This window comes from Buteo buteo, chromosome 12 (assembly GCF_964188355.1).
Source record: "Buteo buteo chromosome 12, bButBut1.hap1.1, whole genome shotgun sequence".
NCBI classification, from domain to species: domain Eukaryota; kingdom Metazoa; phylum Chordata; class Aves; order Accipitriformes; family Accipitridae; genus Buteo; species Buteo buteo.
In genome coordinates, this window is record NC_134182.1 from 33,497,203 (window position 1) to 33,785,560 (window position 288,358).

Below are 288,358 nucleotides of genomic sequence, written 5' to 3' on the forward strand. Positions count from 1 at the left end.
ATTGTATTTGATACTGTCTCAGAATATAGAACTGCATTTCAGCTGGTATAAGAGTTATAACTTTTTTGAGGTCAATGGTTCTCATACTGATTTAACTATTACTATCTGTTTGGATAGTAATTTTTTGGAATGAATGAGACAGCTAAAGATTTTTCTACTATAGATGATGTGTCTTCTACAAGATTTGAAAAAGAGCAAAGCTTAGAAGGAAGGAAGGGCAGAGACCGTAAAATAACATGGGCATGAGAAACCAAAGCATGTGTCTCGGAGGGAAAAGATGTTGAAGCTGGAGGACTCAAGATTTGTGCTCAGGTTTGGGACAGTCTAATTAGAGGAAGACTGAATGCTGAATGTTCACCTTTGTGCAAATCAATTGGGTATTTTGTACAGAGACCTTGGCAGCAGCACACTATGGGTCAAAGAACATTTGTTTGCTTTCAAATGATTTTCAAGAAATTAATGCTTTTTTGCATTGCTAGTGCCTAAGTATCATTGCATGCACTTCTCTTGGGAAACTCACAAGCTTTGTCACTCACTGTCTTTGACTTGCCTTCTTTGGTTTGTTTCTTTTAATTCTTCAATTTTCCTTTTTTTTGCTGGGGTGAACTTTATGCTTATGCTTCCCGGTCCATGGTACTGTAATCTTTTACTTAGGCACAGAAAGCTGTGATGCTGGCCACACAGGTGCAGGCTTTCACGCTCCATCCTGGCACGTTGTTTGTGATTACCACTTTGCATTATCCACACACCCCTGGCCTCTTCAGTGATCATTTGACAGTGCCAGCGAGCACCAGTTGTGATGGTACCTTCTGCATCTTGACCACTTACCTACTTTTATTGCATTGATGCTACCAGTTTTTTTAGGGCAGAGCTTCATATAGGCATGAGGCAGTAAAAATACATTGAGTTTATTGTTCTGGAGCTGTGACACCAGATAAAAGAATCTGTAGCCCATATGGCCATCCATACCGTTCTTCTTTGACCGAGAGGTACCGGTACAGTCAGCCCGTGGGAGGCTGCCTTGCAATGTTCTCCCTCCGTATTTTGCCGCCTTACTGATTACTTACTGGAGTAACAAAGTTGGGTGGTTAAAACACTGGACTGAGATCCAGGAGAGACAAGATAACTTTTGCGTCAGCCACAGATGTTCCTTCTGATATTGGAGAAGTTGTTTGATGTCTCTGTGACTGTTGGGAGTAAGAGCTCTTCTCTGTTTTACAGGAGTGTGGACAGAGGGTTAACTTGTTTGCGGCAAATAGATCCTGCTAAAATTGGCCGAGGTGGAGAAGGCAACAAATGAGAAGGAAGGCAGAAGTTACTATAAGGGGTAGGCTGAACACACAGGTCCAAGGCAACCAGGCTATGTCACTTAGTTTTGTAAAGATAAATTGATTAATACTTATGAGGTGCTGAGATATGTGAAAGCCACAGAAAATCCCAAGTATAAATACACCAACTAACAGAATATCCACTTGCACTTCTATGAAAATCCCTGCCAGTTTTTTATTTTGAAACTGAACCTAGTGTGTACAGCATTTTTTTTTTTTAATCTGCAGAATTACACAGTGCAATATTCAGAGCATGGAAAAAAGGTTAAATTCAAATAAACCTCAGGACTGAATTTTTGGCTATAAGACAGACTAGGCTGAAACTTAATTGCATCCTTGAAAGCTAATGTAATGGCCATTTGCAGTGTGGGGGCACATTAAGGAGTTTTTTTCCATTCACAGCTTTCTTTTCTAATACGTATTCGAGTGTAAGAGCAACTTCTCATTTTAGAAATACATCCAGAAGTAAATCCTACTTCACCAGTGCAGTAACAGAGCTAGATCTGGGGAGTGAGGAGTTATACTTGCAGTTCTCCATTTGCTGCTTTTGAAGGTGTCACCTTCACACGAAGCATCAATCTGTTCCACACTGCAGAGGCCAGAATGGCCTTTGCAACCTGCAAAACGTATGACACTTCTGCTGCTCCCCCATTTCCACACTCATCAAAGTTCTTGGCACTGATTTCTTTAATTGCACAGGTGAGATGTGAATGAAAATTGACGTCTCATGGGTTCCAATCCGACTGAATTAGCCTACAACAGGATTCCCTCGATTTCTGAAAGAGCTCAATGTCCTTTAGACTCTTAAATGAAAGAGTAATTTTTTTCACAAGCACTCTTCAAGTACAGTGCACAGTGATGGGGTGAGGGGTGTCTGTTTTTCTGAGCAGGGACATATATAAAAAACAATTGTCACCTAACTGACCAGGAAAGCAACCCCCCTCACACACTTAGTTTATACTTTTGCCAGTATTTCTGGGAGGTGGCGTACATAGACTAGCACACTAATGACTTGCATCAATGACTTAACTCAGGGGCTCTGCAAACGCACTGGAGTTTTTGTAGTGTAAACAGATTCTGCAGGTGGATGCCTGGCTGTGAGGAGCTTTTGAAAAGTGCTCTGAAGGCAAGAACAGCTTCATGTTGGCATACCTCAAGTCAGTGCTTTTACACTAAGGGTGGACTTGGGTTTGTAACTGTTACCCGTCTTCAGCCTTCGTAACTCAAGGAACCAAGAGTGAAATAAAAGGCAATGAAGAAAGGGTCCCTTACTCACTTGGCAGCCAGCAGCAGGGAATCAAAGAAGACAAGCCTGGGGCATGCCCATGTGGGTGTTGGAAGTGATGCCTGGGACTCCCTGATTTCATTATGCTCCACTGTGCCGAGCGGCAAATGGATCTCCATTCAAGGGTTCTCTCCCACCTTCTCCCCTTATTTCCCTCCCTTTTTTTACTTATTCTCACAAGTTGCTTGCCTCCCCTTCTTCCTCCCTCTGCCTGTATCGTCAACTGCTAAAAAACCTGCTTGCCTCAGGATGGCATTGGCTGGCAACTCTGTGGGAATACTACAGTTACCAGAGCACAGACACAAAACTTGGACTTACAAAGTGCTCCCTGGGTTTGTACTCCATGCCCATGACTGTTGCTTGCCACCCCACTGAGCAGAATTAACCAGGGAGCTAGAAGATGCTCTCTTCTTTCCTCTCAGCAGCTGTGTTTGCAGAGAGTAAAAACATGTCCAGGTTTTTTTCTACTTTTATCTCTTGATCATGTCTGATCATCCTGTCTGCCTCATGATTTATTTCCCTACTTTGGAGGAAATTACCATTGTTTATGAATGCTGATTTGCAGAGACCAAAGGGCTGAATGCAAAGGGCTTCCATACAGAAATCAATGCTTGCATCAAAGGTCAGGGGAAATGATCAGAAAAATAATCTGTCTTGGTCCATCACGTTCATTTTGCCTTGAAAAGATCAGAAAATCACACATACTTAGTCATATTGCTAACAGTAGTCCTTTGACTTCAGATTGGTCTAAAATCCTGATTTCTACTGACTTATTCTAGGTTGACAGTAATTAATTTCTTTGTTGTGACACAAAATAAACTATAAATTCTTAGTGAAAGACTGAAAGCAGATAGAAGCATATTCATCCTAAATCTGTTGACTTTTGCTGCTTTATCAAAATCAAAACATTTCAAAGAAATTTTCATTTTTGCTCTTCTATTATTTGCTTTCACTTATTTTCAGATGTTCAGGTGAGCATTCCTGAGGACCAAAGCCTTCTGGTCAATTCTGATCAGAGGAAATAAGAACAACACAGGTTAATAAAGAAGAAAATCAAAAAGCCCCTCTTTAGAGTTACAAATCCCATTTTGGTAAGATTGCATTTTACATAGGTTTGTGAATGCTTCTGCTTTTGCAACTGCTGATACTTTTTTTTTTTATTTTTGGCAAAAAATGTTAGTCTCCAGGTAACTCACCTGAAACATTGGAAATGTCTTTGTTTCATAGTGAGAAAGATCCTTACCTCTGTGGGAACAGGTGGCTCAGACCATGAGTGCTTGTCACCTGGGGTAGATAAGCCTACTGCACTTACTCCCTTTATTTCTATCCTGATGCTGACATGACAATTCCATGCTTTTTTTTTTTTTTTAGAGAAAAGAGGTCAATTTTAATTCTCATCTTAAATATAGTAGCAAATTTCAGTTGAACATTTGAATAGTTGTTCGAGGCCTATTTTTGTAAGTGAAGAAAATCTCATAGCCTTGATTTCTACTGTTTTGACACTTTCTTTTATGAAGGTGTCAGCCTCTGACTTGTAGTGCAATTATTGCACTGACACTGACACTATATATTGGTGCTATTAACACTTCCATTTCATGTCCTCTAGATAAGAGCTGGCTCTTGGAAATCCTTTGGTTGAGTTATTTGCCTCAGGATGTGCCTGCAATGCAAAAATAAACAAACCATAGGATTTCTGGCTTTTTAAAGCTGAAATGAAATTTAAGTTGTCTTTATATGTGACACATTCAATGGTGCTAATTTTCAGTTGAAGCTGCATTTGTTATAGGTGTTATTTAATGTGATGGTGTTGATAGAGAGACACAGAAGACTATAATAGTTTGTATTAAATTCCTGGAGGAAATGCCTCCTTAAAATACAAGGATCAGTTCAGATTGTTGCACTAGGTATAGAACTCGGCAATGGCACTTTCTGGCTGACTAGATCTTTGAATTTATGGTCCATCAACCAGAACTAGGAAGGAGAAGTTGAAAGACTGTCATGACATTCATTGGCATTTTCACCACTAAGATAGCATGGCTATACATAAGAGTAGATATTATTGCTGCACAGTACAAGCAGCTGTCCTGGAGGGAAGCAGAAGAAATGCCCTTAGTGTGAGACTTCCAAACACAGCAGAGTTTGTCAGTGTCTCTAGGACACTAGTAAAACTATAACCACAGAACTTCTCTCAAAAGCTGATGAAGGAAATAAAAAATAATTGCATTTTACTAAGCATATTACTTTAATCTGACATAAACTTGTGCTGCCATTTGTGCTGCCATGGGGTCATGTTCCCGCTCCTAACCCTTACGAACCACCTGTGCCTGCTGCTGCCTCTTTTCTGATGACATGAACATTGATATGATTCGTGATGAATCAGATGGGAGAAGAGAAGGAGCTGAAAAGTACCTCACCTGAAAGTATGGTCTGCTGGGTCACTTGCATGTGCTTGCCCAACACTGGTGTTGGTACAAGGGAGGCACCGAGAGCAAGGAGCCAGATGAAGGAACTCACTGGCCATGGTCTTGGTTATGCATTGCAGAGAATAAAAAAAGTGTACTTAAAACACAAGTATTCTCAGAAAGAGCTTGACCGGTCCCCCTGTAGAGAGCAACTTGAGTACAGGCTTGGTTTTTCTAGTCAGAAGAGTGGGTGAGGAAGATTCAGGGGTTCTCAAGTCCTGACTCTCATGCCAGTGCATGACTCAGATACACAGAGGTGTACCAGGATGAACAGCAAGCTCAGACCTTCTCATGATGCTCATCATGATGCTCACGAAGTGCTTAGTTCAGTCTGAATCAGAAGCAACTCTTTCAGAGTCAGCAGAGTTATGCTATCATAAAACCAGCCTGACAGGACAATCAGGTCTTATGTTGATAATTATCCGGTTAATTCACTTTGAGCATTCCCAACCATTTTAGCAATCCTTTCCACATCTTCCCCATGTGTTGTTATCTTGTCTGGCGTACTGGGGTTGTTTGATTTTCTCCTGGTGCCAGCCATTGGACTCAACATTGGTTTTGTGGCTTTATTTGAGGAGCAGAGGGCTGCCAGTGCTGCTTGCTGGGTTGGCAGCCTCCCCCATGTGTAGTCAGGGAGAATAGATAGATGATGGCTTAACGGTGATGTGGGAGAGGAGGTCTTGTGCTCACTCCTCTGCTGTGACAGGCACTCCAGCGACAGTCTCGTAACTCCCTCTCATCTGAGTTGTCCTTTTGAACTCCAATTTCACTAGTTTGAAAATGGTTTCTGTATTAATTAGTTGATCTCTCCCCTTGAAATTTTCAAATCTAACAGTTGACAACACACACACGCACATACAAACACAAACACATCTATGCTTATTCACTGCTATTAATAATTTTTTAAAAAAGATCCTGGGTAGACTGCAGTTTATGAACCTACATAAGGTAGCATAAAAAGAGGATGAATTAGTAGTTCTAGTATAAATCTCTTTTGCAGGAAAATACATTCTTTCATGCTGAGAGCTGCTGAAATGACAAGTTTTGATAAGCTTGCATCCACAATTTTATTTTTTTTAATATGTCTTCCTCTTTCTACGGTGCCAGTTCTGTGGCTTATTTAAGAAAATGTAACATATACACCTTCTTCTCCACTCCTTGCAGCCTCCTGGCAAAAAAGCCGGTGTTCTCAAAAAATTCAGAGGTGCCTAATCAGAGTTGCTAAAGGGCTTGACTCAACTTTTTTGAGACTTCATTGAACAACTTTTATTTTCCCTGGAGGAACCATCAGGTGCTACATAGCAGATGTCCAGACACCAGTGTCATTTTCTGCCTTGCCTCAGAATATTTTAGTGACAAAATACAGTGCCTAGCTTTTTCCTCAACTTTTCTTTTTTAGACAGCTTAAGCTACGTGAGATGATTGTACCCTCCATAGCTTCCCGTTGCTGCCAGATGACTGAAAAAGAAAAGCTGAAGCTAAATTTGGGTGTGCTTTCTCTTTTGGAATACATTTAGTGTGCAGTCCCTTTTCTTTCTCAATTCAAGCACTGCTTCTAAAGCATATCTGTGAATCATTCTTAAAAGCATCAGCCACGGCCATTTCGAAGCATCATCTGCTTAACAAATTCAAAGCAGATTGACCTGTTTTCCTGTGCTAAAACAGTTTCACTGACTTGTTAATTTTAGAAGATGTTTCCAGACAGTAGCTTTCTTATTTCTAGAGCCTGATGGATCTGATTTTGATGCCCTCAAGTCAGTAATAATTTACCCCACATGTGCTAACATACCATTAAGTATGAATAAGAGTATCACCATCAAGCCTTACGTAAACTTGTTTCAGACTCACCCAATACGCTTTATTCTGTTCTTTCCCCATTCTTATTTCTCTCTTCCCCCTTTGATTTTCTTATAGTCTTGTCAGTCATTTCAACAGCAGATCCTGTCCTCTAGAACAACTTTCTGTTACTGCTCTTTGACTTTCCAAATTATTCCAGGTGGGATCTTATGGTAATGAAACATGTTGTCAGTAAGGTGTAACATTTAAGCACTGTTAGAGAAGCAACAAATGTTGATTTTACATCACCTTGAGGTTCCTCAGTGCTGGCTGATCTTCCAGTGTCCAGAGCCTCCAGATGTGAAGACAGTTGCGGGAGGTTGGCTTATGCAGCTGCACTATGATAGAAATACCCAAGAAGCAACTTTAGGTACTGAAAACAACATTTAATAAAAATAAAAAAAAGGCAGCACAGTGCTGGTCTGCTGCTGAGACCCATAGGAAACTTAGGTGGGTAGAGCACCATGGCTCACTACGCTTCTGCAGCTTTCTCTGCCCAGCACTGCCCTCTGCACAGCGCCTGCTGGGTCCTGACATTGCAGCCGGAGAGAGGGGGGAAGCAGGCCCAGACACCGGAGACCTGCATTCAGTTCTTGGCTGTGTCAAGGATTTCCTGTCCTTTACTTATCTTCTGTTACTATTTCCATCTGTAAAATAGGGAGAACATGTTTCAGCTCCTCATAGAATAATTGTGAAGATAAATTAAAAAAAACATTCAAATACTATTATAATAAGTAATAATGCCAGTAATACAATTTATGAATCAGGTTGGAACAGAAGTTCCTGTTTCTGAAGAAGGCAAAGCTTATTCCAGTTTCTTTTTATAGTATTCTTTACTTTTCTAGAGGTGCTCCTGGTTTCCTAATTAAATAGTTTGATAAAGAGAGTTCTTCTTGCTGCCAATGCATTGGAACCCAGCAGTAGAGCTCAGGCAGCTCATGGGTAACGTCTGTTGGTCACAAGGTCTCTTGGGGTTCGACTTCAAGCAAAATGTGTTTGTAGCCATTTAAAAGAAGGCCATGCTATGTAAACGAAAAGTTGCATTTTGGTGCCAGTGGAGATTCAAAAAGTTATCTCTGTCCTGGGCTTGATCCCGTTCCAGTTGGAGGTGATGGGAACTTCACTGCTCATTTCACAGGGAGCTGAGGTGAATAAGCTAGCAGTGACATTTAAAGAGAAGCAATGCCAGCCAGGTAGTCACTTCCAGAGCACTGGGGAAGGCAAGCATGTTTTGTACCTTTCTGTCTGAAAACACAAGACTCTGACTAGTCCACACAGCCAGGGGCAGGCTCCAGAAATTAATCAGTCTCCCATGTTGGGTTCACTAAGCCATTCTGCAAGAAAGCTTCATTCCCCTAAGGGTTCTTTGTCTTCCTCTACACTCCTTCCCAAAGGTTCACTGCTAGTCCCCTGGAAACCTGCCTCAGGGCCACTGTCTGTGCTGGAGTCCTTGATTTACCCCCCCGCCAAGATCACTACTTTTCTTCAGCACCCATCCTGCTTGCACAGCACCGCTTCCAGTACGTAGTGCCTTGCAACCTTGCTGCAATGCTGCTGCTGCATCCTTGTGCTACAGGGCTGCCAAGAGGCAGTGGTAGAGCTGAGGCAGCTTGCTGAGGAACAGAGTGGAAGGTGTTCCATGTCTTAAACATGACACTTGCCTGGTTGCTCATGAACCCAGTATCAGACTGTCTCCAAGAAGCTTCCCAGCACACATAGGACAAGACCCCTGTAGGCCAGTCTTGGGGAGATGCTCTCTGCTTACGAGCTCCTTGCACTGCCCAGCCCTGCGTGGGATGTCCTGTGCCACACTTGTGAGGAAGGCAGGCAACTCTGCTTGACTTCCTCAGGATCAGCCCATGCAGAAAAGGGTGCTGGCTCCCACCTTTTCTTCACCACTGTGCAAAGCAGGTTGGCACCTGGGTTGCCACATTGCATGCAGTGAAAGCAGCTGTGCTCAAGGAGCTAGACAGAGATGGCAGAGCTAAAGCTGGGTCGCTATATTTAGCATTTAACCAGTGAGCCACAGTTCGCATGAGGAAAGATGCATCTTCCTCACTGCTCAGTACAGATTTAGGAGTATGCATAGCAGCATTATCTCATGTTACTATGTCTTCATTATTTCAACAGTGGCCTGTTTCAACTGGCTGTAAGACAGCACTTCATGAGGCATTAGGCATAATTAAAATTAACTTTCAACTGCCAAAACAAATAACCAGACTAAATGCATTTTCTTTTCCTTTATTTTGAGCTGTCTTTGTTCCTTTACTGAGTGAAGTTACATGGTCCTTCAGAACTGTTTTCCCAACGCTTCTCAAGTTTGGAGTAACATGAAGTGAAGAGCTGGAGATCACTTCTGCAGTATCGGCTTGGCTCCATCCACAATAAGAGCATATGCAAAATGATGTGGGAGTTCCTGTCTGGGGAAAGGTGGAAGGCACAGTGCAAAAACAAAAGCCAATTTACAGCTTTTCTATAACTCATCATGGAGTGACATTGTTTTGACAGGTGAGAGGCAGTATAGCTCACTGTACTGAGGGAGGAATTTCTGAGTAGCCAGAATCTCCCTTTGTAATGTGTGTGAAAAGGAAAGTAGGCCAGAGAAAGAAATACTTCTCTCAGTACAGTCATGCTTGCTCAACAAAATTTAGAAGATAGTATCTACAGAAATACCAGCCTTTCAAAAGCAACAAGAATTAGGAGATTACCTGCGTGTCACTACCTCATTTACTGAATCTTTGGAAAACTCTCTGGAAACTTGATCCACATGCCTGCTCATTTTTTGGCTATTATGCAAAGAGTAATTACATTATCAGCCAACCAGTAAAACAGGCAAAAACCTGTGGTGAATGCTACTGTTCCACTGATCTGTTTAATGGATGAATGATCTTTTCACTTCATCTGCATCTGACTTGTAAAGGAGAGAAGGCAAAATAGAGAAACAGCAATAAAATCATGAAAAAAGGGGATGGGGGTGTTCGCATTGTTCTGTGACGCACTGTGCAAAGACCCACTTTTGACCAAGTTTGCACTGATAAATACATGTGACTGAATTTAGCACTACATGGACCTATGTGTCCTGAAAGCAGTACAGCCCTGTGACCGTTATGCTCCAGACTCCACAGACCTACCCCTCAGCAGGGCTTGCTATTTTGGGGACTGCACTGCACTGCCTGGCTGGCACACCTCCTGCTCTGGCTCCAGGGCAGCCTCTCCAAGTTTAGGCCAACTCCATGGTGATTTGTAAACGTACCCAAGCTCTGAACCAGTGTGATGTTTTTCACGCAGGGAGGAGAATACAGGGAAAAGACCAATGTTGTCTGGCATTTGAAAACTGTGTACCTGATCTCTCTCTCCTTTTCTGTGTACCAGATTCTTACTGTAATACTCCCACAGAAAACTCACCGAAGAAAAAAAAAAGACTCCTACAACATCAATAAGTTTTCAATCGGGCCAAAAGAGCAAGGTTATGTGGTTGTCTGGCTGCTCCGGTTCTCCTATGTCCACAGTGGCAGGCTGTCAAATCCAGTAATTCACATAAAATAACCTTCTAGCATAAAATGGAAAAAGCAACAGCAACAAATGAAAATTATAAAACTGAGAGGAAAAAGAAAAAAAGGAAAAGAAGATGATGTATTCTTAAGTGTCTCAAATATACAAGTAGTTAAAGATTGAATAGCTGCAACTGAAAATATCACGGCTGACATAATGCCACGTGTGTCTGCCATAACCCTCCCGTGATGCTGGTGTGATCGACCAGCCCAGAGAACCTGAAATGTCCCTCTTCTCCAGGCCTGGCAGGGCAAATGTGTCTCCTAGTGACTGGAGATTGAGTGACTTGGTGACTACCCCAAACTTTTACTGCTCAAACCTGTCATTGCCCCTGTGCAGAAAGTCTGCCTAGAATGGGCACACAACTGAGCAAAACTGCCATTGCCCCAGCTCTCCTGGGGTGCCAAGCCTTGCTGCCAAAGTCATGCAAATAACTTGTTGGTGCGGAACAAAATCAGGTCAAAGAACTCCAGAATTTGGTCTGAATCACTTATAACTTAAGCACAAAGAAGCCTGAGGGTATTTGCAATGCTTCTTCTCTGTCCTGCTCTTTTCTGAAGCAGAGAACTCAATAAATTCACAAGTTTTAATGCAGCGTCAGAAGAATCATAAAGGTAATGTTGTTATACTACTCCAAGTGCTGGGTGAAGAGTCATAGCAGAAAAACAAACCTCACCGAACTGTTAGCTGTCTCATGATACGTGAGTCAGAAACTTTTAGTTTCCTGCTACACTGTTACCAATTTAGCAGGCTACAAAAGGAGAAAATGGAGCTGTGGATGACAAAGAGGAGATAATTTGTGAAAAATGCCCACAGCTTGTGGGGCAGATGAAAGACAAGATACAGCAATTACAAAATACCAGGAGACACACTATGTGGGCAAAGGGTGTGTCCAGGTTCTTCAAGCATTTGAGCAATTAAAATCCAAGTTATCATTCTTTCCAATAGTTTTCAGTGAGCAGGAGCAGGTGCCTTCTCCAAAGACCACTAGTAGATACATCAGATCCACGTTGTGTCTGGCACCAAATAAAAGGCAAACATTTAGGATCTAGTGATCCTCAGTTTGCATCCTTTGTGAATTCCAGGTGGAAAAAGTGTTCCCTGCTAGGAAAGTGTAGAAAACAGTGCTATCCGTGGGATGTCACAGCACAGAACAAGAGCAGAAGTTCAGAGGTTATTATGAGGCCCAGGTTCAAGATTACTCACCTTTGCTTCTCTCATGTGAGACAGACTTACCAGTGAAATTCATTTCGTGTAGGTGATCCAAGTAAGGCTTCATCATCTACCACATAACCCCAAAGATAAAGAGTTAAATACTGCTTTGGGCCATGTGTGAACCACCAAAAGTAAGTGAATTTGCATTTTGATTCCACTAGATATAGTTTGGTGAACTAAAACGAATGACTTCTATAAGATTTGTGAATCCCCCTGTGAATTAAAATGTTCTGTATTTCAACTCCAAATGTTGGTCAGCAGAGCAATGCTATATAATAGGTCTACAGAATAAGCCGTGATTGTTTCCTGTCATTCTGCTGTTTCAAACTGAATGCCTTAAAAACAAGAACTGGGAGACGCGAGGTAGCATGGGAGCTTAGATTCTATCAGCACAATCTGAAAAGGAACTAAACAGTTCCATAGCAACTTAACAAAGACCCATGCTTGAGGAAGACATCTGACCAGGGTTCTTGACAGTATGGTATCTACATTCTCCTGTATTTCAGGAAGGAATTTAGAACGAGCTCAGAGGGAAAACAATTCAGAGAAAAGCCATGAGAATTATTATGGGAAATGAAAAACAGATCATAGTGAAAAGCTCTGAGCGCACTAATTCCTTTATAAAAGAACTGATTGAGGAGAAACAGAGTTACAGTCTGTATGTATCAGCACTGAGCACACAGCATGAATGAACTTTTCAGTGTAGTGGACAAAAGTATAACAAGATACATTAACTGAAAGGCAGACAGTTCAAACTAGGAGTAAGGCACACATTTTTAACAGTGAAAGTAATTGAAACATTTACCAAGGACTTCAGTGAATTTTCCATCAATGAGAATACATATAGAATGACTGGAAATTTTTCTAGAAGACACCTAATTGAAACAAAAATTAATTCATGGAAGTTCAATGGCATGTCATATATAGGAGCTCAGACTAGATTATCACAAATGGGCCTTTAGAGCTTTCAAGTCTAAGAATTTATGGGAGATTGAAAAGATATTAACAAATTTTCTTCCAGTAGAATGTCCTTAATCAATCTCTCTATCTATCAATGGATTTTCCATACTTTCCATCACTGTCTTAATTCTTTCCCAAATAAATTAGATGAGTGTAGGGAGATCAATAGGGATTTCATAGCATCTTCTCTTTTTCAGCCTGCTTCAGTTATTGAAAGAACTATCGAGTCTAAATATATACAATCTTTTATTCCATTTGAGAAACAACGCATCCAATTATATCTCATTAAAGAATCTTAAAATGAAAGTTTTCATGAACATTAGTAAAACTGCCAACGAAGAAATGCCAAAACTTCAAAACTTCTTAAAAAATTAGCTCTGAACATTTTTCTATCAAGAGCTAAGTATTTTTACAAAATAATTTTGTTTACAGTTTCTAATTTCAGCTTTTTCTGAGTTAGTCAAGTGAAAAAAATCTGGTTGGACCATGTGGAAAAAAATCTTTACATGCTTTAATAGCTCTGCTAACTTTCTTTCATCTTTCAAATACCACAAACTTGTCACGTGCTAAAACCAAGTCTGGAAAATGTCAGTCCCAGAAAACATGCCTGTCAAATTAATAGCAACCAAAAAAAAAAGAGGAGTGGTCACATTAAAAACTGAACTCAGTGATAATTATAATGGACTTTTGGTATATATTATCAGTTTGCCTGACCTAAGATGCAGACTTTAAGAGACGTGCCAGCAGAAGTTGCCGGGGAGATGTGTCGAAGCAGCCTGTCTAGTGATGCCTAAGCTGGCTTTTCTCTCTGGCTGACTTCATTCACATGCCTTGTCATGCCAATTTACTCCAGTCCTTTCCCCTCCCTCCTCAGCAGAGTCAGATGTTGCAACCTATTTACAGTGAGGAGATTCCCTTACTGGGTGAACTTTCTGTTACCTGGCAGGAGAAGTTCCTTGGGAATGAATGCGGTCTCAGTATCTGTGAAACAGCAAGGGGATTAGAGATATCTTTTCAAGTCACTGAAGGTTTCTGATAAAGAGCACAGCAGCACTCTGCCGGAAGTGCGGAAGAGTACTGATCCCATAAAAGACTATGGGAGACTTTTTGCAAGTAGAAACTGAACATCCATGCTAGATATTGGCTATTATTGCCCCAGTCCTGGTGAAAAGTGATGTATGCGATGGCTGCACATTTCACAGGCTTTATGCAAGTCAACTCACATTGCTGCAGAGTGGTTATATGTTACCCAGCACGACAATGCATAGAGAATTCAGACTGGGAATATCCACAGTACAGTGAGATCCACATGGTGCAAGAGAAATTCACCTTTTTCCTGCTTCTGTCTGCCTCTCTTCTTTCATATCTATACTCTTAAGCTTCTGTGTCCAGTGAAGGACCATCAGGTAGAACCTGTGGTAGAAATGTACGGAGCCAGGCACACTCTTGTCTCACCACCACTAGAAGAAAGCCACTTGGTGGCTTTCCAAGAGCTCCTCAGCAGAGGAGAGGCTACAGCTGCCTTGCTTTACCATAGTCTTACCCTTGGAGATATGTCCACTGCCAGGACACCCAGGTTCTGCTTCCTGTTACATTCAGCTAGGGTGAACCTAGCTTATTATCTGAAGTGCATTTCAGTGGAAAAAAAAAATATTAAAAAATTGCCTGTCACAAGTGAAATAGTTGAGAATTAGTGTAATAGTGTGGATGCAAAAGAATGGCTTCTTTCCACAGTGAATGGAGGCCAAAATGGCTGTGAATCTCCTTTCAGCATCTAGCAAAAAAACTGTCAGCCTGGTTATAGTAAAGATGATAATATTATGTTGTTTAATCTTATCTGGATATGTCCCCTCCAGTGGTTTCCTGCTGGTAAGCCACAGAGAAGAGAGGCAGTAGTAAGTAAACTAGAGGAAGTGAGATGAAATATAGCATGCTCCTTTGGTTAATAGGGGATTCATGTGAAGGATATTGCTAATTAAAACCAATAGTATTTTTCTCTATCTGGGCTTTCAAAACCAGTTTCAGAGGATACAGAGGATGTTTTGTTTCACTGAATTGCTCGTAGTTTAGGGAAGCCACTGGGATGAAATATTAGCATTGTGGTAAACTGTGCTTGTGCTTTAAGAGCAACATGTGAAATAGGCGCTTTACAGATTGTGAGTGCATGGTTTCACCCACATAATGTCCAAATGAAAGGGCAGCTTGGGGTTAGAAGAGCAAAATCCACCCTCAGCCTACTCTGAGGTACAAGAAGCTGCCAAACAGTCGTGGTTACGCAAATAAGAGCTCTTGTGTCCCCAGGCTATGCCTGTGTGGCTCCAGGGCTGCTGGATCTACAGAAGCATAAGTCTGGGGATTTGCCTGCAGTGCTGACCTTCACACCAGCTTGTGGATGGCATGGTGATTCACAGGTAATGTGCAAAGCCAGCGGCTGCCTCCCTGCTACTGCTCACAGCTTTCCTCTGGTGTGACCAGAGGCAGTTCAGGTTGCTCCAAAGACCTAGCCAAATTCCCTTATAGAGCACCTCACCTTATTAACTTAATCAGGAAATACTGAGCAACGTCAGCAAAAAGATTTGCGAGTGAGATGACATCTTTATGCATTGGTGTGATCTTGTGCTCAGTACTTGCTTAATTCACCTGGATTCTAGGCTTGTGCCCAAGGCTGAGGAAACAAACCTAAACTTTCTTCAGCTTGCCTATTCATGAGTGCCTTGCGTCAGCAAAACATGCCTCATCATGTGGCTACCGGATGTTTTCTCCACCTCCTGCACCACTTCCAAGGATCCCACTCTGACCCACTTCCCCAACAACGAATGGAAAAGTCCACTTTTGTTGTTAGAGTTGTCTTTACATCACTGGAAACAAACAGTCTGTAGGAGGTGTTGGAACGATTCCCTGCGTATTAATAGTGTCTGAAGACTGGCTTCAAATGTGGCTGAGCTGGGTACTTTGAAACAAAGTATGAACAGGAGAAGTGAAGAAAAGGTACTGCAGGAAAAAGTTGGCACCCCTCTTAATCAGAGCTGTCCAAGCTGTGGCCTGTGGGATGTCTTCTGCCTGGCTTCTGCTTGTATGTTATCTGGCCCATAGCTGAACTGTTGTAATACCTTCTGGGTCCATATCGTCAAAGTCTGGACTGTCCTGATGTAAGTGACTTATCCCAAATATGTGGCAAGTAAGTGTCCTTCACTAGACAATTCAAGTAAAATACATGCATCCTGGAAGCATTAGAAGCTGATGGGAAAATCAGTCTCCTCCCTTCTCCCCACCCTTTTCAATTACATTTTTATGCTTATCAGTTTTTAGTTTGGGCAAGGGATTCCTCTTACCCCATTTGCTCTTGTGCTCCTGAGGCTTGAACAGCCCTTTATTATTGCAAGAAGCTCCTGTTTACCTCTTTTCACCTGTGTTCTGGTTTCTGGCTCTTGTTCTTCTCTTGTGACTCCTTGAGGGTACACAGATGGTAGCCTGGAAGCCAAAAGGAATGATACTGGAGGAGTGAGAGGGGAAAAATGTAAGGGAGGGGGAAAAAAAAAAAGAAAAAAGAGCGGTGATCACAGCAAGCCTCCAGACTCTCCTAACAGCAAAACCCTCATACATATCAGTGTGCTGGATCTTGTCAAGGTGCAGGTAATGTATAATTTTGGGAATGCAACCTAAACAACATTTAGCTTGTTGGTTGTAAACGTTTAGACCTGTTACGTAAGGTGTCACAGTTCTGTCATGAAGTACATTCTGTCAGCTGAGAAATATCTTTTTCTTCACAGGCAGCGCCATAGTCTGTTCTTTAATGGTGGACGTCAGCCTCAGGGGCAGCACACAGCAGAATGCCTAAGGACTTCTCCTGTCCAAATTAAGCCCCCTCACACAGGTTGTGGGCACAGTATGCAGAGGGGCGAGTTCACCCTGTGTGCAGGAAGGAGTTAATCTCACCACTGCAGTCTGGTGAGGATTGACTGGCATTTTCCATGCCGTGACTTACAGGTAACTTCAGTCAGGGTTTTTTTAAGCATAGTGTTCTTCGGGATAGTAGGTGAAACACCGAAATATTCTTGGCAGAAGCCGATTTGCATCCACGGCGCTTTGTAAAACGAGCCTTTAAAAGACAACGCAGTAAGTAAACGCAAATACTGTTCTCAGCGTACAAAATACTCCAGCTCTGTTACCTATTAGTACGCTACTGGCTTCCTCAGTTTCCACGTGAAACGTAGCCAAGCTAATAAAAGAACAACTTCGCTTCCCTGACGAAACAGGCAGCAGAAAACCAGCCACAGCAGAGATCGGTTAGTCATTACACCCAGGCAAGCGTAGCCAAGCGGAGGGAGAAGGCAGCCCCCGCGCAGAGCTGGCCGCCATTGCCAGAGGACGCTCTCCTCCCGCCATTGCCAGAGGACACCTAGCGGCCGTCCGCGCGCCAGCGCCTCACAGGGCGGGCGGGCCGCGGGCCGCTTCCCGCCCGCCTGCCCCGCAGGTAAACCGGGCCTGACAGGACCGGGCCGGGCCGGGCCGGGCCGGGGGGTCCCCAGCACAACCGACCCGCGCCGTGCCCTGAGGAGAGCTCAGCAGCGCGGTCCGGCAGGGCTTGCAGGAAACAAAAGTCTGGTCAAGTTCGGCTCGGGCGTCCAGCCTCGGCCGGACGCTGCCGAAAGTGGCCTTCGGTCAAGAGCGCTTTGCGTAGCTCGGCGTTCGGGCGGACTTGTCAAGTGAGGGATGTTGGTGGCTGGGTGCGGAGAGGCGCTTTCGAACCCGAGCGGAAGGACGAAAATGCGTAGCGCGATGTAGAGGGGGTGGGGGGTGGCTGAGAAGATTGAAAAAGAGAAGACAAATGAGGAAGGGCTGGGGAGGGCGCTTGCTGAAGAAGGTCCTGACAGAGTCTGGAGAACAACTGTTCCGGTCGTCCAGTTTTCCTTCAGAGCAAGAGATGCAGCGTACAACATGAATGACAGCAAGGAGAGAAAATTCAGCAATTGTTGCAAAGAGTCTGAACTCCAGAAAGGCAGCTTGTCCTCGGAGTGAAAGGGACTCATTGAAATAAGCAGCCGGAGCACTCCAGTAATGAGAACTTGGACAGCGCAGAGATTGGAGACAAGTACTGCCTACCATACTCTGTGCACGCTTAACGCCTCTCCTGATTCTCTGTCTTTCCATCGACATTTTCTGGGCTAGTTTTTAAAGCAATGAATCTTCCAGGAAGGACACTGTCTATAACATGATTAAAGTGGAAAAATACACTGTTCCTTTCACTTGCAGTGGTTTTCTTCTGAGGCTCTTTGTCAAGACAGTAATAATATTATTCCTGTGGTCATGCTTTGGTGCAGAGGCAGTCTGCTGCCTAACTGGACTAGTGATTTTGGGTAGAAATGGTAACATTCAACAATACCATTTTGACCAAAACAATAACACTCAAGAAGGCATCCAAACACTAACTAAGGAATGCAATGTTTGCCAGTGCTTTTAGAGTAAATGTTGACACTGTCAAGTTTGTTCTAATAAGCTTGCATGAGCCTGTGCTTCAATTTATGACTGTGGACTGTATTTCTTGATTTAAAATGTGTATTAAAGGAACAGTTAAGCACAAGAATCTAAAATTTGGCCTGCCCTGCGTGTTTTGGATCTTTGGCATACACGTGGCAGTTCCTTTCCACTAAAGCCTGCTGCTCTGTTTCCAGCAAAGGGCAGGCAGTGAGGAGAAGTTTACAAGGCAGCGGAATACTTGTAAATGTCAACACGCAGCCTGCTAGCAAGAGCTGAGCGAACTGGTACAACCAGAAAGTTACATACCCATGAGAGGTGGGCGCGGGTGGAGGGGAAAGCAAGGGAGAGAGGACTGGAAGAACATAAAAGAATCCTGGGTTGTTTCTGTAGGGTTCTGTAGGAGTAGACTTTATTCCAATGATGTTGCAGGCCTCGTAATTTGGGGTAGCAGATGGGAGCAGCCACATCAGTCCTGATAACATCTTGTATTTTGCAACCTCTACGCAGAAGTGGGCCCTATGATTGCAGATACAGCCCCTTGCAGAACTGGCCCGCAGAGCAGAAATAAGGAAATTCAAATTCCCAAACCAGACTTTGGTTTGCTTACCGGAACACGTGGAGGAGGTGGGGGAAATGCGGATACCTAGCCATGGCTTATTTGGCAGGCAAACTAAACACGTTCCGGGCTGTACAACACGGAGGGAAAGCACTGCTGCTCCTGACCATGTGAAATTTAAGAGCGGTATACAGGAGGCAGAGCACACAGGGCGATTTCTAGGACTCCACTGCCATGTGTTTCTTCACTATAGGTATCTCCGGCTTCAAGGTATAGGTGAGAACAGTTGCTGTGGGATGCGAACAACGCTGAAGGCTTGGCCGGGGTCGCTCCCCACGGCAAGCCCGGAGGGTCTCTCTTGGACGGGCTTTTGCCGAGGCAACGCAGAGCCCAGTAGGATGGCACAGAGGCCCGGTCACCCCGCTGCTCGCCACCCCCGGGGCTCCGGAGGAAAGGAGCCGGGGGGGGGGGCGGGCGGTGTGCAGTAACGGCAGCGGGGCAGGGGCGGGGGCCGGGGCTGAGAGGCCGGGTCGGGTCGGGTCGGGTCGGGCCGGGCCGGGCGGCGTTGTCCAGGGTCTTGAAAGCGAAGACGAAGACCCGTGCGGGGCAGGGACCGTGCCGCAGAGCTGCAGCCGCGCCGCTCTGCCTCGGCGCTCCGCTGGGGCTTGGCTGGGCACGGCGGCGGCTGAGGGGCCCGATCCGGCTGAAGGACCGGGGCGGCAGCCCGCCCTCACCGGCTCGTTGCCGGGTAGGGCCCTTCCCGGTGCCCCGCGCTCTCCCCTGCCTCCACCCCACCTGTTACTCGCTTCTGTTCGCAAACTCGCAGCCTGGCCCCGGGGAGCCCCCGCGACGCCCCAAGGATCCCCTCCCGCGACCCCCGCCTCTGGTGGGTGAAGGGCGGGGGGTGGTGGGGGGGAGAGGAGGGAGGTGGCGGGCACGCCGCGGGGCGGGGCCCGGTGTTTTGGTTGCGCGACAGCGCGAGTGGCCAATGCGGAGTTCGCGTTCCCCCGGGGCCGAGCCGGCGAAGCCAATGAGAGGCGGGGCCGGCGCGGAGGGGTGGGGCTTAGGGGTGTGCGAGGGAAGGCGAGAGCGTGTGTGTGTGTGTCGGTGCTGCTCCCGCCCCTCCCTCCGCCTCTCCTCCCTGTCCGGCGGCTGAGGCGCACTCGAGACCCAGCGCCGGGCAGAGCGCGAGGCAGCGGGCGAGCGCGAGGCAGGGGGTGGCGGGGGGACGAGACGAGGAGGAGGAGGAGGAGCGGCGGCGCGCCCGCCTAGCCCGCGAGACCCCAACGGACACCCCCCCCCTCCCCCCCCCCCCTCCCCGGTTCCGTTAACGGCTCCGGCGCCCCGCGGGCGGCGTGTCCCGCGGGAGGCGGCGAGGAGCGCGCGCCGCTGGCGGGGAGCGGAGCGGAGCGGGGCGGGGGGTGGAGCGCGGAGAGAAGCCAGTGTGGGGAGGGAGGAGGGGGGGCGCGGGGAGCATGGGGGTCCCGCGGCGGGAGCAGCCGGAGAGCGGGCAGCAGCAGCGGCAGCACCAGGTAAGGAGCGGCGCCTGCCACCGCGGGGGGACGGGGACGGGGACAGACGACGGGCGGGCGGGGTGCGGGCGTACCAGCGCTTTCCCTGCCGGGAAGGGCTCGGGAGCAGTTTGGGAAGGAGGGGGTGTGGGGGGGTGCCATCTCCTCTCCCCTCAGGTGCCGTTGGGAGGGAGACGCGGCTTCTCCGGGCTCCGCGGGAGGACGGCCGGCTGCGGGCGGGGGAAGCGGCGGGGAGCCGCGGGTCCCCCTTTCCCACCGGCACCCCGTCCTCGCCCCAGCTCGCTCCTCTTTATAAATAGCGTCGTGATCTGCTGCATAAATAATACCCGTGGGGGCGGCGGGGGTGTTCGTGGGGTCGCCGGTCACCTGCCAGGGCGGTTCTGCCGCCGGCCGCGGCAGCAGCTCTGCGCCCTGTCACGTTGCTGCCGTCTCCGAAGCGCACTTAAAGAATAATGGCAATTACGGAGTAAGTTTGCCCAGATCGGACGTCTCTGGGGTATAGCTGTTTTTCAGAGCGGAGACGGTGCGGTGGGGACCGCCGAGCGTTTGGGGCAGCCGAGGGAAAGATTCTTTAGCCCGTGCAGTTTCCTTAGGTGATTTTAATGATATTTATTTAGTTACTGTATACGAGGCGCAACCTGTATCCTTTTGCACTCTTTGTTATCTTGCAGCACTCCGATACGTGTTCGGTGGTCCGTTCTCCAAACTTTGATTCGTGAAATGATAGTCAGCTGAGCTCAGCTTTGCTTTAGATTTTATTTTCCTGGCTCTGTACCTCTTCTGAGGTGCTCCGCAGCGTTTTGCTGAGGTGGTGTATGTCCGTGTGAATGTGGAAGTAGCCTTACGCAGTCTCGACAAAGACAACTCTGAAGTTGACAAATTTCAGATATGGCTATTAGTGTTCATGGAGTAGGCCAGTAAACTAGCTTAGTACTTGATGCTGGATTATGTTAACACGCTAGTAGTTTGAATATTTGCTTTCAGCCTGGGTTTTCTAGAGGAAACGAGTTCTATTTTTTATGATGCAGAAGATACGCAAAGTTGAAGAGAATTGCACATGTAAATGCTCCCGAGCTCTTTTGTGCGCAATTTTCACTTCTAAAAGTTAACACTAGATGGCTTTCTTATATCAGATATCCAACAGAGAAGGAAAGCATGTAATCTCTCTCTGCAGCCTACTATTTCTCTATTTGTCTTTTTTTCTTTTTTTTTTTTTCCCTTCGCGTGAACAGTAAGCTACCTTCTTGATCAGTTCTGCACTGACTGGACCAGAGCAGAATTTGAAGTTTCCTTACCAGCTGACACAATTCATTGTTTTGATCAGCTCATCTTGTTGCTTGTGGACATTATTTTATATATGTACTATCAATATCTAAAGGAGGTTTGTTGGAAGGTAGTGCTGCAAAATATTTAGGTTGCTTTAGAGGAAGGCAGCTGGATAAGGAGGGATGTTTGAAAATGAGGAAAACCCAAGAATTCAGTCACAGTTGTTGCTTAGTTTGAAGGACTTATTTTAGAAAGGACCATAGTGCATTAATGTTGTTTGTTCAGCTATTTTTTCCCAGATTCTGTACCTAACTATCTTAGACTGAAGCATTTTGGAGTTGGATTCAGAAACATAGTGCATCACAGCCTGCTGGATATAGGAATGCCTAAGCCTGATGCCTTATTAATCTATTTCTCATGTTTTTCCAAACCTGTGACTGTTGTCAGTGAAATGAGTTATCTGCCCCCTGTTTGCTTCTCTAGTAATAGCTCTCTCTGAAATACTTCAGTCTTAAATTTGATCTTTGAAATATCTTTTATTATTAATGCAAACATGTTTAAATCATCAAGAGCTGTAATGCATTATGGATATTTAAACATCACTTAAGCTCCACAACAGTTGATTTATAATTTATGTAGTATTCATATAAAGCTAGATTTCAGAGAGGTCTCTGAATGTATTGTCTTAGTTTTGCATGCCCAGTGGTTTACCTTACCAGGTCATGCAGCTCTTAGATGTAACAAGAAGGAATACTTACTTGTAAGGATGCCAGACTGTTTCACCAATCGCATTGGATCGATTAAAGATCATGTCATTTATCTATGTCAAGGGTACGATGTGAAACCTAGAACTAAACAAAACCTCAACTCTTTGTAGCTGATATTTGCTTACTGTGCAAATCAGAGTGTTTTTAAAGGTTTCTGTTCTATTTTCTTGAAAGAAAGGTGATATGCTCTTTTTTTGTAGACATTTACTGACATACCATTACTCAAGTGCATTGTGAAATACTCTTGCAAATGAAGAGAGTCAAATGAGGAACTAAGCAAAGCAGTGGTCAAACAGGCAAACCCATCCCTTTCTTTTGCTGTTTGACCTTTACAAGTGAACCGAGACAGTTCTTTTTTTCACTTTCAGCTTCATATTGGACATAGCATTTGGGTGTTGCACCTAAGCTTTTTAAGGGCAGATCAGCAGTTCAAACTGCAGGAGAAAGTAAATATTTCTTCCTTGCCTTGGCTAGAATTAATATTATATTTGGATGGTTGGATGTTTAAATATTTTTGGTAGGTTCCTACCTTTTACCAATGAGTGATCTAGTTTGGTAATATTGAGTGAGAAATGGCATGTTAATATGAAAATATAAGAGAAGTTACAGATTGTGGAAAGAGGGTGGGGCGCTGGGTTATCTAGTTTCTTGTGTTAGTCATCCAAGACTACCAACAGTAGCTGCATTGATAGCTTGAAATGAAATAATGATTTGACAAATGCACTTTTCTCTTTCCATGCGGTTTTTGCCTTTTGCAATTTAAAATGCTTCGCAATTTTAAAATATTTGGGCAAGCTGGGTTGCGAATCAGTGAAGTGGAGATGGCTGTTTATTTTATATATTGCAGTATTGTACTCATAGCAATTTTTGATATGTTAGGTAGCATAATTTATATCTGATTCTTTAAAACATTACCTCTTGCAAAGTTAAGACAAACTTCAGTTTATCTCTCTATTTTTAAGGGAATTTTCATCCCATCTTATAAATCTGAACAGTTCAGGAAGTTTAGGGTAGGGGTGCCCTCAGAGTCTTTTTCTACCCTGTTTTTTCTACCTGAATTATTTTGATAAAATACTGTGAGGACTGTTTGCCAAATCCAAGAATCCAATAAGAAGAATTCATGAGGACTGTTATTATATATAGCTCCGACTGTAGAATTTGTATTCAGTAGATTGAAAAGTCTCTTTCATGTTTTTCTTTATTTTAAAAAGACTAGTTTTTCACATAGGTTGCATTAAGAATAACATTAATTCCTCATGACACTCAGTGTTGATGCTGTATGACTGGTTACATTTTCAAGAATTGCTAGGACTTCATATGAATAGCTGTCTTATTTTTTTAGTTTGTTGTGAAAGAGCGAACTGAATGTTAAACATCTGATTTACCCTGACAGAAGTAAATGAGAGAGACCCTGCCTTCCTTTGTAGTAAAGCACTGACCCCAGATTTAAAGGCGTTCTCAGGCATAATTGAATGAACTGAAGATTGAGAAGGATTATTATAATTGGTGATACTCTTGTAGTTTTTAGCTAAAGACACGACAGCAGTAGGCAGAAATGTCATTGTGATTATTTCGCACCATAGTTCTTACTAGAAGATATGTAGACTCTTGTTTGGATCATGAAAGTGTAATTACATCAGCAGTTAGCTACTCATGATTTATATGTGGATTCTTCTGGTTTTCTGGAATTTCTTAAATAGTCATCAGTTCATACATAATCAAAGGTCTTGTTTATAGAATGTCTTGAATCTGTACGGAGATAATCTTCTGAACACGTAATAAATGTAAGCAGCTGCTGTCCCATCTTTTTGGATCTGCAAGCAAACAGCTTTATTGGGTCTGATGCTTGTAAAACACTTTAAGAATAGTAGATGTTTGAAGTGAAGTAGGCATTTGTTTTTAGTTGCTGTTAACTGGGGATTCTATGTTCCCGAAGAAAATCACCTGTACTCCTTTTTTTTTTTTTTTTGGGGGGGGGGGGGAGGTGGGGTGGGATGGGGGCAGGGAAAGCTGAGAGATGCCATGTGGAAAGATACCATAGCTGTTCTGGAAGTAAGGGAATCTGGAAGGAGGCTGGAGGAAAGGTAGATTAAATTGTCCTGTGGTAGCTAGGAGGCTGGAAGGCGGTAGTAGCAGAAGTTACCATGATTTCCCCTCCCCCTCAGTAGCTCAAATGAAATTCTGAGCACAGGACTTGGAGTTTTGCCATTGACTTTGAATCTTTTCTTATATAATGTCTTCATTTGTTGTCCTGGATCTTGCAAAGTGACATATCCAGCTCTGCAGATATTTGTATAATCCTCCTAGATTATTTGCCGTTCCTTCCTTCCTCCCCCTCTCCCTTCGCTGCCCGAATTCTCACTGGCACAGTAGCTGTGGATTGTGATAATGCCTGCCTGCTACCTCCTCTTTTAGGGAGGCTTTTGAATCATAGGTATTTCACAATGTGACTTTTCAGACTTAAGTTATATGAAAATGATTTGATGAGATTTATGTTAGAGGACACATAATAGAGATACAAAGCTCTCCTACAACTCAACAATTTGCCCTTCCATTTCCCTTTTGGTTCATCAACCTTTATTTTAAACCTGATACAACCTGTGATGAAATTATAGAAGTCTTTTACAGTTTACATAAACAACAGATTACAGTACTTAATAAAATGTATTTATAGGGAAAGGTACTCTGAGAATGCTAGAGGTTCTGTGACATTCATTCAAATGGAATAAAATGTTGGTTTTTTTTTTAAACCTAGTATATACTCTTGAACACCTTCATAAAATTTTTCTGGTGGTTGTTTGTTGGTTTGGTTGTTTTTGTTTTTGTTTTTTTTTTTAAATACTCATTTATTCCATATATATGAGAGGGAAAGGAGATTCTGGGCCACCTTGTATTTCATGTTGGATTTTTACATTCACTCCAATCAAATAGGATAAATTGTGAAATGATGTGAGAACGTAATGGCAATTAAGGTGAGTAAGGACAGAATAAAGCTTTCTATAGGTGTTATAAATCCATGTATTGTTAAAATACCTTTGCTGTTTTTTTTCCTTTCATGTGGGGGAGTAAGAAGGAATCCTGCATTTAGAAAAACTGTCACTGCAAAAGCAGTTCTGTCTCCTATATTTTATGGAGAAGGCATTTGTGAGAGAGGAAATGTCAGTCTGTGTTTATTTGGTTTTGTGTTTTCTTCCATTTGTTTAGGTTGGGTTTTTTTTCACCTGAGAGTTACAAGTTATTTAATCACATTCTTCTTATCTGGCTGTTTTCATTTATGGCTTTCTGTTCAAAACTAATTATTTCCTACTTTTAGATACCTAAAATACATTCAAGGAAAAGAGAGCTCCTAAGTATTTTTCTAGCCTCTCAGCACTGAAAATGAGTTCCTGACATGTTTTAGCATGAAATCTCATTACAATATTAGTGTGACACAAAGTGGGGGGTGAAAAAGTGTGGGGAGGAAGTGTGGCTGTGTATACGCATACATTTTCATGCGTAATGTACATATCATCTACAGTGTGTAGGAAATTGTACATATTTTGCTGTGCTGGTCTTGCTTATTGCAGTGGCCAGCTGCTCTTGAAGAATTAGGAACAGTTTATGGTGATCAGGTTATCCTTGCTCTTCTGCTGCAGGAAAGTAAGCCTTGGGTTTTGCTTTGTAAGGTTGTCAGGACAACAGCTTATTATTATTGTTCCTAGTGGTTTTTCTCTATAGCAATGGAGGGAGCTGTTTCAAAGAGAGTGGCTGCCTTGCCACATTGGGCTGCAGGATTGCCAGCTGTGATTTGGGTTCAGCAGGATGCTCTGGGTTTGTCATGTAAAAATTCTAATTGATGATGAATACAAACCCAGTGTGAGAATAATTTTGTTCATTGGACTAATGCAAAACAACCCATTGTATTTACAAACCCATGGCCTATTTTCTCAGCAGTATTGTCATTACTCCTCTGTTCTCTTCTGTCTGAGGCTCAGAGAAAAATGTTTTATGTTTGACAGTATGGAGCATATGATATGAGTTGAGACAAGGTAGGAATTAGTTTAAGGCTATGTTACGTGAGTGTGCTCCAGTCTGACACTGGAGCTAACAAGTGAAACCACTGGGGATTTCTGTTAGGTTTAGTTTGTCATGTCTTCGACAAAAACATCGTTATGAAGTTGGTGTTCAATGAAGCCATACAGTAACTGTTTTAGTGTTGTCATTTTGAAGAGCTACTGTTCTTGTTACGTGGTAAATGAGAAAAAGAATGCCTGTTAATACATGTAGCAATCTAAATGACTACAAAGGTGCTTCTCTGCATGCGGTCATTATATGCAAGAGGTACAATAATTTCAACTGAAATAACTTTTAGATTGTTGGCATGTGCAGGGGTGGGAAACTTGTGATGTTCAGCAGGGAGAATTCTATGAAGAAAGCTTTCAAAAAACTTTGAGGAATTTTTTTTTATTTCATAAAATATGTTAACACATTGGACTTATTTTTACACTTCCGTAGCTTCCTTTATATTGTTGATATAAAGATATCCCTTAGTTTAATCTTCAAATTGTTTGATCTGGGTTGAGCTGTAGTAGTCAATTAAGTGATGTCCAGGTAGTTAAAATCCTTTATCAAAACAGTAACCTTCCATTTCAAATTCCCTTTTCAGACAACTGAAACAACAGTCCATTCACAGAGTAATTTGGCAGAGATACATAGGCATCTGCATTCAGTTGTGGAAGCTGGCTGACAGAATTAGAAGCTATTGGGATGAACCTGTCAATGCTGAAAATGTTTTCTCCTTTATCTGGCTGCCAGTTTTCTGAGATCAGGCAGGTTACTCCAGAGGTGTCTTCCCCCTCTCGTATTCTCTGCTACTTGCTACGCCCTCCTCCCAACAACTTAGTATATTTGTACATCTCCTTGAATCACACAGCCTTATAGGAAACCATTTCAAATGATAATTTTTAAAGGTGGTGAGACAAAGTGGGGTAAATATAGTGATTGGTCTAATCTGTAACGATGTGAAAACAGGTTTGCTCATTTCCACTTCTCGTCAAATGTAGAATTTAATCAGTTTGCCACAAGAAGGAAACAGGATAGATGAGAGTATCTGAATTGGTCAAGAGCTGTACAGGTGGTTGCTCAGAATGCTACACTGAAAAACCCCAGGCTATCAAATATAAATCGAGCTCCAACAATGTTTTCTATATGAGGTGAGGTTTCTACTGTTAGAGCAGAGGGATCTTCTGGAATTCTGAGCTTTTGCTGGCTTCTTACCCTGGACTCCTGGAAATCATTATTTTTGGTGGAGATTTCGGAGTGAAGGGCAAGCAGTACTTCATTAGTCTGTGAGATTCTCAGATTTGATAATTTTGCTAATGTCAGTGTTTCTCCCACACTTGGGATGCTTTGTGCTTTTTCTCTGTCGTTGTGTAACTTTTAAAATAAAGTTTCTATGAGGATAATTACCCTTGAAACTTTATCTTTTCTATCAAATTTTGCTGAGTCAAACTGCTGCCTCAAAAAATCTTAAGGCGGAGGGAGGTGTTGCACTGTGCGATTGCATAAGGCTTGTTTCCTTAGAAAATAACTCCTAAAAATAGCTGACCATTCTTTCCATCATACTGATTTGCAGCAAATGGATGCAGCACTTTGTAAAGTGTTTTGTTTTTACTTTGAATTTTACTGCTGCATTTTTTTTTAAGTATTGTTAAATATATAAGATTATATTAATGCTGTCAATGTAGAGAGTGTACTTTTGTGCCTGATAATGGGCATACAAACTGTGTCTTTGTATTCACAAACAGTTAATTGAATATCTGCCTTGCTTTGTGCCTATTAAAATATTGTGACTGAGTGTTAAAATAGAATATTTACATATATGCATAGTAGTAATAATTTCTTCCTGGGAAAATAGATGCTTAATGGCAATGTTGTTCTCTTTCTTATGTAGACTGTACCCAACAGTGACGATGTTCCTGTTTACTCATTTTACAACATTCAGTATGCCTGTAGGTCAGAGGTGTTTAAAGTTGCAAATTGGAGATTCTCAGGAACCACTTCTTTTCCATACCAGCTGTCTCAAATACATCTCTCTGTATAATTGTATGAATTTTTTTGTGGCAGCTACAGGAATCACTGTGGGGAAAGGTAATAATAAGAGACATCTAAAATATGTTCGATAGTCCTCTCTGTGACTTAACAGCAGGTTATAAGGTTGAAAAAACAACTCCACCAGACAAACCATTTTTCATGGACTCTCAGCAAGTGCTATCCAGGCTCCTAGTCACCTGTGGGTCACTGTGTGAAAATTTGCTCAACTAGAAATCCCCTAAGTAGAGGTCAACATATCTGTTGCAGCTGTATATGAAATACTAATCAATTAAATTGATAAATAAGTTTTAACTTTTGTTTAAGTAATTCTTTATATTGCTTTTTTTTTGTCATAACGTGAAGTCTTGCCCATTTCATCATTCATATATAAGGAGGATAATGACTTTGGGTTTCCCTGGTTGGGTGGTGAAATTAGTTTTTATTTTCATGGACTATATTTACAGATTCTGAAACTTAAAACCTTTCTGTTTTATGCATAAACATATTTTTCTTTAGTCCTATGTTTTCTTCCCTATTTGGAAGAAATCTAGTGCAATTGTTTTGTTATGGGGACTTTTTTTTTTCTTTTTTTCTTGCCCAAGCAGTAATTAAAATGGCCTTGCGTGAAGTTCCTGAGTACCTTTTGTATGCTTATCAATAGTCCTGGGACCTTTCTGTATACTGCCGAAACTGTAAATGCCATCAGATTAGATTTAATATTGCTGATGGCAGTTTACTCATAATCTACTTTGAGTTTATTGAGGCTTTTAGCGTGGTTTTCACCGCATCTGCATAACCAAGCTGCAATATTGTGATTCAGATGGGAGGACCGGCTGGATTGTCAGGCTCAAAATGTAGCAGTTAATGGTTCGTATTCCACCTGGAGAGCAGTTACAAGTGGAGTACTGTACAGTACTGCCGAACATCCCAACAAACTGTCCACTTTAGTACCTTGATGAATGACCTGGAGGAGGGGATGAAGTGCATCCTCATCAAATTTGCATGTGACATCACATTGGAGGAGTAGTTGACATGTTTGAGGACAGTGCTCTGCAGTTTAGAGAGGCTGGAGGAATGAACCATAATGAATTTTGTGACATTCAACAAGGATAAATGCACGTTCTTACGCCTTGCAAAAGTACAGGGTGGGGACTGACTGCCTGGGAAGCAGTTCTGCTGAAAGGGACCCGTACACTCTGACAGATGTGAGTCACTGTGTCAGTCTTGACTCTCACGGTGAAAAATGCTAGCAGCATACTAGGCTTTATGAACAGGAGCATAGCCAGTGGATTTCCAGTATTCAGCATTCCTTAGACCACCACATTGGATATAACCCATCCAGTTTTGGTTCCCCAAATACGTGAGAAACATTGCGTGAACTGAAGCTGGTTCAGTGGAGAGCCAGCAAAGTGAGGGGCTTGCAGCACGTAAGGAGAGGCTGAGAGAACTGGCTTTGCATAGCCTGGACAACAGAAAGCTCAGGGGATACTTCATAGCTGCCTCCTCAGGTGATACCTAAGAGGTTATTAAGAAGACAGAGCCAGGCCCTTTACAGAGGTACTTGGCAGGAGGAAAAGAGACAGTAGCCATAATCTAAAACAGGTGAGGTTCTGATTTGGCACTAGGAAACAAAAATCACCTTGAGGACACTAAGGAATTGGAACAGGTAGTGCAGGCAGGTTGTGAAATCTACACCCTTTCCAGTTTTTAAGACCAGACTGGCCAAAGCCCTAAGCAAGTCAGTCTGAATTCAGTGCTTTGAGCAGGAGGCTGGGTTAGATGATGTTCTGTGGTGCCTTCCAGTGTGAATTATTCTGTGAAATATCGCAATTTTTTTTCTGATAGTTGGTCTGATAATTGAGAATTTTAGTTGATATTCCAGTGTACTGTGTTTACACTTTATTATAGTACAGAATATCTGTATGGAGTATTTCGCTATTATGAAGTTGGGAAGATTTTTTTTTTACAAGACTAAGAAATAGAGTATTATATACTCATATTATACTTTGTTTAAACCAGTTGACAAGAATTCCCAAATAAATTATTGGCAGTTAAATATTTTATAACTATAGTACTTAACAAAAGAAGAAGCACTTAAAGAAAATAGCATCCTTTCAGGTTTGGCTTCAGATACACTTTGCTCACCTTGTCACTGAATTCTAAAACATGATTAGCAATACTAGAATTTGAATGTGTGAACTTCTATGGAGTGATTCCGTTGGATCTCTTCCAAAAGATAGTATTACTGTTAAAGAGCAGGACATGTGAGTTTGAAATTGGCTCTCAGCCAGTCAAACCTACATTTGTATTTAGTTCTTTTGCTTTGACTACTCATTTTAGTACTGTGAAACTTTTGATAATCTATGCTATTCATCCACGTGGCTGGAAAAAAAATGTTGTGATTTGTCATATTATTTAAAAATCCAATTTAAAGTGGTTCAGTTCTGAAAACAGCTGCTGTTTGCACCCTTTTATGTTCAGTCTTAACCTCTTAGCTTTGTTAACTATAAACAAGAGCCAGCAGAACCTCAGAAAACTGAGATGATTCCTGTTCCTGCTCATCCAACTTCACAGTAATTATACTTCTAAGTATTTCTATGTTTACCAAAGCATGAACCAGATCTTCAGATCTCTGTTTTGGTTTTTATAATCCATTTTATTAAGTGTTTAAAAATTCAGGGTTTTGTATAACATTCAGCTTCAGTATGAAAGAGATTGTAAATGAATGCTGAGTTAAGCATAACAAACAGGAAAGGGAATGGAAAGAATTTCCTTTGGGGTAAAATTCCTTAAAGTTGAAATAACCCTGATAGTGCTTGTCACTTGGCAGAGAGGGTTACGACTTGGCTTCTGAAGGTTTTTTTGCTAAAGGTGAGAGGACATGGAGAAGCTCAGTCTGATATCCTTTTGAGTCATATTTTCAACAAAAGGAGTAAACCCATTAATTTTATTAAACTGATAGATCTCCAGAACTGTTGAATTAAGACTGATGATAGGTACAGATCAGCAGGCCTAGCCTGAAACCTCCTTTGCCCTGAACTGAACTACTCGGTTCTTTTCTAATCCCGTTGCTGTAGGAAACATCTACATCATTGATCTCTCTCATAAATCAGTTGCACTCAATTTTCATTTACTGATGGGTTGCCATTGTTTTGGTTTGTTTTTTTCTCCCATCTCATACTTGTAGGCTTCATACTTGAAGGCTGTTTGGGGACTCACTCTACTGTGGACCAGAATTTCCTGTGAACCTGTATGTAGAGCACATGCTGAGATTGCAGCTCATTTGTTTGATTTTACCCATATCCTTGTTTAACCTAAATACTTTTTCTTTCTTCCTGATACTTACAGACAACTTGCTGTGTCAGACCTCATTTTTCTGAGGTTAATGTAGCCAAATTTTTAGCCAGTCTCTAAACAAGACACTTAGCTTCCTCTTATACAGTACAGTGGCTGGGGAACAGAAGGCCCTTTTCTACACTTGTTCTGTTTGTGTGTTTTTGTTATGGCTAAGAAGAATTTAAGCAGGATTCTACACAGTCTTGTCCATGACAAATAAAATGGCATTAAAGCTTTGGCTCTACTGGAAATATTGTGCAGTTGTGTCTTCATGTTGAGTGCAATGTCATGGTTATTCTCTTTCTGGTGTTTTCTGCTGATGGGCTGTCAGACTGATCAAAATTTTATCCTGTAGTTCTTGAGGGAGTGGCTTCAAACATAAAATAAAAGTGCAATGAAGTTGTTCCTCAAAAGTAGCTTTGTTCTTTCTTGGTTATTTTTTTTTTTTTACCTTCCTTTGCAGTGCCAGTGCTTCTCAACTTTGTGTTGTATTTGTATTTCATTAATAACTTCCACTTTGTGTCAAGGTTGTTATTGAAAATACGAGGTAAGACTGATTCCAAGATTGATCTTAGGCCTCATCTAATGAAATGTTGTAGGTTTTTGTTTTTTTTTCAGGACAGCCTGTTGTCTCTTTACTTGTTCTATTTTCAGTATGGTACTGTATCAGATACTTTCTTAATTCCAGGTTGTACCAACAGCAATTTTTTTGGTATACCATTGATTAGCTGATCTAGGGAATCTTTCTACTGTGTAGAGCTGCAGCTCCTAAGCCAGCCTTTCCTTGATGCTTGTGGGAACCCAGCTGAAGCAGTAGCTCTTGCTGAGCTCCTAAATAGGTCGAGTGTGGTTTATGTACCAAGCAGTGACAGTATAGTAATTTGAAATACAGTGGTAGGAGTATGGAAGGCTGCTGCACCTCAACAATAGTTGAGAAAGTAATCCATGAAAAGCAGGCTTCCAAAATCAACAGGGAATTGTTATATATTTGAAAAGATTTGATTTGACCAGTTATTGTTTATTTAAAACATTCCTCCAGCTTTGACATAAATAAAGATATGCTCCAAATCAATGTCCTGCTATTATGATTTTGATGCAGAGTAGTACCTTAAGTGCAAAATGGTGTCCTAACATGTGGCCTTGGTTAGTGCAAGAATGAGGTTTTCACATGCAGAGTAGCTTCCAGTATTATATAGGTCTCAGTATATTTACATCATCTCACATCGAACCTTCAGAAAATGGCAGTATTGAATCCTGATTTCTTATGACATGTTTTTCAAACCAGTCATTTTGTTTCACCTTTGCTGAACCTCATCCTAGCTGCTGATATCAGAATCGGTAACCGTTTCCATCTGATGTGTAGTTTCAAACCTTTACCTAAAAAACTAAAAAAAAAAAAAAGCTTGAAAGCTCTATAAGTACTTCCTTACTTTGCAATTATCTGCTTTCCCACCTGTGAATATACATTGGAATATGGAATACAGTAACTGGTACTTGGTAAAGGATGTAAAGTGATGCTGTCAAACTGGAAAGCCAGAAGGTAAACTATGGGTTTCTACTTAATCTGCCCAGTTTTTGAAGGGTGCTAAGTTTAGTTCCAAAGTGTGTTTCACCTGAAAATCTAAACAGTCTGCCTAGAATTTTCGTAGCTGTGAAATGTGAGCTTCCTTGGTCTAAACTGTGTTCTTTCACACAGCCCAACTAATCTTTTGATTTTATTAAGGCTGGCACAATTGCTAATGGAATATATAGGACAAAGCAGACCTTGGAACGTAATGTCAAACCAAGTTCTGCAGCTAGCCAGCTCACAAATGAGACAGAGTAGAGTTGCTGCTTTTTGTAAGTAAATGTGTCTTATAAAACCTGCAGAACTAAATCATAGAACCACAGGATGGTTTGGGTTGGAGGGGACCTTAAAGACCATCTAGTTCCAACCCTGCTGCCATGGGCAGGGACACCTTCCACTAGACCAGGTTGCTCAAAGCCCCATCCAACCTGGCTTTGAACACTGCCAGGGATGGAGCATCCACAGCTTCTCTGGGCAACCTGTCCCAGTGCCTCACCACCCTCACAGTGAAGAATTTCTTACTTGCATCTAATCTGAATCTACCCTCTTTCAGTTTAAAGCCATTACCCCTTGTCCTATCACTACATGCCCTTGTAAAAAGCCCCTCTCCAGGTTTCTTGGTAGCCCCCATTAGGTACTGGAAGGCAGCTATATGGTCTCCCCAGAGCCTTCTCTTCTCCAGGCTGAACAATCTCAACTCTCTCAGCCTGTCCTCATAGGGGAGGTGCTCCAGACCCCTGATCATCTTTGTGGCCCTCCTCTGGACTCACTCCAACAGGTCCATGTCTTTCCTGTGCTGGGGGCCCCAGAGCTGAACGCAGTACTGCAGGTGGGGTCTCACCAGAGCAGAGCAGAGGGACAGAATCCCCTCCCTCAACCTGCTGGCCACACTGCTTTTGATGCAGCCCAGGGTACGGTTGGCTTTCTAGGCTGCAAACACTCATTGCTGGGTCATGTTCAGTTTTTCATCCGCTAATACCCCTAAGTCCTTCTTCTCAGGGCTGCTCTCAATCCACTCATTGCCCAGCCTGTATTTGTGCTTGGGATTGCCCCGACCCATGTGCAGGACCTTGCACTTGGCCTTGTTGAACTTCATGATGTTGGCACGGGCCCACCTCTCCAGCCTGTCAAGGTCCCTCTGGATGACATCCCTTCCCTCCAGCGTGTCAACTGCACCACACAGCTTGGTGTCCTCGGCACACTTGCTGAGGGTGTGCTCAATCCCACTGGCCATGTCACCGACAAAGATGTTAAACAGCGCTGGTCCCAATACTGACCCCTGAGGAACGCCACTCAAGTTTCCAAAAATGCCAAACAAGTCAATAAAAGATCTGGTAAACTGTAAACTATGCTGAAAATTATATTACAGGGAGCAATGAGTTTTATTTTTCTTTTAAGGCTTTTGACTCTGTTTCTTACGTCAGTTACTCATGATTTCCATTCATTAGCAGGTTTAAAAAAATTTGTTCATTGGCATTTTATTTTCAGAGCAGGACTCAGCTTTTGAAATTAATCTCATGATCTTCCCACTTACCAATATTTTGTTTGCATGATGGAACAGTTTCAGAGAATGTTAGTTATATTCCTTTGTAATGAAACTAACCCAAATAAAATGTTGACCTTAGCATAAACTGCATTTCTAATTCTGAATGCTATACAGTGTGGCTGAATAGTTGAGAAATGGAAGGTAAAAGCAACATGGCTGAAGGTGATATGCTTTACAAAAATTTAAGATGAATACATGAGAAGAAAGCAAATAGCAAAAGGAAACAAAGTTACAGAGTAAACGCTTATTTCTAAGTGTTCAGGACGTAATTTTTTTCTCTAACTTGTTATGACTTGAACAGAATTGTAAAAAGTATTGTGTCTTCATTTTGGCCAGCTCACTAAAACTGAGTTGTGTAATCTGAGATATGGTCACTCCATGGGAAGGGTACTTAAACAAAACAAACGAAACCCACCAAAAACCCCATACTACTAAGGAAGTGTGATTGAGAGCTGTTGTACTGGAGGTTTAAAAGCATGATGTCAGCAGCACCTACTTTGCTCTTTATTTTTTTTTTGTTAAGGTTCAGCTTGAGGCTTGAGGTGGAAAAAATATGTATCCCTTGGGCTGTCCCCCATCTCTCCTCCCTCTTCTGCTCATAAAGGCAGTATGGCTGTCATTTAAATTCTTAATGGAAAGATCACAGATTACTATCTTGTAATGGTTACTTTTTTTTCAGTGTTTCATTTTTACAGCTTTTGCTTGCTCTAATAGTTTGACTCACAGATCTGATCACATACCAGTGTTTTGGTTACGTACACCAAAATAAACACACAGCTTCCTGTATTTTTGTTTTTTGTTCATTTAAACTAGATTTCAACAAAATTGCAACTAATTGCCAGTAGCCTGGCTGATTTATAGCAATAATATAAAAATTCTCATTGTTGAGCTGACCACAGTAAAACCTTGCAGTTATAAGATGTTAAGAAACCTAAAACCCGAGCTTCTAATAAAACGTTTATGGCCTTCAACTTTTTTGGCAATAAATTAAAAAAAATCTGTTTAGAATGCATTTTTTTCTTAAACTGTAATAACATAATTTCCACTCTAATGCTTTCCTCCTCCCACGTACAGTCTTTCATTCTACAGTAAAACTTTTCATGCCCTTCACTCGTGCTCTATTCTGTCTCCCACACCCCTCTACTGACTTGCCTTTACCCACTTGTAGAACAAAAAATCACTTCTCTTCTTTGTTTAAAAAGCGTAGGCCTGTGGTACAACAGCATAACTCACTTAAGACCTGGGTGTTTTATTGCACCCAGAGGGGCATGCTGTGTTGTTTGTCTCTCCAGAGGCTGGAGGCAGTGCGTACCTCCTGGTGAAAGACAGCTGACTGTCAGCTCATGGGTGCCTTCTGGCTGGGAAGCTTGTGCTCAGATTTGCTTCTTGCCTCATGCCCAAAGGTTTCACGTTTACTGTTGCCAAGAGGACATGCTCTCAGCCCCTGAGTAGGCCAACAGCACAGGTTGCCTCTTGACCACTGGCAAATCAGTCAAATTCCTTTTTGAGCTATGTGTTTTAGGGGACTTGTACAGTATGTAATGTAAGCGATCTCAGCAGAGTGAGGTTTTTTGCAGTTTTGTTTTAAAATTCTTTTTCCTGTGATAGCATGTCCTTTCGATAAAGGAGTAGATGGTAGTATGCTTTTTTCTAAATTTATGGAGAATGTTCTGTCCTTTCAAGCTAGTTAGACTTTAAATGATTTTCTGTCTCATCAGTTAGAGGAAATAAAAACATTGCAGGAGGTTCCATAGATCAGAAAGTCTGTATATGGTTCACAAAGATGATGGGGTTTTTGTTTGTTTATTCGATGGATTTTAAATGCCTAAATGCTTTTCAGGATACAAATCTTGGCCTTTTTTTCTATATGATACCCATAGCATTAGTACCCTTTATCACATGGATGAAATATTAAAATAAATAAACAGTCTGATGTTCAGGTATGATGGTGATGAAAGCCGCTGAGCTCTATATGTCATCAATATTTTGAATAATTTGACCGAAGGATCTTGTCTCCTGTAGAATGAAGGGATTTTTTTCTTTCTTTTTTTCTTGTTTTATCATCTTGCCTGGTACATACAGTTAGTATCTGTACTCTGGAGGTTATTCATAAGTTTAATGACAACCCTGGTATCCTTGACAGAGATTCCTTGCTCCTTCACTCTTCTTTTTCTCTCTCCTATGTGACTACTGTAGCCACTGGTATGTTTTAATAATATTTTTATAATCAAAGATGAGCAATTTGCAAAACTTAGAAACTACTAGCACATGGAGAAGGTAAGTTAATAAAGATGCCATTATCTTATTAGAAAACTTGATACTATTCATGTTTATGAGGTAACAAACTGTAGGGTTATGTCTTCTGGGAAGTTAATATATTAACAGCAGTTTCTCTCTACAAACTGATGGGCTGTAGAATAGGTCCTCATTTGTTCAGCTCTCCATACTTCTATACATTGTATAAAAAGTGGATATTTGTTGCCTTCAAGTTGCTGTTAAATGGAGGGAGAGTGAGAAGACCAAGTGAATGGCAATGTGTGGAATATGAAAATATTTACTGAGAATACTCTCCATATATATAAAATGCTCTCAATTTTTCTGTTAGATTGAAAGAATTGCTCATCTGATAAAAAAAAATCACCTCAAGTTTCATTGTTAGATATTAAGCACCATGTCAGGTGAATTTAGAAATATTTTTTTTTTCTTATATTAAAAGAATCCCCTTCAGCTCTTTCGTGGCTGTTCTTTGACAAGTACAGATGGGTGCGCAGATCTGTGGTCATTTTTGTGGTCATTGATATTTTGAGTAGAATATTTGAGAATTTGGACTCTATATTAAGCAAACCTCAAGCTTGCCTTGTATGGTCTTTACGTAATTTTTTTTTTTCAAGACTACTTTTCCATTATTATACTGGGAGCAGTTTATGACAAAATGGTGACCTATTTGTATAGGAGTTCACAAGTGAGTAACTAGTCTGAATGGCCTAACCTTATGGCCTTAGCAGAACAGAAAAGATGTGTCTGAAACTTAATGCTATCTTTTGTGATTGAGTGATATATGAGAAAAATGAAAAACTTGCAAAATGAGCCTCTTTTTGTACAGAACTGTCACTGCTCTGCTTAACTGATACAGACTCTTTTCAGCTGTCACTTTCAGTACAAAAGAGATGAAGCCTGTGCCTGGACTTACTCCCACTGTCCTAGTCTGATTTTTATCTAAAGCCAAATCTGATGCCTGCAAGGTTATCGACCATTTGTCCCATCAGAGTGCCAAGGTCTAGAATCCTGACTTTTCTGTGTTTTGTAAGTTCATTGTCAGTTTTTAAAGTATCTTTGTTTCAATAATCAACACTAGATACTATTTTTCTCCTGTGGTGAGGGATAAAAAAACATTGTCAAACACAAATATTCTGCTCTCTTCATACTCCAAAATATATGATGGTCTTTTAAGTTCTTTTTTCTCTTTGTCTATACATCTTAAAAGTATGTTAACTTGAAAATACTTCCATTTTCAGCAAAAAGCAGCTCTGTACCTATTTCGTTCTTAAAAGTAGGAGCTGCTTTAAAGTCCTACAGCCGATAATCATGACTGAAACAAGAAACACTAATACCTTTGTGGGAAGGGGAAGGAAGGGCTGGGTGATATTTAGGATATTTGTGATAGCTGCAAAGTGTGTGTATTGCAATTGTACAGTTGTCTCAAGCATTTTTTTCAGTAATGCTTAGTCTTGATGTGCTGTTTTCTTGTCAATCCAGTCTCAATATTCTAGCTAAGTGGTAGGAATTTCTTCGGTAGAGCCTTCTGCTAGAAATAAATAAAATAAAACAACAGTAATGCTTTTGGGTTGGGGAGTGGGGAAATATTTGCCAGACGGAAGAGGGGTGAGTGAATGGGGTGTATATGAGTGCATGCCTCTGCACACATCTGAAATGTAGAAAGAGAAATAAAACATAACTGTGAGTGGCTGTTTCATTTTCTGTTCCACATGTGCAAAAGAAGCAAAACACTCTCAGGTCTGAAATAGAGCAGTGGTTCTTATTTGTTCTTTTGGTGATCTTGGTTTTATAAGTCAGCAGAAAGAGACAGTTTATCCTTGGTCTATGATGTTTATGATTTAGAATTTTTTTTTTTTTTTTGATTGCTAGATATCAATTCCTGGTGGAAATGCTATACTACTTGGCTGCTGTTTTCTTACTGAAGATGGAAAGAAAATTGCTGTATATGGCACATGGCAAAGTGGAACTGTTATCCTTACTAATTATTCAGTGATTTAGATGTGTTGTATTTTTTTTCTTTTCCCCAGACAGTAAAGTCTATAAAAGTCCATGACAAATACTGCTTTCACATATTTCTGGTACAGCAAACAAACCTTGTTCTTAGTAAGTTTTTGTTTTACAGGAGGCAGGCTATTATCTGTGCCTTTCCTCATCTCTCTTCTTGCGCAATAGTGCCTTTGCAATGCTTCTAGTTTGATTGGCAGGTTGGCATATTTAGGCATGTCTGAAATACAGACTGTGTGTTTTTCATTCAGAATCACACAAACTATGCCATGTTTGAAGTAAGTTATTGAAGCTTTGTCTGCAAGAATAATGGGTTTAAGAATTTAAACTGGAAAACTTGTACAATCAAAATTCTGTGGGTTTTTTTTTTTAAATAGGAGAGAAAAAATACATCCATCAAACATGAATGGAAAAGGAATCAAAATGAGGCAATCCTGACCAGAAACCAAGTTTTAGTCTGAATTTTCTTCACTGACTCTTCTTGTGTTTTGCCATTCAGTAAAAAGCAAAGGGCTGGGAAACAGCAGTAGAGGTGGCAACTCTAATTGCCTGTATTAAAAATGCTTGTGAATGAGCCTTCTCTGCAGCTGTATCCAGGAGATGGGGGTGGGGGAGTGGAGGAGGACCAAACCCAACAACTTCCCCTGCCCACCCAACAGAAACACTGGATGAGTGAAAGTGTGATGAGCAAATTTTTTGGTTTTTTGGTCAGGCAAACAGAATATATCCTAGACTCTAGTGTAAGTATATAAATATTGGGCTCTAGTTGAAATGGGAATTGAAAACATAGTAAAAATGTTTCCTTAGTCAAAGTAATTGAAGAAGAATTAGTTTAATTTTGTAAAGTATGTAAAGATGTATTATCTCATTCCAACCTCCAAAACATGTTTATTCAAATAAAAATTGTTACATAAAATTTACACTTTCACGGACTTAAAGTTTTTTTAATGTAAGACAGCTACAATATCCTAAAACATCCAGTGTTACAACCTTCCTAAAAGATATTATTTCCCCCAGTTCACTTGATGGGTGAAATCATAGTGATTTTTGTCTATGACAGCCCTTCTTTTACTTCAGTGAAGGTAGGATCAATGTGTACCCAAAACCTGTCACCAAATCCTGTTGATCTATGGATATGGATTAGTGGTATTTGGGATGCTGAAAGTTTTGGGCTGCTTCCAAGTTAGTCCCTCTGGACCTGAAAGAGGGATAGTGTTCTTGTTACAGTATGTTATATAGTGTACTTATCAGCTTAGATGATAGCTCAGATCTCTGTACTCCTCAAAAGGGTCACTACTAATTCTTTATTTTCTATTGTGTAGTTACCTTATGTATTCCACTTTGTTTTGCATTGTGTGTGTGTTTAATCCAGCTTATTCCACTCTACACCCTGTAATTGAGTGTTGACTATAAAAAGCGATGGTAGTAAATTATGAGACTTATATTCTTGGAATGAATTTTATGACCAATTATCCTATTTTTGTCTCTGATATTTGAAGGGAAATGGGAGACATTCAAATGCAATTCTGAGCATTGTCAATCTTTTCAGTGTTGTTTCAGTATTAAGGATGAAAGAGGACTATACAGAATTTTGAATAGGATTTTCAATCAAATGCGTATGTTCAGTGTGTATGAAAAGCACTATGAGGTTGTTGTAATTGTGTTCAATGAAGAAATGATCAAATTAATTTCTATATTAGGCAAACTAGTAAGACCTAAGAGTATCCCATAGCTGCTTGAAGGATAGTTACAAAAATGATGGAGCTGAATTTTTCTCAGTGGCACCAGATTGGCCACAAACTGTGACATGATATGTTCAGGATAGACACGAGGAAGAAGTAGGAGGAACACTACTGGGAGGCCAATACAGCCCTGGAACAGGCTGCCTGGAGAAGCTGTTGAATTTTCCATCTTTGGAGGTCTTGAAGACTCAGCAAGACAAAGCCATGCCTGACCTTTTCTAGTGTTGATGACAGTCCTGCTCTGAGCAGAAGGTTGGACTGCATGACTTCCAGAAGTATCTCTCAGCTGCTCCAAAACTTAAACCGATCAGGTTTTTGTTCATCCTCTATTCTCTTTCTTTTATTTCCCCATTCTAAAGTGACTGTGGCTTATATGTTTATTTGAAAAAGCAAACAACACTATCAAAAGGCATATCCTACACAGAGTAAGGCATTCACAAATGACATTCACAAACTCTTCTTTCTGAGAGAAAATAATAATACCAAAAGAAAATTCCCTCCACTGATAGCATTTGAAAACCATCCTACTTTTCACTCTTGAAGAAAACAGAGCTGATGATAAAGAAATGTTTTGGGTTTTTCCATAGTACTTAAAATCTTGCTTTCCACTTGAAAAAATAACAAAAAGTATTTCTTTCACCCCAGAAAAAAGTTAATGACAAATAAAATATTAAGCAGACCTATGGGAACAATATATATAAACAAAAATTCATCTTATTATTTCTGTGAATAGCATTCACAACACTGTAATTTAGTTAAGTTTATTTCAAACCTGTTTTATGACCTGTGAAAAATTTTTTATATCTTTGCTGCTTTTAAGCAGTTGCCCTAAGTCAGCTGCCGTATTCTTCTTACCTTTAATTGGAAGTTGTCAGGTACTACCTCATCCTCTTGCTGATATTTTTTTTTTTTTTAATCTGCTTTTCTGTGGATACTGTCAATGATTTCTGTCTTGTTTAGTAAGTTCAGTTCCAAGCTGGTAACTCATCTTTATCATTAATATTTTCAGCATTTACACTTTCACGAGGTTTCCTTTTTATTGTGTTTATCACTGCAAATGTCTTATTGCTGTACTCTGAAATTCAGGGAAGTTAAGAGCCCCTATCTCTTTCATGGTGAGGTGTGGTACGCAGCTTTTCTGTGGTTATACCAAGTCACTCATATTTAAGCTCTTTCCCTCTTCATTTCTGTGATGAAGTCTGGCATAGTACAAAGTAAAAAAATATAAACGTGAGGACTAAATGCTAAGCTATTCCTGGCAGAGAACAGAAAAGCAGCAAAGACAGCATAGATCTGAAAGGGGTTATACTATCTACTCAGTGTTATCTACTGTATTTTCTGTAATTTGTGGTCCAAAAGTGATATTTTGTAGTGCCAGAATTGATACTGTTTCATGCTCTCTTTGTGGTCTTGATTATTACATGCTTTTGCTGTGTGGTCAAAATGAGGTGTTGCAGAGGGAGAAAAAAATGCCGGGAGCTGAACATTGTTTCATAGAAGAAAGATAAAAAAAGGTGGGAATGAAGATGGTGTTCACATTATGTACATGAATGGCAGTGTGTGAAGTGGCATGTTGAAAATATAAATGATAAAGATTTAGCTCTTTGTTTATCACCTTTTATTAAAAATAATTACATTCCATATTAATTGCCAATTTATTGTAGGTAAAAAGACATCTAGTGAAATGATGGGCAATGTAGGGTGTTCTGTTCGTTTCTGACAAAATCATTTTGGTGTAATGCACAAACCCTTTCCCAATTGAACAGGAATTTCAAAAGGTAGAGCTATCTCTGCCTTACATTTTCTGCTTTCATAATGAAGAATATTCTTTTCTTGAGGTGGTATAACTCTTCCAGGTCAAAGCAGGGTTAGATGATTTTTTGTATTCAGGAGAAAGGTATAGTTACATTTGAGTGCGTATAAGAAAATTATGATGGCTTAAGGGTAGACCTATTTACACTACTAGAGAGTGAACCAAAAGTGTATATTGCACTGTCCACCTTTTATGTCTCTTAGCAAGTGCTCTTTATTATCCAGCTCAGAGGAAGGATCATCCAAAGTTGCAGGTTGCTCAGCAGGTTCCATAAACAATTCTTCTCAGTCAATCTGAGACTTAAGCAGACAAAAGCTGAATGGATATTGCTTTTCAAATTAGTACTGCTGTGTAATTAATTGCCCTTAATTAGCAAATCTTTCTTTAAGTATTCAGACTGCAGTGATGTAATTTGTTTTGCCAGGTAACTCATAACATAACAGGACAGTTCAGCTTGGTATGGAAAGCTGCTTTTAACATACTCCAAGTAATTGCATGTTTCATTGAAAGTGTTTTGATTGAAACAGTGGTGATGTATCTGATGAGCCTCAAATTGTCTTGGGCCCACCCTGTCCTTCCAGCTGGCTTGCTGTTGCTTTACGATAAGAGATGGGTGTTTGGGCAGTGTGCTCTCTGTTCCCTGCGCTACGCTCAGCTAGATGCTCAGAGTTTGGAAGGGCATCCATGGGGGAGGCATCCCTCCTTTGCACCCACAGGGACGGGTAAGTGGAACTAGGAACAGTGTTTACTGTGATCGTGAAATACCTGCAAACTGACCTGTAGCTGGTGAGGTTAGGCCAGCCTGGATCAAATAAGGTATCCCTTCTACAGAGAGGCAAATTTAACTTTGTGATAGTATTTTTATATTTTATATAATTTTATATTGTGGCAGTATTTGTGATAGATGTGCTGTGATAGTATGCGGTGGTGATAAAATTCTCAATTTCCTTTTAAACTGAGTGGTATGTGTAGCCTAGTACATAGTTAGTGCCCTCATCTGCTTGACTTATTTTGTTATTTGAATTTTCCACACACTACTGGGCAATAGAGAAATACAGATCTTGGAGAGATGAATGTAATTCTTACTATGATGAATGTTGGTATTTTTGAAACTCACAAACAAGTGTACAAACTGAGGTGTCAGGCATCCTGAACCAACACAAGTTATTTTGCATTGTGCTCATGGCTTTGCTACAGCAGTTCAGAATAGAGTCCAAGAATAATCTGTAAATGGGGAATTCCAGTTTTGGTTTTAAATAGACATTGTAACATTGCAACCAGCATTTGTGTCCAAAAAAACCCCCAATTTGTCAAATAAGGGAGGATTTTTTTTTTTTATTTTTTTTTTTTTAGTCAGAGGTGGCTGGCACGTTGATTTTTACATGTTTATCTGGGCAGCATAAAAAGAAGAAAGAACTTACAGATTTAGAAGGAAAACCCAGTTCACAAGTTAACATATAAAAGAATTGTGGTGCCCAAAGCCAGGGATTTTACAAGTTTTATTAAAGCAAAGATACTGCTTTGTTTAGCTTACATTTAGGGCCTTGAAAAAACACTTTTGAGTGTGTTACAGCAGGAACTACATGGAAAAGGGAAAGACAGAGGGTGGAGTTTGGGGAGAACTGGAATGCAGTACAAACCAAGTGAATGCCTGATCAGGAATATCTGTTGTTTTCTTGAGTCCATACTTTTATTACATTTCACTTTCTGTCTTGGTGCCTTTTGTTTTTCTGTGTCTCATTATACAGAGCTGAGGGGAGAAAAATACATGTTGATCTTGTTTATAGCTTGTTTATTGTATATCTGTGTTTTGTTTCACAGTAAAGTGTGCTGCTACTTCCTTAACTTTATTGTTTTCTATTTCTCAGTCTGTATTTCAAAAAAGAAGCTGCATGTTTTCTCTTCAAAATGAAGAATTACAATAGATTTCATGTATGAAACACCTGCACAGTAGGAAGTGAAACAGAACTTTTTAGCTCTCACTGTTTTATGGCAAGATTTCTGTTGCCTTTCCTTCCTGTAAACAAAAGGAGTCACTTAGAGAATAGGAAATAGGCTGTTTACAGGATATTTTCTGTATGAAAGGAAGGAAAAGTGCCTTTACAGAGATCAGCCTATTGTGTTGGGAATATTGGAAGTTATATGCAGTTAAATTGAGTTTAGTGTTCGGAGCGAAAATAAACGGCAAAATACGTGTAATCACTGTAGTGTTGACCCTGAGAAGCGCTAGGTGCCCCCATTAGTTGCTGAAATGAAAGCAGGAGTTAGGATATGGAGTGCTTTGGTTTGGTCCCTAATCCTATGTGTAACCTGCAATTATTGTAAGAACTTGATCAGGTGTAAGCTACATGTCAAAATAAAAGCTAAGAGCTTATGGAATGTGGCTTTTGTTTAAAAACAAGCACTTTTGATACTTGTACTTTTAATTACTGATTCAAGTTACTTTTGCACATCTGTCTTCCAGCTGGCTGTCTTTGAAATACAGTTGTCTTTGCTAAAAAAAGTCATAATTGGATTTGTCTTGAAAGTAACGGTTTCAAATGTACATGTAGAATGTACATATTTTCAAAGTTCTGCTTCACCTGTGAAATATATTAACTATAATTCTGGTGTGCATCAGGATATCTTATTCTTGCCTGTGTTATAAAATGAATTTCTGTGAATGGCTATTTGATTTTCATTTATCTTTTGTAGCACCAGCAAGAACCTTTATCACCAGTAAGAATTGTGGATTAGGTAATTTAACTCTAAATTCTGTTTAAGCATTGTAGAATAATCTGACTTTCTTGAAACTTCAGTTGTACATATATAAGCTGATAGGACAGACAATAGTTTTGCCAATAAAACTGATCAGGGTAGAGAAAAATATGCATACAATATTACTTGTCATTAGCTGTATCTTTTATCTGCAGTTCTTTTGCTGTAGACACACTTGAAGATAGAAATTTATTGTAGCAGGTTTTGCCATTTCTTTTGCTCCATATATTTAAACTAGTTAATGCTTGAATACTGAGGAAAAGCAATTGTAAACATGGAAATGAAGAAAGTAAAAAATCCTGCTTGCTTAATAGATACCGAACTCCACTTCTGGTTTCAAAAGTGGTACTTAAATACAAAAAGCCTTAACAGCAGTGTTCCCTGGTACAGAAATTTTTTTTTTTTTTTTTCCCTGCATGATGGATGCAGTTCCTCACACAGAAATCCTAATGCCTGGGTATTTCAGTCTAATTTGGCAAATAAGACTGGTGTGTGTGCATGTGTGTATGTAAATGGCAACTGAGAGTGGTCTATCTTCTGGCATGTCTTGGCGAATGGAGTATGTGCCCTGTCTTTGTCCTTACAGAAGAAACAGAATGATTCCTTTGCTGCCTGTGTTTGGTTTTGTGTTCTTCTAGGCCAGAAGTGTCTGTCTGCTTTCTATCTGTATTTTTTAATTCTTTCTTCATTCTAGGTAGAGTGTTACCAAAAGAGCTACTGCAAGTCATGAATGAGACTTTGTCTAGGTGTAGAGGAAAGCATAAGGTTTCTTCGTAAAACTTTGGAGTCTTGAAGAAACAAATGCCCATAGTATCCTACAATCTAGGCCAAATGACTCCAGCAAGGCATTAGTTAGTCTTTGTGGTGCTATATGGAAGTTATTTTGTTGGACTACCTATGATTTTGAACATAATATTTTTTCAAAGTGAATGGGATCTCAGATATAATTACGTTCTTGTCCTGAATATTCTTTAATGAGGAAACTACTAGGTTTATATTTCACATGTAAGACATGGTTTCTTTATACATCTTGCAAAGGTAATAAATCCAGCTTCTTTTTCTATGTATGGAGTTTGAGACAAACTTCTCTCATAGATTTGCTAGGCTTACCTGCCAGAGATTCACTGCTGCTTCTTCCCTCCCATGAAAGTTCTTCTATTTTGCCTCAGATAACCCAACAGAAATATGGCCCCTATACTGCGAGTTGAGCATGTTCAGGGTACATCAGACTTGCTGTGGAGACTGACTGCAGCAAGTTGATATTCTGGACGTACTGAACTTGCTGTGGAGCTTACCACTGCAGTGACCGTCCGTAGAGTGTTTCAGAGCACTAGGAAGCCTGCTTGCCACTGGGCTCTCCTGACGAGGCTGCTGCCCTTATGCCCATTCTTTCTGGAATCAGTTTCTTCTGCATAGCCCAAACTTATAGGGTAGAGGAAGAAAACTGGGCCAGAGAAAATCAGTTGTCTGGTACTGGTATTATTCTCTCTTTCCAATTTTCCTATGATAACAAAGTAGGAATAGAAAATATTAAAAGATTAGACATAAGTAATATCAGAGATTCATGCAAAAAATTCATGTTTTTGTAGTTGAAAATGAGGTGCATTGTATGGCAGGCAACAGTTATGAATGTCTGACCTTTTGCCAAACAGGTGTACTAATAAGGATTGGCCTTCTTACTCTATTTAGGAATTACTTCTTCCTGTGTTTCAGATTATCTTCTTACGTGAACTCTTCTTTGCCTTGTCATTGGCCAAGTTGGCTTCCTCAGTGACATACCTGTAGAAGCAAGGCTCTAGTTTTCAATTCCAGAGGATGTTTGGAACAAGAAAAGACTAACAAACCAGCAAACCAGATGCACGTATTACTTCCTGGAGAATAAAGCAACCCACGTGGGACTCTGGGAATAGTAAAAGATGAGATGTCCAGTTAAAACAGATGTATGATAATCGCCTTAGGCACATAAGTCTTATGATGTCTAATGCTACAAATAAGTTTTAAAGTACATTTAGAGAAAATAGGCATAGTTACTCCTGATTTCTGATTTAGAATTTGTTACTTTATGTGAGTTTAAGGGAACATACATTACTTTGTTTTGGGTATTTTTTCATTTGTGGACCTTCATGACTGTAGGGGTAAGATGTTATGAAGAAAACTCTTAGAATGCTGGTGAAATCATGAATTATTTTTTAAATATATTAAAATATTTTTCTTTTCAATTCTTAAATATTTTTTTCCTGATGCAGTGTTCTGCATAAGAACTTTGGATTAAAAAAAAAAATTAATATGTGGATAAAGCCTAGTGTTTTCCTTTTTGGCTGCCTCAGAAAAGAGCTACATAATCCTCTAAATCCTACTTTACTCTGTGGATCAATTGATTCCACTTTCTTCTCCCATAAACAGGCAATCTGGAAATTGTCTTTGAGACAGAAGTTTTGAAGCTTGCTCTTCTAATGATTTGCAATGTATGAAGACATCTTAAGGGTTTTTTTGTGAGAAAGACAATATTAATAATGATAATGTTTTCACAAAATTATTTATAGAAAATTGAATCCAGTTTCTTTTGGAAAATTGACCAGATTCCATAGCCATTCTAAAAAATTTATTTTCCATTTTTGCGGTTGCTTTCTTCTCGTGTATTTACTTTTCTGGTTCTCCCTCTGTGCTGACTAATGGCTGATGTTTCCTCTTATCCGGATAATATAATTTATGAATCCAGACGCTCCTATTGGAAAATAAGGATGGATTCTGGTTATTCTTATCTGTAACATAGCCTGGACAGGCTTATTGAATATTTTTGTGTGTTTATATCTATATATCTATATATTTGATTTAGTTTATGATTCAATTTCAATTTTACATTGGAATAAATGTCTATCTCACAGTGACACTATGAGTCTATAGGATGGAGTTGTACCTATGTAGAAGTATGTGTATAATTTATGAATTGTGATAATCCTTGTTTTAAATCATTGTCTCCGGTTTGTCAGATTAGACTAAAACACATGCTAGTCTACAATTGGTACAAGGATGTATAGTTTGGCTCCCAGTGATAATCTAGGTGAGAAAACAAATCTGTCCTGCTGGACTTCCTTTCATTCTTCAGCTGTTTGTTTTACCCTATACAAGGATTGTTTAGAATTTGGATACTCTTATTTCTTAGGGGTTTTAGATGTTGTTAGTGTGTTCTCAAGTTCTTCCATGATTCACGAAGAAAAAAGTTAAAATGCTTGTCGCTGGCTTTAGTTTCAGCTTTTACTTGAGTGAGGTTTATGTTTGAAATTTTTCTTCATCAGATGTAATTTTTAGGCTAGGAATGAGATTTTTCTTTTTAATATCCTGATTTTTTTAATTGTGTCTTCTGTTGGCAAACAGATAGTCATCTAATGATGTTGGTCAACACTACTACTGGTATAGTTTAGTTTTGTTTTACCTCACCCATAAAAGCTATACTGGCAAAGTGTTTGCTCAAGCTCTAGGTTGTAACTACACTAGGAGGTTTTTGCTACTGTGAGCATACTGGTAAAAGTAGACTTAAGTGGCTGCCTAGTTTTGGCTAGGCCTAAGATGAGGATGATTGTAAACTGTCCTGCGTTCCATCTGTATGGGCTTTTTGTTTGTTTATGTTACTGCTGTCTATAATACCTAGATTTGCAGTTGACTTAGGATTTTGAGGCTTTGTGTTCTTTTCCATTGTATGCACTATTCTGTAAAATACTCACTAGAATTATTTTTATCCCTATGGTGGTGATTTAGTACAGGAAATAACATCTGTTCCTGCTGTGTGTGTGTTTTCTTTTTCCTTTCTTTCAATATGAATGTAACATTGTGTATTTTCAAGCTAGATTTTACTATCTGAGGTCATGCTAAAATGAACTCCCTTTGAAACTGTGTTAGCACAGATATAAAATAGAAAGCCAAATCACCTTATCGATACATGGTAGTTTTATGTTCTATATCTCTGTATGTTGATCAGACAGACCTACCTAAAGTATTTTTACTTTACATATACTTTTATTTTTCTTCATTCAGAAGTAAATGTAAAAATGTCAAATGTAAAGTTTGCAGCATTAGATACTTTATTAGCTGTAAGTCATCCCACAGATTCTCACAGAATGTTTCTAAACTTTTTGGATGAACTGACTACTATCTTCCTTCGAAACATTTTATGGAACTTCACAAATTTTTCTCATAATTGAAAACATTATTAGACCACTTGCTTTTTATAATATGGTTCTAGGAATAGCTGCAGACACTTTATCATGACCTTTGAAGCAGAGCCATAATGAAACAGTCCGATGGTTCAGTAGCTACTGGTTCATGACCTCTTCCCCTAGCAAAGCTTTTTTTCCAGTTATTGCCAGGAACTTGCAGAGATAACAGCTTTAAATTCTCTGTGGCAACACATACATATGGTATGTGTTACGCTGCTGAATTTTAAAGCCATCGAGTTGTTCTTGATATTTTATTTTCACATATAAATTAGTAGATTCTCATTTTACACAAGTGTTCATTTAAGATTATTGTTTTTACTTATGCCTTAGTAGCATAAGTGGACATGTTCACCTAAAAAGAAAAAAAACCCAAACCTTTCTCATTTGACTTGCAGGTATCTCCATTTTACTGATACCAGAAAAAAAGTGACTCAAGTTGGCATCCTTTATGAATCCTTCTAGCCAAAGGTAAGCATAATTTCTAATGAGTGACAAGTATATTTTTAGTATGTTTGTAGCATTACACTACCTTTTAGATAAAATGGCAGCTGTGCTACTATCTTTCTTGATGTTTGACATCTCACAAACAGAATTTCTTTGGGATATCTAGAGCATTTTAACAAACCCATAAGAGAATTGTTTGTATGGCTCGGCATACAAGTGAAGTTCAGTCTTTTTTTTAAATCTGAACTTGGCAGATTGCCTCTCATTAATATTGAAGCATATGGTACAATGACTTTGAGGCAACGTTTATTATACAGCTGTTATTATATAGAAGGATGATTGCATTCCTTAATCTATTGGATAAGCCAAAAATAAAATAATAATTTTGGTGATTTGGAAATTCTTGGCTTGGTCTTCCCCTGGAAAAGAGCTAATATGACCGGAAATAGACACTAGCATAATACGCTGAAAGAGCGCCCTTTGTAAGGGCTAATTAGGCTGTTTGTAGAAAATCCTGAGCCTACAGTTGCCAAAAATCATGATATCTTGATATTTTCTGCAACAGAAATTAAGAGGTGCAGTCGTCCTCCTATAGCTCCTAACTCTGCAAACTCTTTGATCTAGTCCAACTGGATTGCTTTATAGTTCTAGCATGTGGCTCAGGTTTAGAAATGCTTCATGTTGGCTGAACACAATCTGTCATCTAATGAAGACATGCTCCCTTGCAGCACATTGAAGAAATGAGTAATTTATTGGGGGATGAACACCTTCCTGTCCATGTGTGCGTGCATGTTTATTCTATACACTGAAAATAAAAACTGAATAAAACCTGCTTTTGGGGTTTTATAGATAAATTGTTTACTTTCATGCAACATGCAAACATTTGGGAAGTATTTCACTACAAACTTGAAAAACTTGATTCAAATTCATTCCTTATATTTTCACACCATGGGTTCACCAAGAATACTAAAATCTAGAGAGAAATCTGCCACATGAATAATTCTTCAGTTAATATATCTAGTCATGTGGTCACTGTCAGACATTGTAAATATGTACTGTAACTACTTTTGTTTGAAGAATGGAATATCATATTGATAATGATAAAAAGTAATTGTGTATAGTTGTGAGACTTGAGTAAGAGTTTCAGAATTATGCTTAGTTGCTTGTGGTCCAGATGAAAAACTTCCAGTCTTTTACAAACTGTTGAAGAAAACTAACTTAAAAGAAAAGCAATGATATATATGCAAAATTAGCAATATGGATTTCTCATATTACAAGGTGAGAGAGATAGTAGTGAGAAGGGAGTAGTAGTTGTGGGAGATTTCTCTTGTAGAGAAGAAATAGACTAGCACAGGGCCACAGTATAACTTGTGGCTCATGCAATGTTCCTGGGGCAGTCTAATGTCAAACATGTATCAGAGGTGTGTACCAAAAATTAAAGGTAAGAGGTAATAAATGTTTGTAGATTTAAGGCTACACTTTGGTATAACTCAGGATTTCACAATTTTACAGCTGCTGTAGGAGAAAGTAGGAAAGTAAAATGCTGAAAACTTTTCTTAAAGACAAGCTCTCAAATTGTTCCCACTTTCATGTTAGCACTAAGTTACCCTTCAATGGGTGTCATAGGAAGAAGTGCTGTACTTGTGTTCCTTCTTTCTATGTAATGGGCAGGTTTGGAGGAGGCAGGGGGAAAGTTGAGTCCCTTCTACCTCCCTTCTTTTGAGATTAGTAATATTATGAGGATATGCTGAATCTGAAATCAAATCGGTTAGAAGAAGGTAATCTTCTAAGCTAGGCTGCTAATTTTTGTAGTAGTCACTTTTTCTCTTTTGTCTTTCTCTTTTGCCTTTCTCTTTTGCACAAAGCACAAAAAAAAAGGAATGATATACCTTTATACCTAGGAAAATAGTAAATTCTGAGAAACTAGTCGAATTTAGCTTTTTTTCAGATTATTGTTATAACTGAAATGTTGGGCTTTGTAAGAGTGGATAAATTTTATATAGACAAACTATAAATTATATATGATTGTACATAAATAATATTAAATAAGTTACACTTCATGTTTTTATTGTATTCATTCTAGTCTCTTCATTTCCAGTCTTTTCAAGCACCATACTTCTGCAGTAAATACAGTGCTCCATTACTCTATGTTCTTTTACACAGGAAGAATGTAAAAGATCATTACTGAAGCTGGTTAGAAGCTTCTATTTTATGACAAAAGCTTATTTTGCATGATCCATTTTTTTCTAAAATATTCCTATTTTGGAGCAGGAAAATAAAACTAGAATCTATTCCTTTCTTTCTTTCTTTCTTTCTTTTTTTTTTTAAATGGAACTATCCCAAAATCTTTCACTGTTTGTAAGTTCAACACTAAGCTATGTTTGCCTAGGAGGCAAACTGAACTTGTAAAGTTGTGTTCAAGCATCTAATGTCCATGCTGGTGGCCAGCTTTTCTGACTAGGCTGCATCTGGTGTGAGGCAATAGTTTTCTTTCTGACTGAGCCCAGTATAGTCCTGCAGTTCCCATGACAGACATCTACAGCATAGGTGAGATACCTGACCGGGGAGGCCAGCCAAACGTGGGAGATGGAGCAGAGAGAGGGCAGAATTTCTAACAACAGCTGCTTGTGAAGTACCCATGCCTGTTTAAGATACAGGACAGGGTTGTCCTTCCAGAATATTCCAGGTGTTCCAAATGCAGGCTTGAAGATAATTTCTGCTTTATACTTTATAATACTCTACATGCAATTGCAATTTGTACTTTTTTTTTTTTCCCCGCTGTAGCAGTTTTCTGTCTGTACCATATTGATGGCACCAGTAAAACTTTTAACTTTCATTTCCAACTACATACTGTTTCTAGGAGAAAAAAAAAATTCTGAAAGAAGGATTTATTTTTTACTATTATTTTATTTAAATTTATTATGCATTCAGAGATTTGTATGAAGTAAGATAACCACTTTTGGATTCTGTACAGGTTTGTCAATCTATTCAAAAGATCTTAGATATAGGAGAATCTGAATAATTGACAGTACTTGCCCGTGGTTTGACATGGTTGGCTTATGCTTTGATGCAAGAAAATCGAACTTTCTGTCCAGCCACCTGAGCCCCTCTGCCTTCTGTGTGCTACAGCAGATAAACTAGGTGGATGCTCAATAGCTCAATCATTTATCAGGTTTTAAGTGGCTTCCTTTGCTCAACTTAATAGTTTCTTTCCCCTTCTCATCTAAGACTCCATTTTTCAATGAATGGTCTGTTCTGTAATGTGAAATAAGATCACCAGTCTCCTGTGTTACTGAGCCTGATGAAGCTCTGCTATATTAATCGCAGTGTAGAACATACCTCTGAAAATCTTATCTACTACTTTTCGCATAAACAATGTGTTTTGCTTCAGAAATAGTCAGACTGAGACAATATTGTAACATATTTTGTATTATGTGTTGTCAAGAATATCTGCATTTGAATAATGCTGATTATGTAATAAACAAGAACTTAACACTGGTAAATCTAGTCTAGGTATGATAACCACTTCTAGTATTGCATTTGCTTTATCTTTTGGCTGTATAGTTAGCCAAGGGATAGTAAGTGTTTAAAGAAATCTGGAAGAAGCTGAAAAATATAATTTGTAATTCTCTTTTGCTCTCTTTCGGTGGTTCAAAGTAAGAGTAGTTGTAATATAATAATGCTGCAAAAAGAATGAGGATTTCAGGTGTCTCATCTTGCGCGTGCTGATATATTAATGAGGTACATTCTTTCATAATTTGCAAGGTATGTAACACAAGGAATGTAACACAAGGAATATTGCTGTTTACAGCTGGGAAAAGAAACTTGTGGTTTGCTCATCCATGAACTAAATACACATTAACTTTTGGTTTTTGTTTGCTTGTTTGTTTTTGTTCCATATATCCTGTGAAAATGCTTATGTCAAAATAATTCTCTTGGTATAGCTTACAATTATGGTAGCATTGGTACTGATTAGCAGTTTTGGGAATCCTGGTTTTGAAGTACGTAACCTAGAGTATTTTGTAGACCATAAGAACTTAGTCAGTCTTTTGCTATCGTAAGTACAAGCATAAGAAGATAGGAAGTTATTCCTATTGTAGAAAACTGATAGTGGTTTTGCATCTGAAGACAATTAAGTAGTTAACCATTTATTAAAGAGTGGTAACACTAAAAAGTAAAAAATATTTGAAGTTTGTTTCTGTTTAAGAGGTATTTTAAAAGTGGTTACACAAAACTAAATGTTTGTGAAATGTTTACAATTTCAGCTACTTAAAAAGGAATCTAAATTACTTAAAATAAGTTGTTTAGCTCTTGTGACTGCACAGGCCTACATTATGTCTGTAGATGTACTGTTAAGGCAGAGGAACAGATAATAAAATTAGAGGCTGTAAATCCACATAGAATATGTAAGTGTGAGATTTAAGTGATAAACTTACCCATATTTGCCTAAGTCATCATCTGTTTCCTGGGTGACCTTTTCATTGGGAGCATGTGTCCTAATATATGAAGCGAATATAGAATCAGTAAACCTAAATGCAGCATTTGGTCTTAGTTTTGCATCCAGTGGCGTATTCCCTTTTAATAATAATAAATAAATTTAAAATAAGTCCACTCCACCTTTAGCTACTGATAAACTGAACCACTAGCTACTGAACCACTATTCCTTTCATATTTCTGATAGTTATTGTATAGGGACACAGGTAAGTGGGACAACTTATCCAGTCTTGAAGTTTGGTATTTTGGTAGTATATTTGTGACCTGGGAAAGAACCTGCTTCTAGAGGCTTGTGTATATATGTAAATTAATGAAGAACTAAGCTACTGACAGTTTGTATATGGTGTTGATAGTTATACAGGTGTAGACAGAACATTGTAGTTTGTGCATAAACGTACCATATTTTCAGAAACTAATGCAAAGAAAGAATGTGTAGCAGTAAATTTGATCCAGTGATATATGTAAAGTATAGTGTGATATAACTTTTTCCTGGAAAACATGGCTTGCATTTGGTGCAAAGAAAATTGTTTTCAGAAGCTGAACTGTATTAGGCAAATGACAGAATTGCTGAGGTGGGCAGGCACCTCTTGAGATCACGTAGTCCAACTCTGCTGCTTAAGGATGGTCAGCTAGAGCGGGTTGCTGAGGGCCAAGTCCAGTCAGGTTTTAAATGTCTTCAGGGGTGGAGACTCCACAGCTTCTCTGGGCCACCTGTTCTGTTGTCCGACTCTCGTGTTTTCTTATGTTTAGATGGAGCTTCACATGTTTCAGTTTGTGTTTATTGCCTCTTGTTCTGTCATTGAACACCGATGAGAAGAGTCTGGCTCCTGTTTCGTTGCCCCTGATCAGGCACTGGTGAGACCCCCCCCAGAGCCATCTCTTCTCCAGGCCCAACAGTCCCAGCTCTCAGCCTTTCCTCATGTGAAAAATGCTCCAATCCCTTAATCATTTTAGTGGTGCTTTGCTGGATTTGCTTCAGTAATTCCATGTCTGTCTTGTACTGGGGAACCTAGAATGCAGCATTCCAGATGTGGTGAGGGAATGATGATGGAATTTTAGCTCTAACCAGTAAGTGAAAAATAACTAGCTAGAAATGCAGGTAGGCACATACCGTTTTTGTCAATAGCAGCGTAATATATTCAGTAATTCTGTATGATGTCTGATGTCTCAAATATCCTTTTTCAATCTCCAAATTGTTATCCTTTATTTCCTCAGTGAGAAGAATTAAAATATACTTAGGTATAAATGAAATAGCAAGCTGCTTTATTTTTCAAGGCATGGTGTGCTACGTGCTTCAGTTTTGGAGCAGTACATTGTCATAATAGTTCTTTCATCTGTCACCTGGGTGGAGAGGTCATGGGTAAGGGATCCAATATTTTGTTAAAAAGTTATTAGGTCACATAGTACAAAATACTATTAATGTTATGGGTTGTTTGTTTGGTTTTGTAAAATCATATCAATCTGCAGAGTTGATCTTCCCAGTCTGATTCCCTTCTCACTGTTGTAAATCGGGCAGGACTTACCAGTTGAGGCAGAGGGCTATTTTGGTTCCTAAAGGCAGCGAGCCAAAAAAATACCTGTGCTGTGTTAGATTTCTTTGCACTGTGTTTCACAAAGTCTGTGGTTCTGGGAAGACTTATTAGATTGACCGGATCTGTCCATTCAGCTTACTGAAGCTTGGAAAGTAGTAGGACCCTCTCACCTATTCCAATGCTATATCGCTGTAATAAAGAGGTAACAGTAAGAAGCACTAGTAGACCACTTGTGAAGGCATGCACTATTAGTGAGGTTCACCAAAAATAGAAGTTAAGGTGGATTAACTTGCAAGTTAATAAAACAGAAGAGCTTACTAATTTGTGTTTTGTGCTAGCTGTTTTGGAGAGGGCTTGGGGAAAAAAAGAGGGAGTGTTGGCAGTGGTATAAGCAAAGGAGAGCTAGGATCAGGAGCTGGAGAGTGATGAGTCTTAGTAGGGAAAGGGATGGCTATTTTCAAAAAATTGGGAGAACCTAGTGTAAAACCTTTCCCTAGCTCTCAGCAAATGTGGTATGTATTTTCTCTTTGAGGAAGAGGCTGATGCACCACTGGTGCTAACTAAAAAGATGTAAGAAGAAACAACAAATGCCCTAATAACCAAATAAAAAGAATTGAAAGAAAGTTTTTGGGAGGGAGAGGGGAAAGGATGCACATCATCTTGATCTCTTAATTCATATAATCTATTTCAGTAAAATGAATTGTGTATTGTTCTTTTATACAAAGTGAAGGATTACAATAAATTATCTTAATTGAAGTCCTTTGTTTCTGGCTCATGCAGAAAAAGATCTCTGATGAAATATTTGAAATAATTAAGAATTAACGCAAATACTTTTGAAGATAAACTGAAGAATGGGTCAAAAACATATCCTATGAGCTTGTTTTTACTTGGTACCAGAACTGTGCAGGATGAGTGGGAAGGTTGGAAAAAAGAGCTATGCATTTGCAAAGGAGAGAATTCTCAGAGAAAGTTGGAGAAACAGAACATGTAACAGAATGGGAAAGATGAGAAATGACAAAAAAAACCCCAAAACAAACCAGAAAAAAACCCCAAGAATTTGAAAGTGGTTCAGGGAGAGTGAAAGCCTTTCTGGAATTAAAGCTGGTGAAGGATGTGAAGGGCAAGAAAAAACCTACTACAAGTACATAAGCAGTAGAAGGAATGCTAGGGAAAATGTGAGCCCACTGATGAATGGGGTAGGGGATCTGGTGACAAAGGACACAGAAAAGGCTGAAGTACTCAATATATTTTTCACCTCAGTTTTCACTGGAAAGACTGGCCTTCAAGAATCCTGGAGAGTGTGATGCAAGGAAGATTTACCCTCAATGAAGGAGGATTAAATTAAGGAATATTTAAACAAACTGAGCATAAAGAAGTCTGTGGGACTTGATAGGATGCACCCATGAATGCTGAGGGTGTTGACTGATGTCAGTGTGAGGGCACTCTTGATTTTCCTCAAAAGGTCATGGAAATTTGGAGAGGATCCTGAGGACTGGAGAAAAGCAAATGTCCAGGAAGGATCTGGGAAAGTACAGGCAGATCAGCCTTGCCTGTCTCTGTGAAGGTGGCAGAGCAAGCAATCCTGGAAGGTATTTCCAGATACGTGAAGGAAAAGAATGTGACTAGGAGTAGTGAGCGTGGATTTAAAAAGGAAAAATCCTGCTTAACCCACCTGATAGCCTTCTATGATGAGATGGCTGTCTTGGTGGATGAGGGGAGATGGCCTTGATAAATGGACAGTGAGACTGAAAACCAGCTGAACTGCCAGGCTCAGAGGGCTGTGATCAGCAACACAAAGTTGAGCGGGAGGCCAGTTACTAGTGGTGTACCCTAGGGGCTGATACTGCGTTCAGTACTGTTTAATGTCTTCGTTAGCGATCCAGATGATGGGACTACGTGCATCCTCAGCAAGTTTGCTGATGATAAAAAACTGGGGAGTGTGTGATATCCCAGATGGTTGGGCTGCCATCCAGAGGGACCTCGACAGGCTGGAGAAGTGGGCAGAGAGGAACCTCCCTAGTTCAACAAAGAAGAATGCCAAGTCCTGCAGCTGGAGAGAAATAACTCTATGAACCAGTATGTACTGGAGGTCAACCATCTGGAAAGCAGCACTGCAGACAAGGACCTGGAGATTTGGGTGGACAGCAAGTTGAACATGAAGCCAGCAATGTGTCCTTGTGGTGAGGAAGGCTAATGGTGTTCTAGGCTGTATGAGGAAGAGTGTTGCCAGCAGGTTGAGAGGGGTGGTCCTACCCCTCAGTGCTGGTGAGGCCACACCTGGAATACTGTGTCTAGTTCTGGGTTTCTCGGTACAAGAGAGATGTAGACATGCTGGAGAGCATCCAGTGCAGGCCACAAAGAAGGTTAAGGGAGGGGAGCATCTCTCATATGGGGAAAGGCTGAGTGAGCTGGGACTGTTTGGCCTACAGAAGGCTCAGGGGCATCTCATCAATGTATAAGTTCTTGAAGGGAGGCTGTAAAGAGTATGGAACCAGGCTCTTTTCAGTGGTGCCCAGTGACAGGACAAGAGGCAGTGGGCATAAATTGAAATACATGAAATTCCATCTGAACATAAGAAAAGACTTCTACTGTAAGGGTGGTTGGGTACTGGAACAGGCTTCCAGGAGAGGTTGTGGATTCTCTGTCCCTGAAGATACTTAAAACCTGACCGGGCATGGCCATGAGCAGCCAGTCTATCTGATCCAGCTTGAGCAGGGGGGTTGGGCTAGATAATCTCCAGCGGTCCCTTCCAACCTCAACTATGCAGTGATTCTGTGCAATTCTGAGAAAATTTATAGGAAAAGGGGAGAAACTGATGAGTGCTTTCCAAGCAGAAAAAAGCTAGAACATATTGATAAATTCCATGAATTAAAAAGCTTAAGTTAAGGTCACTTGCAGCGCTTTCTTAATCAAGTTGTAGGGAAGGTGCTCAGGTCATTTATTCCTTGGTTAGTGAGCTTAGGTAGCAGGGTAATAGACATAAGAATTGTTTTTCAGGTGCAGTTCGTTACAGGGGAAAGATTTAATGAGGTTTTGGAAGCATTTTTCAGGGTCAAAATGGATTGTCTAAAAGAACTATCAGTGCTTTGAATTTTGTGAAACTGGCTATGCCGTAATATTTTTACCCTGTCTATGGAATGTCTAAGTGTTTGTTTTCAGTAAATTTTAGTCTTAAAATATCGATAATATGATACAGGCGACCTCTTGTTATATTTGGTCTTCTCTTGGTAGCCTGTCACATCCACTCCTATCTAAAAAATGCAGACAGCTTAAAATAATCTCTTGCAGGCTGACCTGGTCTGGTTATTAACCCAGCACACTCGGAGCCCTGTCTATTTCCAAAGATGGGTGGGGGGAGAGGAGGGGGCAGGAGGAGAGGAAGGATCTAGTTTCAAAAATAGAAATCTCACAAGTACTCTATTTATCTTTGTTAGTCCTCTGAAAAGTTATTCATTTGCTATGAACCATACTTCATAGTTCTTACCTGTTAGACTTTTTGCAGTTTTTTCTTTGTCTTGCCGTCTCACTGTTGTCATTTAGCCTGGTAAACTAAATTGCTGCCTTGTCAAATTCCTTCTTATGAATGGAGTGTGTACTCTGTTATGCCTGGGAGAGGCAGGGAAGGAAGAATACAAAATTTTCCCAGATCCTCCACTTCATCTACTGTCTGCTTGTATACGGTTTTTGTATTTCATCTAATTGCAAATGGGAGAAAGTGCTATGGATGGAAAGGAATCATACTTAAAAAAAAATAAACAGGAAGATTTACTCCTTGAAATTTCTTGAGATTTCTCTGTCATCTTTAATACCAGTGACATGAACTGCTCTGCACAGCTTCAGGAAGGGCAGGGCTACATGCCAGCAAATGCTGAGGATCAAAGTCCACTGCAGCAACAAAGTTTTCTCAAAAATATAAACTAAATTTGTAAACATTTTTTGAAGTCGTTATTTCTGAGAGGGGCAGGAACACATACTTCCATTTCATGTACTTTTTATTAAGCATATAAACTGACTGTCTCCTTAGAAGAAAGGAGGAGTTAGCCATTTCTGTATGTGACATCCTTTCGTCATTTGTCTCTTGGAGATTGTAGAAAAGTGATCTTCATTATTGTTAAAGATGATAATGGCTAATTATGTTCGGGTGACTGACAGATTAGATAGACTGTCTATTTCTACTTTGCCTTTATTTTTCAGTTGCCTCCAAAGCACCATTCACAGATACTTACTTAATTTCTCTTACTTGGTCATAAATGTTCCTCTCATATTGTGTTTAGAAGCCCAGATACAAAGAATGCAACTTTGATTTTTTACTGTTTTCTCTTTTCCTAAAGTAGGTTTTATTTTATTTTTTTTAAGAAGAGAACATTTATAAATATCTTCCTGCTCATTTTAAAATTTAGAATACATCTGTAAATAGATTTCATTGTTTTTTCCTGTTTTGTTCTCTTTGGCAAGCTTTTTTTTTGAATTTTGAAGGTCAGAGTGGGCTACAGGTTTAATTCAAAACTGTTTTCTAAGAAGCAGATAAACTGATGTCATAGTCTAGCCCTTTTGCTTTACATATGCTAATTATTAGATTACATTTGGCAGTTGGTAGCTTTGCCTGAGGAGGAGGAAGAGTGTGGATTATATGACAGCTGCATGCATTTCAGCTAACTTGGTCTCCAGGGCAGCCAGCATTTACGGTACTTTTAGATTTAGCAAGGTAGTCTTGGGTCTTTCTTACTTTGCATTTGATATAGTTTGACTTGGAAACAGTGTTCTTAAACTACATGACAGAAATAAGTGTTTGAAATACTTTTTCTTGAACAGGTTAGTATATGCAACCATGATAGATTTTCAGTTACTGAAGTGTGGTGTTACTGGATGACGTTGAAAGGAAACTTGTTCTGTCATAGGATTATTACCACTATAATGAGTTGTTGGGATTGACATTTTGTATCAAGGTAATAAAGTGATGTAGCTAAAAGACTTAAAAGTAAGGCTGTTTTTTAATTTAAGCTTTCTTTTTTTCTTTTATTTTTTTGGGGGGTTAGCAGAGTGTCTCTTCAAAGAAGTAACTGTGAAAATATAAAAATTGACAGACTGCGTACTGAAATTATGTTGTAGTTGACAAGTGTCTTTTATGAAATAAGATTATTTTGTCTTGAACCTCCATGTTTATATTCCTGTTGCCCTTGTATTTTTTTTTTTGTTATAAGCTCACACAGAAAACTAAAATAGAATTCTCCATTGTGTTAGGTGTTTGTGGCTTACTATGAGGTGTCGCGTGCATGGCTTCTAGAACTATATACTGAAGTAATTATTTCATTGTTAGAAGCTTCAGGTTTCCTGGTTTGACAAAAGTGAACTAAAGCACAATTTGAAACCAGATATATTCATGACAGAGGAACAACATGATAGTTACCAGTGGAACAGCTGCAAGTCTACAGAAAGTATAGGGCCTAGTGAAGTTATACCTGTGACTGTATTTCTGAAACAAAAATGGAAAACTTAATATTTTGGTGCTGCTATGATGCAGGGTGTGTGTATATACAGATATAGATATATACCTTTTGCAGAGATATAGTTTGTTAGTTTCTAAATTTTTGAAGTCATCCTCCAGAAAATTTAAAATCTTCAAGGAGATTAAAACTTTAAAGTTAGTTTTAAAATGAGAATGAATAAAGGTAAATATTTTAGTAGATCTTGTAGAAACATAATCAAACAAATATTCTGGATAGACATAAGGTGTTTTGTTCAGGGTCACATGAGGTATAGACCTTTGTGTAGAGCATTATTAGAAATAATGGTATCTTGGAGTATTGGGATAAAACGAGAGTTCCATCCCAGTAAAACCCCCGTAATATCTTGTCTATCTTCTTTGTGAATATCCAGCTGATGTGGATGAGGTAGTATTAATGCATCACTCATCTGATTGATTTAAAATTAGGGTTTTTTAATCTATTACTTTGGTGCTGAGTGAAATATGAATAAATCTTAACTAAACTGAATTTCTTTTTATTTCTTTTGCCAGAAAAATCAATCCCTCATACTAACCCTCCCCCAGTGTTGGCCATAAGCTCACTGGATGGGTGGTGGGCTGGTGACAGGGTGTATTCCATAGGAACATGCATTCTACTGTGTGCCCCTCATTGCTCACATGTTCCCTTTTCTGGAGCTTTCTCATACTCTTTCCTTCTCTTTGTTTCACCCACTAATGCAATACTCTCCCCTGTCTTTTATCCCTTCCCTAAAATAATAAAATAATTGTCCAACAGCTTCTTTCCTTTTGCTTTAATTAAACCACAAGATTATGTGCATGTGATCCACACAGTTGCAAAAGAGAAGTGAACTGAGCTTGGTTGGCACGTGCAAACTTCCTGGCCCTACTGGTGCATACATTTATATCTGGTATGTATTTTAGGCATATGTGTTCACATGCTTCCTAACCTGAGGGATCAAGCAATCCAATCTTGCTCAGGCCGTGGGTAGAAGAAAGACTGCAGAACTGATTTGTTTTGGATGTTGTATAGACTTAGAGGTTGAGAGAAACACTGGTAAGGAAATTATAATTTTAGTTAGAATTAATTGGTAGTGCTTAATTTAATTGTCTAGTCATAGTAAAAATTATTTTCTCTAGCAGCTCACTTTATAGTTAATTTACTTTCTTCTTTCTCTTTTTCCCTTCTCCCAACTCCATGCCTGGACTGTTAACATGTAACTTAAGTTTTCTAACTGACACATGATGATGATTTTTTTTTTTTTAATTGCTCTTACTGACTTCTGAGTGTTAGTGTTGACTAGAATATACTTACTGTCTCCTTTCAACCCCTGATAACCATGCTGATTTGCATGCAGGCAGTAGCCCCATTATTTTCATTGAAGTGTTATCACCTTGATGCTTTGTCCTTTTTACATGGTACGTTTCCCTTAAGTATTCAGCCCTGCAACTGCCCAACTATGTTGGGCATACTGCTCAGTGAAGATTTTACTAAAATAGTTTTTTGACTTAGAATTTCTTCTCTAGTTAGCAGAAGTAGAGCTAAGCACAGTGTAAACATATTTCTCTACTTATGTTTAAATTACAGAATGGTGTAAAATGACCTTGTTTCATATCATGGAAGGAGGCCTTACTGGTATCCCATACCTGCTATGAGGGCTATCTGTATGATGGATTGGGGCTGGGTGGTTTTTGTTTCAGCACTTTCAGTTCTTGTGCTTTCTTAGAAAAAATGCCCTTACAAAGGCAGGATAGAAGTGTCTGTATGTATTTTATGGACGAATCTTTGCAGCGTATCATTCACACTTAATTTATTCCGTAACACGCATGCTACATTCTTTATTAAATTGTTATGAAATCTACTTATTAATTGAATCAGACGACATCTGTTTTTGATACTGATTCATGTTTAAAAAATCTTTCAGTTGACCACATATGTGGTCTGTCAAGTGGTATTCATTCCTTCTTCGGAAGCAAACATTCCCAGAAAAGTACTGCCTACATGTCCATTGCCCAGACTCAAGATCTACTTCCGTTGTCTTGCCCACAGTTATTAGATGTTGATGATAGCTGGAACTGGGAATAATTTTTTTTTTTTCCTGTTACATGAATATTTTGGTTTCTAAGTGTTTCTGTATTTGGTGAGGACGAAGCAGAGATCTGCATACTTTCCTCTAGATGCATCTTCACTTCAGAGTAGCCAGTTGCTCGGTAGTTTTAGTATTTCACTGGAGTGTTGACTCTTGAGGTTCTGTTTTGTAGACTTGTTGCAATAAGATTTTATTTACTTCCCTGTATTAAACAGAGAAGTGAGAGCTTACTTCTTACTGGAATCTGAGTAATATTGCAAGATAGCAGGAATACATAGGTATAAATGTAGCTTAGAAAACAAGCTGTATATTGGACAGACTGGACTCATTTTTTTTAATTAATAAAATAACTTTTTTCTACCCCCCCCCCCAAAAAAACAAGTAAACACGTGCAAAAATCACCAACGAAAACCAAACTCAAATTCAGTTCCTTCTCAGAGTGTTTCAGAGTAGGAAGATGTTTCCTGTGTTGTACTGTGTAGCTGCTCTGGATAATTTTTTCTGTATTTGTACTTCAGTTCTGCAGTTTTCCACAAAGCTGCTTTTCTCCAGTAGACTCAGAATTTTTATGTTAATGTGTACTCTTTCCTCAGTCGCTTCACACTGTCACTGGGGTTCTATAGAGTTCAATGGAAATAATGCCTGTCTTGTTTTAGCTTAAGCACAATATACTACTATAGTAGTTTTACCCAACTTTTTTTTACGTGCAAAGCAGTTTGCATGGTGTATTGAATTCTCTCTCATTCTAATGTAGAGTCATTGTGTGTGTAGGAGCAATTAATTGTGTATCAGTAAATTGCATTCAATTTTTGTGCGTTTGTTTAATAATGTGCATTTTTCTAACTTAGTTACAAGTGTTGTTGCTGATGCCTGCTTTAAAAATTAGGTATATTAAAATTTATTAAAAATTAAAAGAGATTCAACAAAAACTCATTCAAGTTATACCTTGTTTGAGCACCAAATATGAAAAGAACTGTTGCATTAAGATGACCTTTGCAGCTTTTAATTGCTTTTGTCTTAACTAGAAAGTCAGTTCTAATAATGCTTTAAAACAATATTAAACTACTGATGCATTTTTAAGAAGTTAACTAACTTATTCTAGTTTCTGAAGTAGTTGGGAGGGAATTAGATGGACTCATTGCTTTACCTCCAGATGAGTTGGCAGGTATGTCTGACAAAGCACGTGGCCTTATGGCAGCCGTAATGTTTGCTTGTACAGACTTGCGACAAAATTATGTTCTTGCGGAAAACACAGCAGTAAAGAACTATTCCCTTCTAAAATTTCCCTTGAGTGGTTCCTGTGTACAACAACAAGGTTACCTCTTGGGTGCAGTTGGTGCTAGACTGAGTCCATTCAAATAGGAGAGACACTTTCATCTGAAATTGGCGAAGGGGGGAGTCAAACACAGCAAATGGGGAAGGGTCGGTGTTCTACCTGAGAAATGTGACTATAGATTTGCTTTTAATTTTCTGCTAAGACTAAAAAATTGGTCTGCAGCCTCTTGCTATGACTAATTCTGTTAGTTCTGTTCAGCTAGCATTTGTTGGAAGGAATAGTATTTGGCTTAGTTTCAGATATTTTAGGACTTCCACATTGATTATTAGAATGGAAGAACTGATTGACTCATGAGTTGATAGGCCTTTATTTCTTTCATGAAGAGTTTTATTAGTAAGCATAGAGAGAGCCCCACTTTCATTTAATCAGTGGAAGAATTGTTTTGACTAGAACACTAAGTCTAGTCTTTATTATTAAACGGTATTTTTGAAGTGTCTTAGCAAGCAAAAACTAATTCCAGTTAACACATTACTCCTTTTATGAAATGCATGTTTCCAGGAAGATGTGGCAAAATAACATAGCATTCCCATTTCATCTTCAAGATGAGCTCTTGCATTCATAAAGTACTTTGATCAAAAACAATTATTTCAGTTATTCTCTTGATACAGGTATTATAATTTTTTTTTCCTTCATACATGTTCCATTTGTTCAAATTATTTTGTGGCTTCGATATGCATCTTTGAAGTTTTTACATAGTAATCTCAGTGTTCAAACTCAAAGATTAATTGAACACTTTCAAGTAGCTTTAATCAGTTCTGAAGTATTTAATTATTATTATTTTTTTAAAAGCAAAGGCTAAATATTTGTTACATTTCCTCTAAAATTAATAGCTGAAAAGTGAAATAGATTTAAAAAAATAATTCTAGTTTAAAAAAAAAATGTATGATATAGCAACACAGGGCTACTATACATTCTGTTTTCCATATCAATGTCTCATTTTATCTTTACTAAAAATGTGTAATTTGTGATCTTTAAGATCTTATTTGTGTTTACTTATTTTCTCACTAGGCTTGTCAGTTTTTGTAATTCAAGGAGGGCTGCTGACAGTGGTCTCTGAGGGGCTTTGATCCTTGGAATTCTCTCTAAGCTACTGTTTGAAGTAGATCATTTGCTGACTTTAAGGACTCATTGAAGTACATATTTGTTTTGCCTTAGTTTTGACAGGAGATGGATGGATGGATTATCACCTAAGCGTAATGCATGGTATTAACTGTTGAGCATAGCTACAGACCCTTCTCATTCAAAGGAAAATAAACAACATTTAAATAATCATACAGCATAGTGGACATTTTAAGAAGTCCCATAGCTTCCTTACTCTCCTGGAAAGAAGGATAAAGGAAGGTAAGGTAACTGATGCTAGTAATGTTGTACAGTGTCTCATCTGACTGTCTTGGTTACCACAGAGATGTGTCTTGGTAGAATAGAAAGGACTGATGAATGATACTTTAGGAAGATATTAATAAGAAAGAAAAAATATCAAGGTAAATGAAGCGGCAGTAGAGGAGCAGTAGTGACATCAAAGAGGACAAACCATTCAGTGAGGAAATGAATAATAAAACTGCAGAATGAAATAGAACTCGAACTGAATATTTCTAGGTAAGAAGGCTAAACCAAAGAGACGTGCTTTTAAAGTCAGCTGAACTTAAATGCTATGTTGGAAGGCTGCTCTTTTGACAGGGTAGTAGACCTTGGAAAGGACAAGGAAAAGTGTATTTATAGAAGAGGAAGAAATGGGCTTGGGGGAAGACAATGGTGTAGGATGTTTCTTTTGATTTCAGGATGTTAGAGGAGGCTGAACTTGCCAAGACCAGATAGATCACTTCTTGATAACGGATCATTTTGAACAAGGAGTTGCATTAATTGTGAGTTTTCCAGGATGGTTTTAGGCACCAGTGGGCAGAAACCAATTCATTTGGGTGGAAAACAGAAAGAAGATAGCGTGGACATGTGGGAGCTTTTGGCTGGTGATTAGCAAAGCTGCTAGCTTTTGCCATCTCTGTAATTGCCTGCCAATTAAATAAATGGTTGATGACAACCATTACCATCCTAACTTTGGTGGGCATCTTAATTTACCTTATTGGCCTGTTTATGTTCTGAATAGCTATGCCTAAGTAACTGTTATTTGTGAACACTCTCATTCCAGACTGAAGGGTGTCGTGCTACTAACACACGTAAACTATCTGACTATCTGTCTTGTGTTCCTTGAAAGGAGGATGATTTAAGTATGGACTGAGAAGGAAAATGTTGCGTGAATTGGATATTATTTGGTGAATACATGGTTCCTATTTTATGGAAATAGAGAAAAGAGGAAGTGAAGAAGCACACAGCATCCTCAATGTCAGATAAAAATGGGAGACTGAAAGACTCCTGCATTAGAAGGAAAACACTGGAATAAATATGGATGGGAGGAGCTACATCATGAGAGGCAAAGAATTCCAGGTGTAGGCAGCAAACATGGCATGCAGATGCACACCGTCACTTCTATGGAAAGTTAACAAATCCTTAGAATGGAAGGAAAACGGTATATATGCTATTTGTTTTGTAAATATAAATTTGCATAATGAAATCTTCCTAGTGAAGTGTGGACAACCCAGTTAGTTAAATGATGTGATGAAAGGCTGCTATATGCTGAAACAGCAGTTCGTGAGACTTTGGCACTGTTTTTTTCCCTCAAGACTTGGCATTTTGGATAGAAAATATGAGCAGATTCCTGAATAAGAATAATAAGAAAAATAAGACTGAAACTGTGCAACCTTCTTCTAAGCAGAATGACATGGTTCCTTAAAACATAGTTTTAGCGGGTGCCCCCCACACCCCCATTCTCAGAGCAGTCTGCTACAATTTACTAATTTAAATTTGTGTCACCGCCAATGCAGACATCATGTAATCAAGCCTTCTGAAGTGCAAGTAGCCTTTTAATTTTTCTAAATACAGCTTTAGATGGTTACTTAGCAAGTTTGCACCCCTCTGTTTTGACCCAGATTGCTGACTAAGCTTGTTATTTTAACATAGTTCTCTAGCTAAGGGCGGGGTGGGGGAGGAAGCCTTGCTTCATGTAAAGTCAAAACTGTTGACCAGAAATTTAGTCTGCATTTTCAGAAAACTGTTTATCCTCTAGGAAGAAGAGGTGGTTTTCCTCTTAGATACCGTAGTCTTAAAAATATTCTAGAGTCTATAAAATCTCTGCTTAGTTCAACTTAAGCCTATAAAACAGTGTTTAGGGTAGTTAAAGAACAAGATGAGAGGGAATTTGTGAATATATTTAACTTTAAAGATGGTACTAAAATTTACATATGCTTTTTTTTTCAAAATCATTGTTAACATAGACATACAGACTAATGAGAGTTTGATGCATTTGTATGCAAAAGTATTTTTTCTTACTTATGCACACACTGTAGTGTGAGTGTCCGTATTGAGGAATGCAGGCTTGAACATACACAAAAAATTTGCTCCTGTACAGTTCAGCTGGAAGAAATTCAAACAACTGAACTATACACTTGCATAGAAAGATAAGCATTTATTAAAATTCTGGATATCTTTGGGGTTGGGTTGGTTTGTTCTGTTTGGTTTTTTTAAGTGAGAAATAACTTATCACAGTTGATGGTTATTAAGTCCCTGACTATTTCGATTTTATTGCCTTTTGCATTACAGAAGACTGTTTGTCATACTTTGTTCAAGCCAGTAGAAATTCACATTCACTTGTATGGATATTTTAGTGCATCTTTAATTGCCTTGCTTGTTTGGATGTTTTATTCTCATGTACATTTATTTGTTTAAAAATGCAGAAAAGCTAGCTGAGCAGATTCTGTAGAAAATTCTTTAAAATCACTCACGTTATCAATTGCCCCAGATAAGGATACTTTTCTTAAAGGGTCATACATAATGTTGACATGAATAGCTGAGACCTTGTGGAAGCAATTTATAATTTGTTGACAAGTATGCAGTCAGAGTTCAGTTTAAGGGGAAATATTTCTCTAGGTTCTAAAGAAAATAGGATTTATTTGATAATGTCCTAAATTTTAAGGAAAAATAATCTGTGGATTTTACTGATAAAGTAGGTGAGTATGCATTGGGAAGGAGAAGGAATGCCATTTACTTAGGTTATATGTCAAATGTGTAGTTTCTCTTTCAATGTAATATGAGCTTTCTAAGTCAGAAACTTAGCAAATGTGATTGTTCCTTTCTAAATTCAGATTTTGAAATAAATCTGTAGTTTCTGTAATGCAAATATGCTGCAAAAAAGAGGGAGATATGCACTGACACCAAGTAAAAACACAGTTCCAGAAATGTGTAGTCTGTATGAATGATATACAGTTTGTTGGCTGACCAGAAACTTTATGCTAAATCGAGGCCAATAATGAAATTCAGAGGCAGATTTTTTTACAATGCCTACACTGCATTACTATGCCTGTGTGTGAACACTTTGGATCGGTTAATTATACCCTCCTATTTGAGCGTTTTCATTTACATAAGGAACAGAACTTGATAAATCAAATATAAAATTCAGTGTCTGAATTATTGGATGGGGTGTTATGTAATCAGAATTTTAAAAGCAAAAGTTAAAACAAAATTGGTCTGATAAAGCAAACCAATCCAGATGAACGTGAATTTATAATTCATATTCCCCATGCTAACCAACAGTGGGCCACCATTATATTTTTCATACTTCCTAATAGTGTTACTTCTTATTAGTGTGTTCATAGAGCTATTTAAAGGTAAATTACTGATTATTAAATTACTGAGTATTTCACTAAGTCATCTTAAAGCAAGTCTTCTTTTTCCAAAAGTTTTGCCTTTTGGTCCTTTATCATAAAGCAGTGAAGTTCTGAAGATGATAGCACACTTATGATAGCTTGTAGCTATCATCTCATGTGTCATCCCGTACAAGAGTTTTTCAGAATCCAAAGAAAGAGGTAAGACTGAGAGTAGCATCGGTGGGGACGCAAAGAAGTAAGATTCCTGAATTATTAAAAACTTACTTTTAGGCTTGTAGCTTTCTAAAGGCTGGTTTACTCCATTGTCGTCATGCTAAGAATCAAGAAAGGCTTATAGATGTTTTATTTAATGTCTCTCTAACAGGAAGGAATACAACATTGAATTTGCATTCCTTAACCCTAGTCATGATGATGACTTTGGAAAATGCATATATGTGATGAGAAGACTTCTTTTCAATTTAGGAAAATGAAGTCTTGCTGATCTGGCCCAGAATTTGTGAAAGATGTGTTTCCACACTATAATTTTGAAGACAGTTATTTTCTTCCTGTTTCAAATGAAAATATACAGCATATTTTCTCAGTAGGACAATTCCAGAAAGTTCTCTGACATGTGCTTTAACTTAACAAACTAAAGGCAAAACTGTAAAGCAGTGATGAAGCTATCTTATTGGGGTTTTGTTTTTTGTTTTGTTTGGTTTGGGGTTTTTTGAGGGGGAGCAGAAGGAAGTGTTCCATAAAGTTTACACAAAACTTTAACCAAAGTTATTTTCTGTTACCACCTTTTTAAGTCTCATTGATAACAAATTTTTTAGATCGACAGCAATTTGATCCTAGATAAGATATCAAATGATCACTGAACAGATGGCAATGACTTTTTATTGCTATCAGGTTGTGCCGAATTTGAGTGGACTGCTGAAAAATAAAGAACAATATTCTGCTAGCAACTCTCTCACTCCAGCTACTGTTCTTCTGTTTATGTCTAGAATTATGTGAAAAGGTTTCATTCATCGAAAAAGAACTGTGACTCTACAAAGTAGTAGAACAACTGGCCTATAGGTTGGCTGTCTCAGAGAGGCACTTGTTTGCCCAAGCTGTATTGTTCAGTGCCAGGTGGTCCAGGCTCAATTGCATGTGCTTGGAAATGTCATGTGGGCACGAGTTACCAAGTTAATTGGTAACTACCAAGATATTTAATGTATTCTGTTTTTAATGTATTTTGTTAATATTATGAAATCTGCTTTCCAAATTTACATTGTAAAATTAAGAACAAAATTGTTCTTATGTAGTAAGACTGTATGGATTAAGTGTATTATGGTTACCAGAGATTTCAATGTGTTTTCTTTCTATATGGAACTTCTGCTCTTCTGATTCAGAGAGAAAGGATAGAAAAAAGTGAAATCTCTGTTCTCAAAAAATAAATTCTTTAAAAGATCTTGATATGCAGTGACCTGAAATAATACTTTAGAGCTCTAAAGTGATGCAGAAATAAATGAGAAGTTACTTGCTGACATCTGAAACTGCGGAACCCCAGTTAGTTTGAAAGACTCAGAATATTGGCCGGTAACATTACCAGTTTATGCTACCTCACAGTTCATGCCAGTTAATAAAAAAACCAAGGTCAAACTAAAACAGTTTCCATAAAAAACAATGGAGGTAAAGGCTAATGTTTCCTTTTTCTTTAAAACTTATTTTAATTTAATCAACCACTTCCTTCATTACTACTAAAAATAATTCAGAACTATGACATCAGAGCCATTCTACTGCCAAATGACATGGCATAAAACTTATTTTCTATTTTACTGGCTTGAGAACATAAGAAACAGAAGCAAAGCTAGTATTTCTATTTATTTTTTTTTCATAAAATGTGCCTCTATACTCCCTTCCTACAGAATAGTTTATATCTCTTCCACACTAGAATGTTTTGAGTTTTTGAACACTTCATCTGTTGTCATAGGCAGTCTTCAGTGTTTCTTTCTTAATTAGAGAGAGAGCATGTTCTTTTAGTTTTTTTTCATTGTTGTGAACTTTTATGATGGGTGAGATTATTCAAATTCTCCTTTGCTCTAACAATGAAGTGGACTTCAGCTCTTTTTTTTCCCCTAGAAATGAACTAACTTGAACTTCTAAAATGGCATTTATCCACTTTGTGATTTCCTCATTGCCCAGAGGTTGCAAAATGTTAGAAAAAATGGTGTTAGCTGCAGCAGCTCAGTTTCTGAAGAGTGTGTAAGTGAATGTCTGCAGTTGCATTTAGTGATTACAGACTATTTTCATCCATCCTGGAGGAACGTGGCTGGTCAGGATGGCACAAAGACAGGATTTTTAACAGGAGCCACACTAAAAAATTTTGGAAACACTGTGTTCCTTATTGTAAATACTTACTTGGTAAGAACTAGGTAATAGCCATATGAAGCTGTAGAACAGCCGGCCTCTAGGTGCTTTTTGCTCAAACTGTATTGTTGGGTGCCAGGTGGTGTTTGGAAATGTCAAGCGAATGTGATAGGTCTAGCAGAAGAAGGGAAGGGAATCAGTACGTTGGCTTTGTGCATTCCATTGGGAAACTGTAGAATGTTTGAGGAATCACTGGATGATGCTGCATATATGCAGAGAGGCTGTATAGTGCATTTGCAATTTGCCTAATTAGTTGACAGGGCAGGAGCTGGAGGATAACGCTCTGCTTTCACAGGCCTACAGTTGTAAGGCCTGTCTACAGGAATTCTCTAGAGCATCACCAAAATAGTGTTTTTCTAGAATACTACTTTTTTCCCCAAAGAAGCTGGAACAATTAACTTTGTGTAAATCTCTGATTATTTTAAGCTAGCAAGGTCTACTGCAAGTAAGTATATGGCGACCTGTAGGATGACACATCCATTTCTCATGAATATAAGCAGAACAAAAGTTCAGCCTTTTCTCGGTTATCACTTACAGTCCTTACAGTTTATACCATTGAATCTGCTTTGGAATGTCTGTTTCCATTAGGCACTAACAGTCTTATTGATGGTAATTTGTCAAAACAGAAGATGTTTGGAATAGAATAGGGAGTTTGTTTCTCAAACGCAAGCCGTTGTGTCCCCATGATTAAAATCCATGCACCCTCTTTGGTTATCTCTTTCACTGATGGATGTACTGGGTGTGTCTTGTGCTTTAAGGAGGCTTGCTCTTTCTACTTTAGAAAAATTAGATGCCCTTAAAAGTCATATGCAGTATGCCTCATGATGCATTGGAGAGAGTATTTCTGGTGGAAGTAGTATGCTGTTCTAGTACTAAGTGTTTTGCTGTTTGGAGGAATTTAGGGATCTCTGGAGACAATGTCCAATGCATGGGTTTCTGAGCTCATACCATGGAATACAAGCAAGTGCTTATGACAATACAAATAGTCTGACCTCTCCACAGTGAACATGACAGGCTTAATCTCTGCTCCTGTCTGAAACAGCATTTTACTGTGAAACACAGTTATAACAGAAACATATGAAAGGACTTCCTTGTTCTGGCTAAAAATGGCTTTGTACATTTCAAAAGCACTCTTTGACTACTGAGTCAGAATCTGAAACCTGCTCCATGGAATAGGCAGCCTCAGCTGTTTAATAGATTTATTGTTTTATCTTTTCGCTGAGTGGATGAAAAAACTTTATTTTGGGCCTCACTGTAGTAGACTTATAAAAAGTGGAATTACCTCTTAGGAATTCTTCTGACATACTGACTATGAAAAGTCAAAGCTTGCAATCTTGTTCTCTCTTACTGAACAATTTCTTGTCTTCCAGTACTTGACTTTGTTATTCAACTTCATTGCAGCCTCTGAACCTGCTTCCAAATTTCTACCTCTGAATGTGAAATAACAGTCAAAATGTTAGCATGTCTCTCCTTTCTATCAACCTTTAATTAAAAACCATTTCTTCAGATACGCCAGGAGGCGCCAACTCCAATATTCTTAATTTTTTTCAGAATAATCGAAAACAATTGTATGCAGTATGTGAAAACAGCTTATACACACATATCCCCCAAAAAGTTTTGAGATAATTTCTCTAGAAAATAACAGTGCTAACACATTCAGGCAGAAATTTATGTAAACATTTTTCTGTTAGAAATCACCCTCTGCTTTATGTTTTTATAGATTGATAAGTATAGATTATGATGTTACTTAACTACTTCTAATTTTTCTATAATATCATTCCATCTGTAGCAATTTGTTATATATTGTGAGGGCAAAAATTCTTACAGTACTACTTTTTTTTTAAAGAACTGGACAAGACATTTCTTAATATTCTGTGGGTTGTTGTGGTCCCCCCCCCCGCCCCGGTTTTCTCTATGCCTGCTCTTGGGCAGAGTGATTTTCCATTGGAATTTTGACAACTGTTTTGTGTGCTGAGCTAGAATGATAACAAAGATGATAATTTCTGATGTGTCTAATTCTGGAAGAAGGTAAGTATTTTCTTTTCATTGTTTTAAAATAACAGAATACACTTCCATTATTTCCTCTAAATCACTGAGTTGATTTTTGTTTCTGCCAGTATTTTATAAGAACTACACAAAAACCCTACCATTCTCAGTATTTGTTAATGTGTATTAACTTGAAATTAAGAAGTTTGTTTTGAAATGAAACGTGTAGTATGTTCCTTTCTCAATAGACAATATGAATATTCTCCTTTCTGTATAATCTTCTGCTAGTTGGTTTACAGCTCCTGAATTTCTCTTTTGAGTGTTATCCCAATACATGCAGTTGGTTGTCAAAAGCTCATTTTCATGTGACAGGTTATTCAGCAACTACTGACTTTCCTTTTGGATTATGCAAATGACTGCTTAGAGTCAGTACATGTTAGTCCTTTTTCTTGTGTTTGAATGATGATGTGAATGTGGTGCACAAGTCCTGTCTATCTTTCTAAGCTTCGCCTCTGAAAGTGACTTGGTACACTTGTTGTTTACCAACTGGATTATCATAGTATTTAGCATCCTGTACAGTGGGGTCATCATATGAGGATCCTGTTGGAAAAGGACAAAGAAATAGTCCCTGCCTTGGGGATTATACAATTTAAATGAGAATACATGCATGCAAGCAGGAAGGGGCAATTCAAGAATCATTGGACATATGACAATTTCTGAGCCTGTACACAGTACGGTTTCTACTGAGGATTCGGAGGTTGTTCAACTTGCTTGAGAAGACCACTCAAAATGACTTTTTTGTTTTTGAGTGGAACTTGGTTCAATGCAATGTTTCAGTATTGTAACTGAAGGTGAATCATCTTTAGTCTTCCAGAATAATTCATGCTCTGTCTAATCTGAGCTCTCTTACAGAATAGGTTCTACTAGCTGAGGAAAAGTACATGTCATGCAAACAGATCTTTACTCCCTACTTTGTAAGCTCTTGAACTACACTGAATATATAAAGTATTATACAAAATTTACTTGTGTTTATCTGCTGACTGATATTTCTTTGTATTAATCTTGTTTGACATACCTGTGTCATTATGTGTTGAAGACTCTTTATTCTCAAAGATGAAACCAGAATTAAAATTCTGTATTATCAGTATTTTAAGGATAAATATATTTACAAGGAAATAGTAATTACTATGAAATGTTGGAAGCACAGAGATAACTTTAAGATAGGGAAATGTCTTAGAGTCATCCAGTCTGCCATACTTCTTTCTGTCCTGAAGAGATAATATGCATGCATGTAAATTATGTTCTGGATGTCATTTGAGTCTCCCTGTAGAAAACAGATTATTTCATGCTCAATAAGTAGGGTTCTTTTTTGTTATCCTGCCCTTTGACACTTTGATTCATGAATGGAAATAATGAAAGGAAACAAAGACAGTTTGGATTCTGTTTGTTTAAAATTTTCACTGATACAAGAACTTGACTGACAGGTATATAGCTTCTATTTGCAATTAGTAAAGATTGCTAAAAAATGGTATTGGTTAATAATAATCTGAGGAGTTTGGTGCATTTTTTTTATTTTTTTTTTTATTTCCCCCCCCCTCTTCTCTCTCATGGGCTAATAAGTGGTCAGTGCTTGCAGATATCTTTTCAACCCTTCCCTGGAAAAATTCCTTGGTCTAAGAATTTCATGTTAAAATGTTTCCTTTTTACCTCATTAATTGCATTATGTTGTAGGCTTTACTGTATTTTGTTAGGTTCCATAATTTCAGTTAAAAATAACTGAACTGAATTGGAAGAGTACAAATGAAAGATTCTCAGTGGGTGTGTCAGTGATAGTTTTGCTATTGATTTCACTCTGGTACTTTACATGGTTTAACCTGAACAAGATATAACTTCAATTCCAGGTTTGTAGTTAAACTCTGCATGGGCTGCGTAATTGAACTGTGTTTATAATAGAGCTGTAAGAATAGGAGGATATCCAGTTTGTTCTGGAAATTGAATTAGCCTTAATGCATCTCAGTGTCAAAACTTGTGCTAATGGAACAATAGAATATTGGTATTAATATTCCAAGAAGAGTGCTAAAACACTCAGTCTCAAATTTATCTAAACATATTTTTCAGTAACAGAAGGTGATTTCTAACAAAGTTTAAAATCAGTGACAGTAATGTTATAGTCAGTAGTAGCTCTATATAAAACATTGATATTCACTGAGAGATAACCCAGGTTGCTTGATGAGAAACTTACACATTGTTTTTTACACTTACACAGTGAAACAAAGCATGAATTGAGATACAATGTGTAGGAGTGAATATTCAGGGAAATTAATAGAAGATATGCTAAAGAGAAGCTGCTGGAACTTTGTGATAGGTATTCTTTGGTATAATGAGTTACACCAGAGAAAGTATATAGCTTTCTGCTTTTTTAGTTCTTTTTAATAAATGGTTGTAGTATATTTAAAAAAAACCCCCAAACCTAACTAATAGTAGTGAGTTTAGTATTTAGTATTTGGAAGGCGTGATTTATTAAATTATTTTCTCTGGAAAAGCCAAGGTGACAGGTAGGGGATCTTGACCATAAGACAAACACAAGTCTAACATTTTTGAGGGGTCTGTTTTTTACTGTTAAATCTTATACAATTATTCTTGCAGATGATGATGATATTTTTCTCAGCCTGTGAATGAAGGAGAGCAGTTATGATAGGAGGTCTCTCTTAAAAATAAAACACCTTCCTTTGAACAGTACCAAACAGCTGTGGATTTCAAAGTTCTGTTCTAAAGATCCATTGCTCCAAAATTACACATTGCATCTCTGTCTCAATATTTATGTGTATCTGCTATTTTCTTTGTTGGAGAAGGGAGCCGTATTTGAAGAACAAACAGAATATGATTTTTAATTTTTTTCATTTTTTTTTTTACCCCAAATCTTGCACCAGCCCCAAACTAGTGCAATTCCACTGTTTTGGTAAGAAATGCGATGGTCTTACAGCAGCCCTGGGAATCACGTAGGCTGTTGTCACTCTTAGTTATAACTTCTTCTCCCCAGCTGCCAAATCAGCTAAGCTGTGGTATGGTTGTTGGTGGATTATTCTGTAGATAACATTTCTATGCAACTATGTCATTTCAACAAAGGATTCTTTTCAGTTTCTATTCTTGGATTTCTCTTGCAAGCAAAGACTGTAAATGTGAAGAAATATGGCACAACTAAGGAAGTGAGCAACAAATGTTCACTACGCAGTAGCTCATATGTATTTCCATTAGTCAAATGAGGGGCTTCCCATCCGTCTTCTGGCTCTTGTCTATGTCTGCATATTAATCAAGTATCTGAAATATGCATATGAGAAGTAACCATTTATACTGTAATAGTTTTAATTGTAAATTTGATGTATAATAATTTGAACCATTTTTTTCATGAGCTGTGCTCATAATTTCTTCATTGTATTATCTCCAATCCATTTTCCACAGCTGCAATCTGAATAAGTGGCTCAATTATAGTTAGTGTTATCCTTTAATATTCACTGTGCCTCATGGAAAACTTTGAAAGAAATATTGTATTTAAAGACAATCATGCTTAAATATCATGGTTTTCTAAAGACATTTGCATGAAAACAAATGCATGAAAACCTCATTTTTCTCTTCCATACTCCTATCTGCAGTAATAATTCTCCTGTGTGACATCATAATTAACTGTCATATGATATGATATCACAGTTCAGTGTGACCAGAATTTTCTGGCTTGGACACACAAATAAGTAGCATGGCTTGAAAAGCAGACATAGCCCTCATTTTGCTTCTGAAAAATGGATAGTTCTGATTTAGGAGTCATTAAGAGATAAATGTTGTTAACAGATATACTGAAAATATGTAAATCTAAAAACATTTGCTAATGTAGTCTGTTTTGAAAAATAAGCAAACTGAAATAAGTTTGAACGTGCATTAAAAAACTTTTTTGTATAATTTTCTTCTTTTTCAAAAATTACTTATTTTTTTTCTAGTGGCAACCTCAGTTTTAGGAAATGATACCTTTTGACAGATTTATTCAGTGGGTTATCTGGTCCAGAACTTGTGAAAATACAGGCAGCTTACAAACCATGTTCATTTCTTCTTTGCACTGTTCTTTTTCATTGCACTTAAAAGTATGGGCCTGAAGGCAGAATTTTCTTGCAAACTTTGGATTCCCATAAAGTAGCCATTGTGTAACTGCTACTTAGCTCTACTGGCAAAATACATAAGGCTACTACCCTACTATGTTTCTTTGAAGAGTGGAAACTAACCTGAATCTGAGCACACAGAAAATGCTGTGTAGAATCAATTGAATGCAAGTTAAATGTCTGGTCTTCAGCTTTTGGCATATTATTCCTGCCTATACTCCTATTTTATCAAATTGCACTTCCCATTTTTTAAGATTAGTAGAGCTTGAGAGTCATGGTTTATAGAATTGTCATCTTGATAAATAGTAGAGATTAATGCTTTCATCCAAATTATGCATTCTTTTTAGGATGATAACATTACATAATAATAGGGGCAGATTTCCAAAGTCTTGATCAACAAAATGATCACAGAAAGACTTCTTAAATAATTCATTTCCATCTATCAAGGCTGACATGAGGCAGCGTTACCAAACAGCCTCCTTTTGACAGGATAGTCCAATAGTACAGTTCTTATTCATTGCTCTGCTACTGGCACAGGAACATTTGCAGGCATGTGTCCAGGTCCCCAGGAAACTTGGAATCATTCCACGTTAAAGAACTGTAACTGTGGCTAACAAACCAGCTGCTGTATTGAACTCAGAAGGAAGTCTTTGTAGCTGTGGGGAAGGAACTTAAGTTATTTGCATAACATCCAGCAGCCTTAGTGGGAAGGGTTGGCAGGAGCACAACAGCAGGGTAGGCATCCAGCTTTTCTTCTCTGACCATATCTGTCAGTGATTCCATTCTTAAATGCTAGGATGAGACGAAAAGGGAGAGAAGTGAAGAACTTGACCAAAAGGACTGTACAGGTCTGAAGAGAAGGGTACTCATGATCATATTGACAGCATTCTTTGTGGAAGTAATAGTTTATTAAATTTCAGCAAACAAAATTGGTTTATAATAAATAGCATCGATATCAATAGGGGAATGTTTGTGAATTGCTAAATTCTTACCATGGAGAGAGAACAACAAATACAGGAGAATATAGTGCTATCTGTTGACATAGGTCAGCTGTCAGCAAAAACATGCTGTTGCACTGAGTTATAGGAATTTACAGGAATGGTCATTCATATTAAAAACAGGAATATTTTGTCAATTGGGCCAATTTCAGATTTTAAAAAAATATTTACTAGTATACCTTAAATATATTGCATCACAACTTCAAATACTAGTATTTCCATTAAAATGTCAATCTACAGTTCCAGAACAGGTATTTCTTTGGTCTTCTATCACACCAACTGTACATCGTAAAGAAAAAAAAATCCCTTTTAAAATACTACATTTTGCAATGTACCTTTGTTTTAAAATACTCAGGCCATACTTCATCAAGTATTTAAGCTACCACCACCAAAAAAAAAAAAAAAAAAAAGTCTTGTTTTCCTGTGGCCTTCAGTCTCTCTCCTGCTTTCCACAGATACAACTGTTTGTGAGGCCAAACAGTAAATCACATTGTGGATTTGAATTGAAAATAAATGGGGTGGTGGTGTGCATTTGTTGCTCTTTTCTTCTGCCTCCCACCACTTCATCCCCAATTTAATTTCAACCTGGATTTTGTTCCTGGTCCAATTCACTACTTTTGCACAAATGCTTATGACAGAAAAGGGGTTAACACAAGGGAAGAAAAGACTGGTATTTTTACAGGATAGCCTTTTCTGACCTTATATGTATTTTCCCATTTTGTAAGAGACTATTTTTATTTTTAAAAAATGCATATACTAATGACTTCTATGAATGGTTTTTATGTAGGAGAAGGCAAGAAGGCTAGGAGATGTAATTCACCGTAATTTCAAAGAAAATTGAATTAATCTTCAATAAGAAGTTAAATATCTTTCCCAATAAATGAAATTGACCTTTCTGTGTTCTCACTATTTTATATTCTTGCAGAAACAGAAAAGATGATTCTGGAATAGTTTAGTTTTCCTTCAGTGTTTCTATTTGGCAAAGGTTTCTCACACTTCTATGATTGTATAAAGAACACTCTAAGAGATTATAATATAGCTGTCAGCAGCTCATGTTAACGTCTATTCCACAGAAGTTTTCTTGTATTTCACCTTTATAGTATTACTTGTGCCCCCCAAATATTAAGCATATTGATGTATCTGGAGAAGGACTTAGGGGTATTGGTGGATGAAAAGCTGGCCATGAGCCAGCAATGTGCGCTTGCAGCCCAGAAAGCCAACCATGTCCTGGGGTGCATCAAAAGCAGGGCGGCCAGCAGGTCGAGGGATGGGATTCTGCCCCTCTACTCCACTCTGGTGAGACCCCAGCTGCAGTACTGTGTTCAGCTCTGGGGACCCCAGCATAAGAAAGACATGGACCTGCTCCAGCGGGTCCAGAGGAGGGACACAAAGATGATCAGAGGGATGGAGCACCTCTCCTATGAGGACAAGCTGAGACAGTTGGGGTTTTTCAGCCTGGAGAAGAGAAGGCTCTGGGGAGACTTTACAGTGGCCTTCCAGTACTTAAAGGGGGCCTACAGGAAAGATGGGGAGGAACTCTTTATCAGGGAGTCTAGCGATAGGACGAGGGGTAGCAGTTTTAAACTGAAAGAGGGTAGATTGAGATTAGATGTAAGGAAGAAGCTCTTCACTGTGAGGGTGGTGAGGCACTGGCACAGGCTGCCCAGAGAGGCTGTGGCTGCCCCATCCCTATCAGTGTTCAAGGCCAGGTTGGATGGGGCTTTGAGCAACCTGGTCTAGTGGAAGGTGTCCCTGCCCATGGCAGGGAGTTGGAACTAGGTGGTCTTTAAGGTCCCTTCCAACCCAAACCATCCTGTGGTTCTATGACTGATATTTTCCTTTTTGTGTTGTATTTTCATGAGTCAATGTTTAAAAATCCTACATGCCACTTTTGAAATAGTGTTTCTCTGAACACATCAGTTGTTTAAACAATCTTTTGGACTCCTGTAAGGAGTATTTATTAAAACTTGTTTTAATTGATTTCATTGGCCATCAAACAGGAGTTCTGAGGAATTTGTATGTAGCAAAAGTAAGCTGCAATGATATATTGTTCGTTACCTATTCCTAGTAACAGTCACATAGAAACTGTGTCAATCATGATGCTACTGTAACTCTAATGTGTTTATTAACCCATTACAGTAGAAGAGTCCTAAAGTTTGCTGTATCAAACACAACTTTGTGTTGATTTCTGACAAGCAGAAAAAATAACCTGTCAAGTCTTGATTTATATTATTCCTTTGCCCCCCTGCCTCACACTCTTGTCTGTCTTTTTTTTTTTTTTTTTTTTTTGAGAATTTTTCTGTTACTAAATGTAGAGGAAAAAACCCAGTTATCTTCTGAGCTCCTATTACCACCTCATATCTTCACTAAAGTAAGGGGAGAATTCATATTCCAGCGTAATTTGACTTGAACTTTTTTCCTAAACTCTGGTAAATGCATATTATGCTTATTTGCAGCATCTTAAAAGATCATTATGTTGGCATTTTTGTTCAAGGAACAAAAGCTGAAAAGGAAGTACATAACATGCTGTCTTGTCTCAAATTTTAGTCTAATTTTATGCAGTGGGTTAAAGGATGGCCTCTACCTGCAAATGAATCTTCACAGCATGAGTCATGGTCATTCTTAAGACCGTTACAGCCATTGAAGAATATTTTTATATCCTAACAATCCCAATTTTTAATTTAAATGAACACTTATTAAAAGGGCTACTATATTTTCTTATTTGTGGAAGACAACAGACATGTTCTTTAGTACAGTAACTGAGTTAACAGTCTAGGTTTCCAACTGGAGGAAGGTAATGTAACAGAAATAACTATAGCTCTTTTACTCAGCTAAATAATAATTTACACTCCAAATAAAGGAATGTAAGTAAATCTCCCTTGGGGTGGGGGGTGGGGGGGAGCAAAATACATTTTTTTCACTGAATTAATCCTAGTGGAGAGCCTACTTATTTTTCAAATGTTCTTCTAAATGGGACAAAACACTTTTCTCTGTGTAAGGTGCGCTTTGTTTCATATACTTTACTTACATTTTCTACCAATCTTGCCCCAGTAACTCCTGTGTGCATTAACCACTTTCAAGCAAACTTGAAAAAGGTGCTTAGAGATAGGTATGTTCTTTCATGTTATGTAAAAACCCCCAGTGATTAGACAGAGAATAAGAATCTGAGTTGCTGTCAGCATTGAAGGAAATGCAGAGAAAATTTTATGCGGCTATTCTGCTTGGCAGAACCTGGTCTGCTATTCAGTGTGTGTGTGTGTGTACTGGTTAGCCCATGAGAGAGATGCAGGTTCAAACTGCTCACATCCTGTGGGCATCATGGGAAACTGGGATTATCGCATTTGCTGGGTTTTAAGGAGGCAGAGTATAGAAAACGATACAAAGTGAGACTCATTAGTTCCAGTTTCATGGGGTATTGTGTATATACAAGCGACATTGGAATCTTACCATTACTGACTAGAAACATTTTAATACACTTTCTCTTTTTTTTTTTTTTTTTTTTTTTATGAACAGATAAATTTGTCTGGATTAATACTGAACTGAATGCGTCTGAACTGAAGGAAACATTTTAAGACTGGTCTCCTGACAGAAGTTGTAGAAAAATGGTACACTGAGGTTTCTGCTTGTACTTCTGGGAAGACTGTAACTGTATTTTTATATTGCAGTTTATTGACCTACAAAAGACAATGTAATAACGAACGTAACAATAAATTTATGCAATAGTAGCAGTTCCCTTCCCACTGACTGGACATGAGTGATCAAAGGTCTTTGCAAGAAGATAAGCACAAAGTTAGCAGAACTTCCTCCAAGTTCAGGGAGTCTTCAAGAAGCATGCAATCTGATGATTATTTTGCTAGAAAACTTAAAACTTTGAATGGTAGCATGGGTCCTCCTGTTTCTTCAAATGCATCTAGCAAAAGTGAAAATAATCAAACAAATGGTACACCAGCTGTGCCTAAAATGGGTGTTCGAGCAAGGGTATCTGAATGGCCTCCTAAAAAGGATTGCTCTAAAGAGCTGAGTAAAGCTGCTTGGGAAAACAGACCTCCAACCAGTTACGAAGGTGTTGGCTCAGTACTTCCAAATGGACAAAATGACCAAAGTGATGGACAGCAGGAAGAGCTAGAACTGGAATTTACAGAGGGAAAATATTCGATTGGAGATCTTTTTGTTCATTCCCCTCAAAGGGGACTTCATCCCATAAGGCAAAGAAGCAACAGTGATGTGACAATAAGTGATATTGATGCTGAAGATGTGTTAGACCAGAATGCTGTTAACCCAAATACTGGAGCAGCTCTTCATAGAGAATATGGCAGTACCTCTTCAATTGATAGACAAGGCTTGTCTGGAGAAAATTTTTTTGCAATGCTAAGAGGATATCGAGTAGAAAATTTTGAACATAAAACCCTTGCTCCATTTGGATTTTCTGAGTTTTTCCACTGTGATCCTACAGTTTCTCCAAGTCTTCATGCTGCTGCGCAGATTTCCAGGGGAGAATTTGTCAGGATTTCTGGCTTGGATTATATGGATAGTGCCCTACTTATTGGTCGAGACAGGGAGAAATCTTTCAAGAGGAGACTAAAATCAGAAGCAGTAGAAACATCTCTATTTAGAAAATTGCGAACAGTTAAAAGTGAGCATGAAACTTTTAAGTTTTCATCTGATCTGGATGATAGACTTGACAGAAATGTTCGTTCTTGGAACTGTCAGAAATGTTTTGCACATTATGATGTTCAGAGCATTTTGTTTAACATAAATGAAGCGATGGCAACCAGACTAAATGTAGGAAAAAGAAAAAATATAACCACTGGAGCTTCAGCTGCGTCACAAACTCAGATGCCAGCAGGCCAAACGGGAAACTGTGAATCTCCTTTGGGAAGCAAAGAGGACCTCAATTCAAAAGAGAATTTAGATGCTGATGAGGGTGATGGGAAAAGCAATGATTTAGTACTGAGTTGCCCTTACTTCCGGAACGAGACTGGTGGGGAAGGAGATAGACGGATTGCACTTTCTAGGGCAAATTCAGCATCTTTTTCTTCAGGTGAAAGTTGTTCTTTTGAGTCCTCTCTGAGTTCCCATTGCACAAACGCTGGTGTTTCAGTACTGGAAGTACCAAGAGAAAACCAGTCCATTCACAGAGAGAAAGTGAAGCGTTACATCATAGAACACATTGATCTCGGAGCATATTATTACCGCAAGTTCTTCTATGGAAAAGGTAAATTTTTTCTGATGCAACTTTTCTGAGATATTCATGCATTAGATCTAAGTTGCTTAGTAAAGATTCTTCTTTTTTTTTTTTCCCTCTTTCTTCTCTATAGAGAGACCTAAATATTACAGGGGATCCTGAAACTCTTTACTAAAATTAAGCCTGTTATTCTTGCTATCCCAGAGTGATATTCAACAACCAGTGGGTTATGTATAAAGTTATGCAATACTTGTGTAAGTTCACTAAGTGTGGGGTCATTTAAATTAGTACGTAAACTAACTTCTCTGAACCAATTTTTCTTGGTGGGCAGGAGGAAAAGAAGACATTTATATCCAGTAAATGCATTGGAAATATGGATAACCAGAGTGGAAATCATTCTTTCCTAAAAGGTGCCTCCAAAAGAGAGGGTTTTATTATGAGGCTTCTGACTCCCTTCTAGATTCTGTTGTCTCCAAGTGTCTCTTGGAGCCTTTCCTACTGTATACACATATACATACTCCTTAAACAGAGAGCTTCTGATGACATTTAGTTTTTCAGATTAAAGAAGGTTCATTTATGCCTTTCTTTTAGCCTTTTACTCTGTTCTTTTCAGATATGTTCACACTGCAAAATGCCAGGGTACTCTTCTCAGCAGAGTCATTATCTTGGTTTGAATCGTTATTCAGATAAACTGTTTCCACTCTGTGATCTACTTTGGCTGTCTACAGACAGTAGATTCAGTACTGCATCATGCATTGCGTGTGAAATCTCTGTTTTTGTGGGGACAACCCCAAAATACCTGTCTCTGTCCTTTCTGTATTATGAATTACAGCTCAGTCTTTTTGCTGCTGTTAAAAGAAAAGAAAAAAAAATCTGCATCTGTCCTTAAAAGACTGTTTGTTACTGCTCAAGTCTTCCTGAAATCATACTTCCTCTGCTTTCTAACTATATTTGAACAGCAGGAAATAAGCACTGTACTGTACTCCTTCCTCCCCATACCCTTTAAGGGGGCTCGAAAGACGATCCAGTACAGTGCTTGTTTTCCCAATACAGTAGACACCTAGCACATATTGGCTGTAAAACCACTTTATTTAAAAGGCAAGGAAGAAAAGAATCTTGATCTGTCATGGAAGAGGAAGAAAAAGACCCAGAGCTAAGGAAGGAACGGGCAGTAAATTTAGACATTCAAAATGGCTTTTAAGCTAGGCAGGTTATAAAGGATAAAAAAGGGCTGAGGGAGTCAGAGTGGAAGAGAATGAATGGAAACTTGTAACAAAAGGGTAGCATATTTTTTGAGGGGCAGAGAGGAGAAAGGGTTGGCATAGATCAAAATAAAAGGAAGATTGTCAATAGACAAAGGTGGTGGCAGTATAGGGGGGAAAAAAAAAAGACAAGGATTAAGCCAAATGATAGAGGACTTGTTTGTGAAATGTTTTTATCATGGATGAGTTCCAGGTTCTGAAGGGCTGAACATGTTTTATGAAGAAAAAAATCTTGTCAGGGAGATTAAGAAAAGGAAAATAGAAAGAGTACTCAAACCCACTTTAAATAATATACTATAAACAAACCTAATGACCTTTCTGGAAAGTTGATGGGAATGTAATTAGTTTTAATTAACTTCTGTTCTGGTGTTATGTATATAAGATCTCTTGACTAAAAGTAAAGTATGTTTATATTGATATAGTATTAAAAAGTTAAGAAGTAGCATCTGAGAATTTTATGCCACATAGTATAACAGTAGGAAACTTAAATTGTTATGCCTTTGTTACTAATTGTTCTGTAGGTAGAGTTCTTCAAAAGTAAATATGTTGTGATGCATTTAATATCCAGTAATAAATTGTTACCCTCTCACCTTTACAGTGATATATAAGCCATGCCCTGTTCCGCATTATCTTTCTATAGATCTGTGACAGAAGCTACACGAGAGAAATCTGTATTGGATAGCTCTTATGAGACAGATAGCAAGTCAGGGCAAACATGTTGGTGGAACTAAAAACTAAATTTTCAATACCGATTATCTCAAGGGACCAAGCATGTAAGGAATCTCCAGATAATTTCCAGCTGAACACAGTTCTTACCTAAGCAAAGTTTATTGTGGATGGAGGAAATAAACCAGGCATTTTTCCTTGGGCACCAAAATGTCTTGCTGCTGTGCTGATCTCTCCTATAAGAAGAAGTGACATTTATATGCATACTGAGTCTTACTTGATGCTCTTCCATGACAGTGAGCTCTCCTAGCTGATTGTTCATTGAACTGTAGATTTAATAGCACAGTTGAATCTAGTAAAATAATTGTGGAAGGATGAAATAAAAATTTAGCAAACAATATTCACTTGTATGTAGAGACATATGTAATGTCACCAATTTTCTTTGCCTTTAATAAGGTATCTATGAAAAAGAAATAACTTTCTGAATATTTGATTTAGTTTGCAGTTTTATAATTGGCACTTGTCAGCATACAAGTTTTATTTCTGTTTTAAGATGCATGGAAGAAACACCCTGGCATGTGTAGCACTAATTATTCCATTCCCTTTCAAGAAATGAGAGATTTGGAATTCAGTGTCTTCTGAAATGAGCTGTAGTTTTATACTGCATATTTATAAGCTTTGTAACTATTGTTAAAATCAAATCCAACACGACTGATGTTAAAATATGTTAATGTTTATGGAAAATATCTTCTCAGTTTTCAGTTAAGGTTTGTAAAAGCTAGAATATTTTCTTTTATCTCATGGTTTTGATTTATTAATGGTGTCCTTTAGTGAACTATATTTTTGTGGGATAAAAGGGATAAGAAGGGGGGAAAAAAGCTATGTTGATTTTTAAAAAGGATAATTGAAATACACTTTTATTATCATTGATTTGTCCTTTTCCCCTTGTGCAATTATCCTCATAATACCTTGAGACTTGACTATTACTACCATGCTTTTTATTTGAGGGGTGCTATTGTATCTATCTGCTGATATGAGACTGAAAAAATATCCTAGAAGAAATGTACAGGCTTAGCAGGCTTTTGGTATTAACTAAGTTTCATATAAGTAAGACTTTTGTATTAGAAGAAAAGTTGACAATTATTCCTCAGAATGAAAAAGTAAGAAATGAGGGATATTTTACCATTTCTCTTTAAACAGCTAGAAAATAGCACTTATTTTCTTCTCTTCTCTCCAGTCAATACTTTTAAATCAACATAAATACATTTAAATGAGCTTAATGAGTTTGTACTTTATGATATTTAAGAAAAAAAGTGCCTTGAATTAAAAATGTTTTCCCCAAATCCCAGAATATCAGTAGCCATGCTATTCTTTAATTTATTTCAGCTTCTTTAATTCCCATTCTTGAATCTGTTCTATCTATTTTAATTTTAATGTACATTAAAATAACATCTTTGGGTTTGTGTCTTTCATATTGTACAAGAAATAAGCAGATATCTGCCAAGCTAGCATTTTTCTGCTCAGTAATACTGCAGCCAAGAAATCTAGTAACTGTGTAATACCCTTTTCTAGATTTACATCAAAATGGAAGGCTATAGAAACCCTAACTGAGAAGTTTACCTTTTGTCAAAGCCTGAATATGCAGCTGTGGGGAGTTTTTATGTTGTTGAATGTGTTTGGCCTCTGAATCTCTCTCTCTCATCTGTGAAATCCTGTTCTATTTGATAAATTTGTCCATTAAAGCTCAAAGTTTTAATTTAACACTGGGAAATCCATGAGGTAAAATTTATCCATGCAGGCAGAATGCTCAGGTGGGGAAGGAATGTAGTTGGTGAGCATGAGTGAGTAATTTAAGGTCTGTGCCCCTTTGATCCCAAGTGTTCCTTCCAAAAGTAGCATGCTAGTTGTAATGTCCTGCTACTCGTTTCCTCTCCACTGGGAGATGGACTGTAACAACCGACTTAGATAGATTTTTTGAAAGGCTAATGGAAACTTTATTTAAACTTGATTTGACAAATAAGACTGTCATTTATGTAGAGATAACTTTATCTTTTTGTATCCATTCTGAGAGCATGGATGACTTCTCAGTGAAAGACATTTTGTGAAAACTTTCTTACGCATTTCTATAAATGCATTATTAAAAAAAAAGTATCAAACTAGCTTAAAAGTGCTAGCAAGTGTTTTTTAATTGAGACAATCTGAAAAGGAGAAATTAGTCTATTACTTCATTGCTATTTAAAATATGGAATTATAGCATAAATTGGATTGGAAGACATTTTGGAGGTCATCCAGTCTTAAATCCCTGTTTGAAGCTGCTTTTAAAGGTAGATTCTGAACAGGTTGTTTGGAACCTATTCCCCTTTAGCTGTCCTTTTAGCTTTTGGCCATCTCTAAGGATGGAGATTTCACAAACTCTCCTGGCAATCTGTTGCTGTGTTTGATTCCCCTCAATGAAAGGCTTCACCTTATAATGATTGCATCTTGTCATTTCTGTACCTTGGAGAAGAGTCTGGCTCTCCCTTCTCCATTAACCCCCCATCAGCTAGTGGAATACTGCAATTATTTCCTCCCTCAACCTGCTCTTCTCCAGGCTGCACAAGCCCATCTTCTTCAGCCTCTCCTCATCTGTTATATCCTCCAGCCCCTTAATTATCTTGGTAGTTGTCTGCTGGCCTTGTCCCACTCTGTCCAAAACTGAACGCTACTCCTCATGTGGCCTCACAAGTGCCAAACAGAGGCATAATGTCTTCTCCTGACTTGCTGGTGTGCTCTTGCTAGTGCAGCCCAGAGTGTGGTCAGCCTTCATCTCTGCAGGGGGTTCTGCTGGCTGCTGTGCAGCCTGTTGCTCACCAGGGTCCCCAGTACTTTGCTACAGAGCTGCTCCTGAGGCTCTTGGTCCCCAGCCTGTGCTGTTTTCTGAGCTTGTTCTGCTCTAGATACAGGTCTATGTTGGTCTTCAGGAGATTTTTTGTCAGTCCGTTTTTTCAGATTGTCAAAGGGAGAGTTTGTTTTAACATGTCAGGTTGCAAACTTCAGTGGGTTAGGAGTTGCTTCACATGCAGCTCAGCTGTTCCGTCTCAGCAGCAGCTGCCTCCAGGGGAAGGGGAGAGTGGGCAGTGAAGCACAGAGACCCTCCAGCTGTAGAACTCTACCTGTGTGGATGAGTTAAATGCCTTTGCCCACTTCTGTAAAATACTGCAAGGTTTATGCATTTCAGTATCATCTGCCCTGTGCACGTGTTACTCATTTGTTAAAAGCCTGCCGGTTATCCCCCTTCATCTGTTGCACGCAGCTACAGCCCTAACCTCTGTACATGAACTGTTCTCCTTGAGCTTGGTCATATACATGAACTTGTTGAGGATGCATTCCATTCCATCATTTAGGTAATTTAAAAAAATATTAAACAGTTACAGCTCCACTATCAACTTTTGTTAAACCTTTTAGTAACTGGCCACTGATTGGAACTTGTATTACTGATCACAGTCCTTTGACGCCAGCTGTCCAGCCAGTTTATGTCCACCTTGTAATTTGCATGTCCAAACCATGTCTTTTCAGTTTAGCTACACGGATACTGTGGGAGACTGTGTAAAAAGCATTGCTAAAATAAAAGTAGGTGACATTCATTGCTCCTTTCTCTCATCCGTAAAGCCAGTCATCTCATTGTAGAAAGCAACTGGGTTGGTCATGCATGATTTGCATTTGGTAAATCTATGCAGGCTGTTTCCAAGAATCTTTTTGTCCTTCATGTGTCTGGAAATGTCTTCCATGAGAATTTGTTCCTTAATCTCCCTGGGAACTAAAGTTTATGGTGACTAGTCTATAGCTTCCCAGACCCTCTTTCTTGCCTTTTTAAAGGTGGGTGTAACCACTCACTATGACCTTTCGAAGGTGATAAAGAGTGGCCTTACAGTGACACTGGCTAGTTCCCTCAACATGTATCCTGTTTGGTCCCATGGACTTGAGTGGGTCTAGTCTGCTTAAACAGTCTCTAACTTGGTCTTTCTCTTCTGTCGGTAGCGCTTTACTCTTTCCCAGACTGGGAAGTTGGCTCAAGGATGGATTTAACTATTCATCAAAGACTGAAGAGTTTCTAGCCTCAGTTTTCACTTGTTAAAGCTGAGTTGCTGCTTTGAATGTAAAGCTTTAAATAAGAATAAATTGAATGAAATGGAAGGAAGCTACATAGCACCTTATTTGTTTGAAGACTCTTATCTTTTATTGAAGACTCTATGCAGATACAGTTTCTCCAAAGTAGCTTCTTACAGCATCAAGCAAAATGATTAATTTCATAATAACAAAAAATGCAAAAACTGCAAAAACCTATTATTTCATAGTTGCAGCAATTGCAGTAATTTGAGCTATGTGATATGACTGGGCATTCTGCTCATCAAAATTAGCATTTTGTGATTTATGTACTTATTGTGCAGTTCAGAAGATCACAAGCTAGTGTATTTTACAAATCTCATAGCTCCAAAATAATATTTTTTTCTTGCTGAAGAAATTTTTAATGAGATTTGATAAACATTTTCTAGGAGACTCATAGTTCATTATTCTCTTCTCTCTTCACTCTTGTGCAAAAGAGCATCAGAACTACTTTGGAATAGATGAAAATCTTGGACCTGTAGCAGTCAGCATCCGGAGGGAGAAGGTTGAAGATGCCAAGGAGAAAGAAGGATCTCAGTTCAACTATCGTATAGTTTTCAGGACAAGTGAGGTAATGTTCTTTCAGTAATTCTGCAAAGGAATGGAAAAGTTAACTTAGAACTTAGGATACTAGTTGGTTGTCTGTGGATATGTTGCTAACTTTGAAAGTAAGTCTGTTAATGGGAAAGGAACGTATCTTGTACTGTTAGTAAATGTAGTTGCTCCTGGAACAAAGTTTTCCTCTTCTGTACAGCATAAAATTTTTCTCTTTTTGAGTGGGCATGCAAAAGGAAGTAAGTTGGCGGAATGGAACTGCAAGGGGCAAGCAAGGGAACAGATAATAAGAACAAATCTGAAGATAAGTTTGGATCAAGCTACTTTATGTTAAGTTTCTAATCATAGAAAAAAAAAGATTAAGAAATGTGGAGAAAAAAGGGAAGGGAAAAATATGAAAGCTAGTTCTATGACTTTTTTGTTTTTTTGTGTTTTGTTTCAAAACACTTTCTAAGAAGCTTTTATCTATGAAATGTTTTTTAATACTGCTATGTACATGATTTGTGGAAGGAATATTAATATGTTGATAAAAATAATTGTCTTATTTGGAAGAATAGCTCACTGGCGATTGTTGTGGAAGGACACATCTCAACTTCTATTTCAAGTGAATTAGTATCTCTTGCAAACTAATTTCTTCTTTATCACAGCAACTAGCTTTGATTTGTATGAAAATATGTGATGTTATTATTGTAGCAAGCAACTATAAATTTTCATAATCCTTAGGACTATTGCTTTTTATTGTGATTAGGACATAGAGGAGTGTTAGCTAGACCTCCTGATATCTCTGGCCTCATGTGCTTTTACAAACAGAGATAGATATATATATATAAATTTTTTGTTTAGGCTAGGTTTTTCTTTTATTGTCAAACAAGGGGTGCCTCTGTAAGTATCTGTGGAGAGGTGATTCAGCTGACTCACTTCTGAGAAATGACTCTTTGCCAAATCCAATGAAGATAAAGCAGCATGGTCTAAAAAATAGGTGGATGGGTTAAATGAAGGTGCCATTAGCTGTGGCTTACCTCACCTGTCCAATCTCACATTCAACTACTGTGTCTGCTAGGGTAGTATGGCATGAAAACTAACAATTTTTAGTTTTCCTGGTGTTTTAAATATGTTTTTTTCCAAAAAAAGTAATAGTCTTAGGAATTAGAGTAAGTTAATAAGATCATCAGTGAATTTCTTTAAACAAAAATATATTTGTCGCTGAGACAATAAGAGCCTGTCTCTTCTTCAGAAGTTATTTAGTAATCCTTTTTTCTGGTTAAAAAAATTAAAAATAAGGATCTTTTTCTTCCCATTCTTTCTTCCATGCTTTTGCTAAAACCTGAAGTTTATATCTTTAAAAGTCATTGTAGTATTAGAACTAAAAATGTTTTGTGTGTTTTACTTTACTGCAGCTTACTACACTCAGAGGAGCAATTTTAGAAGATGCTATACCATCCACTGCTCGGCATGGCACAGCAAGAGGTCTGCCTCTCAAAGAGGTACTAGAGTATGTAATACCAGAGCTGAGCATTCAGTGCCTGAGGCAGGCTTCCAACTCACCCAAAGTACCTGAACAGCTGCTTAAACTGGATGAACAAGGGGTATGTAGCACATGACTTTTCTTTAAAGACTATTCATTTAAAAAAAAGAAGAATCTTAAATATTTTGCAGGCAATGTTAATAAACATGGGTCTGTAATGCAAACCACTCACTTTCCTGGTTTTGGAGATACATGTGTATTTTCATTGACAAAATGAGGTTTGCTTATCTAAGCAAATTATTTTTAAAATACATTGCAGCTTAGGAAAAAAATTATTGGTCTATGGAGATTCTCTTTAGATCGAGTGAGTGAGAGAAAGATTATAACTAAAGTTTTAATGTCAGTAAGAAGTGATTTTCATAATCTGTATGTGCACTTTAATGTGTACAAATGCTGAATGCAAATGAAAATACATCTAATGTTTTATTAATATTGTGTATAGGTAAGGAGGCAAAAGGATCTAACACATTATGTCTCCACATCTAAAATTTTGGGTTGCTTTTACAATAACATTTTCTGATTAAGTTGCAGTAGTCTTACTAGAATAGAATGCTTCTGGGTTCAAACAACTGAAATTGTGATTGAGACTAATGAATTCACTACATTGCAAGGAAATATTCATATGATTTAAATTTGGGGAGAAAATGGTGAGGCTTATTGGGTTCAATAAAGTGAATCTGCTTCATTCAGAGCTAGTGATTAAATTTATAGCTTCTGAGTATTTTGTGAAGGACAAGCTTGTGATGGCTTTTAAAACAATTTTTAAAACCATGTTTTTTAAAAAAAAAATGTTCATTTAAAGTGAAGATTGCACTTTCTAGGCAAAAGTCAGCATCTCTCTGTTGAAGTTGAATCAGCTGATGGATGCAGTTCATTATGATGGTGGTATAATTAATTTTTCTAATGCTAATTCAGTTTCAAATGTAGTGATTGCATCTAGCATTGGTGTCTACCAGAATTCTTCTGTCTTCTCTTGTGACTGTAACAATTGCTCAAAACCAAGTAAATGTAGGCAGAGGAAGAGAATTGCTTTTTGGGGTGGATTGTTAAGCTGTTTTTGTATGTATCTTTTACTACTTTTGTTCGCTGTAGTCTTTGAGGAGGACTTGTAATTGAAAATTCGTTTTGCCAAATGTCCTTATTTTCTCCTGTGTTTGTCAGTTCTTCTGGTAAAACAATGAAGGGGAATCAGAAGCACTCAGTTCTGAATTTAAGAGTTCCTGATGTACTGTTGCTCTCCGTCTTTTCTGTTTGAGCTTCAGAGTAAATTTAGTTTAATAAATAATATTCACTGCTCAGAGGGGCAGTACGTTTTAGGCAGTATAGAGTAGTACTTTATTTGACCTGACCTGAATATTTCCCAAACTCACTATAAGTATTTCCCCAAAATTGGAAATGGGGATTGTCCACTGAACTGACCAAAGTAATTACTTAATCATCAACCCCTGATTTTGAGAAACAGCAGTACCTAGCACTTCTTTTTATTTTGGGTGATCAATTCTGAAAATTCAATCCTGTTGTGAAATGGGCTGTCACTAGGCAAAATGTAATATTAATGTATCTTATGTGCTGCTTATTGTGAGATAATTACTTGAATGGAGACAGAAAGCTGTGCATAGAACTGGCATGAGATCCATTTATGCTTTTAATCCTCTTATGTACTTGATGCTTTCAGTTTATTAATCAAGCAAATATAAAAAGAATTATGCTTGGCAACTGAAGGTGATGACTGGCTGAAGTGTCATGAATTTGAAAATATGAATCATGATCTGGAGGATTAATACTGTCATCAGAATAATATTAATTTTGCGTAACAGTGTATTAAAAGTTTGCATAGTTCCTCAGCAGACTGAAGACTGTTCTGGTGTTTTGATTTCATTTTCTACCTGTCTCATAGTTTTCAGTGAAATCTAGTATGGATTATGCAGGAAATGTGTGGCTAAAACTTTGCCTCTAAAATGACAGTAGAAAGTAGACGCAAATTGGATGGTAGACCTAATTTGAATATATAAATAAAGAATCTGCATGTTCCCAATTTATTCTGGCATATGGTGATCAGCATTAGAATTGGCTGTAAATTTACAAGAAAAGTCAACTATTCATCTATAACCTGGACAGGATTTTATTTATATTTTTTTTTTTATGTCTCTAATTCCCCCCTAGTTCCCCCTCCCCATTTCCGCTAATGGTTGTTTATTGTATATATGCTTTTTGGTTCCTCTCACATTCCTCTGGGAATGTTCACTTCTTTCTAGGCCGAAGGCTGAAGTTTATGAAAAGCCCAAGGAAATTAGGAACTTTGACTGCAGTGATATTTAGTGGCTATTGAGTGTCTAATCTCCTGAGATTCCTTGCCAGAAAAACTCTAAAATCTTCACATGATGAAAGTCAACCAGTTGTTGTTACATGATAAAGAATCTATACTGTACAAGAAGACGACAAGATGCGAAGATTCAGTAGTGAGTGATTCTGACTAGAACATAGTCATATTGAGTCACGAAGGACTGCTATGCACCTTTAATACATATCATAGTAGTTAAATGGGTTTAGAAATTATTTTCTGATGTCACATTATTAAATTGTTCCTAGTGTTAGACTAAATCTAAAATTTCTAGTTTAGAAATCATGAAATCAGAACCATGTGTGCAACTATTTACTCAAAAAGACCTGAATAAGCATGCGGTACCATTTCAAAACTGACCAACTTTATCAGTTTTAAATATTCTGATAGTTTTACATGCCAGTTAAATGCATCACATAAGAAGATCCTGCCAAAGCTCATTTAGTTATTTCTTTCTTAGGCATTGATGTTCTAAAGGTACCTCGATTTCTGCTTCTGCACAGTCCCATTGATCTTGGCATGCAAGTTCTTTTGCTTAAGTCTTCTAATTTCATAGTCATGAGTGCTCCTAGCACACGGGTTGGAGGTTCAGATTACTACAAATGAGCTTGCAGCTGCTGCCTTGTTTAGGAATAGTGGTATTGGTAGAATCAATTTCGTACATAATTGCCTAGTGTTTACAGTACTTGTCCATGAAGTGAAAACCCAGGACTGGCTCCTTCCTTGGACTGGGGGGTTTCAGATCCTCATCTTCAATGTCTCCTAGGACAATGTTTAAACCATGAGATGGTAGGTTGTTTTGGAAGATCAAGGTGTACTCCATTCCTGTTTTGGAACTATATTGATATTCATGAACAGATTCAGGAATGACTGGTGTCCTTAGAAAGAATGAAGGAGTGTGACTACGTATTTCTAGACCGAGTATTTTGCCCAGGTGCTTCTTTACTGTTAGTTGTTGCCCCTCTTGTTGGTGGCTCCGTTAGCATTTAACTTCTCCACTCCTCAATTCTAGTGTGAAGTCAAGGAAATTAACTTAAATTCCCTGTGGTTTAAGCTAAACTATTTGACACAGAGCTGGGATAGAGGTGGTAGTGTGCTCACAATCATTTTAAGTCTGCTGGGAAGTGTCAAGTAACAGCACTGCTTCCTGTAATCTAATGTTTATATGATCAGTTCTTTTCCAGTTTCCTCCATGAAATGTTCATGCTAGCTTTCCACTGAATAAAATACTCACCAGTGTGCAATCTGGAACCTTTTGTTAAATACCTAACTCTCTCCAGGCAGTGCTTCAAAATGAGGATCAAACAAGGAAACACTCTGGATGGATAGCATCTAATGCCAGTCAAAAGGAAATGACGGCGAGGAAGCTGGTATCTTAACCCTACCCTCCTCCAGAGCTCAGCAGTCTGACTCGGGCAGCTCCTACAGTGCATCCGCAACCCAAAATCTCCTTTTATTTCAGATGGTCATCCTTCCCATTCCACATCAAACTTTGGCACAGCTCCCAGTTCTTCCATGCTCTGTGCTGCCCAGGTGAAACCTTATTGCAGCACCATTCCTCATTCCTGTCCTTACTAAGCCTGTTCTTTGTCCCTAACTGCTCCGTGGTCAATGGCCTCCTGCCAGAGTATGTTCCACAGGGGCTCACCTCTACATAAAGAAGTGAACGGAGGGAGAGGATGGATTGGGGCTCACCAGAGTGGTGGGAGGGCTGCTGTCATACATTACTCTTATTCCTGCTGTGCTGCAGGTTTTCTACACCAGTAGACCAAATTCTGTAGTGTGCATTGCTGTGAATATAGATCTGCTGAAATCAGAGTTAGGCCTGTTTGTATTAGTTAAAATGAGAAGAACTCATCCTACTGGTAGGCTTAACTTCATAGTAAGAAAAGAACTCCAGGCCCAATAGATGTTCTGAAGTACCTGTTACTTCATTTTAATACATTTACCTTTTGGGCATGAGATTCTTAGTGTCAATGATTCTACCTATGGCCTTCAAAAATCTTCATTAACTTGGACACCTTGGGGATTCCTTGTGTGTCGGTTGTGCATGAAGGTAAATGGTTAAACCAAGAAAGCTGTCAAGTTAAATCTTGAATTGCAAGGGAGACAAAGAAAGAATACTAGCTTAAAAAAGCAGTAGCATCACGAAAACACAGAAGACTAGGTTAGTAAAAGCATAGTGAAAGCTTTTATTTCGCCAGGGGTGATGAGGATTTGGGTAGTGGTTTTTTGTTGTTTTTTTTTTAACTGCCTTATATACAACTCTCTACTTACAATGGAGATATGCAGTATTTATTGAAAAGGGAAGGTTAAGGATTATTTGAAGTCTGGAATGATATTTTTGATACTTTCTTCTTTCATGTATGTATGTTTTCTTGACTTGGCCTTTAAGTATTCTCATCTTGTAGCTTTTTCTCAAAACTGGTGTGGTAAAACATTGGTGCAGTAGTATGTCTATGGATTTGAGTTTTACAGTATACTTGACATGGCAGACCTTGTGTTACATATGGCTAAGGTGAAGCAGACTGTTCTTGTCACCTTTGCTCTAATAGGAATATATGCAGTCTTTGTATAACACATTCGGGAGACTAATCCTGAAGTTTGATTAAGAGAAGTCTACAGCTGGAGAGTTGATTTGAGTTGTGAATATAGATAAATGTCTTAAGGGAATCTGGTGTGATGATAGTCTCTGTCAGTTTGCAAAGCTCTTAAAAGTTGTTAGTTAAGAATAATAGGACTAATACATTCACATGGAGGTTTCCTGTTTTTCATCTTAAGTATGCATTAAAGCTAAGAAAACAAGACAATACTCTGCTTAAGAAGTGATCACCTCTTTTTATACTTAACTTTTTATAGGTTTTATACTTATTTTTTATAGAAGTAATTTATCTCTTTTTAATGTTCTAGAATTGAGGCTCTGGTTTGTTTAACAAAACTATTTAACTGCAATCTGATTTCTAGCTCGACATATATTTTTGAAAATGGGGAATGATTTTTAACAATGGATGATTTTATGGGGAGGGTAAAAGATTGCATATAACTGAAATTACTGGTCTGAGGGCCTGTTTGAACTGCATTGAACTTTAAAGGGTAGAAATAAGGGAAAATAAGCTCACCTGGTTTTGAATCTGAGAAAGACAGTTATAAAAATATTGCCAGTTAAAGTTCTCATATGATAACATGCAGTAGAGTGTGCTTTTATAGATAACTGGCTAAGTCAAAAGTCTTCATGTACTGCTGTTATCTGTGTTTGGATAGTGACAATCCAGTTTTCTTTCAAGATAGTTGTTGTGGGTTTTTTGTTTGTTTGTTTGTTTTCTTTGTGTGGTGACTTAATTTCCCAAATCAGAACACTTATTTTTTCACTTTCAGATAACTTCTGCCGGGTGTTATAACAGTGCTAATATTTTAATTGTTAATATTTGTTCTAGTATTGACTTTCCTTTGCTTCTATAATTTTTCTTTTCCTTTATTATTTTTTTTTTATTTCAGCTGAGTTTTCAACATAAGATTGGTATCCTTTACTGCAAAGCAGGCCAAAGCACAGAGGAAGAAATGTATAACAATGAGATGGCAGGACCAGCTTTTGAAGAGTTCCTTGATCTGCTGGGTCAGAGAGTACGGCTAAAAGGATTTAGTAAATACAGGGCTCAGCTAGATAATAAAAGTAAGTTATGTTTCTGACCTATGGTAGAAACTATAATTATCCAGTTGAACTTCTGCAAATCCTGTTTTGTCTTTCCATGCTCTAGACTTTGGGTTTTGATTAGTAAGATTATATGGTAAGTGAAGAAAATGAAGCATATGATAAGAGCATGTATCACACCTTGTCTGAATGGTTATTTACCTTTTCTGTGGCATTAGTAGAACTGAAAATCAAAGCAACTTTTTTCATTTGATTGCACTTAGTTAAAATCATACTGTGAGTGATATTTTTTATATATTTCAGTATTTCCCAGCTACACTTTAACTTCTTATCCTTAAAAAGGCAAAAGAAAAGATATGTATTTCAAAATACGGAGTCATGACAAGGGACCATTTTCATTTCAACGAAACTTTTGAGCTTCTTTTTAATCAACATAGGTATTGATGTTTATATTTGAGGAGCAATCAAGTTTTCTCAGTTTTCTAGTTTCTCACACATGCACAGTAGGCATGTTATCATTTGGCAGTTGATAAACATTCATTTACCTAACCACTGCATTATTACTGCCATTTCCTCAGGTCTTTCAGTTTCCCTAAGTGCAATAGTATAATAATTTAATTGCACAAATTTGTTGGGTTTTGTAGCAAAAATAGGAACTGAAGTATTGCTGTTAAAAAAGTCAATGATATGATAACATACTTCTTTTATTAGCACTGCTTTTCACTGCCCTTTAACTTGACTCATTCTTAGTTTAATGTAGTTTTAACAGGATTTTGACAACTGATCACCATGAGCTGTGATCTAAGAATATCTAGGTGTTCATCTACTTTATTGTAACATACTGGTTTTATACGTATAAAGACTAGATATAAGGAAGAAATTTTTTACCATGAGGGTCGTGAAACACTGGCACAGGTTGCCCAGAGAGGCTGTGGATGCCTCATCCCTGGCAGTGTTCAAGGCCAGGTTGGATGGGGCTTGGAGCAACCTGGTGTAGTGGAAAGTGCCCCTGCCCATGGCAGGAGGGTTGGAACTAGATGATCTTTAAGGTCCCTTCCAACCCAAACCATTCTATGATTTGTATCCTTATTTTTGTTGTAGCTTGCATATTACATCATGAAAATAGATTTATTTTTTTTAATATACTGTATATGGTCTGTGTATAATAGAAAAGGAATATTTTTGTTAGTGAAGTACATCTTTTTAAACTATTAAATCATGCTACTTGTGTGTGTATTCTACTTACTCTTCTAATCAAATGGGAAAGTTCCTTGAACTGGTAGAGATAAGCTGCCAAGAAGAAAGCTTAGGAAGATGTACTTAAAGGAAATTAAGGGAAGATCTTTTTATCTTGCAAGGGATATTTTGCCTTTCAGATAGTCACAGAAATCTAGTAATCAATAAGTCGTCTTATTTGCTTCTCTGTTCCTCCTGCCACTTATCCAGCTGATCTAGCCTGGTTCTTTGGAATCTGTTGCATGTTTTTCCTACTTCAATGTCAGTCTTCATATAACTGGAATACATCTGAATTTTTCTATTATTTTTTTAAATGGTACATTTGAACACTGATCAGTGTCATAGTCATAAAAGGATTTCTCTTCTGTTATCAAAATAGTAATGCCCTGATGGACTGTCATCTCCTGTACATTGTTAGGAGAGAGACTTAATGATTCATGTTAGAATTTTTTTGGAAATGTCTAGTGCCTGTACCTTGCGGTTGGTACCCAGTGCAGATAAACTGTCCGTAGGCCAATCTCCAGTGGGGAATGAGATATGTGAAGCTGGTGGTAAAACCTCATGCTTTTGCAATGAAGGGAGACCAGCTTTGCAACTCAAGAAGTCTTTCACATTCTGCATCTCTAGTAGTGGTGGGAATGGTGAAAAAAGTGAGCTGAATCCTATGACAGATTCTAATTTATGACTTACAAGGTGGGAAAGCTGCAATTTCATAGCCCTGTCAACCTGTGTAAGCACCACATTTATTTTTATTAACATTATTGCCTCTTTGCTTAAATCCATGCTTGTTTCACTTTAATAATTCAGGCTTGATAGAGACTATTGCATCATATGTCAGTACTGAATAATAACTCATTTTTCAAATTAATGTGTAAAAATATTTATTAACATGCTGTGGATGTCAGACTTCTGGGATGAATTGATGTATAGGGATGAAAAATTCAAAGGAGTAAGGGATGTGTTGGTTTTGCTTTTTTTTTCCCCAGTCAGAGCATGACTGAATATCACCTAGTAATTTTTACATATGAAAAATATATACTGGTCTGTCAAGCAAATTCAGTTTCTGTACTTGCCATGCTTCAGTATGAATGTACATTGCTGATTGGCATTGTGTACATATCTTTCAGTAACATAATTTTAATGTTTTACTAGTGCTGTGTGCCATTAATGATATTGGCCTGTAATAATATGTTCTCATATTTCTCATGTTCTCCTAGTTTGCAACAAAGAGAATGGAATTAAGAGAGTTGACAAAAATATGGTCTTCAGTTTTATATTAAATGTAAAATACTGAGTTAATTATCATCTTTTTGTGTTATACTTGTTTTTTTTAATATAATGGCACAACAAGTATTACTGCGTGTCATATTTATAATTGGATAATACGTTGATCTGGCTGCCTGCAGGTTCAGAATAGTGTAATAATTTCATCTCTAGTAGCTAAATTTTTGGTATGCATAATGTTTCAGTAATAATTTATTTTTCAGTTTTCATAGGGTTCACATTTATTAAGTTTTTCTAGTCTCAAATGTTTGACTAGCTGTGGCTTTTTTCTTTAAAAAGTTCTGTTATTTTCACTTTTTATTTGGACTGTTTATTTAATATTTTGATAATTAATTATTTGGTCCATTTCTTATGGAATACAGAATATAGAAAGTTGTGGTGGGTTGACCTATCTGGCCGGTGAGCTCCAACCCACTTGTTTTCTCACTCGCCCCCCAACAGGGTGGAGGAGAAAATCAGAAGGGCAAAAGCAAGAAAATCTTGTGAGTCGAGATCAAGACAGTTCAATAAGTGAAGGAAAGAAAGGAAAAAACCACAGACCACACCCCCAAAAAGAAACCCCACCAAAAAAACCAAACCACCACAACAATCAACCGACCTCCCCCTCCGCCCCAAAACAAGTGATGCAAAGGCAATCACTTGCCACCTCCTGTCAGCAGACTGATGCCCAGCCAGTCTCTGAGCAACAGCTACCATGGAAAAACTCCCCCCACTCCAGTTTTACTGCAGAGCATGACGTTATATGGTATGGAATATGTCTTTGGTCAGGTTGAGTCAGCTGTCCTGGCTGTATCCCCTCCCAAACTCTTGCCCACCTACCTACACACTTGTCTAGCCTGCTCCCGGGGGCAGGGGGGGGACAGTGTGAGCAACAGAGAAAGCCCTGATGCTGCACAAGCACTCTTCAGCAATAGCTAAAACAATCGTGTGTTATCAATGCCGTTTTGATCACATATAGAAAACACAGCACCAGATGGGCTGCTATGAAGAAAATTAACTCCATCCAAGCCAGACCCAGTGCAAATGTGAAGAACATGTGGAATATGTTAACTACAGACTCTTTTCTGCTGTTCTGTAGTGCAGTTTTAATGGCATGTAATTCTAAATCCCAAGATCAAGAAATAAGAAAGTTAGAGGAAATTTTACCAATTCAACACTATATAATTTGTTTAGTATATGTTTTGAAACATATCCATCTACTAGAAATGAGGAATTAAAATGCTGTTATTGGAACATTAATATTCTCATTTGTAATGTTCAGACTTTCATTATGGATTATATTATGGGTAAATTGGATTATGTTTGCATTTAATTTCCTTATACCTGTGAAGAGAAAAATGAAGGTGAAAGAAATTGAGGAAACATTGCAATTTTATATCTGCAATTTTATATCTACAGAGGAATAGTGCTGTTTCACGTCGTTTGGTAAAAGGTGCTTTTCTGCAAAAAAGCAGCAATGTTTCATAACTAAAAAAAAAAATTAGCTAATTTTTCTCAAACTTTGTGAGATAAAACTAATGTTCAGAAAGGAATGAGGTGCAAAAATGTCAGCCCAGATACGTTTGGGTTTTTTTTTTCCACTAAAACTGTCAGCAGAGTAATGTTTGTAGTAGCAACCGTTATGTAAATGTAATCACAGTGGGCCTTTAGTAGGTGTTCAGTAAAGCATCTGTTGAGTTAGAATATTTCAGCTTGCTTAGTGTAAGGGACTAAATTTCAGAAGAAAAACTTGCTAGCTCATTTCCAGACAGGTGCTAAATCAAAAGTATTCAACTAAGTAGGATGTTGTATTAGGAAAGCATTGATTTGAGGGTAAGGAATCTGCCTTTTGGTAATAAGTATTTAAAGGGACTGTTTTGTGCAATATCTGTTCAAGAAAATTTGGCTTTATTTAATATCTAATTGCAAAAGGAGTTGGGGAGTAGGGTTGCTGAGATCAGTGTAGTTTAGGCAGATACTTACATTTCCCAATATAATTTATTCCCTCCTATCTCTTCAAAACTCTGTCTTTCTAAAATGCCATGGAAAGGTTATAATGGAATTACATTTTCAATAAAGATTTTAAAATAGAGGAGTGCAATAATGTTTGCTTTTTTTTGGTAACACTTAAGTAAGAAACTTCAGTGGAAATTATGCTCCTATTTCTTATGTAAGTGTAATTTATATTACATCAATATTAATAAATGAACTTAATTTTTTTATTGTACAAACATAACTGATAAAGCCAGTTGTAATATGAATGTGCTCAAAATTATACACGTGCATAGATATTTTCAGATTTAGGACTGGAGATAAAGTATTGTTACTGTTGAATTTTATACTTAAGTGTATGTTTATATACTTTTAACCGGAGAACTAACATGGCCAATCGATTTCTATTTGGAATACAGTTACTATTTAAAAGAAATCAAACCCCCAAAACCTTAAACAGTGTGTGGAAGAGAGTGCAGGAGAACATTTATTGGTGTAGATGATAAAAAAACTGTATTAAAAGATGAGTGAACATGGAAAAAGAGGAGAAAAATTGATAGTTGTCATGACTCAATAGTGTGTTCCTGCTTTAAAGTTAATTGTACTTACTTAAATAATCCATACATATTAAAGAAGGTGAATAAAAAGGATTAATTTATAACTACAGAGAAAAACTCATCTAATTTGCTGTAAACATTCTGAAATGCTATCCCTATTTATAAACTTCCTAAATAAAATAAATAAAAATATTAAGTTATATTGTATATGAAATGTATTTTAATAATTTTTAAAGGTCTGAAAATTCCCAATAAAATTATTTGACATTGTACTACAATGTATTATGTACATATTTCATGTTTTTAAAATGTCTGATCTGCGGTATGTGTTTTAATGTCAGATTTGGAGTAGCATTGTCAGTTTATTTTTGGTAAAGTATGGGATTAGTCAATTGTCCTTATTAATGTTTAAAATAATGAAAATATTTATTATATAAAACTATTCTCAAGTAGCTAAGTGATTGTTCTTTTTGTTGTGAAATGCCAATATATTCAAAATTAGATCATTTAGGCCTCATAGATAGCAAACTCTTTGGGCAATTTCTTGCAGGACCCTTCTATGTCATAATATGAAACTAAAGAGTAGATCTTTAGCTGATGCAAACTGGTTTTGTTCTATTGAAAAAGGTTTTAAATTGCATTAATAGATTTAAATCATAGCATGTGAAGAGAGGTGTCCTAAAAAGTAGTATGAATGTTCTGTTTTACTGACCTTCTTGCAATTAAATCCATTTTCAGCTGATTCAACAGGAACTCATTCCCTCTATACTACCTATAAAGATTATGAGTTAATGTTTCATGTATCAACAATGCTTCCATACATGCCCAGTAACAGGCAACAGGTATGGTTTTTGACTTTTCATTGTAATTTTACACTATAAATATCTGAGATTGAGTTGTGGGTTTTTTTAAGTAATACTGTTTTAAAACTGAATTGTTTTATATGAAGTATGACTCAATTGTATTTTCTTTTTTTCTTGAAATATTATAAGGGATTAGAAATCTCATAGGATAAGTTCCTGAATTATATAATATAAAAAACCTATCTCCCCCATATCATGATATTATTAAAAGGTAATGTTGCCTGTGGTGAATGAGTTATTTTCAGTTTGGACTGGATTTACATCTTATATATGTTTTAAACATTGAATGGAATGAAGCTTGAAAATAGTCTGATGGTTAAAATATGCATGTAATAAGATTTTTGAAACGATTCCACTTAATCCTTATATTACAGATCTTGAAATGTTTATTAATGTGACAGCTTAGTAATAAATGCTTAACTCTATCCTTCAAGGTGTCTGCTTGTGAAGACAGAAAACTGCAGTGTACTTATTTTATTTCTGGAGTATTCCCTTTGCTTATGTAATAATTCAGGATATCTTTAAAGCATTAAGGATGGCTAAAAAACAGCACAGCATCCAAAGTGTGCAGTGCACCAGTAAGGTTACTGTGTCTTGCCTGTCTTGAATATTTCTTGCAACTGAAGAAAAAAGTACAAGCACATTTGGTGTAATATATCAACATTAACACTTAAAAAAAAAAAAAGTGGTAGAATTGCTCTTAGGTCAGACTGATGATAGTTCGTAACTTTCTGCGCTGCCACTCTGCATTTTTCTAGGTCTGCAGAAATAAGTGTTGGATTTATTTAGTTAGTTTTAGAATATTCTCTCATTGCCATGCAAGATACAAAGATTTCAGTCATTTTGGAGGGTTGTAATGAAAAAAAGACGCTATCTCACTTTCTTTTTGAACAGCATACAAAAGATGGTTACTGATTGTTAAACCATATGTGAGTTGTATCTTTCATGTCTACCCCATCAATAGGTCTTGTGGGAAGGAAAAGAGATGTGTCAAGGCAGCAAAAAAAGATAAAGGAAACTGATTAAAATTCTTGAGAAAGGATAAATGAAAACTGAAATGGAAGAAAGTATATAATGTATTTATGTGTTTTAAATAGTCAGTGCATAATGTTCTGAACTGTTTGAAGAACTGTTTCAAGTGAACAGTTAAGACAACTGCAAATTTTACTCCATTACACTTAGGATTTAGATGTGGTTTAAAGAAACTAAATTAAGAATCAAAAGGCAGAAACTCTTCACCATATGAATAATATGAATGTTTAGATGACTCACATCTTAAAACGTGTGGCTTTCAGAAGACAGAATGTTCAGCTATATCACACACTCAACTGTGCCAATAGCTAGGAATCAAGGTAGAGGATCATCATCACTGATTTGAGATTGCTTCACTTCTCTAAACTTTTACTTAATCCTGTATAGTGATAAGGTGTAATTTAGTAAACGCACTAGGAGTTGTTCTGTCTGTAATCAGTCATAACACTCTTTGACTGGAAAGGACATGTAAATAGGGAAAACTGTACACTGTTAAGAAGATATAATACACTGACTGAGCTTGCCTTAAAAGGAAAAAAAAAATATTTGCATGGCTAATCACAGGCACGGACAGTAAATATGGCCTTACTTGGAGTTTATTACTTTTGTTGTCTTTCATGACTTTCCCTTGTTTGTGAGAACAGGATATCCTCTCACCATGATCCGCTAATTTTCATGATTGTTTGCTGTTTGTCAACTTCACTCCTGTGTTGCTCAGCCACCTCTTATTACTGTCCTTTCACTTCTTCCTGTGCCTTCCTTTCATTCTCATAATTTCCTTATGCGTCTTTCTTTATAGTCAGGTGCCAATTCTTGTGTATAGCAAAATCTTCCAATTTTAACTTCATGATTTTCCCCAGCAACAAGCAGTCCCTTTCCACAGTGTTGTAGTAAGCTCTCATCATTGTCACTTTAACAGGTTCAATATTTAGTAAAGCACCATGTTGTTATTCATGCCTTTCTTGGGATCAAAATAATGTGGCAGTTTTCCAAGTTCAAGTAGCATGCCTATCTGAAGACCCACCACATTATTTTTTTAGGTGCTGGAATTTAGCAGTGTTTGCACAGCATGGACACTCTCTTAATGAAATGTGACAAGTGCACCCAAATGACCAGAATTTAGCCAGCCTTAATGTGCAAAAGGGTTCTGTAATCATTGTTTAATTTTCTCCTATTACTGTTTAGTTCCAAAATACATACTGAAGTGTGAAATGTATCAACAGTGTTATTTCTCACAAGCTAGGATAAAATTCGATTAGGTCTTTTTCCTTGAGACACTTCAGATGCTGAAGACCACAGATGCAGTTGCATCAGTTGTGCTCAAGACAGAGAGAGACTTACAGGTGCTGTGGAATATGAATGTTGTTTGTCTCTTCAGGGTTTGGCTCACTAACTCTACATACCCAAGCAAGGAGAAGTTAGACCCCATGGTAATTTTCCTTTTAGGTTATGTTAGCAGTGAAGACCCCCATTCAATAGTTATTTTTTGCTAGCATATTGTGTATGTACTGGCAATGAGGTTATTGCATCCTATCCCTATGTCCCTTGTTTGGTAATGACTGGGCAAGGTATTGAGTCACTCTTCATCTAGGACTACAGCCTTCAATGAGCAAGCACTAAGCATCGCTTAGCTTCCAAATACCTGTGAGCCAAAAATAGGCCACACCAGAATTGTCTGTTGCTTCTTCCAGGACATAACTACGCCCTGCTTGGTCCCTGATCAGGACATCCCTCTAGTTTTAGAGCCAGCAGGAGATCCAAAGAGCAAGGTAATTTTCACTTTGGCTGCAACATAGGCTGGGAACTTTCAAGTCAGCTGCTCCTTCCCTAGGACAGAAAAGACTACCAGCCCTGGTGTGGCCAGTTTTCTTTCCTTTACTGGCCTTTTCTTCAAATCATAGTTCAAGGCTTTCCCCTTTAAACTTTACCTTTGCAACGTCCCTTTCCAAATCATTCCCTTGCAAGTTTCCCATTCACACATTTGCAGTCTGCTTGTGTACACATGGTCAGACTTGATTGATCCAAATCAGTTCAAATAATCGGTTTTCACCTGGTTTAATGAAAACTTAAAAATGAAACAGATATGCAATTATGAAATAAACTTGTTGAATTTAAGCTACTGTTAAAATGATTGGGATAATGAGACATGTGGTTATACCAAACTCAGTTTAACCAGATCTGATGAAATATCTTTTGCCCTTTGTTTCTGGTTTTGGTACTGCTTAAGAACAAAAATTCAAAATAAAATTTTTGAAACCACTTATTTTAGAAATGTACTAAAATAAGTTTGACGTTTTTCTTATTTCACTCTTAACATTTCATCATTTAATTGAACAAAGAATATATTTCACTGCTATTGCAACAAGAATTCCTTGTTGTTTTGCAGTTTGACTAGGCAATTAAAATTCCACAGAAATGGGTAGATTTTTATGGCTGGGCATAACCTGTAAATATGCTAAGTTTTAAGACAGTACTTTTCTTCAGAGATGCATATCTGAAAATTAAGAATTGAGTAGTTAAAATTCTTTATACCAAATAATAGAAGCTATATTAACTTCAAGATTTTAATCTAATGGATTCTGCTTTTCTAACATATTTTCCTTACTAGACTCCCCTTTGCTTGTCTTGTATTCTTACATAAAACTTCACTGATTTCCTCTTGGTTGCTTATCATACTTGATTGGGTTCATTTTCAAATTCTACCATGCCAATTTAGACTGATACTAGAACGATGTCAAAGTGTGTTTGATGTCTCCTTACTGTAAGTAATCCTCTGTAATCTGTGCACCCTGTTGAGTGTTCCTGTTGTGCTCTGCATTGGCATGAGACTCTTTAGAATATGTTAGAAAGGCAGATTAAAACAAATAATAATAATACAACAACCCCCCAAAACCCCAAATCTGAGCAGACCTCAAAATGGGAGAGGAAGGGGAAACTGAGAACCTAAAAAAAAAACCTAGGAGGTAAAAGTTGGGAGGAAAATCTAGGTTATAGGATGGAAACTAGAAAAGGGTTTCTTATAAATCTTTTTGCTTAGTTCCGGTTTCCTTCAATTCCTTTTTCATTTTCAGTATGCTATCCTTATCTCACATTTCCTGGGGAAGTATGTGTTCCCTCCTTCTTCTCCATTCAATACTTTATTCTTTTCCTATTCCTTTATCCTATCCAGAGCACTTCTTTCCATCTTCCAGTTTACTTCTCTCCCCTTTCCAAGTTCTTTGCATTATGAAACTGCGCACAGCCACAACTGTGCTTTGCCTTGCATTGTGTTGAAGTGCACTGACCACTTATGCATGACAGTTATTTATAACAGTGTTACATTGCTTTTATTTTAAAATGTTGAAGAAGTCACTAAGATCTCTGCAAGCTTGGTAAGGTTCTTAAAAATGATGACCTGACTTCCTGTGTCCTATTTTTGTGCCTCTTAGAGGTTTAAGCTCTTGAAAAATAGTTTAGAGATAGGATATGGGAACTGCCATAATTCTGGAAAGACTCTTTTTGCTACTAAAATCTTAAATGTTTCTAAAACTTACCTCGTATTAAGTGACTGCTATTCTTGCTTAAGCAACTTATGATGGCAAGCAGAACCTCCTAAAGAGGTCTACAAAAGCAGAAAATATTCTTGAAAACAGTGATTGTCTTGAGAAATAAATATAACTTTAAACAGGGTGTTGCTTTCTAATTTTTGTAATTTTGCTCTGTGGAAACATATAGGCATAGGCGTGAACCACTATAGCAAGAAAGAGTAATTGGGCAGTTAGTTATATAACAAAAGCAGAAATGAATCACCTCGTACCTTATAATTGGAAGGTTTCTTACAAATTTAACTGAGGTGTAAATTCCAACCTGTGAGATAATAATAGCCTCTAAACATGAACTTGTGCTTCACTACTATGATCTAATTGTATGGCTCAGCAAATTAAAGTATACCTGACATACTTAGTTCTGTGATCAGTTCCATGTAGTGTACTTCTACTGTAATTTGTACGCAACAGGATGTTGAGTTAAATTGCTCAAAGACAGTTATTTTGATTTTAGTCTTAAAAACCTGAAAACTTGACTGAGCCACATGACTTACACCAAATATTACGTTCTGTTTTAAAGTTTCATCAGACGTCTTATTTCTTTAACCTGCATTTGGGATTTTGATTATGTTTGCAATAATATAGATGTACTGAGTGCTTTAAAATTGTGGCTTTGGCCCTTCTTACTACCTTTAGAATACCAATCTTTGTGTTATTTTAGGAGCTATAATGAAACATACTTATGGGTCTTAGGCTTTAGCATGTGCAACCTTGCTTTTTTTGTTGGTAGCTGCCATACTAACTTTTGATGGAACTGAGAAAATACAAGCAAATACTCTTCTATTAGAAAGATTATGTTCTGTAAAATCAGCTCGATAGCAAAATTTTTACTTGTTCTGTCATAAAGTTTTCAAATAAATTTATTCTTGTATCCTTTTTAGTTACTCATGAACTAAGGTAAAGCTTTAAGTGTCTGTATGCTTTATCAGTTGACAACGCAAGGTCTTTGACAGACTTTGGTTGGATATTTAAAATGTAGCACATGCTAGACTGCTTTTTTCCATCTGGTAATATACATGGATGTTTTATAAGCAAAGGTATTTAAGAAAAGAGTGTAAAAAATTTGAGAGGTACAATATACTTCCGTGAGGAAAGTGAACATCATTTTACCGTGTTGTTTTGTTGGGGGTTATTTTGGGAGAGAGAGAAGTGGTCCCTTATTTCTGGACATGTTTTGTAGTTTTTATTAAGTTTTAGCCTGTAACAATGATTTAATACTTTAAATTATTCCTTAAATATATTTTGATGATAATAACTACCAATTACAAGAATAAGTTTTTAATTAATGAGTTTCTAATAGCTATTGTTTCTCCATGAGCCTCAGCTCTGTTCCACAAACTGCAGTTGTTAAAATTTGTGATAAGTATTAATGATAATCTATTTTAAAAAAAAAAATTAAGCTCATAATATTAAGGACAATGTTTAATAAAAATGCAACATGGAAAAGGAAGGTTCATTGAGAAAGAAAAGCAGTATTGTATTTTTCATCTAGAAGCAAATATTACACTGTAAAGAGGGAACTGATGTACAGTTCTCTGGGTAGTAAGAAATGTGAAGTGGTGTAACTTTTTTTATTACTAACATGATGCACTGAAGTAAGAGAAATATATTTTTCTTATAGAAAAAAAGAGAAATTAGCAGAAACTATGCAGAACTAGTGTGGGGATGCAAGAGAACGCACTAGTATTTTTGTGAACTTAGACCAGTTTCCTTTCCCTATCTTTTTGCAGTTCAGTCCAATATCCTTTATCTGTAGCTATCCAGGATATGATTAATTAAAAGTTATTTCTGAAAAGTTAAGCTTCATTTATTTTGGTTTGGGGATTTTTTTGCTAAAATAAAGAAACTGTGATTATTTTTTTATAACTAATTTTTCAATGCATGTTTCTTGTCTAGCTGCTAAGGAAAAGGCATATAGGAAATGATATAGTTACCATTGTCTTCCAAGAGCCAGGAGCACTTCCTTTTACTCCAAAAAATATTCGTTCCCACTTTCAACATGTATTTGTCATAGTCAAAGTGCATAATCCTTGCACTGAAAATGTGTGCTATAGGTGAGTAGAGCCTTATAACTATTTAAGTTTGTTATTAAGACTACAATGGCACTGCCTCTTCTAACAGTTTGGTATTTTCTAGAGATACTATGTATACAGTTTTAAAATTTCTGCTACATTTTCTGTGAGTTTGAAACCCCAATGTCTCCATTGCACACATCTAGAGTTATGGGGCAGAGTTTGTGGACTTAAATGGGTATATGCAGAACTCTGTGTTGCTGACTTATGGGCAGAAAATGAGGATATAATAAGTCAGTGAAAAATAAGATTTGCAGACATAGCAATAGAAATTAATTTAGATTTTGTATTGCACATTTCCTTTTTCAAAGAAAGTGATTTAAAATAAAGTATTTTAGAAGACTATTAACCTGTATAAATCCCTGAGTCTGACAATATGACACTGGGATGAGTCATGACCTTTAAGCACATGAATGAGGACTTTTGGGGAGTATAAAAACATCTCAAATTTCAGATGACCATAACTCTCACATTTAAGTTACTGGATCATGAATTCTAGCAAGGTAACCAGGGTGGAAGCGTGGTTTTGAACTGATTGGGAATTGTGCAAATAATGATAAGTACTTGAAGCATAATGGTGCAGATTTAGCATGTATAAATGTTATTTATTCATTGTTTACAATGAAATTAAAGTACGTCATGAGGTCAGGTCATATTGCTGTCTTTTAGAACTTAATTTTGTTTCAGTAGCTCTTTTGTGTTTAATAATACATGTTATTTCATAAGTTACATATTTCTTAGTACTAAATGATGTCTGTCTGTGATCCCAAATGTGACTGCATTTCAGTCAAACTAGTAGTAGTTCTATGTAAGTCACACAGTGTTTTGAAATCCTTTTTCAGTTGAAATACATTATGTAGATATCAATTGTATAAATGAGAAAATATTCCTATTCCTTTTTTACATCTTGCTGTGAACTGTCCATATCAAGAACTGCAGGTATTTTGACATTTTATGAAAATAGAGTAGGCAACTTAAACAGGTGCAGAATGCTCCCATTATAGACACATTTGACACCAATACTTTGACTTCACACTTCATTGTAGCGAAATGTCTGAGGATTAAAATAAATTCTGTTTCTATATATACATTTCTTAGTTTTAAGATCATGCAACTGAGTGACAGGTGAAAATGATACAGACTTAAATAAAAAATAGAATTTTTAAAAATACTTCTCTCATTTAAGTCTCACAAAGCATTCTGATATTTATTCCATTAACGAAAGGAGGCAGTGACACCCTAAGAAGTCATCCTTGATATTTTTTGTGTTAGTAAGATACATCCATAAAGTCTTTCATATATTTAAAAGAAAAAAGCCATTTTAAAACAGACAACCCAATCATTTTTATTGGATGTGTCTAAAAAGTCTGAAAATTGACATGTCAAAGCTAAACCCAGCTATGTAAATGGACTGCACAGATCACAGTTCTGCTTATCATCCGATCTTTTTTTTTTTTTTTTTTTTTTTTTAAGGAATTAACCATTGTATTTTTTTCTTTCTATTTCCAGTGTTGGTGTTTCACGATCAAAAGATGTACCTCCGTTCGGTCCACCCATTCCCAAAGGAGTAACTTTCCCCAAATCAGCAGTCTTTAGGGACTTCCTTTTAGCCAAAGTTATTAATGCTGAAAACGCGGCACATAAGTCAGAAAAATTTCGAGCCATGGCCACAAGGACACGTCAAGAATACTTGAAAGATCTGGCAGAAAATTTTGTTACCACAGCTACAGTGGATACTTCAGCAAAGTTTAGCTTTATTACTTTGGGGGCAAAAAAAAAGGAAAAAGTGAAACCAAGGAAAGATGCACATCTATTCAGTGTTGGAGCAATTATGTGGAATGTGATTGCACGAGATTTTGGCCAGTCTGCTGACATTGAATGTCTCCTTGGAATCTCCAATGAGTTTATCATGTTGATTGAAAAGGAATCAAAAAATGTTGTGTTTAACTGCTCCTGCAGAGATGTTATTGGATGGACGTCTGGATTAATGAGCATCAAAATATTTTATGAAAGAGGAGAATGTATTCTTCTGTCTGCAGCAGATAATTGTACTGAAGACATCAGAGAAATTGTTCAAAGGCTTGAAGTAAGTATAGTTTCTAAACTGAAATTCCAAATTTTTATGAAGTGTTACTTGTCTCCATCTTCTTTGAGATACAATTAAAAATCTCCTACGTTTATACTTTGGGAGTGTTTTCAGAGAGCATTACAAACAATAATCCTCACGACAGTTTATGAGATAAGTGTTATCAACCCATTTTCAAGGATCAGGAATCTGATACCAATAATCCGATAGATTTACCTAAGGCCATGGATGGTTTCAGTGTTGAAATCAGGATTGAAAGGCTAAGCTTTTGTCTTCTCTTGCTGTAGCCTGTTCTCAAATCACACTTTTGTAGGTAGAAATATACCTTAATTTAAAAATATACAAAATCTGAATGTGTAAAATATACTCACTTGGTCTTCTTGTGAATATTAGCAGAAAAATTTGTATAAGTGATTCTGCTGATTTGTTCCTCTATACTGAGCAACTGCAGGAAGTAAAGAAAACTAGAGCAATTAAAGCCAGTTTTTACAGCTGACTGGATAAAGTTTTTCAGATGCTTGATGACCCTATTAGCACAACTGTCCTGTAACTATTTCAGTCAGTACAAATGAACAGACGGGAGCTCCAAGGTAAAAGTGCTGATGCATCTATTTCATGTGGTTACGCTTCACCCTTTGATCGTAACTTAAGTGATCTAGATGGTCTCAGTTTTGTTTCTATTAGAAGGCCCGGTACTGAAAAGAAATCATTACGCTTACTGTTATCACACTGGAACAGCTGGATTGCAGCTGGTGTTTTAGGGCCTCTAGTTCTTCAGTCACGTTTAGTTAGCATTGCTCAATATCATGCTCTAAATAACAACCTTTTCCTTCCAAAGTACAATTAATCTTTCAATAGAGGAATGTCTTTAAACTCTTCTTGCCACTGTTATATTATCCTTTCCTTAGACAGATATTTCCCTTCTGAAAAATAGTGTACGTGTAGTACACTCCAGTGAAGTATTGCTAAATGAACTATATAAATTGCTTAACACAGATGGAAAACAAGATTCAAAGTTCCAGTGAAAACTTAATGCTGTCATCAGTGATGACAATTCCTTTTGCTGTTTTTTACTTCTTTGGTTTTACAAAACATGGAAATAGCCCAGTTGCTGAGGATGGATATTTAAAATTCAGTAATTAAAAACATGAAATGGTTATATTTACTTGAATACTTCCTCTTTTTTATGGTCAGATTTTGAGTTAAATAATGTCAAAATGGCTTTAAGCCTCAAAAATTTAGCATCAGTTACTGCCAAGTTAACTGAATATTAGCTTCAAGTATCTATTCCAATGAACTCTGGCCACCTTCTCTCTTTTGCTGCCACCTATCCAACTTTCACATTGCTTAAAAAAATTAGCTGTCATTACTTGTTTTAAAACTTTTTTCATTCCTGTTTCTTACCTCATATTTTTCTCCTTTTTTCCGTGCTTCTTCCTCTCTTTTGAAAGGTGCATATTAATGTTGCTCCCTAGTTGTTTTATGATGTTGAATGCTCTCTAAACAGTCATTATATACATTTTGATATAGAAGCTCAGAGGTGACCATTACAACCACTAAAAAGTATTTAAATCTCTGATTCCACACTTCATATGCATCCTTTAAAAACCTTTCAAGTGACTCAGAATGCAGCTAAGGTCAACAACCACATGTGCCAGCAGATGCTAAAGATGAAAGCTCAAATTGTGACATAATATTAAACTTCAGTGACCAAATGATTAACCCTTTTTAGTCACTAGTAAAAACATTTCTTAAAACCAGTAAGTAAAATGTTGCAGTTACTAAAGGAGATTGTCAAAGAAATAACTACATTTTATTGCCTGGTTTTAAATCATGCAGATGAATAGGAAACCCATCTGAATATTCAGATAAAGCAAAGATGTGAAAAGCTGAGACTGTAATTTTGGTTTGAACCAAAAGAAACAGTTCAGGACTAAAAAAAGAGGTGGGGTTTGTCAGTCTAGAGTCAGATCTGTGTTTGTGGGGGAGAATATCTAGTGATATAAAGTAGAAAGAGCAGCAAAAGCAAACTATAGATTAACTTGGCGAGCTATGTTTGAAGGCAGAAAAAGCAGTGGTTCTGACCTTTAGGGTAACAGAGAATGCCAGAGTGATATAAAATTAAATTAAAACCCTGAATGGATCTTTAGGCAAGAATCTGAGTCGGCAAAATTTCCTTAGAAGCCTGTATACTAAAAACCTCTTCACTTTCATCTGGGACTTAGAGGGTCTCTGGCTTTTAATTTCATCTGCATTAAGTGCATTCAGAGAAGCCAGCTCTTAGTTCATGCACAGCCACGAGTTCAGTGAAACAGCAACCAAGTAAGCAGAATGACCTATTTTGAAGTGGAGCAGTACTATGTTTTATGTGACATTACTATGTAATGTGCAGTGCCACCTTTCAGGGGATATACCTGTGGAGGACTTGATCTCCTGGAATCCTTTCCATTGGGAATAGATGAATCTTTGGCAGGAATGTTTATCTTCCTTCTCTTTTAACCTTTGAATATCTAACTAACTTGAAGAGATTTTGAGTGCTCTTGAGTTGGGAAAATCTGTATATTTTGGCTGGTGCATTCATTCTGCAGTAGTCTATAATTGTGACATAATGATAAAGATGTGTCAGCCCCACCAAAGAATATTATGTAATTTCATAAGGATAAAATTCCATCCCTCAGCTGAGCTCCTGACTCTCATAGCATGTCCTTCTTTTCACTGCATGACTAAATACTGTATATATTTTAGAAACTTGTGACAGAAGTGTAGGGAAACTAATGAAGAGCTGAAGATTTCATTTTCACTTATCCAGTTCATAAATGATGAAAGTCTTGTTGAAAATTATTTGTGACTGAAGATGAACCTCAGAGTTGGAAAAAAAAGAGTTAAAGCTTAATGCTTTCAGCATACCTTATAGCTCTTAATACTATATGCACAGTCATAAGCACAAAAGAAAGTTCTGTTTAAAATGGAAAGCTTCTAAAAGACACCAAAAACTCTGAGCTAAATAATGACAAAGGAAATAGCTGCCTTGTTTGATAGGAAGACCCAGAACACGATTTTGTGAACAAAACCTCCAGAGTATGTTTTGGACATCTCAAGAATGACATTCACTTTTTAACTTTGAAGCCTCCATCTTCAGAAATAACTGGAACATTTATGAAGTCAAAGTGCTACAGTTTAAGCAGCCTAAATTTGCCAGGCAACGATTCTCAGATCATCTGAGATCCTTGCAAGATTTTTCTCCAGTGTTTCACAGCTCAATGAAGATTAGCCTGTAATGAATGAGGGCTAACTGTATTTCATTACCTTGGGTTTATCGCAGGTTGAAAGCATGAGCGTGGACCATCTCCCTCAGATCAGCAAACTTACAGTAACTCATGGTTTTGTGGCACTTTGTTCTCATGTGTGCAAGTTCTAATTTTTTCTGATGAGTGACAGATATCCATATAGAAATATTATATAAAGGCAATAGCACTTAGTGAGTGCTAAGTTTACTCAGGCAGTGAGTAAAACTCACTAAGGTACCGAAAAGTAGGCAACGGAGGGGGAGAATAACTCTTCCGAAACAGCCTCGTGAATTAAGCTCAAGCTATAAAACAGTCTTTGCAAAGAGCTGTCCTATATAAATGACTACACAGGACAGTAGCCTCTTAACTTAAGCACCTTGAATTAGATGCCTGAAGTTGAGTAATGTGTGCATCTTTGTAATGCACGCTAAAAGCAACCATCAACAGCGTGAATGCCTTTGTGGTACAAGGTGCACTGCAGAACTGCTCTTAATGCAGCGTGACCTTGGGAAGATCCCTTGATCTGTATCATAACATACGCATCGTTAAAGGACAGATATTTGCCTTGCTGGAGTGTTATAAAGCACTGTGAGATCTTTGAATGATATGCATTATGAACAAAGACTTTTGATAATGTTGTTTCACAGTGGTTAAGTTTTTGTTCCAATTGTACTAATGGAGCTAAAATACATACTGATTTTGTGACACTGACAGAAGGGAATGTTAGGGTAACTCTTAAACTTACCTTGTAATGTGGACTAGAATTTGGCATTCTGAGTCTGGTGCAGTATCCCAGCATACACACTACTGTATATTTTTTACTGGGCAAAATTGTTGAGGACTTGTTACATAGTATATAGAAATGAGCCTGCCCAGCAAAGTCTGAATTTGAAGGATTTTGGCTACTCTGTTTAATGACAGAATTACATTTTCCTTGAAGGTGAAGAAAATAACTTTTTTGTTTCTATATTTCCCAGTGACATGAAAGCTCTTACCCATTTTAGTGATGTCCACATTGGAGATGCTGATAGTTAGGAATCTGACTACAAGGCAAAATAAATCAAAATTATCTTCATTGCTGTGTTCTTGAGGAAGAAAAGCTCCTAGAACTGAAGCATTTCACTCAATTTGGCTCATGTTATAGCTCAAGTTTTTTAATACTGTCTAATACTGAATAAAAAATGCCTGCACACCTGCAGTCAGTCAGCCAACAAGAATGAAGTAACTGACAGCATTTTGCTTGCTTTGTGTTTTGAAACTAAAGCAGCTGTTAAGTTTTCAATAAAATATAAATGTTATTGTGTTAATGTTGGGTAAGGGGGAAGGAACTTGACACCAGTCAGCTGCTTGCTCTGGGGATGTAAGATTTTGAGCATTGTGAAATGTTTTGTTCATTTTGTTTTATGCAGAAACCTTCATTCAACCACAAATGTTAAAATAATTTAGTATTAGTATAGTAAAGATATTTAATGTCAAGCCATACATGGCTTTATAGTGTTTGAAAGCAGACCTGTTTGTTTGTCCAAAGTGCGTGTCCTGACAATAGCATTAACATTCTGATACTTCTTTAGATAGTGACCAGAGGATGTGAAACCACAGAAATGACCCTGCGGAGGAATGGGTTGGGCCAACTTGGATTCCACGTGAACTTTGAAGGGATAGTGGCAGACGTGGAGCCCTTTGGTTTTGCATGGAAGGCAGGCCTAAGGCAAGGGAGCCGCCTGGTTGAGATCTGTAAAGTGGCTGTGGCAACTTTGACTCATGAACAAATGATTGATCTTTTACGTACATCAGTGACAGTAAAAGTGGTGATTATTCAACCACATGAGGATGGAGCGCCTAGAAGGTAACGAGCAACAGTTCTCAATGTGACATTTGTATCTGTTTGGTTTTGTGTTTTTTTTCTCTGCTGCTGCTTAAACAATGGCTCTTTTATTGGAGGCCCTCAGGAAATTGATATTGTCTCTCATGTTTGGTGATAATATTATTGAGGCTCTTAAAGCAATATTTTCCTCAAAACCCCTATTGGCTTGTAATAGAAGATAAAATGGGATCCTGTAAGAAATTTAATGGGAAACTTACTTTCATATGGCTTTGAAAGAGTAAGAAGTAAACTTTAGTGCATCATGACTGAGCTGTTATGAAAGCTGATATGACTTTTCTTCCACAGGAGAATTTTCTATTTTAATACTAAATTTGAAAATTGGGAATCCTTCTCTGAAAACTGTATTTTGTCCATTACTGACATTTCTCTGACTCCTGACTATTGAAAAAGATTTGGTTTATTTTTTCTTATGTTGAAACTTTAACAAAAGTAGTGAAATACTGGGTTCTGGACATATATGGTACCAAGTCTTAGAGATGTCCTCACTTTCTACAGGTATCTAATTTAGTCATATTAAATAGTGAATTACATCAATGAAATTGTCAGCTAAAGCAAAGAAATCTTGCTGCAACTGAAATAAATGCTCACACACTCAGGAGAAGACTGTAATGAAGATTATTATAGTGTCTGTACCATTGTTTTCAGGGATGAAATGCAATTTTCTTTCATCAGTGTTCCTTTTGGTGACAAAAAGATTTTTGCTTCTCTCTCCATTTTTGAATATTAAGAGGTAGAGAAGAAGTAGAGAAAAATAAAAACTTTGTAATAGTGTGACTTTATTTCTCACATACCTTGTCTAGGCACTGTTAATTTGGCTCATTCTAAATGAGAACTGTACCAGAGTAAATTGAATTACTTGTCATGTTGTAGAAGGCCAACTTTAAATCTCTTGTTGATTTTTAATTTAACAGAAAAAACATTAGATGTGTTGCTTTTGGCAAGACAACAAGCCATAAAATTTTATGTAGCATGCAGCACTGTGAAGTTGGTGCCAACTGTACACGAATACTGTTTAATTGGTGGCGATTCTCCAAGTAGTCATTGGCCTGATGAATGACACAGAAGTGCCCTCCCCTGCCTCAACCTGCATGTTGATGCATTGGGCTCCTTTCTGAAGAAAATGCCTGTGAATGTAGAGTACCACCGTTTTGCTTAGTTGGATAGAATTTGCAATTAAGCCTCCTTTGCTTAGCTTTGCTATTCTCACCATCTGCTTCTGGGTATGAATTTCCACTGACTTGTTTGGTATACATTTCCAAGCTGTTTACAGAATATGAGCCTAATGAGCTGATCCTATTATATTGAAGGTAAAAACGTGTATTTTATAGGCCCTGATGGAAAAATACATACTGTATGAATTGTTTATATCTTCTTTGATACGTTTTTAGAAATAAAATGTTAAAATCCCAAATCAGCATGATACATGGCACGCAGTCTATGTGTAGGAGGAGTTTTAACTGTGCGCCACCAAACTGGGAAAAAACTGCAAAAGCAGTTATTATTTATAAATTTTTTGCATTTTTTAAAACTGTGTGACTAATTACTAAGGAAAATGTTTTGTTTTTTTTTTTTAAAAAACTATGTTTCTATACTAAAATACAAAAACCACCAAGGCATTCATGTTATGAATATGAACATGCAGGGGAATGAGGAGAAGGCAGAAAGGCATAAATTACCAGAGGTTTGGAGAAAGAAGGTATTCTATCACAGCTACTTACTAGTTAAAACTTGTGCAAATCCATCTCCCTGTCTCCTACTCAATTGCTTGTCTTAGCCATCTGCAATGTCTTATCTTGCAGAATCGTAGAAACAGAGAATAGCTGAGGTTGGAAGGGACCTCTGGAGATCGTTGAGTCCAACCCCATTGCTCAAAGCAAGGTTAGGCTGCTCAGGGACATGTTCACTGGGTTTTGAATATTTGATGGAGACTCCACAACTTTGGTTCCAGGGCTTGATCATCCTTACAATAAAAAATGGGTTTACTTATACTTAAGTAGAATTGCCTGTATTTCCATTTGTGCATGTTGCCTGCTGTGCTTTCACTGAATACAACTCTGAAGAGTCTTACTGTGTCATCTTTTCTCCCCATCACCCCATCAGGTATTTATACACACACATTGATAAGATCCCTCCTGAGCCTTCTCTTTCCCAGGCTGAACAATCCCAGTGCTCTCAGCCCCTCCTTGTGTTTCAGATGCTCTGATCCCTTTATCATCTTTGTAGCCCTTTGCTGGACTTGTTCCAGTATGTTCATGTCTCTCTTGTACTCTGGTATCAGGTTTACCCAGAAATTTACAGGCAGTAATTTTGGATGTAAACCAGGAGTATCTGGAGGACTAGAATCCATTTCACCTTCATTTGGCAAGAAATGTCACTGTCCTTGGAGAATCCATGCGTGGCTATACAGGATAGAATCGGGTCTCTCTGAGTGATTTCCAACACGTATCTGTGAGCTACAGTTAAGGCAGGTGTGCCAGCTCATCAGGAGAGAACTTTTTTAGGGCTACTTGACAGTATTATCAAATAACACTCAAAACAGACATACAGATATTTCCTTCAAAGTTGTGAGTTCATCAATCCTTGATCCACATGCTACACATGCCTAGAAGAATGATGGTTCAAAAGCAGGAGAAAGCTTCACATGTATGCTCCAATAATTATTGCTTTCATTTACAGCTTTTTTAGAGATTTTCTTCTAAGAAATGATACTTCAGTTTATCTGATGCATGTAGAAGAGTAGATTTGGAGGCTGAAATAAGTACCTTGAAAGTTTGACTGGTACTACAGAGCCATATGATCTTCTGACAGTTGGGTTTGGGGTTTTTTTCTATGTATTTCAGCCTTATTTCTCAGGGTAGATATTAGTAGTTTATAAAAAATGTTTGCTTTAAATGCCATAATCTGGGGTTTCAAGTTTTTTTCCACAGTGCATAGGTATAAAAATACATTAATCTTTGTTTCTACAAGAATCAGTTGCAATAAAAATTGACATCCATTTACAAGAATATAAATAATAATTTTAGCAAAAAGAAAATTCAGTTTCATGAAAAATCCCCATGTATCATTTTATTAATGCCTGTCTTTCATTTACTGAGGTAATCAGATGATTTCCACTGCTTGAAAGAGTAGTTTCTGCTTAGCTATGCTGGGTTTTAGGAATATGAAGCAATGAGGACTTTCTCTTTAGGTTGCTTATTAGCACTGATTCCTTGCTGGGATCAAATTCTGAAGTGAGTTTACACAGATTGGACATGAGTGCCATGGAGTGTCTTGGGAATTCTACCCTTCTAATGAAAATGAATTTCAAGTGTGCAAGGGTGTTTCCAAAGCAGTCCCAGTCCCTTGGAAAAGTATCAGCTGAAGTGGAGATCTTTAATCAAGTTCTTAACTTGATTTTATTTTTTCATCTGTTAGCTTACCCACAAATCATCCTCAGTCTATCAGCCCTTTATATTTTAAAAGAAAACCAACAAACTGTAAGTGTGCATACACTGAGAATATTAGCAATGAACTATTAACAATCAATTTATTTTTTGCTGCAAACTGTCTTGTATTAATTTATTTCAGCATGAAAATAAATTATTTGGAATGTTGAAGGTGCTCACAAAGGAATGTTAAAGAGTGATTAGGAAATTAGAGAAAATTCTGCTCAGTAAATGCATTCCATTACTTAATGTAGATACTTCTACCTATAGTCTTGATAACACGATATGCAAAAGCAATCCTGGAATAAGGTCTTTCATTTACTATCCTGTAAAATTAATGAACTTGAGACTAAGCTCCTGCTGTTTTCAGTTTGCCCCAGCAATTAAATAATCATGCACAAATTGAGAAATCATAATTATTTGCATGGCACCAGGCTGATATTTAGATAGAAAGAAGAAGTTGCTATTTAAAACATAAATTCTTTAAATTACAAAGCTGTGTTAGAACAAACATGCTGGTCATTGTACTCGGATCTGAATAAGTATCCTTGTGTCATATTTGTTTCTTTACTATGTTTTTCCCTTCAGAACTGTTGATTTGTTCTTCTGTTGTTGTCAATATTACCTAGTACTGCAGTGCAGTAGCTAGAATTATACACATCCTAACAGGAGGATAGTGATGTTCATTCTCATTTGCTTTCACTGGTGTTGTCACAGGAATGCTCAAGGACACTATATCCTTAATCAGTCAAATCCAGTCAAGGAATTCAAGTACTTCTAAATCTATTTTAATCTGTAGATTCTACTAGAATCTTACTTACTACATTGAAACTTGTGTTGAACATAGTTCAACTACCATTATATATAAAAAGAAACTGCTTAAGAAACAATTTCTAGAAAGTTTAGAAAACAAATGAAACTTCAAGCAAAATTTCCAGGGATGTGCGAGAAACAGAAGCTCCAGTACAACCACTGTAAGAGATGTAGCAGCGATAGTTTCCACCTGTTGATCTGAACAATTAACAGACTTTTTTCCTGCTGTTGTTGCAATTTTGAAAATGGAAATATTTCAGTAACTATGACTGAAACTGCATGTGCGCCATTACTAAGTACTACTGCATTTCTTTTGAGGTTGTTTTATTCTCTTGAACTTTGCAAACTCTTCCTTACAAATAGAATAGGTGTAACAACTTCCTGTATTTTCCAGTCCTGATACTTGTTCCTCTTAAATGATTGTGATCTTAATAGGCAATTTTGTTTCTAGGGGTCTTTAAAGTAACAGCAAACCAACAGAGTATAGAATGTTTGGAAAAATGTTTTTAAGGGGAAGGGTTTACTGTGTGGAGGAGTTCAAGTCTTCTCCCAAGGGTGTTTTCCATAAGCTGGTGGGATAGTTCATAGGGCCTTCAGATTACTTAATTTTTTATTTATTTATTTATTTATTTAATTAAGCCATCTGAGCTAGAAGGAAGGCAGGTCTAGAATTGCTGGCAGGATACTACCAGCCTAACAACACTTGAGGCAGGTTAAAGCAGAAAAACCTGAAACTGAACTTTTGGTTGTAAGAGTAGAATTTGAACGTACCAAAGCTTTTAATTACCACCCCTGCTACTAACCTACAAAGGCTGTAAATACCTGAAGACTCTAGCTCATGATGTTTTTTAGAGGTAACTGAAAGAACTAGCACTAAGGAAATATAGTGATATTAATTGGAAGCCGTATCACTTGCAAAAGTTTATCCTCTGTACCGAACAAAAAATAAAATGGTAGAAAATGCTTAACTGTCTTTACTGTCAGAATTACTGTGCTACTTATAACATTGTTAGATTCAGGGAATGAGACATACACACTGTGATTTAGCCTGATGGAGGCTCTTGGCAAAAATGAACTCTGTCACAACTCTGATTAGCACCAGAGATTTCAACCTAGGCTCTTACATTTGAAGTGCAAGTCCTAATAGAAGGTCAATGTCAAAGGGCGGCAGCACCAGCAAACAACAGAGCTTTAGGAATAAGGTATGGCCTGCCCTCTTCCCCATCTCTAATACATCATGCACCATGTGCTGTGTCTCTTCTCTAAATAACCAAAACATTGTGGTTTTCTTCTGCATAAAAGAAAAAGAGTTCTTTTATTGTTTAAAAAAAAAAGACTTGTTTTCTGACACTTCTTAGAAATTCTTTTGAGCTTTTTTCTTCCCAATATAGTTTTCAAGGAAAAGAATGTGTAAACATGGCCTTTGCCAGTATATACAATTTGCATTTTAACATCTTTCCTTAAATTCATTGTACTTAAGAGAGTAAGGCTAAGTATGCAGTGTTACTACAATCCTTAGGAAGCTGAAACTTTATTGTACGAGCATCTTTTTCTATTTTGATTTGCATCAAAACAAAGGAAAACCTAGGCAATGTATGTAACATATGGTCTCCACCAAGAAATAGTCTAACAAAAGAAATGTAAACTAAAAAGATACAAAGTTGAAAACAATTGTCTGATGCTTATCATATTTCTCATCCAAATAAAAAGTCTTCGAGTTTTTCTTACATTTAGTTATGAATGAACTTCTAGTAGGAATTAGTTATAATTACTGAAGTCTACTCTGTGTAGAGTTGTTACAGTCAAGCAGAAAAAAAACAAAAATGCCAGGCAAAGCTCTGCTTGTCTCTGTGGAGAAATGTAAATAGGAGTTCCAGACTCTCTCTTTTTTTTTTCTTTCTTTTTTTTTTTTTTTTCCCTTCTCTCTATTATTCAACATGATTGAAAAGACTTGTGGTGGATTGACCCTGGCTGGATTCCAGGTGCCCACCAAAGCTGCTCCATCACTCCCCTCCTCAGCTGGACAGGAGAAAGAAAATATAATGAAAGGCTTGTGGGTCGAGATAAGGACAGGGAGAAATCACTCAAGCAATTACCGTCATGGGCAAAACAGACTTGACTTAAGTTAATTTTCCCTAATTTATTGCCAATCAACCAGAGTAATGAGAAATAAACCCAAATCTTAAAACACATTCCTCCCACCTCTCCCTTCTTCCTGGGCACAGCTTCACTCCCAGATTCTCTACCTACCCCCGAGCAGCACAGGAGGACGGGGAATGAGGGTTGGGGTCAATTCAACACACGTTGTCTCTGCCGCTTCATCCTCCTCAGGGGCAGGACTCCTCACTCTTCCCCTGCTCCACCGTGGGGTCCCTCCCCCAGGAGACAGTCATCCATGAACTTCTCCAACATGGGTCCTTCCCACAGGCTGCAGTTCTTCACGAACTGCTCCAGCATCGGTCCCTTCCATGGGCTGCAGTCCTTCAGGCACAGACTGTTCCAGCATGGGCTTTCCCTTGGAGTCACGGCCATCTGCAGGGGCATCCAACTGCTCTGGCGTGGGGTCCTCCCTGGGCTGCAGGTGGATATCTGCTCCACCATGGACCTCCCTGGGCTGCAGAGGGACAGCCTGCCTCACCATGGTCTTCCCCATGGGCTGCAGGGGAATCTCTGCTCCAGTACCTGGAGCACCTCCTTCCCCTCCTTCTTCACTGACCTGGGGCCTGCAGGGTTGTTTTTCTTACATGCTTTCACTCCTTTCTTTGGCTGAAGTTTTTGTTGTGCAGGGTTTTTTTCCCCTTCTTAAAACTGTTATCCCAGAGGCACTACCACCGTCACTGATGGGCTCAGCCTTGGCCAGTGGTGGGTCTGTCTTGGAGCCGGCTGGTATTGGCTCTGTCGGACATAGGAGAAACTTCTAGCAGCTTCTCACAGAAGCCACCCCTGTAGCCCCCCCCTTGCTACCAAAACTTTGCCACACAAACCCAATACAAAATTCAAAAAGAACCACATGTTTTTGGCATTTTGAAGCTTAATATATTGCCTACTCAATTCTGGGTCAGCAAAGAAGTTTTTCATTGCAAATAACCTGGGATATATATACCTACTATTATATAAAGCATTTTTTAGGATCCATTTTTGTTATTTCTGGATTGGAATGTGCAATATTTCTGCAGAAATTGGAAGTGATTTGATCTTTACCTCATTGAAAAACTTTTGGGTTCATGGAATCACAGGATAATTTAGTTTGGAAAGGACCATAGAGGATTATCTGGTTCAACCTCCTGCTCAAAATGGAGTCAGCTGTGAGGTCAAGCCAGTTATTCAGGGCTTTATCCAGTCGGGGATTCAAAAACTCCAGGGATAGAGACTGCATAACCTCTCTCTGGGAAACATGTTTGGCTTCGTTTTCTTTGATGAGGATCACTTGTGTTTTCCTGTATCTCCTCATGTGTGGTCTTATCCCTAATCTTGTCTCTCAGTATCTTAAAAGACTACTTCACAATCAGGATTCATTCTGAACTCAGTCCTTTTGGAGCTCAAAGACTTAAGTCTCCATTTGGTACTATTCCCCCTACTTCCTTTGTCCTCTCCCTTACTCATCATTTCCATTTCTTAAGTTGGAGCATAATATAACTTTTACATCCCTGCCGCTGTTTTTCCAGCTCTTCTTTATCTTACAGTCTCATGGTGAATTTTGAAGGCTTTTCTCTTTAATGTCACAAAAATCTTTCCTATTTATCTATTTTTCCCAGTGATTTTTCCTTCTTCCCAATAGCGTCTCAAGCCTTTATTCCCCATAATTGTTGTCTTTTGGTGTAGCTGTTTTCCTATTCTCTGGGATTTGGAAATGTGACTTGCTCTGCTCATGTCCTAGTTTCCATCAGTAGAGACTGCAGCAGTTGTTAACTGCCTTACTGATCATGCAAGTATACCAAATACTTTGGTTGTTTTGGTTTTTTTTTTTTTCCTCTTATTTCCTGACTAGCTCCTTTCACCCAACATCCTGTGTGTATTTCTCTTGTCTCATTCATACAACAATGTAGGTGTAGAGGCTCTTAGGAGGCCTCTAAATTGTTTGTCAGGTCACCAACACAAAGATTGTGTTTAAAACTGAATAGTTACAAAGATCAGAAGGACAATGAGTGTATCTTCATAAAGGAGGGATTGTCTGCTTCAGCTCCTCAGCTCTGTGAAGGAACTGCCAGAGACTTACCACTCACCTCAAACCAGGAGTGGTGAAGTGGGCAGCAGCCTCATCTGAGGTTGCCTGTAAGCAATCACGTACATCTATTGTGCTGTGAAATTATTTTAAAGTAAAACTGATTTACTGTTTTTCCAATGACATCTCTTTCTTTTTTGATGCAGTGTGACTACTGTTAATAGGTTTCCGAGATGTCAGAACTTGGAATTTTTGTCTTGACTTTTTGACCAAATTCTCTTAGGCCATTTGAATCTTATCTAGTGTCCTGGGCTCACGCTTTAGTTGGTATAGGGAGTCAATGGAGTCCAGGAGGTGCTTCAGAGTGTCAGAGAAGGGAAAATGTGTGTATGTCTTACTTAACTACACAGTAAGTCTAAGCAAAACTAAGCTACTAAATTGTGCTTTTCAGTTAAGTCCCTACAATTATGTGAAACTAACCTATGTTTTATAATGTGGATTTAATAGATTCCATGATGAGTCCTCAGTCTCATTACGACACTTGGTGGGAGCTGCTATAGCATAAGAACAAACATGCACCGTAATAGAAGTGATTACTTTTAAACACAAAGTTTGAGTTAGAAGAATGCAATTACATATTGTACTGCTAGATATAGTTAAAGACTCCTTATTGAGCAAGATTACATGTTTTGAATTGAAATGGTGATAGTACGGGATAATTTACCGGTGTAGTACAACTGGTGAACACCAACGATTGCTCGTCTGTGCCTACATCCCCCTTAGTGGTTTAGATATGTGATGCATTGAACAAAAGTTAAATTGTAACCAGTTATTCTAGTTTTGTTATTACCCTAACAAACCGTTGGTGATGCATGAAATCTATAAATAGCTGGGGTCCAGATACCAAAGTCATACTGAGTAGTTGATAGTGGTAGGATATAACAGAAAAGAAGGCTTTTGTGTAGTTATCAAGGTGGCAAACTGCTGGTCATAGTGTATGAAAGCTTCTAACTTTTCCATGGTGATGAACATTTACCTTTTTTAACTAGCATCCTTGCCTAATACAGGCCCTTCACAGAGCCTTTTACAGAACGTTTCTATGGAATCTTAAATTAATATTGAAAGCTTTGGTTAACGTAGTTTGAAAAATATGATGGACTGCTTGATAATTGTTTCAGAACATAATGCTCCATGCAGTAACATTTGAATATTGCAGATTTTTATAGTGGACTCTTAAATTTTAATATGCAGTCATGACCTGCTGGCTGTATCATAGAGTCATGCTCTGTGTAATTGCAGAGTAGGTTTTATTAACCAAATGTTTTAATAGGATAATATGGCTCTTGAACCAAAGATATTAGCAGGAGCCTGTGCTTTATGTTGGAGGATTGATTTAATTAATTCCAAACTATAGCGAAAGACAGAAAGTGCTATCATTTCTGATGTGTGGTTAAGACTTGGTCACACTTGCTTGATAAATAACATGAGTCTGTTTTTCAGAATGTTATATTGAATATAATTGAGAAAGATGTTTGATAGCCTATACTTGTTTAGCATAAATTTAAATGTCTTTTTAAGATCATAAAATATAGATTTGTCTTTACATATTCTTGAATTAAAAAAAATTAAATTAAAAAGTGAATTAAAAGCTATTATTCAAAACTGGTGCCAATGTATATTCTTCATCCAGTGGAATAAGTAACAATATTATAAATAGAAGTTAGATAATGGACAAATTAAATATTTAATAGGAAATTTCATTTAATTTTGTGGTTCTTTTCATGCAAGATAACTTGCAGTTTGATCCATGGCAGGGGGTGGGACCCTTATTGGATTGCAGGCATGAAGTAATTGATTCTCTTTGTTTCTGATATAGGAGGTAGCTACAATTATGACTTTACATATCTCAGTATACTGCAGTATCTGTTCTTTAGGCAGTGCTTGTGAAGCAATAAAGCATAATTTTTCATATAAATGTTGAACTTACTGGTTTGTCACTTTTAAAATTAAAAAGTCTATTTGACAAAGGAAGCCATATGAAGTAGTTACATTTTAAACATGGAAATTTTGGGGGGGCCAGTTACAACAGTCACATTGGGGATCCATTTTGAATTTAAAAGTAACTTTGTTAGATTTTTATAGTGACTTGAAATAGGGTTGTTTTGTAAGCCTTTTGTTTGCAGGAACAGTGTCCTGAATAATTTTTTCATTTGTTGGAGGAATACATTTTCATGATGTAAACAAACACAAAATTTTACAAAATTTTAAATTCTTATTCTTTGCGGGAAAGCTTGTTGTTTGCTATTTTTATATCATGCTTTAGTTATTCAGTTAGCAAGCTGAGTCAAACTAAATAGTAGCAACAATCTCTTTTGCCCTCAAAACCCATGGCTATTTTTACAGCACTTAAAGTACTTTACGGGGACTATCTAATAAGGGATACAATGACAAGTACATGCTATAACTTTCTCAATTACCAAGACAGACTGTGAAATCAGTATCTTAATAAAAGTTGGGGAAGGGATGGTTTGTTTCTAACACTTAAGGTCTATAGGAATGAAGAAGGGGGTGAAACGGTACTAAGAAATCAGCAGAAGGGTGATTGAAATTGTAGCCTACATAATTGTCCAACTTCCTAGGCAGATAATGACACTGTATATATGGCCACATGAAAAATTATGCAGTGCACTAAACTAATACTAACCTTGCTATGTCATCTGTGCATTCTTTGTTCTGTTTGTTTTGTATATAAAGCTTTATGAAAGTCTTTAATTGAATAATCAATCTTAGGTTATTTTTTTCTTTAAGAACTTTTCTATGTTCATGTAACATGGACCTGCTCTGGGAATGAGTCACGGTTGTGTTGCTGGAGGCTATTGTCTCCTACGCCTTGGTCATCTTTGTTGCAGGCAGTGAATGAGGCAGGGAACTTCTATGAAGACTATTCAGTCTTGGGATATAAGCAGTTGAATATTGCACTGGAGAAAACTATTCTATATATGCTTCAGCAGTAGAAATGTTTGCACAATGCTATGCAATTTGCTTAACTTGGCCTTTCTATGATGTTCATTCTAAGAGCCCAACATGTATTTTGTTATTTTCAGAAGTGTGAAAGAATTTTAAAAAATAGATACATGAACTGAGGTAGTTTGAAGTGGTGGTCTGAATAACTGTGGTGTTTTCAGGGCAGGGGGGAAGGCTTCACATTGACCTTCGGAAATTAATTGGCAATTCTATAACATCGGTTTCTCTGTAGCTCCATTCCTTGTCTGTGGGAGGACACTATTGGGGTGGTCTTACCTCTGTAGGGAAGCTAAAACCAGAAAATCATTACAGTGAATTTCTCTGATGCTTCCAGCATGTCCAGCTGTGATTTGTCAGCAAGCTTACACACGTCAAATTTTACTGGTGTGTTTAATACTGATACTTCTGATCAAAAAATAACCTTGAAAAAACAGGAGTTCTGAGTTCTGTTTTGGAGCATCCTAGTGACTCCTCTTCAGCTCGTGTTCATCACAGTGTCTTCTACCCTCCATTGGCTACTAATCTCCACTCTCAGTGCTTCATCCTCTATATTTTATAGTTCTTTACATTTTTTGTATGTTTGAGTGTCAGCAGAGACTGAGATTTATTGCTACAGGATAAACAGTTTGCCTCTGCCGTGGTTTAAACCCAGCCAGCAGCAAAGCACCACAAAGCAGCTCGCTCACTCCTCTGCCCCGGCAGAATGAGGAGGAGAAAATGTAAAGACAAGCTCGTGGGTCGATACAAGGACAGGGAGGGATCACTCACCACTTATGGTCACGGGCAAAAAACAGGCTCAACTTGGGGAAAAAAACAAAATCAATTTAATTTACTGCCAATCAAATCAAAACAGGATAATGAGAAGTAAAACCAAATCTTAAAACACCTCCCCCAACCCCTCCCTCCTTCCCAGCTCAACTCCACTCCCAGTTTTCTCTACCACTTGCTCCTTCCTCCTCAGGGGAGGACTCCTCACACTCTTCCCCTACTCCACTCTGGGGTCCCTCCCATGGGAGACAGTCCTTCATGAACTGCTCCGGCATGGGTCCTTTCTGTGGGCTGCAGTCCTTTAGGCACAGACTGCTCCAGCGCGGGCTTTCCCATGGAGTCACGGCCATCTTGAGGGGCATCCCCCTGCTCCGGCGTGGGCTCCTCTCTCCCCGGGCTGCAGGTGGGCACCTGTTCCCCCGCTCCCCTCCATGGGCTGGGGGGAGACAGCCTGCTGCCTCACCACAGGTTGCAGGGGCATCAACCTCCTCCGGCGCACCTCCTCCCCCTCCTTCCTCACTGACCTCGGTGTCTGCAGAGGGGTTCCTCTCACATTCCAATCCCCTACTCACTACCGGTTCCCCTTCTTACATACATTCTCCCAGAGGCGCTACCACCGTCGCTCACGGGCTCGGCCTGGGCCAGAGGCAGGTCTGACTTGGAGCCGGGGAAGCTTCGAGCAGCTTCTCACAGGAGCCGGCCCTGTGGCCCCCCCCCCCAGCTACCAAAACCCCACCACACAAACCCAAACCCCGCCTATTTAGTACCACAAAATTCAGCAGCCTGGGCATGTACAGGTTATCTAGAATGTAACTGCTACAGCTGCATGTGCATCTTCTCTTCCACAACCTTGAATAACATAGTTAGCATTTTTATAATATCTCTTTTTTTTTTTTTTTTTTGTCTGCTTACCGGAACACTGACAATGAAAATGTTCTTTTGGGTTTGGTTCAGAAGCTTGGGGGCACATTAATTTAATGTATGAGAACCTATACAATTTATTTGAACTGCACATTTGTGTTAAATCATTTGTGCCAAAACTTTTTCAGGATTAAGACTGCAAACACTTTACACACACTCTATTATGCTCTCTCTTGGTGATTTTAATTTAGTCAGAAATGGTGAATGTTGAGTTTTCAACAAAAGCAAAGCTCAATCAAGACTCAGCTCAAGGGATAGAGCAGAATTGTTAGTTGAGACAGAGAAGCAAATTTTCACTATTTCTTACTTAATTCTAATGCAATGCATGAAGTTTATTTAGGGTGTTTTCTTTATAGAAGTTAATTTAGTACGCACTGCCTGTCAGACAAATAATGGAGGAGATATGCGAGAATATTAAAATATCTGCAATGATAATCAGTGCTGGCTTAAAATGGGCGTGAAGCTTCTATTAACTAATTTCTGAAACAGTAACCCTTAATTCAAGTCCAGCCTGAGTTTACAGCAAATATCCCACAGGCAGACCGATCTTTTGGGGAACACTGTCACTACTTTTACCTGAGTTTATGCTTTCTGGGAATACTGTATTTAACCAGGCTGTAAGCTTCAAGCAGAGGTTGTAAACCAGACTGTTTCTGATTTATCTCTTCCTTCCACTTCCCCGTTTCTCTTCCAGGCATAGAGATGCCCAGGAAGAGAGACATTAGAAAGTATACTTTGAAAACAAATAGAAAAATATTTAGATGCCACTTAATCATTTGCATCGCAGCGTATATGCTCTGTCATTCAGTGGGGACAAGGTGGGATTCAAAAGGAAAGTTCTCAATACCGCTAAAAAACATTCAGTTTGCTGCGAAGTGGCAAACATGTTTTGTAATTTTGGATACGTAAATTTTTACATTAAGAAATTATTTGTATTTATGCAATTTAAACAAACTAAAGCTGTTATAGAAGAACTTGAGCTTTCTGACTTCTGAATGCTTTGTTTCTACTAGTTTTTATTATGTAAAATTCAAGCTGCAGATTAATTTGTAAAAGCTTAGTATTTTCTCCTTTTTGAAGGGTAAGGTGAGAGGTCAAAAACCTTTAAGCACATGAGAGCAGATCCTTTATTTTGAAATGTTTCCCACCTGGTTAGCAAGATAGTTTTGAAGTGTTCGAAGGGTTGTACGATGCTATATGAACACCTTTGGTCACCTGGAAGGAAAACATGCCTATACTGCTGACTGTAGAGTGCAAGATTTCTCTTTCTGTTCCCTCCAGTGAGACTGATCAGCATTTTTATTTGTCCCACAGGGGTTGTTCAGAACTTTGTCGTATACCCATGGTGGAATACAAACTTGACAGTGAAGGCACCCCATGTGAGTATAAAACCCCTTTCAGAAGGAATACCACTTGGCATCGGGTGCCGACTCCCGCTGGGCAGCCTCTCTCTCGTGCCTCTCCAATCCTAGGAACATCTGACAGACTGCAGTGCCAGCAGCTTCTCCAGCAGGCTCAGACAGCCATTCCTCGCAGCACTTCCTTTGATAGAAAACTGCCAGATGGTGCAAGGTAATATGCTCTCTGTTTAATGCCTGTCATTTTCCTAATGTGCCTCACTTTAGGTATCTCTGCTTTCTAGAACTTTGGTATACTTATTTTTTTAAACCTTATTTTGTGGAGTTTTGACAGTAATTTTAATTCTGAGGTTGTATTAAAGGGCGTTCACTGAGCCCAGTTCCCTCTACTTGATACAAGTGACTTTTGTCATTTGTGATGGAAGTGGACTGTACTGAGGAGCCTACTGCTGAGGACAGCCAACCTTTCCCTTTAGTCCCAAATCAATAAAGTGGGAAACTGCCTTATGACTTCTTGATCTCAACAATGTCCTGTCCCCCACCTTTTGAGAGCCTATTTAAACAAATAATGAGTGTAAATAAAATGAGCTCAACCCTTTAAAAATGAATTATTTAATCTCATTACCAAGCTATTGGCATAGTTTCAAAGGGTTCTGTAACTCATTACCAGTCCTTATGCTTTGCTTTGCTTTTAATTAAACAAAGCAGAGCTTGTGATTTGAATATGTAACACCTCTTAGATGATGGGATGGTATCCTTAAATATTGGCTCTGTTCTAATTAAATCATAATTTTTCATAAGATAAAAATTATTTTTAAAGTTAAAAATTTGTAAATACATGACCTTTGAATTATTTAGGGAAACCATATGTCTTGAGCAGAACTCTCTGTCCTTTATTGTTTGCAATTATTTCTGTTTATGCCCTTTTTCCATGGGGTGATGTAGTTCTGATTTCCGAGGAAAAAAATACTGCATTTTGCAAATATCTAATTGATATGAAAATCTAAAATACTGGTCTTAAATAGCTTTTAAAATATTCTGGATGAAATCATGACATACCGCTATTGCTACACTATCTATCTTATTTAGTAAAAAAGAATTAGTGACTTTTTAGATTGTTTGAAATGTATGCAGGTAATAGTAGTACATATTTGAAAATATGTCTATGTCATGGCCTGGGGAAGGCAGACTCCCAGTTATGACCATTTGATCATTTGTATTCTCCTTCTCCCCTACCGCCCTCCTCACCCCCTGAAAAAAGGAGAGGTGCATTTCTGTAAGCATGTATATATCATTATAGGGCTTCAGCTTTTCCTAATGTCTTGTTACTGAAATTCTCGGTAACATCTAGCATAAGGGGACAATGTATCAAGTGTCTAGAAATACTTCAGGATTTATGGAGCTTTCTTAAGCATACTGTATGCCTATACAGAGAAAAAATGAAAGGTTTCTGACATACTACTCATCTCCAGAAACCTTCACAAACATAAGTGGCGCTTCTCCTAACACTCAGTGAAGCATGTGAAAAAATGCTGAGACAGAGGCTATCTCTTGTCATGAAGAAATTCGTGTAGCACTTAAACAAAACAAGTACAAAGCAGAAGTGCTAGTCTGGGGAAGACATGGTACAGAATATAAATAATGAAAAGAGAGGAAAATGATGAACTGTGACATGTGGGTCTTGAAACATGAAAAGAAAGATACCTAATTGGCAAGGTCTTTCCACATGGGAAGAGGCATAGTTGATGGCTTGGCAGAGAGATGGGCTTAAAACCAAAGAGTTTGAAGTAGGGTTGATTAGTACTTGTAAGTAGTCTTGCAAGGGTGAAAATGTATACTCTGGCTCGGAAAATGATGAAGAGATTTTAGAGGGTCAGAGACCCAATATCAATTTAGACAAATTGAAGAGTGCAGGCAGGTTGATAAACAGAGGAGTTATAGCAACGGATCTGAAAATGAGCTAACATTGAACTTGGTGATAAAATGGTTGGTTTTAGAGATAAGAAGAGGAAGAAGCAACAGAAATGTGGGCTAGATATAGTAAAAGACTTAAGCAGCAACAGTTCAACTACTGTAACATGTAGCAGTTAGGTGCCCAGTCCCTGGAGTGAAATTAAAAACGAGGAGGTGAACACCTGTGCTCCTAGTACAGTTCCTGAGGAGAGTTAAGTGTTTTGAGAAGGCAATACAAATGGTTTTGTGTTGATCAAGGAGTTTCCTCTAATTAGTCACTAAGAAATACAAGGATATCCTTGAGCTCTACTCCTGTTTTTACGAAATGCCTAATTCTGTGACAGCTGCTCATAGCGGGTGCCTAAGAGTGAAGCTTCAGACTCACTCTTCTGGTTTTTTCGCACCAAGAAGTCTCTGTGTACTTTAGTCCCTGAGTCACTCTTGTAGGCAAGTGTCCTTTCACCTGGGGTCTGGAATCCATTCCTGAGAGCAGGTAGCTGCAACTCTTCCATAAAGGAACTGCGTGAGGCATTCACTGACTGGATTTCTGTGGTTCTCCTTTTGTAGCTACCTACGTTTAGTAGGCTAATGGCTAGACACTTGTCCAGCAATTGGGAGGCTTGGGATCTAGACATTCTTCAGCCTGGGATAGTACAAACCAATGTCCCGGTTTTGAGGACAATGTCCTAAACATCAGTCTGGAGACTGGAAACACATGGGGCTGTAACTTACCCATCCCTTAATGCTGGTTCACTTAAGCTGTGCAAGAAATGCAAAGTTCTTGGTTGTAAGAAGCAAGAACAGGCAACTGAATTCAACTGTGGCCTATAGACTATTTCAGTTGGTTGAGAGAGGCTCAGTACTGTCAATGCGTATCAGAGGGAGACATGATGAAAAATTAGGCGCTACACTATCTACTTACTGTATATGTGTTTGGCTGTTAGACAAAATACAATAGCTACTGTCTTTAAAATTTTCAAGCTGAACAGTAAAGTTGCTTATTGAATGTCAGGTCCTTGGGAAAGTGTTGTGCATAAATCCAAAACTACCTCTTTTCACCTCTTCCCTAAGTACATACATTAATTTCTACGTATAGCCTTAAAAAAAAAAAAAAAAAGTAATGTCATTGAGGGAAATTGTATTGTAGTTATGGACTGATATGCACAGAAGTGAAGGACAGGATGGTGGTCAAAACCAAATTTGAGCATTGCATTTCAATGGTCTGGAAATCCAAGAAGAGTAATTGGAGACATTGTTAAGATATGATGCACAAAAGTTTAAATAATAAGTACAAAAATACTATTCATGAAAATGTTTTCTTATTGCTCTTCTATGTTGAAGAATTAATAAAAAAAAGTATTGTTATTACCTCTTCTAAATTACTATGTTGAAAATTGGAATACATGCAAAACAACTAACAATCATTTCTGATCCATCATGAGATCTTCAAACATGTAAATTTAGAGACCTAACCCAGCTGCTTTGACTCCTGAGTAATCCCACTTGTTCAGAAGAAAAGCTAGCTATAAGAAAAATAGGATATGGTACTTAGTCTTCCTCTTTTTGTGCCTTTTTCATATATTCAGTTGGAAGGATTTTATTTGTGAAGAAATAAATAATATACTTTAAAAATTCTTGTTTGAGTTTTATGAAACAAAGATAAAACTGTAAATTCACAAAATGAATATAATTAAGTGTTCATACTACATCTGCGTTATTTGTAAAAATGAATGTATTTCATAAAGGAAGCACAGCCCAGTTCAAATCTGAAACCCCACAAATACCTCAGTGCACTGTTAATGACTCTAGTCAACATTACAGAAGTTCTCCGAGCAACCAGTCCTCCTCCAGTGACCCAGGACCCAGTGGGAGCAGCCAGTGGAGACAGCAAGTGGGATATGATGGGTATTGGTGATTTTTTATTTCTTTTTTTTTTTTTTAATCTTGCTATAGCTCCCATGCATCTGCTTTCTGAAACAAAATTTATGTAAATGTTGTGTATCATAGATTTATTTGCAAACTCCACTAGTATATTTTCAGACAGGTTTACTGGTCTTTAACGTAACATGTATGCCAATAAAATTTTAAAGCCATACCACTTTAACTCTTTAGGACCAAATTGTTACTTCACAATTGAGGTAAATAACAGTTCTTCGGTTTGCTTTCCCAGAAGCAGGCCAGAAATCAGCTAGTAACTCAGAACTGGAATAAAATAATAATATCTCCTTCTTTGGCTTCAGTGGAAGGGTATTTGGTTAAAAAATTACCTTCATGGTCTTCAAAGGTTTTATTTCCTACTGTGCTTGTTCCAGTGGCATCCGTTCCCTGGCAGGTAGCAAAAAAATAGCACTCTGAAAGAGGTCTCTTCTCCCTAAAAGGCTGTTGCGGTATATAGATGGTTCTTTCACATCCCTGTTAATTCCTTGGGGCTGAAGTTTCAGAAGTTAGCTATCTGTGTATAGAAGACCACCCCAATATACTGTCCATGTTATAAGAATATTATGTGAGACATCTGTTCTAAATTACTTTAAATTTATCACTTTGTTTTATAAATGTAGCTGCTGAAAACACTCCTGTTATAAAATGTTGAGCTATGGCAGTATCTACATAGCATAATATAAAAGCATTCCAGGCTTGCCACGTGGCTTTCAGAAGCTGCTTTTCAGAAAAAATGTGAATATTGAAAACATCAGCTTGACTCCTTGTCTGTAAGCGTAATATTGCTTCGGCATGACTGTTTGTGGATAAGATATTCCATGTAGCAGATACATATGCAATATCTTGGAGACTCCTCAAGGAATTTCAGAATACTCACTGAAATCTCTGGCAGCTAAATAGATGCTAATAATTCAAATAAAACTTTGGCAAATTTTTTTATGGTAAACATATGAAAATGCATCTTGTGCCATTTTTCCAGCACAGTTATTTCTAATAGCAGCTTTGGTTTTAGTGTGTTGGTTCGTGAAATAATTTAACTTTTGCCATACAATGCAAAGCAATGGATCTGGTACTAGCTTACATGTTCTGAGTGTGCAAACCTGCAAAACTGCAGGGTTACTTTCTGTGGGGCTTAGTTAATAAAGCAGTTAAGCATACATTACCATAGTTCTCCATTACAAAACCTTTGGATATGTAGCCCCAGGAATGCATTTCTTCTTAAAGTTCAGTGTCTTCTTGTCCTGTTCACACTTAAGATATAACAGTGTGCTGCTGAAAAAATTGCATGTAAATATTTCCATGCAGTGTTTGGAAATGTTAGTAAACTTACTTGGGGGCGGGGGGTGATGGTTGTTGAAACAAATCACTTACAAAATACTTTCTTTGAAGAGTAAAAAGTGTTGTTGTTCATCATGTAACTAGTTTTCTAGGAAAAAAACCCAACAGCTTAATTTTCTGTTTATGTTTAAAGGTGCCAATCCCCTTTGCTCCATGAACACCACCAAGGTTCAGGCTCGCTGGAGTGTGAAGGAGGCAGAGAACGAGAGGAAGCTTTGGAAGGAACTAGACATTCTGGTAATAAAAACCACTGTATCTTAAAAATAAATGTTCTTTGCAATGCAGTGCCTGTTGAAGTGCAGCCACCTTCCGATGTGGAGGTTTCATACACAAAGAGCATGTAATACGACTGTGAAAGCAAGGACTGTTACAGACAGTCTAACAGAATATGGTGTGGGATATTTAGATAATACTTGGAACAAACTACTCCTGAACTTCAGAAAGCCTCGTGAATAATGAAAAGCAGGTTGAACTTCATTTGATTATAATTGAAAAACTAGATCTTAGGAAACTCTGCAAAGATACACATCTCTGATTCCAAAGAGTGTACAGGTTTGAAACCTGACGCTAAGCCATGTGCCTTTTTTCTTTGTACAGTATACTCATCTTTTTAGCATTCAGAAATTAAAACACAATTATTTATGGCAGAAACCAAGTGGCATGCACCATCGACCAAAGTCCTGAGCTCCTACAAAGACCGGGCTTTACAGAAGGAAGGCAGTGGCAAGGAGTCGCCAAACAAACTTTCACATGTAAGTCTTTTACTTGGATGTCATTCAAAACTCTAAAAAAAACCCCCAAAACCAAAACAAAACCCACCTTGGACTTAAAAAAGTACATATTGAAAATAAATTTTAGTAATTTGGGGAGGCAAGGAGTATGCTCACCTGCATGTGGGGTGAATTAAGTATACTTAATCTGTGTTTAAAAACTACGAACTCCAAGAAGGCTTGGGTCTGGGGCACTGAGGAGATAAAACTAGCATAGTCTACACTCAGCTGTGTATTTACAGCTTCATTTGTACTGGCTTGCTTACTCTGTGAAGTATTTCATATCCTTTCAAAAAAAAAAAGAATGTACCCTATACCACTTGTCACGTTGTGTGAAATTTCCATGTAGTATAATTATCAATAAGCACCGTAAAAATGTAGTTTGTATGTTGGGAATGCTGAACAGATTTCTAGTCTAGCTAGTTTAGTGGCTTGTCTTCAGTAATGGCAAAATCCTCAATGACTTATTGATGGAAAGTACCTTAATGATATGCATGGTCTTTTTCTATTTTTTTTTGTGTGTTTGTTGCATGGAAAAACCTGCTATATATAGTAGGAATCTGTACACTATTTGTAGATTTATATTGGTAAGAATATGAAGCCTGTTTCTCATCTTAAGTACATTGATACTTTATGATAATCTAGGTTGATACTTCTTGAAAAAAGTACTATCATAAACAGAACCATGCTGTAGAGTTACACACATGAAGACAAAAAATACTTTCTTTTACTTTAAGCCAAAGTTGACAGGAAGCTAGAATCAGTATATGTAACAATCAGTACTAAACAGAGCACCGATACCAAAGTTAAATAATGAGTTTGCTTAACTTCAATCAGAGTTTTAGGCTAATGGCAGCTCTCATGCTTTTAGGATGGTGGGGGTCTGAACAGAAAATTTCATAATGGCCTTATGTTTGTGTTTGCCTGCCTATGCGTATATGTAGTGCAGGTGCAAAAGAACTGTATTGTACAAAGTAAGAACCAGCATTATTATAAAGATAATACTAATAAAATGAGGCTATTTTGTTGTTCGATGCTGTAAAACAGGAAAAAAATGTAGTCACCTTGTAAAGGACCTTGTAATGTTCTCTTGTGCATCCCCTTTTTGTTCAGTTCAATTTGCCATATGAGACTCTGCCAGCCAGTGAAATTCACAGAGAGGGCTACAGCAAATGTACGAGAACTTTGTAAAATATTTACCCATTAGAAAAAAATGTGTGTGCTCTCTTTTTATAAGTTTTAACTTGGGAAGGAGAGTGGGGGGAATTTCACTGGCTATCTTCAAGATATCTTTGTTCTCCTGGAATAAATATCATATTCCTGCTGGGTTTTGGTTGGTTGTTGGTTTGGGAGGGTTTTTGGGGGGGGGGGGGGCGCGGTTCTTGGGGGTTTTTTTGGTTTTTAATCTTGCTCCACAACACAGTCTTTAACAACATATAACAAGTAGGGTCATGGTGAGCTTTCATACAATAATTTCTCTTAGCACAAGGAAATGCATAAAATAATCCTCAGCTATGGCCATAGTGATCTTTGAGCAGTTCAAGATGTCTGTATCAATAGCTGTTGTCCAGATTCTCTGCTGCTTGCAGGGTCAGGAAGGTACCTAAGCATGTATTTTCAGCAACACAGAGGAAATTTTGGGAAGGTTCATACATACAATACGTTTTCTGAGGCTAATGTTATGCCTTTGAGCTTTTTTGGTTTTCCCTTTTTTGTTTCTTTCCACTTTGGTTCCGTTTTACATTTACAGCAAGAAGTGACCTGCCTTTTCTCCAGACACCTTTTTCCAAGTCCCTGTCCTTGGAAAAACTGCTCACTGTATTTTTGTCAATTGTTCCATTGTTTTTAAGGTGACAGCCATCTTGTAAAGGTTAGAATGAATACAAGTGTAACCCCTCCTTTTTTTCTAAAATAATTTTCTCAAATTTTGAGTCCTGTTTATTTCACTTATTTTCTACCTAGTAGAAGTCCATCTGCCCTTATTCTGGCTACTGTGTCACAGAGATAAGTTAATCCAACTCTCTATAAAATCTCTTTTAAAAAAACAGCAAAACCCCCAACTTTATTGACATAAATGCCTGACATAATTATTCCACTTCAATAGCCATGCTATGTGACTTAAGTTACTTTCATCTGGTACACACACATCGCAATTGGCTTCAGTTTAACTAGCCACACATCCAATTGGATTTGATCCAATAAGCTGCATATTTCACCCACACTGAGAAAAAGCCAACGATAATTCAGTCTTCGGTGTTTTTCAGATTTGCAGTAGAACTTGTTTTAACAAATAATTACCAATGCTTCTAGCTTTAACAAATGCTTATTTCAACTGTTCAGAAATGCAATTTTATGGATGTTAAGCAGGTCCTATAATCAGAAAATTCAAGTGTGATCTTAAGATTTGCCATAGAAGATGGAACTAGAGCCTTTTTATTTGCACTGACATCAACCTTTAATGTGTCTAGCCAGCTGTGCAATTCATTTCATAGAAACTGGTGGTATAATTAGCTCTTTTCATACTTTGCGGTTATATTATAGCATACTGTAAAAAATAACAGAATGGTCTTTGAATGGCACAAATTCAGTAGTTTATATGAAAATAAATATTTTACTGTTTAACTTGAGGGGGGTCTTTTTTTTTGTTTGTTTTCTTGTTGCTAAGATTGGAGACAAAAGCTGTTCAAGCCACTCAAGCAGCAACACCCTATCCAGTAATACATCCAGCAACAGTGATGAAAAACACTTTGGTTCTGGAGATCTGATGGATCCTGAGCTGCTTGGATTAACATATATAAAGGGGGCTTCTACTGACAGTGGAATTGATACGGCTCCCTGCATGCCTGCTCCTCTTCTGGCCCCTTTGCACCTTGCTGGCAGCAGGTCTGGAGTACATTGTCGTACTGAGCAGTGGACCGAGTCTTCTGAAACTCCTGGGCCAGATGATGATCCAGCTAAAATCTATGCTGTTCATAGCTATGCCTCTGCTATTTCTACCAGTCATACAGCTGAAGGCAGTATGGGAGACCTAAGTGAAATTTCCTCTCACTCCAGGTATGTATTTCTTACAAATTAGGGATTATGGATTACAGATTAACGTACAGAGAACTCTTCTTCTTTGTTGTTACTCTGTTTACCTTTCTTTGAAAGTACACTTAACTGGTTTTGATTTTTTGTCGTATTTAAATGCTGATATGAGCAATTTTCAGGCAATTTCTGATGAGTCTGCCTAAAAAGCATAGCTAGCCCTACTCCCAGAGCTGATGGAGACTTTATTTGTGACCTTGTGCACATTGCTTAGGTTTTTAAAGTTGGGAAACATCCCTGAATAAAAGGGAAGTTTGCACCTAGAACTTAATTCATTTTTATTTTTTTTTTTAGTACAGTGCAACAAATTACCTGGGAGCTAATGCTGACGGAAATCAGAAAAATTGCAAAGGGCAATTTTTACATATAATGATGGACAATTTTTACATATAGTGAAACTGCATTGCATACCGTCCCTCCTCATTTACATTATTGTGATGTATGCTTTACAATTTTGTTTGTTGAACTGAATTTCTGATTGATTTTCAGCTCTTTTTGTTACTGGTGGAATGTGTGCATGGTACATCTGTTGGAAAGCAAACTTTGAAAGTACTCTTTTACAGCTGGTTGCCTTTATCTCCCAACTCCCATTTTATGGTGACTTTGAAGTTGAAGCTTTAGTCTATTTGTTAAGGTTTTTACTCTGTAAAGGATGGAAGGAAATTATTCTTTTTTCCATCTTATTTTCCTGTTTTCAATGTCAATCAGTACAGGAAAATAACCAAATAATATCTTGTGTCCTCATTTCTTTATACGTTAGACATGAGTGAATTAGTATTGTATACTTATTCTAACTTGCAGATATTTTTTTTTTTTGCAAGTTATAGAAGATAGTATAGACTGTTGTGAAAACTAGGTAAATGCTTTGACATTAAACTTTTGCTACCCGTGTGATAATGCAGACGCTCCAGCTTTACTCTGCTTTGTGTGTGTTGAGATCTAATTTTATATATTGAGACTTCTAAAGCACTAGAAGTAAGCTCTGTGTTTCTAGGACTTCGTAATCATGAGCTGAAATAGATTTCTAGTGGCTAGAATACGTATTCTCAACACTTGTGTGGCAGCTGTCATATTTAAAGTGCCAGACAGCCATTAAGTAATCTGCTGCTCACTTCTATGGAATAAACATTTTATGGATTAATTAAAAATTTTTAAAAAAAGAAGCAGCATGTAGATTTTAAGTGAGCTTAGCTAGGCATTTCCAAAGTAGCAATTATTGTTGAGATGACGACTCACGTTAGGATTGCCCAATTCCACTTTGGCAAGATCAATGTTTTCAAATGATCACCTTCTAATTTGTGTGCCAAATTCTTTTACTATAGGAAAATGTCTGACTTATGTTATGTGACCCAACTGTTCTATTTAAACTTTGCTTACATATCCTTCAAATTATGTTGGAGTGATAAATAATTTTACAGTTGGGTTTAAAAGATAGCATCACCTATACAGCACCTACAGGCATACATTACTAAAAAATACCTCATTTTATAGCTGTGATGCTGCAACACTGATGTGTTCAAATAGAGATAAGAAAGTTGAGTTAACATATAAGCATGTGATATCTACTGCTGAATCCTATATGTATTTTCCAACTGGTCAGACACTGAGTTTGTATTTCTTTGTAATCTATAATGATGAAATTCTAACACTATTGAGGCATTCATTCACAATTATTTTACAAATGTTAAATAGTAAACTTGTTCTTCGGTAGCTGAACAGTGTAAAACTTCAAGAAACAAGCTCACAGACTGGTGGAATGTGATTGATCTATAAGTGGAACATTTCTGTATTGAAATTGTGTTCGGTTTACTGAAAATATAAAGTGCAATGCACAGGAAAGATGTTGGTTGAAAGGTACTGGCCTGATTCTCTAACATCATCAGATAAAGAACCCCCTGAAAAAACTAATACTGTAGCGTCCGAGTGAGATTTACAGAATTAAACCTGCTGTCGGAAACAGTATCTCAAGCAACAATACTGACTTGAGCTATGCACAACATAATGCCTCACAGCTCTGTTATTAATGGTTTTCCCTCTCCTATTTTATATTAATTGTGCACATGAATTATCAAATACCTTCATGTTACTGTAGCTGAAACAGCTTAGCTTCATTGCCTTTAGTTTTGCTTTGTTTCTTTCATAGAACATCTTTTGGATCCTAAAAATATAAACTGCTTGTTCCAACCATTGCATTGAACTCATTATCTAAAACTAGGCTTTTATAGCCATTTTATTTCTTCACTTCAAAAATATTCCCTTGTTTAAAACCTACAGAATGAGGTTGGATGCTCAAATTTTCTTAAATTTAGTTGCAAATAGAAGTCTAAAATTCTCTGGATAATGTCCTTGCTGTTGATCTGATATGTATTTTACATTGTGCTTCATTGTTTGCTTCATCTTTAGATTTCAGTTTTTCATAACTGAATTATTTTATTCATCACATATTTACATAATTTATTTGCCTATTTGCAAGGACAGCAAGCAAAAAACCTTTGAACATCACCCCCATTATTTTCTTCCCCCAAAACCTCAGCTTTGTTCCTGCTTTTGGGGGAGGAAGAGGGAGGAGAGAAAATAAATTGGTTTTAAGATTAAATGCACGTACTAACTGTGATCAAAATTATTAATCCATTGCCTTAATGATTCAACTTTCTACCACAATAGGCACTTTAATTTGATCTAATGTGCATTGCTTGTATTTGACTCTGCATGGACAGCAAAGTAGCCATGTCTTTTACACTTTCAAGAACACCTCCTGGTCCTCTGAATTAATCCAGTGCTCTTGGGTTTAGATTAAAAGATAGCACTGTGTTTGGTATTCGTAAACCGACAACGAAAGTTAGAAGCTGCTGCTTCAGGTTCCAGCCTCTGATTTTAGGCCAGGCGCTTGGGTTCTGAATGCTTTGCTTACTTCACCTCCAAGGTGAAAAGAAGAAATTTATTCTTCAAGGACGTGTTTGCTTTAGTTCATTTTAAATCATTTTGAGAGTCTTCAGTAAAAGGTTTCATTAGTGCCTACTAGTACTATTATTCATAATAAAAGAGGCTATTAAAATTATCCAGAGGACTGTTTTTGTTGAACTGAAATTTACTTCTGTTAATATTAAATTCTCAACGGTACTGAATGAAAGACACAGCTTAAACTGGCGTGAACTGGCAAAATTAACATGAAGTGGAAAAGCACATAAGTTTTATAATTAGAGAGATATTTCGGGTAATTCCCTATGTAGTTCTTGATGTAAATGGAATTATACGATTAATAACATGTGTGTACATATTTACTTAAAATTGCACACACAAATTCTATATATATGTCTTGAACTTAGTCTTTTAATTTTAATTCATATCAGTTTGCATTGGCATTTCAGCAAGTTGAATTATATACATTACTTTTTTTAGAAACTCACCAGAATTCTGTTCTCAAAGAGCTTTAATGTGTACACTGCTCGTACGTAGAAAATTACTGTACCAGTATTGCTACCTTGATTTTAATCTTGAGAAAAACTTAACATTAAGAATTATAGCTGCATACCAGGTGAAGCGTTTCTGATTTGTTGTTGTATAGCAGATTTCATTTTTGCTTTTGTGTGTTTTCTTTACTTTTGCAGTGGGTCACATCATTCAGGAAGCCCATCAACACATTGCTCTAAAAAGAGTGGCTCCCTAGATACCTCCAAAGTCTATATAGTGTCGCAGAATAGCAGTCAACAGATTTCTGGGTCAGTTTCAAAACCATACCACAGACAAGGAGCAGTGAGTAAATATGTCATTGGATGGAAAAAATCAGAAGGAAGTCCTACACCTGAAGAATCGGAAGTTTCTGAATGCCATGAGTAAGAACACTGTTTCATTTTGTTGGGGCAAGAAGGGTAATGAAAATAAATTTTAAAATAGGATAGAAAAATTAAAAATTACAAATTCTGTTTTGCTTTTAAATGTTTGGGGGTTTTTATGTACCTTTATGTACCAAAGATACATCCAAAAAAAAAGAAGGAAAAAAGGCAACAACTGCACAGGATGCAGTTTTCTCCTCTGTTCTCTCCACCTGCATCTTTTTCCCGTGTGTCAAATACAGCAAGCTGACAGAAATTTCTGGAAGTGTGTGTAGGCAAAAATGTATGGCTACATCAGACATTCTGAATTTCCATTTTGAATCTCTTGGGAAGGTACAATTTTATTAAGGTCTTCAAGATCTTTTCTGCAAATCTTCAGGAACTTTAGTTAGTTGAAAAAAGCTTACTTCCTAGTGTTTCTGTGTTAAACCTTACTACCTTGTTGCCTATCACATCAGCTAATACATTACAGATGAGAGAGATGACCATAAACATATCAGTGATCTATGGTAGATAATTCTAAAAAATTAGTGCCAGTTGGGGGTATTTTAGTGGTTCTTCGGTACCTTTTTCTGGCTTTGTTTTTAATGAACAGGTACGAACTGGTGGTTAGGACCCCACAAGAAAAAGATCAAGTGTGGATATATCTGACCCTCTCTTCACGAGACTCTACAAAATGTGCAGGCTTCAATAAAACTACGTATTTTTCTAGCAAGCAACATTTAGACAAAAATATTCAGAGCAGTTCTAACGAACAGCTATATGTACAGTTTAACACAAGAATAGCTCATGAGAAATGTATTCTTCTTAGGTGGAAGAAAAAGGCTTGTACTCAAAGGATAAGGTACAGTATCTCAAATATAGATAGAGATGATACTTTCACAGTGCTGCAGCAGTAATAAGTAATGTTTGAATCTGCTGTTTAAAACTAACCTTTAAATTCCTGTTATCTTCAAAATCATCTTTTCAAATAACCTCCTTGCTTTCTTTTTGTGCATAAGCTATTCAGTTCTATCTCTCAGTAAATCATAGTCAGCCCTATATATCTCGATAAATTGACAAGAGGACATGCAGTACCTGATTTTCAAATGTTTGATATGGGATTACTCTTTGTTTAATGGGAATGGGTTATTTGCATCTAATGTCTCATATTGCATATATGTGCATATTTATGGCAAAATTTGTATTTAAAAATACAAGCTCGAATATATATGCTATGAAATATGAGCCTGAAGTTAAGCTCTTAAATTCCTAATTTTCAAAAGTAGATGTTACTACCTTCCTGTCCTGGTTATTTGTGTTTCTTTGAGTTACTGTACTAGTGATTTCATATTTCCCCCCCCAATGTTTGAATTGCTTAAATGGTTCAGTTGTAGTAGTATTTGCATTGAAAAAGTGGTAGCTTCATTGATTCCCACAAATTTTTGCATTTTGAAGTTGATGAACTGCTGCAACAATTTCTCTTTATTTCTTACACAAAATTGTGTAATGAATCATGGTATTTAGACTGAAACCACAGCAATTTAGAAAAGTATCTTCAAGAGCTAGTTATATCTAAGAAATATTAATTTAATATGGCAGCACTTCATATATCAGAAAATATTTTCAGATTTTTCCATGGCGTACAGCATTGCTTCACCTCTCTCTTTCTAGGAAAGCTTTCTATACATCACAGAGAGGAAGTATCTCTCTGAGGATAATTACGTTGAAATAAAATAACATCTCTAATTAGCAGTGATGATGAAAATCAGGTCAATTGCTGAATGTTGTGCCACTATAGGATATAATTCACTGAGAATTACACTTTACCATAGCAAAGCTTGTTTCCTCTCTGCTGAAGACAGAGTCACTGATTATGCTACACTTGGCAGTAAGTAATGCCTTCAAATGTGTGTTCTGTGTGACTGGGAATCTCTAGTTCCTTCGACTGCATTTCCAGAGTAAACCTGTTAAAATTCTCTCCCTCCTTTCTCACTAGAAGGAAGCTGAAAGATAATAATTCAGTTTGACATTCTTATGTTGATTGTAAATAAATTTTTATATGCTAGTAATTAAGGAAGACAGCTGTTTTATTCATCTGAAGTGCTTTATGAAATTGCTGATAATAAAACACACTTGGCACATGGCACAATCGATTACCAATACACTTCAAACATTGCCATTGATGACCATAGTAATTTTGCCAGATTGTGAAGCTGAATACAATATCACACTATAAAATACTGGTTTTCTTATTTGCTAAGGAAGTAAAAGTTAAAATATTTTGTGATGAACTATTGGAAATGTTGCTATAAATACAACTTTTACTATAGAGAAGTGTGGTGTGTAAAAAAGAGAGAGGCAAGCTAGGAGAAACAAGCATTATGCTTTTTTAAATCGTTCTTTAGAATTCCTAAAATTGATTTTTCAGTCATTTAAGAATTTCATTTTGGACCCAAAACCAGGTTCATAAATATAAAATGATCAAAAAAATGTTCCAAATAAGAGTGTGCTGCGTTAGGAGATAATTCTAACAATTTTTACTTGGTGACAGAAGATGAATGCAGTCTTCCAAATCCAAGAGCACTATTGCTTCTCTTGCTAAACCCACCAATTGTCTCAACAGAGTGTATGATGATATTGATGCTGTGTCTGCATCAAGTCCACTCCAAACTTCTGTGAGGAATGCCATTGTTGAAAGCCAGCAAGTCTTGTCCAAAGAAGATTTTCTGAAGTTGATGCTGCCAGACAGCCTCTCTATGGAGGAGGGGAGAAGAAAGGTTAGCTACTTTCTTTGGCTCTTTGTATCTCAGACACATTTACCTTAGAAATGAATTTCTGGTATTCCCAAAATTGCTGTAGAGAAGGCAATATCATTTTGTAAAAGTTAAGTATATTCTGTGAGGATGCTATAAGTACTGACCATAAGTCCCAAAATATCATTTCCACGATATGAAAATGATATCTAGTTTGATGGTTATGTATGAAATACAGTATTATTTAAGTATGTCTTTGCTTAGCTTGAGCAGAGACGGGTGCAGGCTGAACAACTTAATTATAGTTTCAAAGATTAAAAGTAACATTTTCAAGGTTGGACGCCTGAATATATGCACTTCACATGATACCAAGGCACATGAATAAAAGTAGCCCGCTTTCCCCTGCCCTGTGATACTCAGTACCAACAATTTCGTTGGAAGTCTGAATTCATGTAGGTATCAGTGGCAACTGCTCAAAAGGCTTAATTGTCAATGCTAGTGGAGAACATACATCTAATCTTTATAGTATGAAGACAATCGGTAATATTTAAAAGTTCACGAAAAGTGGATAGAGAACTTAAAATTTACTACTCCCCAAAGTATACATGATTCTGAATTCTGTGCTTAATGTGGAATACAGCACAAAGCAGTTAAATTACTTGAGATAGTTGTCACGCTTTGATATTAACTCAATGCACCCTTCACCTACTGTGTTTATACAATGTGCTAAATAGCATAATCATCATGTCTGAACAAAAGTAACACATGGGAATCCTCTAAGTGCAGAATTGAATTTAAAATTCAGATCATATATATATTTTTAACGTGCACTATGTTAAGTATGCATTATATGTGTTTGAATTCCCATGAATAATGTCCTAAAGGTTTTTATGATTTATGATTGATACAATAATAGGTTTTCTGTGATGATTTCAAGAGCTGCCAATGTTTCTGGCTACCTAAATAAGAAACAGCAAGGAGTGAGGAGGTGTGGCAATCCTGAGATAAACTACTGCTCTCCCTTTCCCCTCCCAAGACACTCCAACAAAAGCTCACAAAGTGAGAGAGACCATAGGCCCTGACTCGCAGGGGATCCCCAGCCGTACAGCTTGGCAGTATCCAGTCTTTGATTATGCCTTCATAGAGCTTAGTAATCTTGGTATAGGTGAGTCAGTTGTCTTTGACAGCAAAGCCAAAAAGGGATTTTCTGAATATGTAAGATTCTACAGAATCAAATCACATTTTTGGTTTGGTTTGGTTTTACCTTCTTCATAGATTGGGGAATAATGAGCCCTCTAGGTAACGTTTAATTTTTGTTGCACCCTGAAAGGAAACTCGGTAAAGCTCCAACAATTAACATTCAACATGTTTGGATAGCTAGTGAACAACCTTTATAGATAGAAGATGCAGTATAAGGTTGAGGAGAGTTGAGTAACAGGCAAGAATTGCAGCAGGATGCTTGCTGGGAATCTTGATTTCAGGAAAGAGGGTCAGAGACCCTTCAATTCAGAGGGTGAAGGCTTTCAACCCTTTGCCCAATGTGGGCCCTAATTAGGCTCGGTGTCTTTTGATATTCTGTAACCACTGCTTATAGAAGGATACTGTATATCCATGCATTTAAGGGTGCTCTTTATGTCCTCTATCCATTCGTTTAGGGATGCTGCTTATATCTATTGTTGTGAACATTTTACATATATGTTAAAATAGTTTTGGATGATGTTTATTCCACGGCCCGTATCTGTTTCAGGCAAATCTCTAGAACCGATGTAGAATTTTGATGCTTTCCTAGATTAGAATCTGAATATCCCCAATTTTCTGTGGGACACAGCTAAGCATTCTAACAATGGTTCTCAGCTGTCATCAAGATAGATGCTTTCCTGAACTAGCACTATGAAGTGTATTTAAGTGTTTTGTAAAGACTGTGTCTTGCGGCATGATTGAGTGTTTCTGTGTATTCCTTTTAGAAGTATTCATCAGTGAGCAAGTTTTGTCAGAAATATAGCAATGTAGATCTCTTTAATTCTGTGCTATATTCACTGTTTTAAAAAACCACTGCTCTTAAGCATACATTCTGTACAGGGAGTGTGCAACTCCTAATTAATTACAAAGAAAACAGGACAGGACATTAAATTGTTATGTGCAGGACAAACCAGTTAAAATAATTAAGGCAATAATTGACATTTGTAGATGTGAAGAATAACTGGATTTGCAGTGCTGAAGAATGACTTAGAGGTGGAATGGCCCAGTTTTACAATACAGTAACACCTTGTTTTACTGTAGATATTTGGGTTGTGGTTTAAGTAACTTTTTGAAAAGCATAAACAGTTTTCACTGAACTCCATTATCCTCTTTTCTAAGCCTATTTCGTGATATCTGGAGACTTGCAATGTCTCAAGTCACTTTTATCGTCCAATGAATTATACTGCACCATATATCAGTTCAGAATGTTTAACATTAAAGCATAGTCATTTCAAATTAAAATCAAACAGTTCTGTGTATAGTCTTGAATAAATGTTGCCAGAGCTGGTAATCTTATATATATATTTCTGGAAAACATTGCTGTCATAAGGCTATGGAGGTTTCATTTAACATTTCAGAATTAATAAAACTATACAGTATCTGATAAATTCATGGTGACATGTTCCAAAATATCAAGAGGAAGTATGAAAATCTAGTTCAGTAATTCTTTTGAGGCCCCAGTAGATCTGATATGGTGGAACAAATCCCTGATCTTCTATATTAGCTCAAGAATTCCAGAGTTGCCTGCCCAGAAAAATACTCTCAACACTGATGATGTGATATGATTGTGTGAATTATTTATCCAGTAATATGTGTTCTTATATCTTCATATCTTGATGTTTAGTTTGCATTTTATGGAAACCTTTCTCCACGGAGGACACTTTACCGTACCCTATCTGATGAGAGTATATGTAGCAATCGAAGAGGATCTTCATATGCTAGCTCTCGAAGCTCAATGCTAGACCAGGCCTTGCCAAATGATATCTTATTCAGCACTACTCCACCGTATCACAGCACATTGCCTCCCAGAATGAGCCTGACTCCTGGAATGGGAAATCTGAGAAGTAAGTGATGTTGCTGTCATTGCTAAGTTTGGAATATTTGTAATAAACTCAAACCACCAAATATTAAGTTAGATTTTACTTTTAAGGTGAAATTATGAAATGTCAGATCAGTGTTCTAGATATCCTATTAAAAGCTTATTAGGTCAGCAGCACATGCTTATGCTTGCCCTACTGATCAATTCAGATTTATCATATTTGGAGATAGCATTCACTTTACTTCCCAAAAATCTTCATGAGACCAGTGATAGGCAATGAACATTTCTCTGAAGATATTTCTTGTTATCATTTTATTTTCCAGTGGTGACCTAATTAAGCCAAGCTAGCCTGTTTTATTTTAATATTTTTATTTGTTTATTTTTTATGTGCATTCAAATTACTGAAATATTCACGAATATATTCAAAATAATAGCTAAATGGGACAGCTTCTATTTAGATGGTTACATCTAAATGCTACATTTTGGTAACATCTTAAAAGGAAATGTGCACTAGTTGTTGTCGTCATCTCCGATTTCAAAACTGAATTTGCTGATACTTTTTTTAACATGTTAGTAGAACCTTTGCAAATAACACTTCTTTTTTAATGGCAGAAAAAGAGTAGTCTGGGGTGCTAAATTAAAACCATTTTATGAAGGTTACTCTTTACTTGTGAGGTCTTCATAAGCAAGATCTTTATTGTATGCTTATCTTGCAATAATTCCAATATGGAGTGATGAACTCTGAAGTTTGTAGTAATATTGTGGGAAAAATGGAATGAAAATAAAAAAAAAAAAAAGGCAATTGTGAAAAATATATAAGCTGATATACCACAGCCCAAATCTATGCAGCCAGATACATAGATGTAGGCTACATATCCATATTTATATATTTAATAAGAGTTAATTAAAAAAAAAAAATGCTAAATCTCTTCAGTTCTCAGTTATTTGAAGCTGACCTATAGGGGACACCCAATCTAGAAAAAAAAAAAAGGCATTTTTAGTTAGCTACTTTAATATTGCATCACAGCTGACCACAATTTAAAAACACAGTAGAGCAACTGTGGACTCTGAAGTCCATAGTTAAGAAGCTGTAGGTGGATTTCTTGAAGGCATTAAGGACTTTTGTAGGTCCACGTTCAGAGGGAGTGCAGACAGATGACTTAAAAGAAATCATAATGAAAAGGGCTCTGTCATTCATCATGTCCTTCAGGAACTGGCAGTCACTTGCTAACTTTCAGAAGTAAGCCTTATATACAAAACACTTTTCTAGTTATAGTGGCATCAGCTATGAGATTGAGTTTTAGTCACTAACCACTGGTTAATTTTAAACTAGTATTAGAAACAAGTGCTAAATTCCTGCTTCAGATGGGAATGCATGCTTGGTGTATCTTTTGCCATTCTAAAAATATTCTTCTATCAAAGTGAAACTCTTTACTATAAATTTAATATGAAAAGATTCTTTGCTTTTACTGATAGAGTATGAAGACCCATTTTGTTTCATTTGAGACTAATTCAGTAGATTTTGTAGTCTATGAAGGAGCTATGTATATAATCAGACATCCTGATTGTATTTTTTTTTTTTTTTTTTTACTATGATAGGCTTGTGTTTTTAGAGCCATTTCTTGTAAAGGTAAATGTGCAATGGGATGAAACCTGCAGTGTGCTTTTATTCTGGAGATTGACAGAAGGCAATTAATGGTGTACACTCAAGCTGCATACTGCTCCTCCAGCAGTGAAACTTTAGTGTTTGGTGTATTAGTTCTGTCTTAAACACCTCATTTTCCATTCTTGCTGCTTCTTAGATACGGAAAGTTATTTATACACATAGCTGGGAAAAAACATGAAAATAGTATCCTGTCAGTCAAAATGAAGCTGATTGTTGATATCCAAGGTAGTTCATGCTATTTTCATATAGAATCATAGAATGATTCAACCTTTATTGATATAAAACCTCTATGATATACAACCTCTATTTTCTGCTTCTGGTTTTGTATTATAAAAGTGCCTTCCAATGCCAGCAATATAGGATCTTTTATGATGGCTGTTTCAATGAAGATTTAATTGGTTATCTGTAATTACACTCTGAAAACAAACACATCATGACTTGCCCACCTTTGTTTTCAAAATAAGGTTAGTTAGTGTCTCCGTGTAAGAAACTAACTTCAGCTCTTGTCAGGAAGGGTTTTGTAATCAATGTATAGCAGGAATTTCCATTCTATAGCGGTGGTGGTGTGAGAGGTTTCCTTTTCATTTAGAATCTTAGCTTGAGGTTGTAGTTTCAGGGACCAGGATTCTTAGTTGTCATAGTAAAGTCTTTTGTAAAATACATGTTTGTGATCTTAAAAATTGTAATTTTACCTATATTTAATGTTTACTGAAATCAGTGGAAATAGTGTGGTTTTGGCTGGAATTCATTTTAGAAAGATATGTTTTTGCATGTTATTATCCAGCATGTGGTACATGAAATATTGTGGCAGCAGCAAGTCTCGTGAGATCCCTCTAGCAAGGAAAAGTGTGTGATTAATAGGTAAGCGAGGCAGCACCAAAACCAAAGCATAATAGGCAACTTGAAGGGTTTCAGTTTACTGGGAAATCAGAATTATCAGACAGAATGACCATGCAAATATGGAAACAGAAACTTCAACTCTGCGTGATGTTGTCTGTGAGACGGAGATGAGAAAGTGAAGCTGTAGGATTTTTTAATTATTTTATCACTGGGGGAAGTGAAGTGAAAGAAGAGTTGCTTTCAGTAAAGCCTGAAATGCAAGCTCTGACAGTTGAGTGCTGTTGATTGCACACAGTACACAAATGTAGAAAGGTTTATTTCATTTTATCTTATTTTTAACTTTTTAACAGAAAGCAGAACTCGTGTAGCTGAGAACTCTGGAATTTTACCTTAGGGACATGAAAGATTCCCGAACTGAGACAGTGCTGTTCACGTTGAGTGATTCTACCATGCTATACGTGGTTGCAGATACAAATCTATCCCCGTCTTGCAAATTCATGGCAGCTGAACTAGCAGGGAAAGAATGAAAACAATGAGAACCACTGATACAGAACTAGTGTACTAACACAAGTCAGAAACCCAGCAAGACACATGGAGACAGTCTGACTGACATTGCAGGCACCATGGTCCAGTCCTATTTTGAAACACAAAAAGAAAGGGGAAAGGAAAATACCCTAAGTGATACACTGGCATGACATTCCTGTGCTGTGAGGAAGGGAGCAAGGTGCAGGATACTTGCAGTGGAGGGTCATAAGGAAGGGAATATTATGCAATGATACACTAACAAATCCTGAAAGTTCTCAGATTATACGTGCCATAGGGAAAAGGCTGCCAGAAGTGCAAGCTGATATGTCTGCAACGATGTTATTAGATGAAAGTCTATCTTAAAACTGGCTTACTACCAGTGTTAGCTTCAATCCAAAACTGACCTCATTGATAAAGGGCAGTATTAAAATGGAAGAGTATCACTGTGTATTGATGATGTACAATGTGAACAATTTGGAAATCAGTTTTTCGGTAAACAGATAAAGGCTGTTGTTTAAATAGTTCACGCAACCAAAGGAGTATATATGTTGTCTGTTACAGACTCTCACGCAGCGAATAATCCACCATACCAGACCATGAGACTATTTTCGATAGCAAAAGGGAAGGGAAAAGTAGTTACTGGGAGCCCTTGTCCACTATTCTAACAGTAATGTGAGCATATGTCCGTGAGAATGTCTACTAGCAGGCTGGCATCTTTGAAGGGGACTTTGGGCAACCTTAGATAATACTGAAGAAGGGAAGGGTTTGGCAGGCAGAAGCTGTTGTTTAAGAGGACCATAGACATATAATTGCTGATTGCAGGAAAGAAGAACAGGGAGCAGACAGCGGGATTTATGTCTGCGTATGACTTGATATGTTCCTTCAGCTGCAGCACCTTTTGAGATAATCTACTTGTTAAATGACATGTCTAGTTTGAGCATGGTAAGTGAGGAGTTCTTAGCAGATATTTTTTCATGATCTGCAGTCTCTACATAAAAGTAGCAGTTCCAACTGAAGCAGGATATTTGTCTTGGAAGTAGAAAAGGTTAAGTCAGGTGAACTTTTCTACTTTCTGTATAACAGTTACTTTTTGAATACAGAGGTCTGTGGGAGCGATAACAGTCAATTTGAGGAGCTCCGTTGGAAACTGAAGTGACCATATAATTTTGGTGAAAATAAGGACTCTTCAAAATGCTTTATACTTTTATGTATCAATAATAAAAATACAGATAATTCCTAAGTGTAGGAAGAGAGTGACATAACTGAAGACCAGAGACCAGATCGATGATTTTGTGCCAAAAAGAGTACAGCAAATAAAATAATCTTTAAAACTGAAAGATAACACATTGTTTCCTCAAAGGAAATAAGGGGTAAGCCTGTGTTGCTTCAAGACCAATCTTGTGGGCAATGAAGATAGCGGCCTGCGAGATTAGGCATATCCTCCTGGACACACAGAGGTGGGCATGCTCAAGCATAACTTGCTACCTTTGCACAAATCAAAAAGGAAGACAACAGGCAGCCTGCAGCTGCTAATGCAGCAGTCATACAGAGAAAAAGGGGAGGTAAGAGGAGCAGGGAGGAAATGCAAATACAGGAGGCTAGAAATAATTCATCTCACCCAGAGCATTCCTGAAATACAAACAATGTTCTCTGAAATTCAGAAGCACAAAGAGCCCTATATCATTAGAGCTCCTTTTTTTTTTTTCCTTTTTTTTTTCCTTTTTCCTCCCGCCTGCCCCACATTGCATAAGAACACATAATATATATCTTGAAAATGAATTATTCTGTGGTGGCATACTCACGCCTGTTCAGTTATTCTGCTTATAATTTCAGCCATCACCATGAGGACTTGCGTTTTCAGAGCTATCAGTATTCAAATCTCTACTCTGGCAGGCTTTCTGCAGTTGAGTTGCTCTGTCAGGTCTTATGCGGGACTGAATAGGATCCACCCTAAGGTGAACTGAGGTTCTCACAAAGACAGTGCATAATGAAGAATGACTACTGGTGAATTTGTCACTCCTACACTTTAATTTGGAAAGCCAGCAGAATCGCACTGGGAACAGGCATCTTCCTGACAGGTTTCACAATCAGGCTCTGTAGGCTGATCACACAAAAGCAAGGGCTGTCCCTTAGGGCCTGCCTGCTGGTCTCCAACCAAAAGCTGGCTTGCCAGCCTTTCAAATAAGGCATTCTGTCTATTTTCCACAACAGGGATGTGAAAAACATTTGCACTTGCATAAATAAGGTTCTTATAATTCCCAGGTCATATACAAAAGTTCAGAGACTGCTCTAATGTTGAGCTTCCAATGTATTTGCACCCCAAGGTAACCTTAGATAAGATTTTGTGTATGTTTATAAGGAACTGAAAATAAAATCGTAGTACAGATGTATGGGTAGACTATATTTGTATATTACATTTCCCATTTCATATAACATCCACTTTTGCAAACTAAGAGTGGGTATTGAGAAAGATATTTCTACAAAGATTTGTCAAGCCACTTTCACTTGTAATATGACAATTCTGCATCTTTCATATAAGAAGTAGAACAAGATAAATTCCACAGTAAACAGGATTTCTACCTCTTCTGCATTGTTTTTGCTTTGTGGGACTCCTAATTTTTGACAGAGGATTGCAAACCTCCTTCACTTTCGTGTTTCTGATTTTTGTTTTTTAAACAAGCTTTCTGCAAAGAATATGATCTGCTCTAATCATTGCTTCATGGAGTAGAATGCTCTGTAACAGGCTACTGCTTTGGGATTTTTAGGTCAGAAATCTTTAATTCAAATGGACTTTGGTATTTTTTTTCATTGGTATCAGGACAATGACAACAGCCCATTTTCTTAAACTATAATGTATCTTTCATTTGTATGTATGCATTTGTTCCTTCATTGATTTTTGTGTTTGGTGTTTTCCTGGAAAAAATACTCCTCATGAATTTTATACTCTGAATCACTGGAATAACTAGATGGAAATTTCCTTCTGAAATATTTGAGGAAAAATTACTATTTTGACCTTTTTATTTAATAGAAATAGATACATCTGAAGCAAAAATTTCTTTTTTTCCTGACTATACTATGTAATAAAAGTATAATATTGTATCACTAGCTTTATGTTTAAGATGAAATGTAATTATAAATAATGTGTTTGGTTTATGTTTAGTTTTAAGAACCTCTGTGTGCCTGTTCAGCAGTATTGATTTTAATCTGTTCACATTGATCAGAGTGAAGATTGCTTTGGATAGATAAGGAAAATGTAAAACTATTTAAGATAATTATGAAAATTACCATCTCCTCTACCAAGATGTATGTTCATGGTACCTTTCTAAAAGACTGCATAACTGAAAGCTGTGTTTGAACGAACTTTATAGCGTATACATTTTAATTAATATACAATCTATCTGCAGTATACAATGTGTTACTGCTCACTCTGGAGCTTAGAGATCAGCACACAAGTCTTATGCCCTCAGGTGTACAGCTACAAATATTAGACTAATAGGGTAGTAGTTTCAATGTGAAAATGAGTTTTGGATATAGGCTAGAATTTACAAATGCATTAAAAGAAAAGCAGGTGATATTTTTAAAATTACTTCTGGAACTGAAATATTTGAGTTTCAGAATAAAACTCTGCATGTAAATATTTTGTATGTTGTTTCACAGCCTTCTTAAAAATATAACTTGGTGTATCTAGCAACTTTTCTGCTCAGTGCTCAGGTTTAATATGGTATGCTTTGTTTAATATGGTATGCTTTAAGAATGAATGCTGCCTACTCACACAAGCATTCACGTGAAAATGCGAAGAACACATCATGTGCAAAGTGGCACAAAAAAACTTTAGAAACCCTTCCCATCTTATTTTGGCAAAGTTTAAAAATTGTTCCACCCGTACTGAGTATTGAACAGGAAAAGACAGAAACAAGAGAAATGAAGATAAGCACTCTTTGCTTATACATTTTTTACAGTTCATTATAATAGCTTCAAAATTAATTGTACATCATTGTTATAGGAAGACTAATTATTGTGTTTATTGTTTAGATGAATTCTGGTTCTCAGATGGGTCCTTATCTGATAAAGCCAAATTCAATGATCCTGGCCTGATGCCCCTGCCAGACACTGCCACAGGGCTAGACTGGTCCCACCTGGTAGATGCTGCACGAGCGTTTGAAGGTAACAGGAAAATCTGAATAAAGATCAATGTTCACTACACAAACTTCTTTTTCAAAATATATATTGTGTAGACACATTTTGAATTACAGAAGTCCAGTGTTTGCCTCCGTAGCCCTTTAGTTCTTTTGGCAGTATCACTTCTCAGTGCGGAAGATTGTCACTGAAAATTTGGGGTATTCATGATACTTTCAGTATCTATCTTAGATACAGCTCATCCACTTAGGGGCCTAAGTTCCTTCTGTAATCTCTTGGAAAAATCAGGTGCTTCGAAGGAGAGATTCAGAGCATTTAAGTTAGATGTTTAAAATGAAACTGGGAGTAAAACTTCCCTGAGCTTATTGTGTTGTGTTTATGAACTTGTATGTGTAGTCCAAATGATGTTGCAGTCCCTCTCAGTTTTCATAATGAGCCCTTGAAAAACAGCAAAAATGTACGCTATATTTTCCAGTAGCAGAACTTGAGCTGCAGGATACAGACCAGGTTTGCATTACTAAATTGTAAGACCAGGTTAACTAAGAAAAAAAACCTCATTTGCCACTCTGAGAGCTAAACCTACACATCATGTATAAACACAGAAAGGCAGATGTTGGTTTGAGTGTATATATGAATATATACAGTTGAATGTTTGTGTTTTGTTGTTCCTCAGGGGGGTTTGGTTAGGTCGCTGTGCTGTCCTAAAATTTCCAACATTTCTTGACTGGTGTTACTCTCATTAGTGAATGTGTGGGAAGTCAGAGGTATTTGTGAATAAGGATGACATTATCACAGTCATCATTATATAAGATACAGGTCTTTATGAGGAGAACTGGCTGTGAAGTTAGAGGTGAGATTTTTTTTAACTAAAAGAAACCATAGGAATCAGTTTTCTGGTACCTGATTCCTTCCCTAAGTATGAGGTGATTAAATTTCAATTTGATCTAAAGCTCTTCAGAACTATTTACTATACTAATTTAAATGGCATTGTTAAAAACCGAAACCAATGGTGATGATTAGCAATCTAAAGTCCTGTTTTGTTTCTTAACCTGATTAACTGTATGTGCATTCATTACTATTCGGTACTGCTCAAACAGGCCTGTTGTAGCGGGCAGGAAGGGCTGTGATACTGAGAATCTGACAACTGTTCCCATGCAGTTCTAAGTTTGATTGCTCAGGGAACATCCTGCTATTTGTTATTGACGTCTTAAACAACTGAAAATAGATTTGGATCAGTAAATGACTAACTGTAACTTTGTGCTTGAAGAATATTTTTAAATGCTAATAAAAATTTTTAGTTCAGCTGACCAAAAGGTCATTCTGTACCAGTCATGCTCCTGTATTTTTAGCTTTCTTTGAAAACTTCAGTAGATTTTCATTGTTGCTACTATTTAATTTCGTGATTAAAATAATTTCACTGTGGTAAGTGTAATGTGAATGTAATTACCATTTGAATTTGAGAGAGAGATATAACAACATAGCTATCCATGGTGGCCTATCCTAGGAAGAAGGAGTATTCACTTGTTGGGTTTTAATTGCAAAAATCTTAGATAAATCTGGATAATGCTGAATAACTGGTGGTCTGAGTCACAAGATAGAAACTTTTTATTTATTTTTTTTTTAATTATTGTAAGAATTTGAGTAGTAAATAATCTGGGTTTGTATGAAAGAAGGTAATTCTTTTCTGTTTAGGACTGCAATAGAGGCATCTGTGTATATGTTAGGTGATTTGTAAAATGTTTTGAGTAAATTCATAGTACTGCGAAATTTTTACAAGGAATGGAATTTTTAAGCCCTTGTTCAACTTTCTCTATCCTGCATCTTGCAATTTGAAAGTCATTTCAAAAGGAATAACTGATAGGCACGTCATAAAAATCACTTGGAGGGAATGTGTTGGATATGAATTAGCAGATGCAGTTTCCTTATGTATTTTAATGTTGTTGACTTAGGAGTTGCTTCAACTTACTATTTAAAAATAGCTTGGAACTACTGTTCTGCATTCTATCAATTTGACAAGAAGAGTGGATGATTCTGAAGTTTGTCCACTTCTGAATATAAAACTGCTTTGGTCTTTTTATTAAACTGGGTGGAAATATGATCGCATTTTATAGAGAGCTGTCTCAAAAAAACCCCAAACAAACAACATATTCCCCCCCCCAAACCTTCAATGAAAAAGAGAAAAAAAATGGATAGGACTTGTATAATACTGATTTAAGCAATTAACAACGTTAGAGTTCTCTAGTTTGGCTTTGCCAACCCGATCTTTCAAAGTTGTGTTTTGTTCTAGAACCTAGATACAAGACTTAGTTTTATTTTTTTTCTTTGTACAAGGTCTTTTCTTAATATTGGTTTATTAGAATTACCAATCTGATTCCAAGGTCAGGGTTTTTGTCCTGTGATCTCTCTAGATTGTAGGTTGACAACTTACATATTTTGATCAGTTCAACATCCGTAATGTGGGCCTCACAATCCTTCATCTGTCTGTCTTAAATTGCAATTGTATCTCAAATAATGTTAAATATAGCCTTTTTATGTGCTTATAATGTTGGCATTAATTGGATTAAGAATTAAATATAGTAGCAAGACTTTTGCTACCATCATCTGTACTCAGAGTTTACTCATGGGTGTAACAAGAATAGCAGTCTCATTTTTAGCTCCCCTCCCCCCCCAAATGAACAGTTGACTAGGTTGGTTATTAATTAGTATTAGCTTTTATCCGACTGAAGCCTTGGTGCTATGTAGAACAGCAGTTTTTAAACTGTGGTCCATGAGGGTGGAGTAAGTCATTACTTTTTTTTTTTTTTTTTTTAAATTGAATGTATGATGATAATGCTTTTCACTTTGTGAGGATTTCGTTTTCACTGCTTTTGCCTGGCAAGAACTTTTGTGGGAAGCTGAATATTTACTTCAGACTTTTCCTGAAAAGCCTTTGTTATTCCTAAGACAGGTCTTCCCAGCGCAATGGAGAGCTGCGCAGGCGTTAACTCCACAGGCTCCAGAAGCTGCATCAGTAAGGGGTTTTGCTTGAGCTGTGCCTGTTGAGGGTCAGTGTCCACAAGCTGGAGCACAGTGCAACATTATTTTAAGTCTTCGCACTGCCTTCCTTTGCAGGACATAGTTTTGACTCTGATATTTATCCAGAGATCATCTTTAGCATGCATGCAGTCACTAGCAAGGGGTACCCTTCCATTTCCTTCGTACATGGATAGGCTCCTTCCAGTTCTCTTCTCTTATTTTGGTGGGAGCTGCAGAGAGGCAGTAACTAGGGAGCAGTTGACATGCCAGAAGTACACTGTTGTAATATTTTTGTATCCATCCCTGAAGCAAGCAATAAAAAAAAGAACTGGATGTGACTGTACATCAAAAGAGGTAGGGTTATAGGGAGGGCAGTTGGGGTGAAAAAGGAGAAGTTAAAGAAGCAAAATGAAAGAAAGCATGTTGAACTGAGTAAAGATAAAGATATGGTGATTTATAGACTAAATTGGGAAGCCGAATTAGAAAAAGGAGAACAAAGAAATGTCAGAAAAGAATAAGGCAAAAGGAGAGAATGTATTTTTTTAATTCTCTTTTTCTATTATCCTTCCAATAGATCTCCAAGTTAGGGAAGAAGGACTGGCTTTCAAGATGTGTGTTATGTTGCTGATGGCTAATTTTGGATCTTTTCGAAGTTTTGGGGAACAAAAGGAGAAGCCTTTCTAGATGTCTGTATCTGTTACTGTCATTGTAGAAGAGATTTGACACAAACATAAATATTGATTATTAATATTATTATTATGAATAGAACTTTGTACTATTTGTGCTACTTTAAACTGGGTTTATTGTGCTTAAAAAAAACTGTTTAGTGTTTGGTAAATCATATTATGGGAATTAACAGCCTAAGAAAGTCCCTCTGATGTTTCTGATTTAGTTCATTAAAATAGGTGGTTTCAACTTCTGATTTTCTTCCCAGGTTATTTTTGTGAACATCTACTAGCACCGATCACAATCCAGTGTTTCTTACTGCCAATTTATCTATGCAGAAACATCTGTGCTACTATAATTAATATTATTTTAATACTTCAATTTAAAATCTTTATAGCTTAATGTGAGTAACGCTACACATAACATAATGAGAAAGAAGTGAAGCATTCAGCATGAGAGATAATTATTTTAACCAAATTAGTATGTTAAACTGCTAGAAAAAGAAAAAATGAAAATATTTAGTTAACATTTGGTCATTTCTAGTGCATGCATGTGGAATGCTTTTTGCTTCAGTGCATATGTCAGTGTATGTTTGTGGGTAGACTTCGCCTTAATAATGAGAGAGCGGCCTCATGCAATATATTCATTTTAGCCTTTTCTGCTCTCCAGTATATCAAAATTGTCTGGAGTTTTTTCTGGCCTCTGTTAGTGGTCTGGAACAATGAAAATCCAGATTCAAATTCTTAGTGGTTACAACTGTACAATTCTATTACTTTAGAGTGAAACTTGAATTTTGTCTCATCTTTGGTCTTGCTAAGTAAGTCAGCTGTTACTTAAACTTCTAATATAAACACCAATATATTTTTGCAAATAGTTTTCTATGCATGGGTCCTGTGTGGGGTTTGGCAAGGATGTCCCCAGTAAAAATAAGAGCTCTGACATTTACATGTATGTTCTTCTGTTTAGTATGTACATATCACTTGAATTGAATACGAGGTGTCCCTGTAGTTTGGGGGAAGCAGAACTTGTTTCTTCTTTCAAAAAATTAACTGTTCGTGAAGGTAGCTTTAAGTTCATTTTCATGAATATAAAGTCAAGCCAATTCTGTTAAGAACAAGTAAAACAAAAATCAGTAGGAAGATTTTGCTCTTTGAAGCACAAGTTCAACCTTCACCACATTTCAGGTTTAAAACCAGTTCTGAGTTAAATAGTAAATTGGTGAAGTTATTGCTAAGCATGGATACTTATAGGGAGATTGGTGATATTTGATATAGTCCAGGATCTTGTTGGTGTACTAGTCATTACAGAGATTTATTGTGTTACTAACTTGTTCAGAGAATTATTTTGACACTAACCTGGCTTTTGAAAATTAAGGAACTACTCTTTGAAGAGCAACACAGGGATTTACATAGTAAATGTATGACTGGAGACTTCTGGTTACTGGTGGCCATGTAGTGACTTTGTTCCTCGCCTGATGAATATGAGAATATGGTTTCATTATTTTATAAAGATATGAATATTGGAAAAATATATTTCATTTGTACTAGGAAAATAGAAAAGGTTTAACAATTAATTTCCTACTCTAAGTGTTAATACTATTTTTAAATTATGTGGAGTTGAAATTCATTAGGGATTACACAAGGAAGAAAAAGTTAATCCACACCTTATACTTCATTGCAAGCACCCATCTTTTTATATTTTTGTTGTGTGATGAAATAATAAGAAAATATTTTAAAATACTGTGTTTAAAAATGGCGTCACACGATTTCTTTAACAGCTGCATGTATCTGTTCTTGCACCTGCTTTTTATCCATTGAGAAAAAGATGTTTTCAAATACTGCTGGGGAGATCAAACTGACAAAATGTTTTCTCAACTGACAAAATAAACCAGACAAGTGGCCATTCTCTTTAATTAAGCTTACACAGCAGAGAGTGAAAAATGCATATTTTTTTATATTACAGCAGAATTGCCTCTGAGACACAATGTCACGTGTCACGTATTGTTGACCATCGAAAAAATAGCAACAGCATAACATTTGCTGCTGGCTTTGTTTTCTGCTATCAAGTGGTAATGAAAATGTGAACAGTATAAAGGTGAAATCAATAATTAGATATGTACTTCAGACTGATTGTTTTCACAGTCTTGTTTCTGGCCTACGTACTGCCTTTGATCTGGAAAACTAGGTTTAGTTTATCTGTACTAATTAAATCTATTCAACTTAATAAGTTTCAAATCTGTAAATGACATCATCGATTACGTGTTTAAAGTTATATTCTCAACTTATTGTCAGCACATATGAAAAAGTTGTGTTTATATTTGCTGAGATCCATCACTAGTCAGAAATGAGGATAAAAGCAGGGGAATTGAGCTGTGTGTGGTCTTTAAAACTGGACAAAAAAATGACATGCAACTTTTCTTCATTATATTATAAATGAATTGTCAATCTTTGCTATTCCTTAAAAGTATTCATTTTAAAAAAATCCCTTTAAAGAGTTTTCTAGTGATTTCCTATTTTCTTTTGGTAGAACTTTTAAACCAAAATTTCCTTCCTAGTTAAAATGATCTGGCCTGTATTCACTGTTTGGGTGCTTAGAGGTTGGAGGGTTGTCTTTTCATGTATCACGCCAAGTTGTCATGTTGTGTCGCCATACTGGGTATTACTATTAGAAACATGGGGCATGACACCTCATGCTTTACTGTAACGTCAGTGGTGTGTAAAAATGACGTTGCAAGGCTGAGAGCGAGAGGCAGCATGAGTTGCACGGGGAGTATCCCACGGTGTGTGTTGTCCGTGAGGGCCACAGCTGCTCCAGTGGAGATGGACTGTCTTGTTTATAGGAACATTCTAAATCTTATTCCAGGTTTTGACTCAGATGAAGAATTTGGGCCGTTCTGTCATCACACGCCGTTTCTAGGTGATGGTCTGGGATTGATGACTTTTGCCTTTTGTAAACTTTCTTTAATATTTCCTATGTTTGCACGTTTGCATGATAATGCAAGCTTCGGGCCTGTGGGGTGGTACAGCAAGGGGACAAAGGGCAAGGCAGGCATGTTATCGCCAGAATTTATACAAGCCTACAGACATGGATTTTGTTTGACAGAAATAAGTTAAATCAATCTCCACAGAATATGGATTATTTTTTTTTTAAAGACGACAAATTAAATCCTAATGAATGCATCATTTACTCCTGTTCTGTGCAATGATGATCTGCATGGCATACTTCTATTATGTGGTGACTGATGTATTTTGGCAACCACACTGTATATCCATAGGTAATTACATCTGTGCTTGTTAGATTATGTTCTACTGGAATCCAATGTAAGTAATAGCGTGCCTTAGTACTATATATAACAAAAACTCAATTGATAAAATAGTGTGAATTTATTGTTTTTTCAAGTATGCAGATTACCGTTAGGTTCTGCAAATACTTGAGACAGTAAAACAGTATGAAATGAACAGTGCAGATTTCTGAGGAATCTGGTGGCTTTAAGTCCATGGAAAATGCAAACCTTTTTGCTGAATTATTATTGTCATTGGTTGTGACCCTGAATTCTCAAAGGGTTTTCTGCAGATTTCATCAAGACCAATTTACTGTTCATATCAGTATTAACTGGTCCAAACCAATCTGTCTTACTCTGCTGATAGACACAAAAATTTGCTTTGGGGTTGCCTTTGGATGCAGATGTGGGGAAGCCAACTAGTTGGAATATACTTTACATCTGCTGATTATCTTCAAAGCTGTGATGTAGAAACCTACATCCATTTCTCTAACTGAAGCAGGATAATGGCTGTAATATAGCCTTTTATTTTGTATATATGTCCAGCTTTAAACGTATCCTTACATTACTTTTTTACAGATCAGAGAGTAGCATCTTTTTGCACCTTGAATGATATGCAGCAAGCTCAGGGCTTGGAAGGAGCACAAGAGTTACCTTTGGATGAGAGTCCCACAGATGGAAAAGATTACCTTGAGGCTACTGGGTATGTCAGAATTAAAGCGTGTTTCTTACAAAAATATTTTAAGAAAAGATTTTCTCTTCATATTGCATGTCAGATTGCCTGTATGCATGTTTCACTGCTGTTTGATGGCAGACCTGTTACCTTGACTGATCATGTCTTTAATTCTGAAAAATGTTGTTTCTTGGAATCGACCTCTGAGCAGTTCTGTCTAGAAAATTTGTAATATAGTCAGATAAAGAAGTTCCCTCGCTAGAATAGGCCTCTAATGTAGTACAGTTAGATGCAGAATTCCAGCTAATCAAATCTTTCACTGTATTCCTTCTATACAATAATTTGTGTTACGCCTATTTCTATTTTCATTTCAATAGAACCAATAACAGGAGCTCAACTCTGTAGTATGCAATAACCCTAACTGCAGCAAATGTCTCAAGCCTTGGAACAGGTGTTTCTACCTATCTTTTGCGAGTTGCAAATCCATTTTTTTTTTCATTTGTACAGAAGTAAATTAATCAAGAGAACCTGTAACTGAGGACTGCAGGAAATTTTCATGCCAAACTGCCCAATTCTTCAGATTCTTCCCAGTGCTCTGGGAGAGATTATTCTCTTTTTTTTTTTTTTTTTTTTTTACTTTTTTTTTTCTCACCCTGTCTTCCCTGCTGTGAAGAGTATACTTGTTAAAGACACAGATTCAACAGTATAATCTGTCCACTAGCATGCTTTAAAAGAAGAACACATCTTTGGTTTTGCTCTTCAGCTGCAGGAAGGGAAGAAGAGGAAATGGAGGGAAAAGTCTTCTTGCTTGTTAGACTATCACATTTTTAGTTTGAACCAATTTTACACAATCTATATGGTAAAGCGCATTTATTGTAATGACTTCTAAGTCCACATCTTTCCCTAGTCTAGTGATCAGTAGGGGATTGCAAAAGACTGGTAAAGATGTTCCACTTTAGCATTGGCAAATCTGTCAGATTTGTGCACTTGCTTGAAGCAGCTGATTCAGCTTTGTATATAAAGCTTCTCTCTTCAGCTTCTCTCTTCTAGACAAAATGATTCACATTATGGCTAATTTCATCTATAAAGTCTATGAACCTGTCTCCCATGGTGCTCATTGTCATGCAGGAAAGAGAAGCTATTCACAGTATTTTCCTGCTGTCATGCATTTGATTAACCTGTGGCAATATTTCATATGTGTTGACCTTTAAACAAAATATTTGTCTCCATAAAGCCATAGGTTTATCCTTCACTGGAAATGACACAACTGCAGGCCAGACAAAAGAACTCTTAACAGCTCTTTTGGTTTACAATAATTGCTGCTGCAGCTTGCTTCAGATTAGTACAGTCCTTATCAGAAAGCAGCTTGTTAATAAGCGTGCTCGGCACACCATTTAGCAGCAAGTTTGACTTGCACTGTGAGGGTACGTGCAAATAATTCCTAAAACATTCCTCCTTAAAATCATTGTAATTTCTGCCTGATTTGCATGAGAGGCAGTGTCATATTTCGGATATTGCAGCAATGGGTTTATGTTCCAGTAATAGTCTTTTGCTGATGCTGGTTTTGTCTGTGTTTTCCTAACTATGCCTAAACTGATTTGTTTCCTTTGCTGTCACTAAATGTTTTACTCTGCAAAACCCGGGGAATAAAATGTTTTTTGCTAACCCAGAGTGAAGGTAGTGGTTTACTTTACAGGGAACATGCTCCAAGTACTCTGACTGGGAAAGTAAACCAGCTAGAAGTCATCCTCCGGCAACTACAGACCGACCTGAGAAAGGCAAGAGATCATTAGTGATATTATTTCTTCCCAGTTTTAATAGTTGTATTTTTATGCAGAGTTCATTCAGGGCTTGAGAAAAGTACATCAGTTAAGCTAGCTAGTGTAATTAATGAATGGTAGAGCCCAGGGGTTGATCAGAACACTAAGGTGCCCAAGGTCCTGTGGGAATGGTTATGTGAACAAGCTGCTAACTAGTTTATGGGTCTTTACTCCAGAGTAACTGTCCTCCATATAGTCATACCTCAGAAAGAACTAGTCACTCTATCGCCGTTTATGGTACCTTGGATTTAACAAAGGATAGGGATATGGACACAGGCACTATTGCTGAGTAGTTAATGCTCCAGATTTGTCATCCTCGTTGACTTGTGGTATCTTGATCATGTAACAATGACTTGCTTTGTGTCTCATTTGCTGACTAATTTCTGAGCTGGAGACAATGCCAGGACTGGTAGAAATGAGAGTGCTTTTGTTAAGAAAATAATCGTGTAAAAGAAAATTTTGAAATTAGATATTTTTCTTCCTTAGCGTATGCTTGAAATTAGTTTCTTATGTTATGACTTGGGCTCTCACATATGATTTGTAATAGCTAAAAGCTTCTTATCCTTTTAGTGCTTGATTATTTTTTTTTGTTAAATGGAGTAAACTATAATTTTTGTATTAAAGTAGCATCCAGTTTTCTTTTTAGCTTGCAGTATTTTCTCAGAATGAATTAATTACAGTTAGTAGTCAGAACAGATTAGGGAGCTCAACAAAATATGGCGGTATGACTTAACAACAGAAATAAGTGCTGTCGTCATGACTACTCACTTTACTCAACTTGTATCTTTGTTAACCAGGAAAAACAGGACAAGGCAGTTCTCCAAGCAGAGGTACAGCATCTGAGACAAGATAACATGAGACTTCAGGAGGAGTCTCAAACAGCAGCTGCTCAACTGAGGAAATTTACAGAATGGTTTTTCAATACGATAGACAAAAAACCCTAATGACTGGGCCTCTGGAAGATACTTATTTGAACAATATAACAGCTGTATTTTTTGAATTAGCGGGGTAATAATTTCACTGTGTTCACAATCCATTTTAGGTGTTTCTGCTACATTCTCTATCCAGCTTTATTCATTTGGAAAGGAGAGAGAACTGTGGTAATCCGTCTTTAAATTCATATGAAGAAAGCAGAGAATAGCAGATATTTGTTTGTGTGCAGATGAATGTAAAAAATCCTTAGTGTCATTTTAGACATTTTTAGAAGATGCTCTGGCTGGGGCTTGCCTGAAGAGGAATATTTGGGATTTTAGTTCCTGCATTTCAGGTGCGCTGGTGAAGATGTTAAAGCAATTTACATTAGCTTGGGCTTCAGTATTGTAAGATAAAAAGAATAACCAGACATATACTTTAATGTTTAAAAGGTGCTCTATTTTTTTGTATGTACAGTAGGTTTATTTCCACAGTCCACATTGTCATAGCAATAAGAATGGAGGTATAGTGAATAGTCACAAAGCTGTGTTTATAAAATGTTAGCACTGATGTGTTTAACACTAGTTTGGATGCAGATACATTAGAGATTATTTATTTGCAGGAACAAATGGTGCCTGAATATAAACAGTGTTCTGATTTTCTAAAAATACACATGCCTTGTAAATGGCTCACTGGGGTTAGCCCACTCCCAACTTCAGTTACTTTTGTATAGTTGATGTTCAGCTAAACAGTTATACTGCTTAACTATTGAAATCATGTATGGTGTGAGCCAGCCAATCAATTGTACAATGCCAAATTTGTTTATCTTTGTACAGAAGCTTTGATCAAGTGTCTTGTATTTAACACCTTTATTTAAGCTTATTTAACCTTAAATTGTTGTTTTTATAAAGTTTGTTTTATCTGCACTATGGTGAGGTCAGTTGGTTGCAAGTTGTAATATTTTTAGCTTGCCAAGACTGTACTGAGGAGTTCTAGAAAATTCTAACAATTGGATGCTGCTAGTACACAATTGATTTGTTTGTATGCTTTAACATTTTTAACTGTTTAATTTGAAATGAACATACATCCTGCTTTTTTAATAAATGTTAAAAATCTAAACCTGAATTATTTTATCCTGTATTATCTATAATCACTGTCATCAGTAATATCTCAGGTTTCTGTTCAGCCCACCCTCTAGGTTCTCAGTCCAGAGACAGTCCAACGCCCCAGAGCTCTCATGATCCCTTGTTACCAAGGGGGGATTGTCAACATTATCAAACTTAATTTCTTTCATGTGTCCTGTCCTATAGCTGAGGAGGTAGCTTCATGGGTCAAGGAACAAAAGCTGTTTGGGCTGTTCGCAGGCATTGATTAGTGACCTAGGAGAAAAAAAAAAAGTTTTACCCAAAAATATGTCCTAAAGAAAGTTTCCAAAAGGGGTCTAGTTTTCTCATATTACTTTACTTCAGTTGTAGCAGCAAATAGCTTGCCGTCTTCTTGTGCCTGCAGTTGAGGATTTAATTGCAGTGTTAGCATATGTGAGATGTTTTGTTTGTAGTACTGAGCTTAAAGTCTACACCAAAAAAGTACAGTTTTGCAAAATGAAATGAAGCTAATGAGCACATTTGAGTTACCCTTCTGAGAGAAAAAAAAAATAGTTCAAGATCATGGTTGTATCCCAGTTTCCTTTTAACAGCTGAATGCGTTCAGGCAAACCTGCAGAAAACTGTTGAATAGTTAAAAAATATATCCAACTGATGCAAGTAAAATTCTGTGTCCATTGTTAGGGCACACTGGCTAAGAAGTGTTTTCCAAGTTGAACAAATGTCTGCCTGCTCTGTAACAATTGTTCTGAATGACTGCTCTTAGGAAAGGTTATACATGGGCAGATAATCAAGGCTTTGGTATCCTTACATTCATATGAAAAAGACTATTTTGTCGTTGTATTTTTCATCAAAAACTCTGACTTTTACATACCAAATGATATCCATTAAGCTGTATTAACAGGGTAATTAAACATGGCAGTCATGTGTTACACTAGATTCTGATTTAAGCACCTTGCAGGAGTCATTAGCAAACCCATCTGGCTGGAGACCTTGCCAAATAACAGTGCTGAACAACTTGGGCAATTTGTCTGTGAGCTTGTTTCTGTGAGGGTTGGTTTGTCCACTTTGAAAAGCCGTGCTAACTGAAATGAATTTGAGAATAAGCTTGTTCTGAAGGGATGCTATTAGGTTTGTGTAAGAGTTTATAGTCCAATATTCATTTTAGCTCTTTATCTCTCACTTACTGAAAACAAGCGTTATTATAACTACCTGCACAAAAAAGATTTTCAGTAATTTTCTTTCTTCTTTTCTTCTTTTTTTCTTTTTCCTGCTGACAAAAGCAGTTGTGTTTGAGGCACATGGTTCTTCCTTGAGTAACTTTCATCATGGGGAAAAAGTTTTTAGTCTGGCTGTTACTGGTTTAATGACATGTGAATACAATACTTACCAGAGACCATAATACAGTTTTGGCATAGGTAAAGGACATGGACCTGTTGGAGCGAGTCCAGAGGAGGGCCGTGGTGATGATTCATGGTTGGACTCGATGATCTTAAAGGTCTTTTCCAACCTAAATGATTCTGTGATTCTATGATCAGAGGCCTGGAGCACCTCTCCTATGAGGACAGGCTGAGAGAGTTGGGCTTGTTCAGCCTGGAGAAGAGAAGGCTCTGGGGAGATCTTATAGCAGCCTTCCAGTACCTCAAGGGGACCTACAGGAAAGATGAGGACGGACTCTTTATCAGGGAGTGTAGTGACAGGACAAGGTAATGGTTTTAAACTGAAAGAGAGTAGATTTATATTAGATATTAGGAAGAAATTCTTTACTGTGAGTGTGGTGGGACACTGGGACAAGTTGTCCAGAGAGGCTGTGGCTGCCCCATCCCTGGCAGTGTTCAAGGCCAGGTTGGATGGGGCTTGGAGCAACCTGGTCTAGTGGAAAGTGCCCCTGCCCATGGCAGGGGGGTTGGAACTGGATGACCTATAAGGTCCCTTCCAACCCAAACCATCCTGTGGTTCTATGACACTTAACTGGACATTTTAATGAACTGGTTTTTAAGACTAATCCTCTCAGAGACATTTTGCTAACAAAAATACTTGTTTCAGACATGTGCAGACAAAGGCTAAGTCTACATAAGCAACTACTGTTGAGCACTAGGAAAATTTAGAGTGTTGCAAACCCAGGTTTTGGGGGTGGGAGGAGATTTTTCAGGGTCTTTCTTACTGGTCCCATGACTGGACACCTTTTCATCGTATGTTAGGTGGGCTCTGGCTTAGCTTCATCTGGAAGCTCTGTGCTCTAAGACCAATCCACATGAACCAAAGCAGAGTAAGTGGGGATGATTGGGAAATTCACTTCAAAGATGTGTTTGTGATCTGAATTAAAGCAGTAATATGGAAGTGTTTTAAATGTCAAGAAAGTCTTCCCAGCACAGCAGGCTGTGCTGTGAAGTACTGAGATGCAGAAATCAAACATGTGAGCCAACACAGGTGTTTACTTCTGTAAAAGGGTCAAATACAAATCCTGGCAAAATTACAAAATGCTTTGCTTCTGCCTTAAAAGTGGCACCCTAATTTATATGTAGATCCTTATTGAAGGGATCCTTACTGAGACATTTCTCACAATGTGGACTGTATTTTATTGTGTACAGTTTTTTTCTGAGACCACTATTACAAACATAAGGGGTAATTTTTGGTATTTTTTCTGTTCCTGAGAGCATAGTCATACTGTGGTTTAGGCGTGTAATAGCTTTATACAGAAGCTATCTACGTCCTCTGTGTATTATTAAATATAAATTCTCAAAGTAGTTAATCTTTTTTGTGCTTAAAATCCAGTTATGTGGGAAAAATGTTTGAAATATTTGTAATACAAACTAGCTTATTGTAGAGCAGTTGCTTGGGAAAACAATTTTCAGTCTGGAAAAAAAGAAGAGAATTGCTATGTGCATTATGTTGGTGCAGCATTTCTTGAGCTCTCAGTGCTGACTGGTTCTAATATATAAGAAAGTCAATGAAACTCAGGAATTGGTGGTGTACAATTTGAAACCATTAGAACCATTAATGATTGCCAAAGCAACTTATTCTTCACCCCAGCTTCTCTCTTCCACAGCAAAGTCTAAAAGAAAAAGAATGTCTTTCAACTCAAAAGCAAACAAAAGCTTACTTCTGTGTGTTTGGGAGCAGATTGCGCAAACTGAGAGGGAAGGGTATACTTTAGTAATCCTAGAAACAAATTTGTGAGGAATATAAATCTAAATCTCATCTCTTTTCTCAATGTACACAAGCTGTATTTTTCATTCAATTCCTCTCACTTCCTTTATTTCACTCCCTCACCACGTTCCCTTGCTTTTCTCTCAAGAAGAATCCAATGACACATGAACCAGAAGGAAAATTTCTGCAATAGATCCCTGGTCTGGACAGCCAGGGAGAGGTCTGTGGGGGCTTAGACAAAGCCATAGAGAGGCAGAGCCTAAACGTTTTGAGTCTTTGCTCCTATGTTGTTCTCCACAGTGGCTGCAGAACAGAAAGCGAGGCAGGTACAATTCCATGCAGCCTTGCAAATGTAAATATTGGCTGTTTTGCAGACTCTGGTGTCACTCACTGTCTTACCACGGTACTAGATTTCTGAATCAGTTTTTGAGTCATGGGTAAAGCAATCAAGCAAGAATGTGTATTGCCAAAATAACTGTATCGAGCAGATTTCCAAAAGCTTCACCAGGGAAGCAATTTTATTATTTTTTTTTTTAAAAAGGGGGTGGGGGATAGAGAAGACATTTTCTTGGGTTTTATTTTGATACTCCTTTCAGACAGACAACCAATGTTGCTGGCTATTGCACCAACTTATGGGAGCATAACAGGACCAGAGACTGGAATGAACAGGCCAAATTGCTCATAGCTTTCCATTTTAGAAATCACTCAAAGGTTTCAAACATATCATTGTTGGAATCCTATTTATTTTATTGACTTCTCTAGGGAAATACTTTTATGTCCTTTCTTCCATTTTTTTAACGTGAGCCTTTTCCCTCTGCTAACCATTGATATTTAAAGGCTTCTTTGCTATATAGCATCACAGAATTAATCTAGCAGTAGTCGTATTGACCTTGTCCTCATTGGAACAAACTGGGACTGATTGATAGATGAATGATACAAATGTGTTAGTTTTGAAGATAGGCTATAAATCTATTTCATGTTTTTCTTTGTTCCTGCTCTACAATAGCAAATCATTAAATCTCAGAAGCTGAAAAACAGCAGATGGGCATTTTCTGATCAGTGTCATAAAAAATTAAAAAAAATTCTTGAATATGCTGTTGATACTAGTTCAGGTGTCCTTGTGTCTAGACATCAGCTGGAGGTGTGTAAAATAAATCTGAAGAGAGATGATAGAAAGTAAGGAGACAAAAACATGCCATGTCAGAAAGTGGGACATGCAAAGTGCACCAGTAGTAATGATGGGCGTTACGTGAGTTGTGCTTTTACTGGTGCCAGATGACTATGTCCGAAGACGAGAACTTTAATAAATTAGGAAATTTTCATGTAACTTGTTTATCTTTTGTAAATCCACTGTTTGGAACCCAGAAAGCAAGTGTGAGAATACCTCAGGAAAAACTTCTGTCATGAGTTAGCCCTGACCAGAAATCTGGGAGAAAGTCTGCAGTAGTCGGATAGTTATGACTTAATGTCTAAGCAGTAGGGCTTGGTTATACTGAACCCATATTTAAAGTGTTAGAAGCTCATTCCTTTTCGTCCTTGATTCCTGTTTTGAAACTGATGAAAGTGTGTGACTATTTGAGTGACCAAAGCTGTTAATAATAGAATAAATAAGTGACCCTAGAGTTGTCCAGTAGTAAACCGTAGTCTAGCCATCTGAGGTTCTTGTTACCACTAACACTGTAGTCTTGCTTTCAGCTCAGGTGTAACTTTGATTGATAGAAAATATTTTCTGAAGATTTTTTTTGTGGAAGCCTGAGATATCTGTGCTCTCATCAATGCTGTGTTTCTCCCTCTAGACAGATGTTTTATTCAAGGTGATGGATGTTCCTTTCACAAACCCAAGATGCAGTGTTTCTTTTCAACAAGAAATGTTTCTTGTGTGTGTAAGAACAGTGCTCCAGGAAGTATATTCCACCACTAGTGCAACTCTTAAGCTGTTTGTACTCAAGGTTGACTATCCATCTTCTGTCACACAGCTCCCAGATTCTTGGTCTTCCCTTCCTTTGCCAAGAGCTGACTTTCTGAGAGCAGGGGTTTCAGTAAAAATAAGCACAAATCAAAAAGTCTTTCAGACTTGCAACACCTTCATTTTGTAGGAAATGCAGGGGTTTTTTTAAAGGTACAAATATCTTGTTCTTTTCTGTGCCTTCTCCTGTCAGGAAGCTTAAAAAGGAACTTCAGGGTGTCTCGGGGCTTGAGCAATTCAAAGCCTGTTTACTGAAATGCTTGTGTATGAGTAGGGGATCTTAAACATAAGCACTATTTAATACAAAAATTTGTTCAGCATGCTTTCAGTCTGCATACAGACCAGAGGCGGCCTTGTTTCCAGTGATGGAAATGCTGTTCCATCAACTCCAGTCCATGTTGGCTTGGACAATGAGGAATGAGTAATCTGCTATTCAAAGGAGAAAGCAAACAGTGGGCTCATTCCTATGTATTTTAATGTCACATAGCTAACAGAAGCTGTATATCATGTAACCAGAAAAGCTCTGAATGGCACCGTTAAATTGGACTGTGCTTTGTGGGCTGGGTGGCTGATGTCTTTGAAAATATCAGCAAATATATTCAATTCCTCAGGTGTAAATCAGGTTTAATATAATTGAAATTACTGAAGAGAGTAAAACTGGGAAAAAGAATCAGTCTCTCTGTGTGGAATGGTGAATTACATCCAGACTGTGTTTAAAAATGAGGTCAAGTGATTAGACCAAAAGCAGGATGTGAAAATAAAATTGAAGTCTTTCTTTATTAACCATGACCTCAGTAGTCCACAGTTTTTTGGCTCATTGATTTCTAATGTTAATGTGTTTTAAACTTCTTACTAAGCTCTGAAGAATGTTCTTTCAACAGAACCATATCTATTAAATGAGTCATTTGCTCTTTAAAACTAGATAGCTTCACAGCACAGCGTGCAGTAAGCCTCCTAATGTCTCGCCAATTGTCCAGCAAGATTGTTGATATTTATGCAGAGAAACTTTAAAGGGATGCTGACAGGAGAGTTTCATCATCTGTAAATAGCCTTATTAAGGTTCATGCATAAAATCCTCTTGGATTCCTGAAGTGTGAATTCTTGCTAAGACTGTGTCAGTACCTTCCTACCTTCCCAGTCCGTCCTAGTTTGTTGTTACAGAGCAACCCAGAGTTGTTCAGCTACTGATATTTTTTTTTAATAAACCAAACATGAAATAGAAGAGACTCTGAAAGAAACCTAAGCAGAGAAATCAATCTTCAGACTAGCACAGATGAGCATCCTTTCTAAATGTTTTTATAACGTCATAGAGATGCTTTCTCTCTTAGAGAGAAAAAGAGAGAAATAACTAAGCTTGCATATTTAACAGGCCAGTGTATAATTCCTGACTGCACCACAGGTTCTCTGTCAAGCCATGCAGACAGCAAACCACATTGCAGTGAATGACTAACAATATGGTAATAATGACTTGCCCACATGTTTTACAAGAAATGTTACAGATGTCCTCCATAAAAATCACTATTTTTCATCTCTAGGAAAGTTCTCAGAAATACCCAAGCTGCATTTTTTAAAGTGATGGGGAAGTGCTCCCTTATTCTTCATGGTATGAACCCCTTCGTCAGTGTTGTGAATGAGAGTGAGATCGCTGAGCTGTCCTGACAAGAAACGGCGATGCTCCGAGGCATCAGAGGCACAGATATACCTGCACCTTTTCCTCGGAGGGAATATGCCTGAAATAGCAAAAGGGCATCCAGTCTCTAACGCTTGATTTGATGAGAATTCAGGTGAGAGCAAGGTAATTGCTGACACAGAGACACTGATCTTCTGATGGAGACAAATATATTTTTTTCCTAGAGTTCACAACCAAATCTTTGCTCCATGCCCATGAGGGTTGGCTTTTTCCTCTTGCTCATACTGTGGAGCTTTGAGCAGCTTCCCGGATTGCACAGTCCTGCCTGACACCTGAGGAAAATGTCATTTCTCCTGGCAGCGTGCTGGTTACTTGTGAGTCTTTCTGTTACAGGCAGGACCCCTGTTCCTTTCTGGAGTCTCCAGCAGGCTACAAGCTCCCTGATCTCTATCGCTGCCCTTCCTCCAGTGGCTTTCACCTGCCCCCTGTGCTGCAGCAAGCTGCTTGCTTGCGTGGCAGAGTGAAGCAGCCTGCCTTTCTGCTGTCCTCCTGTAGCCTTTTAAACTGTCCGTAACATGCAACACGCATGCAGTGAACAGTGAGCAAATGCTGGGTGCTGGGCCATCTTGTCTCGACCGTGCTTTTGCTAAGAAAGGTTGGACCAGATGATCCCTGAGGTCCCTTCCAACCTGGTATCCTATGATTCTATGAAATACGAGAGATACTATCCTTCCCGCTTACCTAAGTGATTTTGAAACATTTGCTTGCGGTCATGTAATGATAACTCTGGACAATCTGATGTTACCAGTACTAAGCACCAACTGTGGACTGCAGCTGGAAATGCAGGAAATAGTGTGGGTTTGAAAAAATGTAAACAGCTTAGTCTCATTAAAGTCATCTACAGGGAGAAGCAACACAAGTGACTTCAGATAGTTTGAGGAAAAACTATATTCCTCGGCCAACTGGTCTGCACTGGCTAAATAGGATTATTTTTTTCTTTTTCTATGTGGTTTTATTTTTTAACAAACTATTACAGAAGCCCTGAGATGATTCAGAACTTGATTGTAGAACTTTGCCTAGTGGCAGACAAATAATTCAGGGTTCCTAGGTTATTTTGGAAGTAACCATAGGACTTATATTCAATGTGCATGAAGTATCTTTTCTGGTGGTCAAAGCAGTTGACTGTACAGCTGAAGAGCTATCCCTTTGAAAGTATATTTAACCCCCAGTATGTATAAGGTATTGTACTGTCGAAAAAAGCCCTCCTTTATGAACCTTGTATGTCTGGGGCTTTATATTCCAACTCCGAGCAGGAAATATGGAGAACTCTGATTTTTAGTGAGGCTGCTTTTTGTTCTCTTAAAATTATCTGATGACCTTAAACTTGCTAAGGCAACATTGCCAGAAAAGCAAACGCTCTCTCTCTCATTTCTAAGTGCATTTTCTTCATTTGGCCTGTATGGATTTGCAGGGTCCAGAGTCCATTTTTCATACATGCATAGGCATTTTTTCCTCCCCTGTGAGCAACCACATTTCCTTTTGAAGCTGTTTCAGTTACTGTCAATTAACAGGACTTATAGTTTGTGACAGAAATGTTGGCTGGAAGGAATGTCTGGAGGTCATCCTGTCCAACCTCCTGAACTAGCACTGCCACTTTACCGGGTTAGGGATGGCTTTGTCTAGCCAAGTCTCATAAGCCTGCAAGGACAGTGATTCCACAACCTCCCTGGGTACCCCATATTATTCCCCAGTAAATTTTTTTTTCCTAACGGCCACGCAAGCCACAGTCTGTGGTTGTTGCCCCTTGTTATCAGCTGGCAGCAGCAAGATTTTGGCTGTTTTGTGTGGGTAAATGCCTTACAAATAATTGTAGACCACTATTAAATCATCCCTTAGTCTCTTCTTCATCAGATTAAACAAGGCCAATTCTCTCAGCTGCCCCTTTTTGGCCATATGCTTAAGGCCCCTGACCATCTTAGCAATGCTCTGCTGTTCTCTCTCCAGTTTATTACCATCCATCTCATACTGGGAGTCCAAAACTGAACACAATATTCCAGTTGAATGCTTACCAGTACGGTTAATTACCCCATATATCCAGGGACATGCAGCGTAACTGTAGTTCCTGCCACTTCCCTTCCTTTTCCAACCAACCCCAATGCTCTTTGGAGATGCAGCAATGTTTTTTCTGTTACATCTGGGATTTTGTTGGCTATGGTTTGAGGACAAGAGATGCTTTGCTATTTATGTCATCCGTGGAGGTGGCGACAAGGGTAAAAGACATCCACAGATGCACACATGGTCCTGATAGACACAATAAAAAATGTTGGTGTTGGGCAGAAGTTGAAGTAAAAAACACATACGTACACCTTCTGTGAGATCCACATTAGCTGAAACTCCCCAGAGGAGTGTGGTTACTGAAAGGAAAATAACCTCCTTTAGTTTAAGACTGATTTCAAACAGGCTGTTGCTATTTGCTGCAAATCCAAGAAGGGTGCTGGGTAGCAATCCTTTCACTTGTCTTTCTACTACCGATTCCCAAGGGAGATCAGTCCGGATGAAGCCTCCTACATCTGAACTCATCATGTACATTTTCTTAATAGCTGGAGAATGATAACAAAGGTTTGCAGAGGGTGGTTCAGCTGAACAATATCCCAGAGCTTCTCTGAAGTGAGTCACCCAGTGACAGACCCTCTTTCTCTCTCTTCAACGTGAAAGGAGCACTGAAAAAGGAGCTCAGGTGTAGAGTTCTGCAGTACGGTCTGTTTTCCCGAGTTTTTTGTTGTTCATCACTTTTGTTGCCTTTAATGTTTAAATGAATGTTTATGAACATCTTGAACAAAATGAGAAACACCCTGACCTGCTTTAGCTAGCAAGCAAGATCAGTGTTTGGATTATTTGAAGTCAGTCCTGGTTTGTGTTCTGCACAAGGTATTATCCCATTTTGAACAAATGAGGAGATGTGAGAGATGCTCTCACATAACTTATCTTGGCTCAGACAAATCTGAAGCATTGTTGGATGTCTCAGTAAATGATATCTGATCATCTGGAAACAGATTTTTATAACCCAGGATTTCTATCCTTTTCAGACGGGTTATAAGGAGCACAGTTCAGCTGGATTCAAGCTGGTGTTAAAGTAGAATCTAGCAGAGGCTCTAATAGAGTATCTAATAAATAAAGAGACTTTGAGCCTGATCTGCCAGTGTGTTATTCTAGTTTACTTCTAGAGTAACTCAATTCACTTAATGTTATTATACTTTATATTAGCTTCAAACTAGAGCTGCTCATTGTTGAATCAAGTCCTGTCTTTTGATCAAGATACAGAGAACTGTGTTTTTAAAAGTGCTGAAGTCTTTGTTTGTTTGTTTTGGAAGATGTTAAAACAAGTTAAAGAAAATTAGTTCTAGGCTGAATATTTGTATGACAAGTTCTGCCTACAGCAAATCACTATGAGTGAGCTGCAGATCTCTAAAAATAAGATTTAAAATTGGAATGTTTATGCAAGTCTTAACGCTTGTGGTACCAGTGCATGTTGCCATAATAATAAGTGGAATAACAGAGTGTTGTCACACTGCGTTGAATTTCTGACCTCTGATTTGTCTTGTGAGACAAATGGATCCTCGAACATTAAGGCCGTAAAGGATTTTCTGAATATAAATGTTTTCTGGATCCTTAGAATGAAATTCAATATGCTACATGATTCAAGTAACCAATAAATGAATTCATTATTATGATCACTTTGTAAATTACATTAGCAGCAAAGCAGAAGCACCATCAAACAAAAAAGTAGGTAATAACAGGGATTTTTTCCTATGCCTTTGTCTTACACTCTACAGATGAAAGTTTCTAAAGAGCAAAAATGTACAAAACCCAATAACTGTGTGTAGCAATTAACTCCTGCTGTTCCAGAGGATGTTATTTCTAATGCACATCAATGTGAAACAGTGAACTGTTTCTGGGTTTGCCCCCTCCAAAGGGGGCCATCAGTGGCCAAATATAGCAACTGTAGAAAATATGTTAAGGGGAGTTGTGCTTTCTCTGTTACTTCAAGGGTCGCGGGTGCTCAGAGCCCCTCCGGCTGCACAGGAAGCAGAGGAGAACGGGGACGACCGAGATATGTCAGTACATTTCTGCCCCCATGGCACCAAGATACCGAATCACCTCTGAATCTTCTTCATACTCTTTCAATCATGCTACTGGAGTTGTTTGGATCGTTCTTCAAGGTAATGGAAATTTTGCTGGGGAGCAGAGCCAGGATCTCAAGAGCCAGAGTAGCTGAAAGAGCAACAGGTCTACTTGCCTTTCCCTCTTCACACTCTGGGCTCCCTTGCTGCAGCCTGGGGTATGTGCCATAGATTTGAGTCCCAGGAGGCTGGAGAGCCTTAGCCACTGACCTGTAGAGAGGTTGAAGGCTCCTCCACCTCTCCTGTTTATACCTATGGAAGAGTTTGGCTGGGAATATCGTTATTTTGATTTACTAACGTGGGGCTGTGCTTGGGGCAGGCCACGCTGCTGCACTGGCTGAGTTGAGTCTCCTTTCTTCAGAGCCTGGAGAGAACTATCTATGTGCATTCCCTAAACAGAAATGGGTGTCCAAAGACACTGCCTTCAGTCTGGCAGGACATGCCTTTGATGTTAACTGGTGCTGTAGCAGGAAAACTAGCCCAGCTTTGTGGAGCCTGGAGTTCTGTCCCTCCTTCCAGAAACCAGAGGGCAGAGCATCTTTGGTTTTGTTGACAGAGCCCCTTACCTCAGAGGTGACAGTACTGGTGCCAGGCACTGGCTTGAGGGGTACAAATGACCCATAATCCAACAGTGATTATGGGAACAGTGTGTGCGATATCCCCTGTCAAAAGACCATATTTGTTTCTCCAAAATTAGTTGCTTTTTGCAAGACTACCCTTAGCAGATAAGTATTCCTTGTTTTACATGTATTTCTCCAGCAGCGTACCCAGCACAGAGTTTAGGAACAGTGATGCTATGAGATAGTGTCAAGCCTCGTGGGGCAATCTCCTTTTGGGGCTATCCTGTATTTCAGATCATTTGGCCTTCCTTCCATATGCTCCACAGACTCAGAGATGAAGGCCCTTTTGCACTTAAAGGTTTTGGTGCCTAGATCTGATTACCAATGTAGAGAAGGCAGTCTTGTATTAGGCAAATGTCTTAAGCAAAATCTTACATCTTTTTAAGCAACCACAACTCAATGAGCTTCTAAAAGAACTGGGGTTTCTGTTGCGCTCTGTTTTCTCCGATAATGTCCAAGGATGAGCTGGGAGTTTCAAAACTAGAGGAGTCTTTCTTTGCTTGTTCTGCTTGTCACTCCACAGAAAAACTTTCACCTTTTGTCCTTACCCCTCAAATGAAATCCCAGTGCTTTCGGTCAGGTGATCTACTTTGATTTGCTTGCAAAGTGAAATCAATAATCTCATTTAAAAAACCTGCTGAAGGCAGGGAATCTCCCTCATATTGGACATGCTATCAGAGAAGAATCTGCCATTCTGGGTGCAACCTGACCTCCAGCCTGCAAGGATAAGTAGCCTGAGAAAGCAGGAGGGATTTAGTAGCAAAATCAAATGAGTGGAGAGATTGTGTTAAGATCTATGTAAGGTTACCAAGGAGTTATTAGGATTATACCATGTTTCAGGTTTTCGGTCACACACTTTTTTTCCACAGATTTTCTAAATAATTGTGTTTGAGCCAATATACACAGGATGACGTAAGGTATATATAGGTAAATATGTTGACACACCGAAAGTGTAAGTAGCAGGAGACATGCTGTTTCTATTGCTCGCCTCATTATACACAGATGACAGTCAAAGTCACAGTGTTTCTGTGGAATCATGAGTTTCTTTGATTATCACTGAGAAAATGTTCATTTCCCTTTTTCAGAAGGCTGTTTTAGCTGCGGAAGAAAACCAAACCAGCTGAAAATGCTATATTTTGGATTCCCAACGCAGAAAAAAGCCCCAGATTTTGTTGTTAAGTACAAATAGTCTAGTCTCATGGCAGAGGAGACCTATTTTCAGAATGGGAAAGCACACTGTCCCTGACTTCCAGTCTATATCTGGTACTTATCCTTCAGGGAAGGAATACAAGAGTTTTCCAAGACCAGGTTTGGGACCAGACGTATGTTTTATAATAATCCCTAACCAGATATCAAATGTCCTTTTAGATTTAAAGAGTGCAGGATTTCATAGAGTGATTTCACCTCCTGAGGCCTTAAAAAATGCTCATTGATAGTCTTGGAGTAAATGGCATCGCTGCTGAAGGAAATAGGACACTTGAAGATAAAGGAGAGTGCAAATTGAAAAAAACCCTGCTCTATGAATCTGTAAATGATCAGTCAGATTTACTGAGATGAAATGTCCACCTCTCCCATTAATACCTTGTGGGAGGGTGCAGGGTCCCATGCACTTCCCATGCCGCAATGCAGCCACGCAGCCTGAGTGGGTCCGGGCGACTAACTTCGCCACATTTGTCAGCTTCCAGATCTGAGGAGCCCTGAGCTCATCCTGAGGAATCATGTGAAGCCGCGTAGCATATGTTACAGCAGGAGCATTTGAACTCTGTGGTCCTCTTTGCCTAACCCCCACTGAGTGTAGTAGAGTTGGGTACCTCCCTGCTTGCTGTGACTCAGGTCCTTCATACACCGCATCAGTTCTTGAGGTATGGGGTCAAGCTGGCAACTGATGTAAACCAGTAGAGCCACTGATGGGCAATGATAGCAGATTCCTCAGCATGGAGTCATGGTTACATGTCCTCTGGATGTTCTGCAATGCAAACACTGCCTCTGCTTTGCCTGTCTGAAGGGTACTCATCTGTTTTTTTGCTGAGCTGATGTTGTGCTTGCTAATGACTTGCATCAACTCTGCTCTTAGGTCAGGGATTGAAGACACTGAAGGGTATTTTGTGAAGTCCCCAGTGGCTGGCAGGAAATGTGGGTTACCCCACCCATGGCTGCAAACAACACGAGACCCTCTGATGTTGCCATCATTCAGGGGAAATTAGAAAGTTACAGACTGAAGTAAATAGGGAGAGCAAAGCATGACATCCATTACCTTGAGCGTGCTTTTGCTCAGTGTTGTTAATGGGTGAGTAAAGGTTGGTTATGTGGGACATAAAGAGAAGTGAGGCAAAAATATGAAGAATCCCTAGAAACGTGGTGAGACTGCAGTCTCCCCATGGAGAATGAGAGGAATGATATTTTCCTGGCAGGAATGGCATTTTCCTACCACATAAGTAGAACTGCTGCAGTGAGGACTCCTGACCTGGCTGCTCACACTGCAGACTATTGACTTCATAATTTCAGACACCAGCAAGAATTGTGCATGCATGGGAAAGCCAGGGGAGCTTCAAAGGCAGTTGGCTGTGAAAGTCTAGAGCTTTTTAAAAAATGGAAGGTGGGGGCTAGGAGGAATGTAAATGCAGCCACAGCATCAGGGAAGTGATGGAGAGCATCGGAGTGACAGGCTTTGTTTAGTTATTCCTCCTGGACTCTGGGCTGATGTGTTTTTACATCTGGTGGTCCCATGTGGCTTCCCATCCCAGGTGGAGCAGGCTGTTACACCTCCCAGGAGTGCCCAACATGCAGATTGCCATGGCCAGATGTGACTCAGGCACCACCACTGTGCATGAAGGCATACCGACTTTTGTTTTAAGACTGAAAAACCAGTGACACAAGTCATTAATATGTCAGACATCTGACTTGTTTGTGGAGGTATACCTCTTTCCTCAGCAGCTGATTTCTGCTGCTTCAAGCTGCAGACAGCTGGGGTAGCAATGGTCTTCTTAAAATGAGTCTTGTCTCAGTGTTTTCTCTGCTTGGGCCAGAGCCCTGGACAGCCAGACCTGGGAGAGGGAATTGAGTTAAATTGAGTAGAAGTTGGGGAGACTGTCCTGGAAACCAGAGTCACTGCCACCCCCACCATATATTCCGCTGAGAGCCTGCTCCAAGCCAGGCCCTTAAGGCTCTCTCTTGACCCTGGAGAAGCCTTGAGTCAGATTTGGGTGGTTCCATGGGTCTAAGTACGTCATTAAGTCTCAATCTGTTAGCAGTTTCAATGGCACTTTGATATGAATTGGAGACAGGGAAATGTTAAACTGAAATCTGTTTATTTATCTTCCACACAGATGAACAATGCATAAAGCTTTGTTCCCTCTCTAGTGCAGGAAGTGAACAACAAACTCAATTTCACCCGAGAGCAGCCAAGAACAAGGAGTTGAATTTGTCTTTGAAGCCTAAGAATTGATCATAAAATATATGATACTATTACAGTGCGTGCTTCCTCCAGGTGCACAGAGAGAGTCTCTGTAGCCACAATGTAAGGGACATCCTGTTGTTTCTTGGTTATTTCATGTTGTACAAGGCAACTACTCCTATTTATAACACCTGAAATGTTCAGCCACTCGAGTTTTCTGCCTGGCTGATTCTGCCTTAATTTACAATGAACATTAATCTTGTGATTTACGGACTGCCAGATTCCCTGAGTAGGATAACTCCCTTGAAGAAAGCTTCTCACCCACAGGATGGCTCAGACAGGGAGTTTCGCTTGCCTCTGCCAGCTCTAGCCTGGGATCTCGCAAGAAGAAAAGGGCAGGCAGGATGTGGCAGGTGAAGCAGCAGTCTTGGCACAGCAGACGGCATTTGCTTCGGGTGAAAGGTCTAACATGGGTTCATTCCCCCTCTCTCTTGTTACTTCCAGGTGCCTCCCTGGAACACATGTGTTCTGGCCAGCCCCAAAGTGAAATTGCAGATCTGTATTTATGTCTTCTGAAACTTTCGTATGCGAGAATTCATCAAATGGTTTGCGCTTTTATAGCTCAAGGGCTTGCGCCTGCTCCTCCTAGGAGACAAGGTGGAATGTCTTCATTCAGGAGCCTGGATCTAAGGTCGCCCACAGTCAGGCATTACTATTGATTTACACAGGGGTATAAAAGCAGAGTCAGATGCCAGATCCCGCAGCCTGCAAATCCTTGGGAACTAGTTCTCCTGTTTTGTTACCTGGTGTGGCATCAGCATTGTGCTTTGAGGAGGCAATGGCTCCAGAGGAGCACCGCTCAAAGGAACTCCATCTTCAGTGAGCAATTTGGCAGGCACAACACCTTTGATGACTTAACATTGTGCTCAGAAAGACAGTAACTACTTCTGGCTTAAGAATAAAGTAAAGGACAGGGAAAGAGGAGGATTCAGGGGTTTGGTTGTACCTTACATGCTTAGAGCAGCAGTCCTTCCTCCTCCTCCCTGCCCCACTCCCCGCACTCCTCCCTGAGCTGCAGGGAGCAAAGAAAGCAGCAGGTTTTTTGGTAGCCTAGATGTGGTGAGGCAGTATGTTGTCATACTCCAATTACATACCTAGAAATGGCTCTAAAAGGTATTAATATCACAACCGCTGCTAGCGGGCACTTTTGTTTTCGGTCTTGAAAGAGAGGCAAAAGGCTGAGTTACAGACAGGAGACTCAACCCAAATGTGCTTCGTCCAGTTCGGACGTGAAATGTGATCATTGCACGGAGTGAGGGAACTCACACTCTGGCTGCTCAAGTTCCACGTGTCCTGTGTGACTGTGCACAGTGCTGCTGTGTCAGGACTGGCACTGAGGAGGCTCTCAAAAGCTCCAAATCCATGTCAGTAAAACAAAACAAAAGTGAAGGTTGCTGGTGTGTTTATCAGCCTAAATTCCCATAGCACTGGGAACCAGAGGCTCTGATCAGATGTTTATGATGGTTCATTGTAAGTGCATGTAAAGAGGTGAACATCACATGTGTCAAGAGAGATTATCCGGGGTAGCTTCTCTCACTAATCCAGCTGGATGCAATCAGCTCATGAGAATTTCTTCCAAAGCAAATTGCCAGGGCTATGGCAGATGCCCAGGGTTCACAGGACTACTTTGTGGATGAAAAGGCCTTGCCATTTGAACACTTCAGGAAACTGTCTCACTTCCTCCTGGAAATTTTCAAAGACTGAAGGGCAGTTATATTATTTTGGCCACCTTACGTGTCCTCCATTTCCAGGTGTTGGAGCATCTCATGAGACTCAGCTGTATGGTCTGCCCAGCTCCCTACTGGGAAAAAAATTGTTTGTGATGGTCTTTTGCCAGATGCCTAAGAGCTTGGGGTCTGAGAAAACACGATTATAGTCCTGGTTGCTGATCAGGTGAGGGGCTAAAATTCAAGGACACCAAAACCAGAGGTGGAAAAAAAAAAGAGAATATTCTCACTGCTGTGTTATTCAAACCAGGCCAAAAATGCTGTGGATCTTGGAGGAAATTCTATTTACAGCAGTTTTCCTAAACCAAGGTGGTGGGCATACCTTGAAAGGATTTAGTGGCCAACACTTAGAAATTTCACCCATCTCTTTAGCTTGTGCTTTAACTGTGTTTTCATTGTCTGGGCAAGTTTTCACATCACAGAAACTAGAACTTATTAGAGTAACTGGCTCATCCATGTGATCCTGTAACTTTACTGAATCATCTCTTGTCACTAGATTGGACTTTGATAAACATAAGAAATATGCTATTTTATAGGACGAGCCTAAAGACGCCTCTCACATTGTCTATTGCTAGGAGAATTTTTCTCCAAGTGCCAATTAGAAAATTATTTTCATTAGCGTGAGAATGTCTTGACTAAAAAACAGTTTTCAAACAAGGCTTTTGTCCTGGCAGAGGTCGCATCAAATGAACAGATCTGTGCTGAGCGCTCTCTTTCTAGCCTGTATGTATGAAGTACCCAGAGGTTTGAAGCAAAACAATCAGCTGCACACAACAAGCCTGTTTTGGTGGACTTCAGCCAGGCCATTAACATAACAAAGAAAATATGTGCTTATTCAGATTCTATTCATGATCCATATTTCATAACTTCTAAAGAAGGAATTGCTTGAATAATGGCAGTAATAATACATTAGTAAAGTTACTTGTTGTAATCTTCAGTGTGACCTGACAACTACAGAAAAATACGGCATGCTGTTGAGCATCTTAAAGTGTGTGTGTTGGCGGGGGAGGGGATATGCAGAAATGTGTATCTGTCACAAACGTCATAGGAATCCTTGCTAAAAATACTGTTAAGTGCTTAGTGATGTACAGTTCACAAGAATATTTTTCTTTTTTTTTCTTCTTTTACTTCTTTTTTCTTTTTTTGGTTGTCTTTGCTGCCAGCCTGAGGAGCTCCTCTCCAGTTTTCTAGCTCAGCACTGTGGACTCTGTCCTCAGACATATCTGCAACAGCGAAAGCCCTGTAGACCACATGAGGGTTTTGCCACTGCTCACATGGGAGTACTGCCTATTCGGGGTTTACGTGACATAGCTGCCCAGCACTCAGTGTATAGCTACGGAGGTAACTCAAAAGAAGGCTATTGAAAAGAGCCAGTGGGCTGCAATAAAAAGAATCAAATCTACATGACAATGCCCTGGAATAATGTCTGTATTCCAGCAAAGACAACACATTCACTAGCTTGACTTGCATTTCTTTAAAAATAAAAATCCAAGTAACTTTTCACTGACAGGTTTTCATATCCCTCTTCTACCTGGTACAGAAACTCAAATAAAGCAAGAGCTTTGTGAGGTGCTTTCTCCTTCAGTTTCCTAAGTTTTGTTTTAAACAGTAAAGCCTGGGGGTTGCTGATATCTACCTATATAGTTGGACTGCTGCATGCTTTCCTGTACAAGTGATTATTTTTTTTAGGGATTTTTTTTTTTTTCTGTCATTGCCAATAGCAGATGGTTAGAATTTGGCATCTGGAGAGATGCTGATCTACAGATATACCTCGACTTCACCCACAAAAATCTGTTTTAGAATTAGCTCACTTATAAACTGCTATGGATGTTTTTTTCCTTCATTAACCTTCTCCAAAGTCGGCAGCAGCCCAAAATAATAAGCGAATGTGGCCATTGCGGGGTGCAGGTTTCAGCACCTGCAAGTACAAGGGGTGGTGAAGGATGGAGAGAGAGCTAAGCCTGCCCACACCTCTCAAACCTTCCAGGCAGCTGGGTTGTGGTTTGAGCAGCTGGGTTGCCTTTCAGACGTAGCAGCCTTTGCAGCAGCGGGGCATTGCTGTCAGTGTGCTGGTTCAGAGAGCACCACTCTGCCTCTAAATACAGGAGCCCAGCCCCACAGAGGCAGATGGGGGGCATGGGAGGGGAGGCTCACTGCTCTCTAATGGAATAAATCGTTTGAACCGTCTTCTGCTTAAAAATGTAGAAAAGTGCATGTTTAAGCTAATAGGGTTCCCAGAAGAAAGGACTGGTCAGTTTTGGTTGCTTCTGCCCTGTTGAAGATGTGGGTGCGTTGTGGTCTGGTCACACATGGTTTTGTCCCAGGACCTTTGCCTCCCACAGTGCAGTGGCTGGTCGGGCAGAAACGCAGAAATAACATAGCTAAGGACAGGCTCTGTATTTTTTTTAGCGACTTTGTGGTACAACACTAACAATTGTCTTCAGCATGGCTTAACAGCATGCAGTATGGTAAAGTGGATGAAACAAACAGAATATCCTCAAAACACAATCATCTCTCTTCCCAATCAAGTAGCTTCCTATGCATTACCTGAAGAGATACCAGTGAGATAATAGCTATAATCACTGTGAATCCCTTAAAGGTACAATTTATCATGCACCTTAATAAATTTAAAGGTCTTTTTGTTCTTTCACTGATTCAGAACATTATTTTTTCATCTATGATGAGTTATTCACCCTTGTACACTGTGCTGCTTCTCAGGTTGGCCAGGTCTCAGGGACTAGGTCTCTTGCTGTGCCAGGAAAACTTCCCCGGGAAACTCCATCTGTTTTATTTTGTATAGGATCTTCTCAATCGTCCCTTTGTAAGAGAGGGAAGGGTAGACAGTGGGATCTGGGGTGATGTTTGAAATAATGGTGAGGGTAGGGTTAGTAGGTATGCAGACTTAAGAGAACTTAAAACCACCAGCTTAGAAACACCCCAAAATAAAAAGCAAGAGACTGTTTGCAGAGCGCTGCTGGCCACACTCCTTTGCCAGCTGGTGTAATGGACGCACAAAAATGGGCATGTGGGAAAAAGTATGCCTGGCTAAAGGATCCTTGTTTTGTTTTCAGAATGGAAGTGTTGATGCCAACATAAATGTGTACCAAGATCAGCTGCGCTAGACTTGGGCTCTGATTCAGCCCTACCCTGGATTACAGAGGCAGAAGACGCTGTAGCTATAGATACACTGTAAGGTCTGGTGTTTCTCCTTAGGAGCGGCCAGACAACAACCTCTGGTGAACTTAGGGCTTTCCTCGGTACAGTGCTGCCTGCATCTCCATCAGGACGTCTTCATCAGGATGTCTCCATCAGGACATCTGCATTCTCAGCTGGAGAGAGTCATCTCCCATGGGTAACTCATGTTGCTCTATAAAGGCTCTCCTTTGGACCACTGACCAGGTCTGGCTCTCCTTAGGGTAAGATAGCTGATTCATAAATGATCAGGTTCAAATGGAGCACAGCAGCTGCCACATTTCATCTCCGGTATCAAACAGGACCAAAGAGTTTCTCTTGCCTCTAACTTGCAGTGTGTTTAAACCTCTGCTGTGCTTACAGCCTGAGATGATATGGCAGCTTGCCATCTCTTTTCCAGATTTGTACAGGCATCTTCAATTTCTGATGTGTGGTATGACAAGGCACGTTTATATATGATGAGGCTTGCAAAGAGGGTAGAGGTACTCCAAGCATTATGCTTGAAGGCATGCCCCATCCACAGCAATTCCTTAATTACTGGGGAAATTGTGTGTACCAAGTCCATGTAATACACACTGAAAACTCCGGCTGGATTTGAACCATGAATAATACAATCAATTCCATTTGATGAGGCAGAAACAAAGTCATGAAAAAAATCGAGTCATACATTAAAAATGCTACCGTGGGCATAATAAACTCATCAGAAAACACTGAGTGCAGATGATAACCATTGCTGCTCTGGAAAGAGCCAACAAATTCCTGTGGGTTCAGGGGTTTGATAAAGGGAACTCAAAATTCATAAGGCCAAGTTCTGGACTGGCTATTTTGCAGCGAGCCAACAACTTCTTTTTGGTCCTAGCTGCATTTAATGAAGATCAGGTTCAGAAACTCAATTTAGATCCCCCTTCCACTAAATAGTTTGAATTAGGGGTATACATTGCTGATATTACTCAGTTCCCTGAATATTACAGTTGAGTGAGTGCATTAAAGCATGAGAATTGCATTTAGGATCATGTTGTTCCTACCTAAATTAAAACTTATTAAGGAATATTACAACATTCTTCAAGGCAAAGATAATGGGAAGGATTAAAATGTTTAGTTACTGCAGCCTCAGTCGTGAGACATCAGGACACAGAAGTAACAGGGTTTTTTTCTATCTTCTAAGAAGCTCCCAGGGTCATCAATTGTGGAGCTGATCCTTCTGTGCAGGTGGGAAAGGGAGCGTTGGGCAGAGGAGTGATTGGCTCCACTTTGCTGAACTCCCGCTGATGGAAAGAGATGAAGATATGGCATCCCTTTGCCAATATAGCAAGAGAAAGAAAGGGCTGGGCACGACTTCTCCAGGAGGTTTTCAAGGCATCCAGCTTGCCTGAGAAAAACAGATCTATGTCTAAATGAAGTATCTCCCCAAAGCGAAGGTCTGGATTGGTTTAACCATTCCCAAAAGGCAAAGCAGCTGGCCATGCAGGTATGCAGCAGTCCCTAAGCCTGATGCCATCTCTGCTGAGGTTGGCAGTCAACAGGGTGGGGTCAGGTCTTTCTGGTGGTAGCTTTCTAGTGGTGTTGGGTAAATATAGCTCTGTGTGATGACTAGTGACCAACAAACAATAACCGAGTGTATATTTTTATTGACTAATTAATTAATTACACGCCTCTGTCTCAGAGGAGCGCTCAGGCTGAGTATGTGAGCAGGCTGGTGTGTGCATTTGAGCTGGCTGAGGTTTGAACTGCAGCAGCTGCAGCAGCGTGCTGATGCCTGCATTACTTTCCTCACATCCCTGCACGTATCTTCTCCTAATCCAAGTACTTTGACATTCCAGTGTGCTGTCTCAAAGCCAAGCAAAGCTGACACAGCTGAGGAGATGGTTGTGTTTGACCCCATCATCTGCAGAGCATGCACCAGCCCAGGCATGGGGAGGCTTTCATTCCTCCTTGCGTGCCCAGGGTGGGGGCCTGGGATAAGAAGCCTTTGCTCATTCAAAACTGATTCAGAGCACAGTGTGGACAGAAAATTAGTTCCTCCAAGTCTCTGATTTTGGCCTAGTGTAAAACAGGTGTACCTTTGCTGAGAAGAGGATTGTGGAAATAACAAAATGCTTGTGCTTAATGCCTGCGTGCTTTGCACTTCATAAGCACAGGCACAGTAACTGTATATGGTAAAGAGCTGCCATACACAAATACATCAGACCGCAGTGGTGTTTTTTTCTCTCTGTTAACCCTCTGGATTCACTATGATGCTGTCCTCATCAGTTTTGTGGACAGGAGGAGTCAGAGGTACAGTATCAGAGCCATCAGCTCAGGCTGGGGCTGTACGTCTGACAGCAGGCAGCTCAGATTGCCGTCAGCTCCATCAGTGCGCCCGGCAAGACACGTGTTGTACGAGCGGGTAGCACAAGTCAACATTTTAAACAGACAAGCAGGAATGAAGCCCCAGTCCCTGTCACAGTAGACAGGAGCTCGTATCCCACCTAGCACTAATTGGTACCTTTTCTCTCACCCTCTCTCTCCTCAGCTCTGCCCTACATCACCATGATAGCAAAGCACTGATTAATGACCCCAGTGGAAGTGCAGGACCCTGCGTTGCATGGAGCTGAATGCTTTAGACAGCCCCTGGGTGTCAAAGATGAGGCATGTGGAGGGGGTTTTCTGCTGCCCTTGGACCACTGATAAACAGCAATGACATTCTTTGAGTCTCTTCAGTGTGATCCCTGTGTGTATTTATGCAAATAAGTTGGTAAGGACTACTAATCAGCCCCTTTTGGGCTTTAGCAATAGAGGAGAGTATGTGCATTGCATGTAAGGCTGGTACCTGCTGAGACAACTGTCATGGTTTTTTGTATTTCTTAGGAAAATTTTGATGTCTCCTGCTGATAGTGTTAATAAACCAGAAGGGAATTGCCCAGGCAGTGCTGCCAGACATACAAATGGAGATGTTACTCTAAAGGAAAAATGTGTGATGTTGGGATACATTTGCGCATTCTGTCAGTCATTTTCCCCAACTTCACATGCAATACTAACCAGGTAAATGACTACACATGAAGGAAAACAGAAGTTGAAAGAGAGGAGAGGATGGCATCAAGACAGCTTTTTCTGGCTGGACCATCAGGGTGAAAGCGTAGTGGTCAACAGTTCGAAGTCTAACAGGCAACTTGTTATGAAGTCTTCAAGGGTTGATACTTGGGCTTATACTATTTTGCATGATCATCAACAGCCAGGATGATGGGATGGAGCGCACCTTCAACAAATCTGGATGACACCAAACTGTGGTGGTGGGGAGTGGTCACCGCATTCAACATTAGGGCTGCCATTCAGAGGGACTTCAACAATCTGAGAAAATGAACTGACAAAAATCTCCCAAAGATCAAGATAGACCTGTATCTAGAGCAGAACAAGCTCATAAAACAGCACAGGCTGGGGACCAAGAGCCTCAGGAGCAGCTCTGTAGCAAAGTACTGGGGACCCTGGTGAGCAACAGGCTGCACAGCAGCCAGCAGAACCCCCTGCAGAGATGAAGGCTGACCACACTCTGGGCTGCACTAGCAAGAGCACACCAGCAAGTCAGGAGAAGACATTATGCCTCTGTTTGGCACTTGTGAGGCCACATGAGGATTAGCGTTCAGTTTTGGACAGAGTGGGACAAGGCCAGCAGACAACTACCAAGATAATTAAGGGGCTGGAGGATATAACAGATGAGGAGAGGCTGAAGAAGACGGGCTTGTGCAGCCTGGAGAAGAGCAGGGTAAAGAGGGGAAAATAATTGCAGTATTCCACTAGCTGATGGGGGGTTAATAGAGAAGGGAGAGCCAGACTCTTCTCCAAGGTGCAGAAAGGACAAAATGCAACCATCACAAGATGCAACAAGGAACATTTGGGCTAGGTATCAGGAAAAACTATTGCAGTGAGAATGGTTCCTCACTGAGACTTGTTGCCCCTTGAGGTGGCTGGACCTCCATCTCTGGAGGAGATGGTCAGAGGTTTACTTCTCAAGGCCATAGCAACCTGCTCTCACTTTGCAAGTGGGTCTGCTTTGAGAAGTGGGTTGGACTGGGTGAAGTCCAGAGGCAAAATTACTTCATGACCGTGTTGTTCAGACTGTCACTTCCCATTCCACTTGCAGCCTGAATACCTCAGACTTTCTCTTCTTCTTCTAGCTTACTCTTCATGTGTCAGGAGTACCTTGGCTTGTATGCCTTGTCCTTGGGACAAAAAAATTCAGTTTAGTCTTCAGTCAGCTCTGCCTCGTCACACTGCTGTGCATCTGGTCAGACATTTGTGTGGAGGGGTCATATGGTTTTGTTCATTTGCCACCATTACTGCAAGGATAACTTGAGCTGAGGAGCTGCTTCTGACAGCTGGATTGCAGCCATTGAGGGAAAACTGGTAGTAGTAGGGCAGTTGGACCATCAAGTTCCTTACAGAAACTGCTGTGAGCTGTAAAATGTGATTGATTTCAATCACTCTGTCCCTCAGAAGGCATCAACTGCTGTTCTCAAAGCCCAGATTCTCATTTCAGGTAGATTAATATGCTTTCCTGTTGTCTTCAAGATAACATCAATAAACCAGGACCTGGCCATTCTGGCAGAAAAGATAACAAATGCTCCTGCTGTCTTTCCAAACAGGATGTCAGCTACTGTTAAAATTGTTATTGTTTTTCTTCAAAATTGCTATTGCCTGTCCTTCTTCAGTCTAATTGTGCTTCCTTCTCTCTCAGCATCTGTACGAGCCCTCACCCTCTCTCAGTTGCCAAAGGCACCTCAATGTTGCCCACTATGGGATGAAGATGCACATAAATATATACATAAAAGCATGCGCAGACAGGGGAATATCATCAGGCAGCTCTCCGTAGCCAGCTACCCCAGCTGCTGGGGATCTTTGAGCCTCAGGGAAGTCACAAAACGGCTGGGCCATGGGGAAGAAAGCGGTGGCACTTACAGCAGCATTAAGTTCATCCCAGGCCTCCCCTGAGCGAGCCTTGAGTCTCTCCCAAAAAGGAGGGGAACCGATGTCAGAGGGTCAGGGATGGCGGGACTGAGATCTGCCACGCTGCCCCAACACAGCGTTACCACAGAGGTGCTGCCTTCTCCTGGGGCTCAGCCCACCCCAGGAAGCCAACATGGCTCCCCTCACCACCTTCCTTGGAGCTGCGCGCAGCCCGCTCGCGGTGGTGTTTGTTCGGCTGTAGGCGAAGGCTGCAATAACGAATGGCGTGGAGCTCATTAACGGCTTGCAGAGACCTGAACATTTCAAATGCGGTGCTACAGAGGCACCAAGTACCATTTAAACACAGTGTGAAAAACTTCTCTTCCCAAGCCATCCTCCCCTCTCCTTCCTTCCGACATGGCCTTCACAGAGGGGCCGGGCACCTTTGAGGTCACTGCTCCTGCTCTCCTCTGGCGTTTTCGGAGCTGTTTCTTTGAAGCGAGGCCCAGAGGGACCTCTCCTCCTCAGGCCTGATGGCTGGGCTGTCACTTAGACCTTCCCTTCCTCGTCTGCCTCTCCTGTTGTCCCCCGAGAGCTGCCAGGCGCGGCTCGTCGTTCTCCCGCGGAAAGCACAGCAGTTGTTTGTGCTCAGAAGGAAATGGCACTTCTTAGTGACAGCAAAGAAAGTCCTCAGGAAAGGGAGGGTACAAATCACTAATTCAGGAGAGTCCAGGGAGGCGGGCAGGCTCTCTGCATTAAATCCTGCACCAGCGGTGAGGAGCAGGTGAGCGTCAGTGAGGGCTCTGCAAGGGATCCTCCGAGCATTTGAAGGGGCTGCCATTATCCAGAGCAGATAATGGGGCAGAGTTAACACCATCACGGCAAGTAAGGCTCTGGCTCTGCGATCCTTGCTATCCTGGGAACACCAGAAGAAAAGGCAAAGCTTTCCCCGGTTGCTTCCTTTGAAACCATCAGTAACTGACTGCTCCACCCAAGGAGGTGTTGACGCAGTTGGCCCCACTCGTGCCCGGGATGGAGGAAGCCCGCCGGGAGTCGGAGGCTGGTCTGCTCACGGCTGCAGCCTGCCTGCGTCTGCCTGCTGCGGGGCTAGCGGGGAAACACGGCACCTTCCAAAGGCTGCCCGTGCCCTGCCGACCTCCCCGCCGGGGACATTCCCACAGCCAGCACTTACCCTGTGCTCTGTTGTGGTGAGCTCGCCTTTCATTTAGGGTGTTAAAAGCTTTCTAAATCTGGTTTGGGTTTTTTTTGTGTGTTTTTTTATTTTTTTTCCTTGCAGTTTCCTCAAAGGTAAACACCTCAATTTCAGTCTGAGTCATATCGCCTTACGCCACTTGTGCTGACATGCTGGGGTAAGTGGTGTGAAGTACCTATCTCTGGCTAGATGCTGCAACCCAGCATCCCGCAAGCGTGAGAGCCTTCAAAGTGATATAACAACCCAGGAGCTGAAGCTATCCAGTTTTTTAAGACTGAGATGCAGACAACAGCTCATCATTAGCATTGCAGTCATGGTGAAATGCCGCACTGGTTCCCGTAATGCCACAGAGCAGGCACTGCTCTCCCACCCTGCTCTTTCTGCCTGACAGCAGGGACATCACTCACTGGGTTTCCTTTTCTTTTGCGATAGTAGCTGCTGTAGCTGCTTCACGGGACTATTGGCAGCCCACAATAAATTACAGCAGCCTTCAGGTAGCTGTGACTTATGCCAGGGGCATGGCCTTTGTCTGGGCAGCATGGGATCGAGGGTGCGCAAGTCAGGTGGCCTCTGGCTGCAGCATGAACTTCTCTTGCTCTTCTCTATTTCACTGGGTTTCGCCCACCCATCACCTCTTCCTTCCTTGGTTTCCCTTGTTTCAATCTGTCTGTCTTAGTCAAAATCTTATTTGTTCCCTGCAAAGTCACCCTATAACTGTGTTGCACTTTGGGCCCTCACGGAGGGGTTTGAAGGAGAATTGTCCAGGACAGAGGGGGCACCCGGAGTGCAGCCCCACAGGGGGTGGTGAGACACAGCACCTGCTCCTCCTCCTGTGGGAGTGAAAGCCCAAGTGTCCTGCACCACTGCCCCGTAGGGGAGTGCAGAAGAGGGAAGCTCCCAGTGAAAGAAGTAGAGTGAAGAGGAGAGAAGACCATGCCACCACCAGAAAAGGCAGGTGGCCTGTTCTGCTTAGGTGTCTACACTCAGCAGCAGTCCCGTGAGAGCAAAACTCGATGACGCCAAACTGTGCTATAAAGTCAGTATTAGGAGTCCAAAGTCAGGCAGGAACATTAAGGAACAGCTTTTGCTGCCGTGCCACCTTCCAGGTGACAAGACTTTACTCCGTCTGTGTACTCAAAGCCTTGCTTTTCTCATCTCCAGTTCCTGAGCCAGCTCTTCCCAGGAGCACCTCAGGGGTGTGCAGACCAGGAGCTGGTCCACGCTCTGCCTCGAGCAGCTGTGGACTCAACGGCAGCTCTTTTCCAGCCTCGCACAGCCATCTCTGGCTATAGACTCAGGAGCAGCAATATTATTACATTAGATCAATATTATACAGATTAACTCTGTTCCCAAGGTCTTATTTAGAGAAGGATTGAGAAGATTTTCATACTGGCTTGTGTTTCTCGCAGCTGATCCCTCACAGTCTGGTGTTTCTCTTGATTTCTTCACTTTCCTTGTGCAGCTGCCAGGTTTTCTGAGCTACCTCAGAAGCTAATTGGCCTGGATTTTGCCTTTCTCCCCTGAAGTAGACTTACTGATGACTTTCTTCTCCTGTGCATGCCAGTGTGACTGCAATGGCAATGCTAAGCCCACACACGTTGCTCTCTTAAGTTTGTCTGCTGTGTGATGCCATTTTCCCAAGGCAAATAGAAAGCATTTTGGTCTGTCACTAACCCAGCAGGTGTCTGCAGAGTTTCTAGCAAGCAGAACAAATGGAAACATCTTCTCTTTTCCTTGCTATTTATTTGATTTTGCCGTCATTTAATTGTTCTTCCTTAATTTAGAGGAGGTGAAGAAAAGAGTCCAATATATAGACCTTATTTTGTCACTGTATACTCACATTCCCATGACACTGCTGGTGGTCAGTGACAAACTGAGTGGAGGTCTCAGAGACACAGCCCATGTTTGATCTTCTTTTAGCTACGGAGGCCCTCTTAGCTTCTTGGACTTATTTTCTGAAGCTTGTTCTCTCACCAGCCCACCCAGGGTCATCTTCATAAAATAGGTTGTCAAAATGGGTGGCATATATTGACTTCTAGAAGTCAAGGTCTGTCGTTCTCCTATAACTGTTAAGGCACCCATGCAGACTAGCTAAACCTTACACCCCTAAAAGGAGAGAGGTGAATTCCAACCTCGAGTGCTCAAACCTGAGTGTTACTCCTGGCCAAGGAAAGGTGGCTGTGCTACCTCCAAGGCATGGGGGAGAAATACAGAAACCGGCAGAGCTGGTGGGGGACTAGTGCTTTCCCCATCTCTCATTCTTTTGTCCCCATTTGGTGACCCTACCGCTCCTCCCTTTGCTATACTACAGAGTATGTAGCCTCAGGGGAGCTGTAGCCTAGAAGCTTGATGCCTGGAAACCTTTCAGCCCAAGGGGTCCGTTTTCCTGGCAGGATTCACATGGCAGAAATCCTTGCTAAACACTTGTAACTCCTAGTTCAAGGAGCTACGGGCTGCAGTAACATGTCCTTCCAGCCTTCAGCAATCTTGGGTCTTTTTGTAGCTGGGCAGTAGAAAAACTAGACGGTAATTTGATTCTGTGAGGTTTCAGTGGTGCTTTTTCTGAGACCATAAGGAGGAGTCATCATTAGCCAAACAGCAGATTTACCTCCCATTTATTGAGTTGTGCACATCAGATACTTGCCGAGCCACTATTTTGCCTGTTTTGCACTTGGCCCTGGACTTGTCCTGGGTCCCTACTCAACTCAGTTCCCATGCCCTGGTGGGGAAGTTGGTGGCCCCGTGGGGTGCTTGGTGGCTAATGGTGCTTCCCAGGAGTCCTGTGCATGCCCTGGAGGCGGGTGGCTCCTAGAGTGGGCAAGGCTATAGGTCTGTGGGTGCTGGAAGCCAGATCCCTGCAGCAGGAAGGGCAGTGGTACCACTGGAGCCATACAGTGGGTGTAAACCACAAATGAAACGTGGATAGTGAAAAATAAATAAGTAAAAAATGAAACTGAAGGCTCATCCTAAGGAGGTGCCATGACAGAGCACTGATTTTGCTCAGAATTTTTTCCCTTACACTCTTCTATGTAACAATTCAATTCCTTTGTTCTTACTCTGCCAGGACTGGAAGAGATGCATTTTCCATGCAGTGACTCCCTTGGGATTTGGAAACATACCCTGTTTCCCTGCTCCCTCCCTGCCTCTCAGCATTTCCCACAGGCCTGATCCTGTGCCATGCTGTGCACCTGGCTGCTCTGGGGGCAAAAGACAGGGTCCCTGCCTGAGTAGCAGCAAGACAATGCAGGAACATTGATGTGTACCTTTAATGAATGGCAAGACAGAAGTAGCATTTGCTAGGAATAGTCTTGTGACGCAGATTTCTGGTGTATATTTGGCTCATATCTGCTACAATAGTTTAACAGATACTTGCCATTAATATACTTGTGTTAAAAATGAAAAAAAAAAAAAGGAATAAAAGGAGATTATTCTTGGAAGCAAATCTTACAGTTTTCCATGCTTCTCCGCTGGCCACATTATTTTGATCCCACCGAGGCAGTGATCTCACTGAAGCCGTGGTGTTGGCCAGGGGCCAGCTGGTGAGGCTGGCTGCAGCTGCGGCCTCCCAGAAGCGAACACCTTGAGGGAGGTGGGGGGGATGAACCTGCCCATCCCTCCATGCCGCTATCAAGCTGTGAGTGGGGCAAAAGCCAGGCAACGCAGCACTGCTGAGCCCATCACATAGGGCTATGGTGGGACCTGGGGGCAGAGTGGCTGCAGCAGGACTCTCAAGGACGCTGTGGCCTGGATATTTTTCCCAGCAAAATCATTGTCTTTATCAGTTGTCCCACAATGTGCCGAGCCTGAAGCTCCATTCAAGAAGCAGAGATGAGATGTGGTGATGCAGTGAACTTCCAGCATAATCGGGCTCCTTGCAGTGGCCTGGCTGTCCATGAAAACAGTGATGGTGGTCTGGATCCTGCCATTGCCCTAGCAAAACTGTAAAGAGAAAGAAAAGAGGTGCAAAACCTCATTGCATTGCATTGCACAAGGCCAACCTTTCTGCAAAGACAGAGGAAAGCAAATCTCCCTTTTCTCCCTTTGCTCTTGCGTTAAGGGATCCCACTCCCCCTGCCTGACTTCCACTACCACCAGTCTCTCCGTTGGCTTAAAGCTATAAAGTTTTCTTGGTTAGAAGCACTGCTGTAATAGTACCTCTGGGAGAAACAGTAAGCACAGCTGGATCCTGCTAGTGTTTTATGCACAGGCGTATATACATATGCACATGTGCATTTGCCTGGCTGTGTTTGGGGACGTGGTCGCCTGTTGGAGACTTTTTTTGCCATGTCCCCCTTCTCCTCCCCATTCTCTCATGAGACATGTGACACATGACAGGACCATCACTTTATTACATGATGATAACCCTTTCACATCAGCTCCCATTCTCCTGTTTTAACTTAAAAGCTCTTAAAAAACTTAGGGGAAAAAAAAGTCCTTTTTGCGTGAGATGATACACAAATTTCAGCCTGTAACTAAAGGAGTAATTGCATATGTGCCATTTGCACATGACCTAATCCAGAGTTTTTCTGTGTTGCCAAAACAGTCTTTGCTGTGACTGATGTTCTCAGCTGCTGTTTTGTTTCCTTAAAAATCTGAGCCCGGGGAATGCATTTCGGTCCATTTGGGAGCTGCCAAGGGTCACTTTGAGAAACGCCTGGAAGCTAGTTAGGGTAGGGGGGGTTGCTGCTGTTGTTTAAACATCTCTGGGCCAATATTTTCAAATGCATTTAGAAACTTAAGGGTTTAGAGCAGCTAGGTGCCTAGGGGATTTTAAAGAAAACCTGCACTTATCTGTAAATCGCAACCTTTAAGTACTTCTGAAAATCCGTCCCTAAGTCATGGGCTGAATGAAAGCAGAGCCACCACGACAGGCATTGGCAGAGCTCTCGGTGATGCCCTGGTGCAGCACCATGAGGCATGCCAGCAAAATCATTTCCCCGTGGAGTCGTACAGCTGACTTTGCTTTGGCTTGCCAGGACGAAGCACCACACCAAGGCAGGCAGAGAGCGAGAAACTGCGAGAGGAAGGATTTATTGATGATCTGGAAGGGGAAAAGTGTTTTGGGTCAGAGCAGAGCTGTTGAGTTCCTTGACATAAGGCTGGACAGGAAGGGCAACTGCGTATTTTTAAAGATAAACAACCAATTCGCCAATTAAGCTGGTGCCGTAGCAGAGCAAGCACAGCTGTCCGTAGGTGGTTGCTTGAGAGCAGCGTGGAGATCCCTGCAAGTGGAGGGGGGACCCTGCCTCCTGCTGCTGTTTTCCTGGTCTCTCGGAGGAGGGAAGGCAGGTCTCTCGGCCTGGCAGTCCCACCTGACCCAAATCCACAGCATGGTCACTGTACACCACCCAAAAAATATGGGAGCCTCTCTGGTTGCTGGATCCATGCATAGCTACCAAAGCTGTGATGCTTGGCAGTTTCTCTTTCCTCCTGCTTAGTACCTGTGCCCGTACTTCAATATTCCCAAACCCCATCCCACCTGCTGTGTCTCACTGAGGCGTAGCTCCTGGTGATGTCTTCCCTTCTTTTCTTTTTTGGGAAGGGTCAGCAGCCCCTTGTGTGCCCCAGCTTACTCTCCTCTTTAGTGCAAAAGCTCTCACGCCCCGACCCCCTGGGAACTGCAGACAAAATGTAGTTTCCACTTCAGAGCACGCACAGGCTCTTGAAAAGCCTCCCTGGCTGTTTGTCTGGGGCTTTGTTTGGAGGAGGCTCTTGGGATGTCGGGGAGCATGGGAGGAAATAATGGCCCCAGGTGTTACGTGAGGAGCCCCGAGCCGGGCTGCGCGCTCAGGATGCACTCCGCAAAATGGAAAATAATTTGGAAATGATTATCATTCCCAAAGGCCAAAATCCTGGCCTCGGCACGGGTGAGCAGCAGCCAAGCTGTGTGCTGAGGGGAAGGAGTCTTGCTACTGAGTGGAAGAGAAATTGCTTCACCACCGTTAGGTCAGCCTGGGGCCGAGAGAGAAAAACAGGTGCCCTATTTAAGCATTGCCAGCGAGATTTTTACATCCTGGAAGGGGAAGCACTGATTCAGATCAGAGCACTGTTATCCAAGCCTGGGCCTCTGAGAACACCTCCAGGCCAGCAGGTCTCCAGCCGCTTTCTGCAAAGGGATGAGTTGCCTCCGACATCCCTCAGCCACGGGCTTTTCCCTGGTCGGAAGCGCAAAGCTGCTGCGAGACACATCCTGCTCTTCTTGCTAAGGAAAGGCAAAGCTTCCCTGTGGGCTACTTGAGAGTGGAGAGGCTTATCCCGAATGTGCTGCCCTGTTCTGGGGTGTGCAGGCAGGGGAAGACATGGCTCTCGCTCCCATAAATTGTTCAGTGCAAAGAGAACAGAGCGCGACATCCCACGCTGCCCGGGCGAGCATCCTGGGGAGCATGTGTTGGGGGAGGACGCTGCTACACGGCATCTCTTTTGGCAAAGAAAGCTAAACCTTGTGCTACCGGCAGCTCTCCCAGAAGAGTGCTGGCAAGAAGCAGGCTGGGGGAGCACTAGAAGATGGGAACGCAGCCCCCGTGAACAGCACGGGCCCTTTTGTGTACCTGGCTGCTGTGGCTGACAGCCCATTTTGTGGGTGAAGGCAGATAGGCTGCAGGAAACTGGGAGAAACAATGAGGTTCTGCTTTGCTCCTGCAACAGCTTGACGAGTGGCAGAGAGGAAACACTTCGATGACAAGGGCAGGGTGAGCCAGAGGCCAGAGGGCACATTTTTCACGCTGCGAGGGCTTTTTGGTGTCAGCAGTGCACTCACATAATAAAGCTCAGCACAGGGCAGTGCTTGGCAGGTGGGGTCAGCGTCTCTCAGCGGGGAGGGGTGGGGGGGTCCAAGTCTGAGAACTGGGGAAGACAACAGGAAAAAAAGCCTTAGGAGTTGTCCCTGAGAAGGGACAAGCAGCCCCTGTAAGAGGTGGCAATGCTGCCTCCTTGTGCAAACCTGAACCGGAGACAAATAGCCCCAGAAATCATCTGCTAGCAGAGGGAAGGAGGCACTGCCGAAGACCCATTGCAGGTCTGGAGCTGCATTCAGTGCCCATCTGAAAATCTGACTCATGCTGAGGCATTTCAGGGGGAACTAAATGCTTTAGAAACTCTAGCCTGAATTATAAGCGCCCATCTCCTTCAGCTCTGCCCCTACCGAGCCTTTAAGTTCCCCACCCAGCTCGGGGTGGTATTATGAGGGTGAAATCGTTGACATTTATGAAGTGCTTTGAAGATAAAAAGAGTTGTTAAGTTTTACTGGGCCAAGATCTGAGGCCCACATTTAATCTTCCTCGAGCTGTCAGACACAAATCTCACACCAGGAGTTTACCACATGCTGCTTGTGAGCAGTGCAAGGAGCTGCCCCCCGTTCCCATGCCCAAACTGCCCTGATGCAGCCCCGTGTCCTGCCAGCTCTCCCATCACAACTCTTTCCTGCGCTGGCTCTAAGCCAGAGCACCGAGATGATCCCAGTTACAACATTGCAGAATTGCAGCCTCATTAAAACAAAGAGGGAAAGCAGGAGGCAAACGGGAAGCTACACGGGAGAGAGAAGACTGGCCCGAGGTTTGTGTACATGTTTGTATTATCCCAGTCATTTGGGATACACATTGAAGTAGCCTCTGAAACTTATTTTTGGCTGGGGCTCCCGGTGTGCTCAGAGCTGTATCAACATGAGCCATCCCCTGCCCTGTCCCTGCTCCAAAGTGGTAGACAAGGCAAATGATGGATCCGAATACATGAAGGAGTGGAGGAAGAAAGCGCCCGTCAACAAGGCAAGCCAGGAGCCTAGAGCACCAACCTCCTTATCGCTTGTCAAATCTCCTGCAGGCATTGCAAGGAAGAGAAGTTTGAAATTGCTTTTACACACCCCTGCCTGCTTGAGTGCACAGGAAAGAGAAGTGGCTTCAGAAGCAACTGGCTGGTATTTTGTTCAGTATGTGGCCCCATGCCTTACTTGCAGTTTGCCATGTAAGCACTGTTGTCAAGCAGGAGCTATTCATTTTGCCCAGGATTTTCTGTGGGACTCATCGCTATGACATGAGAGGACTTCAGACACCAATTAAATTCTGTCCAGAACAGCCCTGTGAGACTGAGGAAGGGGAAACAAGAGGAAAAGCTTTGTGCCTCTGAGGGCTCATGTCTGCTGCAAACCAAGCCCAAAATTCAAGCTAGGTACATGGAAAACAAGACACTATGATGATCTTTGGGTTAAGTGACTCACCCAGCTTTGCCCAGGGATCTTGTAGCAAAGGCTGGACTAACAGCTAGTGCTCCTGGACAGTATTCAGGTCCTTCTCCTTGAGAAGTCCCTTCCCTCCCTCATTCGCTCCACAACTCCTTCACCAAAAGAGACTCCCTCTCCACCCAGCCATGGTGCATCCATAAGGTGTCCATATCCTGTGTGCTACAAGGACTGACTAAATGGCTCTAAAGACTGTATGCAGTTAATGGGCAAAGAAAAAGGAAAAACTGGATTCACACAGGCATCTCCTAGACTTTGAGTACCTGGCATTTATGCTCCTTTAAAAAGGAGCATAAAAGGAATCCCTTTTTCTGCACTGAGTGATGTATGTGGGGAACATGTGGGGGGGGTGAACATGTGTAGCAGAGTGTGCAATCTTTTTAGTTCCCTGCCTTCCCTGCTCCTTCTCTGAAGCAACTCTCCTTGTCCATTTTGCTTGGAGTTGGGCAGCACCCTCCCAGCCTCACGTTGCCTGCACCCAGCAGTGACACCACTGAAGTTTTAGCTACGCAACCTGGGGATGTCTCCCTGCTCCTGAGGCTGAGAGATACGACACAGCTTGTATTGCCCACCGAAGCTTTCTCCTACCCCTGGGCAGGCTTTATCTGTGGGGAGCCGTCCCTGGCATGTGCCACTGAACCATGCCCAGGTACTGTTGGCCGTGGACCAACACCATGCCCAGGAGCATGGGTATTATTTGTGTGCAGATGAGGAAAGGCTAGTGTTTGAGCCCACACCTTGGTCTTGTTTCATACACTAGCATAAAGGTAGCTGGAGAGGCCAGGAGAGGCAAGCTTCTCATTTCTAGTGACCATGACCCGAAGAAGGATGCTACCAGAGAGGTAAGCGGGAGGATAGGGCTTGTAGAAGGTGAGGGTCATCTGCCACAGCCCAGCCCCATTTGCCCTCACAGCACCGAGGACATGTTGTGGTCTGTGAGGCACCGCAGGGTCTCGTGAGCTCTTCCAGAGCCTCAGAGGTGCAGATGCTCCCCACCAAAAAAACCATCTGCCCCCCCGGGGCCACACAGAGCAGGGCAGGGGACTCGGCGTGGGGCACGGTGCTGGCGTAAGGCAGGCAGATGTTTTGGGGGAGGACAGGGCTCGTCGCTGCTTGCCAAAGCTGCTGTGAGCACGGACCCACCACCGTGGCAATGTCACGCTCTCCCTGGGCTGGACCCTGCCCACAGCTAAGCAAGCAGCTAGCAGTCTTTAATGAGCTTCGTCAAACTGACATTATGGTCAAATGGAGGCGGCTTTTTATGGGAATGATAAAACGAAAATTATCCCTGACAAAAGGCAACTCCTGCTGCAGGTTTCAGGCTTTGACTTTGAAGTATGGTGTTGTGGGTTCTTTAAACCAAGCCCAAAATAGGTAGTTTTTTACCAGAATAGTTTTGCTTGGCTATGCTTTTTGGGGGTTTGGGTTTCTTTTCCAAAAACAGGTAAGATTTTTTGACTGAAGCTCTCCCTCACTGTGTGGAGGACACAGGGGCATGGAAAATTTCAGGACCTAAAGCCTTAAAGCATTTGTCAAAATTATAATCAGCAGACAGAAAAGGTTTACACCAAGAAGCATGAGGCGGTCTCAACAATAAGTGACACTACCAGTTCAGCTTAAAATACATCTAAAATATATTTTATAAGGCCTCGTATACTCTGTTAGATTGTGTTTCTACAGCACTAGTGTACTTCACCCCTGAGAGAAGTGTGTGGGCTTCTGGCAGGAGAGGAAGCAAGAGCTAGGAGGAAAGGATGTGAAAGAAGAACTAGATGGTGCCTTGCTTTTCAGTCAGCTAGCTCTCCCTCATCCCTGCAGCTGCCAAGAACTTTTGTATGACAATAGCAATAACAAAAACCTGTTAAATTTAGATTCAACAGAATTTAAATTGAGGAACATCTATAGTAATCAAGGTTTGGTGGATATGTCTTGAATATGGCATTGTTCTTAATTATCGAGCTCTGCACACCTGCAGCAAATGTATTAAAAGAAAAAAAGTTTTCCAGCACGCTGCTGCTTGCTAAGTGAAATGAAGGCATGACAGCTCTGTGTGGTTTTGCCCTTACAAACTCAAGACAGTGAAACTTTACCAGTTCTGTCTCCAGCCTTTTGCTTCCCAAGACGTCAGTTATGGCTTAGGTCTCCAACACATTCCAGACTCTTTTGTACTCGGTCTTTAAAAAACCTTTATGAGAAGGGGCACAACGGCTTATCAAGATGCTCGTGAGCTGTGACCATACAGGCTGAAAACTAGAGCTGAATAGATCTGAGAAGAGCCAGACTCTTTGTGAGATTTGGCAAACAGCAGCTACAGACAATACTCAGGGCAGAGCTGTGTGCATACTTGAAACCCTTTCCTGGGGCTTTGCTAAGACCACCACGATGTGCTGAGGAGCTCCAGCAGTGCTGTTGGGTCTCCACACCAGGGGCAGCTCATGGATGTGCTGGAAGACAGAGGGATGGAAATCCTTTGCAAGATGGTGTGCCTCCTCCACTCGCCTGAAAGTCACAGCACAAGCTCTTTCCTCCCCGCAGGGAGGGGGGAAAGGTGACTATGCTTTTCGCCTGCTGCCACGGCCACATCTGGAGATAACCCTCCTCTCACCTTTGATCTCAGGAGTCCAAACACCTGGGGTGGGGTGCTCCCCGTGCCACCAAGCTGGGCACTCCTGCAATACCTGGCTGGGGCAGGCAGCACCTTCGGTTGTATCCACACAGACGCGGCCACAGTTTGGTGTGCAAATTCCTCAGCCAGGACTAATCTAACTGGCTTCAGCAGTGGTAATTCTGTAGCTGCAGTGGTACAGAGCTTGGTGCTGGGCAGATCAGCCCATAGGGAAGTCTGTTGTGTGATAGCAATGCAGATAACACTCTTACTTTAGGAGTAACCCATAAATACATTTCAGGAAAAAAAACCAAACAGAAGTACTATATGCTAAAAAGCAGAGGTTTACAGTAAGGTATTCTCTCCAGGAGGCCCCTGAAACAGCCCGATAGCATGATGGGCACATGAACTTGTCAATCCTTCCATTGCCAGGGTTACTGTGCAGAAAATATATGGAGTAAAAATGGAGAAATAATGCTCTAAGTAAAAAAACTGATCTGAGCATACTCATGCCTGAAGCCATATTTAAATGCATGGCTTGCTTCACTGGATGGTGCTGGGCATGGAAAGGCTTGGCTTTGTTCCTCCCCCCCCCCCCCTTTTTTTTCAGTCTTTGTGGCTGACAGTAACAGCATTGCTTGAGTATTCGTAGAAGCATGCACATACCTCGGTACATGGGCAATTCCCTTAGAAAAGAGTTCCCTCACCTTAGGCTGCGATGGGGGTGGATCTGGTTTCGGCCACTGTGCAAACTGCCAAGCACCGTGGTTGCTTCTGCAGCTCTCTCATGTGATGGGACTCGGGCATCAGCCTTTACCATGCTGCCAGGGAGGAGAAAGCAAGCCCCGGAGGGTGACTTTGCTGGATGTGCTTGCCTTTCTGATTCCTGGCTCCTGAGCCTACCACGGAGATGGGTTGGGGGAGCAGTGCGGAGAGGGTGGGGATGTCTCGACTGACGCGTTGACAGCAGTCAGCGATGCTGAGCTTGGGAGCTGGGCTTGGTAGCAGGGCTGAGCAGAGGGGAAAGCCACAGCCACCTGGCCAAGGACAGCTGCAGAGTGGGTCCTCCAGGGATCAGAGGCAACTAGGGAGCAGACTGTGCCTTGGGGCACTTTTTCATCCTGAATAGCACCTTATTTGCCCCACAGCCCAGGGGGAATCAGGAGCATTGCTCATGCCTTGTGGCAGGAAGGAAGAACGAACAAGAACGATGCCTTCAGTGACTGCTTTCAGCCCAGCATCCTTTTTCTATTATATCCATGCAGCAGACTTTTCACCTGTGATTGCCTCTTTTACTTCCATCTGTATGCCAGATGATCTTTTATTTTGTATCCATATGGTGCTAACAATGTGGGATTCATGAGGAGAGCTGACGGGCAATGCAGAGATACAATACCCGCATACAAGTACATCGTGGTGGCAGCACGAGGAACTGTGAAGGTCTCTGCTTTGCCAAATGGGGAACCACTACAGCAGGGCAATTTGGTGTTTCCAGGTTATTTACAGCTAGTGCTGAAAAGCTTGTGCTGGGCTGTGTTGTTAACCTGTTTGGATGCACTTATGGAGAAGAAATATGAAGCCAGAGGCTGGCACAGCCATCGTTTGTCTAATTTCTGTGTGTGGTTCCTGAAAACAGGGGAACTGAAATTTGTGTTCGCAAGTACCCAGTTTATGGTACCTGTGCACCTTCAGTGCTGCAAAGCTTCATATATTTACTTTCATCATGGGCACTGAAGGGCAATGAAGTGTGCAATGTATAGACTTTTCCATCAGTTAAAAGGAAAGGTGGTGATCCCTCTGCTCTTCTTTATGATGATCCTGTTCCCTGAGTTCCTTAGGAAAAAACTACAAGGAAGAAGAAATTGCAGTTGCCATCACTGAACACAAACTGAAGCTCTGGCAGACAGTGGGCCAGACAAAAGTCACCCAAGACAAAATGCTGTTGCAGCCATCAGTGGTGGAGCTGAACACTCAGCTTTTGTTTCTTGTCCTGAGGAAAGGAATAAAACCATCTGAAGGAAGCTCCCAGGGTGGCTCTCAGCAGACAGATCCTCTGAAGAGCAAAGTGATGAAAAACAGTATCAATCAAACTTGCCTATGGTCTACTTCGGAGTTGGCTAAATGCTGAAAAAGGTGTGGCAGGTTCAGATCCTTTCTGAATTGTGACCCCTTGATGCCTTCCTTGTCCTCCTCCCTTTCATTCTCTCCTCTCCATCCACCCACATTTCCTGCAGGGCAACACGAGGGGCACAGAGCGGTGTCACTCCTTTTGAAACCTGGCTACCAAAGGCCATGATTGACCCACAGCCCTGTCCTAGTGGAATATTTGACCTTGTTGATTATTAACAGCGTGTTATGCAAGGGATAAAATCCTACCTCCTGGGACCAAGATCCTGTGCCTATAAAAGAGTGCAGCTAGTGAGGGTGTCCCCCTCTGTACGAGCATGACTTGGCTGACCTATGGATATTTCTGACATGTAGCTGGATGTCGAGCCAACCAAATAGCAAGAGTCACCTTCCTTTTGTTTTTCTTCATTTCAGAAAAGAAAGAATTGCAAAGACATACAAAGAGCTTGGAGCTGTTGTTGCACTGACATTTTATTCTGCAAAGCGACATGAAATGAAGAGCTCCTCCCTAGTGCCAGCCCTTTAAAAGCTTTGGGATTGGAAATTTATGTGACTTTTAACCCCTCATGTTGTTACGGACTGTGACCCTGGACAGTTTAATAAGGCTTTTAAATAGACGCTCCCCTCTCGGCTCCATCAGAAGGCTGCTCAGGGGAGATAAGGAGGCAGGATTCAGTCTCAAGCCTTGCATTTGCTGTCAGCAGCAGTGGCAGCAGCTGGGGCCTCTGTCTTCGGGGCTGCCTGGCTGCTGGGGACGTAGCGCTGGGCTCTGCCTCTCTCCCAGCTCAGCTCCAGCCAACTCAACCATCGGCACCCTCGAAACTCTGCTCGGCAGCGGCTGAGCCTGTGCGGTGCTTCTTTCCACCCTCCCCACGGCTCCAAAACCACCGGGAGCTCCCTGCTCCTGCCTCAGGGGATGAAGTTGGACCATGCCGGGCATCAACAGAGGCTGCATCCACTGCAGGGTCCCACCAGGAGCCCAGGCAAGTAGGGGCAGGCAGCGTTGTTCTGCTCAGCACGTGTGAATTGGAGGCCTCGCTCCCGCTGAGGAGGGGAGGCAGCTTGGACACAGGTGTCTCCTGCTCAGGCAGTGCCCCCCCACCACATATCTGCTGCGTGGGGAGTCTCCTCTACCTGCCTCGGGGAAGGGAGTGCATACCTGCCTTTGGCCAGATTGATGGGACCAGACATGTCTCCTTCCCCCTTTCCTCTGCATTTCGTTCTGCTTTGGTCTGGCAGCTTCCTTCTCCCCTTGAGGGTCCCAACCACCCCAGCTACCTCAGACGCCGTGTTGGAGCCTCTAATTCAGCCACGCCGGGGCTGGCTGCTGGTTGCAGCACATTTCCTCACCACAGTCAGCCAAGATGAGGACTGAGGAACTGCTGGTGCACTGTGGAGGATGGAGGGGAGGAAAGTGGGTGATTTCCACCCATTTTTCTCCTCCTAGCAGCTTGCTTCTAGGCCTCATCAAAGCAGCAACCACTGGGTATCAACACCTTTGCCTGTGGTCAGAGGGAGCCACCAGGTCTGGGGAGCAGACCTGGCCAATTGCCTCGGTGCTCCCTTGCTAAGCAGAACCAATAAGTCCCATACACCAGGGCCACTCGTGCCACCAAAACCCGCTGCACCATCACCTGTCCCATGCTGCAAGGTAGCACAAGATGACACACATCAGGCTTGGCATTCCTCCGCACGTGCGTAGGCTGGCTATTGAAGCTCTGTTCTTGTTGCCCAACCGGTGATGGTTGTGCCTTTGCATCAAATAAATCTGGTGCCTGGTTTGAGTTTTGAGGTCACAGTAAATTGCAGAGCCCTGGGAAGAAAAATGTTGGTTCAGCTTGGCAGCAGTATGCAGCTGGCTTGGCTAGTCGAGGTAGACCAGACCCCAGAGCCCAGGCCCCGGCACTGAGCTCAGCCGTGGTCCATGGGGCTCCTCATTTTGTGGCCAAGCCCCAGACCCGTAGTGCAGGGACCTGGCAGAGTGGGGCAAATTTGGAGATGTTGTCTTGGGAAACACCAGGCTTGCAGGGAGCCACTAGGTGAGCTGGCAGCCCACAGCTAAACCAGCTCTTCCAGAGGTTATGTGGTCTTGGCATCTTCCAGCAGAACCTTGCTTTACAGGACAATCTTGGGCCATGTCTACTTTAGCGCCGTTATTGTCGTGCTAAATAATGGTTTAAGTCTATCAAGCTTTTCAAAGTTATCTTTGAAGGGAAGAGGACTAGAAATGTACTGTTATTTGTCCCATGTATTTTTTTGAGTGAAAGTCAGATGCTTTTTCTCTAGCAGCTGATATTAAACACATTTAACAAGGTGTTCCCTTTCCCTGTCCCACACGGTGCTCTTTGCAGCACAGCCCCTTCACCTGCCTGCTGACAGCAGTGAGGCCAACATCACCCAAATGGCACCTGAGGAGAAACTGAGCTGTTATTAATCATGCTTGTGTTTCTCATTGCAAAGCCTGGGGCTTTGGTAGTACTGTTCCTTTCCTCTGCTCCTGGTTTGAATTCCCCAGCTTCAGTACAAACCGGCCTCACTTAAATCACAGTCAGAAAGAACCATGCACAACAATCCCAAGGCACAATGCTGAGTTGTGGAGAAGCAGGGCTGAGCTTTGCAAGAAGTGAAGGTCTGAGTGTGTTTCTGTGGCAGAATAATACCAAATGCAATGATTTAAGGAGAAAAGATGAGTTCTGACAGGTGATCTGAGCTCAGGCAGAGAGTCAGCCTCCCCTGTCACTGGGGAGACAGAGCACCATATGACCAAAATCAATGTTCTGGACTTTGTGATGTAGTTATTGGGATTATTAAGATGACTGGATTTGCCCATTGGAGTGTACAGGATGAAACATATGGTACTAAACAAGCCAGCAAAGCAGTCAAGGGGCTGCTACATGAAGGGATTTGTATGTAAACATAGTGGGGCAAGGCAAAAGCCATGCTCCTGTAAGTTAATTTAGCTGCGTTTGCTGTAATGACAATGTAATTATAGGAGTGCAATTCAGGAGATTTATCTTTTTAATTAGTACACTCCTGTGTCCTTCAAAAATCTCCTTTCACAGCTATGGAGCCACCTGCGTCAAAGTGCAGCGGGGAGCCCTCGCTTACTCACGGCTCCTGTGCTCTGGCTCGCCCCACGCTGCAGAACTGCCACAGCTCTGAGCAGATGGTCCCGCATCAAACGTTTCCTTCCCGTGTCACTTACCATTAATTAATTGGAACATTGTTAGTGCGCACCGTAATTTCTTTGGGCATTTTCCTCATGTCAGTATATTTCCTTTCAGTTGTACCTTACATACATATACATATAAACCTATATTGCCTGGCAGCTGAAGTTTCCTAATGGTAATTTCAGCTGAAAAGATTTTTTTTTTCCTGAGAAAACTCAGTGCGTTAGCAGCGGTCCCTGAGTTTGCTAGGCAGGAGCAAGCTAAACTCTAGGAGTTCTGCCAAGAGCCAGAGCCCACCACTATGAAAGACGAGTTGTGCCCAAGCAGTACATGCTTGCTCTCACAAAGAAGCGGATTCTGTCAGAGGGGCACCATCACTCACATACACGGGAACCCAAGAGACACACAGTTTATCTATCTGAGCCCTGTCCTGGCCATTTTTTGTGACCCTGTATGTGCTTCCTCCCCTCACTGCAGTCGGTTTAACTACATTGTGTGGGACCTGCTGGAAGAAAAGCCTAACGAAGCTCTCAAAAGTAGCATAATGGTGTCGTTGCATTTTCAAATAGTGGCTATAAACTTTCCTTATCCTGGAGTTGCAAAAGAGTAAAGGCTTGTGACCCCATCCTTGCTGTGTTTCTGGTAGCACCCATACCCACAGCACAGAGGGACTCTGTGTGCGTGTGGTGAAGGATCTAGCTTGGTAGCTCTATTGTAAGAAGCTAAAAACAGGGATGACAATAAAACTTGGCACCAGTGCAGAATTGCCTTGGTTAAAAACATGATGCTGTTATTTTCCTTCTTTTTAAGCGCTGAGAGGGGAGGAAGGAGCTCCTCCATGCACAAAGGTCCAAAGAGACCCCACGAAGGGTCTGTACCGTGGCAAAGCATCACTCGCCTGCCCTTGGGGAGCGGGGGGCCTGGACACCTCGCATAAGGCGCATATTGTCCCCCTGCCTCAGCCCCTGGGGAGACCTTGGTGCTGAGCAGATGCGTGGGTTCGGGTTCAGTGCGTCCCAGCTGGCAGCTGCAGGGTGGCTGGGAAGGTAGGCAGCCGCTGGCATCCCGCAGCTCCCTGCGTGGCAGCTCGAGCCCCCCTTTCCCATGTTGGCAGGAAAAACACCCAGACTGGAAAGTGGAAAGGTGCATGAGCTGGAGTGACTGAAGCGGGTGCTTCCTCCAGCTTCACCAGTTGCCAGGGTGGCTGTGTCCTTACCACCAACGGCAGCCAAAAAAAGAAACGTTTACAAATGCTTCCTGACATTATCACTTCCTCTGCGGCATTGCTGGAGGTGTCCTACCCGTGCCAACCTGCTGGCAGCACCGGGCCCTCGGGAGGTTGTTAGAGCGAAAGCACCATTTAGGTGTTGCTGGCACTCAGGCAGTCCCCGGACTGGCAGGTGGAAGAGCACAACAAGCTGTAAAGATGAAGACATAGCAGGAAAAATGATAATCCCCAGAGGAAATAAACTTTCAGGCAAAACCTCTAAGCCTTGACATACACAGACTGCAACACCGAAAATGCAAATGACAGATCAGTCCAGAAAGGTCTTTTGTTTTTCTTCTCACAATGTTTTTACTTACAGCTGAGATCGCAAGGCAAGCAGAACTAACAACATCAACGCTTATGAGGAATGAGCATATTAGAGTATGCCAAAAGAGAAATATTATTTTTTAGGCGATGCAAGATTTTTCACTCCTGCTGAGTTTAGCACTGGTTTGAGCACAAGATTTCCTCTAAAAGATGATCACACAGAGCTGCATCATAGCAAAGGGTGGGTGAGCTAACCTGACCTTATGCATACCCACTAATTTCCTCCCCTTCAGGAATCTCAAAGCCATTTACAAGAGGAGTGAGCAGATGAATGGATGAATTAAATCTTGCATAACCTTTGGGAGGTGGAGACAGGCAACACTATTTTCCCATTTTGAAGGTGGCAATTAAAGCAGTAGCCTGTCACCAATGGTTTGTTTCAAAGGTGTCAACAGGCGGGAGCAGAGGAAACCTAGCTAACCTAACATGGCTCTTTCTCTCCACAGGGTATAAAGTGAGCCGAGGGCAACTAACTCAGATGAATCCAACTCCAGCAATTTTTTTGGCTGATTTTGAATCATGCCCCCAAACAGCAGCAAGACGAGAAAAAGCTGAGCTCATAAATGCCCCTTTCAGTTTTGATTAGAAAAGATGCTCTTCCAGGCCTGGCCGGGTAATGACAGCAATGTATGAAGTGACCAAGGGCGTTCGGTGTCCGTAATTAAATAGATCTGCTCCTTGGGTGAACCAGCTTACCAGCCAGGCGGGAGCTGCTGGCCCAGATGTGTCTGTGGTCCATCCACCGCTATCACTTGTAGCTCTCCCAGCCGCGTGTTGTACTGCTGGCTCGTGTGTTGTCGGCACCAGCACGGGATTGATCCCTGAATCTCGCGGGAGTAAAAGGTGAAGGTAGAAGTGCGATAGCCACCCAGTACCTTCATCAGCTTCTGCGCCCTGATATCAAAGGGGCTGGCATCACAGGTTTCTTCTTGGACTGAAGTCCGCAGCCCTGTGTTGAAGGAGGTAAAAAGGGAGGGAAAGAAGAGAAAGAGCCCAGGGCCACACTTCTTACTTGACAACCCTTTTGGTTTGCTTGTGCTGTAAGAGTTGTTATTTTGCTCCTCCACCTCCCCAATTCTTACTAGGACATGGATATACCTTTCATCAGAAACATGGCCAAACTCAATGCTATGCCTGAGTTAGACATGGACATCTCCTGTTTGACCACCAGCTATTTGAAATTATATTTGAGCTGTAGCCTGTGACTACTAAGTGTTTTTTAAAAGGCCTTCAAACCAAATGTTGCTTAAATTTGGTATGATTTCGATCTGGATGGGAATCCAAACTTCGTCTCCTTTTTTTAGAATCTATTTAAATGGGACTTGCATTAACGAAGTGCTGTTTTGGGGCAGTACCTTGCCTTATGGTTAACTCTAAGCAAGTCTCAGTGACCAAATATTTGTTTTAAATGTGAAATTCCTGAGGTCTGTGCACCTCTAGTAGCTAGAAGGATTTGCAGTATACTGGATCACTGCATGACACTGAGAAAGGCCTTATTCATTGCTTCCAAAAAGGCTATTAAAAATATCTCATAAGATATTGTATAAGATAAGTTGTTTAGAAGGTGTCTGTGTAGCAGAAGATTAAGCATACCTCAGCCAGACAATGTTTCATGGTTAGACCAGCCAGGCACTGCCTCTTCTCTTCACAAACCCCAATCCACTATATCATTTCTTCTTTAATGTGCTCTACCTGGCTTCCTGCTGAGGATGATCTATGTGCTTAGTGGAAGCAGAAGCTAATATTATTCTGGGGAAGGGAAGAGGAAATAGAGCTTAAGCTGATTGTTTAATTTTCGTCCAGAAAATTTTGAAGACTGAGCAGCTTTTTTTGCAGAAGTAGTTGTGGCTTTTTCTCTTTACTTTTACTGAGAATGTGATAAATATGTCTTTTCTAAGCCATATTTTGCATAAGGGGATATATCAAAGGATAAAACCCAATGAACCAAATTTGCTTCTGGGAAGGTCATGTATAACTCCAGGAAAGTGTGTGGAGATAAAATACACCTGTGGTTAAATTATCTGGGGAGAGGATTGTAGTGCTTACTGAAATCAATGAAGCAGCCTTTTACAGCAGGAGAGGCTGTGGTCTGCAGGCTGCTAAGTGAATCATACAGCTATTTGCAAGTGGTGAAGCAGAGGAGCTCCATTGCCAGGGTATTGCGGTTGCTTTTACCTTGACACCATACTAGGTGGGAACCAGAGAAATGTGGCGGTCCGTCCGTCCTCTGTGGCTTGCACCATCCTCCTGTCAGATGTGAGTAGACAAGGTTCAATAAAAAAGCAGTAAGGACAGGCACTGGGGGCATCTTAGTGACTTGGCCAAGGTGACATGGGAGCAGTGGTAGAGTTCAGGTTGCCCAACTCTGACATCTGCCCCTTAGCCACAAATCCAGCCATCATCACTAGTGCTCTGCAGCTCATGGCAGGCAGATTATAAGACTGAGGTTCAAGCCTGCAGGCCTCTGGGAGTTAAAAGTTCGCAGTGGCTTTAATGGCATAAAGTCAATAGTGTCCAACTCTTCCCTCGGTCTTTTTTATTCATGTTATTTAAAAAGACCAGATTATGAAAATAAACCTATTTCTCTGAAAAAGGAATTCAATCATGTGGTAGAGAAGAAAAAGGGAGGAACAGTAAATGGTCATGGTGTTTTAATTTATGTGCCAAGGCTAGAGACTTGTTCCTAGACTCTGTCTATAGTCAACGGCGAGAGGATTTCCTCCAAAAAGAGATTCAGAGCCCTCCCAAGAGCTGCCTGCAGCTAGAGAGTGTGATCACCCTGCAGCAGGTCAGCTCCCAGCTCTGTGCCATGCCCATGGGCCACATCCATGGTAAGTATGGTATCTTCCTGAAAAGATCCTTCTCCTTCCCTTCCCTTCCCTTCCCTTCCCTTCCCTTCCCTTCCCTTCCCTTCCCTTCCCTTCCCTTCCCTTCCCTCCCCTCCCCTCCCCTCTCCCTGCATGCAGAGCAGACTTTGAGAGTTTAGGGATCTGGGTTTAGGTAGGACACATCAGAGCTCTCTGATTTATTAATCATTGTTATTCCTGTCTATCCTATCACCAAAGTAATAGTCTTTCCAGGCCACCTGCGTCCTTACCAGGCTGTAAAGAAAACCATTATTGTTTTGGCCGCTGTGATTAAAGCACCTACGTGAGCAAAGGCACACGTTTTCACCAGCCTTGCCAGCCCTGCACGGGGAAGTCCTGGTGCACATCTGTTGGACTTCTATACGCTCTCCATTTTAGGTGCTGTCTTTAACTTACCCCTTCATTGACATAGGGCAAGCGGGTCCCATTTGTAACAAGTATTTCCACCCAGGGTCAGAAAGTTATCTTACTAAGATTATTCTTCAACTGAAAGTCAATTTCTTCTTTTTGGGGGGAAGGGGGGGGGGGAGGATGAGGAAAAAGAGAAGATGCCAAACAGACAGAGAATGATGGGCAGCTGGTAGATAAGGGAAGCAGTGAAGTGGAAATGAAAGCTTCCATATCATTGCAAACAGATAAATTCATGCACTGCACTAGGATGTCACAGGCTGTAATCATAAAAAGAATCAAAGATACATAATAGCACCATTACTGGAAAATATGAGAAAGACTTGAAAGATAAGGTGTCATCAAAACTCTCTTACACTGAATATTTTGCCTCTGTTTTGTGCAAAAATAGGCAAGGAAATTGTTCTTTCTGCCCCCTATTATAGGCAAGTTATTGCCCTTTCTCCACATATCCTCTGGTTTAAAGCACAAATAAACGCAGTACCTAAGATAAAACTATATGACAAATGAAGTCATAAAACACCATACCAAAAGTCCGATATTAGAAGAACATTTAGGTTTTCAAGGCTGCAAAGCCAGCTGCAGGGAAATGACTGTGATAAAGTTGCCCTTGGCGTTTTCACACCTGTAACCCTCTGTGTGTGTGTGCGCGTGCGCGCGCATGTGTCCCCATTACAATACAGACTTTCACTGCACCCTCACATAATTGTTTTGTCAGGACCTTAACCTCTTCCTTTGGAAGGACGGACACTGTGCAGCTGTGCAATGAACAGTGTACCTGTTCTGGTTCTCTTCCTATCCTTATCAGAAAATGCATAGCCCGGTGTCTCATGCTGAGCCTGATAAAATGCCCGTATCAGTCATCAGGAACTTCCTACGAAACCTTGAACATGCCCTAAGTGGTGTCCTCTGTTTTTATCCTAGGGGTTTCCATCTTTCTCCTTCCAGCACCTGAGACACCTTGAAGAGCTGTATATGTGGATCTGGTTTCCCCACTTTCCAGCCACAGAGCTGAAGCAGAGAGATGAAGCAACTCGCTCAGATCTGCCAAAATTCAGTCAGAAAGTTTAATGACTGAGAAAGTTTTCAGCAATTAATATGATTATTTTTTCAAATGGAAATGCCTGGGCAGCACTTTCTGCAATGTAAGCAATTGTACAGAAAACTGCACATGTAGGTACACATGTATATGTAGCTCTGTGTGTGTAGGTGTCCTTCTGTAATTATACATACGCTCCAAATTCCACCTAAAAGCTGGCAAGTGGCAAGAGATGAGCTTTTGGAATAGAGGACAGTTAATAAACAATATAAATCGGCAGCAAAAGTAGGAGATTATCTGTGTCCATAATCCTCCCACATTTAGCAAAATACATGCTTGCACTGAGTGGATCTACTTTTCCACAGCAATAAAGCTTTTCTGTATGACAGATTAGTGAATTAGGCTTTAGCAGGGAGTTATTAAAACATCTCTGACAGATTTACTAACTCCTGGGCTTCTTGTGGATGGACATAAATGCTGAACAGAAATCTGCAGTATGAATCACTTTTGCTTCATGCCTTTCCAAAATCCAGATCTTTACAGTAACTTAGGTGTCTGAATAAAAGCCATCTCTCTGACAGGCTGATTTTTAACCCTCAGCAAAGATTTGTGATATTCTTGGGGTCACAAGAAGCTGAAATCAGAAATGCTTGGCCAGTAGCTCCTTCCTCTCCACACCAGTGATCCAGGGTCACTTCCTGACCTTAAAGACTCCTGATGGATTTGCTTTAAAGCAACCTGATGGAGAAGCCAGATGGCCGGCTGGGTCCTTCCAGCACTTCCCAGTTGAGGTAAGGATGAACCACGTCCTTGAATCTTCTTGCGGCTCAAGGTCTGCGATTCCCCCCTGAAGGGATGGAGCTGAGAGGGGAAGGAGGCAGGATGGCTCCCACGGACCATCTGCAGTCAAGCCCTCAGGGCAGCAGCTCCGGCAGAGCTGCCTGCCCACCCTCGCCCGGCACTGGCGATGCGTGGCGTGGAGTTGGAGGTCAGCGGCTTACGCAGCAGACGGGGTTATAACCCCTAGGCACGGAGAAGGGCACTTCCATTCGGGCTTTCACCGCTTCATGACTTTCCAGAGATATGAAAGCAGCTGACACTGCAGACATCGCCTGCGTCCCAGACATACCCTCAAGGCTCCGCTTTGGTTTCTGTGAAACGCTAGTGCAGAAGATGAACGTTTCCCCACGACAAGGCTGTAATGGATAAATAGCGAGGAAATGGTTAACAGCGAAGAAAACAAAAGCTAGGGGTTTTGAAACTGGAGGCTAAATGGCAGGTAAGGAGGATGCTTAATTTCTACTTTCTAGATTACAAACAGCCGAGTAAGAGGCCCACAGCCCACGTCATGAAAAATAGTGTGGGTTTGGCAGTGGATAGCTATAGTTTAAGAAAGCTCAGCTCTCTATTCAGACCCAAAGATTTCCTACAACAAAAAGGCCTGGAACGATGCGCCTGACTGAGGTATGGCAAGTCATTCAGACAAAAGTCCCTTGTGTGGCATTAAAGGGAACACGTTTAATACCATGTGCCACGCACGGCTGTGGGTTGGGTGCATTTTCTTCATTATGCTTTCCATGAAGGTGCTTCACAAACAAGCAGGTACCAACGGAAAATGATCAGGATGATTCATGACAAAGTACTAAACCAGTAAGCCCAGTGGGCAATAGGCATCCCTGTGTGGCTGGTGTTGCTGTTTGTCAGCGGAGCTGCAGAGCAGTGATGTGGGTACAGTCACTGGTGGTTCTCTGGCACACATTACAGCAGTGTAACCCTTTGCTGTGGAGACCCAGTTGGACTCTCCAAAGATCTCACTTTAAAATCATGTAAGATTGCTTCTGTGTCCCTGTCACACCTGTCTCGCTTTCCTGCCCCTCTCCCTGCCCCGACGGCTGTAAAAAGGAGATTAGCCAAATGCATCTTGGAGGACTGGTGCGGATTATCAGTGAGGTGACATTAAACCGCTTAGAGGTACCCCCAAGGAAAGAGCATGAGAAGTGCCAACTGTTGCTATTTCAGCATCTTTGAAGGCACCAAAAGGTGCCTTATTTGTGCTAACCTGAACCATCCTGCCCTGATATGGAGGCCGTAGTATGAAATTCTGTAAATCCATGTCCCCATTCACTCTTTTGTTTCTCCCTGGGTTTGACCTTTGGGATGAAATCCTTAGCTGGAATTCTTCCACCGACCAAAGAAAAAGGAGCCGGGACTTCCTCCAGTGTCTGCTATAATAACCTGTCATACAACATGATGCATAGGGACTGTACAGCCCAAGTGAACAAGAGATCAGCTGGCTGCATTACCATAGTGCGCTGAGTCCTCCACAGTGATGCAGCATATAGGAAAACCTGTACCATGCTGGAAACAGGAGCTGCTTCATCTATGCCTCCTCTCTCCTTCTTGGTGAAGGAATCTGCAGCTTTTATGGTCCTCCCCATTATATTAAGTAATTTGGGCTTTGCTGTATAACTATACCCTGTTCAGAGCTTCTCACTCACTTCAAAAGAAATTTTGTCCAGAAAAAAAGAGCTAAAGAGGGCTTGGTCAGAGATATCATGGATTGCAAACACACCCCCCCCTAACTGCAACCTGCCCATGATAAGATGGAAAGTGATGCCTTTGAAAACAAACTGCCTTCAATTTTTTTTAGCACTTCTCAAACTAACAGACCTTGTGCACATTGTAAGGACTACCAGCATCACTGCACTGAAGGTTTTGTCAGCAGCACTTGTGCTATAAAGCCTCCTTTTCCCCAGAAGCCTACAGCTGAGCTGTGAAATTTCCTACAGGCTCAAGCTTCCTTTCAAAGTGCTAGCTAGGAAGTGATTTTGTTTTCATTAGTTTTGACTATTTTTACAATATAAACAGGAAGGTGAGTATGTGTAAATTATACCGGAAGGCAAAAAGAAAGGCACATATTTTTATTTAAACCACTTTGTTTTTCTCACTTTCTCACATTTTGAAAGATTTACATTTAAAATAGTATGCCACAGCAGCTGATCACACGTAATGAGGTCTTGTCTTTAATCACTGGGTGAAAAAAAAGAAAAAAATCTGAAAGGCTATGCCCAGCTCTGATCTCATGGATCTGACTTCAAATATTTGACTTGGTGGGGGCTCTCCTAGTAAATGAAATCAGAACCAGACCTATGGTCGTGCAGAAAACAGTGGCTCTCCTTTATGTAGCATATTTAACCTGTAGCCCCTAATTGGTCTAATGATTAAGTAGCACATTATTTTTCAGACACCCAAGCTCTCACAGATAAATCTCAAAGAGACATTATTTGATTTAAAATCAGTATTAGTGATTTGATGGCTAATGACTTGCTATTAAGTTCCACTGGCACGGAGACAATACAACCTACTCCGGTAACAAAGCATCGTATATGAGTGTCTCATAGACTTTTAATTATGATTATCAATCTTCTTTTCTGTCTCATTCTCTCTCTCTCTCTCATCCATGTGTTAATCTGTGTGTTGCTCTCGAAATAACTGGGCAAAGTCAGATCCTGTCCTAAGGAACCTGCTGTGATTTTCCATGTGGCTAAGGATCTGTTCCTTCCAACTCACTTTTGAACAGGGGATGTTTGAATGTTTTGCCCAGGCTGCGCAGCACGTCAGCCGTGCCGTAGCAAGCAAGACATAAAAATGGAAGCGAGGGCAGGCCCCGTTCCCCTGTAACCCCTCGTTGCTGTGCTCCAGCTCCGAGTCCCTGCAGCTGGTGTCCGTCTGTGCGAGCGGGCAGCCCCGTGGCCCCGCACCGCGTCCTGGGGGGTGTGTGGCAATGTCGCGACTCTGCCTGACGAACGAGACCTGCAAATGCACCCATCTTTTGCAGATGTTGCTCTACACCACCCCCCGAACCTCACGAGGGGTCCTCACTCAGTGTTACTCTGGTTTACCAGCACAGCGTTGATGAAGCTTAGTCCGTCTTCCGTGTGCTCCTGAAGTATCTCAGAACCAAAAGATCTTCTGGTGAGTCCTGGTGGTTAAAAGACAAGACAGGTGAAGCGGGACTTTTCCTGCATGTTTTGTGTGTTTCTTGTGTGTCTTTTTACCCTTCATTCTCTTCTGCTGGCCAATTGCTTTCTCTCTCAGTTGCACTCCCAGGTACCTTTCGCAGAGAGAAGAAGAACAGATGTTTAAAGATTCATTGGTAAAACATATGTGCATTAGAATAGCATTAATTTGCAGTGAATCACTATATGTTGCAAATTAGGAAGTGACTAAATGCAATATAAGAACAAGAATCATGCATTATAAAACATACTCTTTTCATTTATTTGGACAGTTGTAGTTCAGTTTTTAATTATTGATGGTAATACTCCTTAATGTGCTGTTTTATATTTAGTAAAAAATGAAGTCTTAGTAAAACATGAAGTCATTACAGCACTCAGCTGTTAATTATTGCTTAGGGATAGAGGGAAGACTACAAATTTTGTGCAGGTTAATGAAGCATGAATCAGCTGGCTCCTACTGCAAGGAATAACTGAATATCTTATGTGCTACTGCAGATATACGCATTCTGCAGTCTTTGTTTTTGCACTGGCTTGAACATCAGCATCTGAAAACAGGTTTAAAGAGATGCATTTCAGAACTGCGAAAGGCTGCTAATAGCAGTGAAAAATCTGATTTGATCCAGCTCCCACTGAATTCAAGGGGACTTTGATGGAGAATTCACAATGTTCTTGTTGGGCCACTAAAAGAGTCACTGACATTTCTCTTGTGCTCTTTGGACAAGTAAGAAGTGTGGATTGTCTGCACTGAATCCAGTCAGTCTTACCATGTGGACTGATGATGCAGTATGCAACCGTCTCCTCCACGTTTGTGTGCATGCATAGGGGGGTGTGTGCCCAATCATCAAGAGCACTAGGAAGTGAAACAAAAAAGTTTGGATACCCTCTGCTGAACCATTCGTTCCTCAGGTAGTGGACAGAAAGGCCGGAGGGACACTCACTTTGCAATGCTATCTAAAGCTACCACAAAAGATTTTGAGCATGCTGCTAACTTGGCCATCTCTTAGATGAGATTTTCTTACAGCCTCTGTGATAGCATTTCATCTACCTTACAACTTGCCACCTTTGGTTGGCAAGAGAGACCCTTTGGTTAATACAACAAATGAGTATTCACAAGAGCATGTAAAAATAAAAGCTGCTGACTCACATCACTGGTGCGTTTAGTCCCTTTTATTGCCTTTTACAGGCATGAATGGGTTCTGACTTGCAGAATTACTTGTAGAAACCAAAACATCATAAATACCAGCAGTTAAAAAAAGCTGTGCCCGCATAGCACTCCTAGGTCTATTTTTAAAACAACTCCAAAAATCATGTTAGATTTACTCAGCAATTGCAAATGGGAGAGAATGCAAGTCCTGGTTGCAATTCTTCAGTTGTCGCAACCAAACAAGAAATTGGATGGCAGCTTTGGTCACAGGTTGTACAGCAAATGACTGCTAATGCTCAGAGCTATTAGCTCTAAAACAAACCATGAACTAATGCAAACTCTTGTAAAGAGAGGACATGCTTGTAAAAGACATTTCCTCTTTGCAGAGGCTTCATGAATGGGAACAAAAAGTTGCATTCATTATATAAATTAGTACCAGTAAATAATTCAAGGCGCTCCAGTCCTGAGCATTCACGTTCGAGGGAATGAATTCTGACCCTGCAGGAAGCTACTGAGGGACCTTTACCTTCAGCCCAGGTCTGGAGGGAAAAAGGAGGTGTGCTCGCTCTCCTCCTGCTGCCACAAAGAGATGGGCATGGGCTAGGGTGGGTAGAAAGACCACCCTTCTGAAAGGGAATTTTGTGGGAATGGCTGTCTGCTTATGTACAATAGGATTCTCTGCTATGAACAGGCTCCTTTCAGTTCTTTGTTACCATATCAAACCAGGCTGTTCATGGAAGGGAAAAGGTTTCTTTCTGTACTTACCTAGCAGGAACAGAAACTACCTACCACAGGAAAGTTCTGCCACAGGAAGGTTTACCCCTTGTTATTCCATGGTGTCTCTAATGAAAGGAGCTGGTCTCTTCACCCCAGCTGCTGGTAGTGAGGTTTGCACAGAACGACAAACTGCTTTTCATTATTGGCGCTGTTAGCTGGCAATATCACCACCTAGTCCTTGGTCTGAATAGAAATCAAATAATTTTTTTCCAAATATTCTGCAATTTTTTTACACCTAGATTTTAAGCAATTTGGGAGGGGCAGTACCTCGGAAGAGAGGGTGTCATGTGTGAAATCAAGCAGTGATTGTTAAATATGTTAATTATTTATATCAGCTGGTGTTTTCCTAATATTTTCCTGGACTGTGAATGTGTTGTGAGTGACATTTCCTATACACAAAGGGATGCTATGAAGAAACCTGACCTGCAACGGCTGAAGCCCCTCAGGCCAGCCTGAGCATGTAACTGGGTCGTGACCCCCTTACTTGGTGGGAACCCCCCAAGGTGGCAGTGCCCTTGCCCCGCCACCTAAACACCCTTGACCACCGAGGAGCAATTCAGCCCCTGAGGGCTGCATCTGCCCCAGCAGTGGTTCTCTCTGTGATTCCTGTAAAGGGTTTTGTCAGGGTTTGTGTGCTGCAAAGGCTCAGATCCCGTCAGGATGGGAACAGCCTGGCTTCCCTCTTCTCCCTGCTTTTCTGCTTTTGGGAACGCAGATGACCAGCCCTCATGATCCTGGGACAGACCTTAGAAAGTGCTGATGGTGCAAGTCAAAATGAGACGTTCCTGAGGTTCTGTATTTAATCTGGCGTCTCCAGGGACACCGCCTCTTGCATACCATGTGTCTGCCTTCTCCTGAGGATCAAGGGGTCACATTAGACAAAACCATGTTAAAATGGTGCCTGTTTCTGCCCTCTCCAGAGCCACCATCTGGCAGCCATCAGTCATGGAGATGCGACTCATCTGGGACATGCTCTTGAGTAATCATCTGGGGTCGCATTGCAAAGCTTTCCTCAGGTTTGACAAAATCTGTCATCAGATAAAATTCTGGCATCACTTTCCAAGTGAAAGGCAAAGTAAAACCTGAGTAAGAGCACCTGTGTGGGACGTGACTGTGACTATTAACCAAACTACACCTTTTTGAATTGTTTGTGCTACACTGAAAAGGTGCTTAACTCATAAGCCAGACAGACTATGAGAAAAAACACATGACTCTGGTCTTTTGCTATTTACATACCCAAAGTAAGACACTTTAGCAGAGCCCAATTAGGCCTTGTAGGATCCTAAAGACAAGATTCATAGAAAAACCACTGCTGTGGGAGTCGTTGGGGGGGGGGCTGCCTTCACAAATGAGAAGAGGTAGGGAAACATTTGGCTGGAACGTGTTCAGGAAGAGACACAATGACAAAACAAGGTTTCTTCCCCCGTCATTACCTCTGCATCAGCCGAGTAGGCAGGGTGTTGTCTGTGCCGCTTGCCGTTGGCGTGCAGAATCTAATTCATCAGCCTCACTGCAGATGGTGTCGTCCCCCGGGACCTCAGCGGGCTGGTGATCGGTGCCAGCATCCTCACGGGGAGAGGGGAGGGGAGCGGGGAGGCTGGGAGAAAGCGTGCAAATGCTTCTGACTCGGGATGCCACGTCCTGCTGCCATCCCTCTTTGCCTTTCCTCCACACAGCTGAAGAAGGCAAAGCCAACGCTGCCATTCCCAAAGACTGGGGGGGGCAGACGGACTTTAAAATTAAGGTGAACTTTTAGACAGCTGCTGCTGTGCCTTCCTCAGAACAAAGAGGTTCTCCGGGGACCGAGCATCAAGACTGGGTGTTGCATCCGCTCCTTGTTTGCTAAAGCCTTTGTCCTCTCTGGCAGCCCAGGCAGCGGCTGTAACGGTGCCTGGCTATAGGGGAGTGAAGAGTCCCTCACCAGTGAGAACTGGGCTGTAGGAGCTGGGACAGCGGTGACAGTACTGCCTGCTGATGGTCTGGGCACTGCTTGGCAAGGCAGGCATTTCCCCTTCATGTTCACTTTGTATGGGAGAAAGGCTTCTCTTTTATATGCCCTTAGAAGCAGGACTGGGAGTCAATGGACGTATTAGAAATAAATACAGAAACAAAGAGCCAAAGTGGACAGTGGAGATGGTCAGGCAGATTTCTGGGGGTCTAATGCAACCGACAGATTTCTGGGTGTTGCAGAAGTCTGGGAGCACTGTGGGCAATCAGCTCCTACCAGGGCTCTGCTGTCCCATCAGGGGCCTGCCCTTCCTCACATACACACCGTTCATACTGCTCATAAAATCGATATATGCATGAGCAAAGAAGTAGCCCCAAGTTTGCTTTCCTTACAAGCTCCCACAGGGAAAAAGCACTGTGAAAAGAAAAGGAAGAAAGTTTCAACTAAGTTGTTATATTTCTGGGAAAAAAAAAAAAAAAAAAAGCGCCTCATCCTTGTAAAGAAATATTTCCTCCGCCCCTTCCCTGCCTTCAAAAGGAATTAAATAGCTATTAAAAAGTACCTTCCTTTTAAAAAGGACAATGAACATTTTGATTAAATGGAGCTTTTAAGTATTTATGATTACCTCTTTTGTCCCCCTGGCAGCATCTGTCTTGTTGACTGTTCAGCATCTGGTGTGCACTGCCTCATGTCAAGAAGGCCCTGATTTCTCATTCAGACAGGGGGGTGGGTGAGGGAACAGGCGTATGTATACATGGAGAGGCTTTTGCCAAGAGAATAAGGCCATTTCCCTGGCTGCCACTGCTGCTGGTTGTTTGGCCGCAGTACTGCTGGAAAACAACCCCCCTTTCTTCCCGCTGCAGCGGGTACCAGATGGCCAACTCGTCGGGGTCAGCTCCCCGTCAGCGCCCTTCCGTGTGCGGCGTGGCCAGGCGGGCCATCTGAGGTCGGTATTCCCCAAATTTCCTCTGCTTGTGGATGAGATGCCTTTTTCCCCTTTACTTCCAGGCTTTTCTTGTTTTTCATGAGGACGCCTGGCGGGACATCCAAAGCACTCGGCCTTGGCCTGGCAGTCGGTGTTTTCCCTCCTGGGGCAGCAGAAGCAGGCTGGAGCGGGATGTCATGGGGCGCTGGGGAAAATCCCAGCACACCGTTCGGTGTGCTCACATCCACCGTACATGCAGCAGATCTTTGGGATTTGCAGGATCAGCCTTATTTTGTGCATATTCGTTTCTCTAAAACTATCTTTGGTAACACGGTCGATGACTCACACAAACGTTAGTCATACTTTGCACTGTGTATAATTCCTTGCCTTGCAGAATTTCAGAGTGTTTCAAAGATTATTTAAAATATCCACTATCTGTGAAAGACCAACTGGAATAGGTCCATTTCAAGTGTAGCTACTTAATGAAGGCTGAGAGAGCAGCGACTTGTCCACTTAAGACAGAAGTCAACTGTCAAGGCATGAGTCCTGAATCTCCAACTCCTGGGCAATATGCACACTGCTCCTGTACTGAGTCTCTTCCTAATTTCATTTTAAGGTATAATATGTACCAACAACCCTACTTAGAAGTCAACAAAACAGTAAGAGAAACCTTTTTGACTCCTACTCCATCATCCCCACGCTTAGGAAGTTTTGCTTCCAAACTGAAAATTGCACTTCTACCTGCTTTCCCTCCGCCAAGTCCCCAAGTGAAGAAATCTGCTTGTTGTGGGGATGGCTGTGCCTTCTTGGATCATCCTCCGATATCTAAAGTAGACTGTTTCATTAATTCTCATTATTAAAGGCTTACTTCTGCTGGCTTCCTCAAGATTTGGACAGAACCCTAAGTCACATGCCGAAATACAATAGAAGATTTTCTTGTTTTGGGGGGGTGGGGAAAGGCTTTGACCTGCAGTTGATTATAGGAGCCTTCTAGCCTGAAGGAATGGATAGCTAATGAGGTAACAAGTCAAAGTAGGACTATTTTGTCCGGCCCACTGCTGTGTGACTCTTCCATGTGACTGGGGACCCATGTAACCTTGGTTGCATCTGTTGCAGCACAAGGAAACACAACAGGCTAAGGAATCTTTTTGAACTCTCTTCTATTTTCACACATCAGCCCAATTAACAAGCAACAGCCAGAGACGGTCTCTGAGCTTTGCACATGGCCCCTGTGTGTGAAAGAAAATAGAAGGAAAATCCTGGAGGTGGACCCTCATGAAGGGACAGGTGGCAAAGCTAATGTTTTTGGTGCCATTCATTGACCATGCTGTAATGCATACTACAGCTCAAGAATGTTTTTTTTTAATTATAAATTTGCACGATATCTTAGGGTTCATTCTGCTTTTTTATCGAGCAGAGCTACTGAAAGCAAAAGGAAGAAAATCTTGGGTCAGACTTGAAAACCAGGTTAAAATGAAGGAGAGTTGTTCTTTCTTAGTATATCCTGGGTACTTTTTATTTGCGTTTGACTTCTTTTTTTCTTGTATACCACATTCAGATCATGCTTTTTCATGCTTGTTTTCCAGATGACTAGAAGCATAAACTTCTGGTTTATATTAAAAAAGGAAGGTGGTATGCCCAAGGCTTCAAGAAACAGAACATATTGTGAGAGACCAGCAATAAGATACAAAAAATTGGCAATATTGCATCAGTGATTTAGATGTCTCCTCTCATCTTACCTGTTGTATCAGAGAGCAGTGATCCACCCATCAGAACAAATACCATAGCTGGAAAACAAATAACAAAGTTATTTTTTTTACTGAGGTGAAGAACAGTCTCTCTCTTCAAATTTTGTGCAATTATTAGCCTTCCCCATTACAGTGCAACACAGGGAGGGATTAATTTAACCTAATTTTACTCACTTTGAAATGAAGCATCTGACCTAAGTTAGTTGCCTAATTCTTTCTGCAGTCAATGGAGGCAGTGCCAGACAGTGATTCATCCCACCTACCCTTATACCTGGCTTAAAAGGGGATGAATCAGCCTTCCTCCATTGCCGCTGGCTACACAGGCAGCGCAGACACTAGTTGGGATGAGAGACCTTGCTTCTGGCCAGGTACATTTGGGCGAGGTGAAGCCCTTTGTGTGCTGGCTGAGGGGCCAGACTGCCCCTGGCTCATGGGAACCTCCCTGGGGTCATTGAGCCCGGGTGTCTTCTCTGACTAAAGAAGAAGTAGAGGGAGCTGAGCCAGCCCTTTTAGCCACCTAATGCGTAGGCTGATGTGTCTCCCTGTGGCACACTGGGCCGGTTCCCTACATGTCTGGGAAACGCAGCTGGATCCCAAAATCAAAAGCAAAACAGGCTTAAGAGCGTTTCCCAGAGGAAGCATAAGCTGCACGGGAGCAGAAGCGGCATCAGGCTGCAGCATTGCTGGTTAATACAGGCAAGCAGTTCCCAAACCGTTGAAGCCTGGAGGTCCTCGATGGTGAAGGGTACCATCATGCTTACCCTCTTCATTTCAAGCACAACGGGGTCACCACTTGTGCTCTGTGATTAAACTGTAGCTACTCATAACAGAAGTATTTCAACCTACCTGTGCTGATCATTGCCTTACTCACAGAAGCATGAAGCTGTGTATCCCTGCTTAAAGACCTCCAAACTTATGTAATGTAACTCTAAGTGGTTTTATTGTCCACATACACATCTGGACTCTTTTTCTTTACTCTAAAAATCAAGGTCTCAGCAGTATCGTGTAGATGTAGAGGAAATAATGGAGAAGTCAAACAAGGTGGCTGCAGAGGTCAAGAGATGTGAATCCAAGGAGTGGGATTAGATTACTGGAAGGGAGATGCTGCAGAAGACACCCAGATGGCTGGATGCCTGAAAACCTTGCAAACTAAGGAACGTCGAGGGAAAAGTTGAATTGATGTATGGACTTTATATGCAGATACATAAGAAGCTCAGCTTATGAAGAAAAAAGGTGTAAATAGAAATGAAGGGTAATACCGCCATGGTGCCTGGTCTGTGAGAATGCTCTAGAATGAAGAAAACAGGAGGCACCTCCTCTGTTAGTGTCCAGCCTCACTCTAGGCAGTGCTATTTGTAATTAGGTCTCAGAAGGAAATTTATTACTAGCAATTAATACGAAAGTGTAAAGAAATCCAGAACATGCCAAACCAAAGCGTGGTTTGGAAGGGGGTTATTAGTTTACAAGGAAACAGTTATGGTGTCTACCCAGTTTGACCCTTACTGAGAGGAACAAAAATAAGTAACTGACTTGCTTTTGGGGCAGAGTCTCCTCCGGAAAGACATTAGCTAACTGACTGGATCATTTGGGGTGTAGCACTGGATTCCCTTTGGTGACCATTACCCTGTTGCTGACATTCAGCTAATGAAGAAAAGCCTTTTAATATGTTTTCATGGGCTATTTTAATTCACACTCATAATAATTTCCAGTGTGATTCATGGACTGGAGCAGGAAGCTGGAATCCCAGAGCAGCAAGTTTTGCCTGTCTCGAGTTGGGGGTGACCCCGGTGAAGAGCCCAGAGCTCGGACAGCGGGGAACAGGCAGCCTTTCACTTCTGTAATGTCAGCATGAGGATGGGGCAGAGGAGTGGGTGACGCAATTTGGAACAACTTGCTATTTAAAAGAATAAATCGGCATTATGGAAGATGACTTTTTGAAGGGTAAGCGACATAAAGCATACTTACGGCTCAGAAGCTTTCCATGCGCCGAAGGGAAAGAACAGCAAAGGTCCCCTCCCAAGCACCCACCCACAGCTGCTGGCTGCAGCCCTGGCGTGGTGAGCACATCCCTGGAGCGAGCACAAGGCGGCCTAAGTGGTAATAAAGGCAAACGCAAGCAGTGGACTCTAGCAAGCTAATTCACTTTGCGGCTTGATTATCCGCAACTTAGAAACAAGTGTGACTTAGAAATTGTGAAAGTAATAGAGTCCCATTTCAAGATGATCTGACCGGCATGAGTAGTGTATGTTCCCTTTAGGAGCTTGCTAAAATTTTATCTTAACCTGTAAAAATTCAGGCTCTCTAGAAAGAGATCTTTTTCCTACTCTTTTTCAATTTTGTTTTGCTGTAATCTTCTGGATTCCAATCCTGTGGTAATTGAAATGTAAATACATGCAAAGGCTGTAACTTTCAAAGCTCCTAATTCTGCTCTCACTAGAGGCTGGTACACAGGACAGTATTTTTGCCAACTCATTAGCTCCCTCAACCAAGGGTGTTACTCTCCCATCTCTCCTCACTACCCTGCCAAAAGCTAATGTAGACACAACTCCTCCAGCAAAAACATTTTTGACAACATGTTAAGACTAAATTCTGGGAACTGATTTAAGCTCTACCTGAAAAAGACTGTTTGTATCAGTGTGTCTCTATGTCTCTGTGTGTGGGTGCACGCAGGAGGGGGAGCCTGAATTAGGTTTTCTGCTGACTTTGTCAGTTCATCAAGACATGCTGTTCCATAACAGAGAGCTGGTCCGGGCCTGCGTCCAGGTGCTCTTCAGCTTCATGGAGTTCAGAGACTAAATGCAGACCTACCTTTTGGGACTGTCTCTAATCCATGTTCACACTTGCTATTGCTAAACCAGAACCCAATTCTGCAGTTCCTCCGTGGGAAGCAGAACTGTGTCCAAGGAGGCAAGTGGAGCTAGTGTGGATATTTTACGGCAGCGTGAGTAAAGGGGGGCTTGTGGTGACAGCTCAGCCACCTGCCTGCTTTACCCATTAGCATATAACATTAAATGCTGAGGTCCTAATGTTGAGTCTGGAGTCAAAATGGGGAATGCACAGGCACACAGCTGTGAGCTACAGCTTTAGACTACGAAAAAATGTCTTCCACACTTTTAAAATCTTGGTTTATCTCTTCAGGAGACACTGAATATGGCAATGGGAAAGTGGTATTAAAAAAGCAAAATGGGAAACTTTCTGTATTGCCCTGGTAACCACGCGAGCTTTGAAAAAAGCATCATGAGAATAAGTGACCTTCTGTCACTCCTTAGCCAGAAGTTAAATTTGGAAAATAACAAGGCATCCTGCAAGGATGGGATAGGAGGCAGAGAGGCTTTCTGCATTCTGCCCTGGTTTCATCCTTTCTTCACCCTTTCTCCTTTGTGTTTACGTGAACAGGATATTGATTCCAGAGGTGACAAAGACAAGATAAGTCAAAGCTCCTCTTTGTTTTTCTGGAGGGAGGAGGTTACCCTTGTTTCAAATCTAATGCTCCTGGCAGGCTCTCCTCCTCCTCCTCGTGCTGCCTGAGAAGTCACAGAGTTAGCTGCGGGTTGCCTTTACACTAATGACTGTTTTTCTCCCCCTGCCCCCCCCCTCCAAGCTTACTAAGCTTTTTCTCTCAGCATGACCAATAAAGCATGAATGCAAATAGGCCTGGAGTTTTTTTCCCCCCTTTCATTTTTATTTTGCCACTTTTAGAAGTTACTGAAGAAAATAGTGTCATTCTGTTCCAGAAGAGCTTTTATACCAAGCTGACACTGTACATTTAAATATGTATTGCTTCCTCTATCATTTGCATTTTAATGTTCCAAACCAATAATCATGAAGCCTTGTGTGAAAATGTAAAATAATAAGGATGGGGAGAAACTTGGATCTGATTCTAAACCTCGCTGAATTACACCTAGAGGTGGCAACTCAGTGAGAAACCCCTCTAAGAAATTTATTTAGATAAATGTAGGTCTTCTGAGAGAGGCTGGGCTGAATCGCCCTGGGTGTTTGCATTCTTCCCTTTAGATACTGAGTCGGCACAGCCTAGCAGGCTTTTTCCTATGCAGCTGGTGCCCTGGCAATGTGTCTTAACTCTGCTTTGGAAGAGTCACCCTCCAGGCATGCTGGGACTACAGACTCCACAATCATTCATTATTTGGCCAATTAGTATCGATAGCATTAGTCTGGTGACATTTCATATGTATGTAGCCATCAACACGAAGTTGGTCTGAAAACAGCGCATGTGGTTAACGTTGCAAAAAACAAGTGCCATCCAAAGTTATAGTCATAATATTTTTGTGTTCTGCTTCATTATTGCCATCATTTAGCTTCACAGTATAGGAAAGAAGAGCAGAATATCCAAATCAGAATTTATCCTGTGGACTGAAGAGTTTTATCTTATGTGCAAAGTCACCCACTTGCAAGAAATTGGTCTCTTGGAGGTATTGTGCAATGTAAGAAAAGTTTTTTTCTGTGCTTCTGTTGAATAGTCTCTGTAGGTGAAGGCTTAGCTGGGAAGAAATAACTACTGGTGGCCCAGTTCTACCAAAACATTGTTGTCCGCATTTTATTCTGCTTTTTTTTTGCTTTCAGGAGAAAAAGAAATCCAGCTATAAAAGCAAAATACATTTCTTGTATCACAGCTGTCATGAATTTAAATTCCCTCTTGGATGCTTACCACACAGTGTATCTTTGCTGCAACATTTTGCTCCTTTTATAAGTATAAAGTGCTGAAGAACAAGATATTGAATATTTGAGGTGTAAATCTGACAGAATAGTTTTCTTCTCAGTCTTAAGATGGAACCAGAAAAAAATGCAGAAGGATGAACCCCTCAGGTAGAATAATAACCCATATGGATATTTACTTAGAGTTGGAATGAAGCTCAAGATATTTCTGAACCTGGCCACATAAATACACAGGGCTTTATGTATGACTGCTTGCTTGTGGCTCCAGCTATGAAAATGACCTGGAAATACTGTAAGATTATTTTCTGCAAATTCCCTATCTGACTGAAGCCAGGAAGCCTCGGAAAGCATAGAAAAGCATCTGTTTACATCAGCTTACCATCCATAACCTGGCTACATAAATCATTAAAATCTGAGAGAAATGTCTGAGCAATTTGAGATCCATCCTTTCCTCACACACTCTCAATTAAACTGTTTTACTGGTTCTTTGCCTGCTTTAGCCTGGTATTCTTCCAGGCTTTCCTCCAGGTCACAGATCAACACTTTCACAAAGACCAACCTTAACATGAAGTTAACCAGACCTTGCCCCAGTAGTATACAGTTATGAGTGATCTATCTCTTCTTCAACACCTTCCCTCTCTCTTCCCCTTTTATCTCGGTAATAATGCAATCAGTGTCAGGAGAAGATGAAAGTAGGAGGAGAGCAAGTAAAGGGAAACATGAACAGAGTTAGAATAAGAAAAGAGTTGATACCTGAAACTTCCCCTCCTTTATACCTACAGATTTACTTTTCCTATCCTTTGTATTGTGTTTCATTTCCAGTAAGGTTTCTCAGACATTTTGAAAAGCAGCTCTATTATAATTAATTAAATGAAGTCTCTGTATTTGCTGCTAACAAGATATTATCTTCATCATTCTTGGAAGCTTGTCTCTGGTTGTGGGCTGATGTGGCTTTGCCACCGGCACAGAAGCATTTCCTGAACGAACACAAAATCGCTAAAGCTCCCCGTTTCCTGGCTCAGTGTGACACGCTGCTCGGCCTCTTGCGTTTCGGTAATAGGATTAAATGCACGGATCCATCAGATGGGCTGAGCGTTGGCCCATAGCGATCTTGGCAGAAAGGAACGTTCAGTTGGGCTCGATGCTGTAACCTCAGGTGCCCCGGTGGAATTCACCGCTGGGATGCACAGACCTGGCAAGGGTCGGGCGCCGAGCACGAGCCCCGCTGGGCGGCATCCCGCCCCATCCACCCTCGCGGATCTATCTGGGCTTACATCTCAGCCCATCTGCAGCACCGTGCCGTGGCCTGGCTCCTGCCCTGTGCCCACGGCACAGCCTCTTGCCCTGGGAAAGAAGCTCGGTGAGAGGTCTGAGCTCGTGGGGTGAGGCGGGCACCTGCGAATAGGGCTTGCCAAAGCCGGCATGCTGACCAGGCGCTGCCTAAAATAGACGTTAGGAAACAAAACTTTAAGGAAAGGGGATGGATCTGGCATGAAACTTATTCGTGAGCTCAGCCCTTGAGCTAGATCAGCCCTTTCTTGCAGAAAGCGGTGGTGTTTGTCTCTCCAGGAACAAGTATGTGCTTCCAAAGCCCCCAGCACTGTGGGTCTCACTTTTCCCAGGTATTCCTCATCTGACCTCCCCTCTCACAAGGGTGGGATGTTTTCAGGACCTCTCCTTGAAGCTGTACTAGTCTACGCTGGGTTTGTTACAGCCGTGGGACCAGGCGCTGACCCTCCCGTGTCCCTGGTGGATCCCCTGGTCGAGTGCACGGGGGAAAGTGGCAGTGCTACCATGGGGTCTTCAGCGCCGTGTAACTCCGGGAGCCGTGTAGAGCTGGGGCCACGCACCGCTCTGGAAGTGAGGATGCACTTGTCCAAAGCCCTGAGCTCATGTGGCCAAAGCAGGTGACCATGTAAAAGAAATTTGTTATCACTCTGTAAAGACTTTGGCCTCTGAGGGTGTGTTTGCTAGCCTTGTCTGTGCTGAAACAATTGGAGGGGATATTAGCTTGCAAAACCAGGCAGGACTGAGACAGCAGGCAGGTTTTGAGACTCTGGCTTTGGGATGCAGATGCTGGAAACATCAGTGAGACACCTGAATCCTGCTGGGGAGCCTAGGCTCAAACATTGCAAGAGCACACCTGAGTGTTGCACCATCACAGAATCCTTTTGTTGGAGACAGAGTCCCTGCCTTGTTTTCTGCCTCTTTTCAGGGGTGGAAGGACATTCCCTGGCTTTCCACAGTTTCTGTGAAATGCTTTGAGATATTTGGTATTTATAGAGTATTTCTGTCCCACATGTTGATCTACACTGAACTTACAACTCTCTGTAGAAAATGGAGACTATAGAATATTTTTAAGGAGAAAAGTTAAGAAAGGCTTATTAAAAGAGCTACCTTTGTAAATTCTGTGCCTGACAAAGCTCTCAAGAATCACTGGAGAGTTTGGTGCTGCAGTTCTTGGGGTTTTGATCTGGCCTTTCAAGAGAGCTGGTAGGAAATTGCACACCTAAAGATGTGCCTGCAGGAGCAAACCCAGCAGTTAGACACACACGTGCACACCTCCTTATCTGTCATAAGCAGGCAGTTATTCTGTGTACCCAGGAATATGAACTTCTCTATTCACATGCCTGTGAATGCTTCTGTCTGCATGGTATTCAACCATAGTCAGTGTTAAGACTGAAACGATCCAATGTGTTTGGAGAATAAAGGGATCTGCTAAAAAGAGGCAGCCTAGGACAAACCACAAATGTCTGGGGCTCAGCTGTGAGCCAAGAACAGTCCAAGCAGTCATACAGAAATAGGAAGTCTTGACCCATATACAATATAGATGGGAGGAAAGGAGATGAACAAAAAGGGTAGTGAATATGGGAAGTATTTTTAGGCTTTAAGGATGTTGCCTTATTGCGGAGGGTCGTAGTATGTGAACATTGACTCTGCACGTGGTGGAAGTCTTCTTTGCAGTTTCTAATTGCCTGTGCTTTTAGCCACTATAAGAAAAACAAGATGTGAAATACTGTTCTGCATGCTCCTTATGACTCTTGTGCTTGTTCCTGGTTTTCTGGTATACGCAAGGGATAGGAAACCAAAAAAACTGGTGCTCTTTCTGTGCTCCTCAGGCTGCTGGTTATAAACTAGTGTGGCTGTTTCCTTCCATGCCATTTCCACTGAATCTGAAGATGGTTCAAGGAGCATTACTCTGTTTTGCCACTGTGGCTACACCTAAGCAAGACCCCTGGGATCGTTTCTGATCTCCCAGGTCATGGTCATCGCCGTGATTGTGTTAGAGAGGGAGAAAAATATGTGAACAAACCTATTGTGTGCTGTTGCTCTCTGATGGATAGAGTTCCAGGGATAAAATATGAGGGAATTATAAAGTTAGTAAGTTATGGATATGATTCTGACACCCTTCCCTGCATAAAGCAGCACAAAAAGTCTCAGGGAGGATTTCTGTGGAATAAGGTGCTTCTCAGTATGAGCCAAGATTGCAGATCTCCCTATGCAAATTATATTTATCTTCTTTGAGGGTACACATACAGGATCAAAATCTGGTCCTTGGGGAAATCCATCTGGTAAAAGAACACATGTCACTCTGTAGTAATGCAATTGTAAAGCTATAATGGAGGTCTAAACAGACCCAAATAGAGTAATTTAGAAAACTTCTATTCCAATTTTAGCTGTTTTATCTTCAGCTTTCCTTTAAATTCTGTTTACATTTTCCAGCTAGAAGTCAGTTTGAATTGGAAACAAAGCAGAATCTTTTATTCAAAAATGAAACAATGTCATATCTCTATATTCCAGTATTTTGAAGTCTTCCCACCCCAAAGTATTTGACCGTGTGCCAGTAGATAGAGCACAACAGACCCTCAGTAACAAGTTGGAGATTCAAGGCATCAGTCATTTCAGTGAATAGTATTTAATTCTTAACTAAATTTATTTTGAACCATTATTAAAAATACAGTGATTAATAAGCCATAAGATTTCAAGCAAGTACTTGAGCATGAGGTTGAGTACATCAGTTCTTTTGACCATTGCAATTCCTATGCAATGTGTCTAAAAGTTTATAGAACACAGAATTTGGGTAGTCTTTGTCTGTGGTTAATGCAGAAGTCTAGCTATTCTGTAATTATTATAATATACAATAATGAAACAATAATTTCATTCCTGCTACGTAATGCACTCTACCAGCTTTAATTAAACCTAACAACCTCATTAGTGAATATCATTATATTGGCTTTAGGGAGGCAATACTATCTAGTGAATAAAGGATTATTACATGACTTTGGAGATCTGGCACACCAGATGTGCCACTGGGCTGCTGTTTGACCTTGGGCGATTTGTTTAAAATCTCTGCACCGCTTTTTGCCCACTGGCCAAGCGAGAACCCTGATGTTTAGTGTCCTTTGTAAAACGCTCTGCTTTACATGGATTACAAATGTCCTGTTTGAGAACCGTGTGTTTGCAAATGAACTAACAACAGAGACGCAGAGAAGTCCTGCCCCAAATCGCAAAATAAGACATCGTCAGTTCCTGGAATAGAGGTCCCCAGATGCTCAGTAACTTCAGTAAAAATTCATTTTCCATGAATTAAAAGAACAATCATTCTGCAGTGTCTTTCTTTCTTTGTGCTGGCTGGGAGAATGCTGCACACCCTGTGCAGACACCCGGAGCGCTCCTGGACCTTGGGTGCCCACGTGGAGGCATGGCCTGGGTTCACGTGCCCACCCACCAGCAGAAGAGAGTGCCTCTGCCCCACCGCTTCACGTGTGGTTGTAAAAGGGATTAGGTTGAGCTTTGTCTCCTCTTGCAGTTTAATTGACATTGTGAACCTTGCCCGGACTGCAGCAGAGAGCTTTGCCTGGTTGGCTGGATGCTTGTGTCAGGCAACACGAGAGACTCCCAAAACTGCAGAGATTCGACCTGAAGGTGCTGTTAGGACTTCAGAACTGGAATTGGAGCCACCGCCTTGATGTGAGCAGCTCCTAAGTGGTTGCTTCCAAATGGAAAAGGGGCATGATTTTTAAAAGAAAAGGGAAACAGGGCGGGAGAGGGTCACATCAGGCTGCCAGCAGGTGCTGAGGACCGGAGGGGAAAGCATCAAGGCACCAGCAGGTGAAAAAGCCTGAAGGAGGGCAGCAGCAGGTGGAGACAACAGCAGGGGTTAATAATGCTTGAGCTACTGGAACTCACTTTTCCCTCAAATGTCACATATTTGGTTTTGTTACCAGCAGCAGGGAGCCTGTTTTAACAGAACTGCTTTTTCTAGTTGCCTCTTTATTTTGCCTCTCTTGCTGCAGACTGCAGAGGGTACAGCTGAAGAGCCCCAGTTTTGCTGTGCTCTTTCTGAGATGGAAGATGCTTCAAATCAATGTTTGTGGGGCACAAAACATTTAGCTCCGCTGAGCACGGTTCCTGGTGAAGCAGGCTATAGAAACAAGCGGGACAGGGCTTCTGAAGTTCAAACCACTGACTGGGATGCAGTATGTACAAAGACACTTACACATACTGCCATTTCTGGCAGTTTTAAAGTGAGAAGAAGAACCAGCTGCAGTATGAGGATCATTGACATCCTTGGCGCTTGCAAGGAGGATGCTACCTGGTTAGTGGTTGCAGCAAACTGGTCATTCATTGCTACTAACTTGTTGTAATGGCAGCAGAGCAGCACAGAAATGTAGATTTGTCAGAAATGCACAGCCATAAACTTCAGGTTATGAAAAAATGCCTGTCATGGGTGAAATGGTTCATGGAAAAATTAACATATAATATTTGAACATTAGTATGTTTAAGATGGCATGTGTCTGGCTTTCTCCTCTTATTTACAGTAGCTTAAATCTCAAATATACATTGAAGTTAAACTCATATCACCAGTGTGAAACTGCCGTGAATTTAAGGTTTGTGCCTCCAGTCTCAGGGGGCTTAGCAGTGGAAAAGTGTGGATGGTTGCAAGTTGCAACATGAAGTTGCAATCTTTTCAGCTTTACCCTCTAGTGATTTGAAGTGATTCATTCATCGTGTTGGCTCAGTCCCTGGTTTCTTCTGAAGGAAGAACATGCCAAAACAGAGGGTCATGTGAATGTCTGACTACTTTCAAACACTGACTGCCACAGTTTTCCAGTAAGTTGGAACCCAAGCAAACTTTATCCAGTTCTGACTTTGATACCCAAGCTGGCTATCTGTGCTCCTAATTGAACCTATGAAATACAGCTAGTAACATCATCGTTGCTATTGTTAGATGTTATTAATATTCATATTTTGCATAAAGTAGTTGTGACCAGTCACGGGTGGCCAAAGATGCTGAGCTGAGACAAATTTCCACTAGAGAAGCCCAGTGTCCAACTGTCCAGTTTTCCCCTTGCTGGACTTAACACAAATAGGTTTGTACCTATTTGGTGTACAACCAGAGACTAAATGTCAGGATACACTTTCCATGAGGCAACATGCCAAAGCCTCAGCCTTGTTTTGGGGGCTTGATTTCCACACTGATGGTGTAGCTCTGCCTTGGTGTCCATGTCAGTCCTCAAGTGGGCCATGAGCCTACTGCTGGACACAGGACCTGTGTCCTGGAGGGATACCTTGTGTGGCCTGGGCTGCAAGTGCTTTGAGTGAAGGAAACAGCTTCTTTCCATCCCCTTTATGTCCACAGGCTGAGCTGGTTATGTGGGCACATATCTGTGACAATTATCTGACGTGCTAATGGAAAATCCAAGGGAGTTAACTCAGGGAAAACCACAAGAATTCGTGGGTCACCTAGTATCTCCCTGCATCTGCCATGCAGATACGGTAGCGTATGTCCGTACAGCTCTGCCCTCCGCCTCCTGCCGCAAGTCACGAGTTCGTTGCCACCACATCCATCACCGGTCGCTGCCAGCCTGTGCGGAGTTCAGCTTCACAGTGAAGGTTTCTGAGGCTCCCACTCAGAAGTAAGTATTCATTTACTGACATGTATATATTTGACTAGTGTTTATGAACAGCTTTGTCTCAATGTTAGCTTGGTTTCCCAAGAAAACAGATAAATGAATTTGTAACTTTCATCTACCTATCTGTGTCCACCTCTCTATCCATCTGCACACATGCCTATTATTTAACCTCCCCAAAAACTTTTACCGCCCTTAGACTTTTTTTCAGCTACATTTGCTGAAGCATTAGAGAGAGCTCTGAGACATTAAGTTCCCAACTGTATTGTGAAAATCAGTGGGAGAGTGCAAGAGCGAGGCGGATAAAGGCCCACCAGCATCACGCAGCTGTAACTGGGGCTCCCATCCCTCCAGAGTTGCCGCCGGCACCTGGTCCAGCAGCACATGTGTTGGCCCCGCAGTGATGGCATCAGCAGCACCATTGCCACCAGTGCGTGCTGGCCCTTACCCAGCCAAGAGCCCTAGCTGGGAGGAAGGAAACACTGGGAATAGTGGATCAACTGGGGACTATAGGAAAGGGGTGGGATTTAAGGAAAAATAGGACAATATCTCCAGGAACTAGGGAAAAACCCTTCTGTGTAGAAAGCAATCTGGCAGTTGTTAATTTTATCACATATTTCACTTCAAAGTAACAGAATGAATTGAATTAGCCCATTAGATAGCGAGCTGTATTTATCTAATGGTTTCTATATAGCACTGAAATCCAGATTACTTTTCCTGGTAATGCTTTCATTGCCGGTACAAAGATTGCAGTTGCATGTGTATGTACAAGATGCCTAGGTACATTATATATAATTAAAGGTGAACTCAATTATTCATCTTCCTAAAATGTAAACTTTGCTTGTCCCTAAGATACATGGTTGATGCACAGATGCCTCATATATCCATACAGTTCCAGCAAATGCAAATACATTCACAGACGGTCCAGTCTGGGCAATGTCATGAGCAGGTCAGCAGCAAATTATACAACAGGCATTTTCATTTAATGGATCTTGGTTCTGGAGATAGTGTGAGGTGCTGAGAGAGCCCTCCAGTCTCCAACCTGACCCAAAGCATTGGAAACATTAATGAAAACATGCTCACAGCACATCTGCATTATAATCTCTTTTTTTTTCAGGAGAAAACTGAGGCGCAAGAAAAAGGAGGCTTGAGCAAGACAACATTTAGCAAAATTGGGCATCGAAATCCACTCGTGAAGAACCTACTGTTTACCCTTAACTCTGAGGTCATCCTTCCATGATTCAGAAACTGTTTCATCACAGATATGCGGGGGGCGAGAGAGAAACAGTCCAATGCTAAGATTTCAGCTGTGACTGCAGCCTGAATTGGCCACAGTTTCTCCTGCTAGAGGTCATGAGTTTGACAGGTTCCTGCTGTACTAAACCCACAGCAGTACAGAAGCAAAACCCAGATGATTTCCATCAGCTTCTTATAATTGTAAACAAAAGACAATGAGAAACATCAGGGAGTCACATTTCACTGGAGCATAGAGGCAGTGGGGGGCATAATTAGCATTGGAATCACATCTGCATCAAATTGAAAATTAGTAAAAATAAAGAAAACTCTTCACTTTGCCACTTCTCAGATGAAAAGCAGCAATTCTTCTATGCATAGCATTTTTTATTAAAATTGCTTTCTTACTACTTGCAAGATTTAAATAAAAGATCCGTAAAAATAGACAATTAATTTTTCCAGCCATCTGAGGGTATGTTCCCCACATGTGCTATTCATGCTTTTAACAAAGAAGGGTGGATAGATACCTAATTGTTTCTGGATTATCATCTTTTGGCAGCAGCCGGATCAGCTTTTTTGCTCCTTTCTATTAGATTATGATCCCTTTAAGAAAGCTGATGCAGGCACAAGTCACACCTCAGAGAGATATGATGGAAAACAGGAATTTGCAGATCCTCTGTTTCTCTTCTGCCCTTTGCAACCCAGACAAATTGAGCAGGGCTCACCAAATTGGTTGGGGGTGGGAAGATGTGCTCTCCTGCACAGAGCACCGGTGGCCCTGGGATTCAGGGGACCGGGAGCTCCTCTGCCTCTGCCACTGGCTCGTGGGTGACCTTGGGGAAAAAACTCACTTTGGCTCTCAAGCCTTGTTTTGCCTCAAATGTAAAATGAGGTCAGTGATGCCAAAGTCCTGTATGAATACTATGGAGCTACCTATGCATTACCGCTCCCTGGGATGATGGGCGACAGAAAGAAGGGAAGCCAATATAGATGCTCCAGGCTCCTTCGTCAAAGGCGTCTGAGGACCTAGGTGAAGTGCAGAGTCCCTGCTTAGGAGCATCCATCCTAGACGCAGGAATACCTAAATTGTTGTCCCTTATCCCTGTTGGCTCCCAGGGTAGCTGGCTGGGAGAACGAGGAGTCCCGGTAGGACAGTGCAAAAGCTCTGCGCCCTGGCAGGGCTCTGCCTAGAGCCACCCAGCAAGGACACAAGGCTCAGGGACGTCCCTGGGTGCCTCTGCCATGTCCACCCAGGACACCTGACTCAGAACAGTGATTTTTCCTCACTCCCTTGACGATGGGGAGCACAAAGCATTCCCCTAAACCCAGGGACTGAGCTAAGTGGGGCTTGGATGTGAATTGTAATTTAAAGCTTTTACCTAAGCACTCTCTGCTAGCATAGATCAAACAGTGGAAGCTGAGCTGACAGGTTAATCCCATTGTCAGGAGATTTCAGTATTTCCAAAGCAGGTTTTGTCTGGATTTGGAGTGAAACCCCCAAGGCTGCCATTCGTCCTGGGAGGGAGCAGAGTCCCTGTGGGCAGAGGAGCTGGTGGAAAACAGGGCAGGGTTCAGCCAGGCCTGTGCTCTGCCAGAGCTGTTTCTAAAACTAGCCATTTATAGAATATTTTGACCTAGTCAGCTGGCATTTCCAGCAATAAAAACGCTTAGTCAATTTTTTTCTCTTCCTTGAGCAGCCCTGTTCTGACAATATGCAATATGCCTTTGTCCAAAAAGATATCTGCAAACTACTAAGCTTGCAAGTTTGCCTCTAAAGACTCAAAAGCTTCACGACCTCTTTGAATATTTGAGTGCTTTTATTCTGCTGCTCTTCTGACAACGTAGAGAAAGGCCCAGATGAGAATAGCTGTTCTAAATCAGATACGATACAGATGAGTTGATCTTAACGCCACAGTTGAGCACCCATCCTGCGTACCTCCCTCTGATTCTAGGTCTGATCTGTACCCACACAAGCATGAGGCCAACCTCTGGCTAAGATTTGAATGCCACTGAAAACCCACAAGAAATAATTGCTCTTCCTGAAAACGACTTGCCCCAACGAGTGGAAATAATTTCATAATAGCTTGTAAGATTATAATTCTTCACTTTCCAAGCCCCAGTGATACAATAAGATAATAAATCTCACCGAAGAGTGATGTGTGCTGTAATTGACAGGAATATGTAGATAGAGAATGTAAATCTCAAAGTACATCTGGAGCATCTGAATAGGTGATATGTGCACAGTGAAAGGTGGCAGAACTTGGCATTTTGCACTTGGCATCATTAAAATTTGTTTGTCAAACTTAGTTATAAACATAAACTCTAATCTCAGTTTTCCGCCCTTCATTTGAATGCAGTCTGATAATTTCAGGGATGATGATTTATGTGGCTGAAAAATAACATTAGGTCACAATCTTGCTTTCTCAATTTGGTGCAAACATGAACAGCATCTCTGGATGATCATTGTATCTTTCCAGAAATCACTGTATATGTGACGCTGCAGAAAGTCTGTGTTGTCTCCCTGGCACATAAACAGGCACGCCCCAGCTTGAGGATCATTTCACCAATTTCCACATGGTCAGCTGAAAAAAGATTGCATTCCTCCTCAGACAAAAAACCAGTGAGGTTTTTTTGGAAAAAGGTTTTAAAATGAGTTGAACAAAGTAACAGAACTCCACTTATAATCATCAGTGAATAGTTGTGAGCAAATGCAGAAGCACTTGAAAAGATTAGCACACAAATAAACCATTACAAAAAATAGTTAGGTTTTCCATTACAAAAAATGTCCTAAATCTTCTGGGTATTGAAAAATAATGTGCACTTTAACATATTTTCTTGTTTCAGAGCATATTATTAATTATTTCTTACCAAAATATTATGTAAAAAAGCCATCATTTGTATCTGTAAATGAACGGCAAATCACAACTTAAATGAGATGGAAAACCAATCTGCCTGTCTTTGTCTTTCTCTAAATATTATTTTTTAATTTTATGAAAGGAAATCTTTTGCATCCAATAGAAGCATGTTTTGCAGCTAGTTAGATTGATTTGCATATTGTTGCATGACAAAAAGAAAACAATCTCATTTCCCATGGTGGAAGGAATGACTGGAGGTTGAACTCCTTAGTGACGCCAATCCTTTCCTGCTTTTGCTTTCTGTCTTCAGGTCTTTTCTCTTTTTTTATTATTTTCCAGCCAGCCAGGCAAAAACTGTCTCTTGTGTTACTTAGAATCTTCTGCTTGTCCTTCAGTTTCATCCTCCCCTGAGCTGGAGATTGAATTTAATACAGATGGAAAGAAGGACTGTGATTTGTGATAATGTCTAAGAGATTGAGGCAAATGGGCCCACGGAAATGTCACTGGTTTGTGCTTTTTTCCTTCCCTAGGCAATTCAGAAAACTCTTGATCAGTCATGCATAGTCCTACCAGCACTGGATAACTCATGGGGTAGAGCTTTAAAACACTGTACTTCACCTCCTGGTCTTCTTAGTAGGAAGAGTTGAAAATGTATCCACAGATGTCTCACGACTTGAAAAAGTAAGGATTAATACCTTTGAGCCTCTGGCTTAATTATCTCCTGTGATGTCACTTCTATGGCAGATTCTGGGGGATTAATGATTTTTCTTACTGTAGTTGCATGCTGCTTTTCCTTACTTGAAGCTGTATGCTGGACAAACATCATCAGCCACAGTGTTGGCAGCTCCAGATTCAGCCTGCAGTTTAACAGCTAAGCCTGAAAATAATAAATCATCTTAAGGTAAAATAATTACTTAATTTCTTTAAAATAAAAAAAAAGAAGTTTACTTATAACATGCTGTGCTTGCCAAAGGAAAAGGCTTATAATCAATCACGGCATATAAACTGGTTTAGATACACTGTTTAGGTGCTCTTTGAAGGTGAAGATGTTATTATGCTTTCAAGAGACTAAAAGAGTTTATCACAAATGTGCGAATCAGGTTTCTATGCATATAGCCTTCAGTTTCACAGTTTACTTTTCTTCACTTTAAACATATCCGCATTCAAAGAGTCCATATTGCAACATCAAGCTGTGGGAAATGAGTTTACAAATTGAGATTGGTTTTCAAGGAGTGCTTGCATGCTTAGTATTTGTGTTGATGTTTTTCATAGATTTTTTTAATGCATAAAGAGGCCATGTAATTGGAATAAAATAACACATAATCAGATATTCTGAGGGTGTTTCAGTTCCTGGACAGGGGAAATCCTGGCAGAACACTCGATCTTGCTTTGAAGGCCACAGAGGACTTCGGGCAGGGGAGGAAGGGAAGTTACTGTACAAAAACAAGCATGAGCACTCAGTTCCTGGGCTCCACCGGCACCTTAATGCTCAGCCCCACTGCCTGTAGCACTGATGGCCAACTTCTGTGGGACACAGTGATTTATGGGGGGAAAGTTCCTATGAACAAGCAAGCAGCCTTATTTGCTGATTTATGACTTAACTCGGAAGAAAGAAAAGAAGTGGAAAGAACAAAAGTTACGTCTTGGTGAGGGAGCACAGCGCGTCTCTGCTCTGGGAAGGCTTCAGCAGGTCCAAGGACAAAACGGGTGACGTGTTGTGCGGCACGGTGGCAATCTTAGCAATATAGCAATGCAAGTAGACAGGAAACCAAAGGTGTCAGCTTGAAGCTACGACTCATCTCCGAATCACAGGAAAGGCATCTCACCTGGTATATGTCTGATTGCAGGCATAACGCTGCATCTAATTAGATATGTCAAAAAAGTAAAGCTTGCAAAAATCATTTCACAACTGTTCTGTTCTTTGAGGGGAAGAGATTCTTCCTTCAAATGAATTACAGTCCTTCTGAGGATGCATATGCAAACACACACAAAAAGCCCTGCCTGGGGATTTTGAAGCTTCAGTGTTGTGATTTCTTCTTTACATTATTGTTCTGTGGGTGCAGCTGAACGGAGAGCAGAAAAGGCAAACTCTAACACTGGAAAATCAAGAAAAAATGGAACTGTTGACCCTCTAGCCAGTTAGTAAATAGAACCCCCCTGGGCATAGCAGGGAAGCACATCCTCCACCCCAACTTTGGTTCTTCAAGGACATTAATGTGGGCTGATTTTCATGCAGTAACAGTTTGCTCTTGCCAGTGCATGTCTAACAGCTCACCCTGTGGCTCTGCTCTATTAGGAGTGATGAATTCCAGTCAAGGGAAGCAAGTTAAGCTGCAGTATCTCTTGAACTTTAAAACAAGACAAAGCATTAAGGAGGAACCTCACTGGCTTATCTCCATGGAGTGGTGCCTGACACTTCCTTTGTTTTCATGCCCCCTACCAGCAGTGATTTGCAAGAGTTTCTCTAGAAATCAAACCCTCCTTTTCCCAGTGTTGCCCACTGGTCACAACAGACTCTGCATATTTCTGGGAATGACTTCTTGTTGACTGCACCTGTACGAGTAGCCACCAAGAGAAGGAGAGTGTAGAGCACGGAGAGGGTAGCCTACCAGGACTGGACATTAATTCAATAGCACATGCTGGTTTAAGCGCTCAAGGCTGCAGTCTCCATACTGCCACAGTAGTGGGCTGTAGTGACTCCTTTGCTTTCTCCTTTGAGTGCTTTATCACCCATTTCTATTCCCAATCCTTCGAGAAATGTTTGAATAGGTTTTCTGGTTGGAGGATGAGCTGCAGTATACGTGTGTGTGTGCGCGCGCGTAGAGCTGGCAAGGAACAAAGACACGCTGAAAACTCATTAGACTTAAAAAAACCCTAACATACTCAACATAAAAGCTAGCAGCAAAGGTTTAAACCCACCACAAAGGCTGAGAAATGGCATGTTAAGACATAGCACCCTACGCTTAACCCACATCATCCTGCCTTGGGGCTGTGCCGCGCAGCGCACCAAAGAGCCACAGCATGCCTGTGGGAATGAACCAGCCCTGGTAACATGATCTTCAGGTCCCGTTTGGTGAGCGGCTGGAAGGTTCAGGTTTTCTCCCATGCTTCCCCTCCCACTGGAGAAGCTCCCTGTAAACACCTGTAAAGTTACTTCATTTCTCCTCTTTCCAATCTGCCCTCACGCCCCACTTTGGGCACAAGAGCAGCGGGGCCGGAGGCGAGCCCGGCAGCCCGCCCGGCAGGGTGATGTGCAGCAACGCAGCCTTTGCTCATGGGACTGGCTTAGCTATTGCTTCTCGCCTGGCAGTTTGTTTGCCCCTTGGGGCTGTCTTTGGTTCTGTTTGTGCAGTAGCTGGCACAAGGGGGTCCAGGCACAGCCTTTTTAAATGCTGGCATCATGCAAATGAGAAGACACATCCCCATTTGCCTTCCAACAGAGCAGCTGGTTTGGAGCCCCCTCTGCAGCAAAATGGAATTAATCTTCACATTTTTCGTATTGAGGCATGTGCTATTTGCTAAGCACCTGGGCACTCCCGTGCAACTGTCACATCTTCAGGAGGGTTGCACCACCTTTGCCCAGGGCAGAAGAACTCACACTGAGCTGGCAGGTCGGGCTATTCCTCTGCTTCTCTTACTCATGCCCAGGGAAGCCAGTATGTAACACCAGAATTAGTCAAGATGGATGAACCAGTACAATGAGCAGCAGCAGCAAGGCCGTTGCTCAGAGCTTAACTATTGCTGTCTGGAGCATTAGAAGCATTTGGCTACCCTTTCTCTTTAACTTTTTACTGATTTTGCAGACCCTTGGGAGCTACAATTTTTAAAGTGGAGCTAAATGTGATTTCCAGGTGAGCAAGGGAAGGTGTGTTTCCTGGCCTTGTCTAGCAGAAGGGCTCCTAACGGTGCTGTGGATCTATGGTGCTTGATATGAGTAACAATAAATGAACTCGTTATTCCAACTGGCTCTGCCTTTTGCTGCAATACCAATGTTTGTATGCCTTTCACTGCTGCTGTCCCTAAGACTTGAAGAAATCTATGAGTAGGAAAATGAATATCACTTGGAGTCACTTGTGCCCTTTGCTGAAGTTTCTTCTAACTTTCGCTGTCTCCCCCCATGTTGGGCTTGATTCAGAAACCATGGGAATTAGCCTGATTCCAATGAGCTTTGCATTCCTTTCTGGGGAACTGGAACATGAAAGGGGAAGAGAAATAACTTCATCTGATGTTAGCTGTATAAAAGTAAAACAAAGCATCTCTTCTGAATCAGTCCTTCAGGCCCCGCAGTCAGCAGTGGAAAGCCACCTCTGAAGAGTGGTTTAGATGAATACCACAGCAGACTTCCAAGGCTCATGGACAGGTCCTTTGGATGTGCTTGTCTCCCTCTGTGCACTGTGGAGGGAGTCTGGCTGATCCGATTGTATTAAGTGCGTCATTTTTAGATCATTGAAGTCCTTCTTTGGGTCCCTGGATCCCCCTTCCACTGCCTATGGTGGAGCCAGAGAGGGCTGTTGGATCAGTTTACTATTGTTGGTTGCTGTAGCATTCGCTACATATCAAGGTGCCACGCTTAGATCACTGGTCGGCCCGGACCAGGGAAAGAGACAGATAACACACACAGTGTGAGCGCCAACTTCCGCCTTTTATTGCGCAGTTAATTCCTTTTATACTAACAAGGGGAGGTGGGGTTACAGGTACATCACAAGGCTGCGACTAACCCTCTAACTTTCCGTGACAACGCGAGATCATCTGAACGCCGACCCCTACAGGTTGCCTCTTCCAAGGTTGGCTGGAAAAGAAGCTGTGTATCAGGGTTTCTAGCAATGCTTGGTCAATGCACGCTGTGCCAGTTAGATCCCCCAGAGTCTGGGCTGAGCCAGTCCCTCCAGACTTATGGGGTCAGGACTCTACTGTATTCCCACAAACTGAAGCTCTCTGTTTAGCTCCTGTTGTTTGTTTTTCAGCAAACAATAACGACCTGAACTGGGGAAATGCTTGCTGCTAGTATCTGATCAGCCCCTGCTGAGGTGCTTGGCTCTCACCGTAGTCTATACCCCGTGTAGGATACGCTTGCCATGCCCATGGGCAGCAGGAGGATGGGGGGCTTTTGTGGTGAGTCTGATGCAAAGGTAGGTTTAGTGGAAGGACTGTGCTCTCAGCCTCTCAGCAGCACTGCTGATGGAGTGTCCTGGAGGAAGAGCAAATTTCTGCTGGGCAGCCCCTTTGCCCCCAAGGCAGCTACAAACCACTTGAAAAATCCTACATTTTAATCAGCACTCAAGTCTTACTGCCGTGGATAGAAAATAGCCTTGTGCCTTTCTTATCTTGTTACCACCTCCGACAGTGCAAGGGCGTCAGGCTCACTAAGCACTCGTGCTGACTGATCCTTCTCCCAGCTGCCTTGTTCCACACACAGCAGAAGTCAGCAGTGCAAAAAATTGGATGTCCTCCTCTTCATGACACAGAGGCAGGATTATTCCTCCCTGTAATATATGCATTTGGCCCTTCAAAGACCAAAGATTCAAGTGATGTTGCTTTTGCAGCTCCCTGAGCAAGCATTCAACAATTTAATAGATCTCACCACTACTGTATTTTCACTGATGTCTCCCCTGCATTCTTTTCATGCCAGTAGCTTACTTGTTTTTCTATCCCTAGGTTTTAGTATAATCGTTTGACAATAACTGTTTATAATGGGCATCATGAGAGATGTGGAGCTGTGAAAACCTTTGCAGTGGAAGGAATGCAATAGCAGATTCCTCTACCCAGGCCAAAGCCTCAACTGGCATAAATCAGGATGGTTTCATTGCCAAGCATGAAGTTTGCACTCATTTACATCAGCAAAGGATACCTCCCCGACAACTTCAGTCCCCTCTATAACAAGGTTAAATTTTTCTCTTGTTTCTGAAACCCTACTGAATTTTAAACTTTCTTAAATCCAGCTCAGTAATTCTCATTTCTTTGAGTCAGAATTATTGACAATCAAATTAATCTATAATGAACAAGAAGAGAGCTTGAAGAGAGGTTTTCTATTTCAGATTTTTTTTTGTGTCCTTTTCAGTGTCCTTCCTCAGTCCTCCCTCCCTCCCTCCCTCCCTTCCCTGAAATCCTTCATGCCAATGCCTCTGAAAAAAATTGGAAAACAGAGTATGTTCTTTTGTTTTGGTATTTTTTTCCCTGGCCTTATTAGCTAGCACTGTATACATCATCATAATTGTGGTAAGATGCTGTCAGCATCACTGGCTGGTTTCACAGATTGCTCTGACTGCTTTCCAAGCATCACTAAGAATAGCTTGAGACAGTGATGTATGATGCTGAGTAGAAACCTGTCACCACAGTGGCTCCTGTCTTCCCATGGACCTCTATAAGGAATCAGAAAAAACGTTAGACTGGAGAATCTCCTTTGAAAGTTTGGGGTGGAAGAGGTGGGCAAGAAGAAGCCGAGGTGAATATTCTGTGTTCCTTATATCCTCTGACTGAGCCACACCAAACACAGATATCATCTAAAGCTGGTTATCAGTGCACTGTTTGTTCATTCTGAGCAGGCAGGTTATTTGTAATTGTTAATCTGTATTGTTGTACTACCCAAAAATCAAAGCAGAGGGCATTTGCTAGAGTAATGACCTTGTGAAGAAAAGCAGCACATTAAAGCTGCTGTTTATTGTGAAGGGTTCAAAAATGGATATTGCATACAACATTTTTTGTGTCTTGCACTTTTTACAGAGACAGATGCAGCAATAAGTGCTGCACGGGTAGAAACCGCACATACATATGTGCACATTCTTAAAGGTCTGCTGTCAACAAATTCAAGTTTTAGACCCACGGACAGTTCTTGAAAAGTGTGCAAAGGCTTGCTCATTGTTCCCTTTGTTTGATTTTTATGCCTATTAGTAAGAACACAGCTAATTAACTGCAGACTGGCTGTCCCACTGATGAAATCCGCAAACCTGCCACATAGCTATAGTGAAAGATAGTGCCTTTGGGGACAAGAAAAGTATAGATTTTTTTCCCACAAACTTCTTTTTTAAGAGCAAGTGGACAAAGACCATTTTTATACCCATATTTGTAAGCCTTTACCAATTTGTTCAAAACTTGTCTTTAGGACAACAGGCTGAAGCATTCATGATAGAGTTCAGATGACTATTTTTTCACCAGTCTTTCTCTTCCCTTTTGTTTTCCCTGTCAGAAAGGTACCCAGTAACCGTCTTGTTCCTTCTTGGCCATTGCTGGGTGGAGCAGAATGACAGGCACAGGCTGGGACTGGCACACCTGGGGGGCTGCCTCCGTGTCCCTGCCTGATGGGGTCTGTCCCTGGCAAAAGCTAGTGTCCATGGAAGTTCACATCTTGAACAGACACAGGGGAAGGCAACTGAGTGATGTCTGATCCTAGGCAAAGATGGCCTGGGCTCTGTTCCCAGTTCTGCCATGCTGTCCTGCTGGCACACATTTCGCTGTGCATCGTTTTCCTTGGAAATGGTGAATAAGGAAGGGTTCAGCTAAAGAGGAGAGATGACCGCAGGGGTGGTGCCTCCAGTGCTTAGCCCCACTGGCCAACATGGGGCAGCAGGGACAGACCCCAGAGCTGCAGAGTTGGGGTCCAGAAGCCAATCTCTTCTCTGTGGCGATGGGTGACTGTGGAGCAGGCTGAGCTCCTCTTAGCAGCCAGGATGTGTCTTCTGGTTTTGTTTCATCCCAAAGGACCCCAGCCTGTGCACTTGGAGGCTCACCTGCTGTGTGAACCCAAGCACAGGGAGGGTGAGTGCACGGGAGACCCGATCTAAGACAGGAGCATGGAAGCACTGCTCTGGCTTGTCCAAAGCAGCTCTAGCTATCATTTCTTGTAATCTGGCTCTGGGCGAGCTTTTCCTTAGCCAGACACCGTGCTCTGATTCCCAGGAGAGGCCCCTCCTTGCCGAGGAACTGGAGGTGGTTGATTGCTATAACCCTAAAGCTGCTGGAGCTGGGTTGGGAATCCCATCGAAGAGCTGTACAGGGAGGATGGGGACGTTTACCTGCTGCTAACTAAACTCAAGTCTGTAATACTGTTTGTGACCTCTGTGTCAAACCACGCCTTGCCACTCGGAAGCCCACGGAAGGGGCTCAGGAAGGCAGGGATGCCTCCGGAGGTTTCTGCACGCTGCCTCCAGTCAGGAGGCACAGCCTGTCATGAGTTTTGGGAGGGAAGAAAGGCCCCGGCCCACACATCCTGCAATAAAGAGGGCTCATCTCCACCAGGTCCCTGGAGGCAGCCACAGTCTGCTGCTTCTCTGGAACAAAACTTGCAATTTTCCCCAGTAAGTGCTCCCAGTTGTAGCAGCAATTCTTAAGTCACGTCATGTTTTACTAACTTTGCATGCCTTTTATACCGAGGTGTCATCAAAGGCATGCGTATGTCTTGATTCAAAGTTATTCAAGATGTGGAGCCTCCAGATTTTATCAATGGAAAGGCATATGTTCACCTACAGATCTTTTTTTAAAAAACGCATCTCTTAAAATTTATTTACAAAGGCACAGAGATGCTCAGATGTGCTTCTATCTAATGCTTGGTTTAAATGACTGCAGCATTAAAAATACTGAGCTCCACTCTCTTCCAAACTAGCTTTTGCTCTCTATGACATCTACAAGCAAAACCAAATCCAATCAAGCTTGAAACGTCTGGCCCTAGTCATTGCCAATTCACGTGCCCACGATTTTCAGTTTGACCCTGTACGCGGGCAGGGTGTTTCCTCCTCCACCCCAGGGCTCAAGGGCAGCCTGGGCTGGTTTGGCTTCGAGTCTCTAAATGGAATTGCTTTTACAAGGGAAAGGTACCTCCTAGAAGAGTTTCTTTGATAAAACCGCGTTTGCCTGAAAAGTGGGAAAGGCCAGAGGGGGCCCATGGGTCTTCGCTGATGCCGTCAGGGTCCAAACCCACCTCCTTCACACGCAGGTCTCATTAGGCAGCATCGGACTGTGGCTTCAAGGAGGTATCGCTGGAGGGAGCTTGAGGAAATGTAGCTGACCCAGCCAGCGTCTTCCTGGGGTGCCCAGGGCAGCAGCTGCCGGGGGTCGGGGCTGCCCCGGCTGGGGCCAGCGGCGGTGGGTGGCACGGCTGCGGCTGTGACTTCAAGGAGGCTGCAGCAACGCAGCTCAGTCCAGCACAGCCATTGATGTGGCTCTTGGCACCACATCTGAGGATACCGCTGCACGGCAATTATTTCACCTCAGGCTTTTTTGCACTTGAAACAGCCAAAATTTCAGCTGGTGTTGAACTAAAAATACCCTGTTTCCGTGAAACTCTAGCCCCTCCCTGAGATCTGTCTACCCCACAGCAGCAATGGTAAAGCACCCAGAGGAAAGTATTACTTGGCATCTAGGAGCATGCGGCAGATGAACTTTGCAGCCTGAGAACATCCTTCATTTCTCTAACTTGTCTAAGATTCACCCTGGAAATCTGATGGAAGAATATGGCCCTAAGAAATGAAGCCAAGTGAATATATGTGAAATGAAGGATTAGCTTCATTTGATACTCTGTAACAGCAGACCTGTGTGCAAAAATGTACTTTTGAGATAATCCTTTTTTCCTCCCTATCCTATTTCTACTTTGGAATATTTCATATGTCCTGTCCAGGCTTATGGTATTTTTAAGAGATAAGCATGTCATCATCCAGTATGCAGTAAAGGGTATGGAAGGAAGAACAGTCAGCATGTTTAATACAGTCTCACTAAAATGGATCCATTTTATTCTTGATGATAACAATGTGTTTAATATCATTATACAGGGAGGCATTTTGTATATGACCATCAGAAACATAGTTGATGTGAAACAGAAGCTTATACCCAGGGCTGTAACTGTGTAAAATAATAGTTTTTCTCCCACCCAGCTCCTCACTCACACACTGAAACCTTGCCCCAACCTTCACCCTGCAGCTTACTCCAGACTTCCACCGCTTTTTTTGTTCCGTGGACAAACACCACTCTGGGCACCATGTGTCGGGGGCATAGGGGTGCCAAGAAGCCCATGCAACCTCCCCACGAGCTGGAAGAAAAGCAAAGACCGTGGTCCTGCAGAGCCTCCCCCTGCCACCGGGGCAGACAGAGACTCTTCAGAGAGAAGGTGGGTGGGCTCATTCCCCGCTCCTAGGTTTTGACCTTTGCGAAGACACATTGATTGCAAATACCAACCCTTACATCAGAGGAAGGCAGTGTACTGATGTAGAGCAACGCACTCCTCCCCGCACGCAGCTAGCTGCAAGCGCACGCACCCGGCCTGATTTGGTTGTTCTCAGTGTCCTAGAGTACATAAGACCCCGTCTGAGGTGTCGGACCTGCACAGATCTGTATTGCAAGGAGCTGTGAAGGTGGCTTTGGATGGAGCATAATAAAATGGCAGAAATAACAGAGGAAAGAGGTAAAGCTGGGATGTCTTAAATTATTCCACTCTAATAAGTGTGCAATCGGTGAATTGCATAGAAAAAATACTGTACTTGCTTTTGCCAAGCAGATGTTCTCCGAAGGCTTCCAAATCAGCGGGCTTGTATTCTTTCATCCCTTTACAGGGTCCTGAAAATATCTAGGTGGAAATATCACTCATGCAAAGAAACAATGGCAAATGTACAGAACAGCATATCTAGCCATTGTGGAGTGAGTTTTGCTCCATATGCTGAGTAGTTCTGCACCCCATCCGATATGGACCCAAGTTCTCAGATGCCCTTCATTTTGCATATTTCAGGGAAAAGATGCAAGTCTCTGAAAGACTGCCTAAAGCTCTGGGACAAAGGCAGTGATCTACGCCCCACTCCTCTGCCCCAGTAGAACTTGCTGCAACAAAGGTGAAACCCTGTCTTGTGGGAGGCATGGCTTTCTCAAGGGTTAGACCAAAACGGTGGTTAGAAGCTTCCCTGGAAAGTCAAGACATTCCCAGCCCTCATTCTCTGCTGTGCTTACAGACAAGGCACATTTCTGAGCTGTTTGCTTCTTTCATCTAAATGCAAGGCAAAGTGTGTGTGTGTTTATATATGTATCCATCCATCCATCCATCCATCTATCCATCCATCCATCTATATTTACATATATAGTAAAATATATAGAAGTACGCACACATACATGTATATATACATATATACATAAGTAGAGTTAAAAAATCTCAAAAGCGAACACTGTGCTGTGCACACATCTTCCTATGAGGAGAGGATGGGAGAGCAAGCACACGACAGATGTTGGTTATATTGCTTAATGAACCACCGTCAAGCATTATGCTGCTCAGTGTGGTATAACCAGCACAGTCTAAACTAGGATCGAATAGGCAGGACTGGGTGCTGAGGAGGGAGAAAAGGGGACCCTGGGGAGAAAGGCAACTGTGGGGGTCCGGGTGTTGGCTGCGGGAGGAAAGAGCTGTGCAAAATGGTGTGTCACAGCAGCTGGAGTGGGGTTTGGGAGTGCTTACAGAGGGTGGCAGGTTGGGTAGGAAGAGGGTAGTAGGGAATTGGGATGCAGTGTTCAAAACAGATAACGTGAAGGTGGAATATTTTGGGGAGGTAATTGGAAATGGGTAATTCAATCAGAAGGACTTTTATGTGTAAGGGAGGTAAGGTGGAGGAAGGAAAGTTTTGCATTTACTGTGGAATTTATGTCAGAACAACGTTTAAAACTGTCTCTTTTGCATCACTAGTCTGTAATCTCATAGCAGGATTGCCCAACTGTCTTGGAGACCCTGAGATGGGGTGTCTATTAGAGGTAAGCAGCAGCCTGTGTGACTGCACTGAGAGGAGACCACCAGAACCTCCAAAAAGCCTGCCATTCTCCACCACCACATCCTTCACCTTTACTCTTGCTCCAGACTCAGTCCTGAAACTGGAGAAAACGTTTCCTGCCAACTATTTAAGATACAAGCAAAGGAATTGCTGGTTATAAATGGAACAGCATGTCCTTTTTCATCTGCGTATTCACAATGCTGGAAACAAGCAAGAGCTGAAGATGTAGTTATTGAAGCAGCTGAACAGACATCATCATCTTTCAAGTTCTGCACATGAATATGGAGGAGGAATTAAATCATGGGCAGTGTGTGATATTTTAAACCAAAACTACAATTTGTCCAGAATATTTGCTCACAAGTTTGTGCTTAAGGAGGCTCCTAAACCACCATCCATCAGAGTATTTGGATTTCAGCTTCAAGAAAACCAGAATAACAGCATGGAGTTGACAAATCAGATCAGAATGACCTTCTTAATTTTTGTTCTCAGTCACACCGTGGCTTGCTGCATAATGTGAATTTCATTTTAGTGGCAGTCTGTTTTACTGTCCATCAGTAAGCACGATGGAGTTACCTCCTAAAAGGAGTCCTGGTCATTTTGTAAGCACCACACAGAGTAATCAACTGTCTCCTGTAAGAAGTATCTGTTATTGGTAGCAGCCTACTTTTATTTCTAATCAACAAGACTTACAGGCGTGAACAGCAATGTGAGGATGGAGCACTTAGAGTTTTTATTCCAGCTTCATAGATGGTTAGACAAGTGACAATGTCCCACAAAGACAATATACAGAGAGGCTACAGGCTAATCAGGCCAGGTCTTGAGATGGCACTATTGGGGTGATAAAATACACTCAGTGTGACTTGCTGTGTGTGACATTAATTGTATGAAAAGGCAGACAGAGATAAAAAATGACTGTAGAAAAATGACACTCTGCTGCTCCATACTGCTGCACTCACTCTCCCTGATTTTCAGATGAAACCCAATGGTAAACCAAAAACCAATTTTATTCATCACTGGCAGTCCTGCAAAATAAAATAGGGATCTGTCACCCGCCAATTCCCAGGGATTTTTGTCAGCGGCTTCAGTAGAACCAGAATTTCCTCAAAGCTTTCTGGTAATGTATACATTTGGCCAAAAAGAGAGTCAGTAGCAAAGTCTCAACCTCAGCCATCTCTGACCACCTCACCTGATGCAGAAGTGCATGCCCTGCTCTTCAGGGCTGGCAATAGACTACGTCCACCAGTAAGTTTGCTCCCAGTTGGTGTTACTGTTTGTTATCACTGTAGGATCTAGGGCACCCCGTTAAAACCGAAGCCCCACGTTTTAGGAACTGAACGCATCAACACGCTTGAAATTCAACAGAGGCGAGCTAATACCACTACCGTGGTAGCGCAGGAGGGGGATGAAGCGGCCCCAGGTCAGGCTGTCTCCCTGGAGAGGAGCCACAGTCCACGGAGAGACGACGGAGCTCGCTGGCGCAGTGCATCCCCAGGCATTTTCTGAGTATAACTATGATTCAAACTGATGGGATTTTTGAAAAATGTTTTACCACCCCATCTATCTTGGTCTGATTTGATTCCGTCAACAAAGTAGCTGAGTTTTCTTTTTTTTTTTTTTTTTCCCCCCAACACGAATGCAAACTCTGTAAGTTGCAGGTGTCAGGAAATCGGAACATAATGTAGCAATGGGATGGGAAGGAAAGTACACAGTTCCTCAGCTCCTACACTTTTAATAATAATAAAAAGATAGCACAAGGCAGGGCAGATAATACTGATTTACTGCAACCCCATCTGCATGTGTACATGAATATAAATATTTATACTTCTATTTGGACTTTATGATTTATTCATTATATACATAAAGAGATAATGAACAACACATCTGCATGCTATGAATCCAGGTTTCATTGAGGGTTTTTATTGACAAAGTAGAGACAAAACCCCTGAGGACGAACCTTCTGCTCTCTTCCTAGTATACTGCATTTGGGATGTCAGGAGTTTAAGTTAGTCATTTATTTAAAATAAATACACAGACATCACGAGAGCAAGTGTACTATCACACAGAGAGACAGACAGACAGACTATATCTTCAAGTTAAGAAAACACATTTTTTGACATGAATTATACATCTGCTTTGTTTTTTCCTCTTACTGAGAAAATCAGACAAAACAGGAATTCACTCATTAAAAGTGACTGAAGCCACAGTTTTGCAAACGCCTCTGCACAACAATGACTTAGTGCTGTGGAATAAAATTCAGCAGTACAACTGCTCAAAATCTTCTCACAGAAGGTAGTGATAATATATAGCTGTTGGACATGATAATTTTCACATTAAGTTTTAGTTGTAATTGGTTTTAATCCTTTTGTATTGCCAATAAAATATTATGAGATTTCCAACAATCAAAAACTGGAAAGCCTGTTGAGTTTGGGGGAAAAAAACCCAACAAAGCAAAAAAATCCTTCCCCACAATGTACTGGCTTTCTAAAATGTGAAATTGTAAAAACCAGTTACCTTAATTTCTTTTCAGTAAGAACTTACAATATCAAATCCAGGTGTAGAAACAGTTCTCCTGGAGGAATATACACAAGCCACACTAGTATAACCCAGGTGTCTGAAAAATTTTTGCCATCACATGAAAATCTAAAACTTTTCCAGAGATTTCAGCACAGCTTTGAACTCCAGTGAATATAACATCTGATTGCCCAGCACTTTCAGCTACAGAGCTCCAGCAGGTTATTAACTCTGATGCCTGTACCAGTGAATGCTGTAATTTCTGTGAACCCTCTGAGTGTGCCTGCAGAAGGTGTAGCTCTCAAAAGTATGCTTCCCCAGGTTGTAAGATACACTAAATGCAAAAGTGAGCAAAAGCTCCTGTGATTTCAGTGAATCCATTTGTCCTATCCCTTTTCTCTGTAATTTGATAGGTAAAAATCATATATTCCCTGTTAAATTTTGTAATTTAGCCACAGATTCTACATCAAAAATGTAGAATCGTATTCTGTGTGTGCAGCATATTCTGTATATTTATTTGGAAGTACAAACACAGTGCCTGGACCCTTGTGGTCCTCACAGCTGAAGAAGCCTGTGCCCCATCTTTTGTGGAAGGGCAGACCAGATGACCTCCGGAGGTCCTGTCCAACCTCAGCCATTCTATTTCCAGTTTATTTATGCCAAATAAGCTCTCGGTGTATTAAACTTAGTCCCATTGGTGATGTTCCAGCTTGCAGTAAAACAAGCCAGCTGCAGTCTGCTCAAAGGGGGGCAAATAAAGCCAGTGGAGTGCAGAAAAGGTACCTGTTATCCCAGCAGGTCTGCATCAACCCCTGTGCTTTTATTGTGGCCCTGGATACTCAGAAAATAAAATGTGAAGGGCACATAGTTCAGGAGAAACATTAGAAACTTCAAAATATGTATCATATATATAAATACTTCTTCATCAAATTTGCCTAGACCTAAAAAAGACGCAGGTCATTAGAAAGGATGCATTATAGGTCTGCCTCGGCCGGTGGTGTAAACTCACTAGCAGGTCAGATTCAACATGTCCTGCAGTGCTGCAGGTGGCTGAGAAATCTGATTCAGGAAAGCTTTTGCCTGCACAGACATAAAGGGACAGGAACCATGGAAGAACTGGGGATACCCAGGCTATCGCTGCTGCCTCCGTCTGCTTCTCTCTGAACACCTTCCTTCGGCTTCCCTGTGCCCAGGAGCTTTCATAGGTTTGGCTGGCTGAACTGGCTCGGCTTGTTATCTGCATTGTTTCTCTTACATAAGGCCGTTTAATCATCAACAGACAGTTTCTGCTTTCAGAAGAATCCATCAGCCCCCCAAAACATGCCCAGACAGCCGAGGGAGAGCGCAGGCCCTTGTAGGGTTTCATTTCATCTCCTGGCCCCTCCTGCTCCTTCAGGGACAGCGATCCCGTAGATTTCAGGGGGAAAAGAAAAAAAGCTCTATGACATCTTGAGCCTCTCATCTGGTTTCTCTTCCTGCAACCTTTTCCTTTTCCAATGCAATGGTAATTTTCATGCAAGGGGACTGGGGTGAAGGAACAGATGTTGCTCGTGTTTCCTCCCTGTTATCATCCCACTCCCAGTGATGCTCCCTGTAATCGCTCCATTGTATGGCTGCGCTTCCTATAAAGCTGAACAATGAATAATGGATGCAAAAACTAAGTGGCGTTTCAGGTTCATTAGTATGCATATTGTTATAAATTCGTTTCAGTAGGTGCTGTGAAGCCACTCTCCTCTCTTTTGTATTTTGAGGTGTCGCTGCTTCAGGCTCTGCTAATGTTCATTTTGTATTCATTCATTTGTGTCTGTAGTTTTACCTGGATTGTAGGCTATTGTTCTTATTTGCAAAGCTCGGGTTTAATTTCCTGTAGGAAGCTTTTCTGTCGTCTCTAGGGCTCATTCTCCTTTTATCATCCACCTTGAGAGTACTAAAGCACTGTCCTGCTGGTAAAATATAATTTGTTTTGTAGTGTTCTAATGAAAATTTTACCACTTCTGTCCTCAAAAAAATAAAGATCAAGATTTTCACACTTCCTCATTCTAGCTGTTGGTATCCAGGGCTTCCCTTCTCTTCATTTCTACTCCTGAATGCTAAACAGCCCATGAGCTCCCCAGCCTCAGTCCTGCAAAACCTTATTACTTTTGACCCACGTCCAGCTGCCGGCAGAGGCTTTGCTGGGAATACTGGCTCCTGAAAAGAATTCCTGTCAGCCATGCAGAAAGCAAGTCATGTAACAGCATTTTCGTATAAAGTTGAACAGAAGTTACTGCCTGCTCCATTTCAGACCCCCAGTCCCTGTTAGTACATCTTGCAGTTATTCCCTTTATTTCTATGACATACATATTTTATTCGTTCTCATTAGGCTGTTCAATAACAACCCATTATCTTTCAACAGATTCATAGCAGATAAAACATTCATATTGTTGCCCCTATTTTTATTTCTCTTTTACGATATTCTCCCTCACACATTCAGACTCATGCTTCCTAACAACAGCATATCATTAGGCCTTGCCTTCAGCTATTGTTAACAACGAACTGATAAAATGCAGTAGGATGCTACAAAAAGTAGAGCTGATCCCAAGTCTTTTTTCCTCTCTGCCCTATCTGTATTGGACCAATAGCTGTACAGAACTAGCAGCTCAAGAAAGTACAAAATGAACTCCAGCGACAATGGAAGAAAGAGACAATAGTGAGCTATAGCTGTGCTCTCCCAGGACACTTTGCACAAAGGAACAATCGCCCACAGCAGTCTCACTAAAATGGAATTTGCAGTGGATAATATTTGGCGTATGCACGGTGCATATAAAGTAATACAGTAGCTGCTGATAGCAGTTACACTGTGCATGAAGAGCATCTCTTATTGAAACTGTTTCTTGTCTTTGATGGTGTGTGTAAAGCCTTCTTAACATTATAAGCAGCACGGAGTGTTAAGGATAAACTATTCAGAGCAGGCTGCCAAAGATATGTGTTGAAACCCAAGTACCAAAGTGAGTTGTCCTACATTCGGTACTAGGAACCAGTAGCCACATTCTGAAAATGCTGGTGTAAGTGACTCTCTGAAGATGAAAAGAAGACTCTGTGGCAGAGAAAAGAGTAAGTCCTCTCTGCCTGGATCATCATCACCTTTGTTCTCCTTTTTTCTTCCCACAGCATTAAAAAAGCCCAGCTCTCCGGTTCTTTAGGCGTATGAAGCCAAAGATGAAAAATAGATCTACCAACACTAGTAAAGGCTACAAAACCAGGTGAGTCAGGCTCTTCAGATGCTTCACTGAGAAGCTCGTAATCTCCGCTGTGTCCAGGATGCATGTTTTACTTGTGGTGACAGCAGATGGGCGTCCGCTGGAGCCTCTTGCTAAGAAAGACAAACCGCACGTCCCTGAGCAGAGCGTGAGCGCCCACAGAGAAGGAGATGGCACGGACAACGGGCACATCTAAGAGGGACGAGAGTGTGACGTGTAGACGTACCGCATGAGGAGACAGAGATCACTCATAAGCAGTTCATTTCCACTTTTGTTATAGTAAACTGCCAAGCTTATGGTAAATTGAACAGATGCTGATATCTCAAGTCCAAAATATGAAAAACTTAAAGCTTACAAAAGTATCCTCAGTCTGCAGTTCCGCTACAGAGATTATCATGACCACAGGAAAAGGCATCTTCAGAAGTATCACAGTCTCACACATTGTATATGTGTGTTTATATATGGATAGATACAAACACACTGAAAGAAACCCACACATACACACTGTTCATATACAAATATATAACTCACATACCTCTCTATATATAAACATGCTAGTCTCCCCACATGTATGCATAGACAAGCACAAAAATGTATGTATGTAGATACCCTAACAAATATGCATATTTATCATAGCCTTTTTTAAACAGGTTTGCTCTTATTTATATAAATATCCTCTCTTGCATTTATATTTAAGGCACTGTACTCAGCCACATTTTTGTTGGCAAGGGATGTCGCCAAGGACACTTGCTGTTAGCCTGTTCCCTTTAACTTTTCTTTTTACTGTGTATTTCTCTGGGAACTTGACTGTGTGCAACAGGAAATAATCAACTGTCATATAAACTACATAACCTCTGTTGAAGTAAGTGGCGTGGGGACTGATTAAAATCAGGGCTAGGTTTGTCCGTTTGGGTCCAACTGCACCAGCATTCGGGCACCCCAGAACCTCAGTAGATGCAAAACTGAGCAACTGAGAACAGAATTTGTCCTGATTGCTAGAATGATCCTCTCTAATCATAATTAGCATGTCTTGTAGACCACAAACCCACAAACTCCTGAGCTGATAGTACTTATTTCTCCCTTCCTTGTAGCCTGGTGCTGTACCACCCTCATGATGCCCTCTTCTCCCACTTGGTTTTTATCGTTCCACCACACCGGTGGGGGTCTGGGGCTGAACACCTCCAGGAGACACGTCCTTCACCTGCACCAAGTGAGCAGAAGGTGTATATTTTACTGTTAGAGTTGCCTGGAGTCCGTGTTACAGCTGCAGCCTGCTGAGGTGAGGGTTCCGCTGTGCGTGCACCTGATGCACAGGGAGCCGTGATGCAAAGTGGCTCCTGGAGATGAGGACAGAAGCCCAGCTGTAGAGGCAGGACAAAGGTGCAGCTCACTAAAATCCCAGCCTAATTCTCTGTCTGCCATGAACAGCTCGTGAAGGAGAACAACCACTGAGAGAATTGAAATCTCTGCAGGAGAGGAAGCATGACAGCTCATTTTCCTGTTCAGCTCCCAAAACAGCAGTGCCTGCAAATGGGCAGCGTGTTGTGCTGAGGGGCAGGAGGGGGCCAGCGGGACTGGGCTCCATCCCATCCCTTTCCACACCTTCCCACCCAACCCCTCGCACGCTGGCTCCCCGCTCAGCCCAGCCGAAACGGAGTGCCTGGGCATACTCGTGCCTCCGAGCTGTCACTTCTCTGCTCATGCAAGAGAGAAGGTAAAGAGAGCGTCCTTGGCCTCACAAAGGTGCTGTGGGGACAAGCATGTTTCAGACTGCATATACCTGGATATTACTGCAACGGAGGCCAGAGAATAGACAACATATTCTGCTTTCAGGTATACAGCTCTGGTTTGCAAAGCTGGAAATGAGCATGGTAGTGAAGGTGTTCCCTTTTCTTCCTTTTTCTCTCTTGGCAACTTGTTCTTTGTTCTTGTAGTCTACTTGATTCTAGGGATTTTTTGTTCCAGTAAAACATTTAATTTTTCTTTTTAATACCTGCCCTGGCACTGAGCACCTGCTGCAATTAAAGCGCTGGTATTTGGCTCCTGTGAGGTCTATTCTATTATGAAGTCTTATCCATTGATTGTAGACTAATGAACCCATCAATTCATCACAGCACTTCTATTACCCTACTGCTGTTGTGGGATATTGTATTGCTGAGCTTGGGTAAGAGGCCTGACTCTCTTGCTACTGCCCCAACTGTTGTTAAGGATGTAAAAAAGGTAAAGTAATCAGAATTTCAATACAGTTCAACTTTGTGGCCCTTCTGTGGCATGTCAGTTCCTCCTATAGTAGGACTTTCTCATTTAAAGCAAATCAATTTCAGCACTACTTGCTGTTCAGAAACAGTGGGTCGGGAGTGGGATGGAAGAGGGGAAGAGACTTGATAAGAGACTGGGAAACTGGGGGATGTAAAAACTGGTCGGGTTTTTTGCATTCATAGAAATTGTCTGGAGTGGGGCATCAGCAAAACCTAGATAAACTCAAGTTAGGGTAAGTAGAAACAGCAAGAAATTGTTTCAACAGCAATAGCAACAGCAGCAATATGCTGTTCTCCCTCTGCATCAGATGCTGGTAATGCTTTTTTTTTTAAAGCCTAGTCTCAGATTATATGTGGCAGATTTATTTATCATTCCATAGATTGTTTTCTGTGTTTTTCAGATTGTCTGGCATTATATTGATTCAGCACAGAAATGTAGAAATGCACAAAAGGAATTGGAAAGAAAATAAAACCCAGGGTCACAGAAGGAATTGCCTTTAAGGTATCACTTTAAAGTTTGAGCAGTCAAGAACCAAATATAATAATTCTGGCAGTCTTCATATCTTTCTTGAGAAAACCTTTTGGTGTTGAATTTGGAGGGTGAACACTAATAACGGAACATACTGAAAAATAAAAGAAACCAGACTGTTCGTTGTAATCATGTCAGAGAAATCACAATGTCTATGTAAGAAGTATGTAAACAGAGGGTCTGCAAAAACAAACGAGAGGAATGGAGATGTCTGAAAAACAAGATGCCTATAAAGAAACAGAGCTAACAGATAAAAATGAATACACCCTTTTCAAATTGTATTCCTTGCTAAAAACAGTTAAAAATTCCCAATACTAGCAGGTCAACTGAAGCCAAAAAAATACTTTAAATTTAGGCAGCACAAGCCCATGGAAAAAAGGTTTATAAATTCCAAAAAGCAAACCCCCTTTCCATCCAGCACAACCACCATCTGAATTTAGCCACCAACTCATTCACTCCTTTTTTAAGCCAGCTGTTACAACACATACAGTACTCTGATTATCCAAGCATCTCAGTCCTAGGACTAGATTGTTTTGCTAAAGTGTGTAATCTGATGCCACAGTACAGACGAGGGATTTGGGCAGCGTGGGCATTTTAATACCATGTCCATCTGCTGCACATGTCCTGACATAGGTTCTTCTATATGTGGGAGATGGAGCATCTAGAGCAGACGGAAACTAATCTTTAAAAACAAGGCCAACAATTAGCTAGTAAATAGTGGTGCTGCAAGTCTAATTAATTAATGTTTGCAAAATGTTCTGAGATTCCCCAGATAGAACATGTTACAGAAGTGAAAAATGTTACAAGTAATCTTTACTGATGTATTAATAACACAGAAGGTAGGAATGCAGCCTTGTTATAAAAAAAAGGCTTATAATGGGTTTCTCTTGCAGCAGGTTTGCTAACAGAAGCAACCGACTGCAAAGCAAGTACAAAGCTGTGCTCCAAGCTGTGGTGCCTCAGGAAGGCAGCAAAGCTGGTGAACATCAGCAATTTTCGTTGGCAATAGCCCACAAAGGAGTCAGGTATTCTGTCCACCTTCAGATGGGTCCCTGGAGGTCTGTGGGCCTTTGGCTTCATTCAGCCTCTCTCCTCAGTGTCCACAGTGAGATCTCATCATTGCTCTGCTACTGCAACCCACAAAACAAGCAAGTGGCTTAAAGAAAAAAGAGAAATGCTTCAGCTGATGAAACTTCTGGATCGGAGTGTGACCTCTTCACTGCAGAGGGTACAGGAAAGGCAGCAGCAGATCATCAGCCCCATGAGACCTACTCCACCGTGAACGTGGGTGACAGGATCACCATTCCCCCTCTGGTCTCTTTTGGGGTCATGTTCTGGCCTCTTCCATCTGTGAATACAATGATCCAGCATGAAAGATTTGTGCCCTCTCTGAAAGCTTGCAGACTGCCCTTTGCAGGGAACTACCACGCAGGTACTCCTCTCCCTCTCACCCAGTTCAGCCCTGAACAGCGGGACTGAGGCAATGGTGGTGAAAGGGTTCACAGATCCTTTCTCCAGCTGCGAGTCCAAGGCATGCTGGAGGAGATGTTGAGGCCCCAAAGCGGTGGAAAGCTGGTGTTTTCGGGGACGTGTTGCAGAGCATGGGAGGAAGACAGCGTCTCTGCAGAATGACTTCTGGGCTGCTGCATACCAGGTACACTGGGAAAGCAAATAAACTGACATGACTGGGAAATGACTGATCCATGCCAAAGCTGTGAACAGCTGCCCTCGATCCTGTGTCCTAGCCTCTCCACAAGCTGCTCAGGCTTTGGAAGTCTTGAGGTCCTCCTGTCTTCTTCTTCATTTACTCCTGCCCAGTTGAATTGTGGGGAACCCTTTGCCATGCTGGTTAGGAAGCAGCTGATGCCGCCTGGCTGAGGAGAGGGTCCACATGTAGGGACTCCCCAGCCAAGCAAAGCCCAGGCAAGGCTATCCCTCCTTGCGGTGGCATTCACTCCTCGGTGTTCAGAAATAACCAGCTGTTTTGATAGAAAAATAAACCAGTAGTGACAAAAAAAGCTAACTCAGAAAGGGCACGCGGAAAGGGGGTAGGAGCCCTAGCTCAGAGCAGGGGCATGGGTAGAGATGTGGGTAACCTCAGAACAGGGGAAGGAATGTGCACAGTACAGGAAGCCTCATTTCACACTGCTATTACAAAGCAGAGCTTTGGTAATGGAAGCAGTGACAGGGTCTTCATGTGGAAACCCACTCACAGGACCTGCAAGCGCACCGGTGTGGAAAGGCCAGGTTATTTCTCCGGGCTGCTTTCCTTGGAACGACATGCTGTGAAGTGACAGCTTTGCACAACAGAGTCCTGGGTGGCTGCAGCACACCCTGTATGTTCACATCTAACAGTGCACCTGCGAACAGGCACGGTTGCATACTGCACATTGTGTTTGATTACTTCATTATTGTGGTTGCCACTGGCATGAATGAATAGGCACACCCCATTTCTTTCTGAGATCTTCTGATAAGATACACTCATGCAAGCTTAATGAAGGTTTGTGGGAAAGTCTGCAGGCATCCATGAATGGCATTTATTCACACTGAATGCAGGATGTGCGGATCCTTACACCTGCTCTCGAGCCTCTTTGCCCGTGTCTATGGCAGTGGGATTTTTCCAGCAAGTCGCTTGCAACCTCCAGAGAGATCAATGAGGCTGAGCAACTGCAGAAGTAGCACAGAAGGTCAATGCACAAACTCCTTTCTCCCCCAGTGCGAGGCAATAAGGTGTAAGTGATTTATAAACTGGAGTCTGAGGTGATTGCAGTACTCAGGACTAATTACACAATTCCATCACCCTGTCACGTGTTCAACCTTTGCCACAGACCTGGCAAAATAAACCGTGGGCTCTCAAAAAAACATACCCTTACTCACTGCCATGGAGGATGGGAATTAACATCTTTGATTAAGTCCTGCAAGCTGCAAAGTTATGGACACTGACTAAAATGTAAGCAGCAGAGAGCGAGTGAGAAACACTCTTCCTTGTTTGATCTCTGGAGCTTGTGGGAAAGCTTGTGTTTGCTCACATAACAGCCCAGCTTTGCTCCTGAAGCCATCATCCAGCTACACATCCCATACCTCCCTCCCAGGGCTTTCTACCACCTCAGACCTTCACACCTTTCCTCCTCGGCTTTTACTGTCCCAGATGAGGAACTGTCATTCTGAGGGACTTAATTATTCCATTCCTTGATTCCATCCTTCATGTTTGCTGCAGAAGCATAGCACAAAAGGCCTGTTTTCTCCTCTCTTGAAGCTCCCTTTTGGTCATCTCTGCCTTTAGGAAATAAAACCTCAGAGTGGCATCTACCCTTGCCCTATCTCTTACCTTTCCTCAGCTTTGGTAGGGCTACCACTGCCTTACAGAAGCACAACAACAAATCCCTGCCTGTTCCCAGATACGAATCTGTTACCCAAAAAAACCCAGAATAATTTTGATTTCTTTTCTCCCCATGCTTGCGCACAAGAGCTTCCCTGCCATCTCTATGAGGCATCGCTTTTCCCCTGCCTTTCCAAGAGCGGTCAAATCCATCATCACCAGAACTGAGAGATGCTCTGCCCCTGGACTGAGCTCATCCGTTCCCACACAGCATTTCCTTTCCCCTGCCCTCTCTCCCCATCTGTGTTTTACACAGAGAGCTCGGAAGCAGCGAGCTGCTTTCGGGCTTTGCAGCCAATTTTTGGGTGGAGCAGCTGATGAGCTCATTGGGGCTGCACTGGCCCCCGTGGGGTATGGCGTTCCCGTTCATTCGGAGAAAACAGCTGAGGCACTTTAACCTTTGTGCGCATTTAGAGCCAGACGAGTGCTCAACCACTTTGAAAACAATGTGTAATTAAACTGATTGTTCTGTTCAAAAATAGTAAGTGGTGTAAGACCTACAAAAGTAATTAGAATTGCCACACCATTACTATTAAGGAGCAATAACATATCCCTTGTGTAGACATTAATCTGATAATTACCTCGTTTAACAGAGATCAAATATCACTGTGTTTGGGTTTGGGTTTTTTTTATCTCCCCAGTGTGCGAAGAGTCCAGAAGTGGGGCTACAAACCCCAGGAGGTTCTTTTTATGAGGCTCTTGAAGGGCACGACTCTTTTGGAAGGGTGAAGTTTCCCTTGCTTTCCCCGCACCAAAAATCTCTCTTTCTCCCTCTCTCTCGAATATAGATATACATATACACCTATACATACATATATATATATATATGTGCACATGTGCATGCGTGCGTGTATAACCAGGGCTCTCAGGGAAGCTGCTAGGCTCCGAAGGGCAGAGAACTTGTGCTGAGTTCCCTGCTCACTCTTAGCTGCTCCCCTGTAATGGACAGTAAGTGGTAGGTTTGCAGAGTCCACACTTCCACCTCCCAGCTAATTCCTCCAGGCATTAAAACACTCCGAGCTTATAATTTCTGAAAGATTCTTAATTTGTATTATAACTCTTGAAAAGTGACAACTTTTCTTACACATAAAGACCAATCCAATATCCTAAAGCTTGGATAAACTGCACAAGAAAATGAGGATGGGAATAAATATGCTCAAAGTGCAGGTGGGTGGAGTGTTAATAGCTAGTTACCTCTCTTCAGATGAAATCAGCAAATGCAGGTGTGCCTTAATTTTGAAATACTATACCCAGATGACTGATTATATTGGTCTTGGAAAAATCTCAGGTGAGTGAGTTTCCATAAAATGAAGCTAACAACTGCTGTTCAAGAAAAGAGTCAAAGATTAACTCACAGCTCTGTTGTGTGAGGTGTATCATAGTGGAGAATGGATGCAAAAAAGAGAGATTGTGTGCTGAATGTTGACAAAAAGATTTTCTTAGCATAACTTTGGTGTCCACACCATACTCGCATCTCCATAAAAAAACCCCAGATTTCAGGCATCGTGACTTTGAAGGCAGTGTTAATTCTTTGTGACCAATGAACTTTCTTTCTGCTTTGGAAACAGAGGTTTAGGAAAGTGTTGACAGATACCTTCCTGGAGCAGATACTTTGTGTTTAAAAAAATTTACCTTTTCTTCTTTGCTTTTATGTTGTATTATCACACACTGATAAAGCCAGCTGTGGTATGCTTTTGTGTAGCTGTGCACCCTTCTGTAAACATGCACTTATTGGAAACAAAGGAGCTTTATTTTATGAAGACTGAGCTTTCTGATCTTTGTGCAGAAATTTTTTCAGAAGAGGTACTTTTTTTACCTCAGAAAATACCACTCCTGTTGTCTGTTGTTTTTTTTCTCCCTCTGCAGTCATCCCCTCACAGCCTTGCTGAAGTGAGGTTCCCACAGTGCCTGGTAGCGCAGCTCCAGACTCTGCAGCACTCAAATGTTCCACAGAAAAATGATCAAAAAAAATCCCCAAGATCTGCACTGCCTCTTCTGCTCTCTCCAGCCAAGATCTTGCATTGAGAACATGCTTATCTCCAAAATGTGAACTTAGATTTCTAGGTTGACAGTGTTAATGGACATCAGCCAAAACCCGATCCTTGAAACTGAAAACTTTTGGAAAAATTTTTCCATAGTTTGGTTATGACCGTGTAAAGCTGAACCCACCCCATGGCTTTGGTCCTCTATTGGATCCAGAAGTGGTGGAGAGGGTGAGGCTTGCAAAGGGACAGGCGCTGGGGAGTAGGTCATGTTTTTCTGTGTAGAGCTGGATGCAGCTGCAGCTTAAGAAAAACAGATCAGAAAAGCCCCCGCGGTTTGCACAAGACTTCCACCCAAGGTGAGGGAATCCTCATGAGACTGTCTGGGTTTTCTGTTGTTGGGTACATTTCTTTTAACCATGAATTCCTGACTCACCCATTTTGGTGTGACCTAAAAATCTGACTGATGCTGTTTACTAGAGACAAACAATTTGATAATTCAAATCTAACCAAAGCTAGTAACTGAAAACCGTTTCCCTGGAGTCTCTTTGACACAGCCTGTGTGAAATGAGTTTGTCATCTTCATCCAGCCCTTAAACTCTGGCATAACTGAATTCAGCCTAATTTGGAAAACATTCCAGACAGGAGTAAATCCTTACTGGAGGAAAGTGCAGGGAAGTGTAATTCATACTATCCAGAGAAAAAGACAAAGACTTTAAGAGCCTGCTTTGGTTAGCCCAGCAAAGTGAAAGCTGAAAGACCACTTCCTAAGCTGGGCTGGGGAACACCAGCAAGGGAAGATCATATGAAAAAGGAATAGGTCAACACCTGCTGCTGGTCATAAATTTGGGAAGGAAATAAGAGAGAAGTTGATGACAACTACAGCAGTGGAGCAGCCTTATAGGAATGAAAAATCCTAAGTAGCTTTAAGACAGTGTTAGGTCTGTTTCTGAAGGAGAGACTGTGATGTGTCTGTCTAGCACATGCTGCATTCCCAGTGGAAAAGGTATGATTAGTTGGAAGCCACTCTCATCCTTAATTTGGAAGTAGTCACAGATGAGCACTTCTCACCTTCTATAAAGTAGATAAATCCCAGATCCCAGTGTTTTGCCTAGGGGAAATGGATCTCCTCACAGCCAGTATTTTTTTCCACTCCAATCACAGAGACAGAATACTGGTGGAGTATGAGGGGAATGGACCACACAAAGCGGCCAGCTTCACATGATCTTCCAGATTAGTACCTCGCAGTGCCACTGCCATAAACGCTGCGCTGGGCAACAGGGTCCGTTACTCTCACCCGCCTCAGCATTTCTTAATTTCTTTTATGTTCTTAATTGCTTTCTCATCCATAAAAGTAAATCCTCAAAATTCGTTTTGCAATCATGTTTGTGGAGCAGTATCAGGAAGTCTGACGTCAGATTCTCTGGGTTGGGTGCAACCCAAACTACTTGCCACGCTTCAGCAGGAGAACCCAGACAAGGGTCTGGATTCATCCTCAGGGTGAGGGTGAGGAGTCCCAAAAAATGTACTTGCAAACAGGCAATGAAGACACAGGGGAACATGAACTAAATCACAAGTAGACACAGTTATGTGCAAGGTAAGAAAGATTTTTGAGGATGAGGCCCCTGCACAGGCAAACAGATGCAAGTCTGTTTTCGAAAGGGTTATTCAAGGAGCAAGAAATAGTCTAGGGAAGTCTGGAGGCCCTACCAGCTCTATTTTTTACAACTCAGTGACTTCTGTGACTGTGGTTTGAAAGGGTAGCTGATGTCAGACAAGCCAGACTGCAGGGGAGCAGAGGATTTGGATACCATTCATACTATTTCCAAGAATAGAAGGCAAAGCACAATCACACTCAGACACTGGGGCCTGTGGCTGCTGAGGTGTCTGTGCAGATGAGGGCAAACATTGAAATCGGTGTGACTGGAACAAAGAGAAGCAGCACAAGGGGTGGAAATGCAAAGAAATGTCAAGGGTAGAAGTGCTGATAGAAGGCTATTGGAAATTGCTGTTGGCTCTGGACAAAGCTGTGAGGTAACTAGTCATGGCAAACTACAATATACAGATTGGAGCACTCTGCATCCGGTGAGCACAGTAACTCATCCGGCTATTCCCATGACCCATAAACACTGAGCCAGTGAATGTGATAGACAGGAACAACGGGGAGATGCTGCAGTCACTGCTGTGTCTCAATTCAGGCAGAAACATGTCTGCAAAGGGTGCAGTCCAGTCACGAACTCAGAAGCATGTTTGCACCCGCGCTCATTTATTCATCATCAACAGCATGTTGCAAACAATCATAAGAATGCCAGTTACTTGCCAAGGCACAGAGATTTCTCATGTCTGTCACTTGAGCCGGGCACAGCAATAACAGTACCAGATTCCAGCTGTGTGCTACATACAGCTCAGTATTTATGAGTTTCACATCGTGGAGGCATTTGTTGTGGTCCCATTCATCTGGGTACGGCTAATACATCAGCAGCACGCCACGACCTGGGACGGCTCACACTGGTGTGGTATCAGACTGACTGGTGGCAAACAGAGCCTTGCTGCCTCCATCACAACGTGACACCTAAAGACGAGCACAGGCACTGAAAAGGATTAATTGGCAACCATGCTAGAGACACCCAAGAAGCTGTGATACAATCATGATGTATGCTGTCATCTATATGCATTCATACAGTTAATAGGAAAGCCTACAATCAGGTTCTCCTGCTGTGCTTTTTGTTATTCATTTGTAGCACAGCAACACTTTGCCACCCACAAAAAAGCCCAGGATTTCACTGTGCTAGGAGATGTACAAACACAGAGTGAAAAAGGTGGCTCCTGTCCACAAATACTTCTCATCTAACTGCTTGATGAAATGTCACCATCCATATATAGCCATTTGAGAGCAATCCGTCTGTCATCTCCACAGTCTGCTAGGCAATGTGACCATCAGCTTTGCAACGCCCAAGCGCTTGCACTGTTAAAGAGAATATTCGGCCAACCTCTCTCACATAAGCACTGCTCTGTGCCAACCCTGTGTGACTCCAAATTACCGAGTTTGTTGTACACAAATGTTTTCATATGACATTGTTATTAAAATTGATACTTGGCTGAAGCAGCAGCTGCAAATCTTTTGCAGAACAAACCCTACAAGTGGTTTCTCTGTTTTCAGCTGCTAAAGACTGACTAACAAACTCATATTATTCGGTACCCCCAGGAAGGGGTGGAAGTCTCAGCTCATGTTGGAAGAGTTGAGCAGTATGGTGTCAAAATTGCGTGCATGCTACAAGCCTCCCAACCTGCCCATTCTGCAACTCTCAGTCCCACTTCTCATTTCCTTCCCCAAAACTTCCACTTGATTCTTTGTTCTTCCCCATCAGCCAGAGGGTTCCGTCTTTCTCTTTGACACCTCCCTCCTCGTAGCCCAGCAGAGTTTAGGGACTTCTGTAGGAAGTGCCAAAGGCAAATCCCAAGGCAAGACAGAGGGGTGCAGGTGGTGTTTCAAGATCTCAGCAGAGGACCCAGCCCCAACAGGAGGGGCCAGGAGCCACGGCTGCCTTCCTGCCTGCGGGGGTAAACAGGGAGTCTGAGAAAAAGCACGCCGGGCCGTCTCTTAGAAGTCATGAGACAGTAAATACTTAGTGGAGGAAGGGGGAAGAGGAAGATGAAGGGCGGAAGGGATCATGGCATGGCATCAAAGGCTTCATGAGGGTAGAGCGTCATGGCTGTGGAGCCTAGCTCACTTTGTCACAGCTCTCCCTGGCACGACTGGTCGTAGACCTGGAGCTTCACTGGTGAGACAGCAAAAGCTCAACAAAGGAGGGAAGAGGGGCTGGGCAGGGAGGTGCCCTTCGGAGTAGGAAGGCAGGAACTGCAGGAATAACATGAGGGCAAGTTCTCACTAGAGGTGTGGGGCACAAGTACTCTGGAAAAGAAAGGCTGGATGTAAAGCATGTATGAATATGTATTGTGTGAGATCGAGAGGGCGGAAGAGGAAGGCACATCCAACCATTGCCACAGGAAAATCCACCAAGGGTGGGATGCTTCCCCACCCATCCCCACCCACCCCCAGGCCATCTTGGCTTTGACAGCACCCGTGTGTTTTTTCCTGCTCTGGACATATTTTTAATTGTATCAGTCACACTGTACCAAAACCAGCATGAGTAAATTAACTAGAATTGAACACACTTAATAGTGTCGTGGCAGAAAATACACAAACTGAGCTAGGAGAGACAATGCTCTGAGGTTTGTATGGGGGACTCCAACCACTCAATTTAGGACTAGCTCCTGCCACCCTTATTCATGCTGAATCATGTTTTACTGCAAAAGCAGTCCCATTGCAGCGAGCAGTCCTAAGGTGCAACACTTACCCCGAGCACTGCAAAAACCAGCCAACAAGGATGATATTCTTTGCAAATGCAAATGCAAAAAAACTCCTCTGAAGTGAATGGTGCTATACCCTTGTGGTTTTATGTAATGAAGCCAGACTGCTGTTTAAAATACAAACTTACCCTGGAGCTCCTTTAGCTGTTCATCCCTAGAATATGAATCTGGACATTTCCTGGACAGTGTAGCCCAGCGGCAGTAGCTGGGCCCTGGCAGCTGCGTTTGATGAAGCAGTGAAACAGCTGAATCGAACATACTCAAATCTGTGTAATAAAAATGTTCCATCTCATCTTTCTCCCATGCTGAAAGCCACGCAATTATCTTTTTTAATAGTTTCCCATACTTTCAATAAAAATAACCATTAAAAAAAATTAGCAAAACAGGAGAATTGCTTTGGAAAACACCTTAATTGATATTCAGAAGTCAATTTTCATAGTTTATTATCAAAACTGGTATGAAGGAATTATCTCCTGTGGTCAGTCAGGGGGATTGGCAGGTTTTCATATTATTTTTTCCTTTTCAAAAGATAGAGCTTTGAGCTTGAATTCAGTGTAGTGCTCCAGATAATTGCTGGATCGGGTAGCTATTCCAGCCAATAAACATGCAGAAATTGTAATTGATATTTTATAATTAAAGTCCAAACTGAGAAGGAATAGTAATAATTAGTGAGGAAAGCACATAATAAGATAAGAAATTACAATATAGCCGAGAGATTTCCTTTAGGCAAAGGAAACAAATTACCCTTGAGCTTTCTTAAAGCAAAATCAGTTTCTTGCTTTTTGGGAGTGGTTTTTGGTTTTTTCATTTGAAGTACCTTCAGACTCCAGTAACCACTGAAGGGATGATGCATTTGTCTGGGGAAGAGTTAATAGTCTCATTTGTATTGTCTTATTCCCAAATGTCCCAAATAGGAGCTGCTCATCCTCATTGCTAAGTGAGAGAGCATCTGCCCCTCTGGGCTTCCTAGACAACCTGATATCTCAAAACACAGAGCAGGCTGCAAGTGCTAATGAGAATTTTTCAACTTCCACCTCTAAAGCTTTTACCTTTCTCCCTTTTACCTCATTAAAAAACTCTGGCAAACATTCCAACAGAGCTGGTGACCAGGAAGGATCTGTGCAGCGTGAGCTATAATGCCTGGCCTGGCACGGGGGAGTACAGCAATCTCAAGCCAGTGGATCCCTGGGCAGATATATTCTGGGCTTGAACATTTTGGCATCCTCCAAGCTCATCTCACGTGTCTGGGGTTCTCCTTGCAAACCTGTTTTTGTGATCTCCGTGAACCATGAGAAAACATGTAAGAAAGTCAAACCGTTTTCACCACCATGTCTCCTCATCCTTCTGCCGTGGGAATGAGTTCCAGGGAGCAGATACTCCTCGTTTCCATCCCCCATCTGCCTGAGCCTTTCATACCACATGATGGGTCTGGGGAGAGATATGAAAAGGCTTATACTGGCATCTATGTAGTGCCTTGGGAAAATGTCGTTTCCCCTTTGCAGGGTTCCTCAGATGCTTGCTGGTGCCATTTATTCACATTTACTTCCCGATATGCAGTGTGACAAAAGGAAAATACGGCCCAAGAGCTCTTTCAAGAACGCTTCTCAGAAATGCCTCCCTTCATTCTTCTATTCTTTCTTTTTTTAATTAGTTTAAGCCATGTAGAGTGGTAACAAAGAATTAAAAATTGAGGAGAATGTAGTATAAGGAAAATATTTTATTAAAGCATTAAAAAAAATGCTTCTTAGTTCTGATTTTTTGAATGCTGTTTTGTCATCTCTCTCCTTTTCCTCATTCCTTGCAACTATCCTTAAGAAGTCCTTCCATACAGGTTTCTTTCCATCACTGGAGGTTCAAGGTCCAAATGGATTTTGTTCTGTTGATTGAGGAAAATCTATGCTTCCCTGACAGTCAGGACCTTGGGCTCACCACCAATCCAATGCAAATCCAATCCACTTCACCATTTACTTCCCTTAATTTATCAAAGTTTGCCATTTTGAAATAATAATAGTAATGTATTTAGAAAGGTACTTTGGAGGCTTTTTTTAACCTATCCACTTACAAAGACTGATTAAACGTAATCAAATTACAAGCAACATTACAGGCTAATGTAAGAATAATATTAGTATTATCTGGAAACAATGTAGGATTATGAGTCACATGCAGTCTAAGGTCAAGCTGAAAAAAATGTAATCATTGTGTTACACTATACTGTACCACCAAAGTATCTGACAGTATTTCCCTGTAATAATACTGCAATCTCTGTTCATTTCTAACTCTAAGAATTCACCAGAGACGCATAGCACCATTCTGCTAAAACCTCTTCAGCTGTCCTTGTCTGAACTGAGTTTGACTTAAACAGATTTTTTTCCCCGTATTTTCTCTTCATATTTCTTTCAGTCATATTTCTTGCATTATTACTGTACTCCTCCATGACATTTTTTTTCATCTCTGCTATTCCTCACCAGTGCATACTTTTCAATATCTATGTTACAATTTGGATGACAAGTGGGACAAATTTCTATTATCTTAACACTACCTAGTTTCGTATCCTACACGTTTGAGGCTTTCTGTAAGTTTCTGGAGTGGTTCCTGGGTGTTCTGCCCATCAGTGCTGTTCTCTAGATTCATTTAGGCTACAGATCTCTTATTTCATTTGACAAAGATTACCCAGTCACTTATACCTGCTTCTTCTAGGTGCTGCATTTCTCAGGTTCTCTCTCCTCCACTCATCCTTCTGATTTCTGCCCGCAGGTCACGCTGATCTCTGATTAGTTTTCAATTTAACTAGGCATGTGAGTAGTCAGAGTTTGTCCATTCAATGACCGCATAGGCATGTATAGGCAATAAGGGTGGGATCTCACAACCACATTCACAAGCAGACACCTGCATATGGTCTATTGCTGCAAGCTCCTGCTATAGCCAGTGGTAATTAAGTCAAAACAACGAGCAGAGCCTAGGGAATGATTCAGTTCATCCTAAAATAGCCACCTGAATATTTACTCAGTTGATCCAGTATAGACATCCAGCATCATTTTAGATGCTCTGTGGTACCCAATGTGGTGTCCAGTGGCTATCCCAGAAGGGTGCGTGTCCTGCACGGGTCCTGTACTACATCAGCCCCAATGTCTTGTATGCCACTGGCCTGGATGCCTATGTTTAATCAGGTGAATTAGGTCCTTAGTGGATGGTCAGCTGAATCATCCCCTGGCATCACTGCCTGTAAGGCCCAGGGCTCAGCTGCCCACACTTTTGCATCCCGTGCCACTTTAGATACTCCAGTTTAACCCACCTCTGCAAGGAAGTCTGTCGGTCATGTCCATATGTGGAGGTCTGGGATGCCCTTCAGTCACTCAAATGCCTATGTTCAGCTCCCTAAACCTCTGCCAAAGCTAAAAACTCTCTTTTGACTCCAGTGGGATCTAGGACACCTGGGGGCATGTAGGCACTGAGATGTAGGTGTCTCCAACCCAAGCCGAGTCTTGCCCAGAGACAAGCAGTCGAGTAGGAAACCTCATCTTCTGCACCACTGTCACCTCACCATGGGGACCGTGCAACATGGTGCAAGGGGATTCAAGACCAGCAAGGGGGTAAGAGGTGTGGGAGGGAAGAGGAGGTGTTTTCCATAAGCTTTTATTTATTTGTTTGGGGTTTTTTTCTCAATACTGGAATCACTGATTAGAGGTTTATGTCAATTGGCAATAAATTTAATTGATTGAAATTCCCTGACTCGACCAAGTGGGTCACTCAGAAACTCCAGCAAGTTTAGACTAACTGAAGTAATTTTGATGGCCCAGAAGCTTTACATCACTTTTCGTCTCCTTCTTTCTTATCAATTCTGATTTATTCTTTAATTAATACTGAAAAAGGCTCTTGTCCAAACTTGTATCATTAAAAATATGGAAAAATCCCAACAGCATGAAAATGTTTCTAAAGGATGTCAGCCACCTGTAGCAGAGCCAAAGGGGCACCTCATGCACAGATAGGGTCACACAAGGGCAACAGCCCACTTTTGAAAAAGGGGCACAGTTACCTTTTGCCAAACACAAGGCACCAGTCAGCAACCAATAAACCAGTTAAAAGAAAGCAGGAGCTTTGTGCAGCCTTTCTTGTGCGTCCGGGTGACTTCCCAAGTCTGTCAGGCAGGGAGAAAACAGAACAGGTTTTGTAATGCCAGGCGGAAGGCAGCTGGGTGCCCTGCACCTCCGCAATCAGGCCGGTTAGCACTGTGATGCCACTCACTGGAGGGGCGTCTGTCCCATGGTCCCCCATGTCAGCTGCTGCACCCCCATCCCTTTGGTCACCCCAAGCCCCCTGGCAGCCACAGTCAGTCACCTCCATCAGCTGCAAAAAAACAGGTAAACCACACAAAGCAGACTGACCACGTACCAGCATCTCTGTGTGCAAAGCAGCACTTGAAACTTCAGATGCCTTGAATATTCTGCACCAAAATGAAACAATGATTTAATATGGAAGTGGTTACTAAGAATGTTTTTGTGCCAAAGCTGAACTTAATAAGAAAGTTTTACAGGTGTATGCTAATTTTTATGGATCCCCATCTGTCTTTTTTTAATTCCTGATTTAAAAAAAATACAATCATCTAATTAAGGCAAAGAAATAATGCTAGATGACCACTGTGCACTGAAAATAATAAGTAATTTTTGGTCTAATGAATGAATTCCAAAAATACTGCTGACTGAAAAAAACACAAGTAAACTACCAAAAATATTTGGAAATAATGGAAGAATTTTTAGATGTAATTTCAGTACTGAAGTATTGAAAAGAAAACTGACCTTATCTGATTATTCATTTGCAGTGAATAATCTCATTGCCTCTACTAATTGAACACCTCTGCATGGTCAACGAGTTTCACTAGACAGACAAAAGGGTAAAGCAAAGGAAATGTATGTTTATCCAAATATCAGCTAAGGAAAAATGCTACGTTGTTCAGCTTTCCTTGAAAAAATGAAAGGAATATTCAGAGATGTCATATGTTAGTACACGTCCAGTATCAGTGAGGGGGGAAATACAATTATGTGTATTGATTGGGACTTTGAAGTTTAAGAAGCTTAACGAAAATTGAACATATATTTCTGATGCCAGGCAAGGGGCAAAACCTGTTCTGTAAACACTTGTATCAGCAGGTCAGAAATTGTAGGAAGATAAACTGGGCTTATATTGAGACAGTGAGGGCTGTATCTTTGAAATACCCAGGCACTGAACGCCACTGAGATCACCATAACATGTAACTCACAGTAGCATAAATTCCTCAGAGTCAAATTTTAATCTGATTTAAATTGATATTTGAGAGACCAGATGCCTAAATCCCTATTTTTAAAACAGCCTTAAAGCTTTAATCCTGCTCTCAATTACACCATTTTAAACTGACTTCAGAGTGGTTATTTTGGATTTACATTAGCACAAGTGAGATAAGAATTGGAGCCAGAGGCAGTTCACACTCCATGCAGATCTCAACGGCGGAAAGACAAGGGTTGAAGCACACTGTAGAGTGAAATAACTTGAATTTTTCATGGATTTTCATCCTACATATCTTAAATTAGAAGATATTTTGAATGTATGTTTCTTTGCGCTTGTTCACCTAACTAAATAAAAACATTAGTCACCATCCAGAGCATACTATTTAATTTTCCATGCTGTTCTTATTAAAAAAAAAAAAGGCAAAAAAAAGCAAAAAGGCAAGCTTTAATCACTTGATAGCCTGATCTAAACTGTGTTTCTTTATGTTGTTTACAGAAATTACTGCCTGGCTCTTTAAAAGGAGAAGAAACCCATTGAAAGAAATAAAGAAAGGTGAATGTAATAGGTTGTGTAGAAGCCATAGGACAAAGAAATTGTAAGGTTATGAAGAATGTCATGGTATATTGAGGGGTCTCATGGGAATTAATCAAGTAACAGAAAGTCTATAAGATGCCATTGAATTTATCTTCCCAGTTCACGTCAGAATCAATTATTTCTTTGTGCTCTCTGCTAGGTGTTTCTCTCATCTGTTCTTCAAAACCTCTTCCATGTCAAGTGTTCTAGAGGTGCTTTCTTTTTCACAGTGTATTTCTGTTTGCCTATGATATTTGCCACACCATTCCTTGGAGATTTTCTAATGCCACAATAGGGTTCACTTAAATGTTTAGTTAGCAGTATACTTGATACCTTATGTGCTGGCTGAACCACTTGTCTCCAGAGAAATATAAAATTAAACTAAACCCCATAACCTGTTTTCCATTTCAATTCATCTGAATTAAGTGGCTTAATTCAGAGCTGGAAAACTGCATAGATTACTGAGATTGTCTTTCATACATGACCTGCCATAAAAATCACCCTTTAAGTCAATCCAGTTATTTCGCAAGTGAGGTTCTTCCTTGCAGTAAAAAGGATTGGAATCTCATATATTACAGCTATCTGAATTATGGCTCTAAACTACTCCATAGTCAACTGAAAGTGATGGGAACCTCCTGAGGTGACCCAGCCTCTCTGAAACCTGAAGCAGCAAGATGACTGCCACCCACGCACTACATGGGAGGACTGACTCCCCAGCATAGTTTAGGTAAAGTGGTGCCACCAAATATGTGTACCTGGTGACATAGGCAGGTGACGTGGTGCCTCAGGCACCCTGCCAGGCTTCCAGCACTGCCTCTGAGGGTGCAGTCTCCCAGGGTGTCTGCATGTCTGTCTGGTCAAGAAGGGTGTCTCAGGTATCCCAGGACATTTCAAAGGGCACCAGAAATCTGTTTTTCAGCACTGGAATCACTCCCTAAACATTTAGATGCCTAAGCATTGCTCAGTCCCTGGAATCCCTGTTGAAGTGAGTCTCCAGTTGGTCCCTGAGGGCTTGGGTCTCCCGGAGCATGGTGGGGAAAGCTGGACTGTGCTCTCCAAGGAGGTCAAGGGGACTGTCAGCAGGTCCCAGGCAAGGTCTACTGTTGGTAGCAAAATGCAATGACTCTTGCAGGGTATCGTTTTTTCCATACACTATGTTGGCAACTTTAATTTCTTTCTAAAACTGTGGCTGTCCCTTTCCTTTGATGCCGGCCACAACTTTTAAATGGCAGTTGTCTTAGAATAATATAGCCTGGCACCTTCCTGTGTTGATTGGCAGCATTTCTTTCCCAAACCTTTGTGTGGTGCACAGCAGAGGGTGCAGGGCTGAGGGTCTACATGTAAATGTGATCAGGGTGTTTGTGAGGCATCAGCCTGTAAACTCAGCAGAAGAATTGAATCCTTCTGTGCTCCCTGACTCACTGATTTCAGTGGGGTTTGGGTCAGGCACTAATTTCACATCTCCTTAGTCTTCACACCCATTACCAGGCAGGGTGACTTGATTGTTGTGCATCTCTTTAATACATGCTTGCTGTATTTAATACATTGCTCCTTACTTTGCTTTTATCATACCTTGTACTTGTGGAAGCCACACATGTTTTGGGAAGGATCAAGTCCTAAATTACTGTTTCCTTATCAAGTCCTAAATTACTAATTCCTTGAGTCAGAAAAACAATCTGAAAAGACTTTAAATGAACTAAGAAAAAACCACTAACAAAAAACTATTGATTGTATCACTCTTGGTCACTTGACTCACCAACATCTTTCTCTGGGTTTTATGTTTGTAGAAATCTGTTGACCTTGACAGAGCTATTCCAATGTAAAATGAGAGCAATGCAGTAATGAATCAGGCCCTTGATTTACAAGTTATTGTGTCTAAACCCCACTGTCTGGGATTTCCCACCTTCTGTATGTCTTGCTAAATGGAAAATTTGCTATCACAGTGATGTTCAAGGAGTAGTCTTTGCTTTCCCCATTAATTGGCTAAGCTAGTATATTGGCAGTTGTCCTAGAGGCAGTGGTAAAATAGAGTATATATAACATATACCATAAAGTTTGCCTGGTATAAATAAAAAGGTCGTGACTATTTTCCTTGTTGCTTTTCCCATATGTTTTGTATTTTCTTTTTCAATATTGTGCTCTTTCTTGTTTTCTGTAGAGATATTTACGCTAGTGATAGTATAAGGGTAATTTAGGAAGTTATTGAAAGAATTCAGGAACATTTAGCTGAAAAGGGAAAGTGTTGTCCCAAAAAACCCTACAGAACCAGAGAAAATGTCATTCATTGACACGTTTTGTATTATATAAAATTGCATGCATCACATTTTTACAATTGAAGAAAACAATCTGAAAAATGAGTCTGTGATGGATAACAGAGCTTTTCATCTGTGCCTCTGACTAAGTGCACTTAACAACCCTACTGTATGATCCCAAAGCAGCTGGAAGTCTTCCAAAGTTCTTGGACAAGGAAACAGTCTCATTCTGCTATCATTCTGTAATGCAATTACACCCCAATAAGCATCTTGCTAATAGCAAAATCTAAAAGAATAGAAAAGCTAAGCATCAATGAAATATAACAGATATTTTTATTTGAAAATCCAGGAAGCTTTATGCTCCAGTAAGGAGAAAATGCTTTAATTTCAGAGTGACAAAAAGAACTGTTTCACATTGAATCTTCCTTTCTTTTCAGTGACCTTCAGCTTCCTCGTTACTGTACTGCCTAAAGTAATGAGCACGTCAAAGAAACATGAAGATAATTCCCATGTTCCCAGGAACTTAGTTTGTCCAATAATTGCGATGCATTTTTTTAAGCTTTTAGGGTTACTTCTAGGAAAGACATCTCAGCTAACTAGTTAGGCATAGCAGTTAGCCAGCTACGCCTGAAACTCAGTGGTTCATGAAGGCAGACCCTGTCCAGCCTACGAGGTATTGGGAATCCCCTTCTGGGGCATATAGCAGTCTCCACATATGGTACAGAGCTAATACCTGCTACCAATTTCACATCAGGTAGCTATCACATTTGAAGCTCTCTCTTAAGTGCATACACCATAAAAGAAATGACCTTTTCTGGAGAAGAGGGAAACTTTCTGCCTTTTTTTTTTTTTCTGGAAACAGAAATGTTTCTTCTATTTACCAAGAAAAAAAGATGCACATTGCGCACATTCTACATGTGCAGTAAGCTTTCTCAAGTGTATACAGTCCACATAGCATCTCTTCAGGCATCAATGTGTCATTCATCCTGCTGAGTAATTAAGGCTACAAAGTCATCTGTGAGAAAAGCAGAATACTGTGAACCTAAGTAAACTATTGCCTTACTGCTCCAAAACCCCCAGTCAGGGTACTTGACATTCACCCAGAAAAGAAGCAGCCTTATGATCCCAGCTTATGCAACTGGCACTGTCTGCCTTTTTTAGCCTCTTTCTCCTTCTAGCATCAACAGGCTTTCACCTTCTGGTTCCTGAACACCTTGTGAGAACAGTTTCCATTCCTGGCTGGTACTGAGCTGCCTTCCTCCTCGCTCTGCCGTGCCTAAGGCAGAGCTTTCCCTGGAGCAGGGCTGGAAGACAGGAGTCCAATGTGCCACAGAAAACCCAGCTTGAGATTGCCTCCTCCTGTTCTCCAGATAGTCATTCAGAAACACAGGGCCTGCTACGCTGCCTTCTCCATCCTTTCTGCATTGCTCTGGTGGTAAGGGGAAACAGGATCCTATTTCCTTCCTCCTCCAAATTCTGCTTTCCTACTGTAATGCTCCCAGGCTGGCAGTGTCCTTCACCGTCCCAGGGTGAACAGCTCTGCCACTGTTGTGTCACACACTGCTCTGTCCGGGGAGCAGAGTGGAGGAGTGGGTGAAGAAGGGAGGTGAATCTTCCGACCATTCATAGCCACCTACCTACAACCCTAGAACCAGCTGGGCACCCCCCAGGCTGTAGGTCCTCACTCAGCATAGAAGCAGGCAACTTGGATCTTTAAAAAACAGGGCTTTTAAAAGTCTGGGGGGAGTGAACAGTGTCAAGCCTGAAACTTAAGCCTTGCACTGGCAGTTTTTGCTGGTCCCACCATGAAAGTTTGTTCTGGGAGCTATAGGTAAAACAAATTTTGCATCAAATCTGGGCATATTTTTGTACATATTTCACTAATAAGTGCCAGGCAAAAGGAAAACTGATTATTTCACACAGTGCTAACCTGATGTACCTTCTTTCTCTATGTACCAGTTATTTGAACCTGTCCTCTGTTGTCTCATGAGCTGTTGATGATTAGATCTAATACGTTATCTTTTAAACCCAGCATGAAACTAATTACCACCACCCATATCTCTAGGCACCTTGGCTGCAGCTCTGATTTATTCTTAGCTCTAGATCAAGAAACGCCACCAACCCCTTATTTTATAAATTCCTCATTTATAGATTTTTCTCTGTCCTATGTCTGTATTTCAGGCACATCTTTTGGACAAGAAAATAACAGTCAAGGACAGTTGTTTGCCCTAAGCACTAGCCTCCATTTTCTGCTTTCCCCAAATGCTTTGTAACAAAATTTGCACAGGAACTTTGTCCTTGGAGCAGCTATACCAGGAGTAATGCCAGTGGCCTCAACAAATTGCCTGCTTTGGCAGAGGCCATTCCCCATAGCTTCAAGAAAAGGGTGAAAAGCTAAAGTACTCTCCAAGTCAGGAAGTTTCTCTACTTTGTCCTTGTTTTTATGACTAGATTAGAACCTTAATGCTATGAACCTCAGCTGAAGACAGGGAAAACCCAAGTTTGCATGAAGTGAGACCAAAAGTAATGCAAGGCAGAAATCTGAGGTGTTTTGCCTAGGCTGGGTTATAATGCACTGAGAGGAATGATATTTCCACACTTCTGGAGTCTGATGTATTTCATGCTGCACCCTTTAAAGTCCTGTCTAATTAAATCTGAGTCATCTTGTGAAGAATAGGAGAGGTACCAGAAGATGGTTGAAAGATAAACTGTGCATCTCATTTGAAAGGGGAAGGGACAGGACGATCTTGGGGATTACAGACCTGGCAGTTCAGTTGCTAGAATAATACAGCAACAACCAGTCAGCAAGATAATCGGTACATCCCTGTGAGAAAAAAGAAAAAAAAAAGAAAAAAAAAAGAAGGAAAAAAAAGTGTAGGACTTGGTGTAGATTTGTTAAGGGGAAATTGTGTTAAACTGATCTAATTTCCTGCTGCAACAGCATTTGGGGCTTTGCAGGTCGAGGAGAGGCACTGTTTTGTTACAGCTCAGCTTAGAAAGATTTTTGCACTGTATCACAGAGATTCTCATAAGGAAATTGGGAAAACATGGTATAGGAGGGGTGAAAGATTGGGAAAGCTTCCATTGGGCCAGAAATGGAAGGACAAACCAAGGGGGGTAGAGTCTTTCCTGTCATCAATGCTATTTGGTGCTTTTGTTAATGCTCTGAACAACAGATCATAGCACGGTCATTCAGCAAGGCACTGGAGGGCAGATTTAGATCTCAGAAGAGTCGTCAACTCTGTAGAAGGGTGCTGCAAGAGGGGATAATGAATCTAGAAATCCATCAGGAGTAGGAGAAGAAGTGATAGGTTTAAGAGAGATGCAGATTAGATAGCAGGAAAAGCTCCCCAGGACTGGGAACACTGAGACTGTAGAACAACTTGCCAAGCGAGGCCATGCAGTGCACACCTTGGAAAGTTTACCAACAAACTTTACGTGGGCTCCCTGTTCCTCCTTTTTTTCTCTTCTTTCCTTCATTTTATTTTTCCTTCCCTCTCTCCCATCTTGCACGAGTAGATGGCAGCTTCAGGTCTCTTCCAGCTCAACAACATTAATACAAGCCCAGAGGTGCTGAAGATAACTATTACTTTCAAGAGTGGGAGGAAGTGAGAGAGATTTGAGTGCAAGTTATGGATACATCTGACAGGTATCGTCAGCCTGAGGGGATTAGCAAAAGACATTTAATTTTCACTTATCAACAACAGCCTTGCCCTACAGGGAAACATGTGAGCCCATCTCAAACCCCACCATTTAATTGCTTTGAGCTATCCATCCAGCGCTGCCTTTCACCTCCACAGTCTCTGAGGGTGCCCCTGCCTCACGCATGCATTCAGGCTCCCAAATGTTATGTACAGCAGTGAAGTACAATGCCAAGGTGACTTAGGGTGACCTCTCTTCTGACATCGCAATGATGGCAGGGCCCCTGAGGCTCTCTGGCTTCCTTTCTTCCAGGTGCAGCGGTCTCCAACGCTCTTGGTTGTGGAGAAGTAAGACCCAGGCAGATACACCTACCCAGTCTCTGGAGGAGGACAGCACTGTCACCCCTCTGTGCGCTGTGCGTCATCCAGGGACCCCCTCACCACCTGCCCTCCACCACAGCCTGGGAGCATAGGGACCGGAGGGCATGCACTGCCCTTCCTTCATGCCAGGAAGGAGGGGAGGTTTGGCCCATCTGAAAGCATTTTCTTTTTGCAAATGTTCAGCTTCAGAGACAGTGATTTCCCTCTCCTTTGGGACAGTCACCAGTCCCATAGCAGAGCAGGTAACGACTGGCAGAAAAGACAAAAAAATCCACCCCACTTCACATGCTTCCAACCATGCCCTGCTGTGACTCTTTTCCATGGGACCCCAGGAAGCTGCAGTACCACCCTGACAAGAGCTGACATAAATATTACACTGTAGGATATTGTTTGTATTTCTTCTTAGAAAATATTTTGTATTCCCATTCCCCTGACTCTCAGCACAAGAAACTTGGCATAGCGTTACAAAGGATTGTCAGGAACAGATTTGTTTCTTACTCTTTGGAGAAGGCATGAGCCACCTAGCTAAAATGCACTTTACACCATACCGCAAAAAAAGCCAACGCAAAACTTGCCAAGGCATATTTAAATCTGGCTTTATTTTCCACTTCCACTATTTCCTAGGGATGAAATCATGCTTTTAATGCCCTAAGTGGAGATGGTTCTGAGGTGCGTGAGCCCCAGAGATGCTCAAGGAACAAACTTTGCTTCCTGAAGGTGCAAAGCCCAAGGACCCTCTAAACTAAGTGGCCAGGCCACAAGTTCGATTCACTGATTTGCTATAGGTCAAAGAGAAGCTAATTGTGTGACACTGTGCAGGATGTATCATCATTACTGTTATTCATGTTTATTGTGCTAGTGTCTTAAGACCAGCCATGGATGGATCCTTGTTGTACAAGATTAGCTGACAGTCCTTGACCCATGGAAGTTACAGTTCAATAGCCATAGAAAGGGTTGAGAAAAGCATCTAACACGCAAGCAGAAACATTCATGCATCATATTGATCTCAGAGTGCTTTATTTTATTTCTGTCTCTCTGTGTGTAGGTTAAATAGGCATGGGTAAGATAAATGGAAAAGTAAATGCAGGACAGATTAGAGAGAACAGATGAGACAAGAGCAATAGGGATAAACTACACATTTTAAAAAACTGACTTTCTCTTTGACCCAGAAACACTATGTTTTTGCCAGGTCTAGAATCCAATCCACATGTTTGCACACACGTTCTGCAGTCACAGCCCCATCCACCTGGGGAGGGCGTGACGAATTCGTTGCGTGAGAGATGCAGGTTGTCTGTCAGCCATGCAGGTTTACAAGTTGTTCTGCCTGTTTATGTCTTTCATCCAGCCACAGGAACACAGCTCCTAGTTTGATTTCTGTTACTGGCAAGTATCCATCCGCCAGTCCCATCTGCTATGCTTAGCCTGCCTGACATAGGCAGCAGACTCAGTCCTGAGGGCAGGCTGACAAGGGGCTGGTGCACACTTGCATTTCCTACCAGTGACTGAAATGTATATACTGGCATTTTCTGTGGATGGAAAATGGGAGAGTACTCAAATGTCAGGCAGAGGTTTGACTTCAATACTTGTAAAAGTCATACTTCACAGACAAGATGGCAATGCCATTTGGACCTTTTTATACTTCTACTCTTAATCCTGCCTCCAAAACAGGTCTTCTACCATCATGTCTAGGAACTGTTGGGGTATTTCCAAGTTCTCTTCTCTGACATCTGGGGATGTTCAGTG

At 40.5% G+C, this 288,358-nt stretch overlaps 1 protein-coding gene across 3 annotated transcripts; it reads left to right on the top strand.

Moving 5' to 3' along the window:
* Nucleotides 1-19,859: 19,859 nt before the first annotated feature.
* Nucleotides 19,860-170,197, top strand: SIPA1L2 (signal induced proliferation associated 1 like 2). 3 transcript variants are annotated; one of them, XM_075043279.1, is made up of 23 exons: nucleotides 19,860-20,204; nucleotides 49,961-50,033; nucleotides 82,692-84,393; nucleotides 90,872-91,005; nucleotides 92,387-92,575; nucleotides 98,351-98,525; nucleotides 104,291-104,394; nucleotides 110,928-111,085; nucleotides 112,613-113,189; nucleotides 118,048-118,322; nucleotides 132,789-133,046; nucleotides 136,607-136,690; nucleotides 138,195-138,298; nucleotides 138,710-138,813; nucleotides 141,497-141,885; nucleotides 145,527-145,751; nucleotides 148,357-148,510; nucleotides 151,350-151,569; nucleotides 158,608-158,739; nucleotides 165,256-165,309; nucleotides 166,253-166,376; nucleotides 168,043-168,124; nucleotides 168,964-170,197. In XM_075043279.1, the coding sequence occupies exons 3-23, from the start codon at nucleotides 82,929-82,931 to the stop codon at nucleotides 169,108-169,110; spliced, it is 5,154 nt and encodes a 1,717-aa protein (XP_074899380.1). In that variant the 5' UTR covers nucleotides 19,860-20,204; nucleotides 49,961-50,033; nucleotides 82,692-82,928; the 3' UTR covers nucleotides 169,111-170,197. The 3 variants fall into 3 exon arrangements, with proteins under 3 accessions (XP_074899380.1, XP_074899381.1, XP_074899382.1); XM_075043280.1 differs by lacking the exon at nucleotides 165,256-165,309; XM_075043281.1 differs by lacking the exons at nucleotides 158,608-158,739; nucleotides 165,256-165,309.
* The last annotated feature ends 118,161 nt before the right edge of the window (nucleotides 170,198-288,358 follow it).

Bases quoted from the DNA above. Each gene is read 5' to 3' on its own strand.
- SIPA1L2 (XM_075043279.1), top strand. From the start codon at position 82,929: ATGAGTGATCAAAGGTCTTTGCAAGAAGATAAGCACAAAGTTAGCAGA. The intron at 138,299-138,709 runs GTAATAAAAACC...TATTTATGGCAG, and splicing joins GGAAGGAACTAGACATTCTG to AAACCAAGTGGCATGCACCA. The intron at 151,570-158,607 runs GTAAGTGATGTT...TTTATTGTTTAG, and splicing joins TGGAATGGGAAATCTGAGAA to ATGAATTCTGGTTCTCAGAT.